Source organism: Cygnus atratus, chromosome 2 (genome assembly GCF_013377495.2).
Source record: "Cygnus atratus isolate AKBS03 ecotype Queensland, Australia chromosome 2, CAtr_DNAZoo_HiC_assembly, whole genome shotgun sequence".
NCBI lineage: Eukaryota > Metazoa > Chordata > Aves > Anseriformes > Anatidae > Cygnus > Cygnus atratus.
This window is the reverse complement of record NC_066363.1, coordinates 31,089,640-31,377,997: the sequence shown is the minus strand read 5'-3', so window position 1 is coordinate 31,377,997 and position 288,358 is coordinate 31,089,640. Positions and strand designations below refer to the sequence as shown.

The window sequence follows — 288,358 nt, the reverse complement described above, 5'->3', positions numbered from 1 at the left end:
ATTATTTCAGATCTTAAAATTAAAAATTACGTTAAAGGATCAAATCTGATTCACTCTTGCCTTAAAAAATGACAGTGTTTATATCCATCTCTCTTTCCAATTTCCTTTCTTAGCCTGTAATGAGTCCAGCTAAGGCTGCAATCTTAAATTTAAGATAATATTAAAAGCATTTTTCAGAGCTGACGGGAAGAAAGAATACCCATGATCTTCAGAACCCCGGCCATAAGTACATGTTAACATTACTATTTAAATTGTTCTTGCATTGATCAGTTCAGCCTTTCTTTGTTTTCAATAACACCGCTTAGCTTTTACCAGCTGGAGTTGCAGTGGCTTGACGTAACGGCGTTAAACCTGTGTGACTAGGGCTCCCGACCGATGCAGTCAGGTAACTGAGCACCTTCAGCAGCAGTGATACCAATGTTCAAAAATACGCTTCAGGACATCTTTACAAGGGGCTAAATCCTGAGGATCTTACTCAATGTGATCCACAGAAAAAAAACAATGGGAACACATGAAAAAAAGAGCAAAATCTGAATTATTTTTCAAAAGATGTTCTAGAACAACCTTTATCAGCTATTAACTTAGAGAGCAAGAAATCACACAGTAACCAGTAAGAGCAGCTAGCCAGGCAGCCAGTATAATTACTTTTGGAAGAAACTATCTTACAAACTAACTATAAAAAAAAGACTACAACACTGCTAAACACTAAGTTGAGTTTTTCCACTTCAGGAAGGTATACATACATTTTTCAGAAACAATTTACTTTTTACTCTGCAAAAATTGGGAGACTTCGGGTAGCAAGATTCATCCTTTTCTCCTCTTTGGCCCTGTAAATATCCAGCTGTTACCTAGTCAAGTTGTAGGGAGGCAGGGCAATATACACTGCAGTTTATGTCTATTTAGTAGTATCAGCAGAACCCAATCCCATCCACAGGTCTGTGATGTGCAGCTGCCTCTCAGTGTTAAGTAATTTATTAAAAAAAACCTTAACTTTTCAGTTTAGAAATAAGAGATCCTCGTATCGCCAAGTTGACCGGCACATTCCTCTCGCTCATTAACTGGTACAGACTTACAATTTTAAGTTTCACAAGTGTCTAAATGACTGAGGAACCATAAAATTAGACTCCTCTCATTGCTGGCCAAGCAAAGCTGCATTATTTTCCATTTGCCTCAGGTTATGTTGCAACAGGTCAGCAGCTCCAGTGGCACAAAGCTGACACCACAGCCTTGCTTGCAGTGAGAACTGTCTAGAGGATTCTCCCCATCCATGAGGAGGGGGCCAAATTGGAGGTGGCCTAGGGGTCAAGTCCTCGCGTAGCTGTGAGGTTACTGGAAGGCTGAGGAGCTTACCCTGTAAGATTCAGGGTTTAACAGCTTTCCACATCTCCTCCTCAGTTCAGGACTTACCAGTCCTGCTGTACAGATGGCACACATGACAGCCAGATGTTTACTGCACCCTGGTATTTCTTTTTAGGGGTCCATTGCACACAGCTTACTAAAAGGAATCTAATGACTTCAGGAGCCTGGTACCTACATGTCAGTGCTATGAGAACTATGAGAGTTATCTGTTGGTACAGCCATACAAGAATAAATCACAGCACCTGGCATGTTCCACTTCAAGTAGGTATTTATATGCATACTGATTCACACCATCAGGGCAAAGCAACTCCGTAATTGTTTCAGGGAATGTCAACACACAGGAGGGAACAGGGCTGTGTGTCATGCTAACACATTTAATTTGATTTCTGGAGTTGGATCACACGTTTGGCCAGCTTAGAGCCCAAAGAGGGGAATCCAAGACCAATGTGGAACAAATGCTGTTTATTTCTGAACAATGGCAAGTAAAGAAGCAGCAGCTAGTAAAATCTACGCTTCTATTTCTAGCGCTTCTGTTAAACTCCTACCTGTAAGTATAAATAGTAAACACCCCATACAAACTTATCTGATTTTAGCCTTTGGACATAGTTATGAAGATGCGTATCTTATGCAGGTAAGTTGCTTTACCTAATTTAGTGGTGTTACACACATAGCTGATGGCTTGGTAAGCGAGGCTTGTAGGACTAAGCATCCAGTCAACAGTATCTGTACAAAGCCAGATACGTTTCTCTTCCCACTGTTCAAATATTCCAAGAAGTATTTGTTAATTTGCCCTGCGGTACTAGATGATAAATCTCAATGGATACTCTGTTACAACTCAAATAAAGAGATGTGATCAATCACTACATCAGAAGAACAAGAAAAACAATGTCTCTCTTCCTTCTGGAAACTCCCTCATCTTTCTACTGTCTTTTGGGTCGCTGTAGCTGCAGAAGACTTCAAGGCATTCAATTTTACCATCAAAGACTACACAAGATCCCGAGTGACTACGTTTCTAGGATGACTGATGTCGCTCTTGGGAACCGAAATTCAGATGAAACGACAGTCATAGTAGGAGCTAAACCGATGTGGGAACTTCAAATATGGAAAGGCATCAATACAAAAAGGAAAGAAATTAGGATCAAGCTCAAGATTCATTTTATCACCAAAAAAAAAGTACTGATTGCTTTTGTCTTATGGTAAATTTTTGCAGTCCTTGCTGTGAGGGAGTATTTTTTTGCTCATGGTTTACCAGCTGAAACGGACTAAGTTTACTGAAAAGCCTTTCTTTCCATGTCCTGAGTTCAAGTGTCTTGCACTGCGCAATCCTTCACGATTTGATTGAGGAATGCTAACCATCGCAAGGACTCTGATTATTCTGCATTATGGTTTTTTTCCTCCTAAGGTTGCAAGGGCTTTTGTACCAGTATGTAGCTGTGACACTGCAACCTGTCATCACTTAAAAAATCACCGCCTGGCTTTCTGTGGATTTAGTTCTCTTATCCCTAAGCAGAGCATCTGGGCTAGAAAGTGCACACTCACTACACAGCGCAAAGGCTCTCAAGTCAGCTCCTGTCTTATTAGCTGAGTAGCAGCTACCCAGCTCCCACAGTCAACAACAGCATCAAACATTTCACAAGTTCAGAGCTCAGCAGTCCTGCCAGGATCTAACCAGCTCTGTGCAAAGCCAGCACAGGTGCTGCCTTACCATGCTCCCAAAACTTCTTTGCTCCTGGCAAAGACATTGCAAAGACAATTCCAGCAGGCTTACTAGTCAGGTCTGAAAAGACTCAAGTCTCAGCATTTGTTTAGCATTGTGCCCCAGGCAAGGAGCCTCTCAGCACGCTGAGAAAACATAATGCAAAGGCACTCACTCAAGCTACAAACACCTCAGCTTGCCCTGGTTTTCTGCACTGTATGCCTCAGGGGACAGTACAGCATTCAATAATCTGAACCTCATTTTAGCATTACTGTGAATGAAGGAGGAGCTGCTACATACAAGACACTGCAGTGCTTGGTATCAGTGTTAGCCCTTAAGACTAAGTCTCCTGGATTTAACAAGTAAGAACTTGGCAGCTCTAGAATGTGTTGTTTCACAGCAAGCTCTTCCCCTCGTCACCCAGGTACACACCTTTAGATGTTTGAGGGCTTGCTCTGCAACCAGCTCTTCTTTCTTGTTCCATTCCACAGCATTCATTACACAGGTCCACAGGAGACCAATCACTGCTGGCTCTGGCAGCTCATTTCTTTTCATTTCCTCTTTTACATAAAGTACTACCTGGAGCATGAAATAAAATGCTGTGTTGAGCAACATTTCCAATCAGCCAGTAACAACTCCATCACCGCAGTATAGAAACAACAAGAAACAAATTTAGAACAAGAATAAAAACGAAGCATTTACCATGTTTTTATTTAGCAACATTACTATTACTTGACTACAAGTTTTCTCCTTCCCATCCAAACTAACAGTTAATGCAGGTACATGAACTTCATTCTCATCAAACCTAACTGAACATAAAAATGTAGTCAATTACACTTGTAAATCCATAAGGTGGTTTGTTGTTTTGGCCTTCTGAAGGCACAGAGTGAGTTGATCAATAAATTAAAATAATTTAAAGAAAAACAGAGGAAATCTTTCAGATGTCTGTATCTGCTCCTCTCTACTTATTCTTTATTTACGTCTTTGACTATGATTATATAAACCGAAGTTGTAAAACACTCTTTACCTCCTTAATTGGGCATTCCTGAGAGAGACGTTCTTGTAGCTCTTTTTGAAGTTCTTTACGAGTCCCCAGTGACTGCTGAACTCTAAGGAAATCTGAGAGCTCTTTTAAACCTGCTTCAGTAAAATACTTGGCAAAATGATCCACATTCTGCCTGTTGGCTGGAAACAGTTCCTAAAAAGACAGGAAAGCTCTCTGTTACATAAATAACAAACAAGGGCTCTTGACAAAATGGAAGGAAAACAATTTTTAAGACTGTTCAATGGGAATCACCTGTTGCTGCACCTGTTACTGCTTGTATTAACACTGGAAAAGTCAACACTTCATTCCGGTTGTTGTTTAGTTACAGCAGAGGGAAGAAATGATGGTCAGTTGTGAAAAAAGCCTAACACCCTTTCTACACATACTAAGGGTACATATTAAGGGCACATACTTATGAACAGCTGTGAGCTTAAGACTGTGCTCAAAACAGTTGAGCCCCTTCCAAGTTCCGAGAGTCTTGCAGGGAAAGTGCAAGGGAACAGATGGTAAAGCCATTATACGCTAAGCACGTTTATCATGCCCTCCCAGTGCTTCCACGCGTTTACCTCAGCAGTACATACCTGGTACAGGCACCCTGGCCTAAATATCACTACTCTGCTGAGCAATGGTTACCACTAACGCATCACTTAACAAAAATCACAACATCCACAATGTACGCTGTTAACATTAACTCATGGAGGCGCTTCTAATTCAAAGAAACTGTCAATATATCGTTTGTCAAAGTCCGGCTACTTAAAAAATATATATTTCTTAAAAATTGTTATAGTGTATGCCATGTCTCAGCATGAGTTCAATGGTATTTGCTTACAATGCAACTCTGGTGGAATGAAGAGTACTTCCCCACCCTCCCCCAAAGAGGCTCCAGACCCTCAGTATACTTGTTTACTGAAAAGCAGATTAAGAAGAAACTTTCCTCAACTCATCTCTGCTAAGCAACAGCATCTGACACTTGATAGTTCTTTAATATAGCAGCATAATGAGAGCCAACAGCTGAAAGCTTTAGTCACTGAAATTCAAAATGGAAATAAGACACGGTTGGCTTTTTTCCCTTCTAATAAATGGTGTAATTAGCCCATTTCCCAGCTTTGTGGCAAATGATTTATGATTTGGACTCTTGAAATCAAATACAAACTGAAGGGATGAAGGGGTGTGGGAGGCTGCTTTGCTTTTGAAAGATTCTAGCTTAATCATAAATTATTGAAGTAGAAACAGGAAATACTGCTGAAATTCTCTAGGCAGTGCTACACAGGATGTAGCACATCTGATCGGATTATCGCAGCAATCTTTTTGAAGATTAAAAAAACTATTGATCTTCAGAAATAAACTGGCAGGGAAAGGCATATGACATTGTTCCATATTCATATATACTGAACACCTCAGGCCATTGCTACAAACCAAGAACACAGGTTTTGAGTCAAAAAGGCTGAAAGCTTTCTCTGCATTGCTACTACTCGTTCTGCTGTCATCACTGCAGGACCATTTATGTTACCCAGATGGCTACTGCTGTGGAGAATTAGCTTACTCTGCTGCCTCCATACTATTGAAACAGTGTCGGTTTGAAAACCTATATGCTCATCTTTTGTGATTACACAAACTCTTTATACTTCAATTCTTATTTACAAAAGTAAAACATTAAAAATAAAAATAAAAACCTTCATGCGCAGTTGCTAGTGGTGTGTTTTGTTAGAAAGAAACATTTAATTAATTCCCAACCCCTGTGTATACAGCCTTTCAGAAGGCATTTAACTACAGGAAAAATAGAGGCAATGTTGAAACGTGTTATTTAGTGTTCCAGGACCTGTATCAATGCTACACAGCCATAACAATATTGCTGAGATTCAAAATATTTTAAAAATGCTAAGAGAGTCTGAGGGGGAGTTAACATGCTTAGAGCAAACTACCACCTGCATTTTATTTCCTTCTTTTCCTCAAGGAGAGATAAGGATTATGGAAAATATATTGTACTTACTAGCAATCTCTTATCAAGGTTGGCTTTTCTTAAAGCAGAGGTAACAGAATTGGCATCTTTCTCTGCCATCCATGCTTTAAAAAGTTTTACAGCAAAAGAGGCTGCAATCCCTGTTTGAGAAAATACACAAAACATGTTTCAGCAATTTTCAACATGAATTAGAGATGGTTACAAGAATTTAATACGTAATGAAAATACATTTATGACAGCAGGACCAAACATGTGAAGCTGAAGTGCACTTTTTTCTTTAATGAGGTATTAATTTTCTGAAGTATGCTACGCTGTTTGAAAATCCTTTCGTTCTCATTTACCCATCTATATTTAACTGTTCAAAGATTTTGCTTGCAATTATTTTTCTTACCTCCCCAATTTACAGACCAAATGTAATGCAAAAGGAAAAATTATGTGTTAAATCAGCTAGGAAACAGATGCACAAAATAAAAGACAGTCAGGAATAAGAACTCGAAATAAAAAGTATAATCGAAGGGCTTTTTAAGTCCTGGATAGGGTTAAATAACTTCACAGCTTCAAGGTAACAACCGATTGTACCCCATCCTCCTAGAAGGTACTTAGAAGTTGGTAGACCCAGGCACAAATACTATTTTGAGGAGAAAAAAGTCCTTCCTCAAGGCAACTTATTATTTTTTACATTAAATCCAAAATAACTCTGTTTCCAGTACCTGCAGGTTTCCAGCTCTGCTCCAGCTTCTTGGCTGCAAGGAGCTGAAAGTGAGCTGCAGTGTCTCAGAGCTGGAGACTCAGCTCTTCCCTGCTGAAGTGGTCCCTGTTATGTTTCTCCATACTACATTTATGTCAACATTTACAGTACTACTGAGGGTGGTGATAATATGTAACTGTGTACAGCCAGCCACTGTTTTGCCTTCAAACAGTCCCAAAAGTCTAAGATCTACGTGGTTCCATCTACACAGTTCCTTCTGATGGGAAGTAGCTTAGTCATTCCTAGCCACTTAATTGATACCCATTCCTTTTTATTTCTAGGATACATTGACTAAATGAGTCACCAAACAAAAATGGAAGCAATTATTCCCCAAGCAGCATCAACTTCATTAACATTCATTACAGATCTTGACTGTTATGACAGTTTCACCAACCTTATTTCAAGAGCTTAGTTGTGAGGCATGATCCTTTGAGAAGTACTATATGTAACTATGGATGCGTAATGCCATGAAAGAGACCTAAAAATACCACTTCGGGCTTGTTTTACATATTGTGCATCATGTTCCAAATGAAACCAGCACGATGCAGCGATCATAGATGCTATGAGCTGACCAGTCATGAATTGACCGAGCCAGTTCAACTAACAGGGGCCCTCAGAATAACGCACACCTGTAACTCTGAACCTGCAAACACCATTCAGCCTACTTGAAACGTGCACGTGCATTGCAGAGCTGCGGCTGAACTTGATAAAGAAGTCAGAGGCATTTATAGCTAGAAATCATTATTCACAGCCCACATGCTCTCCACAATCCTTATACAAAGCTGTGACAATATAACCCATTAATATCAGAGAGCAGGGTAATGCAAACAACATTGCTCCACTGCAGCATCACTATAACCTCTCAGTAAGCAGTGCCTGGTAGCACACACGTCGGAATTTGGCTTGAAACACATCTTCTATTAGATGTCAGTAAGATCCACACTGCAGCTTGTTAGGTCACAGGCTTCTTCCTCATAAAAGCAAGTGTGGAATAGCAAAAATGCTGACCAGGTGCAAAAAAAGCATGCCTGCAACGGAAAAGCACTCCTCCTCAGACCAGCGGAATAGTGACCAAGATCGAACGGAACTGTCTTTGTCACCAAGCACTGCTCCCATAACTATGTCCTAAATCCTTTTCTCAAGATTTACCTTAAAACAAGACAAGTTTTAAGCCAGTAACCAGTATCAGAGGGAGGCTGTTCCAAGGCTTCACTACCCTCATGTTTTAAAACTTCTAATTTACAGTCCAAATTCATCACTGGTCAGTTGCTATACTCTATTCCTGTCTGCCATGGTCTTTTCCTTCACAATGGCTTGTCTTTTTCTTTTTCTCCCCCTATCAACCCTATTGGCAGACAGCAACTTCAGCCATTCATTTTAGTGATTATCCCCATTAGCTATTCTTTGTATTTGCATTAGTTTTTCAACACGAGTGACAATAAGGCTTCACCAGTACCATGAACATTTTTCTGTCTCTGTTAGAAATGTCAGACATCCCCAGATTACATTTTTTCCCATTTATATATGTCACTCTAAAAGTAATGAGAACACTGAAAAGGGGTAATCCTAAAATCAATAAGATATTTGCCCTCAAACTTGACAGATCATCTATCAGTACAAACTACCCTTACCTTTCTTTCAGCCAATCCTTTCTTTGCCCATGTTACAATTCCCGTTTTTATCCAACAACTCCATCAGCTCAACTAATCATTTCATCATGTATTTTACAAAAGTTTATCTTCACTTGCCTCCAGCATTTTTTTTCCTCCATAATTTAAGGAAAGGTATCAGACATATTCTTATATAATCTACTTGCTTTAAGCCTTGATCCTTTTTCTGTTTCATTTATATTTGCATCTTTAATCATTCTTCCATAAAACATCTCTTCCAGAACACTGACTGAACAACCTTTTCCTCAAATGGTGATATGGGTACATTTTGTCTGTATATACACGCACAAGTGTACACACACAAATATACCAAGAAACGAAACTGTAAGTACGGTCCTGACAAAAGTTTAGAGCTCTCAGAAACATAAATTGATAATACAAATTAAATTTGTTCTAGCATTGCATTTGTACATAACAATTGCTCTTGAAATGTTAAATTAAAAAAAAAAGTTGGTTAGATAAATTTGAGTTTTCAGATGCCTCTTGTGTTGCTGTAACTAAGAACAGAATTTGATTTAAAAACATTGCAGTCCATCACCCTAAAACAGGGATTATTACTTCTGTTTGAATTTTCTCCTACTTTAATTCTGATCCTGAAAGTTGTGTGATGACAGAGCAAAACTGCAGCTGTGGCTTTTCTTTCTGCAGCATTTAGAAAACAAATGCATGCTGCAAACAATAATGTGCAGTTAGAATACTTTTTTTTTTTTAATAAATCAAAGTTAGAATACATTTTAGCTAATACATAGCTTTAAAAAAAATTTATGAAAGTTGTGCAACACTAACAATGCATTTGTTATTATTCCAGGTCATCAGTAACTGGCAGAGAAAGATATTGTGGGGCGAACACCTGGAAAAGTAACATTCCAAGGTAGATGGCTATAAATTACTAATAAAAGCCCTCCAAAAAAACCCCAAGACCGCCCCCCCTCCCCCCCCCAAACAAAAAAAACAAAACCCTCATCACAAAAAGGCATTAATGCCTCAAGAGTGGAAGAACTGTTACCCATCATACCGTAAAGATGAGTCTATGGAAGAAGCACATTAAATACTCCTCATTACTCGTATGAAGGCAATATTGATGGCTTGAGTTATTTTGTTCCCTTCTGCAATATCCACTCGCTCTGCATATGCTGTGTCCCATTTCACATTTAATTGGGCAAGACGTTGGCAACACTTGCCAAAACATTACTAGGCATATCTCAGAAAAAGATGTTGCACTTCATGCTTGTATAGTATCACAAGAATCCAGACATACTACGTTTTTGCTGTATAATATCCAAAAAAACTAAGTGGTTTAATTTTTCTGTTGTTATTTTTTATTTTGTTGGTATTCTGCTAACTATTGACTGCCTTCTTGTTATATTTCAGAAAGTACATTGGCCTTTGTCATCTGTATATGCTTCTGCTTTAAAATCCTGCTTTCTGTTTAACAGTTTTTACAGGCTTCCAGCATACAAAATATGTTGCAGTAAAATACATCTCCTATTAAAGCTAATGTAAGAAAAAAGGTCATATAGAAAGTTACCTTCTTTGACTATATTGTCAGTGAAGAGGCTTGTTAAAATGGTAGCAGGAAGAGTCCCATTGGCTAACAGGATCCCAGAGAGCATCGCCAACTTCGTCTGCTCTGTTTCAGAGAAGGCTTTAAGAAACAGCAGGAGCTGCAGGACAGACAAGAAAAGATAGATACATTTGAGCCATAGGCAGTGATAACAGAGATAAAGAATTAAACTATCCATTAATATTCATTTCTCAACAGCTCCTGCTGTAATTAGTAGCACTCATATCAAAATCTGTCCTGAAACATGGCAGTGCCATTTCAGTGATCACTTACAATTTCACTTTCCATAGGGATACAAGCATGTGGAATACTGCCTTACTCAGACAGACAAGGTCTGTCATCTTCTTCAAAAAAGTATGTAAGTGTTAAAAAAAAAAAAAAGCTCGTTAAAGGCTTAACACCCACAGAAATTAACAGGGGCTGTTCAGTTCAGGAACACAGACTTGCTGATTGCAACAGGCTGACAGAAGCCTGCCCATTCACATCGCCAAATTGTGGACTAAGCCCCACACAACTGCCGTTCCTTTTCAGGCTAGTAAAAACTATTACTCATACAAACAATAATAGGATGAGAAAGTTCCCCGTTTTCCTTTTGAGGAAGGAAACACAGCACAATTATTCCAGATTTTCTATTGGCTAAAGTTAGAATTTTCAAGTTCAGACCTTCTTGGTGGAGCTGACAAAGAAAAGACAGGACCACAAGTTGCTCGAAGACCTGGCCATTCCCACTCCTAGTCACAACAGCTTGAGGAAAAAATACAAATTTCACTACATCTTAAGTGCTAAAAGGTAAATAATCAGATCTTCTAAAGTGTAATTTTGAAGTCTAAGTTTTATGTCTATTTTAAATTTCTTCATTCCATACATCAGAAGGAATGACTTGGAAAGTATATTGAAGCATTACAGCTCTTTTCCTTTTTAGCAAGAAAAAAGTTATGGAAAGTAACTTTTTCTCAAAAGCATTAGAATTAACAATGTTTTCTTAATGTGTTGTTAGCAATCACAATATGGGTGATGGGAAAGAGGAAGCTAAACAGCTAAGGACGGGGGAAAGGAAAAAAAAAAAAAAAGACTGCAGGCATGAATTTCTGGACTTAAAGAGGAAGTTTCGTTTCCATTTCCAGCTACCAGCACTTGATTCAAGTGCCTCCTGTGGTCATCACCTTTATTTCCTTCCCCAAATGAGCACCAGATGCAATCAAAGCAGAGCAGCTCATTCTAATGGAAAATTTGCACCCAGTTTCCAGATAAAGTGTATTTCATAATTAGCAATACCTACACATACAAAGGGATAGGACACCAGATACGCCCCTGTACTTGTTTGTTCCCATGGACAGTGAGAGCTCTTCTCAAAGATATCCAAGAATCTTACCAATAACTGTAAATATTTCTAAGTGTAACAACATTTAAAAAAAATCCAGATTACAAATTAAGTTATTAAAAGACGTGCGAAGTTTTATGAATACCTCTGATCTGTATCCACAAACAAAACCAGAAAAAAGCTCTTTTCATTCATACGGTAGTACTTACATAACATCAGCTTTAAATTACAGCTTACACAAGCCTGAATGATTCAGCCACAGACATATCATTTGGCTTCTTAGTGGGCTCCAGACAAATGATTGCAATATGCAGTTTTAGCTCAAAAGAAAAAATATCAAACTATAAAATCTCAAGGTGTCATTTTATTTCAACAAACTGTGACTCAACTAAAAAAATGGATGAAAATTTGGGATGCAGATGAATGCATTTATTATTTCTAAATGCATAGATGAGAGACAAATGTTAGGCTGTATTTCCAAATGTAGCAACTGGCATATACAATGGAGCAGGTAAAATAACTCCAGTGCCACCTTTAATGTAAAGACAAAAGTCATTTTTACAGAATTTCAATATAAACCTAATATAAAGCCTGATTGGAAGCTTAGGGATTTTAAGTTTTCCTTACACAAGCTTTAATCAACAATATTGTACCAAAAGGAAGTCTGTATGAGAAAAAACTTTGAATTAGACTTTATGCTCTTTACTGTAAGTACTGAGACCAAGATTGCTAATAAAGATGAAACAGCTTTACATTTTTGTAAGCCTACTTAATGCTCATTCCTTCTGCGCCCAGACAAGCAACAGATACGGATTTTGAGTAGAAAGTGGTCATGTTGACTACCTGAATGCCATAGACCAAGTCTTGACTTATTTCTAAGGCCTAACCTGCACTGGGTTTTGTCAGTAATGAGCAGACCATGAACAGAGTTGAGTTGTACCCATCTATGTCAGATTGCAGTCATGAAAGCAACAGCATCAGTAAATCCAGCTGTAAAGTGAGAGTTATGCATCCCAAGGTGCAAAAGGACCCTAAGAGAAGGACCCAAACACTTATCAACTCTAGTTTTAAGAAATCTGTAATTGTTCAAATGATTTGGAAGGTCTGAAATCATGCACCTATGAAGTTCACAGCCTCCTCCTCTTCCCCTTTTGTTGAAACATGCTTCTTGCAAGTCTCTTTCAATGAATTTGAATTACGATGTTCTCGAGCTGTACCCATGGCCGTATCTTTTGAGCAGGAACCAGGTCATCTATATGTCCCTCGCTGCTTAAAGTACTGCTGGTGCAAATAGCATAATTTGTTTTATGATTTGCAAAAAGCATCTCTAACAAATTAGTACATGCCATTTTCTGCTGTTAGGATATTATTCTATACTTTCAAGTAATTTAGGAGGAGACTGGGTGATGGGAAGAATCAAAACCTTTAATTAACCCCCCTTAGAAACCATCAAAAAGAACCGAATGTTCAGTTCAGTGCTGTTGTTTCTGATTTTTATTGCTGATTGCTTTAAGAGCTCTTCTTTTACCATCACTATTACAAACCTCTGCAGGGAAGTCACAAAATGTCCAAGTTATTTCAGAACAGTATGAAAACACCCACAAAAAGTTCCAAGCTGATTCTTCCCTGCTGTTAGACAAGCACTGGTATTACTGCTTTTGTTACAGATACAGACTGATTCTAGGCATAAAATGCACAACTCTGGCCCACAATTTTATATTTCTAGCATAGTTATAAGAACTCCCACCTATTCTAGTGGGAGTTTAGAATGCCTAATAAGCACAAGACCAGACCTAATGTTCTGTTCTGTGCTATTTTCGTCTTCTACGAAAAAGTCTTTCAGTCACAAGTTCTAGGTATATAATACATACACAAGTAAAGACGCGCATGTGAAAAATAAAATAAAACAGTGTTTCTACTCTTCTATTGCCATCTGGAGATCTTAATAGTGAAAATTAAGGAATTCTATCCACGCAGGGAGCGAGGTGTCTTTTTATATCTTCACTATCTGAAGTAGCCTGTTGCTTTTGTATTTGATAATCTGTTACAACTGTAGGCAGCACTGAATTGTCACAATTTTGAATTGTCATATTTGGTCTCAAAATATTAGTCAGACATTTAGGATACAGACAGCTAGTAACACTGCATACTTCATCGACTGACCTGAGCAGAAATACTTACATAAGAAAGATGAACACAAATTTGGAACTGAGAGTTTTACGTAAGTTATTGCAAAATATTGTCACAGGTCTATACAGGAACACTGGGCAGTACTCATATGAATTTAAGCTGACCATATTAAAAATCACCAGGTGAGAAATGCACTTAAACATCTTTGCCTTCTGTTGAAATTGCTTGCACAAGATACTTAAGATGTAGAAATTCAGATGTACAGTTTACTTATGTCATTGGAAGAAAGAATAATTCACGATTTTGAGGGATAAGAATTAAGAAAAAATAGTTTAAAGCTAGAAGCTTTTCAACAAAAGGGAAAGGTGCTGGGAAATAACAACATCCTAAAGATAAAATTATGAACTAGAAGACATAAAGCAAATACTTGTACAAATACTGCCATCTAAGACAAACTCTCTTGAAAAAGAAGTCCCACTGACACCATCTGCTTCATTACAATGAAACTGCTGCTATTGCCTTGTGTTGTTTTGCTTTGTTTTTTTTTTTTTTTAAAAGTGTGACTTCTTCTGTGAGAAGAGCTGGTTTTCCCTCCAAGTACTTTAACTGCCTAATGAAACTGCCAAAAAAAAAAAAAAAAAGAGTGAAACATTTAGGAGTCACTCTTTTCTAACTGCTGCCAAACTGCAGTAACCTTTGAACTACTGACTCTTGCAGAAACATCATCTAGAAATATTAATGCATCTATCATGTGACTCTCTTTATAGGCAGCTACTCTCATACACATTACTGCCCACATTGATTAAAGCATTAAATAAGTAAAAATCCAGTAGCGTTGTCAGAAGTCAGACACTTGAAGTATGGGTTCACAAAAACAGAGGACGAGCAGAAGGCAACACAAAGTCCTCAAGTGTTAAGGCAATGACAGTGCACATGCAAAACATAAGCCCAAATCTGGGCAACAACCTTCCCAGTTTTTAATTCTGCAATACGGGGTATTAAAGGACTCTTCCCTACTGCCTCCACAGCACTGGCAAATAAACTGTGCATACTGACAAAGAGAATGCATCTGGCACCCATGCTTAAAGTCCAGGTCCTCAGGAGCCACACCAAGACTTACACAAGAGCACAGAGCTAAGGGTGGCAATGGAAGGGCAGGTGGAAAAATTAATCCCAACCTACGACCAGTGTGCAAACCTACTCCTGCGATTTGTCACACAAGATGTGTGTGATTGGATGCTGAAAACCATGCAAAAAGTATGTACATAAAATTGAAATTTGTAATCTGCAAGCTGAACAAGCTCACTATGAGCCCCATGCTGCCGTAGCCAGGATGCTCCCAACAGCTTTAAACAAGATTTCAGGACTCCAGCCAAACTGTACCTCAAATTACTGCTTTGTCTCAAGCTAGCAAATGGTTAATCTTCAGATTAAAGGCATTTGTTCCTCAGCTGAAGAGTCAAATTATTATATATTGACCATGGTCTCATCCAGTCACTGCTGTGAAAAGTGAATTCTTAAAAACTTAAAGGATTCAAAAGCAAGCAAGTTACAAGAGAGAGAGGAGGCGGTTTGGATTGACATGGCATTTGTTTAATATGCTGAACACTCTCTGAAACTTGAATGCTATGAGTCAGCATTTCTCATGCCAATGATTATAGTAATTAAGAGCAAGAACATAAGATTTGTGTGGGGAGAGAGGTAAATTTAGGTCTTTAGAATGATGTATTGAGCAATCAGAATCAGTTAATAGGCATGCTGGCCACAAGTGCAAAAATAATTTCCAATATGAACAAGAATGTACAAAAATAAGTGCCAAATTCATTCAGCCACAGGAGGTGGTGGTGAGGCATCACACTCCAGACTTATCCTCACTTGACCCCTGCAGCAGTTGTTCTAATGCTCAGATGACATGAAAATACATTTTTCCTTTTAACGTATATGACATTTAGTCACAGGACAGGTTCTGCCAATATCAGCAGGCCTGTTGACTTACAGCACAACACAGAGTTTATCATTCATTCAGGCCATTTAGAAAAGAAAAAGGTGTTGACATCTGCTACTAGGAGCTCAAAACAGTCATATATTTCTTCCAAAAATTTATCAGGAAACAGGAGAGACATAGGAAGAACTCAATACCACAAAACAGTATCCAGATCTATTGGAATCTAACAGGCAAATCCCGAAATCCCCATCAGTGTGGTGATGGCTCTTCTTGCACATATCTATGGCCTCAAATACTAAAACTTGCGGTTAGGACTCATTCGGCAACACAGGAGCAATTTAATACTCATAAATCAAGTGCTGTTTTGCACAGCACATTTGCATTTATTCTATGTGGAAAAAAAAAAACCACAGCAAAATATATAAAAAAACAACAAAAAAATGTTCTATTAGCAGGACAGTAAACCTTTCTCTAAGAACTATAACCCAAAGCACACAGAAATCCTGTACAGAAAAAGCCTAGAATAAGAAGGTGAGTTTGGTCAAAGCAACCAAAGGAAGCATTAATTCAGAACTACTCAAGATCAAGTGCTGCCAGCAACATTCCCACGGAGCTGAAGTTGCACACTAAAGCTGCCACCCCTGCCAACTGTAGATTCCATCCTCTTTTCCATGAGAGCTAAATAAAATACACAACAGAGCAGCACTTACATACAAAGTTATATTAGACATAGGGTAAAAAAAAAAAAAAAAAAAAAAAAAACAAACCTTAAGGATACCACCACCACCATTACCTTTTTGATTTCATCTTCAAATGCTTTCTCCAGATATTTGTATCTCCTGATAAGTTTATTGAAGACCTAAAGATAAACATAGGTTAACTTAAGAAAAAAAACAGTAAAAATTTTACCCATCTTCTTTTACAAAAAAAGGCAAAGAGAAACAAGACCGACACTACTGAATCCAAAAAGAATGTCCATGGCTAAACCATGATGAAACTATTTTTTTCATTTGAATGTCTTCACAACAGGAAAGAAAAAGTAGGAAGCCTAGGTGGCTTCTTACATACTAAAGTTCTGCTATCTGTTTTTTCTTTAGACAATGATAAAGACATTGTTTCCAGGAAATAAGCAGCCAGCAGTATATTTCTGCCGACATCTGACATACTGTCCATCTCCTGACTTAATTATGAAACATCCTTCTCTATTAGCTTGTTCAAAATTGGAAACCATGAATTCTACAATTCTTGATTTATAAAGCAACATTTGAATCTGTGAATTTACTACAGTTTGAGAGTTTTCATCATCTTCCTACTTCTCAGAATTTTATTCTCCCTCTCCTTTACACCCCATCCATAGATCAAAAGCAGGGGAAAGGGGGAGGAAGAACAGGTTAACAGATACATGAAATTTGCACTCTGCCCCCTTCCTTTGATAATGCAGCTGTCTGGGGAAGCTGTCAGGTGTAAATCAATGGAGTGAGGCAGTCAAGTAGCACTGCTGGTCATCCTTCAGTATAGGCAGGATCTTTATCAAATCCACTACCATGAATGCTTACAATAAGACTCACTGCTGTCAGGGAAAGAGGAAGAACATTTTACAAAGCTTTTACAACAACTATGTTCTTGGAAATGCTTGATCTCTAGTTTTCACTATTTGTTCCCCACCTTGTGAACCCAGATTATGAAAGCAGAAGCAGCACAGGTGCAGACTGCATTCTGATAGAAGAAGTGAGAGATAAGAAATTAAATAAGCAAAGAACTGCCCTTACTACTGAACTAAGTACATATACAAAGTACACTGAACATATAACTCGCTGTCACAGGCAAAAAGATTTACATGGGGAAAAAAAATGACATTATTATCAGGCTGGATGGGGGACGTAAAGGGGGAAATGAAGTTAAAAGAAAGTTTCAGTTCATTTTTCAGAGAATGTAAAATACACTCAAGCACCCTAAATGGTAGTATTTTGGCTCTGAACAAGTGAAATGGAAATGAACTAACAAGTTCTAACCATGCTGAAAGGCAAAGACATACAGAAGTCTAATAAAGTAAGATGTGAAAGACAAAAAATGTTAGCTAGAATTTTGTTCATATTTCCAAATAAAATGTGTATTTTGATAAGTCACAGAATAGGCAGGGTTGGAAGGGACCTCTGAAGATCGTCTAGTCCAACCCCCCTGCCAAGCAGGATCATCTAGTTTTTACTTAGTCTTCAACATACCAATAATAACCAGTTAATTAAAAAGACGAACATTACTTAATTAACAATATATTTTTGACATATGTGAGTTTCAACGATGCTTCATTTTTTATGCAATCCTACGTGTATTCAGAATTGCATAGTGACTTAGAATTCTTACTATATTTTCTCATGTAATTATCTTATGTTAAGGAGTTATGCAACATTAGCTTCTCTTCAATAATGTTTCTGGCTTCATCGCTTGTGTTCATTTCCCATAGACCTATTTGTGCAAGCCATATTATTCTTGTAAAAAGGAACTGTACAGCGCGTATGTAGGAGAAATGAAAGCTCTTCAAGAGCTTTTCTTCATTATGAGTCTGAATCCTAACTAGCTAAACAACCAACGGCTGGAGGCTTGAGCTTTATATTTTTTGTGATTCACAGAACCATAGAATCATAGAACGGCTCGGGTTGGAAGGGACCTTAAAGATTGCCTGGTTCCAACCCCCTGCCATGAGCAGGGACACCTCCCACTAGATCAGGTTGCCCAGGCCTTGTCCAACTTGGTCTTGAACACCTCCAGGGATGGGGCATTGTTCCAGTGCCTCACCACCCTCCGAGTAAAGAATTTCCTTCTAACCTCTGATCTAAATCTCCTTTTACTTTAAAGCCATTCCCCCTTGTCCTGTCATTGTCTGCCTGAGCAAAGAGTTGCCCTCTTTTTTTTTTTTTTTTTTTTATGATCCCCTTTAAGTATTGAAAAGCTCCAATGAGGTCCCCTGGAGCCTTCTCTTCTTCAGGCTGAACATCCCCAGCTCTCTCAGCCTTTCTTCACAGGAGAGGTGCTCCAGTCCTCTGATTAACTTTGTGCCCCTCCTCTGGACCCAATCTAACAGATTGACATCCTTCTTGTGCAACATCCTTCAAATGTTTCTAAAAATATGTTTATGCAAATCTTTAAGGTTGCATATAGGAAAGGCCAACAGAAATAATAGGGACGGTGTCTAAAAATATACTGAACCCAAGTGTAGACTGAAAAAAGTAAGACTGCTTTCTATAAAAGAAAGGGTTGACAGCTGTGATCAGATAATCATAGACATCTTATTCTGTTACCTAAAATTTATTAGTTAGGGCAGCTTACTGGTTAACTATTTTTCAATTACCCTACAATTAGCCAGTTGCACTCTAGGCAGCCTACAGGTGTTCTACTATAATCCTTTTTGATTCATAAATGGAAAACAACCATCCCTTTATTATCCTGACCTGAGCATAATTTCGGATGGCATCATGATCTTCTTCTGCAAAAAATACACAGTGGCTGGTCATCTTGGTCTTGTCATTGTCGTCTATGCGCGTGCCTCCAGGAGCTAAAACAAACAAAAGAAAAACACAATAAGATTTAGTAACTCTTACATTAGTACCGCTGAGGTATGAGGCAGGAGTGAAAACTGGCAATGGAGAGAAGAGTGTAGAGGGGGAAACTGACACAAGCTTTATGAAGCTGTAGTGGCACCCATCAGAAAGGACAGCTGGCTGATACACTGCATCTGAGATCACAAACCTCGAAGGACAAAGAAAATCAGGTCACACTAAGGAACCTTAACTGCTTTTGGGAGCATGGAGTGGGTTCAAATAAGAATGGGTTGCAGCATAACTCTTGTGTTTATTTTAACTACTACTTTAAACACCACAATAATGTAAATCATTTCCAAAGATAAAAGTATTAGTGCTCTGTTACTAATCTGAGGACTCGGAACATCCTCCCAACCCCATGTAAACATTCAAAACACTGACACAAAAGACTTCTCCTGGCTTACTTTGTTCAGAGTTTTGTGTTTTGTTTTTTTTTTTTTTAAATAGAACTTCCACTGGCTTTTGTTTCCTGCGTTACCTTAAGACTTACAAAAATATCTTTTCTTCTTACCAAAGAGCAGGAAGCAGGAATCAAATTAATGTAACTAGAAAAAGAGCCCACTTACTCAAAATACAGAGGAAGGCAAAAGGGGTCTTCTCCCATGCTGCCATTAACACCCGGGGGGAAACTCCCATAAACATCCATAAAGCACTCCTCATTGTCCTTCAGTTCTTTCAGATAGCCTGTGTTGCAAGGTCTATGAAGAAAACTTTGCAACAGCTAATAACCTGGAGGGCTGTATGACAACTCTTCAGGCTAATAAGTTCTGGTTTCCCCTAGTTAGTGTCTCACTTTGCTTGCTGTTGCATTTGTATGCTGTTTCAACTCTAATTGAGGGCTTCTCAGAACAGTACCCATTTTTTGTTGTATTTACAGAATGCCAAGGTGAAGTCCCTAGGTATTGTATCACTACAAACAATAAAATATTCTATGATACTGGATCCATAAAGTAGCTAGCTAAGTGCAACTGAAATACAGTTTATAATTTCCACTTTGTAAAGGAAGACAGCATCTTAAAAGAAGCAAGGCTAATCCTCAAAATTTTGCATTCAGTACACCGCAAGGCTGATCCTCAAAATTTTGCATTGGGTACACTGCAACTTACCTAGCATGCTGCCAGCTACCAAAATATCAAAGAGTGTGTCAGCATAGCGGCGATAATCAAGCCGTGAGCCCGTTGCATCCAGAAACTTGGCTATAGCCTCCAAGTCATTCCCAGCTTCATTGAGGCCTTGGACAATAGTATCCCTGAAGACGGTGGGTTCAAATTTCTCTTTTTCATCTGGAAGAGACAGGAAGAAGAAAAAAGAGAGGTAGACAGTTTTAAAATCCTGTATCCACCAACAATTCAAATGACCACGGCACCTAAACATATTCTTCCCATTCTGGTCAACGCACTGTACAAAAGTCTGGCTGGCTTTCATGGCCTCTGGAAATTTTGCTGTGTTTACCCTCACTTCCCTCTCCTCTTCATTCCCACCAGATACCAAGACACATACAGAGATAAATAAATAAAAGGGGAGACAAATACTGAAATTGCTTTCAAATTTCATACTCTTCACTTGTTGAAAATATTACAGAATGTGCATACCACTATGTATTTTTAAATGATAGCAGGATAAAGGATATGTCAGTTTTGTGTAAATAATCTCACTGTACGAGTACATCATTTTTCACTTCTTAATATTTTTCTTTAAATAATTACGGTTGCATATCTGAAATGTTTTCAAAGAGACAAGCCTTCAGGAAAAAAGATCAAGGTATTCATAAAAATAGCTTTTCTGTAAACATTTAGTACTCTGCAATATGGTGTAACCAAAAATTTATCTTTCATTTACAGACCTGAGCAGCACTAAGAATGCAGAAATGCGGCACTAACACCACATTTTCTACAGCTGTCCCTGGTTGAACTAAATTAGGATACAGTCTGACCCCCACACAAACACATCCTTATGCCAAGGCCATTAGTCACAACAGACACAGCCACAAACTCCAGATAAATCTAGGCAGGTTTTACACGTCTCCTGCTGCTTTTTCTTGCAGACAGCTAATACCTTATAAGTTGCTTTGTACAAGTCCTGACTTTACACAAAGGCACAGGTGAAGTGCTTGTTACCATCTAAATAACTTTGAACTTCAGAAACACATCTGGGAACACTTCTGTGACACTCAAAAAAAAAAAAAAAAGCACCTATTTTGTTACCACGTGCTAACATAAATGTTGATTAAAAAAATCTTTAAGAAAAAGCAACAAACCTGCACATATCATATCCCGAAGACAAATCCAGAGATTTTATTTACTGATACAAATGACAATTGGTAAAATTCCCGTCTTAATAAGCATGCACTGCTGTAGTCTGAAAGGTGCCAGCTGCAGCTGTGGCAGGCTTTCGAGAGAGGAGGTTCTCCATGTCACCCATCCTCTGGCTCCAGGTTTCCTTGCTCTGGGACTTGCAGCACAGAAAAAGCAATGCTACCCCAAACACAAGTCAACAGCAACTCCAAAAGACCTTGGATCCTAATTGCCTTTCTTCCTCCTGCCTTCCGGCAATTAAGTAACTTTTTAGCTAAATGCCCACTCTTATCAGCTTTAACACTTACAGTACTGAAACATTTATAGCTCTCCTTGTTTCCTCGCATGCCCTTGCAGTTGACTTGTTCTACCACCTCCAGCACATCATCTGGATGTTCTCCCCCTCCTTCAACACATCCCTTCTAATCTAATCACCTAATTTTCAACAATTCCCTGCTGCTATGCCCAGCTTTTAGTGGCTTGTTGACTCTATTTCCTACCTCCAAGTGGCTTGCAGCCCCATCCTCCAAACGGAAGAGCTGAGGCCTACTCAACCCCACTGAGCAACTGCCTCACGTAGCTGCCACGGGGGGTAGCCCACGGTGGGAAAACTACAGAGGGTCCAGCAGGGAAACAGAAGGACATGCCTACAGAAAAACACTACCAGAATCCCACCTGAGCTATCAGACTGCTTACCAAATACTCAGGTGCAGCTCTCTTCTATCTTGAAGCACTAAAGCGAGAAGCCAACCAACCCACAAACAAGCAAGCCTTTTGCTTAAATGCAAGTAATTTGGCATGTGTACTTCAGGCAGTTTGACTTGTGCACAAGAAACACAGCTCCACCCATAAATAAATACCTAAGAATAATTATTCTCTTAAATACCACATAAGTATGCACTATTTACACGGAAAAAAAAAAAAAAGCATGGTAACTCAGTAACCAGAAAGATGACAGACTTCTGTTTTAACGTAAGTAAGAAGTAAAAAAAGTAAGATAGAAGTAAAAAAAAAATAAATATAATAATAATAAAAAAATCTTATTTTTCCTTTTTCACTGTATTTTGTCTAAAATTTAAGATTTTTCTTCTTCACAGTGAGGGTGACAGCGCTGGAACAGGCTGCCCAGAAAGGTTGTGGAGCATCCTTCTCTGGAGATATTCAAGACCCACCTGGACACTCTCCTGCTCAACCTGCTGTAGGGAACCTGCTTTTAGCAGGGGGGTTGGACTTGATGATCTCCAGAGGTCCTTTCCAACCCCTACAATCCTGTGATATTCACGTTTAAACTTCAAGGTGTTATGTGCTTGGTAGCATGGGAATACAGTCCTCAGTACAAACACAAACACCACGATTAATATTTCTTAGCTATTTTAAACGGATTCTTCTCCTGCCCCAGAAGTCCTCGTGTCATTTGGAGCACCCTACTATTTTCTTGTCTATCATAACCTAAAAATTTATGCAGGAAGAGGTGGTGAACTCACTGCATGAAAATGATTTATAATTTTATTTTAAACATTTCCTACCAAACTAATGTACTGGGGAGGAATATGCTGATGTCGTACAGCAGGGTTAGTAAGAAGCCATCATCAAGAAGTGGTGACAGTATGTTGAGCTGTCAAGTACATAATTACTGAACAAGCACAGTTTCAATCACAGGCTAATGGAGGCAGGTGTAGCTCGCAGATGTGATGCATGCAATTTCCAATGCAGCAGCGCTACACACAGTTTTTCATTTTCATCATGTTCCTAGATCCTTATTTCCTTTCTTTTGCTTGTAAGGAAATCACAAAGTACATTTGTACCTCCCTCCATAAGAATCAATTTCATCTTTTCAAGAGAAGGCCCACAACTGTATTTCTGTGGAAGAAAAATGAGCTGCCCTGTTTGGCACCTCTTCTGACTTCACATTAATATAAAGGTGTTAATATTGACATTATTAAATAATTTTCTTCATGAAAGAAGGTAAATATGCATTGTTTGCTCTGCTTAGTTTCTTTTTAAGATGTCATTTACTTTTTATTTGGAACTAACCAAACTATTTACCCAGATTGCCAAAAGCCTGACATGGAACTGTGAGCTGCCTCCTTGCCCTAGAGGTTCTTCCCTTTTACAACATCAGGTTTCTTCCTTCAAATCTTTTAAACTGATTTTAATGCCTGCCACTACATACACTGGAAGCAAGGTTTATACCTGTTATTAGGTCAACTAATAGAAATGGAAGGAGGGGGATTCACAAGTTCCTTCTTCAGATCATGGCTCTCCTTTCAAAATATTTTAGTCACTAAAAACACTTTCAAACTTTATTGGAAAAAACAACATTGTCTTTTTCCCTTTCTGCTTTCTGAAAGCTCAGAAACCGGTCACATTTGCAGCTAGCTGATCAGTGACAGAATTCATATGAACAAGTATTTTCATTAAATGCCTGACTGCTGCATCACACCTTGCTGGCTCCTCAGGTGGCAGTGCTCTTAGCAGGAGCTGTAGAAGGGGAGAAACAGTATCTTGAGACACAAATCAACTGTCAAGAAGTATCAGCTCTCACTCAACCAGCTCCCCATTTCAGCCCCTCCTAATGACCTGCCTGTTGCACACAACAGAGTAGTCTCTGAAATGCCATGGTCAAACCACACTCACTGCATATCTGGGTACAATTAATGACTCCTTGAGATGCTGGAAGTCAGGATAAAAACAACTAATAGTATCTTCTAATCTAAGACCAAGACATAGTCTGCAACACTGCCATGATACAAAATGAAATGTACATACATGCAGAGAGGAATAAACATGCTAGAAGTCATTTCTACTCCTCTGCCTTTAGAAAGAAAACAGGTATCTACAGGTTTTTCAAAGCAGGAGCCTTGAATATTAAGGCAACCAGGATCTCACCATTTTTGAAGACGTTGCTTACACTTCAGACACAAAGAAGTGTTTACATGTTACAAATTCTATAGTAAAGGTGTTTAACATCCCCAGTTCTATTAAGTAATCTTTTAAAATAAAACGAACAGCCCCCCTAATCTTCCAACCCCTGCTCCAAGTCTTCCTTCTTCCATGCGGTCAACCAGTATCTACTGCCACTTCTAATCACTGTAACAGAAATTTAATAGATAGGCACAGAATCACAAATACACACTCTTTATTTACTTTAATTATTACTTGTATTATAACAGAATTCTAAGACCAAATGAGTATTAGGACCTCGTTATGCTAAATACAATGCAAAACGCAAACTGAAACGAAAGCGCTTACAAAAGAAAGAACAGTCTGAGACAAATTTGGCAAATAACTACCATAACTGACTAAACCGGACCAAACAATACATTTAATCAATCCAGCAGTATGCATATCTTGGATTGCCGTTACTGGTTGATCTGACAGGTATTTTTCAGGGACTGCTAATTCCACCCCTCCAGCTACAACTATGCTGTTGCTGGTTAATGCTGTTCTGAACCATGCTGACAGAAAGTTAATCCCACTAACTACTGTAGCCCTGTGACATTTATTTGCAAGCACTAAAGGTTTCTTTTTCGAATTAGTTCTACCTACAAACATTGTACGTGCGTCATAGGAAGGACGTTTTCAACTTCAGAGATCCCCTTCACTTGTATGAACTGTGACAGTCAAAATAACAGAGGATGCAATGTGTGCAATGGAGGAAAGATGAAAGAAAGCTGGAATCATACTTAAACAGAACTACAAAAAACTATTTCACAATTCTCTCTCTGTGACTTTCACAGATCTTAATACATTCACTCAGCTCTTCAGATTCGTGGTAGAATCAGCAATTTTCTGAGAAAGACTACAAACTCTTTTTCTCTCATCCATACTGAGAAAATGCTCGTATTCACATTATCTGTCATAACAAGCTCAGACCAGGTGTTAGCTTCTAACGAGAAGCAGGAAAGTCAAGATGGGAAAAATCTGTTAACATGACAGATAGGAACTCCATCTGTGCATGCCAGAATAATCTGGTATTGTAACAGCAAGATGTCTAGGTCGTCTTTTCACAAACCAGACATCTTCTGAAAAAGATCATCAATTACTGTATTATCAATATTTTGAGTAGATCAATATATTATCAATATTTTTGCTCTCTGCATCAAAATGCTCGGCTTTCATTTGTCTCAAACACCTAAATTGTGACAAATGAACTCTATATGAACAAGCATGTCAGAATGACACTTGCTATACAGAGTACTTGGATGATCACTACAATCAGCACCAGCTGCCCTCATTAAAAATTGATAGAGTATATAAAGAAAAAGACTGTTGGTCATGTTTGTAGAAAATCAGAATCACTATTATCACTATTGCAAATAGGGCATTTATGCCATGGCAATTAAGTGTTTCATTTTAACAACAGGAAGCAAACAAACTACATCAACAGAGGAGAAAAATATTTGTGGGAGTTTTGGTTGCTTGTGGTTTTGTTATTTTTCTAAAGGAGCTTTCTGACGTCTGCTCTTCAAGAAAGCATGTCCAATGAGATGATCTAACTGTCTCATAGAGAAGCAAGGTGAGAGAATTCCTTTTTAGAAGTAAAAAGTTCATTTACAGAGTTGGCATTGACTTGAGTCAAAGAAATAAAAACAAAATTCCACATTATTTTCTTTATGCAAACTTTAAATAAAAGCTCATAGTTTGCTTTCTTAGTCAGAAGCGGCACCTTAAGAAATATCTGAGACAAACATTCCGCAAGTTTTCTTCCTAATATATAAATGCAGTAGAAATTCATTCAGAATGTAATTCTTTAACTAAGGTTTTTTTTAAGAATTACTAGCATGTAAAACCAAACTAAGTAACAATAACGTCCTAAATATATAGCGAAAATAATAGAATCTTTATAGCTCAGTAACAACTACCATTTGTATTCTTAATATGGCTAAGAGAAAAACTTTAATCTATTAAACATCAGTTATTCCATTTCTAGTAGTTTTCACAAAGAGAAAAATAAAAACATGTAGCTTAACCTACCCCTCTTCCTAGTTTTGAACCGCTGGCCTGTTAGCACCGGCTTCTGATTCTTATTCATAAAATTTCTGGAGGAAAAAAAAAAAGAAAAAAGGTTTTTACTATTACATTCACAGAAAACATTTTAGCCTAAAGGCAAAACAAACATTCAACATAGCAAAATACTGGTGTGGAAAAGGGGAAAGGAAACTCTTGATGTATACTCAAAGAATAATTCATATTATTTTGAAGATTAAGAGCATTACAAGCCAATAATAACTTTGATGGGATGTACTTCTCTCATACCTTAGCTGGACAGCAGGCAAAAGCAAACTTTTTTTTTTTTTGCTCCTGTCCCCCTGCTGCCTCCATCTTCATTTGCTTGTCATCCATAAATACAAGAAATGGACAGAAAAGCCACTTGTCCCCACACAAGACAGGGTTCAAAGCCGAGCAGGAAAAGGAAGGAGCCTCTGCCTGTACAGCCAGGGCAGGGTTACAACAGCGCGGCCTACCCAGCCAGCCCAGAGAGCACGCTGGGCTGCTGGAGTCTCAGGGCTACACGTTTTTCTGCTGGAGAAATAATGCCTTAACCATCAGTTCTCTCCCAAATATTTCTTCCAAGCTGAAGATGCATTGATGAACTTTCATTTCCTAAAACTCTATTATGTGCTTGTTGTGAACATAATAAAAGGTAACCAACTTTTCCACCCATCATTTTTGTGTACAAATACATAGGTAAGGACCTATACGGCAAATCATATAACAAGAACGGTGAAAAATATTGGGCTTATTACTTCAGACCTTAATTGCAGATCTCATCGTACTGTGTTAAAATATTTGGGAACCAGATAAGTTAACACCATTTTATCTAACGACAACAACAACAATATATATATTTCAGCTACAGATATAGTTGTCTCAATTGCTCAAGACACAGCTTGCACAAGGAGCAGCCAACCTGACAGCTGGATGCAAATAACCATGCATACAGCAAAGCCCTGCTGCATGTCACAATTGTCACCGCTGTCCTGGTCCTGCTCCACCAGAGGTGTCACTGCTGGGACCTACCAGCCACCTGTTTCACCCCCTCAGGGCCTTAAGGTCAGCCCTACTGATGGTTTGCTCATCCAGAACTGAGCTTTACCATACAAGAAGCTTTGTCCTTTGGATCTGTTCTCCAAAGAAGTTTAGTTTTACATAACTTTGTACTATTTCTTCATCATGGACTCATTCAATTAAAATTTTAATACAGGAAGCTCATGCTGCTGCAGGCCCGGTTTACAAGTACGTACTTTTGCCAACACTTCTTCCTAGCGTGAAGAAAGAAACTCAAGCTCTGTGGCTAGGAAGACACCATCAATCACGTCGTATTATGTAAGCAATGGTCTCTCTACCCTGAAAGCTTACTTAACTCTGTTAACAGTGCTCTAACTGTATAACACGTTCCCATTCACCAGACTGCCTCATCTAGTTGCAATGTCACTAGCTGGACACTTTAGCAGTATTTCAAATGTGTAACTTGGCAAACCGCTGCTTTCTAGTCTAGGTCTACGATTTATTAACAGTCAGAAAATGCCAGCACGCACTGGGAAGTCCCAAGTCAAGTTCACAGTCCAGGTTGGTTTTGTTTCTTGCTAGTCATAAAAAATAAAAACCAAGAGTTAAACTGAGAGGTCAACATTCATAACCGCGATTTAAAGCCACTGCTTTAACAGACTAAGAGCATTTCAAAACAACCGCAACACTAAATAGCCTTCTGAAAAGTGATTTCACACATCTGCAAGGCGAGTTAAAATGGCAAACCATGATACCACAGGATCTTTCAAAAATACTCTAGGATCCGAGCTTCTCTTCACACAGAGCTCAGACATCTCTTTTCCCCATGTAGCTGTCTCAGCGACCAAGAAACAGGAGGTGCTTTTCAAGTCCATTAGGCAGGTGATCCAGCAGCCAGCTGCGATGAGCAACAGCCTAGCCTCCAGCCACTGCCAGGCTAGATGTGATGTATTTATATGCTTTATATGCTTTATCTTTGTGGTCATCTATTATTTGTAAAAGACACTGCAAGGTATAATATTCTCCAATATTTTTATTTTATTTTTTTTAATGCTTTGCCTGTGATGCCTTATCCCTTGCTCTGGGACCGAAACTGTTAGTTTCAATAGATTCAAACCCCACGGGCATGGGGTCTGTAAAATATCATGCAAGCCACGCAATAGGTAAGAACTAATCCTCCTGTCTCAGTTCTTACAGAGCATAAACGTGCCATTGGGCTAGTATCAACACTGCCTACTTCCTTTAGGAAAAAAATAGAAGCTTTGGAGGCAAAGAAATGAACAAAGGCATCTGACCTCGCCCTAGCACTACCAGTATGTTTTTCCACTTGCTGTAAAAGTTAGAAATGCATATGCTCAACTTCTAGCACTAGATTTCTTTCCTTTGACACAGTGTATTTTTAAACTGCTAGAAGAGCTGCATGCACCTTAAGGTTGTCTACTGGATTTTAAAAGTTTCCTGTGAATATAAATTATGCCCTTTAAGACAGCTGGGAACGAGAAAAAAAAAAGTTAAAGTAAGACTTGCAACTTGTGGCAGATTTAATGACTAGAGGTTCAGTGCAACAGAAGAGACTCTTGAACAGTTAATTACTAGGAACACAGGATCTGCCTTCTTCTATATTTAGCTTTAAATACATCGTGCTCTAATCTGCTCGAGTGAGGGCCAGGCTTTATAAGGCACTCCCTAAAGCCAGCAGGAGCAAAGGCGCTGTCATCAGGAGGCTGCAGAAGCACAAGCCTGAGCAAAACTATCCCAGTGATTTGTAGAACCATAGAATATCCTGAGTTGAATGAGACCCGCAAGGATCATCAAGTCCAACTCCTGGCTCCACAGTGGACCACCCAAAACTAAACCAAATATCTGAGAGCACTGTCCAAATGCTTCTCGAACTCCAGCAACTCAATGCTGTGACCACTTCCCTGGGGAGCCTGTCCCAGTGCCCGACCACCCTCTGGGTGCAGAACCTTTCCCTAACACCCAGCCTGACCCTCCCCTGTCCCAGCTCCATGCCGTTCCCTCGGGTCCTGTCGCTGTCCCCAGAGAGCAGAGCTCAGCGCCTGCCCCTCCACTCCCCTTGTGAGGGAGCTGCAGGCCGCCATGAGGCCTCCCCTCAGCCTGCTCTACTCTGTGCTGAACAAACCAAGGGACCTCAGCTGCTGCTCATAGGTGTTGTCCTTTCCACAGGGCTTCTCTCTACTACAAATGACACCAGGTATTGCAAATGAGTTTTTGAAGTGCTTTTGCTACCATACCAGATGTTTACAGAAGTGAATGCAAGGAAAAAAAAATCTAAGTCAGCACAGAACTGATGGCTGAAGGCTGCAAGTTCAACATGACAGCATACAAATTTGCACAGAACGTTTGATTACACCACATTAAGCCTGCCTTGTGTCATGTAGTTATCAAACCTTAAAATCATAAAAACCTTGAGCTATTACATATACTTTCCTTTTTGAAAGTTACAGACTAGCTCAAAGCCAAAGGCAAGGTTTGGAACACCAGCTAGGTAAGTCATATGGTTTCAGAGGATGGGTAAGGGTAGGGAGGAAATATCCTCAAAAAGAAAACCCCAAACAAGAGTCATCCCTATATCTTCAAGTCCACCATCCTCCAGGATTTGTGTGAATTGCCAGCAGGAAACAGACCAAGAGATGTGGCAGTGACAGCTCCTTAGCATGCTTCTTTCACAGACCCCACTCTTCTAGGGAAAATGAGAGAGGCAGAGCAACAGCCATTTCACTGTTGATTCTCTCTTTTGGATCTAGAAAATCTTCTGTAGAAAATTCACGTGTTCAAACTGCACACCCAAATATCTGGTATTTTATAAGCAGGTGTCTCACAAGCGAAGCTGGACTGACTCAAGTGGGACGTGCCAGAAATCATTACCACCAGACAACCATGTACCACAGTCCAGAATGGGTCTAAGCCTGCTGATAATCTGCAGCTACAAGATTTATTAGAAAAATCAAAAAATGTATGATTTAAAACAGTTTTTCTAGATTGTTAAGAGGCTTCTGCAAAACAGAACTGAGGGACATCTACAGTTGTAGATATGATCCACATAATGATACAGCAGTTTTTATAACCAAACAATCCTCACAACACGATTAATAAAAATTGTAGCAATCAATAAAACCAGCATTAACTAAAAAGATTAATTAATAAAAACAGCAACAGATAAAGTTCAGAGCTTTAGCAAGTTTGAATTTGCTTAAAAAGTTAGAAAAATGCAGTCTTTTATCCATGCCACAGGGAAATTCTGATGATGATTAACTCCTAAATCATTTAAAGCCTTGATAAAGCTAATGTTTCTGCCAAGTTAAAACACTGGGAACATTTGGTTGTGGAAATATATAGCTCAAACTGAAAAAATAAATACTGGAAACCTTCATCCAAACCAATTCTATTTTTCAAAGCATTATTTTACACGTTAACAAAAATGTCAGAAACATCTGAGATTCTTCAAACATTAACATGCTTATGAAGAATTCAAAACCAGTTGCTCCACAGCAGCAAAACTTCACTGCCCCAGTTGAAGAAGGACAGAAATCAATGCCAGACAACATCAAAAGAGAGCAACCATTTATTAAACTCCCCTCCCAAGATTTTACGGCCTTGTGTGGCCTGGGCAGCGCAAGCCGGCGAGGAAGCCCGCTGTGGCAGGCTGCAACCCCTCGTGTGGGTCCCAGCCGCACGGGTCCCCACACTGCTGGCACTGGATTGAGGTGGTGCTGGGGAGCAGCAAGGGCACCACGAGCACAGCTCTCAAGGGAACGGGTGCTGGAAGAAATTATCTCCAACCCCCTCCCTCACTCAGACATCGCGCAAAACATTAGTACTCATCACAAAGTCAAATGAAATACAAGCATAGATGGTGAGAGTTTCTATGAAAAAAACATGTATCAAGATGAAGCTTCTCTAGAAGTGGAATATCCAGGACATTAAAAGGTTTTATTGTGTCTTTTATCCAGGAAAGTAATTAGGCGTTTTCACATTCTCATTGCTAATGTCAGGTTTAGGTTTGGGGCTTTTTTTGTTTTTTTTTTGTCTTTCAGCAACAAGGCAAGGCGGTATGTTAAAAGCAAATTACCCAACTCCAGTGGCACAGAGGAAAAGCTGCCCTTGCACTTCTGCTAGAGAGGAAACGTGTCGACACGCACTGAGCAGCTGCCTCTGCTGTCCGGGAAGGCAGCAGGCAGTTAGATTATGAGTGAACAAAATCTGTAGGTGGAAAACTCATAAATCATCTCCAGTGCAGAGGAACAAAGCGTTTTAAGGGGACGACAGGACGGAGTGGATGTAATGTAGCCATGGGTTCTTGCCAAATCCTTGTCAGGCTTCCCACTTTCCACTGTGATGTTCAGCCTGTGCTGCGATTCTTTTTCTGCAGCCGTTTCATTGCAAATCAGCGCAGTGAGAGGACAGCAAAAGCAAAGCACATCCATCACTCAACCTCTGTGCTTGCCACAGCGTTCACCTCACAACCGCAGCAACAGCTGCAGCAATAAAACCTTTTCTGTTACAACATGGCTTTCACACCCTTCGCAAGAAATTCACCTTGGGTGCCAGCATTTCCCGGATTTGGTCAGCATGAAAGAGAAGCCATATTTACCCATGTGAGCCTGTACATCGGTTGCCAGTAACGTGAAGAGCAGCAGAGACACTCCCTACAGCCTTCCAAAGTTCACTTTGACACCGTTACAAAATTAAGGAAATAAAAAAAGTTCTGTTTGCTGTTTCCCAGGGTCAGAAGTGTTGAGGGTGGGAGAGGTGCAGGTCTATGAAAACACATCTCCTCTGCCTCTTCTCCCTCTTCAATTACACTTCTGGAAATCCAGCAAAGGCAAGTGCCCTCACGGCTGAGCTACAAGCATTCAGGTGGACTTGTACCATTTCATCACCATTTTCTTGCTCTTGCCCTCTACTCCCAAAACATAATTTATTTTTAAAGAAGTGACTGATAACATGAACGTCTGTAACTTCAACCAGCAGCAGAAAGAGCAACACTGGAAGCTGTAAGGTTTATCTTGCTATTTTGCCCTCAGTTATAATGTTTAGGAAACCGTTCTCCCAGTGATCTCACTCATTACAAAGAGCTAGTAAAACATTTGTAATATCCTCACCCTTTCGAAATTCCCTCACAGGTTTTATTTTAAATATGATCTCAGTGGAAACATGCAAGGATTAAGCAATCACACAGTTATGTGCAAGTTAAATATTATCAACCTCGTGCTGTTAATATTTCTGTGTAAAATAACACTGTTAATTCACAAATTTATTGCTGAAAAACACATCTTCTGTTATGGATTAATTTTGTTTATGATCTTACAGTGCACAAAGCAACTAGCTACCAACCTTTAATTTCATACTTGGAAACATGCCCTAGTTACCAGTGGATATCATGTTTAGTATCTTAAGACAGTGTTGTAGAAGGTTTTCTACAAGCACTGAATGCCTTGTCTTTTCCAAAAGAGCTTTCCAGAAGCTCTGAAGGCACTTAATTTCCTTATTTTTATTTTTTTTAAAATCACAGGACAGTGTTTTTCCACACTAAAGAGCAAGTGCCCACTGCAACAAAAGCACTTGTCTTTTAATACTATGTCTAATGGGAGAGAGAAAACAAAGGGATGAAACAACTGGAGTTTGTTCCATTCTGCAGCGAGAACGCAACCAGTAGAAAACAAATACCAGAACAGAATGAAACTTACCCCACATTAAACAAAAAATAAAAAATTGTGCTCACGCAAGACTCCACAGCCAAGAATTCTGTGTAATCTGTGATTAGTTATCCAGCTGACAACTAAGGAAGCACAGACAAAAATGAGAAGACAAACTCGCTAAAACTTGCACCATAAATCACATCAACTAACTGCTAAACTGGGATGCAGAGGGATATGCTTCTTGAAAAACAGTCAAAAAGAAAAAACAACCACAAACCACCTCACATCCACTAATTATAATATAATCACAGACTGAATTAGATACGGAGCCCAATGCACAGATTTCAGGAAAGCAGGTATTTAAGAATAAAAGGAATATAAGGTATATAAGAAGCATAAGAAGCTGCTCAGCTGAACAAGGAGGTAAAAACAAGGCAGAAACCTCCCACACCTGAAGCACTCCAGATGTACTCCACCATGTCAGGGAACGGCAAACTGAACCACCAAGGCAACGGGCTTCTGTGTCTCATAATCAGCAACCACATGAAATATGCGTGAGTCACGGCACAGTCAAAAAGAACAGAGAAAATAAAAGATCTTAATCATTGACAGGTGAAAATACAAGTCAAGCAAATGAAATCATACACTTGGGTTGACACACACAAAAAGCTATCTTTCAGTAACAAGGTTTCTTTCAGCAGCTGAAAGGGGTTATTAGATATAATTCTGCAAGGGCAAGGTATTAGCAGGAGCTTTTCAGCTGAGAGCTCTCAGACTGCTGCGCTCCTAACTGGAGCACCCCAAGGTAATGGAGACAATGTATTGCTACAGATCCACTCATATACAATAAATATTAATTTTAAGGTGATGGTACTCATCAAATTAAAGCTTGCATGGATTGCCAGAAGAGAAACCTCTTAGAAAAAGAAGGCGGTAATACGGATTGGCAGAGATTAGGATCAGGCTAACTTAGAAAACAAGCAGAACACAACACTTCTCCAAAATTAACAAGGTTTTTTTAGTGGTGGTGGTGGTTTTTGTTTTTTTTTGGTTGTTGTCTGTTTTTAATGCAAGACACCATTTTCAATGGACTACATAGATGCTACAAAATGATTGTTTAATTCAGAGGAGCATTATATGCACTGTTTATCCTGGAAAAATACAATCATCTCAGCTATCACTGTAAGAGATGATGTTGCTGAAGGAACATGGTTTAGTTGAAGTTCTGCAAAAACATGATTATAAAGGTACTGCCACAATTTTGCTCTATCCTTCATTAATGTACTGTTTGGCAGAGAAAGTTGTACTAGATGCTCTTCACAATATACGAAGAAGAAATCATTTACTGGAGTTACTTTATATAGTTCCTGTGCACCAGGAACTCACAAACCAAAAAACACAAGTATGCAGGGGAAAGCATGCTAAAAAATTATCAGAGAAGCCTCGTTCGTAGCAATGAATCAGTTAGACACAATAGAAGAACAGCTCGGCAATGGAGGCAAGTACAAGAACACATTTCTCACGTACAGTACTGATCATCTACTCGCATCCACCCTGTTCCTCTTTTTTAATGCACACTGACAGTAATGTTTTCAGTATCAACCCTACTCATACAATTCAACAATCACATCAATAAAATCAGAGATGTGACGGTTCCATCTTTCTTGCTGTCTTAAAGCTTTGTGCAGCAGCAAAAGCACAGGAGACCACCAGTATTTCCAGGACATGGCCCTGCAGGATTTGAAAACCTTTAAGTTATCTTCAAAACAACAATGGCTAAGCTCAAAAAATTAAATACAAAGTATGGATTCTGCAGAAAGCACTGCCTCCCAGCTGCTAACAGTTTATTATTTCATGAACTAAATACAGTAATTGGAGGAGGGATGTATTAATAGTCAGCACCTCTCACAGACTTGCAAGCGGTGAAGGCCTTGGCTTTAGTAAGAGACAACTGCTGCATGCAGTAAACCTCATTTTAACTTAAAATTCTGATTATTTCTTCAAAGCTTGTACAAGGAAAATGAGTTCACCACGTTAACACGTGGCTCTTTACCTTCAGGGCAATGAATGGGCTTTCAGATGCTTGAATTCTGGTATTTCTGGCTAAAAAGAGATGGTACAAAGAGCCAGCAGCAGAACCGCGCAATGTTTTGCACCATGTCAGCTATTCCAAACATACCTACTAACGCCGGTTATGCTGTTAGCAGCAGTCACTTGGACAGAAAAGGAGCCTGTAACTGACTTGCATCGCTCTGCATCCCAAAAGCAGCCTCTGTGGCTGCTGCTTCTTTCTCCTGGCTGGCTGAACACGCTGACAGGATGCAGTAGTTTTGGTGAGCAAATTGCTCAAGTGGGTGATGAGAGCACTAAACATCCACACACCTTCAACAGGAAAACAGACAGCTGTTTTCTAGGCAGTGACTGATCCAATTTCTCTCAGTCTAAGCTGAGATAATTCTATGGCAATAAATACGAATTCCTATCAACAAGTTGGCAGCTGAAAAAACACAGACACAGACACAGACACAGATTTCTAGGTTGGAAGAGACCTCAAGATCATCGAGTCCAACCTCCGACCTAACACTAAGTACTCCACTAAACCATATCACTAAGCTGTACATCTAAACGTCTTTTAAAGACCTCCAGGGATGGCGACTCCACCACCTCCCTGGGCAGCCCGTTCCAATGCTTAATAACCCTTTCGGTAAAGAAGTACTTCCTAACATCCAACCTAAAACTCCCCTGTCGCAACTTTCGCCCATTCCCCCTCGTCCTGTCACCAGGCACGTGGGAGAACAGACCAACCCCCACCTCACTACAGCTTCCTTTAAGGTAACTGTAGAGAGCGATAAGGTCGCCCCTGAGCCTCCTCTTTTCCAGGCTGAACAAGCCCAGCTCCCTCAGCCGCTCCTCGTAAGACTTGTTCTCCAGACCCCTCACCAGCTTGGTCGCCCTTCTCTGGACTCGCTCGAGCACGTCCATGTCCTTCCTGTAGCGAGGGGCCCAAAACTGAACACAGTACTCGAGGTGTGGCCTCACCAGAGCCGAGTACAGGGGGACAATCACCTCCCTAGACCTGCTGGCCACACTGCTTCTTATACAGGCCAGGATGCTGTTGGCCTTCTTGGCCACCTGAGCACACTGCTGGCTCATATTCAGCCGACTATCAACCAATACTCCCAGGTCCTTCTCGGCCAGGCAGCTTTCCAGCCACTCATCTCCCAGCCTGTAGCTCTGCTTGGGGTTGTTGCGCCCCAGGTGCAGGACCCGGCACTTGGCCTTGTTGAACTTCATACAGTTGACCTCAGCCCATCGCTCCAGCCTATCCAGATCCTCCTGCAGAGCCTTCCTGCCCTCGAGCAGATCGACACACGCACTTAGCTTGGTGTCATCTGCAAACTTACTGAGGGTGCACTGGACGCCCTCATCCAGATCATCGATAAAGATATTAAAGAGGACCGGCCCCAGTACCGAGCCCTGGGGGACACCACTTGTGACCAGCCTCCAACCAGATTTGACTCCATTCACCACAACTCTCTGGGCCCGGCTATCCAGCCAGTTTCTAACCCAGCGAAGCGTACGCCAGTCCAAGCCCCGAGCAGCCAGTTTCTTGAGGAGAATGTTGTGGGGAACGGTGTCAAAAGCCTTACTGAGGTCAAGGTAAACCACATCCACAGCCCTTCCCTCATCCACCAAGCGCGTCACTTTGTCATAGAAGGAGATCAGGTTCGTCAAGCAGGACCTGCCTTTCATAAACCCATGCTGACTGGGCCTGATCGCCTGCTCGCCCTGCAAGTGCCGCGTGATGACCCTCAAGATAATCTGCTCCATGAGCTTTCCTGGCACTGAGGTCAAACTGACAGGCCTATAGTTACCCGGGTCTGCCCTCCGGCCCTTCTTATAGATGGGCGTCACATTGGCTAGCCGCCAGTCAACTGGGACCTCCCCCGATAGCCAGGACTGCCGATAAATGATGGAAAGCGGCTCGGCCAGCTCCTCCGCCAGTTCTTTCAGTACCCTCGGGTGCATCCCATCCGGCCCCATCGACTTGCGCACATCCAAGCTCCTTAGCAGGTCGCCAACCATTTCCTCATGAATAGCAAAGGCCACATCCTGCTCCCCATCCCCTTCCGCCAGCTCAGGGCACTGGGTATCCAGAGAACAACTGGTATTGCCGCTAAAGACTGAGGCAAAGGCGGCATTAAGCACCTCAGCCTTTTCTTCATCCTTAGTAACTAGGTTTCCCCTCGCATCCAGTAAAGGATGGAGATTCTCCTTAGTCCTCCGTTTCGCATTGATATATTTGTAAAAGGATTTTTTGTTGTCTTTAACGGCAGTAGCCAGGTTGAGCTCCAGATGAGCTTTGGCCTTTCTAATTTTCTCCCTGCACAGCCTCGCTACATCCTTGTAGTCCTCCTCAGCGGCCCGCCCTTTTTTCCAAAGATTATAAACCCTCTTTTTTCTGCTAAGCACAAGCCGCAACTCTCTGTTGAGCCAGGCCGGTCTTCTTCCACGCCGGCTCGTCTTTGGGCACGTGGGGACAGACCGCTCCTGTGCCGTTAAGATTTCCTTCTTGAGGAGCGCCCAGCCTTCCTGGACTCCTCTGCCCTTCAGAACCGCCTCCCAAGGGACTCGGCCAACCAGCGTCCTGAGCAGCTCAAAGTCAGCCCTCCGGAAGTCCAATACAGCAGTTTTACTGGTCCCCTTCCTGGCCTCGCCAAGAATAGAGAACTTTACCATTTCATGGTCACTCTGTCCAAGACAGTTTCCGACCACCACATCTCCCACCAGTCCTTCTCTGTTTGTGAAGAGAAGGTCTAGCGGGGCACCACCCCTGGTGGGTTCACTGACCAGCTGCGTCAGGAAGCTATCTCCCACGCTCTCCAGAAACCTCCTAGACTGCTTTCTCCGTGCCGTGTTGTGTTTCCAGGATATATCCGGGAAGTTGAAGTCCCCCACGAGGACAAGCGCCGACGATTTTGCAACTTCTGTCAGTTGCCTATAAAACTCCTCATCCGTCTCCTCATCCTGGTTCGGCGGTCTATAACAGACCCCGACCAGGACGCTAGCCTTGCCGGCCTTCCCACGGATCCTAACCCACAGGGATTCAACCTTATCATTCCCAGCCTGGAGTTCCACAACATCAAAAGATTCTCTAATGTAGAGAGCCACGCCACCACCCCCTCTGTGCTGCCTGTCCCTCCTGAAGAGCCGATAGCCAGGCATTGCAGCACTCCAGTCATGGGAGCAGTCCCACCACGTCTCCGTGATGGCAACCAAGTCGTAGCCTTCCTGCTGCACGATGGCTTCCAGCTCCTCCTGTTTGTTACCCATGCTGCGTGCATTAGTGTAGATGCACTTCAGCTGGGCCATCGCCTTCTTCCCCAGCCTAGCCATTGTTTCCCCCGGCACGGCTCCAACAAGCCTTGTTTGAGCCCCGTCCCCCTTCTCGCCTAGTTTAAAGCTCTCTCTATGAGCCCCGCCAGCTCCTGGCCTAGGATCCGTTTTCCTCTTGGAGATAGGGACCCATCTGAGGCCATCAGGCCGGGTGCCGAGTAAAGCTCCCCATGGTGAAAAAACCCAAAATTTCTGTGCCGGCACCAGTCTCTGAGCCACCTATTAACCACGTGAGCTTTCCATGTCCTCTCCGTGCCTCTCCCTCCCCCCGTAGGGATAGACGAAAACACCACCTGCACTCCCGCTCCCTCCACCAATCGTCCCAGCCCCCTATAGTCCTGTTTGATAGCCTTGAGGCTTCTCTTTTCAAGATCATCACTGCCAGCCTGGACTATCAAAAGCGGGTAATAGTCAGAGGGGCGAACCAGGTTTGGAAGCTTCCTGGTAACGTCTCTGACCCTGGCCCCAGGGAGGCAGCAGACTTCCCTATGTGTGGGGTCAGGCCGACAAATAGGGCCCTCCGTTCCCCTGAGGAGGGAGTCGCCCACAACAATCACCCTTCTTTCTTTCTTGGTGGAGGCAGTCCTGAGGCATGGAGTCAACTTCCTCACCTCAGGCATCCTCCTGGGCAGGCTTCCTACCTCGTCCTCACCCACCGGTCTCTCAAGCTCCAGGGCCTCAAACCTATTGTTCAAGGGCACCTGGGAAGGCAGCGCCGGAAGGGGAGGGCATCTCCTGCGAGGTCGAGAGGGGACCCGTCTCCATTCCTCCTCAACTCGCAGGTCCCCTCCCTCTGCCCGATGGCAACAGGGCAGGGGGTCCACCCCCCTTTGGGGCGTCTCACCCCGGTCCCTCTCCCTCCGGTCCTGCAGGGAGTCACTCCACCAGTCTATCTCCCGCTCGCACTCCCTGATATCCCTCAACCTCTGCACCTCCTCCTTGAGTTCCGCCACCATGCGGACCAGGTCGTCCACCTGCTCGCACCTCACGCAAGCAGTCCCTCTGCCTCCCGCCGATGGCAGCAAGAGGCTCAGACACTCCCCGCACCCGGAGACCTGAACCGCCGCATGTTTGGACGGGCAGTCGGTCTGGGTGTGTACTGACTTCCTAGAGCAGGCACCGTGCCTGGTGGAGACCATTGCAGCCCAGCTGACGGGAGAGTGCCGTTAGAGGAGGTGTCCCTATGGGCGGGTGTGAGCGCTCCGCCCTTCCTGCCCGCCCTGCCCGCGCTAACTGCCTCGCTAACTGCCGCGTCACTCCCTGTTTGCCGGCCCTGGTCGCCGCGCTCCTGGTCGCTCGCGCTCCCTAAGGGCTGCCTTTGAACAGCCGGGGGGAGGAGCTGTCGCTGACGCTGCTGGCTCCGCCTACGCCTCGTCAGCCTCCCTCACGAGGGCTGCCGGTGCCTGGCGGCTCCCTCACGTAGGCTCGATGCCCGAAAAATAGCCCTGCCTGTCCCGATCCCGCGCTCCGCTGCAGCACGCGTCTGCCCCGGAGCCGGTCGCCTCGGCAAGTGGACACACACACAACATGTGGCACTGAGTGCCTGCATAACTATTAGCCTTTGCGGGTCAAAAAAATAGGTAGTAGAGACTGGACAAGCAAAGAGGGGACAGTACTTGCTATCCTTCCCAAGACTTGGCAGCCAACATATCAGAGCTCTGGGTCTTACTTCAGAAAGTAATTAACTGATTTCTTCACCTCTGTGCAGCAACTCTAAAGCTCTTAAGACAAATCCAGGGAAGAAGAGCCTGTCTAGAAGAAGGGCTATCAAGCACTTGGATGGCAGAAACTCCTGAATTGAAAACTGTTGCAAGTGTGACAAGTGCATGAAAGAAAGAGAAATGCAGAGCTCCCATCTATCTAGATTTAGAGAGACACTTTTTTTTTTTTTTCCTTTTCTTTTAAAGAAAACCTACCCAACTACTACAGGCCATTTTCAGAGACCAGACTCTGAAGCAAAAGCCCATTTGTCCTAACAAGTCAAGCTTTGGTCTGAGGTCAGGAAACTTGCAGGCGTCATGCATCCCACATAGCTCCTTAGCTCTGTACTTCAAGAAGTGCTGTCTCTCAAATCCCCAAATGCACAAGAGAGGTGTTAATCACCCATGACAGAATATTCCACCTGGGAGCACTATACCAAAGGCACTGCAAGCTGGGTGGCAGACCAGTTAAGCCCCGGTAAGGAGAAGAAATAACCAAAATCACAAGAGGACTGACTGGAGTCTGCATGTTATATTACTCCTGTAAGAGGCCTTTACGCTGCTTCTTTTGAGAAGATGGAAGACATTTAAACTGGTTGTCTTCAGTTGTGAAAGCAAAAAGCTGAAGCACTCCAGTGTTAAATACTTACATGCAGCCAGCTGCTTTGTTCCAGTTACACTCTTCCTACTGCTTGTTCCCATGTGATGTCACCAGTCTCAGCACTGGGACATCTGAATTTTTACAACTGATGTCAGCCTACATTACAAGTGTAGGTGAAGGGGCTACTACAAGTGAATTCCCCTCCAAGTTACAAGAAATACAAGAGCTAAATACACATTCACAAGTGAAGATAACCATGGCTGCTTTATTCAGCGCCAAGAAAGCCCTGCATTACTTCAACTCTTTGTATTCTGTCATCAAAATTAGTACCACAGCAAACACTGACGTGGCGAGGACTTTACACAGGTATCACTGCCTGATGAGAGGTCTGGGTCCATGGTTAGCAAGGTAGCCAGGCAAGGAAGAAATCAGTCAGCAGTTAACTGGTACAGGTTATTCAGTCAATAGCCTGTTATGGCACTTGCCAAAACGTCAAATTTATTACTAATTGATATTGAACAGGACCAAGTATTTTGATGTCAGTAAATCAACTGCCACGACTGTCCTCACGGAGCACTACGAAGCAGCGGCTGCTGCACATTATGAATCGTGAGAGCATGGAGGCAGCTCAGGGCTCTGGCCACGGAGCGGCTCCCCACACCGTGCCCAAAATGTTGGGAAGCAACAAACCAATGAATCCAGCCGTATCACATCCTACGCTACTCAGCCTGGCATCACACGAATGCCATGCTGAAGTTCTCCTAAACCAAGCCCAACGTCTGTGCAGCTGAGGTGGAAGAGGCAGCTCCTGGCTGCTCCCAGCCACGCACTTTCAGTGCTGTGCTGGCACGCTGCTGGATCGCCCCACCTCACCTGGGCACCAAGTCTTAGCCATCAGCATGAAACTCACCCTATGCTTACGCTGAAGAGCCAAAAATGCTCCTTCAGCTGAGGTACCTACTTCATCCCGATGCAGACCAGAGCACAAACACAACACCCACCCCACTCCACCATATTATGCAGAAAATCCCAAATGAGGGCAGCGATGGTTACACTACAGCTGCTTCTGCACTTGACCTAACTCTAAAAATAACCAACAACAGACTTGTAAGTCTGACCTCGCAACCCTTGACTCCCTTCACAAACAACGGAGAAAAGCAAACATTTCCAGAAAACAGTTTGTCTGAAATAATCTACTTGCCCATGTCCGGGTAAGATCTTAAGGGAGTCTCCTGTGAACAGCTTTAGCTCTAGATTTTTAACCAGATCAAAGAGACTCCGTCATAAATTTCCAACTTCCTACATCAGGTTCTACAGTGCTGCAAAATCAATTCATACCTGTAAATTTATTATCTGTGTGAAAGTCTATAGCTCAGCGACAGCTAAATATACCTCAGAGTTTAATTATACAGTCAAAATTAACAAGAGCGCGATTACTAATGGTGTATTATTCAATTCTATAGTTACATCAGTAGACTTAATTGCTTATCTGTCCTAAATGATTCATAAATTTCCATTGTTTAAAGTTAAAAATCCAGTTTACCACAAACACGCTCGGCAAATAGGCTCAAGCGTGAGACCATGAGAAGCCACCCACCTTCTGAAGCCACGAGTCAGTGCAGGAATTACCTATTTCTAACCCAAAATCACCAGAATAGGTTTAACAGCTTCTAAAATGGGCATCAAAACACCCCTACGCTAGCCAGCCTCGCTTCCTTCAGCAGGAGGAGCGTGCGTCCGGTTTGCAGTCATTTGGCCTGCCTCAATGTCAGCTCAGCACAATGGTACTTGACACAATTAATAGGGAAACCTATTTTATTGTTTACAGCATCATTGTTCCTGCAGCAGAAAGACCAACATCAGCAACCTCCTTCTGAGGGTAACATAATTACGGCTCCAGCGGATGCATGTCTGGAGGTGTATACACAGAAATGGACGTGGAAGTGAGTAAGAGCGCCAGTAAGAGCTACATTAGATTTCTACAACTCATTTCTTACAGGAATGAAAGATATTAAGAATTTAAAAGATTTATTAATGAGACAGCTAAAGGATTTTTCTTCTCCTGAATTGAGAAAACGCAATGGAAGGCTTGATTAGTTTCCCTGAGGACTTCAAGAGTCACACCAGTTAACCCAGGGCGCTTGAATGTGGATTTCTCATACATCTAGAAAAGATTTCTATGAAATACATTAACTTTCAGTGAAAAAAGGGCATATACCCCCCGGTGCTACACCTCATGGTTTCTGAAAGAAGCAGCAGCTTTTCAAAAGCCAAAAGAACTGTTAACAGCTACTGCATCTACTACACAGTGAGGGGGGGGGAGATGGAGAAATTGCTTCTAACATAAAAAAAAAAGTTAACTCCTGCTAAAAATCCCCAAATGTAGATCTTTTTAGTCATGGAGACAGTCAAATTCTCAGAGTCAATGAGCTGACTGTTAAAGCCCATGCAGTCCAACGCATTTGCATCCCACCTTGAATATTGCCCTGCCCGGTCTGATACGCTGCGTGGAGTTGAGAAACTGAAAAACCTGGCACGTGTCCTTTGCTAATGGAAGATAACATGCAAAGGTGGCTGAAGTGCCAATCTAAATCTATTCTTCTTAATGTAAAATAAAAGAAGGCAGATATTCAACATGAGACTCAATCAGGGGCTTTGTGATAGTTGGCATTTTTCCTCTATTCTTGGCAACGCTGCAAGGCCATTCCTCTTTTGCAAATATTGAGGGAAAAAACAGAGTTGGTATTTCAGACTGTGGATATGTTGATATGAAGCTTTTTTAACCAATTGTTGAGAACGCTAATTAAGGTAGAACACTAATTAAGGTAATTCAGTAATCTAATAACCTAGTTATTAACAGGACCTGAGAAATTTATACTGGGATGACAAAAAAAATTAAGGTAACAGATGTTAAAAAGAGTAAGTGGGGAACATCTTGGTCTACAGCAGGAAGACATTGCCTGTTCCCCCAGCACCAACTTCTTCTCCCTCAGCTGCACAAGACTTGCCATGCCTCCTCACACCATAATGCCGATTTTGCACTGCTGAGCCGTCCCAGATCAGGCTGCAAAGGTATTTTGACCAAAGGAGAACTTGTCAACAACTGTTTACACTGACAACATAAAACAAAGGGAAAGGGGAGAAGAATCAAGTCTTCCTGCTCCCAGGAGACAAAGGCAGCCAAGGGAGGGCATTCAACCACTGAACTGATCCTAGCACCACGCAGGCTGTCCATGAAATGCTTTGCCTTGAAACACTTGGTTTCAGGGAGCTGTGGACCACTGGTTACTACTGGCATTCCCCCAGAAATAAATAAATAAATAATGCAGGTTATGAATCTCAGTTACACATGCCACTGTGATCACAGAGGAGTTGTAAGGGACTGCTGTATAAATGAAAGCTCAAGAACCACACCACCTCATCACAGCAGAGACGTCACTGTACTGCACCTTGGCAATTTAGCAGTGGAGTCACCACGCAGCCTGCTCTGTAAGGACAGACCTTGGAGGCACACAGCAATGCAAAAAAAATGACACAGCGATGGCACTGCACATTGGGAAGAGAGCACCCTGACTTTCCAGTACACACCGGTGGTTCTATTAACACTGTAACAGAATTAAAACAAAAATTGAAAATATAAAGACCTCACCTCATTTCCTTTGGAGAAGTGAATTATGAGCATGCTTTCCCTAATTCAAGGAAAAGTCTTCCATTAGAGTTATACAGAACAAGGTGGCCAAGCTCAAAACCCAAAAAAGACCTCATCCTCTTATCTGAGCACAGGAGAAGCAAGTGTTTCCCTGGGGTTCAGGACTCAGGAGGCCCTGCGGACATATTGACTGGCACCTCCTTTTGCCACAAAACAGAGGGAAAAAAAAAAAAACATGAAATTATCTCGGACAGAAGATGGGATTCAACAGCACAACACTGAGCTTCCACAGAGCTCACTGGCTGAGGGTTTGGGGTCCATAGGTCCCAGTCACACAACGCCATGCATTGAGATAAGACAGTCAACGCAGGCAGGAGAGAGACCACCAGCACAAGTTTCAGCAGCAACCTCACAGGCACAGAGACGATGACAAAATCAGCAGCAAGACGCTAGCCAAACCCATCACATCAACCTTGGCTAGCACAGAGAAAGGTGCAGACTGGGAAGCATCTCACCATCTCCACTTCTTCTTAAAAGGGTTGACTTCTTGCGTATTTAAAGAGCATACTTTGTTTTTCTAATTGTCAGTGCAAATAAATGCCTACCCTTCTATCTACTAAGGCTCAATAACACGTTGCTAAGATTTCACATCCTGTGTCTTATCAAAAGAAAAACGATTAATGTATAACTTCAATGGACTGAACGGAGTTTCCCTCTTCAAATCATTTCTAGAGAAGCAGGGGATTTTATTTATGGAAACAAAACCTGAAATTATAGCATTGCTTAAGCCTGTAAATTACAAACTGTTGAGCTGCTTAGACTTCTTTTTCTGCATGAAAAGAAAACACATCTTAAAAAAACCACGTTAAACAGTGGTCAGCACAATGAGGTGCAACCCCAAAGCTGTATTTAATTGTTCCATCTGGAGTAGCAGAAGGGTGTAACTCACTGGGACTGAAGACATCACAGGAGATGTTTCCTTCCCGTTTCCCTGACTGACCTTTCTGTCCCAGACTGCGTCTAGCATTTTTCCTTGCATGACCTGTCTGTTCTCCACTCTAATTCTCACCAGAGATAATCCATCCTTCTTACTGAATCTGAAAGCAGTAATCTTGGTCTGCTACTATGAGTCTGCAATAACTACAAACAATCTCTACACAGAACACCTGCACCTGACACTAAGAATAACTCAACACGGAGCAAATCCTTACACAGGACTCCAAAAAACGTGTATGTACGATACACTCAATAAATTTCAAAAATTCTACAGGAAAAAAACAACACAAATACTGCTCCTAAACCACATTTCTGGTCTAAAAGCTCTATGAAGCATAGAAACAAACAGCACTTACGGAGTCTCTGTCAGGGTAGGAATTGCTACTAATTCACTTCTTGGAAATATTTTCCTGCTTTCTAGGAATTTACAAAACACAATGTCCAACTCAAAAAAAGGTTATTTATTTTATACGGAGGAAGCATTTTACTATATTGAGACATACCCGGTGATAAAAGCATTTCTAAAGACACAGTGGGAACACGACAAAGCAACAGAAAATAAAGCTGCTACCACATATACCGGCCTTTACCCAGGTTTCAGCTCCTGTATTTACTCACGGCCAGCCCACCTCTTAACAGCTTTCCCTTTGCCTAGGCAGGGTGCATAAGGATGCGCTAGTGTCTCAATCTGATGGACTTGAGCTGCCCCTTGCAGCCACTCAACCCCATGGCACAAACTGGGATCCGATTCAGAAGGTTCTCTTGCCTGCAATGCCTTACAAATACGTGACTGCCCTTGGTTGTGTTTGCACTACACAACCACACTTTACAGATGACCAGAGTAGTTAAACCAAGGTCAAACAACACTCTTTTCTTGAAACTCAACTTCATTCTGCTCTCAGCTTTATGGCACGTAGGAAGCTCTCAAGGTGCATGTGCTACATACAAGCACCACACCACTGCACTTTTCCTCTGGTCATTGGACTCTCTTTTTACTTTGGACTAGGTTTTATTTTGACTTTTGCACTCTTTACAAGATCTCCAGTTAGATCTAAGCACAGCACAGCAAGTTCAAAAGGGTTTTCAGGCATTGCACTCCACACACTGGTCTCTCCAGGGAGAAGCAATAGATTTTTCCATTTGTCAATTTCCCTCTCGCACACCAGCTTTACTGCTGAATGATCCTCAAGTTTTTTAGTTACCTTTGAACAGATCATTGAGATTTCAAATTAATAAGAAAACAGAGCAACAGTTGAGGAGAGCTCATATTTAATAATAGTGGATCACGTGGCAAAAAAAAAAACAGTAATCAAATCCACAGTTTGAAGGGGAGCCACAGCAGTTCAGAGGTGAAATTTATCACAGATTTTGTACTAAAAGGAAATTATTTTACTTGTAGGCTTGGGCAGTGAGATGGGCACAGACAACAGCTTACTGTCAGATGTGCAACACAAACATGAGAATTCTTCACTTTGAACAGAAGGAATGAAGACAGAAAATAAGCTGAGAAGTGGGGGGAAAAAAGTCTCTCAAAACAATCTGAATAGTACATATCCATTCAATGCATGATTTTACTCATCTTGCCTAAACAGTCGGCTTAGGTCTGCAAACACATACACGCTATCTGTAGGTGACTGTATTATGTAAGCAAAGCTTAAAGAATCTGATCTTATGCTAAAAATTTACTCCCAGATTAGATCTAATCATATATATTTAAGCCAACTACCTCCACCGTTCATCAGATAAAAGCTTTGATACTCACAGACAGAAAATAACTCGGGACTCTCCAGACTGCATCACCAACAGCTATTGACACACAGGTGCCAGGGACTTCCCCCAGTGTGGTGCTCACAACTACAGAATGGTGGAGCGGGACCTACATCGAAACTTTACCAGTGTCCTTCTGCACAAAGCTCTTTTTCAGTGTTACGCAACCTTACGTCTCTGGAATTTTTAATTTATTTTACCAGCACCTATCTGAATGGGCACAGCGAACCAATTCCTACAGAAGCTGTGGTAATCCAGAATCAGTGTAGGAGACACCAGTTGCAAAGCTTAAGTGGGAAAGAACTTAGTCTTGCAAAGGTGCTTAGCTGGCTGTCTGATACATACTACTCTGCAGCCACTAAACACATCTGTCCTTTTCAGCCAAAAGCTGCTTGTATGCATTTGTTCTATTACAGTTGGACTAAAATGAAAGTATCTACCTACCTGGAATTCATATACATGAAAGCCAAGTTTTAAATAATTTGTTTCTCTTAATCAAAGAGAATAATAATGGCTAAAAGTCTCCTAATAAAAACAAAAGCAAAAAAATACCTACTGTCTGACCAAGTTGTTTATATCAGGATCATCCAGAAGAAACAATTAAGAGAATACGAAATCGAGTCATTTGTTTGCCATATTAGAGATCTACTGCTGATCATATTAATGGAGCAGGGGGTAAACATGTCTGAAAGCAATAGTGATTATTTTGAAAAGAAACTTTTAGCCAGGTACTACAAATGCACATTTACCTAAAATATTCACATTATCCTCATCATCACAATACCCGAGCACCTCAAAAATCTTTCTTTATACACTGCCTCACTACCTGGGGAAGATCACATAGGTAGCCCTTGCACAATTTGGAATTAAAAGATATACACAAATAAAAGCGTATACTCAGAAATGCACTTCACAGCCAATACGAGATGGTAGCAGATGGAAATCTCTCTCCATGTCTCAGGTGAACACCCTGGCTATAGGAAAACCCGGTCATTCAAAGATGTATCTATTGCATTTGAACACGTATCATTCACTCCTGCATGTAGCTACTTTCAGGGTTTTTTTTGAGGTATTTTAATAATCTACTTTTGGTTCAAAATAAGACTTAGCAATGTTGACAGATCAGACCACGGATTCAGCAGCTGTCTTGAGATACAAATACAGAAGAAATCTAAAAAGAAAAAAGTGTTTACAATAAAACAAAAATACTTAAGGAAGTCAGAGTTATACATTGCCAATCAACAGGGAGGAGGAAAAAAAGTAACCTATCCACAGGCTATTAGAGAGGGAAAAACCATTAGATGTTTCTAGTGATTAAAAAAAACAAAACAAAAAACCTAACTTGAACTTGCGTGAACTTGAATTGATCCAAACGAATAATCCTGTTAGACACTCCTTCCTGTGGCCAGGATGTAACTATCAGGATTGGAGTCAGTAGGTCCAGAATCCAGCAAAGGTCTGTTTCAAAGGCTCGGCTCTAACTGAAGGAGATTCCCCACAGCACAGGCCATGCAGAAGGCAGAACCATTTAAAAAATGGCTTTTACACAGGAATGACTAAATAGACTTAAAATGTCAGCGTGGCAGAAAGACAATGGTGGGGGATGATACAGGTCTATCAAGCTTTAGGTGCCTGTCAGAGATGAACAGGGAACAGTTTTTCATTGACTCTCAAAAGAGGAACAAGGGCAGGGGATTTAAAAAAAAAAAAAAAGAGGAAAAAGAGCAAAAGAAGCCATTAAGTAGCAGGTTCAACACCAAATAAAAGGAGATAATTTTTCATGCAGCTGTGAAAGTTATAACCACAGGATGCTGCAGATGCAAAGTTTACCTAAATTCCAAAAAAGAGCCCACAACAACACTGCAGGTTATCAAGCTCAAAGGTAAACACCAAGATACCACCCTGCGTTCAGGAAGTGCCTAGCTATGAGCCAGTGGGATGGAAGCTAGGAGAGTATGCCACGGAAATACTTGTTTGGCCTGTTCTTTTATTTTTCCTTAGGTAAAAACGTAGCAGATCTGACCAAGTTTCTGATCATCTGGCACAGAAAGAGGCTACCGGACCTTTGAGCCGTGACACCATCAGCAGAGCAGCACAGCACAATCACCACGATTCAAGCAAGCCACCAAGACACAAGTCAAGGATAGTCACTTGACAGGGAAGGAGAAAACAGCTTGAAACCAGTGAAACCAGTTCAACATCTCTTTTTCCTCTCTTTCACATCCAAAGACCCGAGTTTCACAGTGCATTGTCCAAGAAATAGGACAGTCTCTTCTACCCTAGATTTAGTCCCCAAAAAACTTACTGCATACCAAAAGCAAACGTTATTAAATTTCAAAAATCCCTGTTATTTTCTTGCATCAATCTTGCTCTTGACAGCCGTAGAAAAAAAAATCAGGTGTTTAGAATCACCTGTGCATTCATTACAACAGCCATCACACTTTCCCATGAACACAACTGCAGCAAACTGGAGGGAGAAAACATGTCACCATTTGTGCCTGCTTCAGAAATCAAAAGCACCAGATATACACATAACCTGACGAGGAAATATGGGAAATTCCCATATGTAATACTTATCACCTGAAACTAAAAAAACATTTCCTTCTCCCACTGTAATACCCAACACTTACATTATTAATCACTACACAATACCCACAATTTAAACGTATGTGAAAAAATGACACAGTAGATAAAGGAAAATGCATTAAGGGGTAAGACACGAGAGTTCAGAACCTACACTTTCAGGTTCCTGTTCCCCACCCTCACACAGACTTCCTACACCACTGTGGAAGAGTCACTTGATGTCCCCATGCTTCAAATTCTATACATAAAATGGAGGCAACAGCACTTCGTTACCTCATCAGGATACAGGAAGGATAAACAGAAGATTGCGAAATGTCCGCTCACTACTGTACTGAAGGTCACACAGAAGCCTTTGATAGGTAAGAGCAAGAAACATTTTAAAGCACTATTTTAAAAGTACTCTGTTTCTCTTTTAGATGGAGCACTCCTGTAGCCTTAGCCACTAAACGAGCTCCAGTGAGGCTGCCAAGGAAAAATTTAATTTGCCAATTTACTCAGTGAACAAGGGTGCAATGACAGTACTGACACTGCCACATTCAAAAAAAAACGCAACGTGCATATTTTTGTACATTGAATGTCTGACAGGATATTTTGGAATATGAAAGGAATCTTGTAGGCTCTTGTTATTTAACAGTGTCACCGAGATTATCAGCATACTATAATATCACAAAATTTGTTCGCAGCGGGTAAAATTCACCCCCCGCAGTGAACTGACAAAAGACTATTTAAACCCTAAATTCAGCCTTCATGGCTGAGCCAGTGACAGCCTTCCGCTAGCACAAACAGGCATATCTTTCAGGGCTAGCGTATAAAAAGCACTTCTGTCCTCGGAGTGTTTCCTTCGAGGTGTTTTTGGTCCCCCACGAAAAGAAGTTGAGGGAACCGGCTATAATCTAGAGCCCCAACGTAAGGACGCAGCAGTCTCACTTATTTGCACTTGTTGATTGAAATAAAATTGGATGATAGTCCCATGGGTTTTAAAAGCAGGAAAACATACAGAACTCAACCATTCTGTTCAAATAAAATTGTATTACGCTTTGGCTGTGTACCCAGCTAGTTGTAAAGCCAGGCTCAGGTTCACAAAGCGCGTTCGCCTGCGGCCAGGCAGCGCCCCGCTGGGAACCCCCATGCCTTCCAGGGGCTCAGGCACATGGGGAACACCGACGGGGAGCCGTGGTTGAGAGACCCCAGCCAGCAGCAGCCGTGGGGCGACCTACAAGTGCTGGCAGTCGCCTGGTGAGACTGTGCCTTCAGCCATCGGTTACAGGCACACGAGGTGCCCTAACAGCCAGGGGACGCACCCGGGGAGCAGGACGGGGCAGCTGCGGGGCGACCCCTCGCTCAGCACCGGGTTTTGGGGCTCTGCTCCCCGCCCCGGCACACACCGCCACAGGTCCCGGAGGACAAACCCGTGCCGTGCCCCTCGGCCCGGCCGGGGATCGGAAAGTTGGACGTGCCCCACGGCTCCCTCTGCGCCGCGGGTTTAATTTTAGAAAGGTGCCAGCGGCGGGCGCGGGGCCGGGCTTCCCCACGCCCCGAAGCCCGCTACCCCCCTCCGGCATGCGGTGCCGTGCCCTACCGGCTCTTCACCCGGCTGCTTTAACTCTACCTGCAAAAGAATATAAAATAAATAAACCCCAAACCCCCACGAGGCACCGGCGGAGGCCGGGGAAAGGCCCGCTGCCCAGCCATGGCCGCCGCCCGCTGCCCCGCGCCTCCCCGCCCCGCACCTGTCGGGTGGTTGCGCGCTGCGGCAGGGCGGGCGGGCGGGCGGCCGGCGCGGCGGTAGCAGCGGCAGTAGTGGTAGCAGCGGCAGCAGTGGCAGCAGTGACAGCAGCGCTGGCGGTGCTGTCGGCGGCGGCACACAATGGAGGCGCGCAGGCCGGGCACATTGACACACGGGCGGCTCGGCACCGCCCCTCCGCCCGGCCGCGCCACTGCGGCGAGCGGGGGAGCGGGCAGAGAGATGCGAGGGAAAGAGGGGAAAAAAGGCTGAAATACAGAGAAAACTGCGCCGATACGCTTGTTAGGGTTTGATAAAAGAGGAACGGGCTCCTCGCTCCGGCCTAACCGGGACGAGGGCAGGGCTGGTGAAAGCCGCTGCCAGTCCCCCCCCCCCCCCCCCAGACGGCGAGAGCAGTGTTGCGTCCCGCCCGGCCGCCAGCGGGGTGGAGCCGCCATCACGAGCGGGGCGGGGGGGCCGGGCTGGGCCCCGAGCGCGGCGCTGCCCTGAGGGAGGCGAGTGGCCGCCATGGCGCCCCCCCGGCGGGGCGAGCTGAGCCCCGAGGAGAAGGAACTGCTGCGGGTCATCGCCACAGGTGGGCCGCGGTCGCTCCCTCCCATGGGGAAGGGGCTGCCTGCACCCCTCCTTCCCTTCCCTTCCCGGCGGGAGGCCCAGCGCTGCTGAGGGGATTTGCGCTGCCATTTACCTGACAGGGAGGTTTTGCTGGGGATAATCCGGGCCCCGAGCCTGTCACGTCGCTCCCCGTGTGCCGCCGCCGCAGCAGGGTGTCCTTGCAGGCACGGCGCTCCTCAACTAACAGGGCTCGGGCTTCCCCCAGCGCCTGGCATTCCTGACGTGTTACCTTGTGTTTTGTGTAGGAGGTCAACTACCCCGCGTCGCGTTACGTGTGTGTTGGTTGGGGGATTTCTGTGCTTCTTGCTGGATTTCATGGTGCTGCATAGTGATCCTCGCAGCCCTGCCTAAATACTTTCTGACCTGTATGTTGAAAGCTGTGAGTGGTGTTTGTTAGTTGGAGGTGAACGAAATCCACCTGATGTGCTCCATGCACTTCTCTATGTGGTTTTGAGAGAGTTTTAACCAATAGGAAATGTTATTTATAGTTTTGGGGTTTCACTCTCAATTATATTCACCCGTTTCTGTGTCAGACATAAACATGGGACAGTCAGTGATGAACTTGCTGTGCCTCAGAGTCGGTCTGGCTCGCTTTAAGCAGGTTCAGACCTTACTCTTGGAAATGCCTCTAATTTACCTTATGCTTATAATTAGAATTACAGGGTAATCCTGGTTGGAAGGGCCCTCAGGAGGTCTCTAGTCCAGCCTCCTGCTCAAAACAGGTCAGCTGTGAGGCCTAACGAGGTTGCTCAGGGCTTTGTCTGATCAGGCCTTGAAAACCTTCAAGGATGGAGACTGCAAAGCCTCTCTGGGCAACCTCTTCAGGTGCCTTACTGGGTCCATAGTGAAAATGTTGGGTTTTGTTACATCTGGTATGATCCTCTCTTTCCTTCAAATTCTGCCTGTTGCCTCTTGTCCTCCTATCACACAGCGTTATGAGCAGCTTGGCTCCAACTTCTGAGAGCTAGCCAACTCTGAAAGTTTGACTTCTGCCAAAGTTTAGTGCCTTGTTTGGAAATCCTTCGGTGATTTGTCATACAGAACTCTGAACTCGTAAATGCAATTTTTCTTTGCTTTTCTTGCATTAAAGTTTACTTTGACAGTCATGCCTTGAGGATTTGCTGTTTCTAACACTTTGTTGTTTTGCTGAGACGTTCTGAAAACTGCACCAGGTCCTAAGAAGCTTCTTGTGCGTTTAGAAAAAAATTATTTGGGTGAGCAGGCTAGTTGACGGTGCCCTGACCATTGGTCATTGTATTTACAGCGTTATTATCAGCTGCGTGAGATGACCCAGGTTATTGGCCCTTTTCCCTGACACAATTAATTTCCAGATACAAGGAAAGTGTATGTTTCCCGTATACATACCGTACCAAAACTTCATGAAAGAAAATCATTTCTGGTGTTTGTAATCTTTTGGGGGGCAACAACATGAGCCCAAACTGAAATTGCAAAAGCTGTTTTGCTGGAAAATTGCTGAAAGAGTACCTCTTTGTGATACATGAAGAAAAATGTGAAGCCCCTCGTTAAATGAGGGACTATAATGTTTATCGTTATTTAAGCAGGACACTTTTAAAAGAGCTTTGCTTGTGATTGAATTGGTGATCAGAACTTTCTGTTAATTGGCAATAAATTAAATTCTATGAATTGAGAGTCGATGTTCTTTTGTTTCAATTTCTTTGAATGAAGTTGCATCAAAGGTCCCTTCAGTTATGTCAGTGGGCTTTAAATGAGATTCTTACATCTGTGGCCTAACTGAGGAGATTCCTGTAGCAAACTTCCTTCTGTGAGAATCTAGGTAGCTCTTATACACATATGGTGCTCTAGAAGTACAGAATGTGTTAAAATACTCAATATAATTTTACTCATTCAGAGTTGTTCTGATGCAGTTCATGAAGAGACATATTAGTGTCATGCTCGTGTGTGTGTGTAGATCAGATACTTCAGAAAAAATGAATGCTTACTTATGCTGCATGCTCTCAGTCTGCTCTTTGGTGTTGTGACTTCTTGGCTTTTAGCTTCTAGAGCAGAAGGCAGTTCATTCCTGTGCTTCTTTGCTAGGTATGGTTGACTTATTGATAGTTAATCTGCAAAGATATTTATTCTAATCAGTTGTGCTCTTTTTCCCCTTAATTCTTCATTCCTTTTTCTCATCCCCTTTTCTCTCTGTGTCTCTTTTTTAATTAAAGGAAACACCGAAGAGGCTGGAAGGCTACTGGGCAGCAAGAATGTCCGTGTCAATTGCTTGGATGAGGTACGACACAACTGTACAAGCATTATACTGGGTTAAGCAATGAAAATACTAGGTCCAAAGGCCTGCTTGGTGTTAAATAACATTTCTGTACAGACTCTTGGAAATCAGAATTCTTTTGAAGAAGTGTCCAGCCTGCAGCTGAATAAGGAACCTTTGAAGAGCTCTTAGTTTCTTTAAGGAAGTTTAATGTTATATAAGGTAGTACACGGTTTGTATTTCCTCTCGTATTCCTGAACGAACTTTGGTGTCTGCAAGGTAAGTTGAACACTGCAGCAGGATATGTGGGGATGCTCCCTGGCTTCTTGTCACCTCCACCAAACTGCAGTCCATCTGTTTATCTAGCAGCAGGCAGCGTGAACAAAGAATACCTGTCCCCATTTTTCACCCCTTAGGCCTCACCTTTTGCAGAACCATAAACAGAGAGAGAGAGTGAGCAGCTAGGTCAAAAGTGGAAAATGCTGTCTTTTGTGGAGACAGATGCGATAGCCATGTAGAAGATGCAGTTCTTTGTGTTACATGAAGATGGGAGGAAGTTGTTGGAGAAAAGACTCTTGTATGAGGTTCATGTTTATTTCCTCTTCGTTTTCTCTTTACAATGTTTCTCTTTACAAAAGCATACAGTGTTAAAGTGTAACATGGAAGCAAAACTGTAATTGCCCAGTATGCATGTTAGATCAATGTGTAATTTGTTAATTTAAATAGCCAGTGGCTTGTATATGTTCTTGATTAGGTACTTTGTATCAATTTGTGTTTTTCCCAGTTTCATCAGGTCATAGGATCACTAGGAAGTTCAGGCTAGAAAGGACCTCAGAACTTAAGCTTGTTGTCTCTTGCCCTCCCACCACCGTAACCGCAGAGTCGGGCTCTGTCTTCTCAGGAACTTCCCTGTAGGCACCCGCAGGCTGCTTCTGGGTCCCCACAAAGCCGTCTATCCTCTGGCTGATGAAACGCAGTTCCCTCAGCCTCTCTTCACTGCACAAATGCTCCAGCCCCCAGGCTGAGAGCTCCCACCATGTCTCAGTCTTACCCTGCTTAACTTGCTGCAGTTTGTCCATGTCTTTGTTGTACTGGGGGACCTGAAATGACTGTACCCGTGATGCAGTATTAGTGCAACATTACTGCTGAGAGGATATGGTTTATTAATAGACAGCATAGGTGAGTTATGCCTTAAGCTATTGTTAGAGAAGAAACACTATTAACAATACTTGTCTAGTGTTCACATCTGACTGAGCCATATGTGCTTTGGGTATATTTAAATAGTTCATGTGATGGACTTCTGGCATCCTCCCCTCTCCCAAGAGTGGTACGTAGTGATGCATGTTGAACCGAAAAGGGTTCAGATTTAAAATTTTTAATCCAGTGGTCATCTCATGTCAACTTTGAGAGGCAAAATATTTCATAATAGAAAAATTCTAATGTGTTATTCTAATATTTGTACATAAATAGTGTATGAAACAACAATTAAACATTACCTTTGTGTGTTATCCAAGGCTGCCAGAACTGGAGACTGCTTTGAATGCATCAGGTCTCTTTTTTTCCTCAACTGCCTTAGCTGTTTATTTTGAAATTCACTTTTATTACTACTGTTACTTATTTTATTAAATTCTATTAATTTAAGAAATGAGAAAACAGAACGCTAACAAAATCAAAGGCTTAGAGACTGAAAGGGGAGGGAACTAAGAATCAATTTCCTTTTCTTAAAGTTGTTTGTTTTTTTCAACATGAGAGAGTCAACGGAATGAGCATGGTTTTAATGCAATTCTCTATTCTATTTGTGGTACAGCAAATATACAATCACAGTTGAATAATTTTGTGTGCTGGAGAATCCACATCTAGTAGAAGGCTGTTACATATTGCTCTTCCTGACTTAAAATATCAATACATAAGACAATGTCCCATTAATTTCTGTTTTGAATGTTTCTAGCCTTACGTTCTAACTGCTTAGGTCCACTTTCCTCTAGGTTAAAATCTAACGACAATCAGCAATCTTTTCTCTATGTATCTTTAGACAGGATGAAGTTGCTTTGTAGTACCTTGCAAGTACATCAACTTTTAACTATTATACCTAAAGTTATTTTTTTCTAGTAATTGAGCTATACTCATGGCTCTTTTCCAAATCCTTTCCAGTTGTTTCAGCTTCTTCCTTCAAGAGTGTAGGCATAAGCTGGATACAGTATTGCAGCATTGCTTCTGTGGTTGTTACAGATATTTAAAAATTAGATAGGCTTAGAGTCTAGTTTTTTAAAACTATCTGCTTCTACTGCTCATGTGTCCAAGACTTGCTCATCCTTTACCTCCTCCTATCTGCAGTACTGCACTGGAAGCAGTAGGTCACTTAGAAGTAGCACAGGACCCCTTTATTCAAATTAGCTTTGCAGGTGCCTTATAGATCTTCCAGATTGGTGCAGGTATCCAGCAGATACAGCCCTGTTTTTTTCCCCAGTGTTCTTTCTCACCAAATCATTTTTGTTGTTGTTTTATTACTTTTTTTTTTGTGGATTTAGGTAGTTGCAGGAAAGGACATTAAGTAAGCCTAAATATTTTCCCTATGAAAACAAAGACATACATAGCTCTTCATCCATAAGTTTAAGTTTTTAGCTGTTTGATTCTGTCAGCTTAAATCTAAGAGGCATTTATACTCAGATAATAAACAAAAAGGCAATGGAAACAGGTGCAAAAAAAAAAAAAACAACCAACAACCCACAAAACAACAATAAAACCCACCCACAATTATACTTAACTTAAATACACACTGCTTATTCATTCTTATCCTATTTTTAGGTGGAGAGGTTGCTAATTTAGAAACGCAGTGTGGAAGAAAATGTTCAGGAGTCTTCTTTCCCCTAGAAGTACAGAGCTTGTAAACATTGCTGATTTCATGTTGGCAATTTGCTGACTTTAACTCCATCGATTTGCCGAGTGGGACTAAGATAACTACAGAAATACAATCTAGAAGAAGCAGATTGGGCTTCTAGATATGGAAGTTACCTCCAGTCATGTTGGTAGTTAAGGTTATGAAGGAGCACTGTAATACTACAATACCATATTTTCCTGATAATTGATTTATGCAGATTAAGCAGAAAGGTTTAACCTTAAAAGACTTCACAATTTTTCCCTATTTAAAATAATTTCCAGGTTCATAATCTTATCACATATAGAACTTTCACTTGGCATTGGTAGCATTATTTTTTTTCTAGTTTGGTAATTCAGCTGTTCATTCTGTAATATAAAATATGTCTTTCAGAAACAGTCCCCATCTATTTGCTAATTACAGAATTTAAAAATTTTTTGAAATTACAGCAGCAGCCTGCCTATTAGTGCATGTGTGTCTTTTGATATTTCTGTGTAGTACTTCAAAATCCACAAACCAAAGAAAATTCAACATTTTTAAGAATTCCCTGACTTCAGTTCAGGACATTGATGTAGAATGTAATTTTTCATCACTACAGTTAAACAAATCATCAGTCAAATTTAATGTATTACCTACATGAAGACAACAGCTCAGCAGGATGACTGACTATAAAGGAGGAGGAGTGTGACGAGATCTGTACTCGCTGAAGAGTGTTTCATATTAGAATTAGTCCCTACTTAACTCTAGACAACTTTTTTATTAATATATATATTAATTACTTTCTTGCAGCAACTTTAAGTAGGTAAGGGCAATCTTATTCAAAAGCTTTAAGGCTGGAGTTTCTGAATGCTTTCGTCCAGTGAAGATTCCAGTCATGTACCTACCTACCTGCCAAAAACAGGACACTAGACTAGCAGCATTCAGTACCATTTCTTTTAAGTTAGATGCATTTTTACAATTCAGATCCAAATATTTGGCTGAACTAGTCCTAGTAAGTTGTTCTAACTTTAATAATGCTTTTCTTTTTTTATTTTAAGGAGTTGATTTTGAAGACATTCCTCAGTAGTATCTATGTGTTCCTTGTGGCACCTGTTCTTCCTGTGTCATTCGTCTCCTTTCTAGTAACTTCCCAGATATTGTCTCAAATAAAAGCCAAACCTTCAGCCAGTGCGTTTAAATTGTGATTTCCTGAATGAACTGGGTTGTCTGAATCTAAAGAATAAAATAGCACACTTTGTCCATGGTAATGTAGGGGAGGCTTCCTCAATGCAAAATGAACTGGGAAGGGGAGAGGTGGTTTCTTTAGCAGTGGAAGCATATAGGTGTGTACAGCAAATTTTTGGCCAAGGTTGTTTTTTTTTTTTTTAGTGTAAATCACCTTGAACTCTAGCTAGGTGGCTAGTTTTCCCATGTGCATTGCTGTGGTTTGCCTGAGAACCTGCGGAGGGAACTGTTCTGGTGTGATCCAGCCCACGTGTGCCACATTGTAGCCAAGTTTTCATGGCTGTGGTGTAAGACAAATGAAGTGAGCGTGAGAGGTGTAAAACACTGGGAGTGTTAGTACTACTTTGATTCCTTTTTCCTCTTGAAATACACAGGTCATGTGGCTGCTTCAGTTTGTGATAATAAATCATTAGTGTTACCCACAAAACAATGACTTAAGTATGCCTGTGTTGTGTTCTTACATACTCAGCAGGAGTGTTTGGCCACATAAGCTTGTCAGCTTTTCTGCCAAATTCAGGTCACTGGTATATGTGTATTCTTTTTTTCTTTTGGTTTATCCCACTTCCTGCTCCCTGGCATTTCCTCTTTTCCCCCAGTTCCTCCAGTTAATGAAGGTTGAGAAAGAGCATTGTTGAAAACTTACTCTACAGTTCCTCGAAGACAGAAGGTTGTTTTTACAGTTTATGATCTTTATAAACTTGGCTTTGTTCATCCTGTGGAAGCACACCTTGATGTAGAAGCTCCCAGGTGCAGAAGAGAAATACTGATCTGCTTTCTTCTGCCCTGACTTCTAGCAGTGGAGTCCAAGCCTTCCCTGGTTCTGCTGCTCACCTGCCCCTCCTGCCTCCCACTATGTCCTTTTCTTCCCTTCTGAGGCGATTCAGCCTACTGAACACATGGTGTGTATTTTTTTCTTCATTTCTGCCAACATGGCAGCAATAGCTCTTGAAATCTCATCTTGTTCCTCATCTACTTCTGCTATGTTTTCAGCATTGGGAACTGGGTGTGGCAGTGTGCAACAGAGCTGGGCTGGTGTGGCATAAGGCACAGCCCCTGTTTGTCTGGGAGTCCTTGGTGGTGGGTTAGCTGAAGAACTGGGTCAGGGAGATGCCAAGCAATTTCTAGAGGCTCTGCAAACTCGATCCTCATGGTAGAGTCAGGCATACAGGGAATGCCTACAGCCCTGCAGAAGACAGATGATAATTTTCCTCCTTAGAATCCGTGTGGCATCCCTACAAAGCAAACAAAACTGGGGAAGATTCACTTTTTTTCCCCAAGGGAATGAGTTTAGAAGAATGGATTTTTGGACAGAAGGTTTCATAGTAGCTGCTAGAAAACTGCTGCTTCGTCCTGTGTTCCATTATGGAAGAATAAAGTAATTCCTTTCATCTCTATGCTTAATAAACTGTCTGCCAGCTTAGTCTTTTAAGTATGGTGCATTGACAAACCAAATGTCATGTCAGAAAACAGACTGTTTCTGGACCAATCTTAGATATTCAACCTGTGAATCACATTTGCAGCCACTTCAGCTTCTGCATAGGAGCGTAATAGAAGATACCAAGCTTTTCCAGATGAGCTTGTGTTTATCCTGTCCCTTTTTAGTTTGCTGTGAATGTAGAAGGCTGATGTTAGTGTGACTTTAAATCCAGTTTTATAACATCTCTCCACATGTTTTTTCTTGGTATGTTTTCTGATCCACACCACAGCTTGATGCTTTCAAAATTTAATCGAAGGCTTTCCTGGAAGTTTCCCAGAAGGAGGGGAGTACAAAAGAAAATACCTTTCCTTTGTCCTACGATCTTCAGACAGATTTTTAAATTGAAACGCCTCATTCTATATATAACCAAAATTAAGGTCGTTGTTTTCTTAAAGTTCTTTCTCCAATCAAAAATCTTCCTGAAGTTGCATCACGTTACAGAGATACTTTCCTGTGCTACTAAAGGAGGAGTTTCTACAATATGACTTCAAACTGGGACTGGCCTCTAAAAATTACTGTCTATGTAATGCGTTATGTATAGTAGGAAGGAATGCCTTTCTTTTACAGGACCACAAATGAAACCTAGCAAAAACAGTCACAAACTCATTTCATGAACTTCTCTTCAGATCTTCTGTTTCTTTAATAGCAGGTTATATTGCAATGTGTAAAAGTATATCAGGTTGCTAAAGTATAGCGCATCAAGAAATTATTTTTCAATGTTTTCAGTTAGGATAGGGAGTAATGAAATTATACTTGAAAAATGTTATAATTTTAACTTGCCCAATTTCTTTCACCTTTAGGATTATTTTTTTAAATGATACCGATAAATGTAACTTTAGGTTTTGTATTATAAATGGAAGCAAAAAATATATTAAGGCTCAAACTGACAAGTAGATTATTTCAGAAGATCACATTACCCTGTATTTATAGAGCTGCAGTGATGTTCTACATGAGTGTATTCATGCACATATCCCTAACCTGCAAAAAAGGGAAGAAAATGCTATTTGAATTTCTACTTGGGACAGACTAAATCACATTGCCATGTACTCAGTGCTGGAGAATGTTTTCAGGCAATTACTGTGTCTTGGCTGATAACTCGAATCCTGACGATGTTAAGTGAAAATGAACAGTATATTGGAAAAAATGTATCAAAATCTCAGAACTGAATGTCATGCAATTTGCTCAGAAATAACTGTGCTTCTCCCCGCCCTTTGAGAGGGAGAAAGCGTGTATTAACAGTTCACCACGGTTCTGAAAATTGCCCCTAGGGCTTGCCCAGGTTCGCGTTTGTAATTACAGCAGTGCGTCTCTGAGAGCCTCCCTTGCTGAAGGTAAGCCTCTTTCGCACTGGTGCAGTTTATCAAAAGGCAAGGTTTGAGAATGTATGGTTGTTACCATCTGGTTAGAGCTGGATAGCTTTACAGAGGCACTTAGAGCTCTGTCTGGAGTGAGATCACAAACACAATACCAAAAGGATGGATAAATGGGAGAGAGGAGGACAGTAAAATTATCAGTAAGTGTGACTAAACAAGATGAGTTTCAGAAACTGCAAATCTTTTTTGCAGTAAGAGCCTATTTCTAATTTTCTTGTTACTTAGCATATAATGCAAGGGAGAAATAACAACTTGAGGAACCTGACAAATTTTCTAAAAACAAGCTTTTCCTGCTATGATGAGCATTAGTTGTCTTTGGTCTTCTGTATAAGACATTAGTGTTAATGACTCATTTGTGGAAAATGTTTTTCTTTTTTTCAAGACTGGTCTGTTTTCAGATATATAGCACAGCAGAAAACACTGACACCATGGAAAATAGAAAATATACTGCATGTTAGTAACCACGTTTTTTCATCAAGATTTTGTGAGCTTTTTTGTTCTTCCTACCTTAAATACTACACGAGGCTTTGGCAGGTACACTGAACATGCGTGAACGAGTGAAAATTGTGGCATGAAGACAGAGATGCAACTAATTCTCGTATGCTTCTTCCTCTTTTCAGCATGGCATGACCCCTCTAATGCATGCAGCCTACAAAGGGAAAGTGGACATGTGCAGGCTGCTCTTGCGCCACGGAGCTGATGTTAACTGCAATGAGCACGAGCATGGGTACACTGCCTTGATGTTCGCTGGGCTTTCAGGTAACTTCTGACTAAATTTATCTCGCTGATTTTTTATGGCATTGACATGTACAGTTTGCCATAAATTAATAATCTAAAGGAAAGTGTTGACACCTTTCTAGCACGGAATGGTTGCAATTGGCAGGGACCTCTGGAGATCATCTAGTCCAACCCCCCCCCACCCAGGCAGGGTTCTCTAGAGCACATTGTACAGGATCGCATCCAGGCAGCTTTTGAGTATCTCTAAGGAAGGAGACTTCACAGCTTCTCTGGGTGACCTGTGCCAGTGCTCTGGCGCCCTCGCAGTAAAGCAGTTTTTCCTTATGTTCAGCTGGAATTCCCGCATTTCACTTTGTGCCCATTGCCTCTTGTCACTGAAAAGAGTCTGGCTTGATCCTCTTGACACCTTCGCATCAGAAACTCACACACATTGATCAGATTCCCCCTGAGTCTTCTGTGCTCCAGGCTGAACAGGTCCAGCTCCCACAGCCTTTTTTCCTATGAGAAATGCTTCAGTCTCTTAATCATTTTAGTAGCCTTTCCCTGGACTCTCTCCAGGAGCTTCATGTCTTTGTTGTACAGGGGAGCCCAGAACTGGACATAGTACTCTCTATGTGGCCTCACCACGGCTGAGTAGAAGGGGAGTTTTCTCAAGTGACAGTTTTCTTTTGCAGTGGGATTCGTTCTGTTTAATCATACTGTTACACTGAAAATGATGCTGCACCATACTTTTTAGGACTTCGTATCACTAGCTTGTAGTAATATTTGAAGCTTGTCGCATCGATCCAATATCTTTCAAATTTTGCCTCTGCTACATTATTTTTGCAACTGTGTTGTGGGCTTTTACAAATTTATTTAGTAAGTTTTAAAAATGTTTCTCCTTACATTATTTTTGTTCTCCTCTTTTATATATATGTGCGTGTGTGTGTGTAGTGCTTTGCAACTTTCCTCTTGCTCTTCTTTTTCCCTGATGAAAGGAACAATTATATTCTTGAGTGAGGAAAAGGCATCGCATAAAGACATTGTTCCTCCTAGGGAAAGGATTAGATTTGGGAATGCTAAGTTATTTTATTAGGACACTTACTTCCCTATAACTTTCTGTTTTGGGAAGATGTAAGATTTCGTATCAGGTAGTTTAAATTCTGCTTTCTTTCTTTATACATTTTTTTAAAAAGGCATGTGTGTACATGAACTCTTAACTGGCTTATCAAACTGCTTTTCTGCTAAGGCTTTCATAAAAAGATTTGGGAAATTTCAGCATTTTATGGCACTGAGCAATACCTGAGCTGCAGCAAATAGATAAGAACAAACTGTCAGAGGCTTTTAAAATGCCTGCATCTTTATGGAAATTGCTGTTTTACCATTTTCTCCCAGCTGTGATTTTAACCTGCCATCTGGGTTTGAATGCTTCTGAGTGTTGACTTTAAGGTCTGTTATTTGTGAGTGCAAAAGGTACACGAGTACTACTGATGCATTGCCTTTGTTTTTAAATCAGAAACCTTAAATTCTACCTACCACCCCCTTCTTTTTTAATATATTTTTTTCCAATCAGCATGCACACAAAAACCAATAAAGAGTACCTTTGAAAACGGAACCGGCACAAGTAGTGACGAGTGCCCTTAGTAGCCTCTGAAGGGCACCAATTAAGTCATATAATCTTCCCATCAAATTTTAGCTTCAGTTTGTTTGGTATTTAGCCCAGTCTGAACACCCAGTTCCCACTGTGGAGAAAGGAACAATCTGTTCTCTTCTCAATGCTCCTGCTACATAATAGTACTGAGTTTGTTTTTTATTCTTAGAATAGCAAGCGTTGTAGTTGAACTGCCAAACCGGATTAGTAGAATTTGCTTCTGTACTGCTATCCAGGGGGACCAAGCGCTAGGATAGTTAGAGGCATATGACTCCCATCAGCTCCCCGGGAAACTTAATGTACATTACGAAGGGCAGGATATTAGCCTGCATGAATTTAGTTTTCTCTTTGATTTAACGCTTTGGGACCGTAAATAAGGAGGCAGCCCCGTGTTTCTCTTAGCTCACTCTTAAAGTAATGTTCTTAATATTATTATTTTTCCTCACTGTTAATCATATTAGGTTTTAATAAGAAGTTCGCTCCTTGTTCTTCTATAATATGAAGAATTACAAGTTCTGGTTTATTCTCTCTAATTCCCCATATCTTCTCCGAAATTCAGGAAACAAAGAAATCACCTGGATGATGTTAGAGGCTGGAGCAGAGACTGATGTTGTCAACTCTGTGGGAAGGACAGCAGCTCAGATGGCTGCTTTTGTGGGTAAGGTTAAGGTGTAATATCATTTCCTAAATCCCTAAAGTAAAACGTTAGGTTTTGATGCTTTTTATTGGTGAAACATTGTTTAATAACCTGTTCTGAAATGACAGTTCTTTTTCTTCACATTTCATCCTGTAAGAGAGTCCATTTGTGTTTTATTTCCATGTTCGTTTCTTAAATGCACAAGTGATGATATCTGTAAGAATAGATGTTGCTGTTCTCCAAGCGTGCAAATTTATGCAATGTTGTTATTTTACAGATAGTAAGAGGAAGCCTGTAATATTTGAGGTCTCTGAAGTGCACGTATGTGCTCTTGCAGTATGAAGTGTGTAACTGAAGCTTCCTCTGTAGGAAGGAAAAACACAGCACTACAAACCAGGAGCTCTCATCTGGGCTTTGGCAACAGCATGCTGTACTGCAGTGGGTAGTGATCTCCTGCCCTTCTCCCTCTGCATGTGTGAGAGGGGGAACTCTCAGGACCTGTTCTGAGATAGGTCAGTACTTACTGACCTAAACTTGACTAGAATAAGAAAAGATTTGTCATTAGAGTGCTAGGTAATCCTGGGTAAAACGTGCAACCTTTTTCTTTTTTCTAAACCCTTTTTGCTTCTTTACCCACCTCAGCAGTGATCAGAAGATTCCTGGATTAACATTCCCAAATACAACCCAAATATAGCACTCTTTTTCTTTATTTCCAGCAAAGATTTGTGATAAAATACCGGAAAAAAAGTGTATTTTTCATGAATTTGCTATTGCTGTCCAGATGGCCCCACCCCCAGCAACCAAAAATGGGGGGTCTATTTTCATTTTAATGCAGCCTTTTCATCTTCTTTAAATGTCTGAGAACTTTCCTGCAAGTCCATTAGTTGTTCTGGATTCAAAATCCTACCTTGCCATTTAGATTTACTTCCTTTAATAGTGAGTTAGTGCAGTTTCAATTTCAATCATATTTCCTCTTCTTTTAAAGAGGAAAAGATTGATATTACTCACTTGAGTTTCAAGCAGCAAATCCTTAACTATCCACATAACATGCTGAAGAAGTCCACTCCTATTAATTACACTTAGGATTTGGAGAGTGTTTTGGAATGGGATGTTGAATTGTGCTATTAGTGAATGATTAATGGCATCTTCAACATAATTTTGGAAAATTCTTGTTTAAAATCATCATATCACCAGAGTAAATATTTTCAAATGTACTGAGATATGCTACGCTGCACAAGTCTGAACAGTGGAATCACTTCTTTTTTATTCTCTGTCCAATCAATTCATCTGTCTTTGTGTGGGAAGTGAGGATGCTTCTTCTCCTGTCATTGTCTTACCCTTTGCTCTATTAGCTTTGAATAGTCTCTTCAAAAACAGCGGAGGGTTTTAAATGCTGGAATTTGATTGGCCATGTCTTCCGCTGATGATAAATTGGGTTAATGCCAAGATAAATCAGTCAATTTAAAGAATGTGGCCCTGAACTAGAGAAGCTAAACGTTACTTTCGCTTCAGCCCAGTAATCCATCATTTTGTCAGATGGAGAAAACAAGGAGGGGGCGCAACTTCTCTCATGCTCTTCCTTTCATCACAGTCCCCCCCTTTTTTTTTTTGGTAAATACTAAGCATGTTCTGTTATTTAGATTAATACACCACTGTGTGTTTGGGATCTGAGAACTTGTAAGAAGTTTAAATGCAAATATCATTAATTTTTGAAAATGCAACATGGAGAGAACTTCTCTTAAGAAATTTTAACACCGATATGACGCTACTAGTATAGTTGCACATCAGAGTCAAAATACCGTCTTTATGGCTTGATTCTGAACATAATAAACAACTGGGGAGAAATACCTATTCTTTCAGTTTTGGCCTAACAGGGAGCAAGGATGCATGAAGGGGATGGAGTTCTTGAAATGAAATTTCATGAAGTCATTTTCTTCTTGAAGTCAGTAAATCATGCTCTAAAGAGGAGAAACAAGACCTGCCTGTTACCAGTGTAAAGCATATCAAGCTTAGCTCTTTTGTGGATAATCCTCATCTGTGTTGCTCGTATTAGGTTTCAGGGTGTTTTGGTGTTTTTTAGTTATGATTACATTTTGTTGGTGATTTTTTTTCTTGTGTGCTTTTAGGTCAGCATGATTGTGTGACCATCATCAACAACTTTTTTCCACGTGAAAGGCTGGACTACTATACTAAACCACAAGGCTTAGATAAAGAACCAAAACTGCCAGTAAAGTTGGCTGGGCCTCTCCATAAAATTATTACTACTACTAACATGCATCCTGTTAAGGTGAAGTAACATGTGGATTGTATGTGTTCGTTGGCATGGGAACTGTTTTTTTTATGTCAAAAAGCATTCAGCTCTTCCATGAATCCAGCTGAAATCAAAAGCATTATATACTAACTCAGATGCTTCTGAAAATGAGAAAGAATCAGGCCTAATGTCTAGACATGACTCAAAAACTGAAGCTATTTGAGTGTTCAGATAAGTTAGAACCTTGAACTAATACCTTTAAGTGGAGAGATTCATATTTTTAACAAAACAAAAAATTATTTCTTTTCTGGATTTATTTTTTCCTAGCCTTACTCAAAGTGAAAACATAAAACAATTCTCATTATTCTGTCAGTGCTTGTCTCAATATGTATCTTCCTACCTTAATCATTGGTTAACCATAGTAACATTTGCTGCTGTTTCTGAACGTATATGCAAGAGATATTTATTTTTACTTGCTAGTATATTTGCTGAAAATAAAGTTTATGTGAGGTTTATGTGTTCCATGAAACCACTTAAACTGTACAGGTCCAGTTTATTTTAGGTGTTCAAAAGGAAATACATTTTAGGACATTGTGTAGTAGTTTCTGTAAGTGCTTCTTTTAAAATAGCTGTAATTCTTCAAGTAGCTCTGTTTCTTACTTTTTTTTTTAATACCAGTATTAATTTTGAAAGCTTCTTGTATGGGAACCGTGTATTACAGTATACTAAATAATAGTAAATAATGACACTGACAGAAGAAGGGGAAGAGAGCATAAGATGCAAGTACAGGAATATTAGAAACTCCCTATCTAACCTTTAATGCTAATGAATAAGTTTATAGAAATACTATCTCTGAACTGGATTACATCATCTTCAATCTTTCTCATAGATTGTGTTGCTAGTAAAAGAGAACCCTCTGTTGGCCGAAGTAGAAGCACTGCAGAAATGTTACAGGGTTCTGGATCTAATTTGTGAGAAATGTATGAAGCAGAAAGATATGAATGAAGTACTTGCTATGAAAATGCACTACATCAGTTGCATCTTCCAGAAATGTGTTACGTTCCTAAAAGAACGAGACGATAAACTAGATGGATTCATCAAAAGGTAAGTGTTTCTACACAAAGGTCTGAAGGTATGCATATGAGCTAGGGTTACAGATATCAGAAAAAGACAACTGTAATAATAGGGTTGGGTTAGTAATAATAGTTGGGTTAGTTTAGGTAAAGCCTCTGACAAATCAATTTTGAAATGATCCCAGTGCATTCTTCACTGTTTGTTTTAACCCCAACAAAGCATTTTGCTACTTCACTCTCACGTAGATACTAGTCCGTCTGTAGCTGATTATTTTTCACTGGGTGGCTGAATTATTAATTACTGCTTTTAGAGCATACACTGAGTTTTGTATTTCATAACACTCGTGCATTAGAATACAAGTAATTTCATTTGCATTGTAAACACTTCAGAGTTCAGTTTCAGAATTATTTTGAATTATAATTCTTCTCTATTAATTGAGATATGGAATAGGATGGAATGAAGACAGAGTACCGCATACTGTGTTTGTTCTTGAACTGTATGATTTCTTATTTGACTTTGGTTTTAAAAAATTTAGTCTCTTGAAGGGGAGAGATAAAGATGGTTTCCCTTTATATCAAGAGAAGCTAATTCGAGAAAGTATCCGAAAGTTTCCTTACTGTGAAGCTACATTGCTCCAGCAGCTTGTGAGAAGTATTGCTCCTGTCGAACTAGTAAGTTTTTTCTATCAAGAAAATATCTTCTAATAACTTCAATAGTAAATTCAGTTTAAACTAAGCCATCTTTCTTTTTCTTACCTTCTTCAGTGTTTTATGCTAAGCAAAGTTTTTGTATGTCCCTGAGTTCTCTGGTAAACTGGAAATTCATTTTACATATTGCAAGAGAGTACTGTAAAATATTTCAACCTAGTAGTTTTTTTGTTTGTTTTGTTTTGTTTTCTTCCCTGTGCCAATACTGAATGCTTAAATGCCTCAGCTTTTAAAGGAAATTGAAACAGTTTGTTTCTGTGGCAGAGCTTTCTTTTCCTACTCTGGGATGTCCATCCAGTTTTTCTTTTCCAATGTGGTTTTACAAATTGTAGATTCAGATAGAGATGAAACTTTTTTTTTCTTCTTCCCAGGGTCTAAATGGACTTCCAGATTGAATCATTTCCTATGCTTAATACATTCATTATTTCCAGTGAATGTGAGAATTTGATAATATATGATGGCAGAAAAGGGAAAATCATTCTGTGAAGCTCCCTGTATCACAGGGAGAGACAAGATGATGCCATATGCACAGTACAATGTGCATCTGAATTAGGAAATCATAATTACAAGTAAAATATCTAACTTCAGCTTTCCTCATACGTCTTTGCTAACACACTTCATTATAGTACTTCTCGTTAGTTCATAATAAATCTTACACAAAAGTTGTTATTCTTTTTTAAAAACCTATGTTCTCTCTGGTGTCTGCGAGCTGGATGTTACAAACACTAACAGTGGGGAAATGGCACAGTTTTGTGACATACTTGGATTACGCCGAGGGAATTAAAAATAGCCTCTATCCTAAGTGGCTCCAGTGAATGAAAGTGTCCTGAGGTTTAATGCGATCCCTACTGTTTGCCTAAGCCAGAAAAATAAACACAGTATGAAAACGTAAGCCTTCATGATGCATTAAGAGCTGCCTTAGAGTAAACATATTCCTTCCTGTCTCTTTTCTTAGAAGAGCTTGCAGTCTTTACTGCCTTCTCCCTTTAAAGACATCTGCTTTGTTACACTGTCTTTTTGTCCATTTTACAGAACTGGAAAGGAGAAGATGCTATAAATTTTTAATTTCCTGGAAGCCCTCGACCTTTGGCAATTACTTGGATTTGGGCTGGTCTAGTAGTTAGGGCCCTGCATATTCCATGATGGTCCAACTATTTAAGGATTTACACAGAGCTGGAGCAACTTGACGTTTTTTTCCTCTGTTTACATCATTGCCCAAAATAACTTGGTTTATGGTTACCAGTAAAATATACTCAGTCTTACTGCTTGTATTGCATGGGAAAGATACTCCAAATAATAATAAATAATATATAAATAATAATAAGCAAATAATTGTTTTGAAAATTCCAAGTTCTGACCGTTCAGTCTGTAGTCCGAGTACACTGAGCACAACAGTACATCAGTGCCAAATAAAACACATTTTTACAAAAAATGCCTGCGTGCCAGCACAGAGGCCAATTTGCAAAAACCTGCTGCATGGGATCTACAAGTGGGTGCCTGTGAAAAGACCACTGAGTTCTTTAATAGTATTAAGAATAAATATAGTAATATTTGTTAATTATAGTTAATAACAGTTCATTAATTCATCCAACAGATACGTTACAGGGGCATCCATGATACAACAACAAAAGCTATGTGATATTCCCATAGAAGAATGGCACAAAGAACAGATGGCACAAAAGTAAAATAGTTGAAGTAGTACAGGAATAGATGTACATGGAGCACGTTTCAGGAGTTATTTCAGGTGGAAATGAAGAAAGCAAAGCTGTCCGTTAGTAGTAATATATTTGTGAACCTCAACGGGTACAAAAATCGTATTTTAAAGCTTCTGAACTTTGTCTCCATGTTTTAATGTGACTGAGTGCTTCATTTGGAGGTCTAGCCTTCTAATTTAGGAACCTTATGCAATTAATGAATCTTCAAGGATGATACAGAGCATTAAAAGTAAAGCTTACTCTCTTCTCTGAAGAGAAAGGAAACTATTTTCCAAATGCAGCAGCATCAGTGGGGAATATTTACACTTCAAATTATCTACCTTGTCTGCACAGAAAAATAGCAGTTGTTTGAATATACAGGCTAACACAGGTGCTTTGTATTCTATATATTTGTTACATTTAAATTTGTCTGTTCTACGTGAAACTAACAGTGTTATTTAGGACTACTCACATACTTAATGACTGCTTATGTGTTAGGTAGTGCCTTCTACATTATCCAAATATTTGCCCTGCATAAATAACACTTCCCTCCAAAATAGCTTTTATAATTATCAGTATTCATCAGTTAAGGAAGGGGGGGGTAAATCTCATTCTTTATAATGAGCTTCTTGAATAGTCCCACAATATGCAGTTATTAAAAAGTCCTGTTACCTTTGCCTTCAAATTTTAGTTTCATTGCACCATGCTTCGGGTATTGATTCAAAACAAGGGCACAGGATAAGGGAGCATTCTGTGCAGCCATCGATTCTTCAAAATGTAAGCATGTGCTAAAAAGCTGAGAGCTAGTTACCTTCAAATCTGGCTCCTTTTTGCAGAATAAAAGAAATGGTAATTTTTATCTTCCCTTCCACAGAAGCTAAGGTCTAAGTTAACTTGACATACAAAAATGGATGTAGCTGTATACATGCTAAACTGTTCATGTTACTTGAAGTTTTATGATTTTGTTTTGCATTCTTGCTGCTACAGCATCTTCTGTGAGACTAAGCTGGCCACTTGGAAACTTGAATTACTTTGTTTTGTTTTTCTCTTCTGTTGCCCCTCTTCACGTTGGTGGTTCCTTTTTTTTTTTTTTTTTTTTTTTTAAACTGAAACCTACAGGATAACTGTGGTATTTCCTGTGTTTTACAATTTGTTTTGTTCTCATTACCCCTTCTTGACTTTCAGGGTTCTGATCCTACAGCATTTTCTGTACTTACACAAGCTATTACTGGCCAAGTGGGTTTTGTGGATGCTGAATTCTGTACAACTTGTGGGGAAAAGGGAGCAGACAAAAGATGTTCAGTATGTAAAATGGTAAGAATCCATAAGTAGTTATAAGGTATCACACAAGTTAGTGCCGTTGAGGTGATGAGGATTTTGAATGTTTGACTATTTACCACGTAAGCTTATGAGGAATCAATCACATGTACGCCTGCACTGCAAATGTACAAGTCATCTACTTCTAGGAGAGATGGCTGCAATTCCAAGTAGGAGTTCTTGGATTTCCAAGTGTATATGTTTAAGGATTAAGAAAGAATAAAATTTCTGTTCAGAGTTAAGCAATACAAACTATTCTTCTAGAGTTTTATATAGGTTAGAATTGCTTTATGACCTTACAAATTGCTTAAAAATATACCTTTAAGTACTATACATAGAAAGATTTTACTTGAGGCACTAAAAAATGTAAGGTTTTTGTGTATTTTTATAATACAGGAAGATGAATTGATAGATCTGATAACTTTCAGGTGCTGTACTGTGACCAGAACTGCCAGAAAATACACTGGTTTACCCACAGAAAAGTCTGCAAGACCCTGAAGGAAATTCACGAGAAACAAGAACTAGAAGCTGCCAAAGAAAAAAGGAAACAAGAAAAAAAGCAAAAGAAAGGTTAGGATCTATGGTTTGCTTGCTGAAACTAATGCAACATGAACTGTACCATAAGGAACAACAGTAACAGGTCTTAAAAATCTGTAACAGCTGAAGTTAAAAGAAATGTCTTTGTTGTAATGTAACAACATAAACATGCATTTGTTGGAATTCAAGTCCTTCAGTTTACAAATGCTGTGTACTTTCTAATACCTGGGTTTTGGTGCTAGAGTTACACAGGTTTCTACAACTGAGGCATTCTGAATTACACTCCACTATTTCAAAATCCAAATTTTAAAATAATGAAGAAGTTTCATGACACTCTGCTTTTCGTTGGAGGTATTAGGACAAGCTCCTCAGAGACAGGATCTTGGTAGATGGCTCCTCTCCCTCCCGTTCTAAAAGGGGAGGCTAACTTTTTTTTATAACGTTAATACTGCAGTACCTACATTTTAATTTTAACTAATTTTAAACTAATTAATTAATTTTATCTAATTTAAGCTAATTTTTAGACACATGGTTAACACACTACAGACCTTACCAGATTATCTGTTTTTCACAAGACAGTGAACTCATCCTAGCTTCAAGTCCCCTTGTGATGGTGGTGTATCAAATGTCTTCATATCAACAGTAGTTTCAGTTCAGAAAGCTACTAATACCCCTTACAAAACCCCTTACAAATCCTATATAACAGCAAAAAAGATAAAAAGAAAAAAATCCACAGCTGTAACTACAAGTAAATACAAGAGTTTAGTAGTGTCTACTGCACAAGGGTGAGTGTTAAGAAAGCACAGGCTGAAGCATAGACTAAGGAAGTTGTTAGCTCCATAGCCCAATGGGACCATGGTATGTTTTGGCAGTGTTGTGGCTTGTGAGGACAGTGTTTTCAACTGGTTATCAGTCATAACAGAATAAGAAACCAAGGGAAATTACTTCTGAAGATGCCTTCTGAAGGGCCCCGAACTAGGCTTTCCCCTCTTTCTTTTCATAATTGTTAGCATGTGATCCCCCACTTAGCAGAATCAGGGCATCAAGTTATTTAAGTGTTTTTTCTCTGAAAAAAAATGCTTAAAAATTAAAGTTTTACTAGCTGACTCCTTTCCATGCAGTCAGGTTATAAAATTTGGGATGATTCATTTCAGCTGGAGTTCATTGTGGTCAACTGTTCATTAGCAGGAATTTCTTCAGTCTGTTACGTGCAAAAAAAGCTTCCTACACAATCACATAAATACCTTTTTTTTTTTTTTTACAGAACACCTGTATTCTATGTTTAATCATCCTGCAGCCATTCTTTGAAAAGCAAACTGTAGCGTCAGTAAAGCATGTTTAAATTAAAAGTTAAAAATAACACCAGTCTTCCTCTGCTCCTCTATGTATGAAAAGGAACTGGGGCAATTGTAGATTAATGTAGAGAAATTAATGAGAGCTTTGTGTAGAGTTAGTTTCAGAATAATCTTATAGTGACTTAGGCAGAACTCTCATGTCTTACATCTTTTTTGATGAATCTTGGTTAAATTAATCACTTCTTTAATGCAAAGGTTCCTAGCATTTATTCGTCTGGAATAAAAATGGTTTGCTAGCAGATGAGTTCTGTGTCTACTGATGATGGCTTTTCTCTTTTGTCTAGATGAAGTGCAACTAGGAGAGTCTAGTACCACAGATGAAGAACAGTCAGCTCCTGGTCCAGATGCTACCAAAGAAGTGGATCCAAATCACGCTACTGACCGAACAGAAGAAGCCGAACTTGCCAAAGAGTCCGAGGCACTAGCCCTGAATCCTGACAGTCCGCTGGAAAGTGAGACTAGCTTAGCTGTTGTTGATGTTCAAAAAATGCAAGATTCTGAGGAATAAGAGGAGAGTAGGAAGGGAAGGAAGGGACTAAGCATTCTGGCGAAGTCCCTGTACCCCAAGGGTCAGATTTTTTTTTTTTGCTGACCATGTCTGAGTTCTTACAGAATGGCCTATGCAAGACTCCCCATGAACGCATATCTCTGTTCACGCTGAGATGGAATACTGGCTAGTTTGTCTTTAGGATCTGTTGTAGAATGAAAATAATAATAACAAAAAATTATGATTAAAAACTAGTGGCATAGATCCATCTGTATGTGTACCAACAGTAACCATAGTAAAATCTATGAGTATCTGTGGTCAATCAGCCACTTAGTTTAAATAAAAAAACATGTTTTGGATTATTCTTGTTTTCAGAACATGAAATCTACTTTATTGGTAATTCAAATATTTTTTTTCTGCAAGAACACAGAACTGCAGTTAAAACATTGGGAAGCCAACTTTAAATTGCTTTTTTACACCGCTTTAGGAAGCTTTATTTGAAAGAATTCAGTATCAGTTAAGTTTCTAAAGATACTCATCTGAATTCTCAACTTTTCATGACATTATTGTAAATATTTTTGACTAGTGAGTGCACAACAATAGTGTCTATTTTGTGGCAACTTTATTAAATGATAACTGCTGTTTCAGATATCTCAAACTTACTGTGAAATGTGTGTTTCAAGAGAATTGACTTCATTATTTATTTGCTCAAATATAGTCCAAGTTTATCAAAGCCTAATGAAGGGAAGACCAGAAGGATTTTAAATATTTTGACTCTCACAAATAATAGTTCCTAAATCCCAGCTTTCAGGTGAAGATGCCTTAGAGCACACCGGGATGTTCATGAATTATTTTATAAACATAAAAGATGTTTAATATTGCACATGCTAAACCTGGTCAGAATGAATTAAATGGGAAAGTTCATGTATTCATTGATACAATTGTGATTTCACTTAGGCTTTCAACTAAATGGCATATCTTGAAAATAGCATCCCTTAACTTTGCTGTTTTCACTCAGATTAGCTGCTGTTTCCTATGAAATTAAAGGGAATAGCACAACCTAAAACACTACTTGCTGCATAAGAAGGATGGTAGAGTTTGATATCCTACAATTGTTGGATGAATAACTGATGTTTTGAACATGGCAATATCCTTCAACGTAGAAGAATAAGGACCACCCTCCGTACAGAGGAAAAATGCTATTAATTTTTTACTATTTAATATATTGAAAGTTTTTGTTTATTATTCTTCAACTTGTAAGAGTGAGGATACATAAATGCAGGGACTGTATCTTTTGTATGATCCAAGAGTGTTTTAATTTCACTGATTAAATGAATAAAATGTGAAGAATAAAGGGAAGGTTTTCAAAAGCTGGGAGCCGAGTGGCAATTCTGTCTTCTGCATCTGTGAGGGCTGCCGGGGCATACTGTGACATACTGTGATGTTCTCATTGGAGATGTGTGGGCTTCCTGTAGCTCAGGTGTGCAAGTTTAATTTTAGGACAGCTGGGGCCAAGAGTCTGAAACTTAGACAGGGAGTCACAATAACTGTCACCACATGCAGAAGTGCTCCTCATTCCCAATTCTATACTCAGCTGTTGGGGCTCACAGGGATATATTTCTCTTTAACACTTGTAATGCCATTCATTCAGAGCAAATGATTCAGGATCTTAGAAGTGTCATAAAATCCACAGCACAAATCCTGCTTTTGTTCCGCCAGCCAACGCCTTTCTTGATAAAGAAAAGTCCGAGCAACAGAGAAAGCCTGGAAATTGGAAATAAATGTAAAGTACAGGCTACCTGGCGGAGATTATGTAGATGCGTTTTTCTCATTCTAACTTCAGAAGGCTTCAGAATTGTTATGAGCAGAGGATGCCACGCTTCCTTCTCTTTGCAGTGAATCTCAGAACAAATGCAATACAAATTAAGGCCCTGGTGTCCTCAGAAGAGAGCCACTTCAGCCTTTCTCAGCTTGAGCTGGTGACAGCTTTTCTGTTGGGAAATGATGATAAGTTCTGCATACACTTGGGATAATGAGAAGCCCTGTTACAATCATGAATTGGAGGAAACATCTCGCGTGACGTTACTGATACAGAGCTTAATGTAGAATGAAAATTCACATACAATTTACTGATTCGTTAAGCAAGGTTTTAAGTGACAAGACAGCTGTGGAGTGCAAAGCCAACAGATAGCTCTTGCATCTTCAGGGGTATATGAGTCACATTACTTTTTTTCCCCTCCACTGACTTTGCTTTCTAGGAAACATGACGTCCTCCCTTCTGCTTTTCCAGCTGTGTGCTAGATATAAGGACATAGCAGCTGTGCATGTCTACAGCCTGCTGAACCACAGTACTTGCTTCCTAATTCACTTCAAGGCTATTTTTTTTTTTAATATTTACTCTTGCCATTGCCTTCTGGGAAATCTGATTGAATTAGGAACATTAAAACAAGCTTCTGAAACTAAGTATATCTTCTAGTGAACTAAAATTGCACGTTCCAATCACTTTAGATTACTGATGCAGTTAGATATTCAAGGATTTTCTTCATCTAACGAAGGGAAATTTTCAGCAAAATTTGAAATTACCTTTTTAATTTGAGTACTTCGTACATAAGTAGCGAACGTGCCTTTTCCCTAATGGCTGTAAAACACAGACCTTTCGATAAAGCTCAATGGAGGAGTATAATGGAAAGCACTGCCTAGTGAGTAAGGTGGATTTGATAGTCGGTGATTCTACTGACTTGTGGTTTGTTTGACAGCATCCAACACTTACAAACTACAAATGTGAACAGGCAGCAAATACTACAATGAAGGGCTTCTGGATGCCACAACACGCTGTTGAATTTTGTTTGTTTGTTTACTCTGTGTATTCCTGGGACATTTGTGTGCAACAGTGAGAGGGCCAAAACTCTAGAGGTTTTGTAGGACTTCTCACTATCAAAGACCATATAAGTATAAAGTAACTCAGTCATCTTCTCTGAGCCCATCTGTGTGCTCAAGAAGATTACAAGAAGTACAGTTAAAATCCTTTAAGATTAACACATGTGAAATGTTTTTCTGTTGTTGTTGTTGTTTTCAAACTATATTCTTTGGGGAAAGCTTCAAGTTAGTTGTTAAAAAAAAAGATTCTATAATAAACTTCTTCATGTTTTGCATTCTAGCATTTTCTAAGCAGAAAACTTTGAAATGTCTTTATTTCTCTTTGATTTTTCTTTAAGCAAAAGAAGACAGGGACAAAAGAAATATTGCAGGCCAGAAATATTGTGCCTCTGATTTGATCCAAAAATTTGAAATCAATGAAATTTACCCTGAAGTGACATTGCTTACTACCTGAACTCCCATTTCCATGTGGGGTGCAGTCTGCTTTCAGAGAAAATGTTAAATTCAGCCTTTTCCATGTCTATTATGACATGTGAAATCTGATGTGAATCTACAGATTTTGGGATTGTGAAATTGCTGCTATGAAATTATTACATTGCAGTCTACCTCCATGAGCACAGCCAGCTGTAAGAGTTCAAAAGACCCAGAAAATCTAGGGATTGTTTGATCTAGCTTCTCTGTAAACTTATTCTATTTGAGAAATTAAATGTTCTTGAAACCTACCAAGGTGTTGATATACCTTTTAAAACCACAGAGATGAGGATGATTTAAGGGCATTTACAAAATGCATACAGCTTTAAGCAAGAAAAATAAGGAAGCTGAAATCAAAAAGGAAGGAATCTAACATCAAAAAGGTGAAATGAATTACAAGGTTTAACAAAAGACGAAGTCCTGTATCTGGGATGGAATAATATCAAGCAGCAGTACAGGCTGGGATTTGTCTGGGTCTGTTGAAAAGCACCTGGAAGTCCTGGCGGGCAGCAAGCTGCCCCTGAGCCAGCAGTATGCCCTGGCAGCACTGAAGGTAAAGACAAAAGTATAGTCAGCAGATCGAGGGTGTAATTATTCCACCTGACTTGGCACTTGTTAGGCCACACCTGGAATACTGTGTCCAGTTTTGGTCAACCTGGTTCAAGAGAGACATTAAAAAACAAGAGAGGTTCCAGCGAGTGTGCCACCGTGGTGATCTGAGAGCTGGAGGAGCTTGTTCAACTCCGGAGAAAGGACGACTTGGAGAGAGATAATCACAGTCTTACAACACCTAGAGGTAGTTACAGAGATGATGAACTGTTTTGATGGGGATGCACGACGACAGGACAAGAGCCAACAGGCCCACGTTGTTGCAGGCAGAATTCCATCTGGATATGAGAAAGTTGCTTGGGAGTGCAATTAAACACTGCCGGAGGTTGCCAAGAAGTGGTGGTCTCTCCCTCCCTGGAAATATTCGACTTGCCTTGACAGGGTGCTGGATAACCTAATGTCAGGCCCTGCTTTCAACAGGGGTTGGACCCACAGATCCCTGCCAACCTAGACTGCTCTGTGACTCAGTGCTAGCTGAGGACAAAAAGAAGCAACTCAGAAGACAAGCCCCGGGCTGAAGAAGGGCTTTGATATGTCAGATAGCATTGACTGAAACTAAGCCTTTGGCAGAACGGAGAGGGAAAGATGTGAGGAAATGTATTACTTTACATCTACATACACATCGCCTGCTAGCTCCCTTTGTGGTAACTGCCTTGAGAAGCCAAAAGCATCAGGTGTATTGCTACAGCACTGTCAGCAGGCTGGGACCAGTGCTTCATATGATATGCCCCGTCTCCACAAGGACCGGTAAACAGAGGCCCGCATCCTGGGGGAATATGAGCAGACAGAGAGAAGAGCCAGATTTCAGCACTTAAGAGCTCCTGGCTCCACAGCAGTGAGACCCAACACAGCATCCTCATACAGCTAAGAACTTTCAGTGAATTCATGCAGCACACAAATCAGCAAATTAGAATTTTAACTCCTCTAAGAAATTAGAAAAGCTTAATGAGGTTTATCTGATATCTTTATTTTGACAGAGGAACCCAAATTACTAGTAGTGAACATAGTAAGTCTAATTATACAGTAGAAACTGCAAAGAATAAAATAATTCATCCTTAATTTCTTAAAAAATTAACCTCCATTTTGGCTTTAATAATTTGTGATAACTGAAGTGTGGTAAGAATTGCATTTCAAACATCTTTTCTTGTAACATTGCTACTATTTATCATTTGATTTCTTAATTTCTTGAGTCTCCACATAATATATTTGATGATAAAAGGAATGTTACACGAATACTTTTTGTTGCTGGAAGTTCATTTGATTGGATGTGGGGTTTAGTGTACTTGTGTTACAGAGATATTCACTTACGTAAGAAGTTTATATCCACTCTAGACAGAGGAGTAATATTTTTCTTAAGGAAGAAAGCAGTCATCTAAATTGGATTGTCAGCTTCTCAGGGGAATATTCTGCTTTGTTTTCAAGACGTCTTTCTCGACAGGTGGGTACTTTGTTCCAGTCAAGAGAGGAAAATTCCATTACAGATCTTGTCATTGCCCGTAGTAAAACAGCATCTTCAGGGTTCTCAAATGGAACGCTGCAAAAAGAACAAAGTCAATGTAAATTATCTGAATGTTTCCAAACTCATTTGGAGCTAACTTACTAAGCACACTTTGTGTAGAAAATGAAGTTAGAAATCATGATGATAATAGCAGCGAGGACTTGAAAATTTTTAATTTTGGAACGTTTCCTTCTGTTACCAAATTTAAAAAAGCAAAACAAAACTAGAAAAGTTCAGAATCACAGGACTCTAAGGGAAAAAATCCTGCGATAAATTATTTAAAATGCAGTTAAAGCAGACTTGAACTTGCTATTTTGTTTTCACTGCTTCTTTTTCATGAAAAGTATAATTGTTGTACATTTGCATGTTTGGATTCTTTAAAGTGGAAGTCATAAAACTAACTTTGTGTACTTTATGATTTCATAATGATATGATATCCATTAATGTAAATGCAACATTTATTTCAGCATGGGTCTTTTAAATAGTCACCATGCAAATGAATCCAGAACACTGAGTGCAGAACACCGTGAACCTGTGTTGTTCAGGTATCCTGCCACAGCTGCAGTTTGGGAGAGAGAAGTAGCAGACTTGCAACATCAGTTCAGAATTGACAAGGACTTTGTGTTAGACCAAAAACTTTAGACTTGGATACAGTATTAAAAACTGAATTTGTAAGAACTTATTTCACAAATGTGTAGCTGTAGTAACACATACCTAACAGAAATCAAGTGACTATTCCCACTGAGTATAGCACTTTGTCAAATGCTCGGGTACCTCGTAAAGCCTAAGCATCTACGTAAGTAAGATGGAGAGGAAACTGTACGCTGTATCCATGAGGACAACTAACTCCACTGAAAGCAGGAAACAATTTCTGAACATAAATTAGGCTGATTGTAAAGAGCTGTACTCAAAGTAAATGGGTATATAAAATCAAATTGTTAAATGAACTCATCATACTGTCTAAAGAAGGGAAATCATGTCCAAAGAAGGGCAACAAAGCTGTTGAAGGGTCTAGAAGCTATAAGGCTTATGAAGAGCGGCTGAGGGAACTGGGGTTGTTTAGCCTGGAGAAAAGGAGGCTCAGGGGAAACTTTATCACGCTCTACAATTACCTTAAAGGAGGCTATAGCGAGGTGAGGATTGGGCTCTTCTCCCATGCACCAACTGTTAAGACGAGGGGAAATGGCCTTAAGATGCACCAGGGGACGTTTAGGTTGGCTATTAAGAGAAATTTCTTCACTGAAAGGGAAGGCTGCCCACGGAAGTAGTTGAGTCACCATCCCTGGAGGTCTTCAAAAAACGTGTAGATGTGGTGGACTTGGCAGTTCTAGGTTAAAGGTTGGACTAGACAATCTTAGAGGTCTTTTCCAACCTAAACGATTCTCTGAATGCATAAATCTATAAATTCTATGTGTAGGCTTTTTTATTTCCTTTAATACTTCTTACAAATATTTTGATGTGTGAAACCAGAAAGTATAAACAAACCTGATATCTTAAGATTGTAAATATGCTGTATAAAGATAGCATTTAAAATGTCATCGCATTAAAATGCGGCCATTATACTGCCTCAGTCTAGGCACAGAGATAACAGAAGTGAATTTTACATTTATTTCCATTATGTTGAAATATAATATCAACTATAGACTGAAAAGAAAAAAAATCCTTCTACAGGTAAGTAATATTTTCCAGACAGTGTGTATTACTGAACAGCCAGCCAGGAGAAAGCTGTTAATGTCACAATACAGAACAGCTGTTCTGATGCAGTAATGCTTCAAGCACGCTCTTTCTAGCAATCAGTATGTGATCTTATAAAATAAATAGCATTTTTATATACCTGGAATACCTTTCAATATTAAATTTAAAACAGCAGTGAGTAGGTTTCCTTATCAGAATAATGCAGAGTTACAACTACGTTAAACACAAAAGATCAGAAAATTTTTCAAAAGATTATTTTTACTGTTTTTTTCCTCTTGTTAGGGTTTATTTTATGTACAGGAAGATGAAATTAATTAAATGTTTCTGAAATACAAAAGAAAAAGAAACAAAAAAGTACAGAAAAAAATACGTACTTATTCGTGTGATTTCCAAATTCACGATCTGTAAGAAAAAGTTCAAATTAAGACATTAATGTCTATACAGCATTTTGATTACCTGAGGATTACCATCCTGATCCTAAAATCCTTTTTAGTTCAAATGAGCTAAAGTTCAAATGAACTAAAAACCAGCAAAAGACTTGAAATGTGTAATACCATTTTTTATTCAATTACTGTGGAAACAAATACCTAGTTCTTTTTAAGCTTATGTAGTTGTCATATTTTATTTTCCCTAGATAAACATTTCCATGCATTTATTTCTTCTTTCACAGAAGGCAGACAGTATTGTGTGGCAATCCAAGGTTTGTTCTGAATGGTCCCATGACAGAAGTCACAAGGTTATGGATGGTACTCACCTGCTTTCTTGTGCCAGGACCTTACACAGTCTTACAGCTGTGAATGTTTTCAGGACTCTTTAAAAATTACTTTATATGCTATTACCAGACATCATTAAAATAGTCTTAGCTTGGAAAGCATAAAAAGGATTCTGCTTACAAAACTAGGCAAGATATGCAAAATTTACATCACTAGGAGAAAGCATGTTCTTCAAGAGATTATTTTATAAAAGCACTAGAGGGCATCAAAACTCTATGATGCTGATCACCAAGACAGCACAGTAGTATACTGAAATGTTTTAACTAAACAAAAGTAAAAAACAAAAACAAACAAAAACAAAAACAACAACAAAACAGAAAGATACATATTGAAAAAACAATGCTGTTTGTTCAGCTATCTTAAAAACAATTCTGTAACTACAGGGAGTGGCAAAAACGTATTTGTCATGATAGAAACAGGCAAAGGAATCATTAGTTGGCTGTTGCCACCAGTGCTCCTGACTTGAAGCAGTTTGGCTGAGATCCTGATGCATTTATATTTTACTACTAAAGACAACAACTTTTTATCAGATGAATGTAAAGAACTTTAAAGTTGTAAAGAATGAAAATAACTTGTTTTCTTCTAATTCAAATCACTCAAAGGTATATGCTCTCGTTTGTATTATTATAAATACCTGGGGCCATCATCCATCTTCTGGCTGGTTGAGCGCCTCTGCTGCATCCCATGGCAGTCCCTAGTGGTGTGTTTACTCTCTTTCCAAAAGCTATTGACTCCATAACACAAGACCGCTCATGGCTATACAGATGAAATGCTGACTCCCTTTCTCTTTGTGTAACTGCTGTTAAAAGTGGTATTAAAAAAATATTATTTCTATCAACTTAAAAGTCTGGTATCAACTATCTGCATGCAGAAGGCGATTCCCGTTATTTTGTACAGAGTTTTACAACAATTGTGCTGTAACTGCATAATTTCACCATGATTCAGAATGGCACCACGGAGTGATACTTCCTATGGCTTTGCAGTGAAGCCCTGTCAAATAAAATCACGTATTTTTTTTGGATGCAGTAGGATCAGGAGTTTTAAACAGAGAAACTAGAAGGCAAGTCTCTCATTACCATTTAAATGAGACCTACTGCAGAAGTCAGTAAGGACTTGGAAGTTTCTGTATGAATAGTGAAAACAAATCCTGCTTCAAGATCAGTTCGATTCTCATTGCTCAATTACAGAGATAACTGTAGGACTGCAATCATAAGAAAAGCTTCACGTTTTCCTGTTTTGCACTTTACTTAAGAAGTAACTTTACATTTTAAAGAAAGAGTTTGAGACTCTAAGTCAAATAGGGGATTTTAACTTTCATGATTTGAACCGCATACTAATCCAGCACTTCAGATAGGAAATAGAAGTGAGCTGAAGGTTTAGAACATAACTCTGGCAGAAGCATTTTGAATTCAGGGGAGTTTTTAAGTCATGGTGTCTGGGGGACTAATTAGAAAGGAACTGCAGTAGCCATGCTTGGAGGTAACAGAAGTGTGAGTACATGTCCTGAGTAAAGCAGACAGCCAGGACAGCGCTGTGGGAATGTTCCACAGCCAGAACATTTTCCATTTAACACAAAAAAGGGAACATTTCATTTAACAGTACAGTCTCTGTAACGTTAAAGAAATAGTTCACTAAATAGAAAGTCCAGGGTACAGCTTGATACAAATCAATGCCTCAAGTCCTGATCCAAGACTAACTGCAGTATGGGTGTATTGAAGAGAGAAGTCCACAAAGTTTTATGGAAATGTTTCTAGAACTGTAAATGCCACATGTATTTTCCAGCAGGTTTCGCTTTAGTCACCCCTCCCTAGCCAAAAATGATCATTAGTAAAATAGTCTGATGGAAGTGCTAAGCACAGGTGTAACACCAGACCAAATATTGAAGAGTCTGGAGGTAACACTTGCCAGTATACAAAATGAATGTAGGCAAATGGCTGCATGGTCAAATCCAGCAGCCCACTAACCCCTAACAGTGTCCCATCAGCCAGCTTTCCTTTATGACGGAGCTATGCAACCTGCCAGCCCATGCAGACATCTTGTGGTTGCCATCTCAAGTCCTGCATCCTGTTTCTCCTAGAGACTGGGAGCAGGTTTTCAAGATGATGTTGTTGTTTCTCCTCATTGTTTTTTATGAGGAAGAAGCAGGGTACAAAGCAACACCTCTCACAGTGCTTCCCAGTGAATCACACGGCTCTCCCAACACCAAAGACAAAATCACAAAGCTAAGTTCCTGGCTCCACTGTCATGTTTATTGATTTATCATCTGGCTATTCTCAAGATCATTATTTTTTCAGTAGCATTTACAGCTGTGAAAGATCTCCTGATTCATGAAGATTTATATCTGACAGCTTGATCAGCATGGATCTTATCAGGAAATGTGCACAGATGCATTTAAACTGTACAGAAACACTTAGACACCTAAGAACATTATCCCCATCTAAGTACACAGTATCATTTGTAAATATATTAGTCTGAATGCACATAGAATTCATATAGAATTATAAAATATCCGGAGGGGGAGGGGACCCACAAGGATCACTGAGTCCAACTCCTGGTAGGTAGGTGTATGTAGGTATACTCCTGTACACGTACATACACATACAAAATGTAGGTAGGTGATTCTTAACACTGGGTTTTATCTCTTACCCCAAAATGTACAAACCAACTACAGGATGAACATACACAGTTCAAATAGAAAAAAGACAGGAATTAAAAATGTTTGACGAAGTAAACTGTTTATGCCATACAACTATTTATGCCAAACGTCTATTTGCATGACAAACCTTGCACAAAATAGGTACCAGTTCATTAGAGCTTTTGCTGTATCAACAAGTGCATGTAAAAAACTTGATGAGATTAATTCACCTATTTTTCCAAATGGATTAAAATCAAAAGCAACCATCTCTGTGAAAAGAGAAAAGCAATTCTTACATTTCCTGTCAAGGAGCTGTACCGAAGGAAGGAAGTGTATCACGTAAAGCCGGTAGTCTGGATCATGTGCCAGAGGGTTATAGAATAAGTCTGCAAAATATATACAAAATAAACAACACCAATACCACCAACAAAAGAACAAAAGAAAAACAACAAACTTAGCAAGACAGGAAAATTAAAGAACAATAGTAGCCAAAGAATTTGCACAAAATTCAAATTATTTTTATGCTAGGTAAATAAAGCAGTTTCTTTACACAGACAAAACTACCCAGCTGAGCACAGACTGCAAGAACTGGCTTATTGCACAGGATGCAAAATACCACAGGCAAGAACTGAGTAAAGGTGCCATCACGCACTATGAGCCTTTGAAGCTTTTTTTGTGTTTTTACGACATACAGACAAAACCACTAAGTGCTTGCCTTTGATTTTATTGTGTATTGTTAGGTGATGCCTATTTAAAATTGTAGTAGTCTTTTAGGTGTGATGGCTTAAAGATAAGACCAAATTTGTAGGGGGGAGAGAGTTAATTGCAAAAAGATGAGCTTTAGGACTCCAAAGGCTTTATCAGAGCTGATATAAAGTTTTTATCCCACAGATGCAATATAAAATGTAAATACTCCGTTTTCTGATGTTCCAATGGAAGATGAGTTTTTGAAAACTCAGAAACCTAAAGACTAAAATGTTTAAAAGGGCCTAAGCTCCTGGAACCTGGATGCCACTAACTTTCATTAAGAGGTAAGGCAGTAAGCTTCAAAAGCCCATTGGCAACCTGACTAAGATTCCAACACAGAGGCAGGTATCAGTCCCGTGCTGCTGCTTTTTACAGATGTGGAAAATTTGCCTAGCTTACATGCCAGATTTGGTTTGGTTCATGCAAATGATATCTGAGGTTGATTAAAACAGAAATTGGCTCATTCCCAAATCAGAAAAGAGAAAAAAAAGTTTTTGTTTTTTTTTTCAAAATTAAAAACATAATAATGCTGTCTTCTCCTTACACAAATACTGTTCATCTTTGACAGTAAAGTAAAAATAATCCGAAGGTTGCTACCTTAAGATCAGAGCAGGCAAAAAAAATCTTTTAAAGTTAATAACTTTGACAACTTCTACACTACTCTGTTTGAGGAGAGGCTGTGGCTAATATTCACTCTAGGGCAAAAAATCCTCTTGTTTATTTAATTTCTGCATGTACAGAAAGGTGGCATTACAAATTACATTACAAATAAGGGCTCTGATATTTCAGGGATACTAAAAGAATAAAGAAACCTGGAAATATTCTACAAAGATTTGTGAACCAGTTGTCATTTTTTATTCTTCAGGCTGGTTCGATTGCCAAAGAAGGCTCACTGTTTGATGATACTGCCCGACTGTTTTGAGGGCTCAGTAAGTCTGGAAAGGGCAAATGACATCTTTTATGTCTGTTCATGTGTAGAGAGAAGAACTGAAAATTTTTAGTTCTTTAATGACTTTTCAACAAAATCACTGTATTCAGAAGTAGTAAGAGAGCCACAAGGTGGCAGCAATAGAAAGTTCCATTTTTATTGAACACAGTAGTGTACAGCCATTTTTTCCAGGTGGTGTTAATCTGAAATAATATTATGTATATGTCTGATAAGCCTGTTTTTGAGTCAAGACAATATGTGATAGTATTACAGACAGAAAAATGGTTCAGAAATTTCTCTAAAAGCTGGTAAGTTTGTTTGTTTTTTTTCAAGCAGTACTGGAATGCAATGGCAATTCAAGAGAGATTTTTCCAAGACAAAAAGAGGGGTTGATACTAAGTCCTTCTGAATCTGGATGCTACTTGGAGCACATCCCTCCTCCCCAGTACTGACTGGTGGGGGTTTTTTTAGAGTATACAAATTTTTCTGCTGCTTGTTCTTAAAATAAATCCAGCCATTGTATGGATCAAGATGGTCTTATTTTACAAAACATCTGGGATCAATTTTGGGCTCTGCTATCTACTTGCTAGTCAAAGTCATGTAATTTTCATTCTACAAATTAGGGATAATACTTTCTTCCTCCACAGTTTTGTCTGTTTTCTCAATTGGGACTGTAGGAAAACAGTGTGCCTATCCCACATGGGACAGAAAGGAACTATTGTGGTAGAAACACAGTGAAGAACAAAACAAATTTTCTGAGGACTGGCAGCAAGATGTTATCAGTTGTGGATAATAAATCAGCTGAGGCAATTTACAGAGTACATAACAAAAATCTTGGACTCCAAAGGAGAGATGAGAGCACAAGGTGAGCCCATAAAGAATCCCTCTGTATCTCCCAAAAGGCTGCAGTTTTGAAAAACCCATCCAGTAAATCTTTAGAAGCTGACTGTCTTCCCTAACTGTGTGATGAAGAATGCTGTTACGCTTCAATTCCATTGCAGTGCAGTGGCTAAAAATCGTGAGAGCCTTAAGAAAGAGAAATGCAAAACTTTGGTAGCTAAATGTTGCTTCTGAAGTGAGCAATAATAGCGTATTAGACTGCCCCATTTTAATAATTCTAATGTCCAACAGTGCTACACAATAATAAAGTATTATTTTTCCAGAAGTTCTATTGAAGGTTTGCAAGTTGTTTTATTTATTTTTTTAATCAATTTGTCCAGCTAATAAATAAGTAAATCAATAAATCTAAAAGATCTACCTCACAACAGTGAGAACCTTCCAATTTCCAAAACAGTTTTTATTGTATAAAGATAAATTATGGGCACAAGCCTTTTGAAAGATACACAGCCCAAATGCGGCACCCATTTCACATTTCTGAACACTGCAGGCAGGCAGATAAATGCTACAGTAATAGGAGATGTAGGATATCACTTTTAAAATGTATTTTGTTCATTTATTGCTGTCATTTACTTCAAATATAATGTATTTTATTAAACTAATAGAGTACTGTTAATCCGAGAACTCAGTACTATCTAATTTCTTTGAAGCAAAGGCACTGACAAATTTTTGAAAGCTTACCAAGGAATGACTGTAAAGCAGATTATTAAGTTTCTTCCAATGATTTGCATTTATTCTCATATCTTTGAACTGAAGAATTTTTAATCAGGGCAGACCAGCTTACTCTATGTAATCTGTTTGATAGTACTTTTAAATAATTGCTTTTCTGTAGCAGTGACCAGTCCAATATCCATCCGCTTTTCATGGTGTCTTTGTGACTGCCACTCACAATAACTCAGCAGCACTTCAACTATTTCTCTTTATTTCCCATAGACAACTGCAAAAAGCACAACAAACTTGCTGTGCTTTTTGAAGCACCATATTAATTGGCAGGACTATAACATTAAATTCAACTGACAGCACCATTCATACATAGGATGTCTGTCCAGACTTTGCCTAATCACTTCAAACAACTGCATTCTTACATGGACTACTTTTCAGTCTTGCCCATAACAAAAAAAAATATAATGATTTTGCTGGCATGTTGTCTTCCTAAACACTTGATTTGTTTGTGAATTTTAGCCCAACAGCAAGTCCAATTAAAAGTATACTTTTCAAGCCATTTTTTCCTTTCCTGCAGTCAGAAATTCCATTTTTGAATGCATAAAGAGGTATAGTTTGATGATGCTCACCTCCATTAACTGTGATAGTTAAGACATGAAACTAATTTCCTGTTTCCTCAAAGTACTGAGAGTTTGGCATGTCCAATGACAACACTCGTTTAGGAACCATGCAAAAAAAACCCTGTTTACATTCACATTTTCAACAGGTTAATAGCATATAATCCTACTTCCCTGAAGGCTACTCCTTACACTGTAACTCAGGAGTGACAGCACTGTCTTGTATAATTTAATTTCAAATTTCAGATCCTATGCAACTTTCATTTCCAATCAGTATACCAAAAATTATACCACTTAGATACTATTATACTTAATATCTAAAGACTAATATCTTAATCTTAGACTCTAGAAATCCATAGATTCTGTGAAAAATAGGCAAAAAAAAAGTTATTCAAGCAATGTAATTAACGAGACAGGAATTTGGGTTCTATAACCTTCCTCACACTCTCAACAGCAGTAACATCAGTTTCTCATCTCCCTTCACCTCTATGAGTAGTGTACTCCCATGTTCCCTTACAAACAGGTAGTAGCAAACTGCTTTGACTGCCTCCACACTACTCATCCCGGAGCCTGGCTAGCCAGCAGCCAAAAGCAGTTAACTTTTGAACTCACTGACCAGTTTTTTCCTTAGTAGCAGTACTCTCTGTGGAATTGTCATGCCTTACAGATCACTTTCTTCAGTCACATTTGGTTGAAATTGATAATTAGCTTCAAAAGCTATTGGCAAATGATGCGGAAACAGACAAGAAACATCCTGGGAAGATACACTAAAAAAACACTGCTCGTGTCCTGCAAAATAGAAATAAGGTATTACTTAGGGTCTGCAAGCTTATTATTCCTTTTAATTCCTTCACTGTTTTGCCAAGTTGTTTTAACTGGTTGTTGTGAAGCAACAGAATCTGTAGTGCACACAAGTGTTTCAGAGCACCTGAAATGAAATGAAATGAAATGAAAAATAAATAAATGATTATTTTCAACATATCTCATTGTATTTATTAAATCATTATTTTATGTTGCACACTAAATTTGACATTCTAGTTGTCCACCTAGGTCTGTATATTTATAACACCTTGCATGAGAATAGTAAAAAAAAAAAACAAACACTATCAGAGTTCTCAATATCTCTTTTGTCTTTCTAGTCACATCATTTAAACATATGCCTCACTGTTTTTTTGACTCCAGTTCTTTTCATTTGTCTCCATCACTCTTGCCTCAACAAATCAACATCAACTACCTTCTTCCTCCCTTCCTGTATCCCTTCCTTCCTCCTGTGTCCCAGTGATCTTTGATTAATTCATCTTCACTTCCTTTTATCCTTAGTTAATACTACCTTTGCCTTACAAGCAATGCATAGTATATGCCTTAGAAAATAGTTCAATTTCAAGTTATTATAAATGTGTTAAATAAGTTATTCCAAACACTGTCGTGGCTGACCCAGACTATGTATTCACATTGTCACACCACAGCTTTAGATATCTCATTTTCCAATTTCTACACAGTTTTTCTCATCCACATTTCTTTGCCGACACCTGCCCTTCTGATAACATATATGTTGGTATCTACTTTAATGTCTCTTGTGTCTGAAAGTTTCTTTCAAACATTCACTTTTCTCAAAATCTCACAAGAACTAATCAACATCATTTATCATCTGAACAGTTTATAGGGACTGAGAAGAGTAAAATATTAGCATTTAAAACATCTAAAATACACAGATTTATTAATGTGTTTTGGGCTTTTCATTCAGAAATTCACTGGTCTGAAATAGATACTTTAATCTACAAGAGCAAGCAAAATTTAAATAGATGTATAAGATAAAGATTGACTACTGCAATAAAATGATTTTGTAGTAACTTTGCAAAACGCTTCTGATCATAAATATAACTGCATCACAAAGAAACTGCAAAACCTTAACAATTACATTAGAAGTGGGACAACTTATTAATTTATTGCTCTTTAATTTTCATGCTAAGTCCATTAGCACTGCAATCAGTTTTCCATCACGTAAACATAATGGCTCCCAGAAGGTTCTATCAGCTTATGCAGTGCCTGGTCAGCAAGAGGACTACAAATCACCAGATGTAAAAAGAACTTTGCATATCCATCTTGAATATAAAATATGGTCATGCTAGATAAAAAATATTTTACAGTTGCCTGACATTAAAGTGAATGATATTTTATTCCCTTAGACCGGCATAAACTTGATATTGGCTATCAGTTTACTGCCACTCAAGTACATTGGAAGAAAATAATTAACGTTTACTCATACATGGGAGCTTTCAACCATTAAGTTACTGGCTGTAGTCCACTGTTACAAATTTGAATGCCAATACATAGAACCAAAAGTATAGGTTTCTGTCCAATAATCTTACAAGGGAAGATTTGTACCTGATATATCTGTGATCTCATTGTTGTTGAGATATAGTTCAGTCAAGCAGTAGTTTTTCTTCAAGAAAGTTAAATCTTGGATCTGAAATTAGAGTTAGGAAAACTGCTATACATCATTCTGATATTAACTTTGGAGAAGTATAAACATGGCCTATTTTAAAACCGGTTTACTATAAGAAATTTTTAATAATCAGTCTTGACTTGACTGCAAGGGAAAGTATATGCAATGGAGTAGCAAGCTGACCATTGTAACAGCTGAGAACTTGGAGCACTACTAATGGTACTCTAGTTTTTTGGGCTTTGTTTTGAAAGACAAGAACAAGAAATAGAATTCTATTCCTGACACTATTTTGATTTCTGTAATGCAAAGTAATTCGTTAGTACAGGAATTATTTCAGTCCTTGAATTGTGCCACTGACTTTACAACAAATGTGCTTTGCTGTGTGTATCAACATTATCTGAAGTTGGAAGGAGGGCAGTAAGACAGATGTTTTCCCATTCCTAAAGCTCTCTTGGAATCCTCTAAGAAAAAATACTTTGAAGTTAAAAGATACTTAAGATACTTTAAAGTTCAGAAAAACCTGGTTGGGTGAAGACAGTAGTACTCTGAAACTAAAATCACATTCTTCACAATGATTATTGTACCTTGTATCGTGTAGGGCCTACACATACCTATCGTATATAGCGGCATTTCTCTATCTTTGAGAAGTTTGTTTTAAGATCATCTTAAGTTTACTTTTTGTGATAAAATTATTGTAATGTGTTCTTAAAGGAAAGAAAAAAGTGTTTAGCTCTTCCAACTTCAGAAAAATACGTTTCCCCTATTAGCTGAAGTCTTCTAAGAACAGCCACTTAGTGGCTTCTCCGCACAGTTTATACAGAATATGATTTTTTTTCCACAAGTTACGTAGAATATTAGATGAATGATTTTTGTTACTGCATAAATAGGAAAGTAGGATCTATGCAAAAATCAGATTTATTTATCTTTTACTGTTCAACCAGTTCAGCTCTGTTTAGTCATCAGGCCATTTCTCCTTATTCTTTAGTGCCCTTTAGAAGTAAAAGGGAAAGCCTTGTACCTGTGGGTTTAGTTCAACCTTTTCACATATCCGTATTTTTGCTTTTTTTGAAAACAGTTGGATAACCACAGGTCTTTCAACCAAGTCTACATAACATGCTACATAATTGATGTTAGCCTGGGGCAGCAGATATACATACACTCCTAAATTACATGGAATGCTTTTTTTTTTTTCTTTTTTTTTTCCTGCTGCTCACAGAGCTGCTTATTTACCTGAGCAAGCACTTCTGGTGTTTTAAGAACTTGCACCCTTTGTAAAAATCATGTAAACTACTGTAAAATAAGAAATTTAAAAGCAGGTTCCAGCCTGTTTTTGTTGTTGTTGTTGTTGTTTTTGTTTGTTTGGTTTTGTTTGGTTGGTTGTGTAATTACCAGTGGCTAATGGGGAAGGTTGGATTGGATATGTATTTGGAGATTTCTAAAACAGATAATTCTAGACTTGGCTGAAAAATGTAGTGTCTGGAGATTTTTACAGAGCATTATCTTAGAACTCATACAGGATATAATAACTGCTATGATCTAGATATGTACAGATCGAGAAAGTATGGCTCATAGTATGTATAACTGTCTTAGGACCATATGACAGAATTTACAGCGGCTCATTGTCAAACTCTAGTCACTTGCCTGGAAAAGCCTCTTAATTCAAATATGTTTAGATGACATTACAGCCTGCATAATGACAGAAGATATTGCATCCATCCTAGCATGGCAGTGCTACTTGTTGTGTGCAGACGGGAGCAAATTTGAAAGGGTTTTATGTCACTTGTGTGCATGACAGCAGCAAGGAGTCTCACCTCAGCTGCCAGCCTGCAATCAAACCATCTAGGCATGTCTGGAAGGGCACAATGAAGGACCTATGCATTTCCTGCAGTCCACAGCTTTTCTGAAGAACTAGGAAAACCGTATGTTTCTATAAGCATACCTTAAAGTCAATCTGTTCCAAAAGCTGCCCACTCTGGTGGTCAGAGTACACTTGCTATGAGCTACACTGGAAAATGCTCTCCTAGGCCTCACGTATCAGTATGGCATCAGGCAATATTTCCAATAACTTAGTTCTAAGTGTACTTAATCTGTCTTTTTATTGCTAAGACGTTAGTACAAAAGCTCAGCTCCCTAATTTCACAGAATTTATAAATGAGATCTGTAAAAAAAGTAAACAAAATCAGCTTGTACTCTAATGTAAAACAGTTGCTTCTTCAAAACTGTCATATACAAATCAGTTAAATTTGCTAGAAACTACAGTCATATTTTATGTTAGAAAAATCGTGATGCAATAAACAGGGAGTGTTAATGCATTGTTCTGCTTTTTAAAGGTATACCTTATTACCTTATTGTTGTTAATCCACAAATACCTCAACCTATGAAAGCGTGATAGACTTGGAATGCTTCTTAGTCCTCTGGTGGAAAAGAAAAGAAATTTCTTAATATTCATGGTGCTTACTGACTTAAAAAACAGTTAATTTTTTAAATAAAAAATAGACACACAGAACAAAAGGGAGAGACAATATATGCATTATAAACACCTGAAAGCATAACAAAGCAGCAGGCGGTAAAGAAATTGGAACAAACTCAGTTATAAATTATTTTTCCATAACAGCATTTATTTTCCAGGGAGCATGAGTCCCATCTACTTTGGAGCTTGTTAAAATTCTGCTCAGAACACAGGAGGAGAATTTTTGCATCCTAGAGGGCAACAAACGTAAAAAGAGACCTGTTTTCAGTACAACACAGATTCTCCAGTCACAGTGCCAGAGATGCAAGAAAGACACTTAGCACATCACTGTACATTTCTTATTTTTCATATTAATGCACACTGTGAAACCTTTTATCTTTTTTCACCCCTTTCCTCTCCTGTCCTCATACAAACTTTCGTATTTACTCATACTCATTAGCAGTCTTGTTTTACATGAAACTGTACATTCACTGAAGCTGGTACTCTCCGCTTGTAGGGGGTTTTGTTTAATTGTATGCAGCACGTTGAAGCTGAGCTTGCTAGTGTACTATAAGTAACAAATTACCTACTAACCAGAGAATATGGGTGAGCTGCTGAGTAATTTCACTAATTGTTGCTGGGTTTTGTTGTTTTAAATAAATATTCTTGATTTCCTCTCAAATAATTATAGATGACATTTACAATTTTAATTGACATAATAAAACTTTCTGTGTTGATTTGAATATCTTGCAGCACCAGGGCCAGTGTTTCAGAAAGAATTAATAGCATTGGTAAGAATTAACCTCACATTATCAGCCTAACTCAATCTGCTCATGTTCCAGCCATGAAGCCTAGTGTCTTTCCCCATGTTTTTTTTCCAACAAACCCACCAGATACAAAGGAGGAGTGGACACTTTTTCTGATCTTGTTCTTGAAAAAAAAAAAGTCAAGAGCGAACCCCACAAAGTCCATGTGCTGTAATTTTATTCTCCTGTATTTCTGAAAATCAGATTACCCCATGCTGCTCCTGTATTTATGTGTTCATTTTATTGTCATAAGTAAATACATTACTGCAAGTACTAAAGATAATCACTTGAATGCTGACAGGACATACAGAGCTCTTACAGAACTATTTTCTATTTTTTTCTGTATAGCTTTACCTGTACACCCCTGAACTACTTTTCAGATAGCAAAGCCCAAATCTCCTCATATTCTTTGTCATTGCCATTCTACACTTAGTTTACAGGTTTACATTTTCATTGGCTTTACTCCCTCTCTTTTAACAGTCTCATGTCTACTATATCCAAGCCTTGATCTGTGTTTCTTTCTCTTTTCTTTTCTTTTTTTTTCCTGGTATTAAGGCATTTAATTTGTCCCAAGTAGAGTTTAATTCCTCCAAAGGAGCCTGTCCCTTTCTGTATGCCTTCCAGACTTTGCATGTCTCTTACAAACATACTTTTTGGCCTCCAGCCCTCTACTCCTACCTACTGCTAAGTTAATCAGTTTTCCTAGGATGACAGCTTTCAGTGTTGAAAAGTAAATTTTTTCATGTCCCTTTAACAGCAGTGGTTTAAAAACATAATTTTGTTCCCTCTAATTTGATTGACTTTCATTATTATTTTTTCATTTTCTTCTTCCTTTAGCCAACAGAAATATATGTCAAATCAACAGTTAAGGAGGCATGATCTGATACTGAGATTGGCTGAGGTTCAAGGTTTGTATAAATTGGTAATAGAATAAAAGGAAATAGGTTCTCTCCAATCATCAAAGAAGCCAGCTTGCATCATCTTTCTCAAAATGGTTTAATGGGAAGACAGATCACTTCTGTATCTGCCATCTGGTAATTTCTTTTTATTCATTTTTTTATTCCACACACAAAAAAAGTATTTCAAAGCCAGTGAGGGCATATATTTAAGTATTTAACATCAGAAAATGTGCTTCTTAAGATTGTATATATATACAGTCTTAATATTTTACACATATGCATTAGAATATTTTTATCATATTGTTTAAATAATATATAGATGCATCTTGTAACTTTCTATTTAAATTTGTTCCTTACTTGGATTTTCTGTGTTTTATTCTTTCTAAAATAAAGTTAATAAAGCTTATAATAATTTAACAGTAACTATATTCTTCATATTTTCTTTTCACAGAGCAACAAATTCTTTCTTGGTGTAAATCGGGAGATGCGCTAAAGAATTTAGACATACCAGTGGACACATGGAGACTTTCAAGAGCACCTAATTTCCACTAAAATCACTGAAATCCTGTAATACATTTTTTTTTTCATTCATAAAACCTAGAGACTTTTAAAACATTGTCCCTGAATTATTGAACTACATTAGTTCTTTACATATGATGTCAACAGTACAAACACTAGACACAGTTGTGAGGCTGCAGACAGGTATGTAACAGTTGGAATTGTGCCCTGGCCAGAAATTCAAAGTATGCTTTTCAAAAACTTTGAAGTATGTCCTGTCATGTATCCATCTCTCTACAGTAGCCTCTCAGCATGTTCATCCTACAGCATATCACTCTATCAAACTAGATCACCCACAGGTTCATGAAAGCTTTGCCTTCCTTCACTTTGCATGGTTTATTCTCCTCACCTGCCCTATCTCTTAAGCTGCTTCATAAAGCTCACTGAGGAGATCACTTCTGTGATCAGTGCTGTCAGCTCCAAACAAGTGTTCTTGTGCTCATTTCATGTTGCCCTGCCCTCCCTTCAATTCTTAATGGTAGCAATGCAGGTAATTTCAAAGATGCTACCAATGAGTTTTGCTATTGCAACAACAGATTTCTTCAGGGAGGTCAGAAATTTGGCAGTTCTCAGACTGGACAGGTCCCGTGTTTTTGCATTTGCTTTCTTGATAGTCTTTCACCCAGCCTTACAAGCCAGTTAGAACAGGTAGAGATCAGCCCATTAAGCTTCACGTCTCTGTTCCCTGTGGTAGAAGTTCACGCAAAACTCTATGAACTCACCGACCTTCAAGCAATTCTGGGTTGCTAGAGGACTGTGTGTCTAGGGCTGAGGCATTTAACTGCTTCATCAGGAGTGCAGTTCTGCAGTCTACATCCATATATATCTCCACCATTTCTTCTTGCACAACATGCATAGACTAGGTATAAATATGATTTACTAAGAATTCACATATAAATGATGTTCAGAGATGGAAAGAGTTACGAAAGGTTACCATTTACCATGTGCTCCATTTTTAGTAAAAGCCGAAGAAACATTTTACTTACTGTCCAGCCAGATACAATACTAAGACATCGATATTCCGCTTAAAGCCACAGATCTTCAGCTGTTTTTCTACTGCCTGACAGTACACAGTACATTTGTCAGCAAAAGATACTGCATAATTCATTACATTATAACATATACATATTCAGTGTCTAAATTAATACACATGCCAAAATTAATGTATGAATCACAGCACCTTGCAAACTATAACATAGTCTAAGACAGATAAAGAGATATCAAATTGGCAGTTCCTATTTTAAATTGATAAAAAATACATCAACAGTTATGTTACTCCAGTTTTCTATAGAGACCCACAGCTCATAGATATATGAAAACAGAGATTGGCTGGAGAACGGGCTTCTCAACTCGTGTCAGCCAAATCAGTACAGGTGATCAGCATGAAAACAGCTTACCTTGCAATAAATTTGCAAATTTATTTTACACACATGACTTTTTAAAATTATCTGGGGGGTTGGAACTAGGTGATCTTTAAGGTCCCTTCCAACCTGAGCCATTATATGATTCTATCCATCCAGAAAACTCTGCATGTATATTTAATTTTGAAAAATGTAGAGACAAATATCATTTTCAGAATATAGTGCTTATGTGCCATAATTTGTAAAAGCAATCCTAGTAACACGAGTATTATGGATCTCAACTTCTAGCAGCTGATAAAAAACGTCTCATCAGTAAAACAGTCATGGCTTTAGTAAATGCCCAATGTCCTTTAAGATCACTCTTGCTTACAACATGAAACTGCAAATACAAAACTTTGCAAGCTTGGAAGTACTGATGGGTATGCTTAGAGCAGCCTGTATAAGGCACGCAATGAGTTTGTGAAACATGCTCTGGGGTCATTGGGCCGACATAAGGTAACTTTCGGTACACTTCGAAATGGGCTGGAGCTGTGGTGCTTTCCCAGTGGGGCAAGCACAGAGCTAGTGGGACCCATAGGGCGCACCAGCCATTTACTCAGCACAGCTGGTGGCTGGACAGTGGCCACTTGTCCAGGAACTTGATACAGCTCCCAGATGCCAGGTAGGGGAAAATCCTGGCCAAATGGCCCACAAAATCCGCAGACGGAAAAAGAAAAGCTGTTGGGAGAACAGCAGCTGTACGACATCCCCACAGAGTAACGCCTGTCCCTGAGGATTTGCAGCAGGGGCCAGCTGCCAGGCACTGACAGGCACGCAGCCGGGAACCCCGAACCTACTTCAGACCAGAAACCCCAGGGGCTGCCTTCAACCCCCGTGCACGGAGAAAAAGGGCAGCGCCCCGCGACTGCCATTCCTCCGGGCCCGGCACTTGCCATTTCCCCACCTCCTCCCCGCCCCGACCTCCCCGTCAGGCGGCCCCGCTGAGGGCGGCTGCGGGCGCCGCTCTAGGGCGGGAAGGGGCTCACCTGCCCGGCGGCGCTCGCCGCCATTTTAGAGCGGCGCTCGTTCCTAGGCGACCGGGGCGCGGCGGGGCCGGGCGGCCGCGGGGAGGGGGCGGCTGTGGGGCTGTGAGGCCTGGGGGGCCCTGCTGGAGGCCTTGGGGCCGCGAAGGCTGAGGGAGATCGGGGAGTGCTGCTCTGCTTCCGTGAGATCTCCTCCAGGAGATTTCCTGGGCAGTATTCTCTTATAATCCTGGAAAAAATGGGCTCTTTTCCTAACTACATTCCTGTTTATTTTAAGTGCAGACCCTACATACATATATGTATGTCACCAGGAGGACATTTGTGAGCTTAAAACTAATACGCACCGTATGTGTTGCCCGTTCGCAACTTTCAAATCACCTTCGTGTCTAAGAAAATGCATTCCATATCCACTCCCATGCCCGCTGCTGCTAAAATGCATTTGATTGAGCTGGATTGTAACGTAACACAAAATGTTTATGACATCCACATGTGCAAGCAACTGTTGCCATGTTATTTTTAAAACCATTTTACTACATAGCACAGGCTGAAGAATAGAAAAAGTCCTTTCCAGGGTGTGTGCGTGCACTTATGTGCATGGAGGACAATAGAAAATGTTTGATGGATCTACAAGAAAAATAAGTCTGAAAACTTGGAGCTTAATTTAGAATTTAATTTACAGAGTACTCAAGTTAGCAGAAATAGCCATTGTAAATTATGTGCAACTGATATACAAAGAGCAAGAGTTGTGTGTGCGAGTATATGAATAAGCTGTCCCTCATGGAATTAATTATGTGCATGCCTTTGCTTGTTCAGACCACTGAAACTAAATGTAGTGTGTATGATGGAGGAATGGAACTGCAGTACAAGTATTATGTTGCAAATATCTCATTTTCATAGAAAAATTGTGTGGGTGGCTTCCATTTCAGCTAGTTAGCTTTAAACAAGTAGAAACCTCAAATAAGAAAGCCTAGACATCTTAAAAGTATAAAACTGACAACAGAAGTGTCTTTAATCACTTATTTTAGCTTCTAAAAATATCTCTAGGGTATTAAAAACATAAAAAGAGGAAATGTACTTGAGAAGAAGAAACTGGTACGCAGATCCGTATTTTTTATTTTATGTTGGAATACAGCATTTTCAATAAACAAGATGAAGGTGCCACTTTAGAATTTTGGAAGGTGAGATGGTTATTAAAGAAAAAGCATTCATAATAAAATCATCTTATCAAGTAGTTGGGTCTGAATTTGCTTGTCATATCATGTTGACATGTATGAAGGGAAAGGGAACCTCTAGAAGGTATTTTGTTTCATTCCATTAGACGTTTGACATACATTGGCTGAGGTGCTGAGGTTTGTTTTGATTTGTTTTGTTGAGATACTTCTCTCTGTTAATAATTAATCTATATCTTTTGATTTAGTCTAGATGCCTAAATATATAAAACTAATATGCCTAAATGTATAAAATTGTTTAAAATTAAAGTTAACTTTTTTTTTTTTAATTTCTCTTTCTACAAGTTGACTCCTAAAATCCCCACTAAAGTTAAAGGAAGCTGGGTGGAAAATGAGTATTTCTGTATTCAAACTGCACTATCAGCATACTTTATGTTGCATGTGTGTTGTGCTTTTCCAAAACACATGACGTCTAACATATTTAAACATATTCCTGGATTGCTGTGCATAAATGAATTCTTGCCCTTCAGGATATTCAGAGTAATGACTTAATTACTATATACATTTTTCCAAAAAGTCCTCATTATATTTCTGTGCTGAAAACACTATATTTGCTTATATTATGGGTGCACAGTTGTAACAAGACAATGTGATCTTAAATATGTGATAACAGGATATGAAAATAGGGGAAGCACACATCTTATGTTTTTTCTGGCAAAGGTGGTAGGCCAGCGGGGGAGATTTTCCATTGTGTAAACCACCAGAATCACGGGTACCTAGAAGAGTTCATGTGATCCACAGTGTTACACCGTTTATTCCCTGAGGTATTTCAGAGGCATTCTTGGGTGTTTGAGTATGTACACTCTTCATCCCCACACCATGGGTAAGGGGGATTGTCATTGCATCTCTTTAGAGACCTCATTACAGAAAAATATATTTGCTTTGGATAATAAAGTTCAGGTTAAACCTGGTTTAAAACAAACCCCGTCTCTTTCCACATTGCTGAAGCCCTGTATATGGGCTTGGGTGTCCCCTAATCCAGTCCCCCACATTATCTATTGTATCTTGGGAAAATGTGGTGGGGAGAGTTTTATTACAACTTATTAACCGTGTTAAATGATAAAAGGCATTCATCCCACGAGCTGGGGAGGAAAAAGAGTTCTTCACAGAGCTGCTCAGCCAGTTTCCAAGCCTACTTCCTTCCTACAGATGCAAACGAGAGCAAGAATTACTTGGAGATCTGTCCCTCCTCTTGAGACAGGCTCCCAAGGCTGCTGAGCTGCTGACAGCGCTGCCGATCAGCTGATAGCCTGGCTCTGGAGTACAGAGAGGGGAGGAGAGGTCTGTACTCAAATTTCAGCCCCAGCTGCAAGTAGATGCTTCTGATTTCCAGTTGAAACCATTGACTGGCTGTGGATGCACCAGTAATTTCAGTGGGCTTGGGGATGGTCTTGCTATAACAAAACACAGCCACTTAGCCTAATTAGCCTGCATGACTTACTCTTTTTTGGCCTTACGCTACCTCCCTGGGACACTTACAGTCCAGTGAAAAGTGTTAATATGAACAGCAAAAAATGAGAGCCTCTTGTACCAGACACTCATCCTTATTGTCTCTTCTAGAAATAAAATAACAGTCTCTCATTCATGTTGTCATTATGTATTTACTATCATTTCTGTCTCCCATATCCTAAACATTCTTCTTCAGGGTATGATATGCACAGCATAGATGTAAGCTTTTTGTCAAGCTTAAGTGTTACCTAAAATCTAGCCAATTACTGTTTTGTGGTGATAGGCATTACTTGGATTAAAGAAAGAGCCCTTATGTCTCTGCTTGAGCTTAATTATTCCTCCAAAGTTATGCTGCCATCCTTTTTTCCCCCCCTAAATAATTTATTTTAATATGCTGTAGTCACTAGAATGACCTTGTCATATATTTCAGATTTAATTCTTCATGAGGTTAGTCTAGCAAGTGACACTCAACACAATTACTAGGTGATGGGCTAGGTCATTCAACCGTTCAACCATTTTTTATTTAGTTTTTGACTTCCCAGTCAAAATCTAGTACAGTAGGTTTTGAAAGTGTACTGAAAAATTGAGAGCACAATGGATCTTTGTAATTTAAGCTATTATTCAATAGCTGTGAAAGATGCAAAATGCTAAAAACAGTGTAATAAATCATATTTTTAGTTGCCAGTTTTAAATCTTCAAATTTTTTTTTTTTTTTTCTGTCTACGATATTATTGGAATGATGTTCTGTATTTTTGAGGGCTTATTTTCAATTTCTGTATAATTTCTCAAAGTTACTATTGTCAAGGTCTCCATTTCTATACATTTTATAATAGTAAGATTTTTTACACAATGTTCCAAATGTTTTAAATAAAATCTACTTTCATTTTCATACAGATAATGTAAATGACTTGCATGTTAGTCTCAGCTTTGTAGTCTTATTGACCTCTGATTTAATATTGTGTTTCAATGCATCTCCCTGACGAGGCCTACATTTTTACAACATATTTATCATAAAAATAAAATATTTAACAATGAAAAATAAAATAGTAAGATTGCACTCACTACTTTTTAAAAGAGATCAATAAAATATACATCATATAATACTTTGCTTTCACAATTCTTTCCTTTGCTATGTTCTACAATCAAATCCTTATTATCAAAGGTACTGTCCTGCATGGGATTTTCACAAAAGGTATTTTTAAAAACTGCATCTGCATTTTATAGAATCAGCTAATTTATGTTGGAAGGCATCTTTGGAGTTCATCTTGTCCAACTCCCCAGCCAAAGCAAATCCTACTACAGAATTATTTTCAATCCCACATTTGTACGGTTCTGCATATTTACAGAACATCCACCAAAAAATAAGAAAATTTTCTGCTATTTAGTAACTGGGACAAATTTTAAATTGCCTGTGTTACGCCAATGCTACATAGAAATTAGTACAATTAACATGCTTTTGAGGTTGTAAATAAATTTGACTCAGAAAGCTGTGACGTAGATGCAATATATTGTAGATAAATGCATATTTCCTTTTTTTCTTCACGCTACCGGAAATATTTTATCAGTGTTTATCAGGTGAAACCTAGAAGCCTGAGGAAAGATCACTAGGATATCCCACCTGCATTCCAGCTATTGCTCTAGAAGAGCGCAGGTCTGCTGTAGGTCCAGCAGCTGCAAGCCCTGTGCAGATGTTTCAAATACTCCACACTATCTAAACCGCTCAGGCATTTGTGTGATTTGAATCACTTCTCTTGCTCACACTATTAATCTTGCTGATAGTACTGACGACACATCTCAGTGACACTAACAAGTTCAGGAGAAGAATTGTGGGAGGACATTTATTTTTCAATAAACACTACAAACTCGACCCTATATTTAAAAAGTTCAGGCTATTTTCAGTTTGAAACTAGTGATTAATTTGAATGGTTAAAGCAGTGCCTGTGAAACAAGAAATCCGAATTCTTTATTTTTTTTTTCTGGTATTATGTGTAATATAAATTGATACATCTTGCACATTGGTAAGCGTATGGCAGAGTAGTCCCAGTAGACTGCATGGTATGGATGAACTAGCTCATTCAAAGCCAGCTTTATTCTGACTTGACATCTGAATACTACCCTGGAGAATAAAGACCACCACCACAAGTGTGACAGGTCTGATGGAGAAGTGTTTCAACAGATATAGTGGCTCAGTATTACTTCTCACCATGTAGCACTCATTTCAACATACTCACTCTTAACTTCGTTCTCTGAAAATTTTGCAGGTGGAGCTTCCAAGTCTGATCTACAGTCAGAAGTAAAACTCTTGTCTGCTGCAGTTCTTTTATGGATGTGTAAATAACATTATGTCAAACAATCCTATTCCTCTAGTCTCAGAAATCTGCATTCTAATATTTCAAAACTTTGTATATAAACCCCCACAATGGTTTGTATCTATCCTAACGTTTAAAAACAAATCTCTGTTGCTATGATCACATATGCTTTCCAGAACATGATAGTTAGATTTTTTGGTCCTCTATAATGTACATGCCTGTAATGCTTAAGGCTTCATGGGAAGATAATCCAATAGAGAAGTAATTATAAAAGTATTGCTGTTAGTCATGTAAGTAAAAATTTCTGTACTCACTACGTGAAATCATGTTACTTACTAACATGGTTGGTATTTGTCTTAAAAACATATTATGCATTTTAAAAACTTTTAATACTATTTCCTAACAAAACTGACCACCTCATCCTTTTAAATAAAAAGTGTTTCTTAGAGGATGATATCTGCAGAGCTCTCTAGATGTCAATAGTGTTCTTACTGATGTCAAATATCAGTTTGCCTATTGATTTAGAGAAATCTTTGTTACTGGTGATCATTTTTTTGTTTCATTACCTACAAATATTGAAACATCCCCTAACTTCTCATTTTCAAATAAAATCTTAATCATGATGGCTGTAAAAGTAATTTTCAGATATAAACTTCAGGTATTCTGTCTTAGTTTGGCAATCAGACTATTTACATGGTGCAAGACTGTGCCATGCAGAGATACACCAAAGCAGCTCTAAATGAATTACCTTGGGTATTGCAAGCTCTGTAACCATTGGTGGCCCCTAAACACTTCCTGAGGAACCACAAGGATTCAGGAAACCTGATCAGACAGCATAGGCATTCCTGTAAAATAATAAGAGTAATTTTAAAAGTGTAATAACTTAATTGTGCAATTAATGCTGTGGAGATATAACATGGAAAAATACATGGTCTGTAGTGAATTCATATTGTAACATATGAAATATCTGCAAACGAAACTATGCTGATATTAAATAAAACTGAAGTCTGAAGAAGAATTTGAGCATATACATATAAAAACTTGAAATGTACATTGACTCAGGGGCGAAGGAGTGCAGTCACAATACCGGAACTCTTAAAATTATTATCTTAATCATATATGAAGACTTAATTTGTATAAATTATGTTTATTGGCTACCTGGCACATTTCTTTGTGCCTTCTGCCCTGGGAAAAACCCTGACTCATCTGTCTCACGTTTTGGGATCCTATAACTTCTGTTTAGTTTGCCAAATCTATTCTAACCCAAGCTGTGTAAATGAATTACTGATACACTACGTTACTATTTTTATATTCTATTTTATTCTATTCTCTATTCTTATTCTCTGAGAATTACCACATACTCAGAACTGTATCTAAGCTAAAGGCACTAGAGTAGCTAAGGCTACTAAAAGAGGATCAAATGACATCTCACCACTGTAGTGCATATCAGAGGTAATGAATGTATTCTCAGTTGCCTCTTGAATCCGTGTACATGGAAAAGGCCACCATTACAATACTGTCCTGCATAGAAAGGACTAGAAGAGACTTTCTAGATCAAGTCCACTATTTTCCTCTTTCACGACTGTTTCTATTTTTAATTTCTTGCCTTCATGCTTGAGAAAAAGGGAGCAGGTAGTGTTGAATGATGAAGTATTCAAGAAGGTGCTTGAAGAACACCTTCATAAACTGAGGCATTTTCACAGACTATATAGCTGCGATTTACTTTAGAGGGTTTTCTACAGCTGGTAGGCATGGTGATTTAACTGTTATGTAGGAATGGCTTAATAAATTCAAATTAAAGATTTCTTATGATCGTGATGCCATTTCTCATATTATTATCTTGCACTGATACGGAGGGGCATTGTATGTAGAGACAATGTATATAGAGAGGCATTATATGTAGAGGCATGACATGTATAGTGATATCTACTGGAATAATGTGGGCCCAAGACTAACACGGATATGTGTTCAAGTTCATAAAACTGTTAGAGGGAGAAAAATACTTGAGAATATGTTTGTAAAAGCTGTAGGGGACTCTAACAAGTAACAGTCATTGTAGCAAAGCACAATTTGAATCCAATGTGGATGCTTTGGATTGTTAAGCACAGAGGAAATTCTCACACCACATGAACTATAAAGAGCTTTATGTAACTGCTTGGACGTATAGGCACACGAGTACGCTTGAGAAATTGTCTCTCAGTCTGAGTTTGTGATCTGTTATCTCAGAGAGCTTTTCTTCTACCTTCTTACAGTTTGGTATATAAACACTGTTTTCATCCATAATGCATCTTTGTCCTCTTCTAAATATATTTGGTAATTGTTCCAACACCACAGTAAGCTAACTTCTGGTGAGTTTTAGGGGGTTTTATTAGCAAAAAGTAGTACTTCATGACTGGACAATTTCTAAGGACCAGCTGAAGTATTTGCAATCCATTTACCGTATTTGTATTTCCCCAGGCTCCCACTAGTTTGATTCCTTCTTAGACAAATGTTTCCAGTAGCTGCAGGTATTATGGATATCTGATTGTTTGCCTTGAGGAAACAGAAGATTTGGTGTTAGTTAAAGGTTATTGATAGAAGGAAGCACCCTCTTTTGTGTGTCTGATTATTGATGAGAAGGAAAAGTTTTTTATTGAAAGCTGTATATCAGATGTGATGAAAAAAAAAAGCCACACATACATACAAAAGACTGGCTTTTGTTATTTTATCTCATTCAAGATGATAAGAAGATTTTCACGTAGAAAAGACTAAAATATACTGTTTTGTTAAAACTAAAACTTTTTGGGGAAGTTCTAGTGATCTGGGAAACTTACATCACTTCAGAATGGAAAGGAGAATTGTAAGATCTGAACTTTTTGATAAAAAATACTACTTTGAAACAAACCATTTAACACAAATATTTTAAAGGTTATGTTCAACAAGGTTGTATTTCAGAATTTTGAAGGACTTTTGCGAAATGGAGTGGATGTTTTCTAGTTATTTATGTCTTCACTATCAGTAATAACTAAACTCTGATCCTGCTTATCATAATTCTGTTTTCCAAGGCCTCCAGCATTTTGTCAGACAGTTCAGAATACAGTTTGGGTTTATTTACCTTCTAATTATTGTATCTCAAAATTCTCTTTCCTGGTTACAACAAAAATCATAGATTAAATTTAAAGTAGAATGCTGTAAAAATTAGCATTGGTTCAGTTTAACTGGGTAATTTTATATATATATATATATATATATATAAACCCTGGTTAAACTAGTCTGCATAATCAAGAAGAAAGGAATGTATCTAGAAGGATACTCAATTTAATCAATTTTTCTATTTTTTCATCTAAGCAAAGAACTTATATTCCATAAAATTCATGTCAAACTATCTGTCCCTATATTTACAAAATTTTGGTTTTCAATCTGATGCATTTTTACTTTTCAGATTCTGGGGAAGTAACAAACATCCATTCTTTGGAAATCCTCTGGCCCATGTTATTTCCTAGTTCATTCTATATATCAAGGAATTTAGTTTTTGCACTCTGTTCCAGACTCCTCTATTTGAACTGTGAATATACCTAAGTATATACCAAGAACCCAGCTCTCCTGACACAGCTGGTGAGCAAGCCAACTAGGGACGGTAACCCACTCGACCTTTTGATTGTAAATACAGAAGGACTTGTGGGTGGTGTGAAGGTTGGAGGCCATCTTGAGCACACTGATCACAAATTAATAGAGTTTTTGATTATTGGAACAGTAAGGAGGGAGGTTAGAAGAACTGCCACCCTGGACTTCCAGACGGCAGACTTCAGCCTGTTAAAGAGACTGGTTGGAGGAGTCCCTTGGGAGGCAGTTCTGAAGGGCAAAGGAGTCCAGGAAGGCTGGGTGCTCTTCAAGAAGGAAATCCTAAAGGCTCAGGAGCAGGCCATCTGCACATGCTGAAAGATAAGCTGGTGTGGAAGAAGACTGGCCTGATTGAACAGAGAGCTGTAGCTAGAGCTCAGGAAGAAAAAGAGGGTTTGTGACCTTTGGAAGAAGGGGGCAGGCCACTCAGGAGGACTACTAAGATGTCGTGAGGCTGTGCAGGGGCAAAATTAGAAGAGCCAAAGCCCAACTTGAGCTCAATCTGGTTATTGCTCTTAAAGACAATATTTTTATTTTTATTTTTTTATAAGTACATAAATAAGAAAAAGAGGACTAAAGAGAATCTCCACCCTTTATTGGATGTAGGGGGAAACATAGTGACAAGAGATGAGGAAAAGGCTGAGGTACTTAATGCCTTCTTTGCCTCAGTCTTTAGCAGCAAGACCAGTTGTCCTCCAGGTACTCAGGCCCCTGAGCTGGTAGATAGGGACAGGGAGCAGAAGGAAGCCCTCATAATCCACAAGGAAATCGTTAGTGACCTGCTAAACCACTTAGATGTATGCAAGTCTATGGGGCCAGATGTTATCCACCCAAGGGTACTGAGGGAGCTGGCTCAAGTGCTTGCCAAGCCACTTTTCATCATTTATCATCAGTTCTGGCTATCAGGGGAGGTCCGAGTTGACTGGCAACTAGCAAATGTGATGGCCATCCAAAGGAAGGACCGCAAGGAGGATCCAGGAAACCACAGGCCTGTCAGTCTGACCTTGGCGCCAGGAAAGTGCATGGAGCAGATTATCCTGAGTGCCATCACATAGCACCTACAGGGCAACCAGGTGATCAGGCCCAGTCAGCATGGGTTTATCAAAGGCAGGTCCTGCTTGACAAACCTGATCTCCTATGACAAGGCATCGCGCTTAGTGGACGAGGGAAGGGCTGTGGATGTGGTCTCTCTAGACTTCAGTAAAGTGTTTGACCCAGTAAGGCTTCCCACAGCATTCTCCTGAGGAAGCTGGCTGCTCAAGGCCTGTATGGGCATATGCTTCACTGGGTAAAAAACTGTCTGGGTGGCCGGTCCCAAAGAGTCGTGGTGAATGGAGTTAAATCCAGCTGGAGGCTGGTCAGTAGTGGTGTCCCTCAGGGCTCAGTACTGGGGCCAGTTCTCTTCCATATCTTTACCAATGATCTGGACAAGGGGATCGAGCACACCCTCAGTAAGTTTGCAGATGACACCAAGCTGGGTGTGGGTGTTGATCTGCTCAAGTGTAGGAGGGCTCTGCAGAGGGATCTGGATAGGCTGGACCGATGGGCTGAGGCCAATTGTATGAGTTTCAACAAGGCTGAGTGCTGGGTCTTGTACTTGGGGCACAACAACCTCACACAATGCTATAGGGTGGGTGAAGAGTGGCTGGAAAGCTGCCTGGCACAAAGGGACCTGGGGGTATTGGTCCATAGCTGGCTGAATATGAGCCAGCAGCGTGCTCGGGTGGCCAAGAAGGCCAACAGCATCCTGGCTTGTGTCAGAAATAGTGTGGCCAGCAGGACTAGAGAAGTGATTGTCTCCCTGTACTTTGCTCTGGTGAGACCAAACCTCAAATACTGTGTTCAGTTTTGGGCCCCTCGCTGCAAGGACATTGAGGTGCCAGAGCCAGACCTTACCACTCTCTACAACTACCACAACGGAGGTTGTAGTGGGATGGAGGTTGATCTCTCCTCCCAAGCAAGAAATGATAGGACAAGGGGAAATGGCCTTAAATTGTGCCAGGGGAGGTTTAGGTTGGATATTATGAGAAATTTCTTTACTGAAAGGGTTGTGCAGCATTGGAACAGGCTGTCCATAGAAGTGGTTGAGTCACCATCCCTGGAGGTCTTCAAGAAACGTGTAGATTTAGAACTTAGCAGGATGGTTTAGTGGTGGACTTTGGTACTAGGTTAAAGGTTGGACTAGATGATCTTAGAGGTCTTTTCCAACCTGAATGATCCTATGATTCAACAGACTGTATTAATTCTTTAGCCTCAGTTACTGACATCCCCAAGCTAATAAATTTGGGATAAAATTAGGGATCTCTAAGAAAATTCTCCACTATTGCAGTTTACCCTTGGTTCTTTGGGTCATATGCAGTTCCAGCAAATTTTTAAAAATTAATGTTTAGCAATCTAATTGCCTGAGAAGGCTGATTTAACTCTAGACCTATGGATAGCTTTTAAATCTATTTCTTGGTTTCAGCTTGAAAGACAACAAAAAAAAAAAAAAGTACAGTTTCTGAAACTACACTTAATATACATAAATGCCTTAATTACAATATTCTGTATGGTCAGGAATACAATATTGCCCAGTCTGCACTGGGGTAGTTGTCTACAAATTTCCCTGTGTCTGACAGTGCATTGCTCAGAATTTACTGGGGGTGAATCTTCATCTGCAAGGTGTTTATACAGTACCAGCTTATCCTTCAGCATGTTCTAAAACGTGTTATTTGAACAGTAACAACTACTAGATCTTGTGTTTTAAAATGCTAATATGAGGTCACTAGTAGGCAGTGCTGTAACTCTAGAATGGATGGGCTTGTAGTTAAATACTGTTTTCTCCCAAAAAATCACTACTAAAAACAAAACAAAACAAACAAACAAAAAAAACAATGAAACCAAACAAACAAGCTAAACTGCTATTCATTGCAAATGGCTTTCTGGTTTTCCTTTGTTTTTTACTCTATTATTGTGCAAACCACATAAAGAGTTTTGGCATAGTATGCAAGGACAAAGAATTAAATAGCACACACTGCACCATTTTCTCTGACCATCTTCCATGCTGCCCAAAAGAAATAGCTGCAACAAAGGTAGGAAGCAGTTCTGCAGAATTCTCACAGATCTTCAGAAATAACTCAAATGGCTATTTGGAGCTGGTACCAGAGAGATCCCCCAGTGAATGTCAGAAATTTCCATGCCATTTTGTGTCACAAGAATAGTGGAGGAATGGTAGACAAGAAAGAAGAAAAAATTAAGATGTAGAATCACAGAGATGTAAAGGTAAGAAAAATAAGTAGAAATAAATGCCCCCATCTTAACAATCCCATTATGAAATTTAACTGCGTGAAAATGAGAGGGAAGCAATGCTGTGCTTCAGTGTCACTCTTCACCCAGGAAAGACTCACTCCTTTTTAGATTCATAGAATCATAAAGCGGTTTGGGTTGGAAGGGCCCTTAAGGATCATCCAGTTCCAACCCCCGGCCGTGGGCTGGGACACTTTATGCTAGATCAGGTTGCTCAAAGCCCCATCCAGCCTGACCTTGAACACTTACAGGGATGGGACATCCACCGCATCTCTGCCCACAGCTTCCAGTGCCTCACCACCCTCATAGTAAAGAATTTCCTCCTTATGTCTGATCTAAATCTCCCCATTTTTAGCTTAAAGCCATGACCCTTGCCCTATCCCTACACCCCCTGACAACGAGTCCCTCCCCACCTTTCCTGCAGGCCCCCTTTAGGTACTGGAAGGCCGCTGTAAGGTCTCCCTGGAGCCTTCTCTTCTCCAGGCTGAACAACCCCAGCTCTCTCAGCCTGTCTTCGTAGGAGAGGTGCTCCAGCCCCTTGATCATCTTTGTGGCCCTCCTCTGGACTTGTTCTAATACTTACATGTACTTCTTGTGCTGAGGGCCCCAGATCTAGCACTCACAAGCAAAAGACCTTGGGCTAGGTTTAAAAGGGAGACATATGAGTCTAAATGGGAGACATGAGTCTGAGACTAAAACTCAGTAATGCTATACCCGACTCCTGGAAACCACTCTCATTTAGAGAAATTCAGAATTTCAAGCGAGTCTGTCATACACAAAGCTTTGGAAAAGTTAGGTATCTAGGAGGTGATTAACTGAAATCAGTTTGCAGGGCATGGTGTAAACTAAGATAGTCAACAGAAAACGCAGTCTGCAGCTGTGACTTCTGTGGGAGTTAGGTGCCCAAACCATCCCAGTGCCTGTAAGGAATGAAGGAGAGAATATTTGGAGGTAATATTTGGGCAGGAACACTGTGCTCAGTGGGACTTTTTCTGTCCCAGACCCAGCATCAGCACAATGTACCAGTCACATCAAATCCAATGTGCAGAGGGCTCCAAATAACTCCTCTACCAGATTTGCTGCAAGAATTTCAATCTAAGCCTTGCGTGAGCATAATGTAACTGCAATGTACTGTACTGTAATCTACTGCAATGGTGAGGCTATTCCACTTAACTTTTTTTTTTTTTTCCCAGTTTTGTTGACAACAAAACTATTCCCTTGAAAGAGAATTGTGTGGTACCTTCGCCTTGGCCTGGGATAGCCTCTTTGCCTTTCATGCAGGTAAAAGCTTGTTACACAGTTCCCTTAAAGAAAGATCAACCGTTTTAGGAGAGTAAGTCTCAAAAGTGTTCTGGGATATCTAGATACATTGCAGTTGTTTGTTTGTTTGTTTGTTTGTTTTGTTGTTGGTGGTGGGGTTTTTTTTGTTTTTTTTTTTTTTTTGTAATCCCAGCGACCAAAATTAATCTCATGACTTCGTTTGAAAAGATAGTTTCATCAATAGATACTGAAGTTTTATATAAAGGAAATTATTTTTATCCCTGTTTTATAAAAGCACAGAATTCTAACAGCACAGAATGGCAGTGACAGAAATAAAATTTAGATCTACTGGCTCTCAAATCTATGCCCAAATAACAAATCTCCTTGCAATTAGAAATAAATAATAATAATAATAATAATAATAATAAGTTGATGTAAAGATATATTAATAATGTGCTTTTAGAAACTTTTAAAAAACTTAATTTCACTCAGTGAAATTTGAGAAGAATTTTTTGAAGAAAATTTTCAGTGCCTGAAAAATGGTCTGTTAAAAGTGATCCTACGTTCTTGCTTGACTGGGACACTCACAGAATATATCAACTGTTTCCATGTTCCATAAGAAATTTTAAAACACCTTTTTATTCCAAATTTTGGTTCACTGGTTTTCAGAGAGAGAACATACTCTCCCTCAGCTTGTTCTTTGTCAAAGTGAATCTGGTCATTCTTCTTGAAAGATGTCTCTAGGTTTAATACTACCTTTTGAGACAATTTGTAAACGGGAACAGTTCTGTATTTTCTCAGCCTCATAAACTAAAAAGACATTTTTCTTTATTTCCTTTATATCTCTTTTTGAGAGGGCAGATAGCTTGCTATAAGAAAATACAAGAAAGTCTTGAAGTTGAATTGAATCCAAGTCCATACTGTAAGAATATATTTTCATATTTATATGACAAAGACACAACTTAGACAAATAAGCAATTTTAATTGAAAAATGCTGACAAGATCCTAACTATTTGGACTGTGCAATCTGTTTTTGATTTTGGACATAAAAGGGTCTTAATTTTATAGAAAAGACATGATGGGACTATGTATTATTCAAAGTTCTCAATTGTCAATATAAATATTATGATCTTGTTCAACAGTGAGGGGATTGTATTCGTTTTGGCAATACTCAAAATGCAATCAACCATAGATTATGAGTGCCTTTAGACACTGTGCAATGATGCATAAAACCAATCAATTATCCTTTTTGGCTAGGTTGATCTGGCACTGAGACTAGAAACCTGTTCTATTGTGAATTGTATGCACCTCAAAAATACATACAAACTATTTTCTTGTTTCTGTTTGCTTAATTAATATACATGACATTCCTAGTTATGCTGGGCATGGGAATCTTTATCACCCAATTTTCACATGTCCTACTTCTATGAAATTTATCTAGGAATGAAATAAACCCAGTTTATTTATCACTCCTTAGAACCTTGTTGTATGTATCCGCTTGTCTCGGCCTCATGTGGTACTACACCAAGTGAACGTGTGCAGCACAGAGCTCACAACTGTACCGCATACCATGAAATTTTTGCAGCGTTTTGAACTCCACATGAAAGTAAAGGACTAAATGTGTTTGTGGTCAGATTCCCTGAAGAATTACTTGAATTATTTTGTCAGTATAGGTCAGTTTGGATCTTTGCCACTGCTGCTATTTGTAATCCTCATCAGAAAAAAAGACAACTGTGCCAAACTCTGCATCCTGTCAATCTGCTTATATGAAACTCAGCAGCATCAAGAAATTTTTTCTATGCTATAGAGTGGCCTCCCACAGAGGAACAAAGGAGTCAGAGAAAGATATCATATTCTTTGAGCTTCCTACACATCACCCTGCTTTATATGAAATGGTCAAAATCCCTCTCTTCTTAGCTAAATTAGCAGGTTCATTTAATTCTTGATTCCAATCAGCAATCCAGTTCACCATTACATTAAAAATGGCACATGCCATTTTATCACAACAGTAGGTCTTAGAAGTTTTCTCCACATTCCTTAGTACGTGTTGCATTTAGAGGATGCTCCCTTCAATCATACTATTACTATCCTGACAGTCTAGTCATTGTTATTCAGGAGGACTTCTTGATGCTTATCTGCAAGTTGTTCAAACTTGTCAAGAAGATCACATAGCGATGACCTTGAAATCAGAATGAATGAGGCCTTTGTGTTCTATAAATCAAAAACAGTCAACACAATGCTTGCATTTTTCTCCTGGGAGAAAAGAAGGTAGCAACCTGTGGCCGTAAGCTTCTGCACTAGTAGATAATATTTGTAATGAATGCAGAACTAAACCCCTAACATATGAGGTGGAAAAAACGTGCCTCAAACGAAGGAAAATTTTCAAAACTAGTGTTCAGCAGAAGTTGTTAGAGTGGGAGAAATACTGAGTGTCAGAGAAGGTAGTGAATATATATGATTCAAAGTCTTTGAGGAAAACTTTAAAGACATTCCAGAAGAGCCTAACATAATTAGAAGTTCTGTAGATAGATACATGCATTAAAGGAATAACCAAGTAGCACATTAGAGAAAAGTGCAAGTATTATTGAAACACAGCAAAATATATTTATGCTTAGCTTGCTATAGCAAAAAATATGGTACTTCTCAAAATTTTAAATTTGGAGTTAATGAATAGTATTACATATAAAATAGTAGCTGGAAAATAGAAAGGAAAAAATCAAACTATATTCCCCAGGTATAAATTCTTGTGAACCCTTAGGAATAAGCAACAGGGAAAAGTAACTTCTCTTACCAGAACGAAAATTATCACCTTGATAATATGGAAACCTGCAGTATTCTTTTCAGCAGTGTAACAGTTTGATCCCAGAATATGCTGAGAAACTCAGAAAAAAATAATGTCTTGGCATTCTTCATAACAACATAAAGCTCTATGGGCAACTGAAATGAATTAGGGACTGAGCAGCTACCTTCTGAGGAGAAACTGAAAAAGCTGGGACTCCAGCAGTGAAAGGAGAAGGCTGGGGAGAAAAGTGATGAAAACAGTGGTTAAAGCAGAACCACTAGTCCACTGCATCCCATAATATGAGAATTTGATAAAAGTAATAGGACAGCAGTTTAAAACATACCAAACGAAGCATTTCTTTAAACACAAGGTAGTGGGCTTCTGGAATTTGCTGTCACATGAGACTGTAGAAGCAAACACTGACAGCAGGTTCAAAAAGGGATTAGACAAATAAGGGACATCTCCATAGGGTAGGGATGTGTTTCTCATGTCCCTAACACAATAATGGTGTGTCAAGTGAAAGAGGAATGGACCTCTGAAAATGATGGGGCTCGTTACTCACCATGGATAGACTCTCCTATTGCCACTGCTGAAGGCCAAAAACTGAGCTGGATGGACCTTTGTTTTGACCTAGTCAGGCCTTTCTTACGTTCTTAATGTGAAACTAAGAGCTCTGTTTAAATGCAAGCGCCAATCTGATAGGCATTACTAATCCTAAAGGTGACTATAAAGCTTGAATAGTTAAATTTTTTGTTAAAATAACTTTCTTAATAAATCAGCGTCACTTATCTTGACCCCATGAATGTCTAAACTGGGTATTCCTAGTAAAAACAATTCCAGTAAATGATGTCCTCTCTTTACAGGAATGTTGCTGCTTTCTGAATTTTAAGAATTTATGTTTATCTTAAATATATGGCTTGTTTATTTTAAGATTCTATATCATATCACACAAAGTGAAAGTACTACGTGGTTGTATGCATTTACAAATTTACAGCCAGCCTTAACCTATAAACTATCATACATGTATTACAGATCATTAGAACTACAGTTGGTGCCAATAATATTTCCCATCAATAACACTCTGCTTTATTTTTACATTTATGGTGTAGAAAAGTCCAGGCTATAAAATTTGTGGGTTATTTGGCATAAAAAAGAGCTGATCATGTGAGGTTTTGCTGAGAATGAACTTACAAAAGAGCAGTAGATTTTCAGCACATCAGCTATAATTATACACAGATGCAATTCTTTCTCCCTCTATTATTTTAACTTTTAGAAAAGACACCCTATCTTTTTGTCTGGTTGCTTCATGAGAAATATAAAAGTAGAAGACAAAATATGTTTTTCAAGCACATGTGTAACATGACTATCAGTAATCTTGTCTTCCAAATACTAAAGAAATTGAGTAAAATAACCCTGCTTCTATAGAAATCCCTCAAAACATTCATCCTGCCACACCAAGAAAAAACAAAACAAAACAAAACAAAAAAGACAAATGTTCTAAAATGAATCGTTCTGGACTCTGTTTGACTAAAGAGAAAAGGTTTGGTTCAGGACTTTTTACTCAATGACTAAATTACATACCTTTGAGCCATGTAACGAATCTTCAAGTGCAGAGAAGCCTGCCTGATCTCTGTTTCCATTTTGAAGTTCACTTTGTGATGGACTGGTTTCCAGTAAGATTCACAAAGCCCACCTAGGCTGTGCTCTGCAGCTAGGTCCAAGTGAGTCACATGAACTACGTCTACATTCATAAGTAGTGTAGGCTAATAAGAAAGGATTTGAAGTGTTTGTGTTGAGAGCTCAACATCCACAACACACGTATCAGGCAAGTTTAGTTAGGGGTATTTCTAACCTGGTCGTGTAGATGGAGAGCGTTAGGTGTGCTTTTGGAGCATATCTTCTGGTTTAATCTCATCCAAAAAGAATCTCATCCCTGTGCTTTGAGACTGCTTTATGATGTGAATGAAAGCATGGTAAGTTCCACAGAAGCACATGCTAAAATGCTAATGCTGAAATGCACCCATGGGAATCATCAACATTCAACATGAGTTAGAATTCAGTACTTTCGGCACAAAGGTCTTTCATGGTCTGTGTTACTTTCTAAAGAGTAAGTAGATCACGTTGGGGAGGGATTTGCATCTGAATAGTTCTTTAACCTTCCTTTATTACAAGACCAGTTAAGGCTAGGGAAACTGTTGGGTATCTGAGCAAATATGAACTTCAAGGAACAAAAAAACACTTGTTTGCAAATATAAATATTTGCTTTAACTACAGTTATCCACCAGATGGTGTCCCACAACATACCGTTCAGGAACTGCCTGAAAGAATGAGGAATGGTTCTACATCTATTTCACAGTTACCAACACTGGAGTTTTGAAACACGTAAATATTTTTCAATACTTGAACGTTCAAGGGCAAATATAAAATTTTATCAAAATGCCATATCTGGAAAAATCATGGTGAAAGGTGCTTTTTATTGGTGCAGTACCTTGTGCCCATTTTTTTGTCTTTCAATGAGCCATGGAGGCAGGAAGCTGTCAAGTGTCCATATTTTTTTTAAGTGTAGGAAAACTGCATGGTGTAGAGACTATTGACACTAAAGGAATCTATTCAAGCTGATTTAGTAGGAGAAGGTTGGGCATATGTAAGTAATAAATAAATAATCAACAGTCTAGTCAATGACAAAATTTTGAAAAAGGGTAAAATAGATCCTTTTGATTACTGACTCAGCAGTTGAAGAATGTTGCCCATACCCATCCGTGTTCCAGACAAACTGAAAGAAATGGTTTATCTCTTTTCAGGACAAAAGTCAGCACAAAAGAAGGATCTTACAATGGAGAACTCTGGTGTATTTTCACTTATAGTATCCCACTGAATCTGTAGTAACAACAGGGAAAAGAAATGTGACAGACTAAGAAAAATCTCATGGAAAGGCACAAAATGAAAACTATATGTATCCTTAGGTGGCTTAAAATGTCATCATTTTACTGCTTTTGTTCTTTGGTATGCACCTGGACCATAGCATTTTGCTAGCGTGTGGGACATCCATGTAATTGCTAAGGCCTTCTGGAGATTCAAGAGTTTGCCCTGATGGAATACAGAAGGAATATACCCCTAGAGGATGGAAATTTTGGTCTGTACCTGCAGTACTCTCCCAAACATGTAACCTTGCCCCCAGTTCATGTCAAATGACACCAGCCTTCAAGGAATACATTAGTTGCATGTTCATGAAAGCACCAACCTCCTGATTTATGTCTAGTTTTAGACTCATTTTTTTTAAGATTCCTAAGAATCAAAGACAACATCGTTATTAGTTATTCATAAAGCAGCACCTTCCAATGAAATCAATGCAATGATTCTGGAATTTCTACTGTAAGATGTTTCTAGAGAGAATGCATAAATGGATTACGTGGAGATAAAAATGGCCAGCATCCAATGAAAAATCATCAAACAACCTGAAAAGGGCACATTTCTTGTTATATATTCGTTATTGTAGATAAAAACAGAAAAAAAAAAAAGACACGATAAAAACATGTCAAAAAACAGGAGTGAAGGAGGTGAGGTGCCTCCCTCCCTCTCCCCCAGTAAGTAATTTTCTAGCAGAAGCTATTTGCATTATAAAAGAAACCTTGTAAAAGGTGTGGGCACATACAACTGTTTTTATCAAGGAATTATTCACTTTATTCACTTTGATACTGCTGAGAATTTGACAGCACTATTCTTAAATTAGATTTTTGTCATGAATACCTCGATGTTTTGTACTCTGTGTACAGTAGGCCTCATACCATATTCTTAAAGACAAAAATAATTCTTTTGTTTTCAGCTGAGTAGCTTGGTAGGACTTTGATAGACTGAATAGTGATGAGGGAGACATAAATAAATAAATAAATAAAGACTTAGAGATTACTAAAATCTAGCATGCCTGTACCTTACAAGGGAAAATATGGGGTGGTAGTATAGGGAAGAAATCTTTCTGGGACCAAATGAAAGCTCCATACAAAAGTACCTGGATGTGTTTCATATAATTGTCTAACAATCTTCTCTGACCTTCCAATATTAAAAAAATCATAGGGAAATGCAATAAAATTGGATCCATGTTCTGTTTATTCTTCTATTAAAAAAAGAGTAACAAATAACATTTAAAATACTTCTAGTGTGTACATAGATTTGCAACACCTGTAGCCTTCAGAATGAATAACTTGCATATTTTTGTGTGGCTTACATGGCCTTACTGGGATCTAACGAGAAATAGTGTCTTGCTTTAGTGGCTGTCATTTTCAGACAAATGTAAGGCTGGTAGAAATGAAATCATCCTGGTGAACCAACTTGTGTGGACAGCTGACTTCCTTTAGCTGTTTTAAAGACTTCAGCCAAAATCAGTTTTTCATTTTTTATGCTTCTCCTCCAATATAACCCCAGGAACAAGAAAAGTTTGCATTCTATCCACATAAAAAGAAATAGAGTGCTTTCCTTCTGTTCTTCTAAACACTTATGCTTGAGACAAAGAAATGCTGTATAAAAAATTGTACAGCCTGTGGCACAGAACAATACACAGCTTGGCCAGTAGGCCTTGTGTGGAAGAGAAAAAAAAAATAAAATCATGAACAACAGATCCCAAGAAAGAACATCAGATGTTATTATGACTTTCTTTTAAAATTAAAATGGTCCTGTTTTAAGAGAATTCTTCCAAAACTTCATACATGAAAACAAAAAAAAAGGGAAAGATTGTAGATTATAGTTGACTATTAGAAACAAAAATGGAAAATGTACATTTAAAAATGATTTATACTATTTTTATGTATAAATTATCTGTACCGTATGAGTTGTGTTTCATACATAAATGTTCTATTGATAATTTATTTTAAATATTTGGATAAGGATTTACCCTTTGGCAAGAGTGAGGCAGCATGGAGAACATAAACCAAGAATCAGTGTAATCTATTTCTTCTAGTGAAAAATATTTTTATTTGTTGAGATTTCTTTCTCAATGGACTAAATGCAGTTTTGATTTGATTTAATATTTCTAATTCCACATACTAAGTCCATTCTTTTCCAGACTTAAATAACTGCTTTTCAATGAATGATGCAGCTACTCTTCAGCATGCTAGATCCTGCCTCACTTATGCACAGTTTCAGCTGAACTCTGTGAGAGTTCTTTCTTCTAAAGAAGTAGACATCTGAGTTCTAACTTGTACTGAGCATTTTTGGATTTTTCAACATGCTTGATGCCAAAACATAATGCTGTATGACAGTATTGTAAGCTAACAAAATGAGCATTCACTGTATCCTCCATTTTCTTTCCACTGTAATGGAAAAGCCCATGATGTTAACCATTTGCCGAATACTATTGCTTGCATTAATTCCTTACATGCAGTACGTCTTTTCTTTCTAAATTACTGCTATGTGCAGTATTTTCTATTTTAAAGGAGCATGGCAGCCTGGCAAACAGTTGCTAGTAACGTTCAGTCTGACACCCTCTTGTAGGGAAGTGCTTTTACTCATCTGCAGCCTCACTGAGGCTTTGTACCCAACAACTATCTTATCCGCGTTCAACAACGTACAGAGCTGGATATCCAGATCTATCTCACAGGTAACCTTAATACTCTAAGCATTAGTGGTAAGACACCTTGGCTATAATTATTCCAGTCCCAACCAAACCATTTCAACACTTTTACCTACCCAAGTATTTAGTGGACTGGTAAAGTTTACAACTAAGTGATTTGAAAAATCCAGGGTCCTGCCCATTTTAAGCAGATGAAAAGGTATAATTCTAAAACAGTGACAGGATTTTAGTTCAGAGTTTTCATCCAAAACTTCCATGGCCCCAGGTATGCGATGTACCTCCATGTCTGCTTGTTGCTCCTGACGCAGTTCAGTCACATTTAGGTGACTGTGAACGAGTGCAGTCTGCAAAGCCTGTTGGGGTTTTTCAGGCTGAAAAACACTTTATAAATGTAAAATATTGTATTATTACAGCTGCCTCTAAGAGAGAAGTTGTGTTTAGCAGAACGTTCGGAAAGAAAATTTACAGAAATTTATTACAAGCTTAATTTTGTTTCCAAACCACAGTCACTAGAGATTCAGACTGTTTATCTTGAATGGTACCTGCCAAATTTTGATGAGATGAAATTCCCCCCTCCCCATTTAAAAGAGCAGGATTGACCACAGTCATACTTCAGACTTTAAAGTAACCTGCATTATTAGGTTTTCTTCACATTCCAACTCATCTGCCTTAGGGTATTAAACCTTACTTTCATCTCTTTGAGGTTCAGCATTTCCAAATCCAAGCCATAAGGCCATGTCTAGACTACAAACTGAAAAGTGGGTTTGAGTGCAGACATGCGCACACTCAGCCACATGTCCCACAATTTTCCATCTATACTTTTGTACGTAGCCCGCTTACAGCTTGGTTTTAAATAATCTATGCTGTTGTAAGGAAAAACAACCTCCCAGTACTTGCTGATGAACCATTACTGTGATTGATTTTGCCTGGGTGCAGTCCAGGCAGCTTGCCTGAACAAAAGCTTGGCCCACACAAAACCACCGAGTATAATCAGTGTTTCTGAGTATAGAAAGTGTTTTTCCACCTCCTGGCACTTATGCTAAAATAATGCCTTGCTATTAGTTTAAGGGTTTGTGGTGTGAATTATGGGAGAGCTAGGTCTTGAGAATATTCCGAGATCCACACATGCTTGACAGTACAGATGCAAATCCTAGACCTTGTAATGGCCCCAAAGTCACAAGATTAGATTAATGAGATATTTTCAAGTACACCGCCAACTTTTGATGCTGGAGCCCAAACCAATTAGAGTTCGGGATACGGCCTGAACTTTTACCATGCAAAGATTATGTGTGCCACAAAGCTGAAGGCTAGATTTGGAAAGCAAACAGTGCTGCTGCTTCTCAGATGTTTTGCTGAAGGTAATAAGGCAAACAATGAGGGACTTCAATCCTCTGCAAAATCCCTAGCCAAAAAGGACTTTAATAACCAAGAGTAATCCTGAAATATGATTACATTTAGCAGCCTCTGTAATTCTGGGACTGTCTTCCTTCCTTTAATCTTTGTGTGTGGGATAATTAAGATATTTTGAAGTTCTTTCAGGTATTGTAGTTTCACAAAGTGGTGTTTAGTCTTATGTGGTGATGTGGTATTAAGTCGCTGCTACACTATCTATTGTATCAAAACGAAGAATGGTTAGTGATACAAAGAAGAGTCAAATAGAACTGGAGGATTCCCAAGACTGCCTTTCAAGGAAGACCCCTAGATTTTTTACACTGGCATAACTGCATGTGGCATGAGAATGAAACCAGAGCCTCGGTGCGGAATGCCTGTAGGAAGCAGTGCGTGTTGGAGGGGAAGGGGACTTCGAGGGAATGAGGGACTACATTCGCTAATGACTTCTAAGCAGACTAACCTTTTAGTCAGGAGGAATGAGAAAAAGTCATGAATAGAATAGAATAGAATAGAATAGAATAGAATAGAATAGAATAGAATAGAATATCCCAAGTTGGAAGGGACCCACAAAGATCATCGAGTCCAACTCCTGGCTCCACAACAGGACCACCCAAAAATCAGACCACATGTCTGAGAGTGTTGTCCAAACGCTTCTTGAACTCTGACAGGCTTGGTGCCGTGACCACTGCCTTGGAGAGTCTGTCTCAGTCCTCCCTCAGATGTTCGGAAAAAGGTCTGGGAAGGACCGCCATCATATTATAAGCATAAGTGTGCTGACATGAGTGATAAACATTAAGTAATGGAGAAACTGAAAAATACAAACTATTTGTAACAAGATGGATAAATCAAGTATTTTATAACTGCTATTCAATAAATATGAGTTCTGTTTAACATAGAAATGTTAATCTAATAATACAAATTAAATAAAAGTGAATAAAAAGACCACATTGGTTTCTGCATATAGACTCTTATAGTTCATATTGGCCTTTTAGATGTATCTGATGAAATACCATTTTCCTGTGTTGGTGATGACATGCCATTGCTTTGTTACGTTTTAGACTATGAGATCTCACATGACACCTACTGGACAGATGTTTTAAGTTAATTTAACGTGCACACTGAACACAGATTATAGGCACACTGCCAGCAAATCTCTTTGTGATTTTACTGCATGGAGACTCAAAACACAATTTCTTTTAAGACAATTGAAAGATTTCCATTGACTTAAATGAGGTTTGAACTGGACCCTTAGAAAAACTTAATGCTGTAGCAAAAGCATGCATTGTTCTTCCTTACTATTTATAAAAAAAGATCTATCTTAAGCAGTTTATTGCCAAACACATAACATTCTTGACAGCATTTCCTAGAATGAAAAATGAAACGAAGTGTCTGATGGCCATATATACCACTGCCCTTTGTAACATCATATTCATTCATTTTTGTTTATACTTGTTGACTAAATGAATAGTAATAAAATAACCACTTTCCTCACTTCATTTAAAAACAGAGAAAGTCATTAAAGTCTTACTGAGTAAATTAGTTCCAGTAGTTCAGTTTTAGTGCTTTTTTAACAGACCTTATAATGATACCGAGTGTTGACAAAAATTATGTTTTGGGCTGCCCAGAACAAGTATCTTGTTCTGAGTAAGATACCCTTCTTTAATGTTGTCCATATTATTTTTTAGAAGGAGCACAAAATATGCATTCTTTGCAAAATGTGTAACATGCTACATATGTAAATGCTGTACAGTTCAGGTAGGAAGCAGGTGTAAAACTGGATAACTGGATGTAGGACAGAGTGGACTCAACCTTAAAGTTCACATAAGCATTTAAGACAAGCATTTCAGCATTTACTGACATTTTCTACAACTATAAAACAGGAATTATGCTAGAACTTCTTGAATTCCTAGAAGTAGAAATAATTTAGGTATTCTTTAAAAGAAGAAAACTCTCAGATATTGTTCCTTAGTATTTTAACAAGTTTTACAGCAACAGCTAATTTGCATGTCATAGAAACCAGTACAATTCTTTCCCACTAATTTTTTACATAAATGGATGCAAAATGCATTGCCACCTACTAGTTACCAGAATCTCCTGAGAATGCTAATCTTATGAAATCTGCCCCCAAATTGCCTTCTGGACCTGCCTGACTTACTAGCTCCTTATAGCATTGTGCAAGTTCATGGCCTTGGTAAGAACCTCAAACACTTTTCCTCTCTTGAAATAACATCCTGTCACAAGCTGAAAAAAAAATAAATATATATATATATATATACATCTCTGGAAAGATACCCTCACAACCCTGTATCTCCTCTGTTTGTTGCTAAAGGTGCTTCTTGTGCAGAGGAGTCAGGTGGACAGAAATGGAAACGCCAGGCAGTCATCACACCTCTGGCACTCAATAGCTTGCCAGAGTTTGCTATGGAGAAAGGAGGGAGTCAGTATGGGATACTATACAACAGGTGGGTGGAAGTGAGCACCTGGGATGCGAAAGTCTGAAGGGAAGCTGGAAGGTAGGATTTTGTGATGCTACCCACCCAGCCACACCCAGCAGGTATAAAGTCAAGAGGAAAATAAAGATTGTGCAGGTCAGAGGCAGATACCAAAGCACCGTCTCTTCCTAGCTGTTCAATACAAAGCTGGCTTGCTACATCCAGCCTTCAGGAGGAAACGTGCATCTCCTGGACTTACAGGGGGCAAAGCTGGTACCCACCAAGGAAGAATCACGCCAGGGATTTCCACCTGTAGGATTTTCCATCTACAGCAAAAACTGTTGTGTTGGCCTGATCAGGCAGGCATGAGTGTGTGAGATGAGAGCTACATATTAGATGAAAACTGCCAGAAGGGAGGACGCTACTCTGTTTTTCCTCAGAGTGAAAATTTACTGGAAATATTCCTACTGGAAAACAAATTCAGATGTTGACAGTTATGAAAGCTTTATTTGTACAATGTCTCCATGCGAGGATACATTTTAGAAAAGCAACCCTGTGAAAAGCTTTGAAGAATTGCAGAAAGGCCGAGCGAACAAACAGACCGTTGTGACATTTCCCTGCTTGACTAATGGCAGCACCTCGCTTACACCAGTTTCTAACTCCAAATGGACTTAAGACTGAAATCCCCAAACAAATCTCCCTCACAACAACCGCGCTTTGCATTGGAAAATTAATGTCTTCGTTGCCTTAAGATTACAGATGTGAAGAGTGATGAGATTTTGGGTAGGGGGTAAGAGGCCTAACACACGGTGAGGAGCCCGCTCAGTTTCTTGCCACTGCTAGCGCGGATGCATCGTCCTGCTGGTCTGTACGGACAGAGCTGAATCTCCGGAGAAGTAGTCATTTTAAGTTCATCATCGCTGATCATCTCTGCTGACAGCAGCCTCATTGTTAAGCTGTTTTGTAACCATATCGCTTTAACTACATTTTAATTCCAAATGCTAGTCTGTTGTGATCATACAGATACATAGAGCACCAGCTGAAGACTGAACCCCCACTGCACTTCAGGCTAGAGGACAGTTTTGCTTAAAACTCTGTGATTAAGCAAGCACAGCTAATATCTGTTTATTACTGTAAAGATATACCAAGAGACTTCTAGGCTCAGATAAGATAAGATAAATAATCCTTTAAAACCTGATGTCATGCTTAAGGCAGGGATTATCTTGCTGCTGTTAAACCACCATTATGTTAAAATCAAAAAGTCAAGATTAATCAAAGGAAAAATCAAAACTGAGCAGTAACATCTGGTAAGATTTTATTTTTTGACTAAAATTTCTTCTGCAAGTAAGCTCAGAAAGATAAGATTATTATTATTATTTATTTTCTGACTTGGATCAAAAAAAAGATTTTGAAATCTAGACACCTACTGCTGCAAAGAATTTCCATTCTTTGTTCTTCCCTGAAGTGTTTTGATACTAAATTTTATCTGCAACATACAGAATGGGTGGAATGTATTGAATATTCATTCCCATCTCTCAACTTCATGGCAATAGCATTTTTTAGACTCCTATCCAAATTGAGTGTGCATGTGTTTCTATACATTATATATGTGTACACGAGTCAACAGCAACAACAAAATGTTCTTGCTGTAAAATGCCTAAAAACTGTTAAGGACTTAGCCCTAAGATTTTGGAAACTTGACTCTCGGTGAGAATTTTGCCAATTCCTTAGCTAGGGCTGTAGGGTGGTCATATTTCTGTTTAGTAGAAATGTAATTTTGTTGCTTTAAGACAGATACTAGAGCATTTCAGTGACCGGACCTTCCTCTGGCAGGGTTCTATTAGCTTCTTCTGTTAGGTTTTCTTTTACTTGTGAATTCAAGGCAAATAAAGTTGCTGGAAAGGAAATCTGGAATGGGTTGTAGTGTCTGTGTAGGCAGGTGGTACTCAGTTCTGTATCTTATTTGACTCACTCACTCATTGCACGAAACAGTTTGGGACTTAAAAAGAACAAGGTGGCTAAAACTAACTTCAGGTAGGAGGAAAGTATTAATAATTGAGACTAAAAACCAATGTGCTGAAATGATGTTCCTATGGATCCTTTGAGACAGGGCCACAGCTAAGCCCTTAGTTAAGTCCACTTTAACGGAGGTTCCCAGTGTTTGAAACTGTTTGGGGTGATAACAGGGAAACATTCCCTGGACTGTAGAAGTTCCTATATGTGCAACGAATAGAGATTTTCAATACTGTACAAATGCACTGTAATATTTTATGTGTTCATTTTAATAAAGTAAGCTGTATGTGCTTTGTTCAATTATGTTCTGGTTTGTGTGTTATGAGTGAAACCCTGATACCAAAAGCATGGTAAGTCTGTGAATTCGTTGTGCAGGATGGGCCATTTCTGTCTCTTGGCAGGGAAGGGATTACACAATACTACAATTATTAAAATTCTAATTTGGGGCCACGTTTTACCCTCAGGTACTTCCTTAATTTCAGTAGGAGTTGTGCATATTTATCTGATTGAAGAATTTGGACATTAGCATTCTTGGTGAAGGTAACGTTTTTCTTTAACAAGAACCTGCACCAGCCAAATCTAGGATCTGAATATAGCAGGGATAGGTTTCTTACCAGGAGACAAATGTCAGTAACTGTTCTGTTTTGATAAGGGAAAGTGATTTCCTTGTAAGGGAGTGGGAGATGGAGCAGAAGGAAGGAAAGAAGGATCTTCTTCCAGATACCTTGTAGGCTTGTTTTTAAATTATGACTTCAGATCTAACAACAGGTTTGGCAAGTGTTTGCTTAGCAAATCCTGAACCTATGCCAGATTTTCTTAGCTGGTTTGTTGTAGAGTGTGCATTTTTTAAATACACTGTAATCATTTCAGACCACGTAATTAGAAACACAAAGCAGTTTACTGAAACATAGTGATATATTAAGAGTTCAGTTAATTACATGTAAAGAAACAGGACAGACTTCAAAACCCTTACTCAGTTGCTATTTTATTTGCAACTGGGGCATGTTGATGGGACTTTGCCTGCTTAACATTGAGTAGGAGTTTCAGAATTTTAACCTGAGGGTAAAATTTTCAAAAGCATTTAAGTGACTGGCGCACTGAAAATCAATAGGACTTTTACTCCTTAGGGCAACATTTTAGAAAGTATGTAGATACTGAAGTCCAGTTGACTTCTGTGTCTATGCATATTAAAAAATCCTGCTTTATTGCCTCAAATCTCAAAAAAAAAAAAAAAAAAAGCGTTACATTTCACTGCCACCTAAGAGTTTCCCAAAAATGTTACCCAAATAGACAAGCCATTGTCCCTATAGTTTTATGCTTCTAAAACCCTGTTTTGTTTTTACTTCTTCTGTATTCAGAAAATCATAAAACATACTTCGGGTGATAGTAAGCCACATTGTCTTCAGTCAGGTCTTAAAATCTTACTACAAATGCTCAAGAAGAGGTGGCGATGATAATTAATGCAGGCAGTTCTTCACTCTGCTGCAAATTTGCCTTGAATTTCAAAATAAACTTAAATATTTTCCTTTTTTTAGGCTATATTTAAAGTCTTTTTTTTTTTTTTCTTGATAGAAGTGATGAATTGCTTCCTTTGAAGGCAAAGCCTGACCTAAATTATTCTGTCTACCTTATGTATAAGAGAAAGTAGAAAAAAAAATAAAACTGCAGTACAAAATCTTAGGGAGAGGAAGAAGACATAAATCAGACCTAATTAACCATTCCCATTAATGACAATATATGTTGTGTCTTCTGTTGGATCACTCAAGTGTAATTTAATGAGAAAATTTAAAATGGACACTTAATTTAAAAAAAAAAAACACAGTATTTAAAAACTCTTTGGTTTGGGAATTTGCGGGTGGGGGTATCTCGCTAACATGATTTCTGTGTGAGTTTTAGAAGTATGCTAACTTGTTGCACAACAGCTTACAAGTTCTCAACAGTTACATTTATTACAATTTTACCTCACTTTCAGACAAGTTCTCTTATCATGCTCCAAATCACATTTTATGCTGCTTTGAAGTACGTTACTAATATGCTTATTGCTTAACAGAAAATAGCCTGACAGTCATTTCTGTTTTAAGGTGCAAAGTAATAAACGTCAGTCTCTTTTTTTTGCAGTCATTTATCTGAGCCTGTACTTTGGAAACAAGTCAGAAGTGCAGTGCTCTAATGGTCTTCTCTTTGGGTCTAACAACAAAAATACAAAAATTAATTTTACTCCTTTCTTTCCACGCAGCCATCGTTCTAATCCAGGCCCTTTCCTGTCATTATTTAAAATGGGCAGGTCCAAATTTAGGAAAAATTGGAAAAATCCTTCTTATTTTGTGCGTGTTCAGCAATCACATGGATTGCAAGGACGAGGCTCTCTGGCAGTCATTTGTACTTGTCCATGCATACCCTTCTGTTCCCTGTGGCTGTTCTGTGCTGCTCAACAGGTGTGTGCACTCCGCACAAAACTTTGCCCTTTGGACATCATTATAGTGCCTCAGAAACACGGAGGGTGGGATCCTGACAGGCTTAAGAATGACCATGGAGTCACCTATAAAGAAGGGAATTCTCTTTTGGGACCTTTACAGAGCATACGTATTGCACGCAATGTATTCTGCATACAGGGAGAGAAGTATGTGTTTCTGCACCACAGAACATGACGAAAGCACAACTGAAGGTGCGGATACCTCTGGATACCATTCCCTGTGAAGAGTGATGGATGGCTTTACCACTATATCTAGGTCCATCAAAAGCAAGGCTGTTAAGATACAAGAAGCAGTTAGGCAGAAAAAAAAAAAAAAAAAAAAAAAAACATAGTTAAAATGTACCACCTCATCCCTGGGTACATGTACAAACATTCAAATTAATCTGGTTAACAGGTTAACCAGAGCTGACAGAGTTAACAGGGTTAACAGGTTAACCCTGAGCTTTCCTGACAGCCACTTTTCGAGGATCTGAATACACGGGGGGCTGTGGGCAGCCACGCCAAGCAGCAGGACGGGCTCAGGGATCTCTCAGAGATCTCTCAGGGATCCTTGAGAGCAGTGAAATCCAGCCTCTGTGCCCTCCACTCTGAGCACTCAACCGTCCTGACGCAGGTACAGCCAGTGTGTCCTGGCTGATCTTAAGTGTCATAATGGCAGATAAAGGAAAGAGAATTTATTGCCTGCGACTCAAAGCATATAGGGTTTTATAGATCAATAAGAACATCCTGAGTTATGCCCAGAGGCAAAAAGGAAGCCAGTACAGACTTCAAAGACCTTGTGTAATATATTCCTTATGGCCAATATTACAGATTAAGCACAGAGCAATGTTCCACACAATCCATTGAATCTGACTAGAATAAGGACAGACTATGCATTCATTGTATTAGTCTGTTTTTGAGGCCACGAAAGCATAGGCAACTTATAGCCTTCACCTCTGAGAACTCATCACAACCATCTGAGTAAAGGTAGCAGAAATCACTTTAAGTCTAGGAACCCCTTCTGAGCTGAGCTTTAGGAAACACCTTTTGATTGTGAGGTTTGCTCAGGAAGAATAACAAAATCTGATTGACCAGCATCCCTTTCCCTCATGTGACTCCTAATCTCTTTCAGGAAAACTCAGCCAAAGTGAAAGACTGCAAACGTTTGGCAAGAGAAAGGATAAAGTCAATTGACTGAGAAACTCCTCAGAAGCCTGCTTACCTCTCAAAGCAGGGAGGCTGACAGCGCTGCCAGAGGTACTGAAATCATGAGATTTTCACACAATATTTGTAATAAGTGGAAATTGCAAATGAAATTAAAATGTCTACAACCTACTAGTGCACAGAAAAACAAGGTAACAAGGTAATCTGTGTTATCTTTCTTATGACAAATTCAGGACTAAATTTTTCTCTTACAAAGCCTTTATTAGGCTTGTCCTGAGGTCTTCCTTCTCTGAGTGATGAGACCAAGAGAAGCATGTGACAAACTTAATGGTTTCCTATAGCCCAAATTTGAAAGGATGAATTTTAGCTTTCACTGAAAACTGAGAAGGTTAAGGCTTAGCAAGCTCCTTGCAGGCTCAGTCCTACAGGCAATCCAAGTTCCCATACATTTTTCTTGTGAGAAGGTTGTGTGCCATATTTCAAAGGAAACACCTCCCAAGGAAATCTCTGACTTTCCCAAGTCTTGTGTAATGTGGGAAAATCTTTCTAACTAGGAAGAGGTCCCCTGACTAATATCCACAGGTACTGTGGAGAACTGGAAAATGAGTTCCAGGTTTTTAATTATATTGGATCAGTTCAGCTCAGAGACTATCCTACAGGGAAGGTGAGATGTGTGAAGCTCTGTGAATATGAGAAAAAATGAGGTAGAACTTGAACACAGGCAAAGTAGACCTTTGGTTAGCTGCTGCTGAAGGAGAATAATGGTCAAATATTAATGGTTCTGTAACATACATATCTTCTTTGACAATTTGCTTAAGGAAGCTTTCATTTTCTACTTTATTTTACAGGGAAGATAAAATGTACACCTTCACTTCTGTGGTTAAATAAGACGTTCCACGAGAGTGAAGCTCAGAGTTTTGTCAGGGGTTAGCACTGATCCCACTCCTCCGTGCACTGCCCCGCTGAAAGATCTCACTCTGCCTTGCAACATTCTTGTTATTCCAGAACTGGGTTGGGCTACTCATAATAGATGCAGGCAATCAACTCACTTCCCCACACACAGCTCCACCAGAAAAACTCACTTCACCTTGCACCACTCCTGTTTTTCCTGTGTCTTTTAAGCAGAGGCTATCAGTTCGGTACTGGCTGCGGATCTGTCCTTCCTCCGGCTGAAGCCCACAGTAACTTGCTCAGCGGCACAGGAGGGAAACGGTGCTGATACAGACGAATGTCTGCTTGTGACTAGGATGAAACAACCCTGCCTTCTCTCAATTTCTGGGGTTTTGACCTTGTCAGCAGAGGTAACTGATCTGTATTCCAGCTTTGCTTTCATTACAGCAAATAAAATCCAGCATGACTCTATAGATATCAACTCAGTTACAAAGGCTGTGGGACTAGAGGCTAATCTTTACATGATGTCACCTCCTGCGTGGCTGTACTTTCTCCCAAGGAAAATGTTTCCTTTTAATCGGAACACTATAGCTTTCAGTGTTGATCACAGTTGTTTTATTTATAATGGAAATCTACAGAGCGTTCACTGCTGATGCAAACAAGCATTGGCCTACTGACAGCATCTCAATTTACACTAGTGTTTGGATTTGGGCCATGTAATTTTATGGAAAATCAAGTAAGTGTGTGACACAATAAAAGCACATGCCAAAATAAGGACTATTCTTCCCTCTTTGTTTTCTTTATTACATGAAATAATACATTTAAAATACAAAAATGCTCTAGGCAATGTGCAAAACTAAAAAAGACGAGTTTGGTGAATGAGCATAGTGAGAGGCTATGAATATGGACATTTTGTGCTAAGGAGCCTAGAGGAGATGCTTTTATGCATGGTGATCCAGAAATACATACTTGTAGCTGTGCACACCAGGGAGAGAATATTCCCCTAAAACAAGTAGTTTCTCCAGCAGTGTTCCACACAGTTGATCAAAGCTGCATAATTTAAAACATCTAGAGGCAACTTTAAATTATTCACTATAATTTTTTTTAAGCCATCTTGGCATATAGCAGGCAGCCTTTGTGTTACTAGGGGTTTCCTGCAAGATCCGCAAACTTCTGCATCCTCACGGAACGGGCAAGTTTTTCTGAGGGGCGCCCTGGCAAGGAGGGGAAGGGACTTCACATGGCAGGAGCCACAGAGGCTCCTTCTGTCCCTTAGTGCCAGGGACATGAGGCCAAAGTGCCCGTCGTGGTTCCCGGGCTTTGGGATGCCCTCAGAGCCCGAGGAGGGCTCCCAGCACCCAGCACCCAGGACCCAGCACCCAGCATCCAGCCCCTCCTCTGCTCGCTGCCCGCTCCCATTGGGAAGAGGTCTTCGCAGGCTGCTGTAGGGATCCCGCCCCTTTTGTGGCTTTTCATTCTGAAGCTCTCCACAACTTTACACCTGAACGGATGCCAAGCCTCTCTGAATATATAAGGGAAACGTCCAAGAGCGACTGCAGAGTTCCCGAGAAGCAGCAGCATAGAAACCTTTCACCGGGCTCCCTCGGAGACCGCCCCAGCCATGCTGCTCCCTGCCGTTCACTTCTCCGCCTTGCTCCTCGCTTGCATCTTCGCCAAAAGCTTCTCGGCTTTCAAGAACGATGCCACCGAGATCCTTTACTCGCACGTCGTCAAACCCGCTCCGGCGAGCCCCGGCAGCAACAGCACGCTGAACCAGGCCCGGAACGGCGGCCGGCACTACGCGGGCACGGCGCCCGAGCGCGGCAGTGAGTATCCGTCCGTCCGTCCGTCCGTCCACCCGCCGACCCCCTCTCCTGCGGGGTGCTGCCGGGGGGAGAGGTGCCGGGGGTGAAGGACGATGCCGGGGGGACGCTGCCGGCTGTCCCCCGGGGGTTGCTGCCGGCTCTCCTCCTTCCCCCGGCTGTCCCGGGGGAGGGAGGGGATGGGAAGCGCCCCCCGGCCCGGCTCGCCCTCCCTCAGCGGGCTGTGGGGGCTGTCGGGGCTGCTCTCAGGCGCAGGACGGCCAAACCTCCCATTTCTCTTCCCGCTCTTTGGTTTTGCTTCCTGCTGGAGCGCCTACCTGCTTTACACCTCCAGCGGGAGTAAACAAATGAGCTCGGCATTTACCTGGGAGCCCTGCTCCGACTTGCCTCCCGTAGTTTCCTCCTGGGTTTTGTGTACGTGTGTCAGATGCGCGGGGAGCTGGGAACCTCCCGCTGACTTTATCTGCTCCTTCCCTGACCGCCTCCCTAAAATGAAAGAAATCCAAACAGACACCCGACCCACCCACAGCGAGACGATAAAAATAGAGTCGGCCCTGGAAAGGGAGGGCACGAAGCGGCCCCCACAGCGCGGAGCCACGCCAGGTGCCGAGGGAAGGGCCCCCACGCGTCCCCTCACGGCCAGGCGGCCGGGGCAGCCAGCAGCTATTCCCTGTCACCGAGCTGTCACTGGAGAAAAGCTGAGCCAGGAAAGACGTAGAAACAGGGGAGACAAACTCGGATCCGCCACCGGCTGCTCCCAGGTACATTCCTGAGCGCAGCTGCAGGAAGGGAAACTTGAATTTCATCCGCAAGTCGGGCGGGATCAGCCCCTCAGGTCGCCCCGCAGATCTGCCCACCCTGAGGCGCAGGGGACAGGCGAGTGGCCTTAACTCCATGTCCCCTTTCCCAACTGGCTTCCCAAAAGTCAACAGAAGCAGCCCGCAGCTGTGATATGTAGATGGACCTTCAAAGCCTCTCATGATTCACTCTGAAATGTTTCTGGTAATTACTTATATTTTAAAGGCGTTAGTTAATTGCATTGTGTGTAGAATCTGCGTCGTAATTGTCCTGCAGAAAGAGGGAGAGCATAGCCAGTAAAGACTGCTTATTAAAATTAAGCACGCTGTGGGCGTTTATTTCAAAGTGTAATTACTGAAATAAACAGTTGTGTTTATTGCAGGGTGCAGAGCTGCACATACAGACGGGTACAAACATGCCTGTATTAGAAGCTCTGCATTTTCATTCTATGTCAGTTGCCCGAGAGAATTTGCAGGATCCTCTATGTTACACATAGCGTAGAGATTACTACAACCAGACAGATGCCTTCTGCTCTGAAGGCAGAACAGCCACTCAGAAATTGCTACTGCTAGTCATTCAAACTGTATGCAGAACACCATTCCCTGGCAACTTGAGCTGTTATCACTTCCACAGTGTCTGTGTTCAGAGCATCAGTGCTCATGGGAGACTCAGTCTGCTGTAACCGTGGAAGGACAAGAAACATACTATTTAAAATTAATTTAAAGGCATATAAACAGTTTCCAAAGCACTGTTTTCCCCCTTGCTAATGATCCAACATAATTGTTGTAAACATCACAGAGCAAGTTCCCTAGACTGAGAACAAGCAGGAAACATTTCTTCCCTTGGGGCATTTTTTCTCTTCTGAAAGGTATGTCCCTGTGAAGAAGGACAGAGAATAAAAGTGCCTCTTCTCGCACAACTGCTGAAGTGCGTATCCTTATGATTCCTTTATGCTGTACCCAGAGATACCATCAGTGCTTGAGTCCCTTGTGTTGGGGGGCACAACAGTAAAAAGATGTCCCGTAAAGATTACAGCCTCCTTTAACTCCTGCAAAATGCAGACTGTTAATGTGAAAATGTCTGGTTAAGGAGATGTTTGCATTCCGAATCTCAGTGTCTGTCATTCTGTGCACTCTGCAGATCGGGTTCAAGTTGGCTGCCGGGAGCTGAGATCCACCAAATACATTTCAGACGGCCAGTGCACCAGCATCAACCCCCTGAAGGAGCTGGTGTGTGCTGGTGAATGCCTCCCTTTGCCGCTGCTCCCCAACTGGATTGGAGGAGGGTACGGAACCAAGTACTGGAGCAGGCGGAGCTCGCAGGAGTGGAGATGCGTCAACGACAAAACTCGCACCCAGAGGATCCAGCTGCAGTGCCAGGATGGAAGTATAAGAACCTACAAAATAACTGTGGTCACGGCCTGCAAGTGCAAGCGCTACACCAGGCAGCACAATGAGTCCAGCCACAACTTTGAGGGAACCTCTCAAGCAAAGCCCATCCAGCATCACAAAGAGAGAAAAAGAGCCAGTAAATCCAGCAAACACAGTACAAGTTAGAAGTCAGACATTCTCTCCTTTCTCACCTCCTGCTCCTCCTGCCAAAACTGAGCTCACCTGTAACCGTTTGCTTTACAGTTCTGACTGCTTAAAGACAAGTCTGCCATTGCTGTGCTCTCAGCTGACGCTGCACGCTTATTGCTTTGACCAAAACCAAAAGGGGCATTCTCAGCATATGGACGATTTGGGTGATTTTCCAAGTGCTCAAGATGGGGAATAATACAAGCCTTCCAAACCCACACTTTAAACTTTGACATTTTCTCCCGCCATGGAGGCATAGAAAAGTTGCCACACATATTCACTGAAGTCTATTTTGTAAAAAGATGCTTTGTTGTGTGTTTTCGTGAGAACAGTTAATTATCACGTCTGTTGCCTTCTCTATCATGTTTTATGAACTTCTGACAACAGCTTAAAATACAACACCTAGTATCTGCTTTCAGATTCATTCTAAAAAAAATGCCTTGCATGCTCATCTTTTATCTCAGTATACCAAAAATTAAAATATGCATGGCAGCAATCAAAAAGTAAAGCTGAACAAACTATTTATTTGTTGTTGTAATTATTTAATGAGCTTTTATGTGTGTTATTTCCTTCCAAAATGTTCCTATGTTTATAGCTTTTCTCATGTATCAAAGTATTTTCCTATGATTTGTGGCTGGATTAGAACATACATTTTGTAGATAATGTAAAATAGACGTTTTAGCATTCTTGGTTTATATATTTTCATTTTGAACATTCATAGACTTAGATGTTATTTTGAAGTAGCAAATTAAAAATTGTTGTTTTTTTTTTTCATTCTCCACTCTGTATTATTTTTGTTTAAAAGTGTGCAATCAAAAGACAGATATGACTTCCTTTCAAATTCATTGGTTTCTTTTTTTTTTTTTTTGTACAAAAATAAATACTGCTAAGAAACTGTATTGTCTGGCTGTATGTAAGAAAATATACACATTTTAATCAGTCACAACATTTAATCTTAAAAAGTGGGAGAACATCTGCTCAAAAAAAATCTATTCATGACATTTAATATAAAAATAATATTTCTGTAGATTCTTTTTGGATGTAAAAATCGTTCACGACTGAACAGATGGTGCTTATTAACAGTCCAAACTAGGTTCATATTTAACAATTCTCAAGTTGTACACTGCAGAAGAAATGTGTATTTGGGAAGTTTTACAAGCTAGTAAAACACCACATTTTTTTACACTAAGGATGATGATCAAGTCAAAGACAAATGGTAAAAATAACAGTCAGAAAAAAATCTTTCCCATGCAGCCAATGCAGTCTTGCACATCGTCCACAGATCATTACAGGACATGTCAGGAAATATATAGAAAACAACCTACTTTTCAACACATAGTCCGTGAATCATCTGGTCTTAATCTTTCAAACTATACTGAGGTAATACGGGCAAGATTTCATCACAGGACACTGCTGTTCAATAAATGATTAACTTTTACACCCTGTTTGCACCCAAAGATAAGACGACAGCAGAGAGTAATGAAAAGTCTTGCCTAATAATAAGGTGTCACATGAGCTCCTTTTAACCTTCTCATTGTTTTCTCATTCAATCTTGCATTTTAATTTCAAAGGATTCATCATGAAGTTCTTAGCTCAGATCTTCCTTGGTTGTAAATAGAAACTGTTTGAAAATCATTGCTGCTGCTTGACTTATTGGATCCTGACTTTTAACGACAAAATTTAATGACTTTTCCTCAAAGCTACTTTAAAGAATTCTCTTAAAAATCTGCTACTTGTGCAAAGATACAAACTTTTTTTCATTTAAAGGTATATACAGGGTGGTACGATTAAAAAAATGCATCAATGACCTAGTTGCTTCAAGTTTTGTCTATGATCGTGAAACTATAAGAGCGATGAGATCAGAGACCATTTATAAATAAAATCTCTGATCTTAAAGGATTCTTCTTTTTAAGCCTAAGATGATAGAAGATGAATAAAAGAATTAGCAGGGAGAGAGGTGATGTGACATTGCAAATCAAGCCAGCAGACCTACAGAGTTCAAAGTTTTTGATTTGAACAGACATTATAGTCTCATTCAATCTCTTTTACAAGGGAAGGACTATTCCCAAATACCAAAACTTACATCAATTTTTAAATCCTCTGGCTAATTCTTCAAGATGATAAAGCAAAAAAGACTGAGATAATAGACCAAAAATTTACCATAATTCTTTTAAAAGACAATGGTCACTGCATCAGTAAGGTTGCCCTGCCTGTTTTGTGTTTGAGTGCTAGAAGAATAGTGAAAACAGGCACACATCTTGCTCATGACCCTTCTATAGTCAGTGAAGTTTGACCGTAGGAACAACGTGCATATTTAATAAGAGATTGCACTTAGCAATAGCGATAGTAACTCTTTCCTAGTTTGTCTTTGCACACAGGAACACCTGAAGGGGAATAAACTGACACACTTCCATTAAGATGACTTCATGGAAATTTGCTGAAGATGCAACAGAAAGACCATAGGGCCCATCTCAAGACTGGTATATTTGAATAAACAAGAGAAGCCAGTAGAAGCTTTATCCATCAGCAGTGACTTAACTTTGAAGTGCCACCTGAGGTACCTAGGGTCTCGTCTTTGGGCAGGACTTCAGATTTTTGCACGAGAGATCGGCAGGAAAGTAGTGTCAGAAAGAGGCTCATCCTGATGAATTTTCTTAAGGTATCTTGTCATACATCTCCTAGCTCTGAATGCTTCCACCTGGCCTATACAACCTGCTTTCTATTTCACCCTGTTACTTGCAAGACTCACAGGGGTCTGTCCAAGGATCCAGACAAAAGGCATTATACAAGTACATCCAGCTAGCTTTTTCTATATGGAGAGTCCCCGAACGTAAAGCTGTTGTGGGTAGGATATGGGCCATCGTTCTTGTATCTACAGCAGCTTTAATGAAAAAAATAGTACTGTTTAAACTGAAATAATTTAACATATGGTACATCTTCTAATGCTTGTTTCAGTGTTAACAAGGAAAGACATACATGCTATAATTTTCTTAGTTTTCACCTGAAATATTAAGTCAAATAGCTGCAATAAGCATGTGAATATTCTGAAAAAGTACAACGTAGAGGCTGATAAGTAGTTTTTACAGAGATTAGATCACCAAATAGTCTAGATTTATTACAATAAGAGTATAGAGACTTTCTCAGTAATATCCTATCTTATAAACAGACACTAAGTCCAGGGGATTCTTAAAAAAGCATTTCCTTATAGTCGTAGATTAAGCTCAATTTCATTGCCTCATTTTCAACAAGGAAATAAATACCTGTGTCACCCTTCTTGGTAGCTGGACAATCAGTCAAAACAAAGGAAGATAATCTCCACTTGCACAAAATGTCACTTTTCTGCAACTCAAGATTTGAGAAAAGAAGCAGATTTTTTGTATATGTAAAGTTAAACATCTTAGAAAGAACCTAATAATTTTGTAAGTTGTTGCACTTGCTTCAGAAAACTACAAGTGAATAAATTAGAAATAATTTGTTAATTTGCCATCATTATTTCATTACTTTCCAGTTGATGAAAACTGCCCCCAGCTAAAGGGTAAATTGTTTCATAATGAATGGAAGTCAATTTTCCTTAGACACCACTAGATAGAAACTTGGCCAGATGCTGATTGTTTTGATAGCATGGTAGCATTCAGAGGCACACTGCATGGAGGCAGTCAGTACTAGATAGCACGAGTCATTAAGGCTTTATCAATTGCGGAAGTCAGAAGGGCCTGACACTAGCAGTCTAGACAAGAAAGGCCCTTTGAGAAGTTTATTTATTCAGGTTTTTTTAGCAACAGTAACAAATCTGTTGCTCCCTCCTTTCTAGCAGCCTTGGAATCGAAAATGCCCGATCCAAGTTCAGTCATCTGGACATAAAGCAGACATTTGAATAACATCCTTCAAAACACCCAACAGATTTCTGCTAGTAAATCACTGCAGTCCTCCTAACCTTGACCTTTATATCCTTCCTGGAGAAGTCTAGCATTAATCAAGAAAGGGCTGTTCAACACATTCCACTGTGGGAGTCTTGTTGCTACAGTACTAACCTGGAGGTGTTCAGTGGAAAATTATAAGGAATCCTTAGTGTTGGAAGGTATCCTATTCTCATGATGCGTTTCCTTTCCCTTAGGCCAGGCAAGGGGCTTTGATTTTAACTTCATTGACATACATATAAACATATCTCTGGGCTAAAACTGAAATTTCTCTAGAGATTTATGAGTTAAGCAGACATTCTGTCACTGGTTTTGTTAATTTTGCCTGAACGCTTCCCCCACCCCAACAGAAAGCCTGCCCATGCATCTTTCTGAAAGGCACCCAGACTTTCAGCTCACTTGTCAAATGAGTTATGTGGACTGAAACACCAGAAAAATGTGATTTACAAGTAACTTGCCTACCACCCAGTTAATATTCAAACACCCACCTTCCTCAGTACTTCAGTGACACGTAAATACTCTTCATTGTTAATGCTACTCAAACTAGATGCCATAACAATAACTAGTCTCTACTCATCAGTGAAAAAATATTTACAAACATTGGATTGTAACTCCATTTTGGGGGTTGTTTTTTCCTAACTCACTTAGATTTGACGACATATTACAGTGAACGAGGTAATGTTACATTACTTAGCTGGGATTCAGGCTGTCTTAATGCCTCTACAGAAAAACAAAGAAATACGGAGGACCTCTTAATATAAATGGAAACCAGGGCTTTACTATGGCTAGTTGTGGAATAGGGTACTTCATGAACATAAAGGAAAACAAACAAAAAAAATCAGATCTCTGGAAAAAAGGCCTAAATCAGAATATACTGTAAAAATAATATGGTTCTGTTTACTAAACCTCAAAGATGACACTTGTTGAAAAGTGGTATTTGTTACCATCTACTTAATATTAAGTAAAAAAATAATAAATCACTTAAAAATGTTTTGTTGAGTATTTTATTTCTTGTCCCCTGCTCTGTTTATATATTATATTATTGTTTATTATTGTTTATATAAAATACACTTGTATTTTGATATAGAAATATTTTAAATCTCTTTTTGGAATGACTGGATGCATTATTTTTTAATTTTGACTACTCAGAGGAAAAGTCATGCTACGACTTGACCTAGGAGTTCCACATTTGATTTGTTTTGTTAGCCTTGGTGAGAAGTTACTTAGTAAGGAAAAGAAACATAGTAAAAGCATAATCCAGCCTGTGAAATGCGATGCTTTAGTGGGCTAAGGAAGAGCCAACCAGGCACATTCATTACAGTTCTTTTACATAAAATAGCGGAGAGTTGAGGGAGGGCCTAAGGAGAAATGGAAGTACAAGTCTAGCCCTACCACATGAACGGGCACTGAGAAGTGGTGGGGCTATGTAGAGCTTTAACACAGACTCTGTAGCACAAAGACTGTTTTAATTGCAGCTGAAGCAAGTTTAAACATCTGTTGCTTGTTAGATTATTACTTTATTTATTTACTTATTTACTTATTCATTTATTTTTGGGATGGGTTGAAGAAAGCTCTTTTAGACTCCCTATGGCCATTAAGCTGGGATGAAGAACAGAGGTCTGACTGTTTCTAAAATGTAAAGCTGCAAAAAAATTGGCCTGCTGAAGCCTTTGCTTTTGTACATCTTTATTGCAGTTTTTAGGACGGTAGCCAGGGCAGATTGTATGGAACAGGTTGTGCCCCTGCACTGCAACTTTTGTTTTCAGATACTGAAATGTCTGAATCTGGGTGTGTTTAGAAGAGGTGAAAGGAGAGAAAACGGTTCAAAGATGGAACAAAATTATGTGGAGGACAATATGTGTTGCATGTCCTTCCTTTTCTTCTGCTCATTGCAACTTTTCAGGAGACTACAAAAGACTTTTGTCTGCAGATTGCCAAGCTCAACATTAGCCAATGCACAAGCTACCGTTGGGATTTAACAGACTGCCAAGCCTAAATTCACATGACTGTCCCTGTGTCTTCTCCTACCACGCAAAGGAAAGACATCTCACTGCATTGGTCATACCTTCTGGAGTGTGACTACAGCCTCCTCTTTCTGAAAGAACAATACTGCCTCAATTACCTACTTTATACTTCTTAGAAAGTTATCAGTCTGCCACACAACTGAACTCCTTGCTGAGGAATTTTGATCAAAATCCTGTTCACAACATAGATAAAGTCTACCAGTAAAAGCATTCTCTCTCAGCGTTACCATGATACTGTTACAGGAATCTGATTTTATGAGTAAGACTGTCCCTGCCCATGGCAGCAGGGGAGTGGAATTAGATGATCTTTAAGGTCCTTTCCAGCCCAAGACATTCTGTGATTCTAAGATTAAAGGTAGTGAGTTACCCCTTAAACCTCTTTTAGGTGTTCTGAAACTAATGTCCCCTTACTTGCTCTTGAGCTTTTTGTAATCAGTTATGAATCTTGAAACTTCTGCAAAAGGAAAATGTTTGCAACATCCTTTAACAAGAATAAAGTAAATATTAATATAGGGTTTCACTTTTTATTTCCTTAATTAAATACTGTTCTGTATACTTTTATATAGAAGTCTTCATCAGACAGACCACTCAAGGTGCTGTCTGAATCTTAACTTAAGAATGTAGTACACTGTGGTACTGTTTATTCAAATACTGGAGCCCCTTACAAATCTTCCTGCTACTGCCCTCTACTTTGAAATTTCTGGCTGTTGTAAAAATCTAAGTTTTCTTTCTCATGTAGTCTCAATGACCAAACTACTCTTTCCAGTAGTTAGGTTACCTATTCCACAATTCCACTCTGATAAAGGAAAAAAAAAAGGATTAATTAGGACCACCTTTTCTATCTTTTTGGCTCAGCGGCCATCCTATTAATGTGTAGATATACCTGAAGGAAGGGTGCAAAGAGCCAGGCTCATTTCAGTGGTGCCCAGTGCCAGAACAAGAGGCACTGGGCACAAACTGAAACACAGGAGGTTTTCTCTAAGTATCAGGAAGTGCTTCTTTATTGTGAGATTGACTGAGTGTTCTGGTTTTGGCTGGAATAACTTTCTTCATAGTAGCTGGTATGATGCCGTGTTCTGGATTTTTGGATTTTTATTTTTTCCCCCCTTTCTTATAAAACTGTCTTTATCTTGTTCTTGCACTTTCATCCTTTTCAATCCACTTCCCCCTCTCACTGGGGAGGAGTGAGTGGCTGTGTGGTACACAGCTGCCTGCTGGGTTAAACCACAACACTAAGCACTGGCACAAGCTGCCCTGAGAGGTTGTGGAGTTTCCCTCTTTGGGATATTCAAAAGCCACCTGGATGTGGTCCTGGGCAGCCTGCTGTGGGTGGCCCTGCTTGAGCAGGGGCTTGGACAAGGTGACCTCAGGAGGTCCCTTCCAACCTCAACCATTCTGTGATTCTGTGATCTAAGCAACCATTCTGCAGTGACTTAGTCCATTTCCTTAAGTTTTCATTGCTGAAGAGAAGTGAATGCATGTGGAAACAATTGTACAGGTACAGGTAACTGTCAAGAAGAATTTTTAAAAGTAAAATGAGTAGGACTGGATTACTCAGAAAAGCTGACAGTATACATAGCATTCTTCATTAAGTAACTGGTTTGCATCCAGCTAGATTAGCATGCTGGAAAATGGTTAACCTTTGATGGTTGCTCAGCGGTGTATGTTAAACAGGTTCAGTCTATGTAACTGCTGGATGACAGATAGCCACATTGCTGCAGCTAGGAAAATTCTGACACCTTGATCTTTTTAAAAAAATGGCAAGGATCTAAGGGTTGCCCCTTTCCAATCTGCCGTTTTCGTGCTAGAACTGGACAAGCCAGCAAAGGATGAGGAAAAGGATTAGGATAGGACTACTGTTAATGCTGCATTTTTCAGTTTTTAGGGACTATCATTCTGCAGTTTTTGCTTGCTATAAAATAACTGTTTAAAAAGAGAAAAAAGATTCACTCACCTTTCCACAAGGCAGGCTGTAATTTAAGGCACTTCCCTTAAAACATGCCAAAGAGGTTGGAACATAAGCCTAAAAAGTCAAAAGGAGAAAAATGAAAAAGCTCCACATGACTGCTTTGCCTAACGTGTACAATACAAACCCACTATCAGGGCAGTCCGTTTTTTGTGTTATGTAGTATCTTGTCTTTCCTGCTGGAATTTCAGTCCCTGACAGTATAGCTAGGACCAAACACTCCATGGAGATAACACAGACCACTGTAAAGCAATAAAACGCAGCGTGACACACCGAAATTCAAACAAAGACTTAGAGCAATGAAAATCCCAGCTCTCAACTATTCTCTAATGTTCCTCTACATCATCCCTGATCACTGGCATTTGTGGCTTAATGCCACGTATTTAACCAGCTACATAGACTCTCTCTGCTGTGAATTGATTTGGGAAAAGGAAACTGCCATTTGTCTTTGCTCAGAGGTAACTGTTTCTCTACTCATGACTGAAAGAAAGACTGTCAAAAAAAAACAAAAACAAAGAAAACACGACTGGTTTTAGTGAGATGATAAGGCACTGTCCTAATAACTTGGGCCTGTTCTTGAATCAAAGTGACAGTGGAAAACAATCTGAGGGATTTCTGTCCCTCAACTTCCACATCTTCACCTTTTTTAGGGTCACCATACAATGCACTCAGACAGTCTAATGCCCTAATACATAATTCCTATAAATTATTACAAGAAATGCTAACTTTGAAGCTGAGCAGATAGGCCTCCCCAACCTTGGTATTACTTGACATCTGACCAAAGTACCTGGAAGCCATGGAGATGCTCCTGGAGCAAACATTTCTAATGAAAAATTATGAGGCTTCCACCTCATCATCTGCTTGCCACAGCACTCCCCAAAGCAGTAGACTTTCTTGAAGTCCTTTAATTGTTCTGAATTTCACAAAAACTGTTGCAGTCAGAGACTCTCACTCTCATGAATTATTGGATTAGATACTATGGGGTAATTCGCTTCTGTTTAAATTTTTGTACTTTGCATACACAAAGTACTTATTAGCTCTTGAACTGACTTGCCATATCCCAAAGAAATAGCCTAAAGGATTACTGAGTAGAGAAGGGATAAACACTCTGGTGAAAATATAAAATTTTATGCTGAAGCTTTAAAATGTGTCTAACATCAAATAAAATTTATGCCTTTTTTTTTTTCTCTAGCACAAGTAATACAAAGGTGGAACTCGATATATGCTTTTCAACAGTCTCCTACAATGAAATGCAAGTATGGAAACACTCTGTTGTGTGCGGAGATCACATTTTCTTTACATTTATAACATTCATATTTTCTATTTATGCTTCAACGATTAATAAACTAAAAAATCACGGAGCACTTCTACCTCATCATCTAAAATTCAGAGCTTGTTACACCATTTTGTCAAAAATCAAAAGCACGTATCAAAAATACTTTGCAGACTGGGATATGAAAGCAATAGCACTTATAACTCCTGTTAGGGATCTGGCCTATAGGTGATTCTATGTACACTACATATTAGGCCTGTAAGCACGCTTTGATATTTGATAGTCAACTATTTGCATCGTCTAAGTAATGCACGTGCATAACTCCCTTGCTGAATAGATGATGTTTTGATCTCAATTCCACATAGCAATATGAGCAAATCAAAAGAACTACAGTTTATGTAAATATTCTGTCTATCTATAGTTTCCTTCATCAAAGAATCTCAAAGCAAGAAATAACCCTTTAAAATAATATTTTGCAATCATATTTATAAAAATACATATGTAGGAATATGCTAATAAGAATAAGGTAAGATTTCCCCAAAGCTGTTAATTATGATTTGTAGGGAAAATAGTTTTGTCTTTTTCAACATTTGACTGTCTATTGTACTGCCCAAAGCCGTATGTTCCCATATGACATTATACAGACTTGGGAACCACTGTCACCACAGAGCAAGTACTCAGACAGCTGCTGTGAAATGAAGACTAAAACAGTGAAGGAGCAAGTCAATCCAAAAGTACTACCTGGAAGGTTGACTGCAACAATCAAAAAATTGTCAAGAGCATAAAAGACAACTTTTACCTTGTTTTTTTATTTTTCCTAGTGATCAATCAGAACCGAAATAAAATATCCGAAAACAAAACGACTGTCCAGACTCTATACTTTCCTTTTTTTTCATATACAGATGTAGAAATGATGATGAAGCCACAACCCTTTAAGATCTAGTGTAAAGTGCTACAGATAGCAATAGACATGCATGATAAAACCAGACACACTGTCACTTCTTTCTAATCTTTCTCTAATCTCTTCAGATATGCAAAGAACATGTGTTTTTCTTTGTCAACAGTGTAAACAGTCACAGACAGTTACTGGTAACTAAAAGAAAGCTAAGACTGCTATCTTATTTGAACAGAAGAGCTCTCCAGAGAGAACTGACGTTCCACTTGCTTACAGTTCTGAATTTGTATTTTATGGCACGCCACCACTAAGGTAATAACTGTTATATATCTGGATAAAATCAGTGAAATACAATTGGGCAAACACAAAGTTCTGGCTAAAATCCTGCATCACTCACTGCTCAGAATGCTGCAGATATCACATTAGCTGCAAGAATGGGTCTCAGACTTTAAGTATTTTTAGTTTTATGATGTCTTTTATAAATATTGCACTTCCATAGTAGTTTTATGATTTTGTATTTTTTCAATAATTTTGCTTTTACAATTCACTTTAATCTGCCAATCATTCCTTGACTGCATGCCCTTCCCTTGAAACATACAATAGCGAACCTTGGTGCAACTGAAAGTGAGTTCATCTTAGCTTGCCTGCGTTAAAAACAAAATACTTCAAGAGCTTAGAAATGACTTTGAAAAAGAGAGAGATGATTTCTCAGTTAATTTATACCACATCTACAGAGGACTCAATTGCAATTTTTATTTAAGAACTTGAACTCCTTTACTGATTTCTTACAAAAAAACCTCTCAGTATGAATCATAGAATCATAGAATGGCCTGGCTTAAAAGGGACCTCAAAGATGATCTACTTCCAATGCCCCTGCCATAGGAAGGGATGCTACCCACTAGATCAGGTTGCCCAGGGCCTCATCTTACTTGGTCTTGAACACCTCCAGGGACGGGGCATTCACAACCTCTCTGGGCAACCTGTTCCAGTGCCTCACCTCCCTCTGAGTGAAAAGTTTCCCCCTAAATCATTTCTATCACTTCAGTAACTGAACTTAATTAATTCCCCAACATTTATGTTTTCAAGTGAACTTGACTTCTGTAATTTGATTGCTTCTTCTTTCTTCAGTGAAAAGGGGGGAAAAAAAACTTTTATTTTTAAGTATATGATTGGCATATTTACTGCATAATTGCAAACGACCACTGTGTTTTCAGATGTTATACCCCTGCACAGAAATGATGGATTAACTTGCTCTTTACTTGCTTTGAGGCAAAAATGTTGCCTTCATTCCTCTTTATCCAATAAAAGACACGTAAAATTGTTCTCTCAGTATCCGTGAATTTACTTTTTATCCCACTTCAAATACTTATATATGAGCCTGCATTGGACACAGTAACCAAATGATTAGAATAATTCAACAAAAATGTAAAATGGAATGGAACAGAAGCAAATTATGTAATCACAAAATGCCTTTGTGTTCCATAGCATGTTACTATCAAACGAATATTAAAAAGATGTAAAAACTAAAATCCTAATTTTCTTAACTTGTGCTAAGATACAGCATGAATTGATAAGAATATTAAATGAACTCTTCCTTCTTAGTCACTGCCTACGAGAACAGAAAATTAAAGGTGAAATAGCAGTAACCAAGACCACGTGAATCTACACTGAAGGGCTTCCTGAAGAACTGATAGGTGCTGCCAGCTCAAGACTAGAGTAGAGATATCTGATCACAAACTGATCTGAGGTACCTTTCAGACCAAAACTTGCAAACCATCATCCAATGCACTAGTATATTTAGCATTTCATTCTCCTTCACTTTAGACATTACACCTAATGGACCCCGAATCTCTGTCATAACTATTCCTGAGCCACCGCAGATAAATAAGGGTGGCTTGTTACTACTAGACTAGTTCCATCGTGTGAAAATTTGAAAAGTAGAAGCAGAGGGGTTTCAGCCTTAACAAGCTACCTAAGAAATTAAAAATATACATGTTTAAAAATGCACATATAAACCCTTGCCCTGTGCAAAATTCCTGTAAAATGTCAGGCAAATCGGTTATTCACAGAACTACAGGAGTAGATTTCCTGCCCCTCTATAACTATATAGTAGTTCAGTACTTAAAAGCCATAGAAAATTTCATTTAGCATTTCTAGGCTCTTCTTTACACCTCAGAGAGAGGTACAAACAAACGTCTTTTGACTTCATAAGGACTTTGAAAAGCATGAAAACTTCTGAAGCATCTGAAGCCCAACTACATCCAAAAGCAGCTTCAAAGTGCTGCTTGGCTGGATCACCAAATCTTTTTCTTTAATATACAACATATTTGATGGCAATGAGGTGCGTGACTATCAAAGTTATTATCAAATATAGTTTCTTCAGGACAGATCAAGCCTCATCCACCTAACATAATAAGAAAAATGGGCTTCAGAACAAAAACAGAACCATTTTTTCCATGTGATCCTCTTTCCTGAATTTCTCTTAACTTTTTAACCTTCATAGAAGAAATTAATATGCATGAAAGAAACAAAGTGGGGAAACACTATGTGGGCAAGGGAAGGTACAACAGACTGTTGGAATAGAGGAAGAAGTGCAAAATCATGTCAAGAAGGGAAGTTTTTCTGAAGGGACTCTGTGTGTTCGGGAAAGCCTTACTTACTCCTCACAGTGGGAGGAGTCACAGGAACAAAACAGACCATATTTTGCTGCTTATAATAATGCAAACAAGAAGAAAAGTCTGGAAAATGGGCTAGGCTTGACTAGATTAATGACTGTGCTCTTCATGAATTGAATTATGAAGACCTGAATCAGGAATTCAGAATATCTGATCTAATGAAAAAAAGGAAAAAGTGAATGTTGCAGAACAACCTGCCATGGATGTGTTTGTATGGAACAGCTGCAAGGAAATAAGTCAAAATAATATAACTTATGTGATCCAAGATCAGCATAAACGCTGGAGGAGCCTACCTTAAGAAGAAAATTTCATTTTGGGCATCTGATAACAAAGAAGTGACACTGAATGCACAGCAATCTGCACAGAGGAAAGAGTCAAGGCAAATTTGGAAGTCCTGGAAAGAGACAACAGACAAACCTTATGTCATCACTCAGGAATTAGCTGTAGAGAATGACACTTTCAAAGAAGGGAAAATGTAAGACTCACTGAAAAGGAAAAGAAACAGGTGAACACGTTCCTTAGCCAACAGGTTTTCTAAAAAAAATCCCATATGATTAGCAGTCCCGAAGACAACGAGACCAAAACTCGTCAGGAAGGCAGTTCAACCGCCAGCTAGCACTTTTAGTGATGAAGGGGCTCTTCATCCATTCCAGTTCTCCAGCCATCTGCATGGCTTCTGTCCTTTCCCTACTTTACACACCCATTTCCCTTCCCATCAGCCGGTCTCCAGTCCCACTGCATGGCACTAGCTGGTGTGATTTCAGCCCGCCGCATGCAACGTGTGCGCATCTCCATCGCACTGTGCAGTATTTCAGTACGGAAGGTCTGTGAGTTCTGCTTTTGGCAGGAGGGTCACCTCGCTTCCATGGAGTAACTGCTAACTATGGTGCCTCTGTGCTCCCACATGGTCACTTCACGCCCTAACACTGGCATAAACTTCCTTCTGTGCTGCTTTTGGGGTCTGACTGACTTCTCAGAGAAGTCTCCATGTGGGTTCTACTCAGTTTATTCTTAACAGGACTAGGAGACACCCGAGGGCTTCCACGCACTGACAGTGGCCCTGCTAGGGTAGGCGAAAGGTCCCCTCTCCACAACCCGCCGCCCAGCCCCTGCCCCGCTGCCCCCTGCCCGCCGCAGGCGGGAGAAGCCCTGCCGCGGCTGCGCATGCGCCGGGCTCTTAAAGGGCCTGCAGCGGCCTCCCGCTGCCCCAGGGCCGGGGCGCCCCGCCCCCGGGGGCTGCCCGGTTCGCGCGTCTCTGCCGGGGGGGGGGGGGGGGGCAGGAAGGGGAACAGGGGCGGGCGGGCGCGCGCAGTGGATTATTTGGTTTGCGGACGCAGCGGGCAATTAAGTCAGGCGGGCGGGCGGCTGCGCGGTGCCGGCCGGGCCGTGGAGCGGTGCCGTGTCCGGGCCCCGCAGCGATGGAGCCGGTGTCGGCGGCGGTGTCGGCCGTGCTGCCGGCGGGCGGCAGCGGGGAGCGGCTGGGCGGCGCCACCCCCAAGCAATTCTGCGGCCTGCAGGGGCGGCCGCTCGTCAGCTACGCGGTGCGGGCGATGGAGAGGTAACGAGGCCGCGCTGCCACGCTCCCCCCGGCCCCGCTCCCCCCGGCCCCGCCGCGGCCTTTTTGTGGTGACAGGGGAGCGAGGGATTCCAGCGAGGGGGTGTCTGAGCAGCCAGGGATCTTACAGGGCTGTTCTAAGTCTCAAAAAGGCTGTTCTGGGCGTGTGAGGGACAGTTAATGCAGTGTTGTCAAGTGTTAACGTAAGCCGTGTACCCGGTGTCACCTCAGGTAGGAGCGGGGTGTCAGCTGCACCGGCATGGTTGCAGTGACTTTCAGGAAAAAACATCAAACTTTAGGGTTTCAGGGAGGATAAATGGGGAGGAGAGCAAGGTGGTGAAAAGAAACGGCGTTGCCAACATCTCCTGAAGTTCTTAACTCGTGGAAACTTGCAGAACATCAAAAATTGGGCCTCTTTTTTTAATATTTTTTTTTCCATTCCCACCCAGAGAGGCTTCCCTCAGGTCACTTGTTACTTTGTGAAAGAAATACTGCTTATTTTCTTTATTTAATTTTTCAGCAGCAGCCAGTCACAAAGCTGAGCGCATCAGAAAGCAAAGCCTCCAATCCAGAGCTTGTCACAGCAGTAGCTTCTGCCAAAATGTCATGGAAATCTACAGAGAAGGAGAATAATATCCTCGCTCAGCGTATTGGAGACCTGGAAAAGAGAACAGTGAGGTTTGGGAAGGAAATGATATTCATAGGAAAATAAAACATTTATTAGAAACCTCATTTTTTTGCTGCCACTAAGCTCTGGGAAAATAGCAGTTCTTTGAGCAACGCTATTATATTTATGTCCTAAAGCTGCCAAAAATTAAAAGATTGAATTCAAACTGTACAGGCCAACCAGACGCGTGATCCAAACTTCATTGTGAGAGTAACAACCTAGTGCTTTCTCCTGGCTTGAGAAGTGTCATAACCAGTCCAGTTAATGACTGGAGCGTGATAACCAGTGCCAGTCCTCTCACAGGCAGAGCTTTCCACTATCTCTGTCCTGATTTAGTGTTGACTGGTATGTATGTGTATGGAGAGCTGTGAACAGATGTAATCTAACGCCTGGAGTGACTCATTTTCAACTTAAATCCTCAGACTCTGAAACTGCAAAGGAGGTACCTTTTTCTTACTCTGGGAACGTTAGCACAGGAGCTGCACTTTGTCACCCATCTATTACCCAGAAGTGACATTTTCCGCGCTTAGCTTGTTACCTACTATCTTACGTCTGTTGTCTACTGGCTGTAATTTAATAAATCATTGACTTGTTAACCTGTAACAACTCCTATTGAACTTCTGGTTATCTCAGCTATTGCAGCTATTTTTAATTTTTTTTTTAATCTGAAAAAACGTAGCAATGTACGGACAAATACATGAGCAAATCAAGAATTTGTAGCTGATTTTCATGTGTCTTTTAAAAACAGGAAAATATTTTTACACTGTTCTGCTGAAAGGAGAAAGAACCTTAAATATTGATGTAGAAAAAAGTGGTAGACAAGACAAGAGCAGACATGAATGAATAAGCATTGCATCCTGTTGCATAGGATGACAGAATGTAAAAGGTTGGCCTGCCAATAATAATCAAAGACAATGCCCTTAGGAAGAGAAGGTGAGAAAAAATAGCGTAAGGAAGAAGGATTGTTTTTTACTACCACTACACGGCACTGATAGGAAGGTCAGGTCCTACCCTGGGGATAAAAATAAAGTGTATTAGTGAACTTAGATATTTGTCTTTTCCATTGGTTTTGTTTCTGCTGTTGTTGAGCTATGTGAGGCTTTTGTGTCAATTCCAGCAGATCTACAATGGCATTCCTCTTTTTTGCTTTTGTGTAGACTAGTGGGATTCTTCCTTCATTTTAATTCTCTTGTGTATGTTTATTTAAGGTAGAACATTTCTGGTTCCTTTCCTGAGGTGGGCAGGAATCAGCTGTATGTGTGCAGCATTGAATAATTTTGCTAACACTATAGAGAGGAGAAATGGCTAAGGTAAAGGTTGATTGAAAATTGTGGGACAATAGTAATTAAGCTGCTCTTATTCTTGTGGTGCTCGTATTTCACCAGTCACTGAAAGTACAGTGAGATGTTATGAAAGAGGAAAGCAGAGTTAACGTGTTTACTGGCAGAATAGAATTTTTCCATGAGGGTTTCAGACAGCTTTGTTTATTGTAATGTAGTCTCATAAAACAGGTGGCCTGGTGTCAAAAAAAACATTACCTGGGGGAAGCTTCCAAATAATCGCCTCTTCAGAACTGTCTTCTATAGTTTATTTGCCAAGTATTTTTTCCTCTTTGGCTGATACATGCTTTCCAGGTCACACAATTACATTTTTGTAAGTGTATCTATCATGATAATTCTGTTTGTCCAACTTACTTACTCTTTAAATTGCTTATGAGCTAAAAATAATGATAGCAAATAATCCAGTTGTCTTAACTTCATGAAGGTATCTTCGTTATTTTTTGTGACTAATAAGGAATGCCAGTTTAGTCTTTCAGGAAGAATGGATATCATCTGTACATCAGGTGCTCAGGACTTCCTTCATGTACCTGTGAAACTTCTCAGTTTTAAAAGCTCAGGCTTCCATATTTGTACTGTAAAAACACGTACATATTCACGTATTTTTCATATATCAGCAAAGTTATAATGTTATAAAGTTATGAACTGTTATAGGGCAGAAAAAAAGGGAGGGAGCAAAAGAAGCGATGTTTGCGTTCTGTATCTGCATCTTTTTTGAAAGTTCTTTTTCTCATTTGGTGCTTGAATAGTAAAATCAGGAAAAATAATGTAATGATTCTTCTTGTGCTTCTGAAGAGTTTCTGTGATGGTGAAAGACCATATCTTACGCTAACTGCTAAACCCATCTCAGCAGTGACTGCCTGGTTCTGGCCTGCTTTGGTAACACAACTGCCGATTTCAGTGGGTTATGTATAAGTGGGTTGCTACTATCCGGGTAACAGCAGCAGAAGCTAGTTTTGAGGATTTAAGGCTCAGTTTTGATTTACATGTGAGTAAACTAATAGGGGGGTTAAACCTGAAAGTCACATTTGTACCTGAGCCTCCTGTTTGCAGAATTAACTCATCGGTTATTTCTATTGCAGATTGTATTGTGAAGCTGTGTAATGGCTGTTGCTGAGTTAATGAGCTCCTTTACTTTGAGTTCTAGGTCAGCTAATACAAACGCATGTTCTTTTCTTTGAAGTTTAATGCAACAATACTGTTTTCCACTAGGCAGCTGGTCTGGCTGGTCTTTTAGACTTCAGTAAGTGATGACCAGAAGGACAGTCTCAGGAAACAAACATAAATCCTTTTTTGCTCCACTGTTGTTTTTATTTTTTCTTGTAATGTCGAGGTCCTCTCACGGCAGTTGTAAAGTGATTGTGACTGGAGTTGTTGCTTTTGTTTCATTTGATCAGACATAATTCTCCACTTTAGAATTAGAGCCTATGGTTTATGGAGGCACTAGAGTTCTGTATTTATTACTCGTTAAAGCACATCGGGGTACCTTACTCTGTTCTCATCCATGCCTTGTGCTGATTCTTTTCAAAGCTTGCATTATTAAGCTGCAGACTTTTTCTTGCTCTTATATTACAGTTATAAAACAGAAAAGGTATTTACTAACTTTTTAAACTTTTTTTTTTTTTCCAGCAGGTCCTGAGCTTGTTATCTTAGTATGAAATCTTTCTAAGGAAAAAGGCCTGACAAATTAAGGGGAAGAAAGATTTTTGCTGTCAGATTGACCGTGTAATGTTGTCTTTCTACTTCATTAAACATTTGCAACATTTCCATAAGCATATTATTAAAAATGTAAACTCCTGTGGTGATCCACAGTTCTCATTCATGTGAAATTTGTAGAATATATTACTGAATTAGTATGTTGCATGGATCTTGTAAATTGATTTTGATGGGATACTTTAGGCTTTAAAGCATAAACTGTTCTTCTGCCTAGTCAATCGAGAGAGTACCTTATAGGAATAGGTTGCATCTCTAAATCCCAGCTCTAAATATAGAACATCGGTCCGGAATGAATTTAAGGCCATACTTAGGTTTATAAATGTGTTTATCCAGACACAGGGTGGAGCTGTGACCGCATCCTGTCACTTCTCAGTGTATTGTACCACTGGAGGCCTTGAGCCATTCCAGCCCCTCTGTGCACAGATTTATCGTAGGCTGGCCAATACTTCCCTGGTTCTCAGAAGATGCTGTGTGTACTACAGTGTTGCATCATGATCTGTTTTATTTGGCTCCGGAATGGGAAATGTCAGTGCTCTTCTTACACAGTCACTAGTGAATGTGTAGACTGCCTGCTCTGAGAACTGTGCAGCTCTATAGCCCTTCTGCAAAGAGCAGTGCAGAGCTCTTAGTTTTGGTTAGCATTACATAGCTCTTCTTGAGTTTTGCTTTATTTTAATTCCTGATTCTCAATATTCAAAAGAAGAACTGAGATGAATCCAATTAGTTTGCCCTAGTTCCGAGTTGAAGTCATGCACAAGTGTTAAGCTTTGTGGCTAAGTGTAGGATTGTGCCAGGACTCATTTAAGAGATTTGCAAACCTTTTGATGAACCTGTGGTGAGTGACAAGTTGAAATGAAACTTGAAACCATATGACTTCATATTGTACATTTGCACAACTTCAGTACTTAAGAAATGCTGAGAATATGTTGGTTTGGCTGTATTTTCTGCCTTTGTTAATAATAAAATGAACATAAGTTTTTTTTTTTTGTTTTTTTTTTAATGCTAATAGCACTTCCATTTATTTTATTTTTGGTAGTTATTTAAAATTCATTAAAATATTTTTTCGTGGCGTTCTATTAGTCACTAAACAAACAAAACGTAAAGAAGGTAGAAGATGCTCTGTTGTTTCACATTGTTCTAGGGAAATGGTTTGCATCACAGATGACTTTGCTTTTTGAGTAAGGATAGTTCCTAGGCAATGCCTTTCTGTGTGTTATTGAAGAGGACAATAGCTTGAGCATTTCACAGAATCACAGAATTGTAGAGGTTGGAAGGGACCTCGAGAGATCATCGGGTCCAACCCCCCTGCTAAAGCAGGTTCCCTAGAGCAAATTGCACAGGTAGGCATCCAGAGTCTCTTTCAGGTATTGCATTTATGCTTAAATTTGTATTTGGAATATGAAACTTTTTATGCATTCAGAGTGTTTTATATAAATGCAGCAGGTCTTGATATTTTTCCAAGTGTGATTTCAGAGGGACTTTGTAAATGTTACAAACACTTAATTGGAAGATCAAGCAATAGGGTGATTTTTGTCTAGATCATAAGTATTTTTATTCTAAAAAATATACAACTGTAAACACATTCTTGTCAGAAAAAAAATACAAAATATAAACAGATACAGGAAAATAACCTAAATATCAAAGGCAGTAGACTTTCATAGCCTCCGCCACAAAATACTGAATTTGACAACTGAATGTAAAGAATTGTGCAGAAAAGAATCGTTTGATTCTTGCATTCTTTTGGCTCGTCAGCTACTGCAATTTAAAGAAGCAAATTACAGGCTCTTGCAAGATGAGAGCTTCTAAAGCGCTCAGTGACTCAGGAACCAATTTGTTGCTCCTCTTTGATAAGAGTTGGCCATCTGACTCTGATAGATGATAACCAAGAGCCAGACTAACTGCTTAAATATGAACTGCTCCTGAAACCATAAGTTTTTCACTGTTGTTTTTTAACTGCAAGTATTTAGTACTTTGGTCCATCTTGTGTCTGCAAAATTAGTTTCAATAGCTTTGCTAGCTTTAGTTGTAAGAATATGCCATAGCTGTTTCTCTTCCTTCATAGCGGTATGTGTAGGCTCCACATGAGTATAGTAAGTAGTAAACTGGTTTTGAAATCAGTCTTAACCTGATGAGTTTCTTGTCAGTCATGTTAAAAAAACAAACAAACATCCTTTTGTTTGTGGAGACACAGAAAAGGAATAATTATAAATCCATTTTTGATGCTCCATACGTAGCATTTAGGATATGTAACAGCTGCATTTGAGTGGTGATACTTGCATTATTTTGATGTACAGTTGATGCATGTGACTATAGTATGTTTTCTTAGGTACTTTGATGCAAGTATAGTTGAAACTTCACTTCAGTTATGGCTGTTTTTAATCTTGTGGGTTCTCCTCCCCTCACCCCTTATTAGAGCTAGGCTGATACTGTCATTAAAGGCTTGAAGTTCTTTAAAACATGCTTTTCATATTATGGTAGTAGTATCTAACATAACTGTGTTTTCACATTTTGCTAGCTTCCTACAGTAGAAACCTGCACAAAATGTATGTTTTTTCCAAACTACCAGTATGTTTTCTGCTGATACTCAAGTGTCACAGTTTTGACACTTTGCATCTGTCAGTTCCTGGTCATACGTGACTTGATAGCAATATTTATTTCAGGTTATTCCTTGATCCTTTTGTGGCCTTCCTCTTATTTAATTGTACTTTGCGTGCTCCACAGTAGAACTCAGAATATTCCACGTGCCAGGATTTACCAATTGATTGGAGACTCCGTTTTAGAGGAAACTAAAATAATAGACTGTAGGTGATTGATTTAGAAGTTACACTTGAAGATGTGAATGAGGTTTGAGTAAGAACTGTTTCAAAGGGTTATCAGAAGCTTTTATTTCTGCAAACTGCTTGTTAGGAGCAAGTCCCTTCCCAGAATTCCAGTTACTTTGGTTGACATCCATGTATCAGTAGAGATCCTGTCATGTAGCTCCCTCTTTAGGGGTAGTGGGCTAATACACAGAAAATACATACTTAAGAATATTGAGAGATGCTTTATTAAGCCAGCTTCAGTTTTTGAAATAAATTTCTTTGTATCGTGGATATGTTTGTAGCTTTATATAGTCATTCATGTTTACTCTCTGTTTTTGTACTGTTTCTTCTAGGGTAAGCTGGATATCTGACATTATTGTGGTGGTCTCCCCTGAAAATATTGAAACAATGAAGTCTATCATTGAAAAATACGGCCACAAAAGAGTTACGGTAGTGAAAGGTGGAATAACGCGTCACCGATCAATTTTCAATGGACTGAAAGTGTTTGCAGAGAATCAATCTTCCAACCGTCTGCTGCAGAAACCAGAAGTAGTGATTATCCACGATGCTGTGAGGCCCTTCGTTGAAGAAGATATTCTATTAAAAGTGGTTACGGCTGCTAAAGAGCATGGGGTATGTACTAGCTATGTCTGTGCTATTCTGCAAGGCTCTTATGTACTGTACAGCATAAAATCATGATAACAGGGATTTTTCTAGGAATTGCATTAATGTATTATGTTGATTTTTATTTTTTTTAATAACAGATTCAGAATCCTTGTTATGCAGAGAAGTGAGAGGGGAGATGTCTTTTCAATGCCACAGGCATTACTTGTTACAGAAAAATAATGATTGCCATAGAGACTGTCAGTAAGATACTGAATTAATCAGCAATTTGTTAGTTGAAAGGTGGATTACATAATTCTAGTCTGCCTTCTTTTCAATGCAGAATTCTCACCTAATGCTAGAGTAGTTCAGTGAACAATTACTAATAATATCCAAAGAAGAGAATATTTTATTAGTTGACTCACAAACATTGTGTTTTCATTTATGTGCAAATCCTGAATAAATACGTGGCAAGACAACTCTGTTAACCACTAAACATGGTTTAGTGGGTGACATTAGTAGTAGGGGGATGGTTGGACCAGATGATTTTGGAGGTCTTTACAACCTTAATGATTCTATGGTTAATGCTAGATTTTTCTAAAATCTGTAGGTTTTGCAGACTGCTAGTAAACATGGGAAGTCAGAAGCCTCCAACTGTAGATTGGAGATCCTCCTGGTCTTCATTGCATTTGAGGGCTGTGTACTTTCTTAGGAATATTCACAGGAACCAAAAAGATGTCCAGGAAAGTAAGTGCTATGTGAAGAGGAGTTGGTAGAAGTAGTTACGCAAGTAGAATGGTGAAGTTGTTAAAGGCATTACCACGCTAAAGGCACTACTGAACAAGAGGAGCTGGTGGAGGACTGGAAGATTAGAATAAATAGATAAAAGAACTAATGACTTCCCAAATTGTACAAACAGTCCTGTGGGTATTTTTACCTTGTACTTCAGTTCACCGTTAGTAACATAGCTGAATGCTTTCCTACTTCAAGGAGATGATTTGAGGTAAAAATCATTAATGACAGCAGATTGTTTGGATATTAGAAAGGTAGGAAAATCCACCATTGCTTGTCTCGTTGAGGAAATGAGGTAAAAGATAAACTAGTTGACAGATGATTTGCAACATTGACAGTGAAGTTTTTTGAAAGCTCATAGTGTAGAAGGGGAATGTACCACTTGTTAAAATATTTATTATGAAAATTAAATTATGTAAGCTATCTCAGAACTTTGTTAGAAATCTGAATATATTGAGTTTGTTACCAGTTGGCCTGTACTCTGCTAAGTTGGCTTCATTAGAAATGACAATAAAATTGAAACTCCGCTTTATGGTTTTCAGTGGTATAGAACATAAGTTTCCAGTCATTAAAACTTTAAGTCTGTTAGAATCTTAATGAGGTTTTTGACCTTTCTCATTTAGCACAAAGTATCTTTCCAGAATTAATTCTGTCAAAGACTTTTAAATGGATCCCCCTTGTAAATCTGTTTTAAATGAGATTATTTGAGAGCAGTAGAAGATTGGGGTTAATTTTACTCATGTTGAGTTGAAGTGAGTAACTGTTTTCTGAACGTGTATGTGTTTATGTGTCTTTATGTATGTGTGGTATATCGTATCTCTTTCAGCTTTGTGTTTTTTGTTTTCAGTGGGAGCCATGAAAATGTACTTGTTCACTTTCTCTTGAACCTTCTGTGATTTTAATGTAATACTTTTTCCCTATTTTTCTTTTTAATCGGGTATAAAATGTTTTCAGTAAAAAAGTAGAGAACCAAGGCAATCTCCACTTGACCTTCTCAAGGCAATGTACTCTAGTTCATCTGAACTTCTGACTGGTAAATATTTTTTCACCTAGATTGCCGAAATATCATTTGATCTTTTAAAGATGATCTTACACATTTGTTATAGTGTTTTCCACTGTATATTGTCTGTTTGAAATGTGTGTGGTATTTATTGGCCCTACCATGGCTTCCTGTGTTGGTTTAGGGCCACTGAATTCAGTGAAGCTAGGCCATCAGAGAACTGGACTACAAAATCTGTTAGCTGCTGATGCTACCCAACAGAGTAATTGAATTGAGGACAGGAGGAGAACTTCATCATGTGTAATAAACTGGCAGATCGTCCCGCCAGAGAGTGCTGTGGTTATCTTCACTTGACAACTACAGAATTTTGAAGAACTAAATGACCAGAAGACTCTTACTCAGAACTGCCACGCAGGGTTTTGAATATCAGAAAGATTTTGATGAAGAGAAGCAATCATCTTTAGTTCTTCCTATAGTCAAATTCTTTGCATGTCTAGAAGAGGGTCAGTTCTTCAATCTTTCAGTACAAAAAGTAATTACTTCCTTTTGCATTATGTAGAAAGGTACAAAACCTGGCAGAAACATCATATTAAATCACTAATGTAATAGGGATAATGCTGTATTGTTGTTCATCTGCATACCATATAGATAACATAATTATGAGAAGCTTTAATGTTCTTTAAAATGGCAATTGATCAAATAAATTATTGCACTTCTAGCTGCCAATTGTCAGACAAATAAATTGCTTTATTGCACTTACTAATCAGTTTGTTATTTGCCTGTAGGAATTAAAATGTGCAACCTATCCAGAACTAATAAATTATGCCTTAAATCCCTTAAACAATCCCTTGATTATGTGAAAATATTACTTTGTAACCAATTAAATTCCATTTATGTTTTTGGGATAATTTTGTAATTAAAACTACATGTTTCTAGAAACAAATTCTTTATTGCTAGTAAAAGTTGGGAAAAGTGGAAGCTTCAGAAGGCATCAGTCCAAAGCCTCCGGCAATATCTCATTGCCAACATTGCATTTTAAACAACATAACTAAAAAAAGTGCTTACAAGGAAAAAAAAATCAGGAAGGCAGGGGGGAACTTGTCAGTTCTGCTATTGAGAGTTTAAAAAAAAAAAAGAAGAAAGGCACATTACAGTCAAAGACTGTATTTAACAAACTAGATTTGAAGGTATAGTTTGATTCTTTGAGTAAAGAGAATGAATCAAAACTGCATTCTTACAAGTTGGAATTCTGGAAGCTGTTGAACATCATTACTTTATTCTTAGATTTAGCAGGGACCTGAACAAAGCATAATGCCCATACAAGTATACAGTGTTGATCAGTCTCCTTGGCTGTCATTCACATACACAATCAGGTAAAATAACATCACCAGACAGAAAACACCACACATTGTGTTCAATCTATTCTCGTCTCTGAGTTTGCTCACTATCAGTTCTGTGCTTGTCACTTGTGATGTATTGGGAAGCTGGAGCAGAAAATGTGCATGCATATGCATGCTGTTCTTTTACCCACTTAGACAGCAAAATAAAATGCCTTACGTATGATTATTGAATTGCGTTAGCAAAATATGGTGAAAGGCAAACCAAAAAATGCTGGTTTTTTCCACTGAAGATGGAGGAGGACATGGATGGAAAAGTAGTGAGGCAGATCTGGTTTGGTATACTTATGTGGGGAACGCAATGTTGGAGCAGTTCTGCTCTCTGCTTTTTTTATCATTCTTTTAAAAGCAATGATATTTTTGTTTTTTTATTATATCCTCAGTTTTTACCGTATATGGAATATTTTACACATGATCTTTGTCCTGTCTTCTTGTGATCAAAGACTAGTTTTAGCCAGCTGTAAAGGCTACATCAATAACAGACTCTATTTGAATCATACACTGGGTCATCTGAAGTCATCGTGTGCCTGTGTTCTCAGGGTTTCTGATTTCATTGTATGCTTTGTACTTTTGGGGGCTCATGTTGTCCTGACAGACATTTGTGCAAAAGCAGGATCAAGATCTGATGACTTCATACTACCGTCTTGAGGTGGTGGACTGAGTTCTGTAGTTTAGGAATCCCTGACTTATGTAAATGCAAAAATATGTATTAATGAGTTCTAGGTATGTTATATAGCTATTTTAGAAGAAAATATTTGAAGAGCTAGCTTATTTTAAAGACCAAGGTATGTTCAGTAGCCCTGAAACTTTTCTGAATGTATGAAGAAATCAAGGCTTAGTCTACTGACACTTGTAAAGTTGTTAGGCTTGACAGATTCAGTTGCTTTCATCTGTCTTTATTTCTCTCAGTTCAGTGAGTTTTGGAAATCCCTTAGTGGAAGGAATTGTGATTTTTTTTTAATATATTTGAGACATGAATTAACACAGTGCAATAAAGGTCTTGTATTCAGTCTTCTGCACTGGTGGCCTTGTATCTTACTCGTCATACAGTTCAACCATCCCAGATGATCCAAAGTACTGCATAATTTTCAATATATTTTTGTACTATAAATTATTGTTCTCAATACACATTTTTCATTTCCTGTCTGGTTTTGTTAGTGGTTGAGAGCAGTTTAGTAAGTTTATCTCCTCATCCTTGGAGATACTCAGAAATCATCTGGACATGGTCCTGGGCAGCCTGCTGTAGGGAGTCCTGCTACAACGAGGGAGTTGGACCAGGTGATCTCCAGAGGTCCCTTCCAACATCAACCATTCTGTGTTTCTGCTCAGTATAGTTATACTTTCTGGTGTCAAGAAACTAGCATTGGAATCCGATTCCTCTGCACAGACAGAAAAAAGGGACAACCACATTGATTGTCAAGACCTTTAAGGTAATACAAGGACATGGGGCAGACGCTGTTTTTAAAGATGTAAATTTCTGCCATGTCAGATGTATAATTAAGTTGTTAGAAGCTGCAGTTTATCATCTGAAAAGGTACTTTATTTAAATATACTTTATTTGTTGGTAATCTGTGCTTTTGAAATAAATTCGTAGTATTCTCTATACATAAAGAATTGAAGTTGTTCTCCAAATCAGATGTGTAGCAGCTCTCTTGAATACGTCCAGGTCTGTGTATTCAAGGAGAACTTTCCTGCTGAGAGATTAGTAGATATAATCAATATGATTAAAATCAATGCATTCTAAGCAGTTGAGTAAGTATTTGATTATAAAATAACTGGCTTTTTCCAAATATAAAGCTCTTAAGTATGTACTGAATCTGTGTGCAAAGTTCCCTCATATAAATAATCACAAAACATGCCTGAACAGATATCCCTGTCTGTTGAAATCAAAATGGGTAGTCAGGTGTTTGAGAGCATCTCTATAATACTGAATAAAATTCTATTTTTTCCCCCTATTTTTTTTTATATCAGAGCTACTAGTGTGACCACATAATTAGTCATAAATTCTTTGTAGCTTACTTATCAGTTTCAAACTTCAGCATATTACAGGATCAGAATAGTCTAGTTTTAAAACAATGTAGTTGAAGAAAAGTAAGTAAAACAAACAAACAAACAAACAACCCCTTTGGTATAGGTAAAATGTTTTTCAAAGTACTTCCAGCATACGTGAAAAGAATAGAATTAGTCTTGAATACTTACAACTTTTTCAAAACAGGACACTTGAAACAGCATCTTCAACTTAAAAATAGCATGGCAATTCTCATTTATTGTACAAAAATAATAAAAGATATTGAGATACAACTGCAGAGTATGAAGAAAACCCTTCAGAGGAGACACACCTAATTATTTCATCAAAAAAACTTTCTTCGAACATGAACCTCAAGATTAACTAATGACATTTATCGTGTTTTTCTGTATCGTGTAGTGGATGAGCTCAACAGCTATTTGGAAACCCATCTGTTCTTTATGAATTAACAGAAAACGAGAATGAAATATTTCTTACAGTTTAAAGGGATGAATATTAGGAGTCAGAAGTGTTTCTGGGATTGGGTGGCATATTTTAGGGTAGTGTTTATACATACTTAACTGCACAATGCTGTACTGAGGGAGGAGGGGCAGGCGGGTACGTCTAGCTGGCGGAAATCAATTGGTTCTGAGTTTTCTGCCCTTTTGAGTCTTTAATCCTGACACCACACTTAGAGTTTCTGGCTTGTACTGGTTATAGTTATGTTCTGACACATAGGAAACCTAGTTCAGTTATTAAAATATATGCCGGGATTTTTCATGTGTCATTTTTGTCAATTCATATGTGACGTACATGTCCGTTCTTTCTTGTTTTTGCTGGCTGCAACATTGTCTTAATCGATTAGCAGTTTAATTTCAGTTAGTTACTGTGGTTCATCAGTCAAGTCATTGACAAACTAGCATCTTTGCATACTTGTGGTGGTACTTTGGTCATGGTGACTACACAGTTTTGAGCCTGCTTTTGTTTAGGAAAATTACATGAGGCCAGTGTCAGTTTCATGCAAATTTTTCATGGAATCACAGAATGGTGGAGGTTTTAAGGGAGCTCTGGAGGTTATTCTGCTCGATCCGCTGCTGAAGCAGTGTCTCCCAGAGCAGGTTGCACAGGGCCATGTAGACACAGCTTTTGAAGATCTTTAAGGGGGTAGACTCCACAACTACTCTGGGCAACTTGTGCCAGTGCTCAGTCACACTGACAATAAAGAAGTGCTTCCTGATGGATGTTCGGGGGGAACCTCCTGGTGTTCTTCCTGATGTTTCAGTTTGTGCCCGTTGCCTCTTGTCCTGGTACGGGGCACCACTGAAAAGAGCCTGGCTTTGTCTTCTTTACATCCACCATTCAGGTATTTATTTACATTAATAAGATCTCCCTTGAGCCTTCTCTTCTCTAGGCAGGTGCAGCTCTTTCAGCTTTTCCTCATAGGAGAGATGCTCCAGTCCCTCAATCATCACGGTGGCTCTTCCCTGGACTCTTCCCATAATGTCCATGTCTCTCTTGTGCTGGAGCCCAGAGCTGGACTCAGCCCCCCAGGTGTGGGCTTACCAGTGCTGAATAGAGGGGAAGGATCACCTCCCTTGACCTGTGGGCAGTACTCCTCCTAATGCAGCCCAGGATCCATTAGCCTTCTTTGCTGTAAGGGCATGCTACTGGTGTATGTCCAACTTGGTGTCCAGGACCCTCAGGTTCTTTTCTGCAGAGCTGCTTTCATGCTGGGTGGCCCTCAGCACATAATGGTACATGGGCTTGTTCCTCCCCAGGTGCAGGACTTTTCTCTTCCCCTTGTTGAACTGGAGTGTTTCCTCAGCAAGTGTGCAGGTGGCACAAATTTAACTTTGTTAAAAGACAAAACGCATAGATCCCAGTATCCTGCATGGAAATGATGCAGTGCTCTGGAGCCACAAGCTTGCAGGTAGCCTTTGTGAACTCACAGTAGTCTCATGAAATTAATGTCTTCATCCTTTGCTTCAAACCATGACACAGTGTTTAAACGTTAACCATTTGGATTATTTCTTATTTTTTTTCAGCTATTCTTAATGTGGTTTTGCTGCTGTATGGAAAATAGTTTTACAATGGATTCTTTATTTTTAAGCCTGTAGTAATGGATACCTATCAGAAACATACTGGTGTTTCCCATTGCTTATGGCATTATTGGTCCCATGGAAAGTTATAACCTTCTCAGCCAAGTCTTTATGTTTTCTCTGTAGAATGGAGAGCTAATGTTTTGTTAGCAAATACTTGAAGTCTTTGTCCTAACGAGCTGTAGTGTTTGGCTGTGGGAAAGCACTGGTAAAGAGAGAAGCAACCCTGTTATTTTCTGGTCTCAATCTCAGTGACTTAGATGAGTCATTGAATTCATTAGGAGGGATGCAACTCAATCGACTGAAATACATAAATCTCAGAAACATAAATTATAATCTCCCTTTCTTTGCAGCCAGAATAACTGTGGCTAATATTTAATCCTTTTTAAAAGGTGGTTTAATCCCCGATTTTTTAGCTTCTGGAAGGCTACAGTAATTTTAACCTGACTTCCTTTTAGGTAGGATTAATTTAGCCTGGAAATAAATTTCAAGTGTGGCTTCCTCTGCATGGATGGTTGCTGAGATCACTGTCATGTAACATCTACAAGATGCACCCCCTTTATATTTAGAAACACTGTATGACAATGGCATTGATCTGAGACGAATGAGAAGCCCTGAGAGGGGAATGGGCCACAGGTATGTATAGAGCCGGAGGGGCGAAGCTCAGCTGGTCAGATATGTGTGAGGAGCTGAATGAAGGCCTCCTCTGTGCCCCACTCCCCACCTTTAGTGGTGCTGTGCACCCAAGGAGGAGGGATGCAGGGACTGTATTTTTGGTTAGTGAGCTGGCATATGAGAAGGGAGCCAGGATGTTTTGTGGTTGCAGAAAAAAATCAAGACTGGAGCATATGACAATTAATTGTAGTTAATTGTAGATTAGTTGATATTTCTCTTTCTTAGTAGCTTTTATAATTTTTCTGTTCAATTGACTGTAATATATTACAAAAATCTGGTAGTGGTGAGTTGCAGTTACAACTTCGAATCCCTTTGTGGTTCACTTCAAAATGCAAAGTGCATTTCTGTAAAACTGAACAGAGCAGAAGTTGGAACATACGCTTCCTGTTTTCTTCATGAAAAGCAGCGTAGTCTGATTGAGGTATATATATAAGATGAAATGGAGGAGGAGGAAGTAAAAAAGTAATAAATGTTTCTGTATTCTTGCTTACTGCTTTTGATGAAACAGTTGCAGGAGGAATTGATTATGTAGAACCTTACTCCTCGTTGAGGAGACTGGGGTCTCCTCAGTGCAGGGGAAAATAATCTGAAATCTAGGGATCTGTATAGTGGAATCTTTAACTAGGGGTTTGCCATTCAGGTGCAAGATGAAAATTATGGTAACTTAAAAGGCATAAGCTTCTTAATCTACCAATGTAGTTTTCGGTAAAAATATCAAATGGTGCCCATGCCAACTTGTTTGCTTCAACAGCCATCTCACTTAAGAAGTTGGTAGAAGATTAAAAACTGGAAAAAAAAAAGCAACAACTAACAAATTTTAATTGTCCAACAATGGATAAAGAGTAGATAGCAAAGGATTACCTCTATTTTCATCAGAATCTTTGAGTTTAGGTTAAGTGGAAGTAATAATTTCATACTTTTGTTTAGGTCTTTTTAAATGCAAGATGACTTCATAAAGGTATCTAGTTTATTTTACATCATTTTTCTTTTATAACTTGTAAATAATGGTTCATTTTTACTGAAACAGCTTGAGACAACTCTATCTTTCAATTTTAAAGTTGTATATATTTTATGTACGTATTATGTATATTTATGTATAAATTGCTTTCACCGATATTGAAAATGGAGAATGTGAGTATATCTTGTGGCAGGATTATTTAAATATGTAGTTGTCATATCTTTCTGATTAGCAAAAGGAAATGCCAGTTTTAGTGTAAAACTAGCAAACTCCTTATAAAATGTCAGTCTTAAAACAGATAGTTAAATAATGCTGCTGTTGTTTGAGGTGCTTCTGTTGATATAAATAGTAATTAAAATTAGTGCTCTAAATCATTTTTACTTTTATCATTCATTCTTCATAAACCAGATTAATGGGTAGGATGTTGTCAGGTATTTATTTTACGATGTTTTTGGGGTGCTGTGAAAGATTTTAATTGGAGCTTCTTTTTTATCAGCATACCAATTTATCAATCTCTTTGCAACTGTCTTGCCTAAATGATCTGTAATTGCCCTCTTTATGTCATAAAAATACACACTTGAAACTGGATCATTCTAGCCACTTGTACATGGCAGAATATGGAAAAGATCCTCAGCCTTATTTCTCTTGCTGAGTATTATGCATACACACATCTCCATCTTTTTCCCTTTTTCACCAAATACTGCACTAAAAAGAAATCTGAATTTTTATCCAAGTGCACAACACCTGCCCTGTAGGTTAAGTGAAGCTTCTCAAAGTCAAGTTGACCTGCCTAATGTGTTGCAATAGTTTGCTGGGATCATTCTTTGCTTATCCTGCTCTTGCCAAGAAGGTAAGTGGATTGCATTACAGATAAAACCAAAACTGCCTTAAAGAGCATTGGAGCATGTAGGAGTGAATTCAGGAGGTATCACATTCATACATGGAAGTATTAGCGCTGCTATTTGAACCAAACTGGTGTGATGAATAAGAATCTATTTTACAAGGCCTTTGATAACAGAGAAGGTCTAAGATGAAACTTGCAAAAGAGGCAACTTGAAATTTTGAATTTAATGTGTTGTAGAAAAAAGAAATGTGGGTGCAAGACTTCCTGCAAGGAGAGGACCAGGCAGGTCTGAGGGAAGCAGCCGAGTGAATTCAGAAGGCAAAAGCACTTGATAAACAAGCCCAGAGTTGCTTAGGGAACTGCATGGCCACAGAGCATAGTGCCTGTGTTTTTGATTGCTCAGGACTCTGTGTGTAAGGTGGAGAGTTATTAATTAAAAACTGTGGCTTTGCCTTTGGTTGATGGTGCACTAGTCCTATCTATAAGCCCTCCAGATTTTTTCTTCTTCATAGTATGTAAATCCAGCATTTTACAGTGTGCAGTGGATCAGTATCTATTGCATCATGATATTGTTGATTTTATAATGGTGCAGACTTTTTGGAAGTAAAATATATCTTAACTGTAATTGTAACTGCTTTGGCAGTAGCTTCAAGATTTCTACTGTGCTGAACACAAGCATTAACTCCTCTTTATATTGATTTACAATTTGCAAAGTCCTTTTTGGGACACTGTGGACAGTTGCTGCCTGTGATACGCTTATTTTGCTTTCTTTCTCCACCCCATACGTATAATTTTAGTTGCATATTCCCATCATTCTGTCTGTTTGAAGGGAATCTTTTTGATTTTCTTTGAGAAATCTTACTTTTTCCACAGAGTAATGTTTAGAATTTGGTATGTTGTTGATTGGATCAAAGCAATATTTGCTGATATTTGTAGAGGTAAATGTTTTAAATACAAAAGAACAGAAATTATGTAAAGTAAATATATATATATGCAGACTTAATTTTTGAGGAAGTTTCAGCTATCAGTAACCTTGAGTTTGCCATAGCTAATCGAGGCTCTGACATGTCTTGATGTACATGTACTATCCCCAGTTACTCAGATAATATGTTCTGATAAAGGTGACCTCATTAGAAGAAATGTTTTCTTTTTCTTAAACAGTGTCATAAATGTACATTACATTTGTTTAAGGAGTCTTGTCTCTTTGAAGTTGGTTCAATGTACAACATAGCGTCAGCTCATTAACATTGGATCAAAGTGTATATTAAATTTCTGATTAAACATCCAGTCTTTTGCAGCTAGGAATAAACACAATTATAACTTCTTCCTTCCTGGTGTTGGTTTAAGATTAACATGTGTCCAATTTTAGTGAGTTCTGCTGTTGTTCCTAGCCAGCTGGGTAAACAGACTTTAAGGAAATTAGGTGAAGTTTAGCATACAAGCCTATTTCATAGTGTTCAACACACATGTTCTAATTAACCTTCTTTTTGTCTGAGTGATGATTAAGTTTCGTATCTGTGTTACACCAAGCTTGTTTAACATTTCAACCAATACTGTCCTTGAGCAAGTAGAGGCTGCCAGTAGAAATATATCAAGACAACTGGAATTGGACTGGTTGTTGATGCTACCTACACTGAAGGAACTTCAGCACATCTCTCACCAAGGAGAATTACCAAGATGGTGTGCCCATAGAGATTATTAATTTTAATATTTTTTTTCAACAAAATTCTAAGTAAGGTAATTAAGATGTTTAAAAAAACAGCAAGACTTGATCTGTAATGGGTGTGCAGCCCAGGTTAGGTATTGTGCTTGTTGGTAGAAGGAATCCTGCCTCCCCCACAGAACTGCCACTCAAGTTATGTCTGTGCTACACAGTGAAGTCTGGGTTATGAGCATTCGTATAAGTACTGGACTCGTATACTGGATTCGTATAATGCTCTGGACTCGAAGTTGTGTTTCTTAACACAATAATGAGAGTACTTCTATGTTTATTGTGGCCTCTCACTCTTTACTGAGTCATCCTGGTTGTCCTATAGTCTTGTCTTCATGCCACATCTAGCACTTCAAGGGAAAAGTGTGCAGCTGAGGCATTGCTTTGCAGGGGCCTTTTGAACATGGCATTAACAGAAGGAGTTTTGAGGGCAGGGGGTGACAGGTTTGAGTCGAATCAACGTAACCAGGCTGCTGCCTTGCATTGCAGTGCAACAAGTAGGTGGCTGCTGGGTGCAGAATGAGGTTCAGAGAGCTGTACTGATTCACTCTGAAAGTTGGGCTAGCTTGGGCCTGAACGTGGGTTCACACCCAAGTTTAGAAAACTGTACAGGTATAGCCAAACCATCGTTAGCAGCTACTCCTCTGTATAGGAGTGGTAGCTTATAGTCTGTGTTGTTACTTTGTCCAGTCTTTTCCATCCAGATAGTATTGTTGTGCCAGGTAATTGTTTTCCATAAGTTGGCGAGGTGGGACTGATTTGAGGAGACACTTGGTCTTCCATCCCTGCAGTGGAATCAAAAGATTGCTCATAGATTACAACTTTCAGTTATAGAGAAGCTAAAGTGTAGTCCTATGCAGCAGCTGTATGCCAAATGCAGAAAAGGAAAAGAAAAAAGAAACATAAGAAACATTTTGAATTTCTGTCAAGAAAATTCTGCCTTGAATGGACCTTGAAAAAGTTTAGACGGTTGCATGACTGTTTTATTAGATATTCTTCACTTCGGATTTACAATACAAAAAATGGGAAAAGAACATTCTCTTAAAAATGTGAAATATTTTGATCTTATAACTGAGTTTTTTGAAATTTTCTTTGAAGGTTTTGTTTGAGAAATTTGAAATAAGAAATCTTTCAGTAAAGACAATTCTGCTAACTTCAATGGTAATTACTGAGGGTGGCTCATGTTCACTACTATAGGTACAATTAGCTCGACTGCAGATGTCTGAATAGGAACGCGTGTTTCTACCTGTTTCATGCATCACAGGTACTGTGTTTATTTCTGAATTTTTTCATTCTGTAGAGGGCTGTGAATGCCCTTCATGGCAAGTAGCTAGATTTGTGTAAAAGAATACTTACCCTGTAGTAACATGTGGAAACGGTTTGACGGAATAAAATGAGAGAAAATTAATCATGGTTATTCTGAGCTTCTTTTGCTGGCTCATAGCCAGACCTAATTTAAACTGAAATTCTTAGGAGATGGTAGTGTTTGGTAACATATAAATAATCTTTCACCTAATAAAAAACATTCCAGGACATATTTGTAAACTATTAGATACCTAGCTTGTCTAAATTAACATGCATTGTTCTTCATGGTTGTTATTATGTAGTTGAACAGTGTCCTAATGTAATCCTCGTCTTCATGGAAGAGCAAGATAAAATTGTTTGTGTATTTACCAAATTCACCTCTACAAAATTGACTTTAATCGAGTTCCAGAAAAGATGTATTTGTCTTGCAAAGTGTGACTGACCCCACAGTCTCCAGCATACAGTTTCAAAGAAATCAGCTGCTTTGAAGTGATGAACATGTATTTCTAAGCCCAGTGTATCTATGCAAGACACGTTTATTTTTAATAAAGCAGGGTGACTAAATCATTTGAGAGTTTGGTTCAGTGCTATTTTGTTTGTAAGAGCGGAAAACAACTCTGATTAAAGAATTAGAATTAATAAATATGAATGTTGAGAAAACATGTAAAAACATCAGAATTGGGCTATTCTTCTGAAGATGACACTCAAAAGCTTTGGATGTGTTTGACATCAGACCTATTTCTAAGTAATTTTAAAACTGACTCTAATGCTATTAGGATGTTTGAAATATAAAATATACAATTGCTTTACATTACTAGACAGCTGAGGAGGTAGAAAGCATAGGTAAAATGAACTTCAGTGGAGATGAAAGCTCTGAATGGAGAATAAAAGTCTTTTTGGCATAATTCAATAGTAGAAGGGAATCATACTAGAGGAGTGGGAGAGTCTGATCATTTAGGATTAGCTTCTGTAAAGTTTTAGGCTGTGATTCCTGCTCACTTAAAGTTCAGGGTTGCAAATTGGCCATTGAAGTGAACTTTGTGGGTCTGCATTAATACTTGAGGGTCTACTGGGGCAAGGGTGTCCCAACATGTCTGTGTGTGTATATAAATATAAATATATATATAGATGTATATATATTAGTATATCAGCCTGCAGGACCTGTGGTTGCCTGACATTGTTACCCCCTTGTTACTGTTGTAAAACGAAGTGAATTCCAGTTGTGGTATTTTTTTGTACAGATTTTGTGCCACTGTTTCTTTTTTTTTTTTTTAACCTTCCTGGTCCATATCATTCACCTTGCTGAGCGTTGCAGTTACTTGATTGTGTTCTGTTTCGTCCCTGGCTACCAAAAAGAAACATAACAGTGATGCAGGTGTGTTGTTTTCCATGCTGTTTTGGAGCTTCTGGCTGTTCTTGTTCTTGGCAAGTTGTATTCTGGATGTGGAGCGTTGGTCTCGGCTGAATGCACTGTGTGTCAGGGATATTTGTTACCTGGGTAATTCCTTGCTTGTCATATAAGCTTCACCTGCCCCACCCCACACAGATTATTGTGAAATTTTAGTGAGTTCTGATTTATTTTTTAAGCAACACGAGAATTTTTGATTATTCAATAAAAATAAATCATGCTGCATTGTGTTACCCAAATTTGTATTTTTGTATTTGTATTCATTGAATACATCCCTCTAAATCACTTCTGCTCAGAATAAAAGTATGATAAAATAAGAAAAATAAGGTGTTACTGTAAAATGGAAAGGTAGACTAGTATGCCCTGCATATGCCTTAGGTAGTGAGGCACTGGCACAGGTTGCCCAGAGAAGCTGTGGATGCCCCATCCCTGGAGGTGTTCAAGGCCAGGTTGGATGGGGCTTTGGGCAACCTGATCTAGTGGGAGGTGTCCCTGCCTATGGCAGGGGGATTGGAACTGGGTGATCTTTAAGGTCCCTTCCAACCCAAGTCATTCTATAATCATAGAATTGAATCTATGAATCTATTGAAAATATTTATTACCTCTGTGAGGCCCTTCATTCTATACCTCTTTTCCAGTCACCATCTTTAAATCTTGACTGTATGCTGTGCTGTACGCAGTTATGCAAAAAGCTGAATAGAAAACTGAGAAGCTGTTTGTAAATGCTTTTTATTTGTGCTGTTTATGGGTTATAAGAGACACCTACTGTATCTAAAGGCTGGTTCAGTGTTCAGCATATGCATTGAAGGAGCTTGCTTCTGTGAGATATGAGTCTATCATTTTCACTGAAGTTGATAGAATTGTATGTTCTTGTGACATTTTAAGATTGTTTTGAGGAAATGATAGAGATTAAATGGATGTAGATTTGTTTTTTTCCCCAGTATTTTGTCTACAAGGAAATTAACCAGTAGCAGTATATGTCTGTTATGCTCAAAAAACCCAAACCAAACCAAAAAAAAACCAACTTTAAGAGCTTGCTCACAGTTATTTTACTGCTTTAACAAATCTATTTATCAAAATATATAAAAACAGGGGAAGGAAGAACTATATGCATTTCCTGTTCACGTCAGAGGAATCGAAACTACTGCTTGACTGTCTTTGAAGTGGAGTGGCTTGAAGGTTGTAAAGTGGACATTTAAAGAAAATGTTTAACAGTCCACTATCGGCATAACATTTAGAAACTGTGTATGATACATTTTGTGTGTGATTTTGAAAAAGAATCCACTTGAGATCTGGGTCAAAATGATTAGGAATTGGAAAATGGGAACTCTGTATAGGGTAAGGTTAGCATAAGACACAAACACTTCCTTTAGGCTCCTAAGAGTTTGTGGTAGGCTAATTCAAAGTATAAAAAAGATCTGTAAAACTATCCTGTCATGTTAACCAGTACTTATAATTTTAAACAAGGATAGATTTTCTTTGTTTCATTCATTTTTTAAAAATTCATGTCTGAACCTCTTACCCGAGAGCTGGGCCAAGTACCTGTACATTCCTGACATAGATAGCAAGTCAAAGCTTCTCCAATTAGAACAAATAGAACTCACATACTTAAGACTCAGTGTAAATACTCTCTTTACCAAAAAAGAGAGAGGTCTGTTGTTACGGATCTATAACCGAAAAACCAACATGGAAAATCCTCATAAAGAATAAAATATTTGGTGTTGTAACTGAGTGGGCATAGGCTGGCTGGATGATTGTGTTCTTCGCTTGCACCCCACAGCCATAAGAGGCGTGAGGTTTAGATTTCTGAACTGAAAAATGTTTTCTATAGGCCTGTCTTCAGTACCTAAATTCTCTGTTTCATTCATTTTAAGACTGCTATGAGTGGAAACCCGGAAAGGCTTTGTGCTGAGTAGGGCGGATACTTGAGCTGACCAGAAGGAAATAGACCATATACCTTAGACCGTGTCCCTCTTTGGCCTGTGTGTAAGAACAAAATTCACAACTCAATTCTTCTGCTTTTACATGCCAAATATTATGTTTGCACCATGAATGAAGATACCCATGGGCCAATTTTGGAACCAGAAGCATGTGGGGTGAGCTCTGTGTAAGCCAGTGTGGGTTTGGCAGCTGTGTCAGCATATGCCAACTAGCAAATATTGCCAGAAGTCTTGCAGATGCAGGATTTCCTGTGCTAGGGGCTCAACCCTCTTGTCCCATATGAAAATAATGCAGAGCATACACAGGCCAAGTTTTCCTTTACTGGACCATGCACGGTTCTTGTGTCACCGAGATGGTGAGCTCGGCCCTGCCTAGGGTCACAGCATCTGGTTGAGATGTGTGCATATGTGCCGAGACAGAAAGGACCCGCAGGTAGGTGAGCCAGTACTGAGGAAAACAAACAGACCAGTTGCTGTGTCTTGTCTGTTAGGATTTTCAACTCAATGCTGCACCTTAGCAAGTATGCTCTAGCTTATGACTTCACAGCTTTTGGACCTCAGCTGCTCATTTTCTGTAAGTAGAAACTTAACTGGCATTAAATACAACAGTTTTTAGAGTATGTTCTGCTTTTATGGCATAGAGCAGTTATGGATTGTGTTGTCCTTTTTTGGAATAAAAATTGATTTTTTTAATGAAATGACTGCTAATTATCCTGTTGCTGAATACATAGTTAGAATTTCAGTTGCATGATCTAGGCTGAAGTCATAAAATCTTATTCTTTGTATTAAACTTGATGTTTTCAGTCAGTGTCAAGTATAGTTTGAGAGGCACATCTTACTGTGCTCAGGTTGTGATTTCTCATTGAAGCTGGTGGAAAGCAGGTGAAAAACCCTCAGCCTGCCACACTGGACTCAGTTCTGAAGTGATATAAAGCAAAATTGTAATTGTTAAAAAATGCCATTTGTTAAAATTTAGGTGCCATGAAATTTTCAGGTACTTGAGAAGTTAATTGAGGGCTTTAAAAATGACATGTTTGAATTTATAAGAAATCAGATCTTCCTGAATTTTCTGGAAGAGCTAGGCCTAAGCAAAGCAGGAGACATGGTTCATTGTTGTCACAAAAATACAGATACAGACATTCATGAATTTTTATTGTGCAATAAACCAGATGTCAAGAAAACAATGTGTTTCAGAGCTCTTTTAAGAATGTCGTTTTGAGTATTTCAATTTTATTTAGAATTGAAGTTTGTTTTTTTGTTTCTCAGAGTGCATGTTTCACTTGTGAGATCTAGTTACGCAAGTCACATTGTATTCCGTTGGCCTGTTTTATGCTTAAAATGTAACATGACATGATTGTTAAAAACTGCAATAAAATATTGGATCAGCCTAAGAAATCCTCCTTTTCTAACTGGTTTTCTGGAATGGTAACTGTTCCAGAAAAAAAAAAAAAAGTTAAATAGACTTAACTAATTACAGAAAAACTGTGGCTAGCAGGCTGCTCTGTCTCTTTTCCCATGACCTTCTAATTTTATAACTTTTTTGTGTGTGTGACCAATTAAAATATGACGGCAGAGCAAAAAAACATAATCCAAATGCCCAGCAGCTGTGATGTGGAGGTAATAATCCATGTCCTGGAATCACAGAAAATAGAGAGGGTACAAGTTGCAGATAATTTAGTTTTTCTACTTGTGCTTGTGCACAGATTTTCCTTAAAGTACATCTGTTAAGTTTTATTCCTCATTCAAAATGTTGATGTATTACTAAAATTGTAATGGTACTTATTTATTTTGTCAGTTTGCTTCTTCTACGACAGAAGTAAAAATGATCTTGCCTAGGTCAGAGGGATGGACTAGATGACCTTTAGAGATCCATTACAGACAGCTTTTCTGTGATTTCATAATTCTTGCTGATCTTTCTGTACCATGTTTTGCCTCTGGATAACAGAAGATAGTATTTTGCTCCATACAGTGTCTATATAGATATCTACTAATGTTTATTAGAAAGAAAAAGTACTTTTAAGATTTTGAGATTGGTTCAGGTACAAACTGACACACAGGAAATTCCATCTGAATGTGAGGAAGAACGTCTTTGCTATGAGGGTGACCGAGCACTGGAACAGGCTGCCCAGAGAGGCTGTGGAGTCTCCTTCTCTGGAGATACTCAAAACCCACCTGGGTGTGATCCTGTGCAACATGCTCTGGGTGACCTTTCTTGAGCAAGCAGGGTTGGACTAGATGATCTCCAGAGCTCCCTCCCAACCACAACCATTCTGTGATTCTGTGGTTCAGGTATCTCTGTCATATGAATCTTTTGAATCTTTTCTATTGCTTCTCCCTGCCCCATGCTCAGGTAGCTCATGCATACCACAGCTCTTTGGGCATGGGATGTTGATTAACATCTCTGTCCTCATTATATGAAACAATGAACTAAGAAGCTGTATTTTAGACCTCATTAAGTGCTCAACACACTGACTGCAGTCCCCTGTTTTATTGTTCAGTAGTGCGAAAGGGGGAGGGAAGACAACTGTAGTTCTTAGCAGAGGAAGAACACTTAGGGCTCTTTTTGCCACTGTATGGTTATTTGAGGTCAAAAAATACTGTAAAAAAGGACAAGACTCACATATCCAAGACTCTCATTGGCATGATTTGCCAATTAAAAAAAAAATGAAATCAGCGACTGTGCTCTTATTTTCTGTCATGAGGTACCCAATTCATTCTGTAGCAAAGTTCTCTAGATGATCTTTGGTGGCTGCAGTTGAAAGTGTCAGAACTCACCACTGGAAGTTGTTTTCTAGGCATACTCCTTTAAGATGCTGGGTAATTCCAAGTATTTTGGAACAACAACATTTTAAAAAATTATTACTCAAAATAGATAATGAACAGTATAGTATGTACGCATCATTCTCAATGATTAGCATTGTTAAAGAGCATGCTTTTCTCTCTGTGGCTTGATAAGCAGTGTTCTCCAGCTGCATCCTTCTCTTGTTGAACAAATTGTATGGGTGCCTCATGTTCCAATTACGTAAGTGACTGATGAAGCATAGGTAGATTTTTGGTTACAGAACTTCAAGGAGAGCTCTGTTTCAGAAATGCTATCGATCTTTAATACTCTATATTGATAAAAAGATCAAGGAAGTGAGTGTGCTTAATTGCTTTCAGATCTAAGCAAGACCAAAACTGAAATATAATCCTATCAATATCTGTTCTGGGGCACAGTGCTGCTGGACACTGAGTACTTTCTGATTATACTGTATTCCCAGTGACGGGTAAGTGCGGATGCTCAGTATTTCACAGGATGAATTCAGCAAGGAGGAACAAGGTCAATTTTAAATTTTTGTTCTTGTTGCTTATTTCTGAGCAGTTTAGCCAAATGGAAATCCATGAAAGCAATAGGTGCTGTGGATTGTCAAGACCTACCAGCTGTGTCTCCTGCAGTTTTATATCTAAATAGGTCTATGCTCACAGAAACCACCTAATATGTATGTAGAAGAAAGTCTGATAATGAACATTTCAGGTCTGTATGTGTGTTTACAATAGATGTTTATAAAGGACTTAGAATTTTTTTTGTGCATCTAAATTGGCTCTCAGTGTGTACTTATACGGTCTTCTATGGCTACATTGATATGAAAAGTTTCATATGGAGAGATATATAAAAGAGAAGTAGAGAACTTATTTTAAAGCCCTGATTTTTTTTTTTTTTTGACTGCAGCTACCTGATATACATTTGTATTAACATTTAGGCCTCTTTTTATGTTTTGTTTCACAGGCAGCAGGAGCAATTCGTCCTTTAGTTTCTACTGTTATTGCCTCTGGTGAAGATGGCTGTTTAGACCACTCATTGGAACGTGCCAGGTACAGAGCAAGTGAAATGCCTCAGGCTTTCTTATTTGATATAATCTATCAAGCATACCAACAGGTAAGACTTTGAGTTTTCTTATAGGACTGTTTTGCCTTTAGTGTGTAAAAACAAACAAACAAACAAAAAACCTCTCACAAATAGGGGTTCAGATCACATCGAATTGGACATCTCGTTTCTCTGTGATATTTTGATGACAGTGCTTTATCATTCTCATCTATTCAAATATTTCTGGTATCAAACTGCCAAATACAAGGTGTGTCTGGGGGTAAGGGGTCTAAACTATTGGAAACTATTGATTTGCTTTGAGTTTTATTGTATATTAAATAGATTATTTATATGAGTGGGCTAATGTGCTTAAAGTTAGGTATGTATTCTGTATGTGTTGATAGAGTATCAAACAGAGTTCTGCATACACAGTGTAGTAATGGCATTATATAATAATATGATGAGATCCAGGCTGTTTTAAAACACTTAGATAATATTACCTTGATACATCTAGAGAAATGTTTAAAGTGTTTCATATTGCATGTGTTATAATAAATGATCATATTGTACAAGCTTTGATTACTGGCTGAAAATAATATTCTACATAGTGTCTTGTAATTATTTTTTTTCTAATACATCATGTTAACTTCATCTTTATTTAAGAAAAACAAAAACTGTGGGTAGTATAATAAACCCTGACTTTTTTGCCTTTATCCCTCTTGAAGATTGCTTTCATTTGCCCCACCCTGCATTCACAGTTTACTGGAAACACTCCAGGCTTTCGTCTCGGCATTCTACTTCCTTTTCATTCATCACCTTGTGGAAATTGCCTGTCCTCCAGGTATCTTCTAGATTGACTGGAAGCAGAGCTTTTCTTCATTTGTCACTTGGAAAGAATTATTTTTCACTCCACTAATGCTGACAGTCATACTTCCCATCAGTCTTTCATTTCTAGAGTAAACAAGACAAAATTACTGATAGTGCATAGCTTTGAAGTCACCAACAACAGAACAGATGTGTGGACAGGCAATGAAGAGTACTTTGAAATGTTGGCAAAAATTCCGTATCGTACCCTTTATGCATGATACCTGAAGCTATTTCTAGGTGCTGAAGATGAAGGGTTGTCCAAGATGAAGAACTACTACAGTGACTGTACTAGCTCCAGCCATTTTACTTCTGATGGTAGGCAGGTGGAAGTTCTTGATGTATACAGCTGATATGTCAAAATGAAAGTCTCTAGCTTGAAAGTAGTGGGCATACCTGTGATAAAGGCAGTGTATACATGCATGGAACACATCTCAAGAGACAACAGCTACTGTTGCAACCATTTCTTTCTTGTTGGTGTTTATCTGTTTTGGCAAATTGCATGTTTATGTGTTTTCTCAAAAACAAAACAAAACCCCTCTATTTTTTCCTACTGTGTTTGCTCTTATTTTGCAGATACAGTAGAGCTGGCAAATACATAAAAAACGTTTTTGCCCCTTATTGCCTTGCTCAAAAGGCAACTATATTTGCAATCCCTATGTTCCTCTGAATAGTGTTGTCTTCTCACATATGCATTCCATCAGTTTTCTTTTTTATATCCCTGCTCTTTCAAGAACAAGCCACCAAAGTTGTTAGCAAACAACCAAGGCTATGGTTCCTTGTCCCCAGTTCCCTTTGCATTGGCTAAATTCTGGTCATTTAAATGCTCTGTGCCTTGGAGCTCTGAGAAGGATAACACTTCGCTAAATCTCTCAACTCATATTGTTTGCTAATTATTTATGTTTCAATGGTGCCTAGCTGTCCAAGTCAAGGATTAAGACCCTATTGTTCTGGGAACTGTACAAACAAATAAAAAAAGATAGATAATCACTGTCCTGAAGTTAGAATTTAGTAAAGCTACTGTAGGGCAGATTTTTGTAGGAATAGATGCAGCTTATGGTACTTCATAGATGCCCATCAGTGGTCCCCACAACACGGTAAAGTAGGTAAGTATCATTGTACAGGTGAACAAACAAAGATAAAAATCATGTTGTTATTCATGTTGGAAGACGCTCGCAGTGCTGGGAGTCGAACAATTCAGTTCAGCTGACTTGGCTTGTGATTATGATCCCACTTCTGTGCGGTTTATGCAGTTGTGACCTTTATGCAAAAACAGTGGGAGGGGGGAAACAGCAGTCAAACATGCATTCCTTAGAAAGAAGTAGCCCATTTGAAATTTGCTTCAAATAACATTGCATTGAGGGTAATGTGGAATACTGCTCTTAAACTCTTTCTATTTAAATGCATCATCTGATGTGAGTAGGTAGAGGGTTAACTTCCAGATTTGTTCTTTTCCATAAATGTATGATCTCTGGGTATCTTAACTACTAAGTTACACCTTTCAATTAAATATCAGTTCTCTTATTCTTACAAGCTACACATCAACAGCCCTTTTTGCTTTTCTTGCCTGGCACAGGTTTGAGCAGAGCAAACTAGTTTTCTCATTTACTTTTTTATGCTCTTTTTCTTTCTCATATTAAAAAGCATTTCTTCAGAAACCTTTTTCTAGTTCTTGCTTGATTAAAAAAGGACAATGGTAGTTTGGGGAACAATACATGCCTTGTACATAAAATTATTGAAGTAGATATAAACAATGTCAGATTGATTTGCAATATTATCTTAAAATATATGTACATTACAGTGAATCCCTTTGCCAGTGGTGCCAAAAATCAATGTATTTGAGGACATTCAGACAGATTATTTGCATGCATTTCTTTGTGTTGCATCTCAGTTTTTATGCTGGATCTCAGCATAGTTTTCACTCTTATCTCTTGTCTGTGGCCTTAAAACATACATTTTCCAAACAGATATTTTGTGTTCAGGTCCTAATGTAAATCTGACCATGTCAAGACTTCTGTCATCATAAATAGTGACTTCTCAGCTTATAGTAGTGCTGTTGGAACCTTTTAACTTTTGTTGCTCAAAAATTGCATGTACTTCCATTGTCCTTTAATGACTGAGGGGAATGTAAAACATACATTCCTCATTGCTCACATATCTGATATTTAAGTGATGCACTAAAAACATTTAAAGTCAGTATTGAAATTAAGCAGAACCCACAATAGAGAGTAGAGCTAAAATGGTGTCTTGATCTTAAAAGGCCTCATTACTCTGGCTTGTGTGTCATTAGATAGAGTACTTAGAATAAATTGTTGTGGTTTAATGTGGCAGGCAGGCAGCTATTTATTTACTCCCCTCCAGTGAGGTGGGGGAGAGAATCAAATTGGGGAAAAAAGATAAAACTCTTAGGTTGAGATGAAGACAGTTTAATAGGACAAAAAAGGAAGGGATGATAATAATAATCTATATAGAAAACAAGTGATGCACGATGCAGTTGCTCACCACCTGTCAACTAATGCCCAGCCAGTACCCGAGCAGCAGCCAACTCCCCCAGTTTTACTCTTCAGCATGACACCACATGGCGTGGAATATCCCTTTAGCCAGTTTGGTCACCTGTGCTGGCCGTGTCCCCTCCCAGCCTCTTGTGCACCCCCAATTTACTTGCTGGCAGGGCAGCATGAAAAGCTGAAAGTCCTTGACTCACTGTAAGCACTGCTCAGCAACAACTAAAGCATGGGTGTGTTACCAACGCTATTTTTCTCCTAAATCCAACACACGGCAACATGCCAGCCACTATGAAGAAAACTAACTCTATCTCAGCTGAAACCAGGGCATACATGAATAGGCGTGAGTTTTGGCAGATATGGGCACCTACTCCTATATTTAATGCTGCCTACCGCTTTCTGTTGCATATCTTTGTTCTGTTGGTTATACGATGCATGGGAAAACAGCTGTTTGTAATACTTCACTTCTGGTACAGTGAAGTATTCTGATGCCCCTGCTTTGTAATAGGACTTTAGACTTGGGCATTGGAATCACTCTGAAGACAGAAATGGATGAATTCTGCAGGCCTCCTTACATGCCTCTGAGTGTTACCATGTCACATATAACGTATATGCTTCCTCACCTCATATCCCTATAAAATACAGCACTACTTATGTGCTCTTCAGTTTAAGTACAGGTTTTATTTGGTATGATAAATACTTGACACAAGGTGGGCAAGTGACAGACACAAAGAACTGCAAGAGGAGTGAGAACTTTATTTAAAGTGTGTGTTGTATCTCATAGGCAGGAATATGAGGCTTTACTTTAACCAGGGTTTTTTTCCTGGTGATGTTGGGTAAATGGCCATGTAAATGTGTTAAGGGGAAAAACCTGTTGTTATACCAGTGGTCCTAGTTCTGGTATATCCCAATTCATGAATTCGTTTCATGCAAAATGTAATGAACTGTACCAAAAGCTTCTGTAAATATTAGCAGTGAATTAGTTAAACTATTTTAAATCAGAAATGCAAATCTCTAACGACTAGTGAAACCTGTGGAAAGGTTGTACAATCACAGAGCTCATTACTTGCTTCTATTCTAACCTACCTGGGACAAATACAGCCAACAATTATTACTATTTTTTTAAATACGAAATTAATTCCTGATCTTTGAAACACTTTTTTTCCTCCTATTCTTATCAGCCCCTAGGAAAATCAGAAAAGTTTAAGTGCTAACTGAAAATCCACACTTTCCAAAGACAGCAAATAAAGGATGAATTCCTTAGAACAGACTTGTTCATTTTTGCTTAAGGTAGTTTCATATTTCTGTTCAGCCTTTTATATTAAATAGGAGCAAATGCAAAGTATGATCCTGTAAGCCTGGGAGGAGGGTGTGGGGATGAAACTTCGCTTACTAGAAGTCAAGTGTTCCCCTGGAGCAGTATCTTATAAGGAATTAGAGTATCAGGAAGTCAGGTAGACTACTTTTTTTCTTTAATCAGAGTAGGCTAAGACTGGTTTCTCTGATACCTCGTTATGACATATTGTGGAATGCACAGAGATCCGTTGTCTTTTATACAAAACATCTTGTTATGTCATGTCACATTAGTGACAATACAGAATGGCTGAAGTACTCAACAAATCATTATGTATTTTAAATGTATCTACCAAAGTAAGGAAGGTAGCAGGAACAATTAAACAACTTTGTCTTTCCTGATCTGGCAGAGAAACAACTGAAAATGCAAGCAGGAGAGTGGTATGCAGAAGATCCTCAATAGCTTCTGTGTTGGAGATGTGAACCAAAAGCCTAGGGAGGAGGGTATGATTGTTAAAGAAATGTCAGATTATGCCATGGATGGAATAGAATTGCTCACCATTTCAACCAGTGTGGTGAAGTTAAGGGCATGGCAAGAGCTACACACAGCTGAAGAAGAGGCGGGACATTTTAGAAGGCTATTAGGCAGGAATTTGTCACATATGGATGACACTGCAAAGTCTGATCACTATTTAAAGACAGTGATAGCTTTATACCAATCTTTTGTACATTGTTTTACAGGTAGATCTTATGTACCTGGGATAATTTACCACAAAAGCTGTACCATATTTTTTGGTGTTTGTGTTGCATTTTTATTCATCTGTTGATAGTAGACCTTTTGTAGGTTCTGGAAGTTTATATTTAGCTAATCAGAACAATGAAGCTGAAAAAAAAAAAGGTACAGGAAGCAGGAATATCCATTAAAGGAGGCTAAACTTCAGCATGTTTAGAGATGCTTCTCAGCTGCCTATGGGGTACCTTACAAAGACCCCCAAGAAACAGACAAACCTTAGGGGATCTATCCAATCTCTAAAGACTAAGTAGAGGCTAGTATTTTGGGGGACTACACTATATTAGTGCGTCTGTTCATAGCCAATATTACCCACTTTTTGGATAATAAGCAATCCCATTTGCTTATGGGAGGCTCCAGCATCTGCCTGCATAGGAGAGAGCTGCTATATTTAAGCATAGTAATGACAAGACACAAAATAATAGTGTGTCAGGGAGAATCATGCAAATACTTTGATGCTAAATTCTGGGAGGCAGATGTTCTTCCACTCCCAAAAAATCATTACAAGATGTCCCCAGATGAGGTTGAGATGGGGAGAAGAGGGATTCTGCAAACTGTGCAACCAGATCCTCAGCAGAAGAAAAGGAAGACTTTTTTTTAGTCATGAAATCCCAAATTTTTTCTTGTTTACCAAACCCTTGAGAACGTTCAAGGAAGATTTTTTCAGAGTAAGAAAGGAAGTTGGCTATTGTTAGGCCCATTGTAGAAGTATTTGCTCAAAGTATTGTCTTTTCTGTATGTAAATAATAGGGAGTGTATTCCATGTGGATTTTGTAAACTTCTGAAGTGCTTTTTGAAAGGGCACATTACTGGGATTCTTCTTCAAACATGTGTGAAACATTTTAGTATCCTCTGTAGCAGGGGAAGTGGAGTCAGCTGTAGCAGTTTAGTAATATTTTGGCATAGGTCAGGCAAGTCCTTCGAGGCAAAATGTCTAGACTGATTTGGGGATTTTCCTGTGGGTTAGTTCTTTGTTAAAGAAATCGATGTCTGTCAAATTAACATTGCCAGAAGCAACAGGCGATTAAATGAACAGTAGCGGACAAATTGTTGACTAAAACCTTGGTAACTTTGGGAGCAAGGGTCAGACTCAGAAATAGGACCAAAGGGTCAAAATGCAAATGGGGCAGAATTTGGACACTTCAGTCCAACACTGGAATCCTTAAAAGAACAATAAAACAGACAATACTGTTTACCTCCCTCCTAAGGCTAAAGGTACCCGAATCTTCAAGGCACCCGAACTTTTAAAACATTCAATATACATTAAACTTTTTTTATGCCAAGGCATCAAAGTTGTGGCTGGGCTGAACAGCTTAATATTCACTAGACGAAAAAAAAAGGATATGTAAATCTTTGCCTGATGCCATTCAATCACAAATTGATGCTCTGGGTCGGAGCCATTTTGGTTTTGTAGTATAAAGACATTGAAAATGTTATCACCACTATTTTTAACAGATGTCAATAAGTAGGTAAGACAAGTAGATTTTATCATAACCTGTAATGTATTGTTTCTTGGCCTTCATCTTTTTTTAAAAAAGAGGCAGACATCTTGTATTAAGTGTATTTTGTTGTGAAGATAAGTTTACCTCATTCTTCAAATGCATCTTGTGATTTATATATAGAGTTTGTGTGTGTGCATGGACATCCACTTCATTTTCTCCCACCCCCAAGCTTTGATCACCCACAGTGCTTAACTCTATTTTATTTTTTAATTATATGGACAGGTCTTCTAAATACATGCCCTATAGCATTGTATTGTTCTGTTCTTCCTAACTCTGCATTTCAGTTTGTTTCTGTAGGTTTTCTTCCTTCTGATCAACTGCATTCTGAAATACTGAAGCACAAAGTGATACATGAAGTAGGTGAGCTAGCTAAAATAAGCAATAGTAATCTACTACCTGTGAGTTGTATGAGGACAGTATTACAAGCAAAAGCCCTTCTCCGTATGGAGTCCTGAAGATAACATACTTGCATCTACCTATAAAATGAAATAGTAGTTTTAATATAATTGCTTACTTGGTTGGTCCTAGGCAACGTACTTGGCTGAAGTAGCATGGATTATTTCAGCTTGTTAAAATTCCCATTCCAATTCCTTTGATGGTATAATAATATAGATTTTAATGAGCTATATAGTAATATCAAGATGGGGAGTATCTACATTTTTCATTGTGCTTGTGAAATAACAAAAGGAGCCTTTCTGCTGATTTGTCCATGGATCATTAAGGTTTTAGATCCAATTGTTTGACAAGAAAATATGTGTAGTTCCTAAATGATTAAAGATAACTTAGTATCTCATTTCTCCTTACATGAGAATTTTTGACTTTGTTAACAGCTTCCCCTGCTGTGTGGTCCATTTCTGCTTGGATTTTGTCTCTGGTTTTAGTCCCATTTGAAAAAAAGACTTTGAACTTCAGCAGAACCTGAGTTCTGTTCCATTTAATTCCTGCTGAAAACCAGTACTTCTTTGGTTTTGATGCAAAATTATAACGCAGTTAATTTGTAATAATTTGGTTTTGCAGAAAATTTTGATTTGTTTTTCTCCATTCGGGCTGATGCACACAGACTATTGCTTAAGTACGTGGTTGTCAACCTCACCTAAATGAGCATTAGGTTGTAGTTCTGAGTATTTTTCCAAGATTATATAGTTACTTCATCTGGCATATTCTTACCCCAACAGCTTGGTTGTAAAATTTGTAGGATTGAGTATTTTCTTTTTTTCCCCTTCCCTATGCTTAAAAACTACCCAATTTTACAGACTTATTTTCAGGTTAAATATATTTAATGAATTTTGTTCAGCAGGGCTCCTTTTGTTCTGTTTATTCAGAACCTGCAGCTAGATTGGTGGTCTGTTGAGAAAACTATGCTAGCTTAGATAGCTCTGTACTTGATTAGTTCTTTGGCACAATGGTAGAGCCAGGATATTGTATGAATCCCCACCTTGCCCTAATTAATTTCTGCCACAAGAATGTTTGGAGAAATTCTAATGCCTTGCATAAGAAAAAAATAAAAGTTTTTTTTTGCTAATGGGATAATTACTTCCATTTTATTACACTCCTCATCCTGTAGGATCTCAGAGCACTTTGTGAATTTACGTATAAACTCTTGGAACTGTTTGATGCAGCAGTGCAAAGCTACCACACCCTGGGTGAAATCAGGCATCTCTGTGGTAGTGAAAGATATAATTTGGTGGGGATATTTTAGGGAGATGTACTGCCATTATTAAAGTTGGAAATTAGACTGGATTATGAGTGTTCTTGCACGTGTTACTGGATTTACTCTGATAAATGTAAGGTATCCACAAGGATAACCCATTTGGCGAAGACTCAAAAAGTGCTAAATACTGAGTGAGAATCACTGTATCCAGCTGACAGAAGACCACCCATCTAAACTGTAGTCTGCTCCATATTTTGAGAGAGCTGAGAATAACACAAGGTAGTGGTGCTAGAGATTTTCATCTCCGTTACCTACAGTTTACTGCATCCAAAGGAAAAGACCACTTATGATCTTGCATAATTTCAAGAGGTGACCCTCTATAAAGTTCCAAGTGTGAATAATGTCAGTTAAAAAAAAAGAAATTTACAAAATGGAACATTCACTTTAGCTTAGCCTGAGTAGGACTCACATTGGCTTCTAAGCCTGATCAAATTGTGTTGTTGATGGCTTGATTTTAGAGCTTGGTGTATTTAGAAATCTCCTTACTTGCAAGGTAGTGAATCATAACTTATTTACATTTTCTTCGAATAACCTAAGTAATCTGTAGCTTTCTACATTGAGAAAAAGTTTTTCATTTTGTCCTTGTCTTGTTCATGTAACTCTTCTCCAAGTATTTTTACAATTTAAAGGGTATTTTTTGAAGTGTAAACAATGAATCCTAATACACTATTTTGACTACTACTGTTGCTACATAGAATATTAACATTATTTCTTTCTTTTTGCTATTGTAAGTGGAACATGACCTTTTAAAAAGCTGAAATTGCATATGTGGTCTGAAATTCCATGTTCAGCTGGTTGCTCAGAATGACTCCTGTGTCCTTTTCTGATACCAGAAAAGTCAATACTGCCTCATAGTTACTCTGGACCTTGTTTTATGAGGTCAATCTGGTTAATAACTAGCTCTTAGTTGCATAAGGTATTTCATCTTCATGTTAGTATCTACTGTTCATTCTCACCTAGTTTGTATTTTCACTTTTATTGTGCTAGTTTGTGTGGGCTTTGTTGCAGTGACATTGGGAATATATCCACTGGTGTGGCGCAAAGAAAGGCTGAGGTTTGAGTTTTGGTGATTTGTTATTGTTTCATGATTGTATGTCACTGTGGGGACTTTACTAACAATGAAATTTGTCCCAGTTGTCAATCATATGCACACAATGCATGCCTAGAGTACTGTCTGCTGTCACAGCAAATAATGTGCTTTAGCTAGTGCTCTTTCGTGTGTCTTTCACCTTGATTCCAGTGGAAGGGAAATGACCTTAAGCTCTCCAGCTGCACTGTCGGGTGCATTCTGTATGAATCTAAGTACAGAGGCAGGAAATTCTTGCATCAAAAAGAAACCCCTCTTGTGCACTAAACTGGTAATGTACCTACAACCCTTAACTTCCTGTCTGTGCTTACGGGTACCCTTGTTTCGTTGGTAAAGCACCTCCAGTTATTCTGTATTAAATTTTTGTTTTTTAATAGCAAAGTTGCACTTTTTACCCTCTTTCTACAGGTTGATTGTGATTTGTTTAGCAGAACACAGCAGACCTCTTTCTCTGGACGGATTCAGTCATGAGTTACTCTGGGTCTGTGGGCATTAGGGCTCTCCATCTAGTCAACAAAAGAACTAGGGATTTTCAAAATAATACTACTAGTGTTTTTATGATTTGGGGGTAAAGTCGAGCCCATGTACTTTCTCTCTTTGGGATGATTGGTTTGTTTGGACTTCCATGTGTGCCTACTACTCCTACTGTCTAGCAGCTAGTTGTGTACAGTTAATAGCAATCATCAGTCCCAACAGAGATTACAAACTGCTTTCGAGGACTAATAGGAAGAAATGGCATAACTGGCTTTACTTGGGAGCTGATATGCCCAGCTACAGCAGCAGTATGGAATGTGGCTGCAGTGTTGGCAGTGTGGGCTGCATTCATTAACCTGGGAAGTTTATTCCAGGAAAAGAAGAAAAAAACTACTCTTTCATGGAAGTGTTACTTGTTTTTAACCCTTGTCTCTAATTTTAATCAAAATTGACAGAGGCGTAGTTTTTGAAACTATGGTTTTTGAAAAATCAGTGAGTGTGAGGAGGATGTAAACCAACTTCACTGATAGGAGCCTAAATTAGAGCCTTCAGCTCTGTGGCTGGAATGTGAAGCCAGCTGTTATGTTCTGTTTTTCTTTGTCACAAACCTTTTAGCATACGGGATCTGGGAACCAACCAATGCATAGGTTCTTGAACAGGTATTCAGTGGACTTAGAAGCAAATTGAGTACTGAAATGTTGCAATGGGTGGTATTCAGGAGATCTAAAGGTAGAGTGCACAGAAATCATGGTGTGTTTTGATAGGGTACTTGTGGTTACTGCAGTGAGAGGCATTGGGATATAGGTTGCAGATCTGCAGAAAAACAATCTTGCATAATTCTGTTATGGAGTTAATTACTGTATCTTTATTCTTGTCACTGTGAACCACTACGGCATCTGGATGTGTGTAGCAGCAATTTTAATAATTAACTTCAGTAGAAAATGTTTCAGTGATGAGTTTTTTTGAACTTGTGTTTATCTCACTTTTTTTCTCATTTACCTGTTTCATCCTTTTGTTTGCTGCTTCCATTACTTCTCATTTAGTTGTTGTGAACTGTATATGTAGACTGAGTATATGCATATGCAGGCTGAATGCTTGCAGCAGATCCATGGTTACAGCTGTCTTAAATTCAGCACTTTCTGGATTCAATGGTAGTGAACATGGCAAAAAATAAAAATAAAAAAAAAATCCTTAAATATATGATGACAAAAAAGACGTTTAAATTCAGCAAGTGTGTCTACTTATTCAACTTAGTAAAATGTTCTTGATGCTGCATAATAGTCTGTTTATGATGTACTCTGGCACTTCAGCAGTGGAAACTTTTGAGTGGAGAGGAACTGGAAAAAATCATAAAGATCTGCTATTGTTAATTAGTTATGCATTTTAATTGCAAGTCTTCTGATATTGTTGTAGAATGGGTTTACATGGGAGAGTAAAACTGGGGTGCTAACTGCTGGTAACAAGGGAAAAAGTGCTAAAGATGACATAGCCAGTACTTAGAGAAGTAAGACCAATTCTACACAGGCTTTAAAGATTCATATGTAAAGGAGCAAATGTGAAGACTTTCTTTCAATTAATATGTAAAGATTATTATTTTTGTTCCCTTATTTTGTAAGCATAACAATTCAGGAATGATGAAAAAATAAAAAAATGTCAGTACTGTAATGAAAATTTATATTGTATCTGTATTAGTTCTGCTTTTATCAGATCCCAGTAATCAGATCAGGTAATGAGATCCCACGTATCCGTTCAAGGTTTTTTTTATCAATTAAAGATGCAGTAAAATGATGCATATCAAGAGTTAAATCATTTTTTATTGTTATATACTACTACTTTAATACTTCAAACAGTTGAAATGCTATATTGGAAACAAGTTAGCTTATGGACTTTTGGTAAGTCCCACGAGATGCTGTCTGCATTGCTGCTCTTTTCTCTAAGCCTTTGTTCTATGCCAACCACAGGATAGCTTGCTTCTTAGGAAGTAATACTGTTTATCAAAATATTTTTGAACTAATCCGGGGGGTGGAAGAAGAAAAATCGGTGTAATGCTAAAATCTGGATCTCACTCCACCCATAGTACTTTATTCAAGCATCCACTCTTGGAAAACAAGCAAAAAAAAGTACCCACAAAAAAAACAATCCCCAAAACTACCTATTAGAATGCCTTTGAATATTCAACAGATCAAAAGCATTTTTAAATAACGTATTTCCTTCTGTGTCATTTAAAGAGCTAAACAAATCTGTGCTTTTTTTTTTTTTTCCTTTTGTGGATATGTTTTGTGCCAATATTTCCAGCTGTTTCCACCATTTCAAATCTGTGGTCTGAAGCTTAAACTATGTCTATTGTTTCACAGAGCTGTCTGTGCATGACAAGGATGGTTAACTGCACTGTGTCAAACTTAGTTAAAAAGTTTTTCAGTCAAAAAGAGAGTTTAGAAATAGTAAGATTTTGAAAGAGATGGTCGTAATGTAAATTAGCTCTGAATGTACAATGAAACAAATATAGAAGATTTAGGATAGGATGCTAATTTTTACATGCCTGGGTCAGTAAGAATTTTCCTCTATTCCTCTGTTCTACCATTTTTTATTATAGGCACTCCCTGACAATGCTTGAATTCAGTAACAGAATTTCTTAGAGCAGTGCAGAAGCTTTCAAATTGTACATCTTAAATACAGATTTAAATTTCATGTGTGGAGCTGTTTAGTTTGTGAATAATATATAAACTAAACTGGTCTTGAGCTGATGCTTCCATTTCATTATTCTCTGACATGAGTATATTAGACGTGCAGGAGAGTACACTGTGACAATACGTTTAGGTTTAAACAATTACAGATAATTAGACTGGTAAATGTCATGATGTACAAGTGTTAGTGAAATATGTTTTTAATTATTACTTTGCTTTGTGTCTTATTTCTGCCCTTGAAGTCAGCAATACCCTCAAGATGCTTTATCCCATTTATGGAACTGCTCCACTCCCTACTAATTATGTATAATTAATACCTTGCTAAAAAGTTGGAATTGCTTAGTCTTGTCCTAATATCATTTGTTACTCATATATTTTAAAAAAAGCTTAAATTTAATTAACACTAAATTATTTCAGAGAGAAACTTTTCTGAAACTCTCTTCAATTCTGAGGCAAAAGAAAAATAAATGCTTTTCAATCTGTATGTTGTGCATGTTAGTAGATAATATTTTGCGTACTACCTTAAAATTTTCCTTAAAACAAAACAAAACAAAAAACATTTTGGTAATAAATATTTGGAATCCGAAGTTAATGGGTAATTTATCTCTTGACTTCTGTATGCAAGAGAACACTCAGTTTTACCTATTTTGGAGCTTGCGTTCCCTATTCCTTTACATTTTATGTTGACCTTTTTTATTTCTTGAATATTTAAAGAATAGAAATAATTTCTGCATTATTTAAAAATATTCCAAAGTGTCTTTTTGTTGCCTTTTTTTCTTTACTATCCTGAAAGTGGTTTCCTTTCTTTTCAAGTTACTTTATCTTCTTGTTTTTTCTCTTTCTTTTTTTTTTGGTACTCAAATCTGTCAAAAACTGCTATAGAGAAGTAGAACAGTTAAATAACTTTTATTTCTAAGTGGAATTTAGAAAATGATCCTCATTTGATTGCAGTCATGATAATGATCTAAAACGACAGAAATTACTAACTTAATATAAAAGTGACAACTGTTTTTTCTAAGACTTCTCTGTATATTGGTAATATGATTCACATGTATAATGCTGATTATTTCCTTGAAAATCACTGATACATTATAAAACAAGAGTAGAAACTAAAAATTTCCATCCTGCTTTTTAATGAAATTTCTTGAGCAAGTAATAAAATAGGTGAGTTGTCTTTCAGCACTCTCCTTTGGATCTTCCTTAACCCACTTTAGCATTCTTGACGATCTTGAATGCTGGAGGAGACTATGAATTATTGAGCACATTTGGACTGCCACATTCTATTCTAAACACTGGAATTGTTTTGATACGTGGTTAAATTCACACACTGGAAGGGTTATTTCAGCTCTTGTAAAGGAAAGCTTGTGCATTGCAGAGTTAATTGTTGGTCTTTCTGGAGTCAACCAGCATGTTGTTTGAGGTTGCTGAAGCTGACAACAGCCTGCTTTTTTATTAGGATGTTTTACCAAGGGCTTGCTAAGGAAACTGAACAGATTTGGAATAAGAGGGAAGGACTTAGTGTAATTCTTAGTTAAAAGATAAGAAAGAAGAGTACATCAGTTTTCATAGCAAGAAAACACCAGTATAGTTTTGTGAACATGTGCTGGTATCTGTGCATTTCATTTATAAATAATTTGGAACAGGAAGTGATGATACCCATTTTTTCCTAGGTAGTAGAGATGCGAAGAGTTGAGAACTAAGAAGAGTTATAGACTGTGCATTTAAAAGGAAAGATAAGATTAATAGGCAAATGTCGATAAAGTTGTATACACAGAGAGGGATAATTGTCATACAGCTCATGAAATGGTTAAGGAAGGAATGGAAACTGGCGGGAGAACTATTATCATAGAATCACAGAACGGCTCAGGTTGGAAGGGACCTTACAGATCACCCAATTCCAACTCCCCTGCCATGGGCAAGGACACCTCCCACTGGACGAGGTTGCTCAAAGCCCCATCCAGCCTGGCCTTGAACACCTCCAGGATGGGGCATCCACAGCTTTTCTGGGCAACCTGTTCCAGTGCCTCACCACCCTCTGAGTGAATTTCCTCCTAACATCTAATATAGATTTCCCCTAAATCATGCCATTTTAAGTCTTGTTTCTCGGATGTTGTGTACAGTTCTAATGTTTCTACCACAGGAGGGTTGTGTTAGAGCTGGGATTGTTTTACAGAAGGGCAAAAGCGTTGATCAGAGTTGTGAAGTAGCTTCCACACATGGAGTGACTGAATTAACATCAAACTCTCTATCCATGGAAAGAGATAACTGCGAAGAGATGTGATGGAGCACTTTGGAGGGCAGGGAAGGTGGTTTGGCACTTCCTGTTCTGCCAAAACAACAGAGCATGAGATGAAAAGAGCTGAAACAAAGACAAGAACAGACGTCTTGTATTGCCGTGTGTGGCTTAAAGTGTGATGCTCCCTGATGCAGGTGCTGAAAGCACACTGCTGTTCAAAAGTAATTGGGTAAATTCAGGATTTGTTTAACTCACTGAGGACTGTTAAGGCAGTTGTTTCTGGTTCAACATATCCCTCAGGGACTTTTTTTTTTTAGTTTAGGAATTTCCTAAGCCAAGGTAATAGATTTATATGAGGCCAACAAAGTATACTGTAAAAGTAACAAGATAGGATTGTCTAATTTCTATATGGTGATCAGCCTCTATTAGATGCTGGATACTGTCTGGGCTAGCTAGCCTGTGGCTAACTTAACAAATACATCCATTCTTGTGGAAGACCATCTTAAATGGTCCTTCATCTTAAATTGGTCCTTGTTATATGTACTTCATCTTTCTCGATGGACTGATAATTTAGCAATATGAAAGTAGATTAGAACTTGATTTATCTTAATCAGTCCAAAGTGTCTTGAAGTAGTCATCTCAGATAAGCCCACAGGTCCTGCTTTTGGTACTGTTTTGGCTTAAGTGAGATTCTGCTCCCCACTGAGTTTTCCAGTAATAAAATTCATATAACCACTAACTATAGGAAGCCGAACTGCTTGGGGTATGTGTGTGTTTTAAGAGAGCAATGAGTTTTCTAGGTGGCTAAAGAGTGGACAAATGTGTGTTTTGGAAAGCTAACGGAGCAGTTGTTTTGTGTGAAAATAACTGTAGAAAAATATAGAAGAGAACATGTAAGGAATATGGAGGTTCTTGGTTACTACAGTGCTTTTTTGATCTTAGAAAAAAACAGAACAGACTTGGCATTTGAAGAAAATCCCATCCTTATTTAGCTTTTGTACTTGTTCTTATACCTCAAAGTACCTTGTTCTTATACCTCACTACAAGGTTGATGATTTCTTTTGGTGAGGCCTCAACTCCATCAAGTTTTTATACATGTAACTTATTGATTTAGCCAATTATATAAAGATGTAGCAAGATATTTGCAGCACCTGATCAAATTCTTTTGTGGTTATAAAGTGTTTATGTAATTCTGTAGTGCTTGGCTGAATATCTAGAATTAGGCATAAGCTTGGAAAGGTTTTACTTCTAATCCATCCTAAACACATAGCACATGTTACTGTGGACTGGACTATTGAAATGCAAGCTCTAATTACCAAAAGAAAAAATTTTATTACTTAAAAGTATGATTTTGTTAAGACTAATAAAAATGTTCTTTTTTAATTTCAACAGTGTACAGACCATGACCTGGATTACGGAACTGAATGTTTGCATCTGGCTCTGAAATACTGTAAAACAAATGCAAAACTTGTTGAAGGAACAGCTGACCTCTGGAAGGTAAATACAGTAATAATTTCTATTTTGTTATACGTCTGTTTATGTTACAAAAATCAACATTTCAGCAAAATTTCATATAACTGTAAAAGTTCAAACGTGTTTTAAAGTGTAATAGTTAGTCTTATCTCTTCCAAATTTCAGAATTGTGGAAATATGCAAATGTTATGTAACAATTAAGAGGCCAACTTGCTTTGTGTAAATACTCAAAGAAATAAAACTTATACTTTCAGGAGCTTGAGAAAGTAAAAGTTCTTCCCACACCACCCACTGATCATCATTCTTCATGCAGATTGGTAGTAGCCCTTATGTCTTGAAGTAGGAAAATCATTGAAAAAGATCAGAGCGTGGGTTAAGGTTTTCAACCTTTGCAGCATTCATATTGCTAGACAAGGTAATAAGAAAGATAACAGGGTCTATGATAATAGTAGCTACTTTTTGGAAAGCTATTTTCAAGTAGAAATAGGGAACTTAGTCTGAAGTTTAATTTAAATTGAGAGAGTAACTGATTTGGTAATGGCTGTGGAATTAATATTCGCTTAAATCCATCATTGTGGTTGGAGACCATGTCACAAGTGTAAATTGCTAAAAGCATGGATTAAGTTTCTGATAACTGTTCTGCATGTTTACTTGGGTTTCAGAAAGCAAAATGCAAAACAAAGGACATTTATCCTAAACTCTAATACTGTATTCTGGCTTCTGGAAAGAAAAACAGCCAGCTTTACAAAACATTTTACAAAAATGAACTCTATTGCTTTACTTAGTCCTCTGACCTTGAGTTGGATTATGTTACTGCCTCTACCATTACCTATTAGATGAATTTGTTTGGGTTGTTTTACCTCTTTAACCTCCCATTGTCTCTTTAGTCATAAAATAATCACCACCCATGCTAAGTTACACTTCAATTCAATGAAAAAAAATAAGTATTAGTAGGTATTAATATTATTAAAATTTCTGATACTTGTCAATAAAATATTATTTATTCATGTTAATTGTCATATCTCCTGTTTTCGTATAACATAGGCTTCCAGTGTTTGCTAAAATTCAACAAATATTGCATATTTTATAGTTAAGGTTGTGCTAATGATAACTTTGAAATTCCTAAGTTCATTTTCTTTTTGGATTATTATGAGCTGTTTTGAGCTCATTGTTATAGACTTGAGCAGATGTTACATGAGATAATAGTCTGAGAATCTGTAGAACTATGTATGTATATCAATAAAACTAAGAATATTCTTTTATGAAATTAGCTTTCTCCTGCTTCCTCTAAATCCTTTGCTTTTTTTCATCTACTTTTTCTATGAAGGCATCACATTTTCTCAAATACCATTCTAGCAACACTTTTAGAACAGTTCATTATACTCAGTAAGACTGGAAATTTTAGATCTCATCAAACAAGCTTTTAAATTTTTGTTAACATCATTGTCTGATAATCTATAGGTTCCTAACAACTGACAAAACAGGTATGTATTCAGGTGCCAAATGACATGTCCCTGCTGTTTTAAAATATCTCACTTCATTGTTTTGGATTGTGGAACATTATTCTTTCCCAGTAGCTGTTGTGTCATGCGATTTTTAAGTATTCCCTTTTTTTTGTATTCATAAGTTGAAGGATCTGGAAGCAACTCAAATCACTCCATCTGTCTCTGACAGTGAATTTCCTCCAATGGGACATGATTTCTAATAATATGACAGTAAATCTTACACAGAAAAGTAATTTCCTGAATCTGCAGTGCAAATTTCCTGCGCAATTTAGCAGCAAAATTTAGTTACGCATTGGTTGCACAGTACTTCTTTCAGTATCTTTTTGGGGAGATAATATTTCTGAAACAGATTATTGTCTGCTATCCTGTTTGGTCTTCTAAGGGACATATTTTGTTATGCATATTTGTATTAAATTTTTGGAGGGTTTTTGTATTACTTTTTGAAGGGTTGCATTGTTTTTGTTGCAGAACATTGTGCTTACCTGAAAGGTGACAAAATACACCTATAACGTTCAGTTTGTTTTTTATGTTTATATAGTTCTTTGCTGTCTGTAAATACTACTGGTGCCCAGCAGGTGGTCCTTTATCTTAGAATGACAAAATAATTCAGATTGAAAGGAACAACTGGATGCCCTCTGGTCCAACATGGTACTAAAAGTGGGGCCAGGTTAGTTAGATTAGGCTGTGCATGGCTTTGTCCAGCTGGGTTTCTAGTTTATTCAAAAATGGAAATTCCATATAGTCTCTAGGAAAACAATTCCAATGCTTATCCAAACTTATAAGATATGCTTTTTTAATATAAGATCTGATCAGCATTTCCCTTGCTGCCTCTTGCATTGGGAAAGGATGAGAGGCCAGCAGCAAATGCCTGCAAGAAAAGTCTAGTTTACTCTTCTCTATAACAAGTAATATGACCTGTTCCCGCCCTTAGTCTTCTATTATTCGGGCTGAACAAGCCAAGTTCTCTCACACCATCTTAGCAGTCCTCTGCCGGACTTAACTCTAGTTTGCCAATTTGCCAGTGCTTTATACTGGAGAGCCCCAAACTGGAAGCAGTACTCAGGTGTGTTCTCAAAAGTGCCAAGTACAGGGGAATAATCACTTCTATAGACTTGCTGTCTCCTTTCTTACAGCCCAGTTGGTTGGACTCCTCACCAAGGCTCCACACAGTTATCAGGCAGAGAAGTTTGTTAGCTGGTGACATGCTGGAGAATATTTTGCCTAATGCAGCCAAGAATACCATTAGCCTTCTTAGCAGCAGGGGCGCATTGCTGACTCTTGCAGGCTAGAGTCTACTAATAGTGCATAGAAAATTAGTGTTTCCAAGTCACTTATTGTTCAAGGTAAAGAACACAAGAGATAGTTTGTTTACTTTCTGGTAACAAATTACAAAATTAAAATAATTTTTGGTAGTGACCACAACCAAGCAGGAACAGTTTAATGTATTCAGTGTTATAAATATTTATAAGTTCTATTATAAATGTAGTTACATGATTGTAACTATGCATAACATATTTAGGATCAGGATGGAAAAAAAAAAAGAAAAAAGAATGACACCATCAGCACAAAATTTTCAGTTTGTCTGTACTTGACACCTTTGAAACAAAATGACCTTAAATATTCTGGGGCAATATTGACTTAAAGTATGAAATCATGTAATAGAATGTAATTGTTGGAGCCATGTGTGTGTAAAATGCAGATAAAAATATCATTGTAACAACACTTTAAAAAGATACAAAGTTTTATGCTGATAGTGTGAAAATCATCACCATTTCTAGAAAGATTATTTTCTAATCCTACAAAAATATCCCATACAAGGCAGATCTGTGTGATACCTTAGTATAACAGAAGGAAATACATCACTAAACTAAAATGCAGCACATTTTGTATGTGTGGTCATACCTTTACTATATTTGTTTGGTAAAGAATTATGTATTGCATTTAAAATACTGTTTTGTAAGCCCAAAATACTTATCCAGCTAAGTCAGTTTGGGGAAGACTTTTAAACATTAAGAGAGAACAGTTTTGGGGAGTTTTTAAAGAACGTCTTCCTAGCTAGTCAAAAGTTGCAGCCTGGCAATTGAGAATGAAGGTCACACTGCAAAACAAAACAACAAAATCCCCAAATCAACAAAACAAACAAAACTTGGCCAACAATTTTGATTTTTTTCTAATATAGTATGTATTGACGGATTCCCTATACCCTAATACCTTTACAAGATAGATACAGTATAGTTTGTTTATAATACAGAAAAGTAGAGAGATGTTTACTAATTTAGACTATTCTGCCTTTGGGGAATAAGCAGCTGATGGTTTCATATTCTTCAATAGTAAGGTATTTGTGTTGATTTAATATGTGACACAGCAATTTTCTGGATTAATGTTCAATAATGTTCAAAAAGTCTTGGAACACCGGATGCTCAAGAGGACCAAATGAAAATTAATGTTATCACAAATAATGTAAAATCTGAGTAATTAGAGATTTGAATGAATTAGACTGAGTTTGATACTGGTCAACAAAATAAGGGGTACACTGCAGAACTTGATTATTAAAGAGTTAACGTACTAATGTAATTAATGTCAACCAACTTTACTTATTTTGTGAAATTTATTCCAAACCTGTCTTACAAGATTATAGTCTTGGCTCATAAAGATGGTAGTGCTAATGTAATGCTCAGTTGGCAGAAATTCGACTTGTTGCTACATGGCATCTTAATTAAAAATAGGATGACTGTAATTGTTCTAGTCATTAAATAGATTTAAAATTGGATAACTGATACATTTCAAAAGATAATTCTTACCACGTGCATTTCTGCATTAGCTGCTATAGTCTCTGTTTAACATAGGTCTGATACACTTTTACTGATAAAGCTTGGAGAGGACACAAAGTTTTAAGGAGATATAAGTAAAAAGATAATTGATCAAAAGTAAACTAAGGATTGCTTGGTAAACTAATATAAGAAAAAGGTATGTTTACCATTGCAGCCAAATATAAAGAAGTATGATTAAAAGCAAAAAACACATAGGCCTTATCTGGAGAATTGTTCTAGTCAGGCAGTGCCTTTGGAAAGTGCGGTAGGGATAACAGAGTACAGCAAGTTTGCACTGCGAGCAAAATACCTTGTGTCAGCCATGGATATGGAAACAAGACTCTCGTTAACCATAATAGTCTTACACTACTGAGAAATAACTAGGCTTCTTCCTGGCTGTTTTTTATGATCACAAGTCCTTTCAAAATGAATCTGTTTCATGATAAAATTGTAGAATAGAAATACATTTTTTTAAGGGATTGTGGAAAAGGATACATGAAAATAGGTGCCATATCATAATGTCACAATTCTTTAAAGAATAAAACATAGGTGTAGGTTTTGAGTGAATTCTAAGCAGATCTAAGTATTTTAAAAAATGTTTCTCTCAAGTCTCCAATAATTTCTGCAACTACTATTCTTATGACTTGCTAGTGATATTTTACCATAATTAAGAAATTGACAATATCATTTCTTTATGGTATTTCAAATTTAAAGAATTGCCTTCAGGGCATTGTTTTATTGGTTTTACATTCCTTCCTGCTGTGTTAAATCTAATGAGGCTTGTCTGTCCTTTAGGTGACCTACAAGCGGGATCTGTATGCAGCTGAATCGATTATTAAGGGTACGTGTTTGTCCTTGTGGCTGTCAGTTTGCATATTCCTGGGTTTAATTTAGAATTTTGTATGCTGTTGTTTTAAATGTCCTTAAGAAAAGTTTTATGATGAATAAAATGTGCTTAGGCAAGTTGTTTTAGCTAGTTCTCTGGGATACTTATTTTATATTATGCATTATTTACCTTTATTCTTTACTTTACTACTCTTAGAATAGAGAACCATATGAAAAGCTGTGTACATAGCGGAGTCAAATAAAGATTAATTTTGAATGGCTTATAAGCAACAAACAAATATGTTTGGTTTTGAGTTCCAGTTCAATTCTGAATATGTTCCATCTTTCTAATCTAAGTAGTAGACTGAAAACATACATTAACTCTTTAGGGCTCTTCACTCTCTTCCATACAATGACTTATTACATAAATTGATATAACAATGATATGATATTGAAAGAGGTAAATTAATGGAGTATAGTTTGTTGGACTGGATTTTAACCTTTTCCTGTGCTGATACAGTGGTTTAATAGTGCAAAGGCTAGGTTTAATAGCAGTCTAAGGACTAGATTTAACACAATCTAGAAAGGAAGTCTTAAGCACTTCATAGTGAACACACTGATGGTTATTGTAGACTGATAGATGCTGATTCAGGTGACTCTGCTTGAGTCCTTGTTGAAAACTGAGGGATAAAAGCGCAGAAATTGATTAAGAGAGAGGGACTTCAGGTTAAAAGTGTCTTTCTAGAGAACGGGTTGTGGTTACTGTTGAAGAAAAGAGGGCAAAACCTGTTAGGTCATGGCGAGTCACTCCGGTGGCTCGTGTTGTTACAAGATCCAGTATAAGTTTAGCTTCTGGCTTGAGTAAATTAGCCCATTCTGAGTGCAACTCTGTCACTGTAGATGAGCTAGAAAGCTTAAACGTAGCTCAGATGTTGCTATGATGTTCTGCACGCTGCTTCTCTTGACCTCCAAGAATGCAACAAATTTGAAATTTCTGGTTATTATGGTAAACAAATGCTGCATATTCTAATAAATGCATTGCTAGAACTACCGTACTGATTTTTTCAGGAATGTGTCATGGAGACAGGATCCTGAAAACCTCAATTCTGGTTTTGACAGGGACTTGGCTCATGTCTTCGTAGCTGCCAGCCTGGAATTTTGGAAAACCTTGCTTTGAGTAGGATTCTCAGAGGTTCCAGACTATTCTAGCTTTCAAGTTTAAGATTTCCAAGCATATTAAAGACAAGAAGGTGACTGGAGTCGTCAGCATGAATTTACAAAGGGAAAATTATGCCTAACTGATAGTCATTTCATCATAGAAGGCTATATTTGTCGATGAGAGGAGAGCAGTGACTGCTGTTTATCTTGTTTTCAGCAAGACTTTTGATACTCTCTCTAATGTCCTCATTGTCAAACTGGTGAAGTACAGACCAGAAAAGTAGACAACAACTTGGTTTTCCCAGTGAACAACAAATTGAACAGGAGCCAGCAATGCACCTTTGTAGCAAAGATGGTCTGACAGCCTCCTGGAGTGCATTGGGCAGGGTATTGCCAGCAGGACAAGGGAGGTGATCATTCCCCTCTTCTCAGCCTTGATGAGACACGTTTCGAGTGTTGGGTCCAGTTTAGAGCTCCCCAGTGCAGGAAAGATGTAGACATACTGGAACAAGGCCATGAAGGCGATGAAGGTAGTGGAGCATCTTTCATGCCATTTTCATCAGCTGTTCTTGAGTTACTGAAATTGCTTGAGCTAATATTTTCAAAACAGTATTTTTAAACATTTTGAGCTTACGGGAAGTTTTGAAAATGCAGATGTGGTCTGATTTAAACTGGGAATACATTTTCCAAATATGCATTTTCTCCAATTTGTCCACTTATTTTGATATAGCTACAGACCTTATTAGACATTTACAAACTTTATGCGAACAGAATTCTTTCTGCCAATAAGAGGTTTTTGCAAGTAAAATCTAGGTAAGTTCTTTAGTTGACCAAGTGATTATCAAAGCCTTTTTTAATGTTCTGAAATTAGTGTGCTCTTGGAAAATTAGTAGTAGTTTTCACTTAATTTTAAGTGATCTTTCCTTGGATAAAACAATTCAATTTGAATATAAATTTTAAAAGCTCGCATACTGTTACTGTGCTTATCATGTAAGTGAAATGACTCACAAGAAAACAACAGGTAATAGAACAAAACAGTGTGCAAAACAAGGATTTTAGGGTAGAGTATGATACAAAATCAAGCAATGATTTTTATCTCGATGAATAGGAATCAGAAGTAATAATTTACCTTTAATGACAGTTTAATGGAACTGAGGGAGGCTTCCAATCTTTGAAGAGTGCAAAAGTAATTATATTTTTAAAATTCTTTTTTTTTCCCAGTCTAAATATAGATCCCATTCCACTAGTCATTATGCTTGTCCATAACTAACTAATGATCTGACTTGTCCCAGTGAGATAACTTCAGTTAAATCATAAGTTTTTGTAGAGTCAGTACCAAACTAGAATAGTAGTTAAACATGAAGGAAAAAAAATAATTTCCGAGACTCTATTTGCACCACTGGCATCCAGGTTATTTAATCTAGTAAGGTGCAAATTTCTCTACACCTGCATGATAGTTTTTGATGAGTTTCTAATTCAGATATTTTGTGCATGTTTTGTAGTACAGACTTCTTTTAAATTCGAAATATTACCTGTATTTGTAAGTATTATCTATAGAGAAGAGAGTTGCAAAGAACAATTCTCTCTGATTGCAATGTTAATAAGGAAATGTAGAATCTGGTGCAGTTGCTTAGATGTGCTGTTCTGTTACAATATTTGGAAATATTTGCTGTAGAGAGAATTATACTTCTGTGCTTCAAGCATGTTGAAGCCAGTCACATCAGCATAAAATGATGTAAATACAATGAATCAGCTGAATGCATGTGATAAGTTGATCATGTCTTGGCAAAAGGTTCAATATTCAACTTGGAAAAAATCTCCAAATTTCATAGCAAATTCATAGTTTTATGTTAATCTCATTTTTCTTTTTCCTGCATATTTTCATATGTACTTAGCGTGAATATTCTCAATATTCAATGGCAATTTATCAGTTATTACTGGATCAGGTAGATCCATCTTCATTCCTGCTTTCCTCAAACTTAAATGCAATACAAAAGGCAATTTATTGAGTGGTATCATTCAACATTATTTGAATATTTAAGAGCTATTTAGTTGAGAGGACCTTCAGGATGTCCTGAGGATGTATAAACTTGAAAAGAAAATCAAAATCTGTGATGACATATTTTTTAAAAGTTCTTGTTCATCATCTTGCAGTTTATTTGATCCTTTACTAGATACATTCTTTTGTAGTGGGCAAGGAGAAAACCAGATGGACACCTTATGTAAAGTGTTGCTTTATGTAGCTGGAGGGGGAGAGAGCACCCTGCTCCCTTCCTTCTGCTGTTCAGTTTGGTTATGCCTCCATCTGTGCATAATCCCCTTTGCAATGCCCTTCCCAGGGCAGCTCCTGTGAAGGTGGAACTGAATCATCATGCTTCTTCTAGAGAAACTAGAGACAAGTGTAATATGAAAAATGGCTTCTGAGATCTCCCTTTGATGACCTCTCATCCGCATGATGGTGGCTGCATGTAGTCTTTGCACTGCTTCACAGAGTATTTTGAAGTGCCAGTATGTTTATAATCTTTTTAAACATTGTGCTTAAAGATGTTTTAATAATATTTTGTTTGTTTTTACTGTTAATTTTATGTAACGTGTACACACTGTATTATTTCACACATAAAAATGCTGCTACTGCAACCTTCATGTAAATTAATTTCCACGTATATAGGGACTTCATTAAACTCATCAGAGAAGATGTGTTTCAATTTTAAAATAAAGTCCCTACAAAACAGCTTTCTCTAAACTTGCCAGCCCAGAAATTAAGGGTGTAGTTTATTCAAGTGAAAGTCACATTTGCAAAGTTTAACTATTCTATTTCTCTTCTCTTCTACTTATCACTGGAGCACAAATGCTGTAAGTGACCACTCATTCTCTTCATGTTGTTCATAGATACGTATTTTACACGTGTGTTTCATTATGTTATCACAGTTGGTACAATCTTTTCCAGCTGTTGGTTGTGACAAAAGATTTACGTAGCTTAAACTAGAAATGAAGACCTGCGTGGTGGTAAATCAGGCTAATCCCTTACTTGATCTTTACTTTTATAGTGTTTTGTTACTGTGGAAGCATGCAATAAATCTGGTTAAGTAACCACAATAGTCTTTTATTATACCTGTATGGAAAAAGTAAGTTCCTTGAAGTTTAAATATGCTTTTTGCTGTGCTGCATGAGTTCAGGAAGGGGAAACCTTACATGTTCTTTACTCTTTATGCAAAAAAGCATAATAAGAGTCCTCCTTAGCTAATGAGGACACTCCACAACAGATTTATCTTACATAAAACCTCATTAAAGATAATTGAGTAGACAGTTAGCACCTGAGTCTGCAGTTTGACAGTTGTGCCTTATCTTTTCTGTTCCATCAAAAGGCTTCAAATACCAGATCTTCTGCTGATATAATATGACTTATTTTTATAGTAGACAGTTGAGCCATGCAGATTAAAATTAGGTATTTTAATGACAATTCATGCAAAACTTTAAGCATATTTAAGGAGAGATTTCATATTTTGACATAGTGAGCAGCATCCTATTGTTCCTTCATGTTGCGTCATTCGGTCATATGGTTACAACAATCATGAGTTTACTGAAGAAGCCTTAGTTTTATGGAAGAAATGTTTTTAGCTATGTTTTACTATGTTGTACTGCACCTGTGGGAAACCCAACCTGTAGGAACAGCAGCCATTCTATAAGCCAAGGTGTGCTATTAGGCCTTTCCTATTAGCTGAATAGTTGATTTTATAACTGTGTCTGCTTTTCACAGGACTGCAGAACCCACTACTCAGATCTGTATGAAGCGCTCCGACTTGTTGTTTCCCCTTTGCATTTTCTCCCACAGCTTTCTGCTGTGTGGTAGCTACCCAGTGCTGTTCGAGCCTCAGTGTTAGGGACCTGCTAGTGTCATGGAAGCGTCACGGAGACTGATGGAGAAGTGACCACAGCAAGAAAGTGGCAGTTACTGTGCAGTGTTTCTTCTGAGGGTTTCAATACAGTCCCTGGAGAGAGGGAGGAATTCCTGATTGCTGATTTTGATTGAACTAGAGATATAAGCTTGGCTAGCAGGAGTCCCCGATATACTAGTGGTCCAGCAAGAGACCCACGTGCTTGTGGTTTTCAGATACTGTTCCCCCTTAGAGATATCCTCAGGGCTGGGATTTCTGGATATGTTCTTCCTCTTTTCTCTTTTCCCGTCTTTGGGATGATGAGGAAATGTTAGTAACTTCCAGGAAGAATATTTATGGCAGGAACATCTACCTTCCCATGTGGAGTTTATTATCTTTTGCCTTGCTAAAAGCCCTTTTGTTGACATTGGCCACTAGTGTGTGTATAACCTTGCTGCGCAGAGGTGCCAGCAATCTTTGTACAGGTGCACAGTGTGGCAGGCCTCAGCAATGCTGTACTGCTGGGACTTTCCTACCTGGATGGAGAAGAGGGTGCCAGTTCCTGACACTATATATGACTTTGGGTGTAGGCTGTGTTACCTGTGGGATGGTGGTCTACATGACGGGGATTCTTTGAAGAAGTTTTTGAAGATGACACAGGACTGAGATGCAGCGTTGTACACTATAAAGTACAGTCCATACTTGGGTGAATTCAGACTCCAGGTTCAAGCCTTGTAGAGTGCCTGAAGGCACAGTCCTGTATGATGCTGTGAGGCTGGGTTGCAAGGGATCAGCTCTCAGTGTGCCACCTGGCATGCTGTCAGGGTCCTCTGGAGGAGTCCCAAGAGCTAAATGTGTGGGCTAGCAGGGTGCTACGGACTAAGCACTGGCTCCCCATTACCAGGGAGTCTTCACAAATGATTTATTTATTAATAAGTGATCCAACTTACTGGATGCACATTGTATCACTGGATGAATTTAGGAATGGAGAGTGTTTGTGTATACACATTTAATTTTGTTGTTAGTGTTCCGAATTTCATAATGATCTACATTTGTGTATATTTGTGAGATGATACATTTCGTATCATCTACTAGTGACTGAAAGTATGGTTTCCTTCACCTTCAGAGAATGCCAATTATCTTTTCTGTTAACCTGTTTGTTTTATTTAGAAAATCCATTTAAGCTCTATTAACAGTACTTGTTTTAATGAGAATTATTCAGCCAACTGTTCACTTTCTGGTTTTCAGTAGTAACTCTGTTGCGAATTATGAGCTTAGTTCAAATGATCTTTCAATGCTTAAGTTTTTATGCTAGAATATTAAGGTTACTTTTGTGCCTGTGGACAGTTTTGCTAAGGAACATGTTCCTCGTGGTTCTGTTTGACATGTTATTTTGCTATCCTGTTTACTTTTGAGGTACTCTTGCATTTCTTCGTCCATATATAAAATTATAATTATGTAACTATGCAAACGAACAAAAATGATTATGGTAATAAATGCCTGGCAATTAAATGTCTGAAGAAAATACAATTAATCATTTGATTATAATTATGAGACTGTTTCTTTAGTCAGCTGTATTATAAATGTAATTCTACCTAAGCAACAAGACCCAAATGTTTCATAGAAGCACAGTTAGATTTTTAACTGCTGGCCTAAGGAGATGTAATAATAATGGACAAATTTCAGCTTTCTAAACTTGACTCAGGTAGAGATAAGAAAAACATACATGCATCCACACATTCTTGTACTTCATAAATTTATAGGTACGTACATCATTCATATTCAAGGCAATACAAAGAAAGACTTTACTAATGCAAATAGATTGTTATTTATCTTCTGAGACTTTTCTTAAAACGTCTTATTAATTTTCATTATTTCCTCAAGTTTCTTTTACAACTGCATTATGAAAATCTGAGAGTCCTACCATTTGTTTTATAAACAATAAATTTAGCGCTTTTCTTTAGTTAAGCAGGTACGAACTTGTAGAGAATGCAGACAAGGTGGCACACGCCTGTTTTTAATAGTCTTGAAGTAAGAAAACATCGTCTTACAATAAGGGTGACTCATCTAGAAATGTAGTTAAGATCAGGCTAATACAAAACATCCTAAAAAAATTTCCATTAGGACTACTGCCCTCAGGGTGAGTATCTTTGAACTCTAGTTCCAACATGTAAACTTTAAATGTTGCTTCTAATTTGGAGTTTGACTCTCTCCTCCTTGTTTTTATTTTCTTAAGGGCCCTTCTTCTGCAATGACTTTTTCACAGATGTGTGCTTGCAGATTGGGTATTTCACCCTCATATTTGGTTGTATAAATATCTGCTCGTATGAATGTATGCACAATTAAGTTTTGCAATTACAAAGAAAAATATCAAAATATATGTGAACTTCTTAAACCTGCTGGGAATTACTTAGTATATTTTGTGTTATATGAAGAACCCACATGATTTTATTTATTTATTTTTTGTAATCAAAGTACTGATCTTGCTAGAGTTAGGCTGCTGTTTCATGGGCACACTGTAGTGTCCATTAACCGGTGGCTGTTCTTCACTGTGAGACAAAAAATAAACTGGCAGGTGGGGAGGTACTTCTCGGAACAGTTACTGTTGGATGAAAACAACCCTCTTCCTTGTCTTCTACCACAAAATATTCCTCTTTTTTTGTATGTTAATAGTGGTAGAGGCAGTGCCAAGTTTGGCTTTTGGTTTTTTTGTGGCTACAAAGAAATGTGAAATGGGTAAACAAAAATCATTAGATATTTTTGGTTACCTGTGTTGTACGAATAACAGTTTCAACTCATGCTGTTGAGCATGAATGAACTAGATACTTGGCAATACTTATTTCATTTTTCTTATGGAAATTTCATTTTTCATATGAAAAATGGAAACAACTCCATTATGAGATACTGGAAATGCCAGGGGGAACCATACTGAATTTCCAGAGCAGTCAAGCCATTGCTGTGTAGAAAATGAAAATGGGGTTCTGATAAACTGATTTCTTATTTTGAGTTCACTGCAAAGTTTAAAACTATTTGATGAACAGGGTATGCTTCCAAAACAGTAGGAACTGTAATGACAGACCAAGAATGGGATGATATGTAAATATAGTGTATGTATACACATATATGTGCAATTAAAAGAAAAAAAATATGTCTGTAGGCCAAAACCTACCCATTTGCCATTCAGATGTATTTTTATTCTTATGATATTAATTCTGTAGGATGCGATATTTATGATCTTTATTCAAACAGTGGTATTATAATTGCTTGTTGTTTGTGCCATGCTTTTCAGGGTGAAACTTTAAGTAGTTTGTGAAAGCACACAATATATTTTCAAACTAAGGTAGTTCTGTTAACCTGTACACCTTTTAATTTTATAATTTTGGGTGAGATCCTAGGATAAAGACTATAACAGGTGTTACTGAATAATAATGTGACCTAAAACAGTTTTGTGTTGTAATGTTTTCAGGATACCAAAGCAGGGCATAGAACAGTTGAAAATTAATTTCAATTTTAAACTAGATTCTTTTTGGTTTAAGATATTTTTGTCTTGAAAGTTAAAATACGCATTTAAGCTAAAGGTGTATTTTCTCCATTTTAATTTCCAAGAGCTTCAAACATTTACATCTCAGCTGAAATTCTCATATTTGTTATGAAATTCTGAAGATTTTAGAAAACACTTTTTCAAGGTATATTGTTTATAGTTTTACTGTTAGCAAAAATAGAGATTATGTGGATTTTTTATGACACTTTAAAAATGAGTCTGCTGAAATCTACTTACACTTATTGGGCTGGAATAATCTTAAATGCCTAACATGCTGTATTGTGTAGTCTTCTACTAGAGATTTTCTTAGTGCAGTGTATCTGTGGCAGAGAAACCAGGAGGGCTGTATCTCAGCTGAATATTTAGGTAATACAAGCAAAATCCCTGATTAATGAATGACCTTTTAATAGCATTTTTGCAGGGTCGTTATAAAAGTGTTATTTTTAATATATGTATGTAAATAATTTAATTATGAATCAGTATATTGAGTATTATTTAAATAGTTAATGTTGCTATATAAATACAGATGTGTGCATATGAATTCTTGTTTTTCTGTCAGTGGGAATTGAAAAGTGGGAATTGAATGGGCATTTTTTGCATGGTAATGACAATTTTACTAAAGTAATGACCACCAAATTGAATTAATTTATAAATTCATTCAGGTGTATTATAATGTTGCAAAAATAGTTTAATGTGAAAATACATCAATACATGATAATGTTCTAGAAGCTAATGTCAGGAAATCTTTCATTATAGCCAGGAATGCGTTGTCCAAGAAAAAATACCAGAAGGTTTTTTTTTTTTTAATGGAAGAAATTCACACGTACCAATAATGGAGAGCAAGGCAATGACACATATAGAAGGTGCTCAAGGGATAAAGAACAGTAACATTGGCATGTAACTGCCAAAAGTCTGCAGACAGAAAACATTAAGGGAAGATTTTGTGAAGCTGGGATTCATGTAACTAAATGTAGTTATTTTTGACATCAAATATTTATATCTTAAACTAGTAACCGATAACTCCCATTACAGCTGGTGGTGATCTAGTCTGTGTCATCTAGGGAACGATTAATCTTATTTGAAAGTGAACAACTGAAACATGGCAGATAAATTGCTTCCTAGAAGTGCCTCTTTGTTGCGAGTACAAGGGGCTCGGTGTGAGTAGCTTAGGTGCAGGTGTCTGCACCAGGGATGCCTGAAGTAGGAAAAGAAAAATACCACTAAAAAACCTTTGCTTTGTTGCCTGATGCAACATTAAGGATTCCACTGTAGAGAAAGAGACATTTAATGGAATGAATTCTGAAATTCTGATCTATCTTTAGTGAAGAAAAATCCTACCACTTTCCTGATGGAAAAATTTAATGTTTAATTGATCAGAATTTGGCAGCGTAAAGGAGTTTTAACTATTTTTAATTTCATGCCAAAATATGCTCTGAATTCATGTTAAATGTGTTGTGGTGTTGGGAGGATTACTGCTTAATCAGGTGCAGCTGGGAAGAAGTCAAGAGTAAATGGGAGACAGGTGTTGGGAAGAGGAGGTTTCCAGGGAAATAAGTTTAAGATAAGTAGAGGAAGACAAAGCTAAAGCAAGAGAGATTTTGATTAGGTAATATAATAAGAGGGGGGAGGGGAAGAATTAAAAAAATAATACTTGGGTAGATGAGAAGGAAGGTAGATCATGAAAGAAGAGAAGAAAAGTAGAATGGTAGTGCATGGTGGGAGGGAAAGAGGTAATGAAAAAAATTGGAACAAGGGAGGTTACAGCTCACTAAAAGGCAAAACTTTCACCATGAGAACAATGGAGCATTGAACATGTTGCCTTGAAATGTTGTGCAGGCTCCATCCTCAAAGGTTTTCAAGATCTATGGGGTTAGGGAGCTGAGCAACCAGGCCTGGCCTCGTAAGTGATGCTGCTTTGAGCAGGAGTTTGGAGAGCTACTCAGGTCCCTTCCAGTCTGAATTATCAAGTGGTCTGATGAAAAACAAAATCTTGTTAGCTGATAATTAATACAGTTCATGATGTGGCCATGACATGGCTTTCCAGACTGTCTGTTTGATTCACCCAGACACAGACTCTTGAAAACCCGGAGTGTAGTCTAGCAGACTTGAGGAAGTCAGAAGGAGCTGGGAGCCAGCACCTAGCTGCCTTCTCTGCATTCCTGGTGGCTATGCTGAGTGACAGCTCGATGGATCAGCTTCTCAGAGGGGGGACACAGGCAGTCTTGAAGAGGGAGGCTATACTTAGCCTTCCTTTCCATAATACAGCAAAGGAGTATACCATCTAAACTAACGTAAGAATTTTATTGGCCCTTGATAGTGTTGATATTTAAATTGGAAGTGAGTTTTAAACCTCAGCTAGAGCAGAACTATTGCTTTGTTATAATGATTTTATAAACAATGATTTCCCAGATTTCCTTTGTACATTTTTCTTGATCATTTAAAAGCATGCGGTATTTTTCCAATGTGTACATTATCATTACTTTCATTTTTTCAAATTTCAGCATTGCATTACTCCTCCAATGTTTTCACATTTCATCACTTTCTTTTTGTGATTAAATTCAACCTGCAACTCTTAGTCACCTTTTTTGGAGTCTTCTCTCCTTTCTTGTGTACATTACAGGAAGTCAGAGGTTTAAGGAGAATGGGAGAGGAGTGAGGTGGGTTTCTATAGTAAGAATCTTTCAGCAGTCTCTTGTGAGGTTACATTTGACACTGCTTGTTGAAAACTGACTTATTTTTAAAAAGAACTGTCGAAGTTGTGGTGCCCTTTTGGATTCCACAGCCTTCTTCCACATGTAGATTTTTGTAATAGCTCCAATCTGACCTTCTTAGCTAAATTACCTAGTTCCACAGAATCTGAGTTCTTGAAATCAGATACGCCAGTCTATTTTATTATGTACATCTATCTTGTATTAGTAGGGTATCTGCATTCCTTGTACAGTACTAAATTCATGTGGCTCTTGCACTCTGATTTCAATCTACTGGTTGCTTTCTGCTGATAAGAAATTAATTCAGTATGGTTTTCCCATTGACCCATTCTTTTAGACTGTAAAGTTATTCTGTAGTAAGTAGAAGCCAACTTTGATGCATGTTCAGGATATTTTTGCCCAATGAATCTATGGGAAGATAATTTCTCCCACAGTTGTGATAATCTGTGATTTCCAGTCCTGTGAGAACTGGCCATGCATTTTTTTTATTCTCACTTTCATCTGGTTGTGATGGTTTATAAGCAGGTATTTATTGTTCTCTCTTCTATCTCCACCCCACCCCATTCTTGCTAACTTAATGTAAAGAGAGTTGCTACCGTGATTTTTGTAGTCATGCAATGTATATTGGCCATAATAAGTGTCCTTGATTCATAGAATCATTTCTGGGGATTCTCAGTGGTTAATTCACTGTTTCCACTCACAAGAATTGTTTTAAATACAGAAGTCACTTTCCAATAATACTAACTCTACATCAGCTTAAATTTTTTTTTTTGAAACAAGTCTTTGAGTTTACAATAGAAAGTGAGACGCTTACTTAAATAATCTTAAATGCATCTGATTGAATTTATGTGGTGTGTAATTATGTATAAAAGCAAACAAAAAAACCTTTCCACATGCAGAAAATGTGTATCTTTTATGGAGGCTTGTTTAAAGAGCAGTCAAAAGACATCAGTATATGAATTGAACATTATATTTAGCAGATAAGTAATTATATAATTTTTTGCATTTTTTTCTTGATAACAGACAACCTATCGCAACAAATTTGTATTATTACTGATGTGAAGGAAGCTGTTGTACAAGTAGGTTTTCTCCTTCATGAATCTCTAAAAAGCCAAGTAAAAGTAAGTACAACTCTGTGATTGTAAACTGTGTGATTAATTTAAAGTTTCATGTTATCACAACTCGTAAGAAATGGTATAAATTCTGAATACAGAAACTGAGACCTTCTGTGTCACTTGAGTATTTATTAAAAAGGATTAACACCAGGTGTGGAAGTTACCAAGAAAGAAGCATCTTCTGCTTAATTATGCTATAGAGAGGGATCATACAGATGCTCTTTAAAATGTTTATATTAGATTAGAGGAGAAATTGGATCCAGAAAAGAGAGAGGTCATTTTCTTTAGCTTTTATGAATTCAGTAAGCCTGAATTGTTACAAATATGTTACAGAGGAAATGCTTTTGTTACTTTGAAGTCTGAATTAAAGTCTAAATGAATTAAAGAGTAAGTTGTATTCTTGCACAATTGTGAATGCAAAGTTAATCAGCCTTTTTGTAGAGAGATATGGAAGTACACTTCACACATACTGAATGCGTCTTGAAGCATTGCTGTAGAATATTGATGGAATCTTCCACTGGCATTTAACTATCTTTTCCTTTTTCATTATTCCTAATAATGGGACTATCATGTATTTTCATTTTCCCAAAGATGATTAACATTTAGTAATAAGACAAATCTTGAGTGTTATCGGGGTAATTCTTAATTATGTCTTATGTAATGAGATCACATCTTTCCCAGAGAAATAGAGCAGAAGTAACTGTTCTAAAATATAGGTTTCCCAATTTACGTAGTTTTACTTTTATAATAGCTTTTGTTCATGTCTATTGATCTGTTTTCTGTGTTCAGTTCATATGGGATGTTCTTGTATAGCAAACTTGCTGTTTTACATCTGGAAATGTAACTCAATATTGTACTTTCAGTTCTTATTTGGAAAGAGTTGTATTTAGTAGGGAAAATCATGGGTTTTTATCTATTACATGTCTACATTTTAAAGTACAAAATATTGACAGAGTTGAATAAGATTTTCTTGTTGTCTGAATAGCTGTATGACAGAGCAGAAGTCTTCTTCCACTTTATTGATACTAGATCCATTACTAGTTTTACTTTTTTCTCTCTTTAAACTATTCTGGTACTGCTAGGAAGATATTTTTCCCATATTGGGGAAAAAAAAAAACAAACTTCTTTAAACATTTACTTACACACTCCTATGTATCTCTATTACATTTACATATAACCACATTAATAATACCATGAGAAACACTTCCAATCCAGTAAGAAAAAACAAAGAATTTATGTTCTAACAACCAGCTTTACGAAAGCCGAACTTAAAAGTCAGACTGGTGCCAAAACCAATTAAAATCTGCAACATCTTTGGAGCTTTTCATTGTAGAAGCAATTAGCTGTTTGGTTGGTCAGGCATCTGAACCCATGATGCATTTGAATAAACTACAGATAAAATGACCACAAACAAGGTAATGAAGGAGTAAAGTGAAAGGATTCCTCCTGATATGGGACTGATTTTTTTTTTTTTGATCACTCTATTAAATCAGCTTAACTGATGACTTCTAGCACCATTCTTCTCTTCTCTTGATCCATGTTTTATTTCCTCATAGTCAAGTTTTGTTAAATTTCTCCTCAACACTTCTAAAACATTCCTGCAAGGTGACATTTGAGAAAGAACTCCATCAAGATCCCTGTATTGTATTGTTTCCTGAAACATCCCTAATCATGTGAGATAATTTTCAAGGTTAGCATTATATGGTACTTCCCAAATTTGAAAGACCTTAGAAAGAAGGTGTTTCTCAAGTGAAGTGTAGTAACCTTGTGAGAGATTTGATTCTGTGCAACATGTTAATTACTTTAACCATATTAAACTTACTGCACTGAAATCTGGGTTATTCAAAAGGGCTAATTAGAGGGTAATCAGTCTAGTTAAGACACTGATTGAGAAGCATACGGTAGGGTATGTATAATCTGAAATTTGAACTCTGATAGTATGGTCAATAGTTTAGCATTTCTGATAGTTTTGATACTAGTGCATACTAGCCACCATATTTACTTTTAATATGTTTGTCAGCTTCTAAGTAAGAATCTTTAAAGAAGAATCCGGAAGACATTTTGTTAGGGAGGTTTCTGAGAGAGACTGCAATAACATTATCATCTGTAACACCAATAACATGAAAAAAAGACATGAACTGATGAGATAAAGTGAAGGAAGTTATTGCTTGCAAAATACTTTCTGAACAGGTATTTTAAAAGTGTTACTGTAAATCGTGTATCTAATAAATGAATATTTTTGCTGAAAATATCTTTCTATGAAAGGCATAAGTTGTCTTTCCTTAAATTTCTTATTTACCTCTTTCTTTGGAAGCAATCAGACTTAAATGGGGGCTGAAGCTCTTTTCTTCCGTACCTGAGAATTAGCTACTCCTGCTTATTCAATGACAAATTCCTCCTGTGTATGAAACGTGATTAGACAAAGTTGTATGTTATTTTTGTGACTGGATAAGTATCCACAAGCAGTATATCAAAATATTTGGTCCTATTCAGTTAGGAATGGACTAAGTTTCACTAATTAGTCTTTCAGTGAGAAAGAGATAATTTCTTAATCATTGAATTGTCCGTCTGCTAGACTGGTATTGATTGTGACTTTGAATTCTGATACACTTTAACTTTTACAAATTGCTAATGTCCTGGTGTTATTGATTGATTTTGTGAAAAATTGATGTTAAATAAAATTGAAACTTTACCACAGGCTGTCTGACAAGTAGAGAAACATTAAGGAAAACATTTTTATTATTCTTATCTCCATGTTGAAAACAAAAACAAACAAAAAGAAACCCTCACCACCTCTGCCTCTTTATACTACCTGAATATTGATTCCTAAACCAACCAGAATTAATTAGGCAAATCCCCGTACTTTTGTTCTGTTTAACCCCTGAGCATGACACTTTTTACTGAGGTGGAATTTTAGGTAATTTCTGTTATCTCAATTAGTGTTGTAATTACATGGTAACTTTCATAAATAATGTAAAGAAATACTTTTGCATGCTAACTATCCAAATAGAAGAAGAATTAATTTTAGTTAATTGACAATGTATTGAAGTTTTCAGTTTGGTAGCGAGAACTGTTATTCACCTGTCTTCTTTCTCATGGGTAATCCGCTATTGAATCGCTGCTTCCTGAATCGTGTTTCCTAGATACACGTTGAAAGCCTCTGAGACCAGCTGAACCATTTTGTCATGGGTCAGATCATAGATTGGTTCGGATTGGAAGGGCCCTTAAAGATCACCCTGTTACACCCCCCCCGCCATAGGCAGGGACACCTCCCACCAGACCAGGTTGCTCAAAGCCCCATCCAGCCTGGCCTTGAACACTGCCAGGGTTGGGGCAGCCACAGCTTCTCTGGGCAGCCTGTTCCAGTGCCTCACCTCCCTCATTGTAAAGAATTTCTTCCAATTTTCCTCTAATCTAAATCTACCCTCTTTCAGTTTAAAGCCCTTATTCCTTGTCCTATCACTACACTACTTGACAAAGAGTCCCTCTCTTAAGATCATTGCTTAAGGGTACTTACATCCGTATTTGAATGAGATGAAAATTAAAATATGGGTTATCATCGATGGTAATGTGTCTTCTATGGCTTGAAAACATTAGACAAGAAACCTGGGATAAAACTAAGAGACAGAGATGATCTGTGTATCTTTCAAAATACTGCACAAAAAATACTGATTCTACACGTCATTAGAAACAGAAATAAAAAGCACGTCAAGACTGGGAGATTGCCTGAGAAATAAAAATAGTAACACATGCGTTATGATCATTTGCTTTTTCAGAACTTTGGAATAGGCACTGCGTAGAAAGGTTTTTGGATGATCTGCCCCAGTTGCTGTGGAATCTGCCTTTTAACAAATAAATTGACAAGTAACTTCACTAAGAGCCTTTTCAGAGACATGCTTTCATAATTTAAAAAAAAAAAAATCTATTTCTGCTGAGTTCACTGTAAGAATTCCTGTTTAAGAATTACTTTTCATTTGTTTGCAGAAAAGTGTATTCAAGTCAGTGGATTTTTTTTTTTGTTTAGTATTCTAATTGGAGTCAAAACTGATGATATAAGGAAACATTGGATGTGCATGGAAGCTAAATTGGCTAGTTTGGAATTTGCGAGTCAACTTTACAAACAAAAAATTACAGATGTGCAGACATAGCTTTCTCATGTTCATGTTTTTATGATGCTATCAGAGGCTTATGTGTGCTGTGTGAGCCTGTGCTTGTTTGGAAGCCTAATTTCACTGAAGTCGTGAAAGGAAAGGGGCGTAATTTGGCATCTCATGTAGAGGAAGGGTTATTTTGGAAGCTAAGAGATATTTTACATTTGTAAAGATTTGAGAAGTGAGCTCTTAAGTTGAACAACGCAGCAACAGAGGTGTGTATGTGTATACCACTCATATGTTTGTCTTGGTAACATATTACTTGTGTTCCACCCCTTACAGAATATAGTCCTGCCTGTGCTTTATCAAGAGACGAATCTTATTTCATTTTTATTGAATAATGTCTGTAAAACAAAATCTCAATATACTGCTCTATCAAATTGTTCAATTTAAATAAAAATTGATACACTTAATTAATCTTTACATATTCTGGAATACTTAAGCATCATGTATTCTGGTATCTCAAAGAAAAGAAAAAGAAGGGCTTTGGGTCACGTTCTATTTACCTTCTGAAAAGTCTTGCGTGCTTTCATGCTTGTTGCACTACGTTGCAATAGGTCATGAAGGCATTGAAGATTTCTGATTTTACTCAGCAGAAGTTCAAGCTGGAACAGCCCTGGAGTATTGCATTTCTTAAAGTAGTTTTAGTAATTCTTGCCTTCTGCATCTTTTTTAAACTCTTTAAATATCAACTATTTAGGGCTGCATTATCAAATTTTCAGCCCCAAAGCTTCTAAAATCTTTAATACATAAATCTCAGCTTTGGGTTTTCAAACCATCTTTCTTTGCAAACAAGTTAGCTGCCCAACTATTTCAAAAATAAAAAAATACAACTTTAGATAACAATAGCCTTTTTAAAAATGTGGTATTTGGTACTTCTGTTGGATTGTGGATTCAGTGACATTTTGAGGGAGCACAGCAGTGGATCAATTCTGTTGTTTGCAGCTAGCATACGCTCTGTTCTGGGCAGAAATAAAGCACATGGGTAGTGACACGGTGAGATTTGCTGGTGTAATAGAAGCCACATGAAGGTTTTTGGCTTTTTTTAAACATACAAACAAAAAAAAACCTTTTTTTTACTGGCTTCAAAATGTTATCTTCTCTTAGGGAAAAAAATTCCCTTGTGAAACTTGGATTGCTATTTTCCTTAAGGCAAGCCTGAAGCTGGTGATGTAGTGGAATCTACTTTTTATTTTAATTAGGATAAGATCATTTCTTAGCTGATGTTATAGCTAAAGGTTACAAAATAGATATGTTTGTGATTAAGAAGGTATTCTAAAGTATTCATCATGGAAATGCTTTTCAGGAGAAATTCTAAATGATTCTTGTCATAACAGAATCCTGGAATACCTGTGCATCTGGTCCTTCATGCCTGGCCCTTCATTTATTTTATTTTAGTTATATGAAGACAATATGTATTTGTTGAACATGATTGAAATCATGTGTATTTGAACTTTATGAAGATTTGCTTAGAATCAGAGATCTAAAGTCAATAGGTTGTCTTGATCTTATTAATAGTCTTTCATCTCTGGGAAGAGTAACTCTAGTGGTCTAGGCTGTAACTCTAGTATCTGATGATACTTCCAGGGCTGATTTTGGAATGGCTCCCACTAGCAGTACACTTCAGCAAATACTTGCAGAAACCTGTAGGGTTCTGGACTCCATGCTTCACTGTTGAGTGACCTGAAAGTCTGAGCAGATTTTAGTTCTTTTATTGGAAATACTAACTGCCAGTTTTATGCCATTTGACTTAACAATCTCTGTGATAATTGTGTAAGCTTTAGCAGATGGTTAAGTCTGAAGTTGAATTTGTGAAGAAGTAATATATTTTTTTCTGATCAGGTTGAAGCTATATCGATATCTCTAAGCAAAAATGATAGCCATCCACAAAACATCTTTTCAGGAGAGTGCTACAATTTTCTTTGCATCAATGTAAGTTGAAAAGAAGCATGCTTTTAGTTTTGCACTTAAACTTATTAGTAATAGTAGATAATTACGCATTTGAATAACAAATGGTTTGTATCCATTCCATTGTTTGGCGTTTCTGATACGCACCAAAGTGGACCGTTGACATATTGGTCCATTCTTTTACTCCTGGTTTTGCAGTTCCTTCAGTATGTTGTTAAACCACTCACGGATTCTTGAATAAGAGGGATGCAATATGAAGAGGTATACTAAGTGTAGTAATCTAACTGTGCATTGCTTTTGTGGTCTTCATTAGTGCTTCCCATTTTGGACACGTGCATGCTTTGCAATCTATATTTGGCTCCTTGTATGCGAACAGGAAAATTTTTGTTGAACTTTGTCCAAGATCAAACAAGACCCTTAAGGTTGTTATATATATTTCTTAAGGGTAATATTCTTAATCTCAATTTTGTTTCAAACAACCATAATTTACCTGGCAAAAGCATTACAAATATAAAACCAACCAAACACCCCTCCACCCCCGCCCCTAAGAATTACATATCTTTTTTGGTAAGTGATAGATATTTGAATACCACTTTTATGAAATAATCTTTTGATATTTTCAGTAATTCTAAACAATTTTTTTTCATTTAGGATAAAGAGTATGCTACTGAAGAAATCCAGCAACTAGTGGATATGTTAGAAAAATCAAATATTCCTCTCTTATATCCAGTGGTTCTTATTTCGGTAGGTAACTCTTAAAAATTTCTTGTAGAAATTTTTAATTTTAAAAAATAATGTAGAATCTTGTATCTGTAAATAACCGCTAATAATAAAGTGTTACACCAGATCTAGACTCTTTCAAGAGACACTGATATCTCTGAATATAATTGAAATTTTGAACTGTAAATTAGACTTTAAAATGTCATTTGTGCTTCAGCAAATGTACTTCATACTGTCAGGAATAAACCAATAGTAGCAAAATGCCGATTATTAGTTATGTAGATCTGTAAAAGATTTATTTTGGCTATTCATACTGAGTTGTTAACTCCTGCTTTATTGTTGTGCTCCATCTCATACTGGGTTGCTGCAAATGGTGTACTCTGCTGGAATACTCAGCTGAAAGAAAATTAAGTGGCTTTATTTTTTTTCTGTGCTGTTTTATTTAAAGTTTTAAAAATTATTATTGCTTTTCTGGTTCAAATATTAAGAAAGAACTGAGAAGTACTTTGCAATGTAAAACATCAAGATGTTATAACACTGAAATATATGTTCTGGTACTTGGCAAAATTTTTGAACTACATTTTTGGCTAAAATTCTCATTAGAATATTGTTGCCAAAATAATTTTAATGTTTCACGTGGATGACAGCTGAAGGTGTACATGACTTTTATTTTACTCAATCTGTTAAAAAGGAGAAAATATGAGATTTGAAAGTCTCTGTGTAGTATAACCAGATACAATTCTGTTGTTATATTGTCTGACTTTATAGATAGGGATGAGAAGTATTGGGTTGAATGAGCATCATTAATGCCATATCTCACCAAAGTGTGTGTCTCTGGTTTATATTATAATCTCCATTAATAATGCATAATAATCTGTTGTGATTTCATAATCTAATTCCTTATAGGAAGCCATTGGAAAAACAAACAAATATTTATTTTACCTAGAGCCTGAATAGTTTCCAAAGCGTGTAGTCATGTAGTCTAGTGATCTAGAGGCAAAACTGAGTTTACTTCTCAAGTTAAGTTTAATCTGAGGTTAAAGTTATGAAATGTTATTATTGTTTTTAACAAATAAACGAGATATCATGAAGGTAAGTAGTATTTTACAAAACCTGATATCCTCAGTAACTGTATGTTGTTGTCTTATAGACTGAGATACTCTAATTCCATGGAAATATTTGTAACTTTTATTTCTAGACTTTTTTTCTGATGCTATTTCTGAGGAAGTTCAGGGTGGAGCTTTAATTTTACTGAATTTTGAAACCAAGGTAAATTCTTTCTGCCTTTAATCATAGTAGTGATATACTGCCAAATCTTTTGCCCATTTACAGGTCTAGTGGATATGCAGAATGTACTTTTCTGGACTGAGAATGTTTTCATTAACCCTTTATCAAGAATTTTAGAAAACATTTCTCTCTGTTAAGTTTTGGGGATGTGTAATTAACTTAGAATGGTTAATCAATTAGAACAGTAGGATGGTTTGGGTTAGAAGGGACCTTAAAGATTATCTTGGCCAACCTGATCTAGTGGGTGGCATCCCTGCCTATGGCAGGGGGTTTGGAACTAAGGGCCTTCCAACCCAAGCCATTCTGTGATCTAATTCCAACCCCAACTTCCACGAGACCACGTTGCCCAAAGCCCCATCCAGCCTGGCCTTGAACACTTCCAGGGATGGTGCATCCACAGCTTCTCCAGGCAGCCGGTTCCAGTGCCTCACCACCCTCATTGTAAAGAATTTCTTCCAAATATCTAAGCTAAATTTACCCTTCTTTAGTTTCAAACCATTAACCCTTGTCGTTTCACACACCTTGGTAAAGGGGCTCTCCCCAGCTTTCCTGTAGGCCCCCTTTAGGTACTGGAAGGCTGCTATGAGGTCACTCCAGAGCCTTGTCTTCTCCAGGCTGAACAACCCCAGCTCTCTGTCTGTCTTCATAAGAGAGTTGCTGAGCCCGTTGATCATCTTTGTGTCTCTCCTCTGCATCTGCTCTAATAGGTCCATTCATAAGTCACTCACAAATGAGTAACACTACAGTGTTAAAAACACTGCCAGCCTCCTAGCTGGCACCATCTCCTACCCTGGATTTGAATGAAGGTCTTTTTTTTTTTTCCTGTAACACATGGAATGTGAGAGCTTTGTTTAAATGATTGCAGCTATAAATATTCTGGACTTAATATTCCCAGAGAAGTATGTATAGATGCAAACAATAGTAACACATACCTCACTGTGAAACTGAGGTTTTGTTCCTAAGATAGTAGATCTTGTGAGATCCTTGTAGCATCCAGCACCATTGTTAATGAAAGTGTACTTGCTTGAGCAGCCTACTGCATGTGCATTTAGGTGAACACCTTTGAAGATAGCTTTAAGAAAAAATGATACATTTCATTCCTTTATGGTAGTTCAGATGATATAATTCATCCATCAGTTGTTCCTAACAAGTACCTAAAACTAGACAGTGGGAGGAAAGTCTTATAATTAGGTAGAATAAGTGTTTTATTGAATCTAATTTAGGCTATTAATATTCTACACTGAGAAGGTAGTAAATTGAAAATAAAGCTTTAAAGAATGCAGTTCCATTTTGAAAACCTTTAACGTGCTTATGAAAAACATCTGTATTTCTCTGTTATCCTGATAGTAAAAATCTGTGAAAGTTAGGTTAGAGCTTAGGAAAGAATGTTGTTTGTTTTCTGATTTAATGAAATATTTTTAATACACAGTTACAACACTGTGTTCTGCTTTGTTCTGGCATATTGGTCTCACTGTTCTTTGAAAAGAAATAATTGTCATGTCACTAAATGTATAAGTGATAGAATTCGATGTGAATAGAAAATAAGAAAAACCTTTATTAGCCTATGTTCTTGTGTGTTCTTAACAATGGTATGAGCTATTAAATACTGGCAGTCTAAAATAACATGCTTTGAAAAAGCAGATTTTTTTTTTACATATCTGTTCCTTTGCAGGTGCACTTGAATATTTCAGAAAATATTTCTTTCAGCATTGGGTTGGAAGAACTAACTAAGATCAAGAAATTTGCAAGGGAAGTGAAAAAGAAAAATATTTTGGTTTATGGTCTCCTTATCCAATATAAGGTATGTAATTCTTTCTACCTGCAAAGTATCTACTTTTGTGATTTATATGATTAATGATAGAATCTTCATCTAAAACAAAATCCAGGGGGAATAAATATGACATGAAAAACATTTATTGGAAAGATTCTTGCCTGTTCTTGTTCAAAATTCAGAAGAGCCTGTAGTTATAGGCAAAAATGTAAGCATTTTGATTAGAGAGGAACAAATGGCAAACAGTTTTTAAAAGCATGTGAAAACGTCACAGTCCTTTTTTCTGTTTCGTTTTTCCTTTCCTGCTTTCTTCAGGATTTAAAAAGTAAAAAATAGTGAAAGTGTTTTTAATTAGTGCTTTTTCAGAGTGTTATGCTTCACATTGAAACAGTGTTTGGTATTCAGGTGACTGAAAGGACATGGCATATAGGTGGTGATACAAACACTCCAATAAAAGCCAATTTTTGCCTCAGCTGGAGGCAAAAAGTTATCACTCCAGCATCCTTTGTACTCACAGAAGCTACCTAAAGTAAATAATTTTGTCTGGGAAATGCGTTCTGCCAACCAGAAAACTGGACTGCCTTGCATCCAGTGTAAATACGGTTTTTGCTGCTTGTGTAGACAGCTTTATAACTCAATCAGCAGTGAACAAGGAAATAAGTTAGATATTCAATGGAAATTTTAATATAGAAGGTAATGTGATAATGTGCAAAAAAAAAGTGCAAATAAATGTAATCTTGACTGTTTTTTTTAATTGAGTGGTGTTGGAGTTTATATATACATTTTTTTAAAACTGTCCATCCATAGGTTATTTTTCTTGTATACCAAATATTTGATTTCCCCCAAAATTCTATTGGCTTTATTAAGAGCTATGAGTATCAATACCTATTAATTAATGCCTTTACAAACTTCTAATACCTGCATAACTATTTCATGTGGGAATTATGTTATTACATGACATTAATTTCTTTCTTGTTCGTACAACATACAATGGCATACATATATTTTTTTAGTCTTCTTTCTGGTACTATCAAAACCCATTTTTTCCAGGGTGAATTCTGTTTTCCTGTGGTAAAGGTCATTTGAATAACTGTTGAAATATAGCTTTAAGACTTCATACAAGCACTTTATTATGGTAATAATGTAACATTACGAATAGGACTTTTAGTGTAAGTACAATTCTTTCTCAAAAAATTCATTATATATGTGTATATTGTATATATGGCTCAGCACTACCAATAGGACTTCTAGTGTAAGTACATTTTTTTTCTCACAAGATTCGTTGTATATGTGGCTTTATGTGCAGATGGATCAAATGTTACATATGCTGATAACAGCAGTTAATAAAGATGATTGGAAGGAAAAACTTTTATAATCTTCAATGGACTTCTGTGAAATCTGTCTATATATATGTCTGTAAAAATACTTGACGTGAATCTAGAAATGACAATCATTTATTGCTAATGTGGATGAGAACGAGAAGGTTTCTGTTTTGTTTTGGCTGTGTTTTTCTGTTTTTTTTTTTTTTTTTTTTTTTTTCACTTCAGAGGATGTTTCGAGTCACCAAGGTATTTTAGTTCAAGTACAACGTATTAGCTAATAATTTGAATCCTCTCTTTGTCTACTGAAGTGAAAGTACAAGCATGTCAACTTTTTAATCAAGAGTCTGATACTCCAGCAAACTCTTGTAATTGCAAACATTGAACCAAAACCATATCTAAAAGCATCACAGCTTGTGTTGTTCTCCAGAGTGGCTACTGTCACCCTTACAGAAGTTGCATGCTTTAGAAAGGATTGGTGAATTGAACACTGGCATGTTGGGGGGTCCAGAGGAAGTGGAAACACAAAAAGTACCTGCTGCTGTAATGCAGGATGCTCAGCCTCTTGTTGCAACAGCTTCTGTCAGTATCCTTCGTGATGACAAATTACTTCATGGAGGTTCCCTCTAGCTGACAGGTTATATCATCACTATCAAACATACATGGTTGATATACACACTTCTACTAATCCTTGAATAGGGATAAAACATAATAGACAAAGAATTTATTGAGACGTGACTATGAAAATATTGAGGTGAAATCATTTTACGTATACAAAAGTCAGAGGGAGGAAGAAAGAGTATTCAGAAAATTCCAGAGTCTGAACTTGTGGAGTTAGATTTTGAGTTTTTTCAGATGAGTTGAAGGAAATAGCTGATAAACAAGCTGACTTGGAAATAGGAAAAAAAAATCCAGTTTTAATGGAAGATGTAACTGGCACATGATGGTGTTGGGCAAAAAAATTGGGCAACACTATAATGTTAGTGAAGTTCCAGCTATGTTGATTTAGTGCCGTACCCTGAAAATAACGATTTGTATATCAGAACAGTTTTTTCTTTTTTAAGTAGTAGTTAGTCTAATAGGGTACAATACAGAACAGTTTATTCTGCAGACTAGGAGTAAAACCTATAAAAAGGCCGAGTTAGTCCCAAGTAAACCAAAAAAAAAAAAAGTAAACCTAAAAGAATTGCTAACAAACCAGATAATACAATAGGTAATGTCAAGATATTATATCCATGCCTGGTTGGAAATATATTAATTTTAACAGCATCGGTTTGTCATTCAAACTGCAAGATTTGGAAGAGAATTTCAATTGCATGTGATGGTTACTTGTTGATCTGAGCAGTGGAGTAATATTGAACTTGAGCCTTGATATCACAAACACTTAAGTTCATTACTATCTGTAAACATTAAATGTATACTATGTAGGTTTTTTATTCAAATATACTAGTTAAGTTTTATAAAATACTAGTTTGTCCATATACTACTATTCTGCTTACTAAAGTAATAATTTCTGATGAATGAATTACAGAAAATTGTCAACACAGCTCTTTGTGTCCAAAAAAAAAAAAACAAGGCAACATTTCCAGATATGGAAATAGAAATGCAGAAGGCTGTAAAGGTTGCAATATTATAATTTTGGTCTAGAAGTTTCAGTAATAATTGCTACTTTTCACATAGAATAAAAAGGAAGAATTATCATTTGGAATAAAATACATATGGATGGATACAGGAAGCCACATAAAACTTTAAAATATGAAAGTAATATTAAAATATGTTGGTTATAGAACCATATTTTAAGTAATACCTCCGAGATGCACTGACAGAATATCCTGGCAGCACAGCAGTTATGTGCAGAGGCTTGCCTGGGATTAGGTGGCCTCAACGCTCTTTCAGAGACAAAAGTATATCTGATTAAGGCAGACAAACTATTTACTGAAGTAGTCAGAAAAAGCACAGTCTGTACCCTAAGAAAAGACAAATGATGCAATAGAATAGTTGTTATGAAGCTGTTTGAAACTAAAGTAAACTGAAGAGAGTGATTTCTTATGTACGCTGCTGCACATTTATTGTAGTCTTTAAGACTTTTGAAGACAAGATGCTCATCCACAGTGTGCTCGGTGATTGAGGACGTTACTTAAACTGCTAAATTTGTTTTCTGTCTGGTTTGGTAAAATCAAAATGGCATATGTTTACAATTTTTTTTCGTCAAAGATCCCTTAAAAGCAGGGCAGGCTTTAAGGCAGTGTTTCCCGAAACAGGAATCAAAAAGCAGAATGGGATCATCCAAATGGCAAAGCAAAAGGTGGTTTGCCAACTGGAAATGAATTTATGCATAGGTACTCTTATATTACAGTTTCTCTTTCTCCCTTTCTCTCTCTGTCATTCTCTCACTCTCCTTTCCTTGTTTCCCCTCAGGTCTTCCTCCTCCCCTAGCAAAAACAGGTAATAAATTCATCGATTTATTACAACTGTGAAAATTTATTAAAGATGCTCTAATTAAGCATTCCCACAAGCTAACTTTGCAGTGCAGCACCAAATTCCCAGTCTGAGAAAGATGAGCTTTTTAGAAAAATAATTGGTAACCTTTTGGATTTTCATTAAATAACTACATGTTTTTACCAGGGAAAGGTCGGAAAGTTGATCAATTTGTCTATGATGTTACAGCTTCTAGGAGTTTAAAAAGCTGCACTGAAAATGATAAGATTAATGGTTAATGCCTTTTAAACATGACCTTTTTAGACTTATTTCAGCTATTGAACTTTTAATTGGACGAATCAGAGTTCTCCCACCACCACGTCAGCCAAAATGATTAAGGCAGCTTGTGGTGGTTTTACCCTGCTGGGCAGTTTAGGTCCACCACAACCATTCCCTCACTCCCCCTTCTCAAAAGAGGAGGGGGAGAACAAAGTACAATGGACAGAAAAAGGCTCATGGGTTGAGATAATTTAATTAAAGGTAAAAGAAAGAGGGGAAAACAATCAAAGGGTGTGTGGAAGCAAAGAGAAAACAAAACAATTATTCTCTGCTTTCCATCAAAAAGTTGTTTTTGGCCACATGCTGGGAAGCATGACTTCAGTATGCATAGCAGTTGTGTGTGGGGGACAGGTGTCTTCGTAACAAGAACCCCCCCTCTCCTTCCCCTTTCCCAGCTTTTATTGCTGAGTGTGACATCATATGGCGTGGAATATCCCTTTGGTCAGCTGTGGTGCTCTTACCCAGCTGGACAGCTGAACTCCACCACAGCTGCTCTCTCACTCCCTCCCCTCAAAGGAAGAGGTGGAGAAAATACAATGGCAAAGGCTCAAGAGTTGAGATAAGGATGGGGAGATGACTCAACAATTATGGTCACAGGCAAAACAGGCTCATAGAGAGATTAAAGTAATTTATTGCCTATATCACTAGCAGATTAGAGCACTGAGAAACTAAAAGCAAACTAAAGACACCTTACTCCCACCTACTCCCTCCTTCCCCTGAGTGGGCTGTGGTCAAGTCTGGAGTTTCATCTCCACTGCTCCTTCACGGTCACTCTCTGCCCCTATTCCATGTGGGGTCCCTCCCATGGAATGCCATCCTTCCCGAACTGAGCCTGTGGGGGCTGCCCGCAGGCAGCAGCTCTTCAAGAACTGCTCCCACATGGCTCCGTACCACGGGGTCCATCCCCCAGGAGCAAACTGCTCCAGCACGGGTCCCCCACGGGCGGCAGCTCCCGCCAGACCCCCTGCTCCTGCATGGGCTCCTCTCCACGGGCTGCAGCTCCGGCCCGGGGCCTGCTCCTGCGGGGGCTCTCCATGGGCCGCAGCCTCCTCCAGGCCACATCCACCTGCTCCACCGGGGGCTCCTCCATGGGGGGGATGCAGCGTGGAGATCTGCTCCATGTGGGACCTATGGGCTGCAGGGGGACAGCCTGCTCCACCAGGGACCTCTCCACAGGCCACAGGGGAACTGCTGCTGCGTGCCTGGAGCACCTCCTGCCCTCCTGCTGCACTGACCTTGGGGGCTGCAGGGCTGGTTCTCAATCTTCACTATCCCAGCTGCTGTTGCACAGCAGATTTTTTTTCTCTTTCTTAAATATGCTATCACAGAGGTGCAAAAAACCTTGCTTATTGGCTCAGCTCTGGTCAGTGGCGGGTGCCTTTGGAGCTGGCTGGAGCTGGCTCTGACCAGACATGGGGCAGCTGCTGGGCTCTGCTCACAGATGCCACCACTGCAGTCCCCCTGCTGCCAAGCCTTTGCAACGTAAACACAATACATCAGTTTAGGTAAGCTGCCTTGGTGATGTCCCCTCCCAACCTCCTGGCCACCCCAAGCCTACTGGCTATGGGGCACGGGGAGAGAGTCTCGGTGCTGTGACCAGCACTGATTAGCAATAGATAAAACATTGGTGAGAGATCAATGCTGTTCTAGCTACATGTATAGAGCACAACACTAATGTGGACCATTGCAGGGAAAGCTAACTCCATCCCAGCCAGACCCAGCACACACTTAGACTTATCCTAAAAGAGTTGTGTTCATAAAATTGTCTTTAAACTTCCTTGCTTTCATAACCCAGTTAAGGCATTCTGTCAATGTTAGTCAATAATGGCTCATGATTGTTTCTTTTTGTGGATATTTCAATTTTATAAAATAATATTGCTCTAAAATAGTTTGATAGCATGGAGTAGAATTTTGGGGAACAAATGGGTTTGTAAGGTGAAATGCCAAGTTCTCTAGAGGGAAGGAAAATAACAAGTTTGAAAAGTGTGTATGTTTTAATTACGCTAGATACTTCAATGTGATAGAGAATAAACATTGAATTGGAACCGTTTGCAAAACAAATATTATTATGAATATCAAATCAGAGTTTGATCTTCCAATCTGTTATTAGTTACTCTGACATTTTTTCCCTATTATGAAAGCTTTGATGTTGACCTGCTATCTCTTACTGGAAACATAAACATTTAAAATGAAAGGATATTGACATAAAATTTTGTTTGCAAACAAACTGCTTTTAACTTATTTTTTCCATTGCTAACTTGCCTAATAAAAACCTGTGAAGTCCATTGTATTTGTTTATGGACAGTTTCACTTTTGGATTGTTAGTACTGCAATTCTTGGCTTAAAGCAATGCTTAAAGTCTGAGTAAGCTGGGCACCAGATCAGGAGCATCAAAAATTAGTCCTCTCACCTTGCTTACATGCTATCCCCAAAAGGCATCATTTAGCAGGTACCCAAAATACTAACCTGTAGCAATGAGGGTATCTGTTTTTTCTGGCTTTAGCTCTCAATACATAAAACAGCAACAAAAAAGAAGCTTATTAAAATCATTGGGTATGCTTAAGAGGCATTTTGAAAATGTTACCTGCCTCATGCTTTGATAGTTTCCTAATGATCTTTTGTACCTTGGTATACTTTTCTAAGGAAAAGAAAAGACAGAAATTTTTCAGATAACTTTTTTTTTTTTTTTTAATAGAATGAAAAAATGTATAATAGAATGGCTTGGGCTGGAAGGGACCTTAAAGATCACCGTGTTCCAACCTTCCTGCTGTGGGCAGGGCCACCTCCCACCAGACCAGGTTGCCCAAAGCCCTATCCAGCCTGGCTTTGAACACCTCCAGGGATGGGGCATCCACAGCTTCTCTGGGCAACCTGTTCCAGTGCCTCACCACCCTCTGAGTGAAGAATTTCCTCATAACCTCTAATTTAAATCTCCCCTCTTTTAGTTTAAAACTGTTAACTCTTGTAATGGCTTTCTCTACACACCCTGGTAAAGGGTCCCTCCCCATCTTTCTTGTAAAGCCCCCTTTAGGTATCGGAACACTGCTATGAGGTCTCCCCAGAGACCTTATTATTTCAATGCAGAGTTTATTTTTCTAGCTGAAGTATAAAATTACACTGAAAATAGGATTTTATAGAATTAATGCTAGCTTTGCTAGTAATGTTAATACTGTTTCAATATTTTACTGTAGAGTGGTCTTCTCAGAAAGAAGTGTTCCTTAGAGGTTTTGTATTTATTTTTTATTTGTATTTAATGTGTTTTGTTTGTACAGGCAAAGATGTGTAACATTTATGAAACTTTGGGTTTCTACAGAGAAATATCTGTAATTTTCACTTGTTTCATTTACTTGTATCCAATGACAGCTATAAGTTGTGCTTTAATTTTAATTTTTTACTGTGCCTTGTAAAATTCTCCCCTCTACCATATAACTTCCTCAGTGTAATGGGTCTGGCTGGGATGGAGTTAAGTTTCTTCATAGCAACTCACAGAGTGCTGTGTTTTAGATTTGTGACCAAAACAATGTTGATAATACATCCATGTTTTAGCTATTGCTGAACAGTGTTTGCACAGTGTCAAGGCCTTTTCTGTTTCTCACACTGTCCTGCCAGCAAGTTAGCTGGGGGGAAGATTCTGGGAGGGGACACGGCCAGGACAGCTGACCCCAGCTAACCAAAGAGATATTGCATGCCATATAATGCTATGCTCAGCAATAAAAAGGGAGAGAAGGGAGTTTAGGGAGGTTAGCCATCTTTCTCTTGGGAACTGGCTAGGCATTTACCCATGGGAGGTGGTGAGTGATTGCCTTTGCATCACTTCTTTTGTTTTCTTTCTTTTTTCTTCAACTTCTTCTTTGCTTATTAAACATTTTTTTATCTCAACCAACAACTTTTCTTGCTGTTACTCTTCCTTTCCTCTTTCCCTGTCCCACAGGGATGGGTCCTGGGTGGGAATGAGTGAGTGACTACGTGGTGCCTAGCTGTTTTCCAGGGTTAATTCACAACACGGTTCATAGCATAACTGTTTTTATTACTATGTTTGACCAGGAAAGCTTTAGAAGTTCTACATCCATTTAAACACAAAAAGAAATCCACATCATGCTGTGCATTGTTGGTAACTGAAGTCATTCTGTTGCATTTGCTGCAGTCTTCAAAGTATGATAGCTCTTAAAATTTGTGCAGTGGAGGCATTGGCCATCAAGTCTACGTTGCAGTGTTAATTTCCACTTTCATCCTCTCCCTCTAATTACAAGTAGGAATCAAGTGAGCCCCAGGCTGACTTACGTGTGTTTCTTTACAAGGGTTGGAAGCAGCACTTAAGGTTTCTATATGTATTTGTGTTACTAAGCCTCAAATCATATTTGTTGCTTAAATTGGATTGATCTTATGAAAGTCATCCATTACAGAACATACCAGATGCTGAAGTGTATAAAAATAATGTGATACTACACTTGATGGCAAAAGCCCTATACTGTCAAGAATGAAAAATGCATTTTACTCCCCAACCTGTGCACAGCCCTTAGGTCTCAATAAACTTTTTAATATTATTTGGGAAGATGGAAATAAAACATACTGATATGTTGGAATGAAAGTATCAGAAAACCAGTAACTTCCACAGTTATTTTAAATAAAAATTATTTTGTCATCATAACTGATAAAAACAGTAGAAAATTCTGAACTTGCTTGTGCTACTCTTTAGACCTTTCCCACCACCTATTTTCTATTGTCTTCAAATGAAACTGCTGCTCTTTTTGAGACTGAGTGATAGGAAATTTAAATTATCCAGCCGTGATTTACTCTCTTATTATAGAGCTGTGTTTCTTGTGTGCAGTGGAATGTTTCTTTGAATGAAGGAAAAGCAATGAATTCTTATGTAGTAGGATGAGCTAGAGCTTTTCACGTCTTCTTATTTCTGCAGCTAGTTAAGATTACTTCTTTTAGTTAAACTAACAACACTCACATAACCTTTATTACATTCAAAAACGCCACTAAAGCTAGAGCAGTAAGAAAACAGTTGGAAGGGAGTGTTTCACACCGAGCTGAATCCCATGCTGCCTAGTTTTGTGTTCCTTTCATTAACTAATCAAGTGCTTGTCCAAAGAGAGTTAGGCTTTTCTACATCCCTTATTCTTACTGAAGGATGATTTTGTGTATTTCCCTGCTGCATTCATAGTGCAGTCATATCCTTCTCAGAATTATTGCATAGGATGAAGAACTGAAGCCCTTCCATCCTCCCTTTGTGTCATAGTTTGTCTGTCCTAGAAGTTCTGTTGTGCATTTGAGCCTTCTTGAGATGTGTGCAAACATACCACTTACCTGTCTCATTTGGAAGTATCTGCCCTAATATACCCCGAGTTTACATTTCTTTGTTGGGTGGGCTGATTTATGCTACAGTATATCACCTAACATGGTTATAATGCATCAAACATTTATTAGGCCATTATCTTGTGTCTAACAACATTTATAAGGAAATGCCTAGGAAAGAATCAGATCAGGGCAAGCATACATGACACCCCTAATTCTCTCCCCCTACTCAGTTATTGTTAATTTAAGTACTTCCTGAGCCAGAGCTGTTTTCTGTGGAATTACTAGCCTTTAATAGATTTATTCTCTGTGGTCTTCTCTAGGGTCCTGAAGCCCATGTAAACTGTTAGCATCCACTGCATCCTGTAACAAAGAGCTACATGGACTGGAAAAGAGAGAGAGATGGTTCTTCACAAAATAGTGTCCTAATCCCAATGTCTTGTTTCCACGTAGTAACAGTCTGCTGAGATCCCATTGTTTTATATGTGAATTACACATGCAGTGTTTTACATTTGTCTATATTAAAATTCATTTGTCATTTTTACTGCCTAGTTACTCAGTTTATAATGGTCTTTCTACATTTCATTTGTCAGTTATGCCCTAATAAACTTTGTGTCATTAGCAAACTCATATTATTGCTCACTCATTTCTTCCAGTTCGTTTATGGATATGTTGAACAGTGTAGGTTCTGTAACAGATCCCACCTGATCTGTCTGAATGCTGGTCTGAGAACTCACCATTTACTTCTGCCCTCTCTATTCTGTATTTTTAGCAAGTGTTTATCCATGTCAGGAATTCTGTCTTATATCGTGACACCTCAGTTTTCTTAAAAAACATTTGGCAAGGAATTTTGTTGAAAGTCTTGAAAATCCCAGTAAATTTCTGGCATCAACGGTCCACCCACACTTTCAAATAGTTCCAACAAGTTCCTGCTTGGAAAGTTCCCTGTACAAAAGAAAGATACATTGATTCTACCATCATCGTTAATCTGATGTCCACCATTACTATCCAGTATTTCATTTTTTGTCACATTGCCTGATATAGGCTAAAGACTTAGTATTTTGTAGAGTACTAAATCCATCCAGACTTTTCTTGGTTTAAACTGAATGATGATTGGCTGTGAGCCAGCAGTGTGCCCAGGTGGCCAAGAAGGCCAACAGCATCCTGGCTTGTATCAGGAATAGTGTAGCCAGCAGGAGCAGGGAGGTGATCGTCCTTCTGTACTCAGCTCTGGTGAGGCTGCACCTCAAGTACTGTGTTCAGCTTTGGGCCCCTCAGTACAAGAAGGACATCAAGGCCCTGGAGCATGTCCAGAGCAGAGTCCTGTGAGGAGTGGCTGAGGGAACTGGGGTTGTGTAGTCTGAAGAAAAGGAGGCTCAGGGGAGACTTTATCACAGTCTTCATTTACCTTAAAGGAGGCTATAGCGGGAAAAATACAAGGAGAAATTTCTTCACTGAAAGGGTTGTGAAGTATTGGAACAGGCTGCCCAGCAAAGTAGTTGAGTCACCATCCCTGGAGGTCTTCAAAAAACGTCTAGATGTAGTGGACTTGGCAGTGCTAGGTTAAAGGCTGGATCTTTTCCAGATCTTTTCCAACGTAAATGATTCTATGATTCGGTGATTGCTGTCATCCAGTTGTGACTACTAAGGCAATTGTTGAACTAGAGATTATGCACCCCCATTAGGAGCTGAGATTCAGGACTGCTGGGTGAATACCATATAGTCCTGAGGATTTGCTACGTTCCTCCCTTTGATTTCTTCCATACTTCTTCCATAGTAACTGCAGGTTTACAGGTTCTTTGATTGGTCATTAACAAGGAGGAGATCCATCATGTAAATTTCCCCACACCGATTCAGCAAATTAAGTTTCTCTTCAATAGTTGCATCTTTTCTGAGCCTTTACTGTACACATTTATCATCAGTTGGTCCTACAACCTGGCAGACTTCCTTCTTCTGATGTGTCTTAGGAAAAATATTATTGTCGGTTTTGATTTTTTGCTAGCAGTTCCTTATTTATTTATCTTTTTTTACTGTATTTTTGTATTTATTACGCCTTAATTTATGATTCTATTTCCTCCATTTGGGCATGTTTGCAGCTTTTTGAAAAATGCCTTCTTGTTCTTACAACCTCCGTTATCCTGCTGTTTCAGTGTACCACCCTCTTGCTGCCCTCCCTCAAGCCTTCCACTCTCCCCCATGACCCCAGCACTGGCTTGTGCTTTCAATATCGTTACCCACAGTAGCTTCCACATCGCCTGTGAGGATTTAATTCTTGTAGCTGCTCATTTACATCCTTTTTAACTTTTTAAGGATGCTTTCATTATGTGTTTTTATTTTCTGTCCCTTAGTCATTTTACAGTGAGTTTTTGTAATCTAGGCTCATTTCCTTAGCTTTGAGACATTCTGTGATGATTGTTTTCTACATTCAAAATACAACACAAAATATGGTTTCTTCTGCTGGGGGTTGGAACTGGATGATCTTTAAGGTCCCTTCCAACCTAAGCCATTCTATGATTCCTTTGTTGATTTCACTGTCTTGCTCTCTCATCTCCCTCCCTGCCACTCTTTAATTTCTTCTTTCTCCCTCTGTCTGCGATATTGCCGTACTCTTTCTTGGCTTTTAATCCTGGCTCTTTCAGAAGTCCAGATCTTCACTGTTCTTATAGGTCTAGCTGCATTACCTGGTTCCTGTTGCAAGATTTCTTATATTTTGGCCCATTTCATTTCCACTTACTGGGTCAGGAAACCTGTCCTTCAGTTCTGCCTTCCATTACCTTTTTTCTTTCTTTCTTTGCTCTGTATTTATCACACTGTCTCAGCATCATCTGGCTCCTCTTCTGGCCTGTCACCCTGGAGTTGTTTTTCAGCAGGTATCTGCAAATTTTGTCTTGTCTGGACAGGCTTTCTTCAGCCTCATGCCCTAGCTAAATCTCACCTTCTGAGTTTTCTAGCGCCACATACTTCCTGCATGCTGACCATCTTTCTGGATCTGTATGTGTTTCTCTTTGCTACGTGAGTATTACTTTCATCTCCTGCATATCTCTGTCTTTGTAGAGAAAGGACAAAGGAAAATTCTCATGGAAGCTCCCCTGATGTTTATGAATGGCTCTTAGCATACTCATATGCCCTTTTCAGTTATGATTTCTCATTTAGCTATTTGCCTCGTGTTGTCGGTTCATTTACCGTGTTCAAAGGTGCAAATATGCCCTTGCTCCTTCGGTGTTGCTTATCCACACACACCAAGAAGCTCACAGATCTTGCTGCAGCATCCAAACTAGCCAGCCACCAAGAGACAAGCAAACGAATTTGCTTACAGCCAATAAATACATGTTGTTTCTCTTCACCGAGGATAAAGGCCAAAACAATCTGAGTGCGTTCTGCTGCTGGCTTCTGGTTGCTGAGAGCTATTTACTTTTCAACATTTAGAGATAACAGAAGCAAATCTTGTGGCATCTTCATCTCACTAATATGAAGTCTCTAAACATTTCTGGCTTTCATCTATATCGGTTTTGGAACATCTGGGTCTGAAGATATGTTCATATCTCAAGACAGTCTGAGATGCATAGTGTTTGAAGTTAGATTAAACTCTACTCTGAAAATTCTCTTAAGACATGGAAGTGCAAGAATTTTGGTAGGGTTAACAAAGGTAGAATGAGGTATTGTTGTATTTCATTAAAAATAACTGTCATTCAGAGAAAGACGTTTAGATCATAGAGAATATCCATGGGTATTGATTTTTGTCTGAATGTTGTCGTGAAATGTTTTCTGAAAGTTTTCCTATTATATGCATGGATTAAAAAAAGTTAGAAAATGTCACAGTTACATATAATTTCAAGCATTTGCAGTCTGAGCTAATTATGTTTGATTTTAAAACATTCTTTGAGCTGTTATTTTCCGAAACCAATTTTTATTCGTCCTTCTAAATAATATTTTAATTATATTCCAAACCTTACAGTGTAATTTTCCTCCATGTCAGAGAAGTGATACTTTCTATTGAGAGGCAGAGACATCCACAATGTGCTAAATAAAATCCCCTTGATTTATAACTGTTTTGATCTCTGAAGTTTCCACCAAGCAGAATCTTTTAAAAAATAGGACTGTTTACATTTGGGTTTGATTCAACCTGTGTGGTACTGGCAGCAGTGTGAATGCTCATTTTTGGCAGAACTTCTGCTTTCAGCTTTTTCACTGACTCGGTTTTTCCATTCCAACAGAGATACGTGTTTAAGTATCTCTGACTTGTGAAGTCAATTCCAGTGTTCAGCGCTTACATTTATCAGTCCAGGTGTTGAGCTATGTAGGCAAAATTTTTAGCAAAACATCTGAGAGGTAAAAATAATGTGATCTCTACATAAAAGACAGCAATAAAATGAGGTACACTTTTTGAGCCTGACTGCACTAAAATTTTTATGTCCACTCGTTCCCCAAGCTGTGCAATCTTAAAAGCTTCTTTCTGTAGTGTGAGATCTTTCATTATACAAAATGAGGGAAAGTGGCTTCAGAGGTAGGTCAGATACTACTAGTGCCATAGTTCAGTTTTTGATTTTCGTCCTCAAAGCATGCTTTGTGCTTGCAATGTTTGAAGCACAAAGATTAGTCTGTGAAATTATGGCATGACTGTCATTACAAGCTCATGGAGTTCGTGAGTTAAAATTATCGCTCTTGTCAAAAGGGACAGCATTTGCCTTTTTTCCCCTGAGGTTTTGAGTAACCTTCCTCCCTCTTTTGATTCTGCTGTTGGAAGAAAAGGAGATGCTAGTTCCTTCTGTATAAGGTGAATTATTTCTTTTAAGGACCACCCTGTCAGGGTGGGGGAAGCTCCTGTTCTTGTGCACATTTTTCTTATTCTGCTGATAAGAAATTTTAATGGAAGGCTTTTCCCTCTTCCAATACCAGATATATATATGTTGCATAGTGACATAACTTTTGGAGGTTTAACATATTGTTATGTAAGATATGGGATGGCTGGGCAAAACATGATACAGTAACCCAGAGCAGAGGTGAAGAATCCTGAATCTGTTTCTAAAAATAGATACAGAGTAGGCTGTCATTTTTGGGCAAAAGTAAAACTGAAGCAAATGTATGATATTTCAGAGTTTGTATTTATTTATTGAATTTTTAAAACCATCCATAAAACGCTCCAGATGTTTGTATTAGGCAGGAATTTAACTCTTTTGTTAATTCTTGAAAAGTAGCTGGCATACTGCAATGATTAGGGTCTAAAATAATCACATTCAATGAGATTGAAATATTGACATTCAGATAAATGCATACAACTGCAAATAAACCTTGATGATTTTGCTATTTCAAAACCTGTTTGACAGTAGATGGTATGAAGGGTCTAATTATCTGAAAAATTGAATGGAAACAGTTTCCACTGAAAAGTTTAAATTCAAACTATTTTAAAATTATGTAAGCCTATCATACTGTATTTCTCCTAGATAAAATATTTTATGGTGAGAACATTATTTAATCATTTCTTAGATCGGTGAGCATTACATCATCCGTCAGGAAAGTTTCTTACTATTGTTAGAATCCCACTATGGAATAGAAGCCTAGGAGGGGAAATGGTTTAGGAAAGGATTTTGTTGCACGTCTTCTCCCAAACTGCTTGTTTGCTTTGTTACGCTTCCTTGCAAGCACATTTTTAGGAGAAGTTGAGTGTACTAGATGATACTTTATCATGTGCACATTTTAAAGAACTGAAACTGTGATAGGTGTGCATTTCAAAACTCCTTACTTTTAGGGAGCAAAGTTCAAGTTTCAGTGAAAGTCATCACTTTGTAACTAATGGATATGCTCAGAAGGTTGCAGTCTAGACTAAGTGATGGTTCCTTCGTATTGAACAGAGAATAAATATTCAATAGATTTAAAATTGCTTTAGAACAGTAAAACAAAATATGTTAAATTGTTATGAAGAATTTATTGGTGGAAAGTTACTTCTGATCAATAAACTCTGCTTGGTACAAATTACATGCCTAGATTAAGGGAGAACTTTGTCAGTGCCTTGTATATCTGACTCAGGCATTTTAAAGGTAGTATGCGTTGACATGGCTCATGATAACAACGCATCTCAAGAGTAAATTTTAAGTCCCTTCTCATAAGACCACACCAAGTCCTTATTTAAAAGTTATGCTGGTATGATTTCTTTTGCCAGCAGCTCCTTATTACTGTCTAAGAGCTTGAAACTGGTCTGTTTCTAAAAGAGATGGACTCAATAGCTCAGTAGTGGACAACTGGCAGTACTAATCCCATGCCCTCTATAGTCTTCCTGTGAAAATAATTTTAACTGGGATATCTCTAGAAGAAATAACACAGAATTACTATTTTTATGGAATAATAGAAAATTTATTCTATGTTTCTTGTTTCTAAATTTTTTGGAGAGCTGATTAATCAGATTTGTTTATAAACCTTCAAACTGCTTAGGGATGATTTACATTGCTCTTTGGGGACTACTGGAGTTCCAGTAAACAGGTTTGTTTTTATGTCAGAGTTCAACTTACTAAAATTTACTCCAAAATCAATTTTAAGTAGTTACCCGTGCTACTAAATAACAGCTAATCATGCATTTATTAATCCTGTTGGTGTCAGGTTTTGCTGATTAGCATGGTAGTAACTCTTAATTGGTGCGTTACAGGAAGAGAAGGCAAACATCACAATAGTTTTGCAATTTTTGCATGAATTTTTCAAAAGATATGATATTTGGAAAAAAATACAATTATAGTTGTCTATAAGCACAGCTTCTTAGCTTTTTAAGGTTTTACTGAAATCTTAGATTATTTCATGTTAATGTCTTTTTTTTTCTTTTAACCTGACAATTGAGAACAGTGCATTTCACTACCTAGAATCATCCAACAAATGTAAAATTTTATTTTTTTTATTTATTTATTTTTGTGGAGATTATTGAACAACTGGCCTGGTGAACTCAGATATATTTTCTCACTTTCCTTAATTCTATCTCTGACCAGTCAATTTTTTGCTTCCAGATATCTTGTCATCCCACCTTTGAAGACAAATTGGAAAAAAACCCATGACTTTCTGTCGCTTGAATAAACCAATTTTCCCAAACAATATAATCTCTTTGCTGAAATAGTTCATTCCAGGAATGAGAGTGTGGGTAAAATTCATTGGCATAGGAAAGTAGCTGCCAGAAGTTCCTACTTATTCTAATGGAGCTTTTCACATGTTGTGTGAGAAACAAAAACAGCAAAGGTGTGCCTGCTTTATCTAGGTACTAGTTCTGTCAGGTGTAGTGATACTTCTGTTGTTAACAGGGCTTGTGCATGTAGTGAAGAGAGGGTATGATTTCATGTGCCGACAACTCCTTATTGCTCTCTTATTGCTGTGTGTGAGAGCTTGAAAGTATTCTAAAAGAGATGGATTTGAACAAAATCAGTGGCTAACATACACAGAACCTTAGAAATTAAAGTGAGAAAAATGTAATTGATCATCCAGCCTCTTCCACTCTACTTCTAAGATTATTCCTTTAAGTGAACATTATTGTCTTTGCCTTCCTTCTGTGTTGGTTTTAGTACTCTTGCCCATCTTGAATAGGTGACTTGGTAACAGCTCGTCTGAACCATATAATTGCTATGTATAACCGTCTATTTCTTATTTTCTTTCTTTGGCAAAGAAATTTTGTGTAATTAACTCTGCATATTTTTACTCATCTAATTCTTTCTGTTATGAACTAGGCCATTCTCCCCTTCTATTCAGCAAGTCCATATATTTTGTACTAATTAATATTCCAGAGTTAAGAGGAACCGCTTGGAGGCTCACTGGCTCAGGCCTAATTATCGCCTACGTATTCCTGGTTAAGTGGGACATGAGCAATATCTTTTCAAATACAGAGACATACAGAAATGTTCAGGGTTATTATTAAAAAGCAACCCTTTTTTCCCCTCCAGTTGTTTGTCTGAATCGCACTAATGTTCATTTATGTCTTATTTTATAATTCAAGGTCTTCCTTCATGTTGCCTTTTGGAAATGATGTTCACTCTTGCTTCAGGTCAAAGTCCATCACAACACGGCAGACATAAGACAGTTTTCTCTTCACAGAAAAAAATGAAGATGACATTTATGTTAAAATAGTTTTTTCCTAAACAATTGTAATAGCACTGGTGAAGCCATCAAAGTGGTGTGACCGCAGGTGTAACAATCAAAAGGGGTAACCCACATGGTGCAGGTATGTAAGAGCTGCGAGTAAGAATTGTTTTCCAGAAGCAGAGTAGCTGTGTTTAAGATAGTACTTGCCAGCATAATTACGGATATGAAAGGTCAGATTCACTCAGGGTAGGAACGTTGGGCAAAATAGCTCAGAGAGTGCTAATTTACAGCATGAGCTTTATCGCTGAGTACTTTGGTGTTAATTAGTTTTGGCTAGTACAGTCCTATGATGTTGGTCCAATATGCTCTTTTTGTTACTATGATTTTATCATTGGTAGCAGCATGTTTATTGTTTCTGCAAGCTTTAGAGTGCACTGTAAGCAAGTTGATATCCTTACACTTGTGTTCAGTCCAAGTTTGTCATCTCTGGGATTCAACTTTATTTGGTACCAAAGCTGAGTAGAAGATACATGTAAAACTGACCAAAAGTCTCAATTAAATGTAGAGTGGTTTTGTTGGGTAAGATTAGGAAAAACTCCCTTAGGTCAGAATAACCACCTCTTTTTAAAGTGCAGGTCTATAGGTGTGAATGAGTATTTATATTATCTGCTAAGTGGGTAATTGGAAAAGAGGTAATTAGGACTGCGTTATGGATGTCCTTAACTACACTGTTGGACACCTCTTGGTGAGACTGTTGAGATACAGCCTTAAGCTTAAAGAAATAAATGCCTTGCTACGAATAACGTCTTGTTAGTTTAACTCAATAATGAATTTAGACGTGACTTGGGAAAACATTATTTTTCCTAGCATTCTCTCTCTCTCTCTCTGTAAAATTTGAAACTAATTTTTTTCAAAGTAATCTTTTGGTTATCTGTAGTCTTATTGAAAATGAACGCTGTTAGACCTGTGATCAGGAATGCCCTACGTACAGGAAATTGTATGCAGTGTTATGTGATTGTCATGGCTCTGGTTAATTTGACAATCTCTACCAACAGTGGCAGGTATGTTCCAAAAACTATGTGAAACAGGAGACCGAAAGTTTAAATGGACTTGACAGTATGTATTCTAAAACTGCTTTCTAGCTGAACAAAGAACTTAGACAATTAACTACAACCTTAGAAGATGTGAACTCAATTCTCTCTTCTAACTCAGACTTGAATTTGCATTTTCCTCACCAAAGTTGAAGCCAAGGGATTCTTCTTGACAAAAAGAATATATATGTATTGGAAAAAAAAAAAAAGGAGAAAATTGTAGGACACCCAGATGCAAAAGATACTCAGCTTCAGTCACAGATTTCGAAATGGAATTGATTACCTGATAAGTTTTGAGGAGAAACGTTTAAGTCCTACCCTGTCTTTGGCCTTTTAGTGACTTGCTTTGGTGCCTTGTTGTTTAGAGAGCTATGCTTTGAATTCCAGCCCAGCTGTCTCATTCTCAACAGACATTTTAACTGAACCTTAACGATTTTGCTACTGATGGTAATGCTTATTCTATATGCTTGCTTTCTTAACTCTGGTTCACTGTAGGATGTTAGAGGGACCAGCGTGGCCATTTCTGTGTTTTTGTTGTTGTTTTTTATGGGAAGTTAAGCAGGAAAGTTCTGAGACTGTGAAGATATTTTGTCTACTGAGTAAACCTTTGAGGATCCCAGCAGAAACTTGTTAAAATTGTAACTGACCACAACAGATTAATAAACTATCGCTTTTGGAAGGTATTCAAGCTATACATAAAGATAGTTCTCCAGTGAAGAAAGGAATGTTTTTATTTACATAGTTCTCATAGCAGATGGAAGTAGATTTGCAATATGCAGTCTGTTTTCAGCTGTGTGGTTTGTTCACTGACTTAGCAAATGCTTGTAACCTGCCCTAACATTGTGTTTTATGGAAAGTGAACAAAATCCCATTTTTACATTCATTAAGTGTTCTTTCTTGTGTGTAGATTAGCACTGCCTCTTTTGCAGCCACTCTGAAGTACCCCAGCTTCCTAGCTTCTGTCCTTTTGTAGGGATCCTTAATAGAGTCCATTCCTTCCAGTCTGAGCCATGAGCTGGAAGGGGGACTGGAAGGTAGAATAAATGCAGTAAATTTTATTTTAAATTATTTCCCCACACTTTTTAAAAAAATATATATATTGAAGGTAAACTGCATCCTGGCAGGGGGATTACAAGCCAGGTGATATCAGGGACATCTTTTTCTGTAGACATTAGTCCAGGTTTATCCAAATGATGAAGGTATATAAGCATTCTTTTGTACATACACTGTTGATGCTAATGAAAACTACAGCCCCCAGGTTTTCAGACATTCCTGTGCACTGGTCATGCTTACTTTATCCTAGTTTCCAGCTTTCCCTGTGGCTGTCACTTCCACACAGACTTTAAACAGACTCCACCCAGGCTATTTTTTTTTTTTTAATATATATTCCACGGAACACAATTTCAGCTCATTCCACCCATTTGGTGTTGCTGTACATTGTGTAAATAGTTGAGAGGGGGCAGAATGATTTTCCTGTGCTCACAATCCACCTGAGCTTGCACATCTGGTGTCAAGAAGAAGGGAGGATAAGAGAGAAACAGATATTTTAATTGGAAGGGGGGAGAATAAAGGCAAGGCAAGACTGAATGTTTCAAGAGATACCAAGACAAAAGTCTGGGAGCAGAACAGCAGCAATGAACTTTACTGTTTATGGGTCTGGCACAGGTGGAGATCATGGGGTCCACAATCATTTTACAAGCCCTAGTAGCATGCAGCACTAGACAAGCAGTCCAATTAGTCAGTGCTGTTCCCAATGGGTCCTGTGGGGTGAAAAAGTGAGTCATCATATAGTATTCAGCCACTTTATGCAGAAGGCACCTCAAATAGGGTCCACAGGGGAGCCTTAATTATTGGAGTTCTGACACTTGGGTGAAGTATTTGGATTTTTAAATAGAAATTTCATATAGCAAACTATATTTCATCCCTATTTTCTTGAAAAGTGATCTAATGTAAAATTAATCATGAGATGGCTCAATTAAATGTAGACTACTGCCCACAGCTTTTGCATTTAGAATAGGACAGATACTGTAATATCCACATAATCTCTGAATGTGAGAGGGCACTTCTACCCCTACTGAGAGAATTCGGAAACTCTGTCAAGAAGTACTTCATAAATATAGCTGAAAACACTAGTCATATTTTTAATCTTTCTGAAAGATCTAAAGCATTTAAATTCAAATTTGCAGTTCAGATGATGTATCCCCACTCGGCAATTGTAAAATAGGCCTTCTTTTTAATATTCACTCCAGGGATATAGTGAGCAAAATAAGATTAAAGATGTGGTTTTAAAATAAGATAGGAGGTTTTTGAGGGCTGTGCTTTGTAGACGTGTTTAGAAATATTTGCTCTAATCTACTGAGAGAATGTTTTACTCCATATAAAGTATATTTTAAAGATGTGATTTAGAACAACGAACATGCATTTTATATAAACATGTTTTATCCAGGAAAGATCAAGTATTATCTTGAATTGGTGAATTTATTATCATGACAATAGCATAAAGTGTAGTAAAGAGGTAAGACAGGAAGAAGAAAATCTGAAGCATTAATCACTGCAGTTCAGAGGTGAATAGTTTTATGTATCAGTGAAGTTTTATAATGAAGATCAATTTTTTTTAACTGGCTGAGTATAAAAAAAGTGTTGATTTGCAATCCCTGCAGCATAAATAGTACATTTCTTCATCAGTCAGCAATATTTTTATTACTATAATTATACTCAGAGGCAGTCGGATTTTAGGCATCTGATTTTATCCAGATGATAATTACATATTTATTACCCAAGTTCCTAATGTTTATTTTGAAACAAGACATTCCTACGCATGCTCGTGCATGCAGGCACATTCAAGGCCTACCAGGAGCTAGAAGTGCGTACTATAGCAAGGAAACATGGTGTGTTGTTATTATTTTTTAAATGGGTCAAGCATCTCACTTTTCAACTATGGTTATTTCCTAGATGGGTGAAATATTTTATTATTGTTAAGAGTGACTGTTCTTCATGACATATTGAAGGGTAAAGTGGGAGCAAATGCAAAACTATTCTTTTTCGCTCAAACTGGCAGATATAAATAGAAGTATCAGTGATGTGGATTATGTTGTAGTTATGCTATCTTTCCCACTAGCTGGAGATTATTGGCATCTTTCAGTAGAGAATAAACTAGGATGCAATATTTTTAGGATAATCAAATAGTTATAGGATGCGATATTTTAAGTATAACCAAATAGCCAGAAACAGCTCTATTAAAAATTCATGTAGCAGAAAGGAGTTTTAAAAGTCAGAAAAAAAAATGTTTTCTCTTTAAAATTCTTGTGAAATTTGCCTCCTGTGATCCTTAATTTCTAGTCTTTTCCCCACCCTGGAATCAACATTAGTATCAAGTCAGCAAATATTAGTGGCTTCAGCTGAACCCCCCTACCCCTTTTTTTTCTTTTTTTGACTGTCCTCATTGAAAACAAGATAAAATGATGAATAGCAGTTTTTGAAACTCAAGTGAATTTGTAAGTCTCTACACAGACATACTCTTTCAGAAATATAGTAGCCCAAGGCAAGTATCTGCAGGAGTGGAATGCATATGGATTCACAGCTTTAGGTCGTAAGATCTTAGTGTGATTCTGCATTTTTCTCCAACAGTGTTTTATAGCTTTTATTTTGCCTGTCTACTAATTTAATCCCTCTCAAAGGCTTTAACTGTTCATTCTACTAGATTTTCCTACCCATACCCTGGGATAGGTAAATAGCTTTCTATGTAGCTTTTTATATATACTATTGGAATTATTAATGCTTTCATTGTAAGTCAATGATATTTATGAGATACTTGTAGAGTGATTTATCTCTTTTCAAGTATCAACAAGCTACCAGGTTTAGAAAGTATTTATATTCCTTTCTCTGCATCTGTGATTGATGACAGGACCACTGATGCTGTGCTCTGTGTGGGGGAACACTGTGTCTGGCCAGATCTGGAGATACAGATCTCAGTCTCTGTCATCTTTTGTGAGAAGATTTGGGAGGAGTGAACGCACATGATCAGATTTGAAAGAAAGAAGAAGTAGTGGGGAATTCTTCATCTAAAGCTTGAAATACAGGAAAGGTTCTAGCTCATGGTGAACTTTTAGGCTGACTACGTTTGTGTTTTTTTGTTTGTCTGTTTTTAAACATTGTATTAGTTGGAAGACTTCTATCCTTTTGCTATTCCACAACCAATCTCTAAAGAAAACACTTATTTAAAGATATATTCTATTCTGTGGCATGCAGAGTAATTCTGCAGTTTCAGATTTTTTATTTATTTATTTATTTATTGGTAACTTACTCAAGTATGTATGAGAGTTTTTTGAGCAAGTTCGCAGATGATACCAAATTGGGTGTAGCTTTTGACTTTGTCAAGAGTGGTGAGGCCTTGCAGAGAGATTTGGACAAATTAGGGAGCTGGGCAATCACCAACAATATGAAGTTCAACAAGAGCAAGTGCCAGATTCTGTACCTGGAAAGGGGCAGCCCTGCTTATACGTACAGACTACGGGAAGAGATGCTGGAGAGCAGCCCTGGAGAAAGGGATCTGGGGGTTTTGGTCGACAGCAAGCTGAACATGAATCAGCAGTGTGCCCTGGCAGCCAGCAGGACCAACTGTACCCTGGGGTGCATCAAGCACAGCATTGCTAGCCAGTCAAGGGAAGGGATTGTCCTGCTCTGCTCTGTGCTGGTGTGACCTCACCTCAAGTGCTGTGTGCAATTTTGGGCACCACAGTATAAGAAAGATATAAAACTGTTAGAGAGTGTCCAAAGAAGGGCAACAAAGATGGTAAAGAGTCTAGAGGGGAAGACATATGAGGAGTGTCTGAAGTCCCTTGGTTTGTTCAGCCCAGAGCAGAGCAGGCTGAGGGGAGGCCTCATGGCGGCCTGCAGCTCCCTCACGAGGGGAGCGGAGGGGCAGGCGCTGAGCTCTGCTCTCTGGGGACAGCGACAGGACCCGAGGGAACGGCATGGAGCTGGGACAGGGGAGGGTCAGGCTGGGTGTTAGGGAAAGGTTCTGCACCCAGAGGGTGGTCGGGCACTGGAACAGGTTCCCCAGGGCAGTGTCACAGCACTGAGCTGCTGGAGTTCAAGAAGCGTTTGGACAGCGCTCTCAGACACACAATCTGATTTTTTTTCATTTTTAATCTTTTTTGGGTGGTCTTTATGGGTCCCTTCCAACTTGGATATTCTATGATTCTACGGCATATAAAATATGTGATTTCTGGTTAATTATATTGAAAGCTGAGTTTAAACTAGACTGAGTAGGAGCCTGGAACTTAGGAGAGTGTAGGGTTTGTCTTTGTGTCTGGCTGGGAGGAACAGTGTGTTTAGTTAGGGTTAAGATCCATGTTACCATAGTAAGTGTACTTCAATATTTCAGCAAGATTATCTGTGGATAGCTATGGCAAAGCTATGCTGTGGTACAGCCTGTTTTAAGAAGTTTGATTCATTTAACAAAGAAAAAACAGGCTGAGAGCAAAAATAATGACTTTTGAAAATAAAAGTATGGGTAAATGAGGGAAAAGAACTGCTTAAAGTTTCTAAATTCAGTGCTATACCAAAAAGTAAGTGTAACAGGTACTGAACAAACCTGTGGTTTCATTTTCACTCTTACAATCACAGGCTTGATATTCTGAAACATTCTGCCAATTGGAAGGTGAAGGGAAGAAATTCAATTAATATTTTAAATGTTTCATCAGTTTGTGAATGACAGAGATTGTTGTCATTACCTTTCTTTCAGTAGCAAGAGTTTGGACTACAGGACCATGGAGATTTCATCCAGCTTTATGCTTCTATTTAAGAAAATGAATTCCTAACAGCTACTGAATTATGAAAATGACTGTGCCAGACTGCTCATAATATTTCAGAGTATGCATGTTAAAAAGTGTTTCTCAGTGACTGATGAAGATGTTCAGTGGAGACCTAATTATTATCTGAGATGTTGAGGGAAAATAATTCAGTGTCAATTAACCGAGTTCCGCAGTGATGCTGGTATATACTATTCAAAGGGAAAAAATTGCTGTGCTTGCAAACTGGTTGATAATGCTGTAAAAATTTAGATCAGCAAAGTTAATTTTAAAGACAGTAGAGAGTTCATTATTAATGGTAACAACATTTTAATGCAATATTATGAAGGTGAAATAAAGAGCTATTTAATCATTAAAAATTGCAAAGTAAAATTATAAAACTAAAGTGCAATAAAATATGTAGGTTTGCTAAAAAGTACAAGAAGCAGCAGCTTCTCTCTTAACAATTGTGTATGATATTTCCTAGGCTTTTTTACTGCAAAATTCTTGTTTTATACTATGATACACCAGAACAGGTCTTGGAAATGCTTGTTAGTTATTCACTGCTGCTTTAGGCTGGCAAAATATAAACGTAGGCCACTTCCACACTTGAACAGAACAGAGGGAGCAGCCCAGGGTGGGTCTTCCCCAAATAATCAGTTGGTATTTGCATTATTGTGTATTAGCGTACTTGACAAATGTTAAGTATGTTAATAGTATTTTGGCTATTTTTGGCTTTTATAATTTTTAATATTAGTATACCAAGTGAAACCATTGTGGAATACAATGTACTGTTGCATATGGAATATAGTGCCAAGATATTCTGCTTGTAACTTGTAGACTAATAAAACCTCATAGTTTTAGCCGTAGTTCAATGCCAGTGATCACTATCCCTCACATATAAATTTCACTGCAGGTTTCACGTGTATTGTGAAAGCCTCCAGTTTCAAGACTTGATCAGATCATATTACTTCATGTAAGAAAAGGATATGCCACATATAGAGTATGTATACTTACAGTATTTATGGCTTTATGCTTCTATTGTCATTACTCCATTTTAATAACAATAATGCAATTAAAAATGGAATTAAATAGAGGATACTGTAAGTCCTTAACAGTGTCATTTGCTAATGAACTCAGACTTTATGCATATTCATACATAGATATTTTACAAATATATATATTTAGGCTTCTCTTTGATATGAGAATTCATATTTAGAATTATGAGTTGTTATATAGCTTGTGCTATGCTTCTTAGTAGGAAACTCTGTGTACACACTCAAAATAATTGAATATGAGAAATACTTATAACTTGTTATTAATATTTCAGCTATTTACCTGGAAATATGAGTTAATGTATTTTAAAAGCTACATTGGATTTCTTTACCTGGGTTTGCACAACAAATTAACATTGTCTTCCTGAATCATTTTTTACCATTCTTTGAAAATTTGATGAAATGCACAGTACATATGAGCAGAAGAGGCACCCTCATATCTCAGGAATCCATCTTTCTTTCTATAATCTGTAAACTAATGAAGTACACAATGTTTGTTTGTTTGTTTTTTCTTCTTTTTTTTTTTTTTAACCAAGATTCCTACCAGTTTTACAGCAAAATTGAACTTGTTTAGAACATTTTATTGAAGTGAAACAGATACCAGTCTTCAACATTCATATGGTTGTGCTTTCCTTTTCCCTTCTCTGTTTTTGTTTTGTTTTGTTTTGCTTTTTAATATTGGTCTTCATTTAGATATCAGAAAATTCTGCTTTTTTGGTGCCATATATTTCATAGTCTCAAGGGCTATTAAGAACTGATGTCCTTTGGCACTTTTAAGAGTTAGGTCTGCAGAGCTTTGGTGTAAGTTTTATATCAGATTTTCTGTCTGTCAAATTTTCTATGCTAGTGGAGTACCAAAGCTCTAGAGAGTTGGGCACACCACTGCCAAGGCCTCCAGCATGTACTCTGTTCATTCACCAACAGAAGACTTGCTTATCTGACACTCTGCAGTGCTGGACATGGAATGCAGAGCCATGATCTTCCATACTGCTGTTAACCGCCTGCCCTTAACTCTTTGCAAATTATTCTTTAGTCCTTCATGCTTAACTGATACCTCTAATTGTTCTCCTGGTACTGGCTGAGGGCTGCATGTACTATATCTGCCTCCTCAGCCTGATATGCCTCTAAGAGGTCTGAAGTCAGTTCCTCTGGGGTATCCTCATGGAGTTACCACTGTGGCTGGAGAAGTAAGGCCACATTTCCTTCCATATTGGCCACTGACAAAATAGTGGTGCATAGAGACTGTGATCCCTGAAAGCAGTACGGCGGCACTTGGTACAAGCAAGGACAGAATGATGCAGGGCAGAAATAGGAAGAGAAAAAGAAATAAGGCTTGACTCCATATATGAGGCTTATAAGGGAGATGCATGTCACTGCCCCTGCTTCTTAAAATTATCATATGTGACAGACAAAAGGATGATGTAGTGCTTCCCAGAATATCCAGCTGAAATATATGCTGTCCGCAAATCATAGTTTTATGGCATAGCTTTCCTTTGAACTGCTGTAGTAAGAATGCATCTTCTGGGGCTCAGATTTGAAGTAGTCTGAATTATAATCCCCAAAACATGTACTGTGTAATTTGAAGGTCCTCAGAAGCAACTGCATCATTGTGCTGACAAACTTGGTGAAGAAGTCTGACTTCATCAAACCCCAGGAGCTATTATTTTCCTGTTAAAATATTAACCCAAGCCTTCCTATTCATGGGCTTCATACACTCATGGGTTGTCCCACACTGAAAAGTAGCAGGCAACTCTCACCTCTTCCTACAACAGCTGCCACCCTTTCTTCCTTGCCTAGGAACATTCCCCTATCCTTTCCTCATTTCAGCACACGTCTTTTCCTTACCTTCACCTGCAGCAGCAGCAGCATCCCTCTTGTAAGCAAACAGTCCCTTCCCATTGCTCCATTCAGCAGTGGAACTACCTGTTGCCTGTATTATTCACTCTAAATAATCCTCATTTCCTTTTCTCTCCTATCCCTAACAGAAGTTTCCACTGAACTGCTATGCCTCTGGGCTACCGATACTGAGCAGAGGGGGTCTGGACTGGGTGCTGTTTAGTTAAGTGAAACCTAAAAAGCTTGGATCCTGCTAGCCTGGAGGCTGCTCTTGGGAGAATACATCTTCCAGTCCAGTAAGCCCCCCATCTGGTTGTTCTTTTACCCTCCATGCCCCTCACAGATGTAGTCTCTCTCCCTCGACAGCATTTGCTGCTTTAACAGTTGTTCTGTGGCTCTTCCAAGAGATGCCGTGCCAGATGGAAGGATTTGAGAAATGGATCATTCTCACTCTTGCTACTCTTTTTTGGACTGGAATGCAAAACATACTGTAAATGAAAACAGTATTAAACACTTTGCATAGTGTACCTTTTAGGTAATTCATCTTTTGCTAATTGGATGAACTCTTTGGATCAAGTTTTTTTAATGTAAGTAATAACTGCCAGCTCTTATTTTTATTGCTTTTCATTGCTCCAGGCAAATATATTATTTTGATATTTAAATAATTGGCAACAGAAAGTTGCCAGTTACTAGAAAAATTACAACAGTGAATCATCAAGTCAGACAATCATTTTTAAAAGGGTTGGGGGGAGAGATTTGTTACAGATCTCCGGATGTTATTTTGTTCATGTCCCAAAAGAAAATATCAGCAGTGCTAAATCCTGAGCAGGCTGGCCTGAACAGGTAATATTGCTCAAATATTGATAATTAGAAATACTTCCTGATGTCTCCCAAAGTGCAGTAAGCCCTCTCCACTGAATCCATGTGGTAATTGGAGCCATTCTGCAGGGTACCCAAGAGCAGTGTGATTCAAAGCAGAGCTGGTGGCTCTGTGTCAGCACTGCTCACATTTTTGTACACTGGGACATGCAGCCTACACCGACCCATGTTGTCTGCTGGGTATCCGTGGTTGTGCTCACCAGTGCAGTTACAAGGAGGGCAACCCCGCAGGTAGTAAAGGTATCGTGTGCCTGAAGTTGAGTAAAAAGCAAACTGCGATGGGAAGTGCCTCACAAAGATCAATTCATTTAAAAATTGTGTGTAGATAAAGATCTTCCCATGGTAGGGACAGACCTTGTCGCCTGATTGTTTTTTCATGGCAATTTATTTTGATAGACTGAAGATTACAAGAATGTGGAAACAATAGGCATTATAATTGCTAAGTAGTATTTTGGTTATTAAATGGATAATTTTTTATAATTGAAGGTGATGGAAATATACTTAACAAAAAAAACATATTTTATCACAGTAAGCATTGAAAGTTAAAGCCAAGTAGTATAATGTAGCAATTATGTATAGTTTTATAGTGTCTGTTTTTGATTCTAATGCTCAGACATAATATGCTTTTCTTTTAATTTTAAATACCTACCTCACAATATATGCATGCCAAGTGATTGATGCCTTTTTTATTTTAATGAGCATTTATAAGCCTCATCTGTGAACAATCTGATCTATCAAGCATTTGCTAAACAACTTCTCAATAAAAGCCTTCTAAACTTAGTTTTAGTGTATCACGTTGAAAGTATAGCAAAACCTCGTCATGGTGGGGACTGCACTCCACGGGCAAGGCTATACCAGATGTATATCAATATCTGCATTAACTTCACCACTGAGGTTGAACATTACATGTGCCATTGTTTGGAGAGCACAGCTCAGAGTTCTAAAATGCGTCAAGTTGTAGAAGTAAATGGGAGGCCATGGGCTTGATTCCATTCTTGCAGCAATGTGTGATCAATTGAAAAACTGTTACAGTGATATAACTGGCTTAAAATCTAGCCAGAACAAGATTGAACATCTGGAATGTTAAGTTAGTGCTGCACTATTGTATGCAAATACCTTACAGACTATTACCGTGCGCAGGTTAAGCACACTACCAACAACTATTTCAGGAAAGCTAAGATTTCATTTTTGTGTAGAAAATCAACTTGCAGTTAAAGCTGATAGTTCCAAAACCTTTGGAGTTCATAGCTACACCCCAGCAGTATCTGAAACACTGTTATTGGGAATATGGAATGCTTACATGATTGCAGACAACACAGCTAATTGGGTAATTAAACTAATATTTAAACAATAAACTAACATTTAAAAAATAAACTAATATGAAACTAATAACATTAACATCTTTGTGTGGTACTATAGGATGAGATTACCAAAGGATGATTGTTCAGTGATGCACAGCATCTCCACCGATAGCCAGATTTGCACTGCAAATACCACGTATAAAGAACAGATAGGCCCCAACTTAAACAGGCAGGACTGTGTGTGATACGAAATGGCAGTTAACATCAGTATGAAAACAGTGTTCAAAAATTAAAAGAGGGGTAAAAACTGCAAGATGTCTGTTAAGAGAACGTTGAGGATATGCATGTGGTGATTTCACTAGTGCATTGAGATGTACGATACAGCTGAGAGTGATACATCTTAGGAAGTATAGTAAGGTTCAGTGTATTGTGTACTGGCTTTTTGCCCTCAGTTCTGCTCCATATTCTGGTAAATACCTGCACGTTGATGGCCTGGAATGAATGCCTATTAGGAGTGATCTTTCTGCAGTTCCAAGTCTCAGAATCACAGAGTTGTTCAGGTGGGAGGGACCTCTTTTGGTCACCTAGCCCAACCTCCTTGTGCGAACAGATCAGCTACAGTGGGCTGCCAAAGGACATCTCCAGTTGGGTTTTGAGTGTCTCCAAGCATGAAGACTTCACAGCTTGTTCCAGTGTTGGATGACCTTCACAGTAAAGAAGTGTTTTATTGTGTTCGGATGGAGTTTTCTGTTTCATTGGTGGTGGGTTTTTGCTTGTTTTGTTTTTTAAATTTGTGCCCCTTGTCTCTTATCCTTTCAGTGGTCACTACTGAAAAGAGTCTGACTCCCCCTTCTTCATTCCCATCCATCATGTATTTCCACACTTAGATCCCTTTAAGCCTTTTTTTCTTCATGCTGAAGAGTCCCAGCATTCCCAGTCTCTCCCCCTATGTGACATGCTCCAGTCCATTAATCATCTTTGTATCCCTAAGCTGTACTCATTCCAGTAAATTTGTGTCTATCTTGTACTGGTGAGCCCAGAACTGGACACAGTGCTCCAGATGTGGCCTCTCTGGTGCTGAGCAGCAGGGAAGATTCACCACCCTTGACCTGATGGAGATGCTCTGCCTAATGTAGCCCATGTAGCCCATGTAGCTCCTTCTTTGCTGTGAGGACACATTGACTCCTGTTCAACTTGCAAGGTCCTTCTCTGCAAATCTGCATTCAAACCAGCCTGCAGCAAGTGCCGTTTTATGGGGTTACCCCCCCTAGGGGCAGGACTTTGCATTTCCCCCAGTGAATTTGATGAGATTCCTCTCAGCCCTATTGTCTACCTTGTCCTGCTGCCTCTAAATGGCAGCACAGACAGGCAAGTCCCACTGTGTGCTAAGTGAATCATAGGAACAGTTAGGATAGAGAGTTATTTTCAAAAGGTGCTTTTAAAATAAGTTCCACAATCAAAACCATAGAGTGAAGACGCACAAGAAGCTCTTGGGTATGGTGAAAGAGAGAAGTGCAGGTTCTCATCCCACCATTTGAACATATTAGAGGAAACTGAAGACATCATAGGTCTTTAAGAAAATATTACTTATTTGTAGCACTTTTGCCCTAAGTAAAAGTAAGTAAGTAAAGACACTAAGTGAAAGTAAATTGAAAACACACCTGCAAGACAAGAAGCATGTGGAGGGAGATACAGAAAAGACAGACTTCTTTGTATGAGAAGCTATTATAACAGTTCAGAAGTAAAATCAAAAAAACTCTGTTTAGATATCATTTATAACAATTTAAATCTATCAAAGTATATTATAATTTTCTCTGCATGGGAGATAATGAATACAGAATTGCATACAGTTTTATAATGCAACAATATTTTTGATATGCATTGTTTTTAGTGACTATTCAAGTAATTTCAGGTTAGGTGCTGTTTTTATGAAAAATAAAAGTCCGTGGGAGTTGGTTTAGCATTTTGCTGCTTATATATCAAATCAAGTTATGTTCTCCTTCAGAACAGATTTTTTTAAATCTTTCTCTCCCGCACAAGAATTTTTCTTAGATAAATGAGCTTCTGCAACAAATAGAAGATGTTGTATGGAGTATGAAAAAACAAACAAACAAACAAACATTCCTTTCTATATTACATTTACTTGTTTTGGACATCCAACTGTAATACGCAACCAAGTTGTAGGCTTCGATCTGAAGGGAGTGAAGGAGAAACAGGCTTCTTGATTTAGTTATCCATTTTTTTGCATGTAGTGTTGGGTAGAGTAAGCCAGACAACTTAGAGAAAGTGTATAGAGATTTAGCAAGTTTTAGGTCTAGATAATCTGCTTTTTAGCAGTTTGGTGCCTAAACAGAGTATCTGAGGAGCATGGTGTCAAAAGCATGCATCACTTGTGGGTGTCTTTAGATTTTGAAAGTTACACTTCTGGACTGTAGCACTGTTTTCCTGTCCAACACTGACTGAAAGTCATCAAGCCCTTCTACAAATCTGTGTCCAAATCTCATATGTTTTTGAAACCTGCCATCTGATTTAAGAGTGAATTTTAGTATCTACTTCATGAGCTGTTCTCTCATTGCCTGGTTTTGCAGTTCTTAATTTCCTGTGGATTGTGTCAATCTGGTTGTCTATATTTTAATCCATAACAGGATGTGCATTTCTCTGTATACAGCTTGTTGTGATAGAAAAACTGAGGATGCATTTCATCTTTCATAATACAATTAGATACAAATTAGCCTTTATTTAAAAGTACTTAATTCAATTAGCCATCAAAAAAAGCCATCTGTGTTAGAACAGAGACAAATAAACATCAGAAAAGGAAAGCTGGAAGCTGAAGAAATGAGCAACTGGATACTAACAGAACACGGTTAGCAGCCAGAAGGCTTGTTTACTGATTTTCTGTTTTCCTCTCATACTTTACCATTTATTCAGCTAGAAGGTTGGTTACTTCACAGACCTTCATTGCAAATGGTTAAAATTCAGCCTCAGAGCCAAAATTTCAAAAATATACCAGCTAATAGGATTTTATGCTCTGCTCTGTCTTACATGATTGAGCCAGGAATGGAATCCAAATGGAATCAAAATCACCCATTAATCTTCTTCTCAAGTTGGGATTTTCTTAGAATCACCTGAAATCTCATTTTTGCCATCTGTTTTCTTCTCTTAACTCAATAGCAAAGAGAGAACAGATCCTTGTCCTCCCTGACTATTCCTTTGCCATTTCTGTTCCAAAGGAATTGTTGCCAGCTGGCACAGATTGGAAATACACAATTGTAAACTAGATTGAAGCAAAAATGAAATACTCGTGAATTTTGTTGGTTCTTAGCTGTCTTTTCTTCTTTCTCTTGCACTGTGTCTTTGTGATGTTGCTTATCCCATATGAGGGAAGCCAGTGAGCTCTATGCAAGTGGTAAGAATTTGTGTTCTTTATGGAAGTGAAGCAATTTATGTGCTGCAGGGGAAGTGGAATTAAAGATATGCTACCACTTCCTTGAAATTCCACTTTGTCTTAAGAATGGGAGAAAAGCATTTAAATGCTAATAAAATCCTGAGGCACTGTTCAGAAAACATTCAAGCCTAAAAGCAGTAAGTGATTGCTGGCTTTTATAGTTTAGAGAACCAGATTGTTAGAAGGAAAACAAAAATGACAAAAAACTTTTAGTTATTTATATCTGCAAATATCCGTATTTTCTATGTCTGGTGCCAGACACTTCTTAAACATTATTTAGCTGTTAGCTCCTTAAATAGTTTCAGGAACATTAGCTCAAGTATATTTACTTTGTTGAATTAGGTGTTTCAGTTATGCAACTAGAATAGCCTATGCAGCTAGTAGAGTTTTTTTGAAAACGAAACAAAACAAAACAAAATAAAAGACATTAAAAAGAAGAGCAAACTAAAAAACTATTGCTTCAGAGAATGAAAAGAAATTAACATGACACAGCCTTTGTAAAATCATCTATTATGATGGAATCTAATATATGATTGGATATGATTGGATAATATATGATGGAATCATCTAATATGATAGACTTTTTGTATACTAAAAAATGGACTAATTCAGAAATCCACTGAAGTAGTATTTTTTTTTTTCAGCTTGGTAATAAAGTGTAGTCTTCAGGTTCATCTGACTCTTCATGCTTTGCCTGTACCTGAATAAGTAAAGCATACAAAATTAATGTTACAACAATCTCTTGCTATTTCTTTATTTTGCTATTGTTATTTTAAATTTTTTTTTTTTTGTAGCATTGTATCTCTTTCATCACACTAGACTCTGGGGATCCCTTATAGTATACAGAAAGATATTTAAAGATATATATATTTAAAATAATTTTCCTGAATATGTCAAATCAAATTACTCCATAGGGTTTGGTAGGGATAATCTCTGAGTTTGTATCAATTTACTGTGGTAGTCCTTTACTGTAAAAGTGCAGTTGTTTACCTTCTGCCCTCAAATACTATCAAAAAGTTATGTTTTTGGACATAGGAAAAATATTAACAAGAAAATCCTTATGAAATAGTTTTAGTCCTGTATTCAAAAGTTGATATTATTCTTACTATAAATAATCTATTAACCTATTTAAGTATAAGCACATACACATGGTTGGATATATTATCCTTATCAGTAAATTCCGCTGCCATTCAGTCATCATTTATACATGTACCCCAGGAAGCTGTAGTTCATTGCTACTTTCAACTCCTTTCAGGTTAAATAAAATATGAAAGAGTACCTCTGACTGGTGTACAGGCCAGATTTCTCATTTTTTATGTTGCCTTTGGAATCTGATTCCTACTTTTATTTATGTAATTGGATTATACAGTTCAACTCTTTAAACTGCACGGTACTGTCCTACCTTCTGTTTTTCATTCATTACTTTTCATGTGATGTCTCAAGCCACAGTTGCAAAGCAGAATTTATAAAAGAAAGTTAAGCTTTGAGAGACCAGTAGACAATTAGCAGCAGTAGTGAATAAAATGTATTTTTGGTAAACACAACATTCATGCTAATGTCTCCCATTTGATGAACTAACATTCAAAGATACATAAGCAATTTTTATAGTTGGAGCAAAGGTATGCATTTTACATGTTTTATCAAGACCAGTTCAAAATATTTTTGAAGTACAGATACTGATCAATAATGCTGTCTATAAAGATAAAGCCAGTAATAGATTTAGATTCCTAGCTTAAGTACAGTATGGACATGTTTGTGATAAATGAGGAACTCATATCAGAAGTATTTATACTTTTCCAAGATAGCTGATGTTTATGGTATACTGTCAGTCTTGCCATGCATTTACCAGAAGCCATCCTCGGTTATTACACCTGAAGTACATGACTGCAATCCTCATTTGTGTGACTTTACAGAGTATATATCTACCTACTGTAAGGTTGATTGACTTAAAATTTTGGTGAATTTTGAATGTGTGTCTCTACATAGGGTGGGACTCACAGCCATAACTAATCTGTTTTGGTGACTTCTGATGCTTTTTAGGTTTATACATTTCTTGCAAAAGAAGGAACTGTTTCCAAAATAAATTTTAGAATAATTCACAAGTAACAAACCTTAACTGCAATTGCAATATACATAGCAGTTTGTACTACCCAGTAAAGTCTTACTCAGATACAAGGATTCACGCACTAGCTTTGTAATGAATCTGTGTGAATATACTTCTTGAATGTTGACCATTTGGTCAGGAATTAGCACTGTTTTGTGATTTTGAAGTTTTTGAAATGTTTTCAGATTGTAAGTTAACAAGTCAGATCGTATTAGTGCATGATTTTTAAACAGTGGGTGCTGGCAGAAACTCACAATCATGCAGTACTTTTGCATTGCAATGGTTATGAGAATCTGTTCTAGTTTTTGTCTGAACAATATTTTTGTTTGTCTAATAGGTTAAGAAATTGAAAGCGAACTGATAGCAATTGCCATTACAAATAGCTTCAGGGTTCCTGATAAAATTAGTATTCTGGAGCTGGTGTGCAATGAGATCATTCACAAATAAATAATGTAGCCTTGTTTTCTTTTATTTCTAAATTTTCAATTTTATATCAGTAATATAATCCGGGCATTTTTGTCCAAAACAGTACTTCTTGTGTGGTAAAACTCAATAGGTATTTAGTCTCATGCCTACTAGAGGCAAATTATAATTGTCTTGAAATACAATGCCTGTCATAACCTATTAAAGTTTATGTATTCTCTCTTGTGTAAATAGAGTATTGGCTCCTTTAAACACATACTAAAGTCACACTAGTAAGTAACATCACTGTGGTCAACACTAGGACTTAGAAAATTGTATGGTCCATGGCAGCTTTCTCAGAAAATTATCAGTTAAGCACATTAAAGGATTGCTTCTATTGACTGATCTGGCTTTAGAGCTCCTGGTGTTTGCTGACTGCAGAATATGAATTACACAATCATTTCAGTTGCCACATACATTTCCTCAATAGGAAAATAGCTGAAGAAGCAATGATTCTTATACAGAGCTCTTTAAATTCATTACTTCCCTAAAAGAATCTTAGTGACACAGAGTGAGTCTAGAAATGTTTTTGGAAAGAAGGTTTTGGCCTGATTGCATTTTATATTATGAGTAGCTCTGCATTTTAAAATATGTTGTTTCCAATAATTGGATCAAATTTTAGAGAGAAAAACTCCCTGATTAATCATTTTAAATGATACTACAAAATTATTAGTATTGCCCCTAATTGATATTTGTGTTACATTAATGGAAACCACAGATCTTTTTACCATCTTATATAACTGCATTTGTTCTTTTAAGTTTGATTGAACAAATTAATTCTAATGTATGTTCATAAGGCTATTAGATCGGGCATGAACAAAGATGCAAAACTTAAAATTGACACTTGAAATTTGCATCCTACTAATAGAAACCAATAAATTGTATTGAAAATGTTTGGAAAAAAAATAATAATAAAGAAGTCAGATGTTCTAGTGTCAGTCAGAATAATACTTTTGATATGTTGTGTAAGCATTACCATGAAAGATTTCACTTCTGGCTTTAGACCTAATGATTCTCTATTAAAAAAAATAATAAATAAATCTGTATCTTGAAAAGACAGGTTTTGGATTCTTGGGAAAAACTGAACTAGTCCTTTGTATTGGCCAGTACATTGGTAAGGAGAGCAAAGGTTTGAAAATTATTTCAAAACATTACGGGGATTGGAAGACAGAAAGATTTTTTTTTCTAATACAAGTTTCCATTGTAGTTTATGTAAAAATACATGGTGCAGCATCAACATTATAAGAAAAGGAAAATAACTGAGGCGTGCCGACAAGAATATTTTTCTGATGAAGATTAGGGTAAAAAAAATCAGGAAATCCTTTCTGCTAGTGTCAGATTTGGTTAAAGGAAAGGATATGTGGAAACCAGTGGGAATTAATCAGAAAGCAGTAACAGAAAATGAGGATTTTTAAGTCCCATCATTGCACTGGAGTTAGTCCATAGACAGTCCCAAGTAAAAGAGAGCTTGTGTTTTGTTAATGGACCTTGAAGAGAACTTGTAGTTCTGTTAGATTTGTTTGACTGGAACCCCATTTGAGCCTGTGAAAGGGTACCTAGTAGTAAAAGTTAATGCAAAAGTTCCTAAAGGGTAAACTTCAAGAAAATAATAGAAAGTTAATCTCCGTAGTTAATGTGAAGGAGACATTGTGACTAGGGACATGAGGAGTGCTGAGATGAGGCTGTGGCACGAACATACTGCTGCAGACATAGCTGTGCATACTAAATAGACAGCAGATTTATGGAACTAGAGCATACAGGATAAAAGCTGAGGCCAAGAGTAGACACAAGGGAATACAGTTTGTTGAAGACAAAAGAGATGTTGAGTCAAGAGAGGAATTAGTGGAAATGGAGTTTGAGATTGCTTCTTTTGTCCAGAGGAAACTTTTAAAGCATGGCTGTAAAAAGCCAAACCACACATTCATCTAATCAATACAGGCTGAGGAGATGAACAATGTGAAATCATTGCCCATGTAAAAAGATACATGCACTTAAAAATGCAGCTGTGAAATTGGAAGTGAATACTGAAGCTGGGAGGAAAAAAAGTGTGTGAAAGAGAAAAAGTAAAAGTTGTGCTTTCTAGTTGAAGCGCCAGGAGATTTGTTCTTAGCTAACACCTAACTTATTTGAGCAGTTAAATGAGTTTTATATCTGGACAAGGCTTAAACAGAGCTCCATTCCTTTTCTTTTTAACCAGCCAAAGCTATAGCATCGCAATTCTACAGCCTACAAGAGCTGAGCTCACACAGTGCTTGTTCAGGATCATATTATGCAGGCTTTCTGTGTCGTCCAGTGTTCTCACCTGAGTAACTCTACCACTTCATAAGGGTTATTTCCTCTGTAGATATAAGTATCAGGAGAATCCAACAAAAATTAATGACCAAATCAATGACTACTAAGACTCCCTTAAACATAAATGGTATTACAATACAATTTTTACAGAAGTACTGGCTTGTAAAAATCAATTTAAAACTCCTCTGTAGTCTTGAAACTTACATACAGGATCTATAATGATCAACTTCTGTCAAAACTACTACCAGGATGAAAACTAGTGTTCTGCTTGCTTTCATTTTTGGTGGTTATATTTAGAAAATAACCCAACAAATTTGTTAAGCCCTCTAAACTATTCCTGAGACTGTTTTAAGTATTATTACCAGTTGACATTTTAAAAATGCTTTAGAGATCCTGGAAGTGAATTACACAGATATTTACTTAGTGTCCAACATGGTGATTCTTGCATCACTTCCAGATATTGGCAATAGTTGTATCTAGCTGAATATTTATCTTTCAAGGAAAGATGAAAAATATTAACACCACCACATGCAGGCAGTCTACAAGACACTGATATTGCCTCTTTTCCCTTTCTGTCTTGAAGAATGGATCTTTTTTTAATGAGAATGACTAATTCCCATCACCATGGAGATAACACTGGTCACTTTTTCTCAGCCCTTTGATTTCAGTTAGCTTTGCATGATCCAAATTATAAAATGAGGAGTAAGTGGTGTGGTGAATTCTTACACATCATGTTTAGTCGTGACCTTAGAGACTTTAATAAATAGTCTGTTAATCAAATGCCTATTATGACAGAATATAAGGGAGAACTGAACTTATCTTTGCAGTCAGTCACAGACATAACTGAAGTTGCAAGTACGCACAAGATGGTTTCAGGATGTTTTGAAAGGAAGCTTTGGTAGCCATTTATTTGAAAGTCTTAAAAGTGGTGGAACATAGACTTCGGTTATGCAACTTGAGATACAACATACCTGAGTGCTATTCTCATAAAAAGAGATGTGTTCATAGCTAACAGAACATTTCATCTGTTTTATTTCTAATAAAACATCTTAATTACAGAGTACAATTAATCCATCTGCCAAAGCAAAACTGGTCGTGTTCCTTTATTTCTTTCACCAAGAGATAGGGAAATGAGGGGCTAGTTTTAAAATAGCCTTTTTTTCTAAAAGCACAGGAACAAATTTTTGATATTTCACAAGAGTTTTATCACTTGGATATATTTTCATTTTGAGTGCTTTTGTTTACGTATAGACAGGCTATTGTGTTACATGGTTTGTGCTGTTATTAACTGGCAGAAAGAAAGAAGCCTGTCTTGGCAAACCCTGATTTTTATATAAGAGAACATCTGTGAGATCTATCTTTGTGGTATAGCTGGACTCTTGTAGCTTAAAAGAAAATGAGAATCTAAAATAAGCACATCTGTCTTAAAATGGGGAGGTATATACATTTCCTAGTGAACCCTAAGGAATGGTACTAACTGCTTTGTCTGTTTGTTGTGTTTTAGCTACAAGGCAAGTTATGGGCCCTCTTCTGCCTTCCTGTTGCTGGGCTTATACTCAAAAGAAGGTTTCTTCTGGAAATTTGATATTTGCCCCTCCAGCTATGTGACCATTTAATGCAGCACCATTTAATCAGACTCCTCCATGCTGTTCAAGCTATGGAGGCATGGTCAGGTTGGGGCCCAGACTCAGAACAGCCGTTGCAACTTGGGCTGCCTACGAAAAGCACCTGAGAAAAGTGAGAAAGTGCATGTGATTAGTCCATGTTGGCATTTTGTGCTGTTGCAGTCAGACTGCTAGCAAGTTAGCTGGCTTGAGGACACTTCAGTTTTGTCTTTAAGAGTTGCACTACGCCCCTAAGCCCTGTCCATCCTTTGTTACCATTCATTCTTCCATGGAAAGGCACTGGGCCCATGTCCTGGGCTCTCCATTCCTCCCAGCATGCAGGAGCACTTTTGCCACAGTGTTTTCCCAGTGCGCTTTTATAGTTCTTCTCTGACCCATCTGTTGGAGTTGACACTGGGTGTTTGCTGCTGCTTCCTGATCCCAGTGCCTCTGCTCACACCAGACTTCAAGTACCATCTTTACTCCAGGATTAATTTTTCAAAATGTACATGCTTTCTACATTGCTAAACTGAAAATTTTAACACAGGCAAGTGCTCTATTTGTTGTGGCTTTAGGCCATGAATTAAGGAGGACAGACAAAGAACTAGAGAATGGAAAAATTGAGAGTTTGGAACAGGTAACTTGTTTTAGAAATCATTATTATTTCCAGATAGGGATTCAGTTCATATCCCTAGATTGTAGCACCTCGGTAGTAGCCTGGAAGAGAAGTCAGAGATGGGGCATAAACTGTATCTAAAGGTCACCTGAATATTGTCAAAGAAGTAGAATTTGAGTGATGAGATGAAATATATAGGAAGGATATTAAATGTTAGGTGCTAAGGTATAATTCAAGAATGTTTTCAAATTTCAGTGTGTAACTTAAAGATAAGTATTTAAGTTTTATTCTGTAGTCAGACTCTCATGAAATGATGAGGTGATGCAACTGAAGAGCCATTTGCAAACAACTTGCTATATTCAATGAAGAACATCAGATTAGGGAAATCTGCAATCAAATCCTTAACAACGAGCTTCTAGACAACTGTTCCTTCTCACCGTGTCTCACTATCCAAAACACTGACATTTAAGTTACTTTAAAGCTTCTTTTGAAGGTTTGAGAGATCAGTTTAAAAGCAATTACATATTAGGTCATGCATAGCAAAATGTAGAGTTTGAAGTTGAATTTCAGTCTCCGTAATTGCAAAGTGACTGGGCTGGTAATACTGTAGTTACTTTGGTTTATATTTCTGTAACCAAGAAATGGAATGTGGCCTTTACCCCACTGCACTGATATTATCATCTGAAAAGTTTGGAAGCCACAAGACTGGGATGTGAACAATAGCACAGCACATGTGTACACATACTTTGTCCCTCAGAATCTCTTGGTTTTTGTTTCTTTCTTTCCCCAAAGGAGAAGTTTTAATTTTGTTTTTTAATAGACTATAGAGTTTTTCTTGTGAACCATCTCAAATAAATTATCTGTAATCAAGAGGAATGTTTCCAATCAATTAGTTACTGCAGCCGTGTGCTTGTATTTCAGATTATTCACAGTCTGTAGGAGTTGTATAATGAAGATTTTAATGACTGAACAGAACACTTATATTGAAATGGATGCAAACATGCCTCTGCTTCTTTTGGAAGGCCGGATATCTCTTATGCATAATTTTCTGCATGAAGTTAGCACCTAGAGGAGGGAAGAAAAATATGCTTTACACTGAGATAATGTAAAAAAAAATGCTCACATTTCCTCTGCACTGATTTTCAGCATTCCCCTGCAGATTCAAATGCATTGCTCCTTCTTTCTGAAGACTTTCCCATTTTGTTACAGTCACAGTAATTCAAAGTCTCCCAGTCTTTCTTTATATCAATGGAAACCACAGTCATGAATTGTATGTCAAAATTATGTCACAAATTATGTAAAACCCCTCCTGCATATATGTATGCAGAATTCTGTAATCTGTGATAGCTAAGGCATTTCATGCATTGTTCTGCATATTAGCAACTTAGAGGTTTGCAAACTATTGTGTTCATTTTTCTTCTTGAAACATGCAACAGCTAATCTATGTTTTCAATATTATATGGAACAGAAAGGAAAAACCTATAATTTTGAAATATATATTGTTAAGTTTACTATATGTACTTTTGCTCTTACTGAAAATTTCTTTGAAGAAGCACTGTATTGCCTTCTCTCTCCCCATTAGGTGGTTTTTGTAAGATCAGAAGTAAGAAGGATGGATTGTGCTCTAACAGTAAAGAGACGCATTCGGATATGTGATGCTTACCTACTTATAATTTTATGATTACACTGATGACCTCAGATCTCACTGAGTAGAAATGTGCTACTAGGTCTTTGAAATTTTATTTTTTTTTTACTTGCAGTATATGACACAATTTTCCTATCAGATAGAGCCTCTGGCAATGATAGTAATCTCTCCTGATCTTTAGCAATGGCATGTCTTTTTATATTTTGAGGATTGAGATAGTTGGGTACTTTATTTGAGGGAACTGCTATACAGTGTTTGTATGAAATTTACAGGTTTAGGAAGGATTTACAGGTTTTAGGAAGGTTTTGACCTCCTTTTAGGAAGGTTTTGACCTTCCTAAAAGGAGGTCAAAGACAAGAAGCAGGGGTCTCTGACCTTCATTCCTATACAAGTGAGACTCATCTGAAATTAGAATTCATCTTGAGAAATTTTCTGTCATTGTAATATTGTAAGGTACTTTTTATTACTGTATTGATATCTGTTTCTTTTCTCTTAGTGGCAGCATAAATGTTGAGGAAAAGGTAAAGGATGGTGATTATGCAACTGAATCATACATGAGAAAATGTCTGATGGTTAGTGTGGTAGCCTGGAACATTTTTGTAGTTTAATTCAAGTAAAATTATATCTTTCTGTGCATTCAAAAATGCATAGGAAAGGAAGATCTTTCCACTGAATTGCCTTAAGTAAGTTGGAAGAAAGGGAAAAATATTTTAACATGAACTACTGAATGAACAAACTAGAAGCATTGCTCAACTTATTGGAAAAACTCTCTGAGGAATTCAGTGTGACCCTCACTTTCACCTCTGCTGTTTCTTCTTTTTCACTTTCTCCTAGCTTGTTCCCCCATCACTTTTCTCGGTCTTCTCTACAAAAACTTTTTTGCCTTCCTACATACTGCTGGCTTCCTGTAATTTACCTACGGCTAGTCATCAAGTGGCACTGAGCTTCAAGGTGCTATATTTTTCAGCTTATAAGTAATAGGAGAAAAATGGCTTAAAGTCTGCTATATGGATTTTGCTCTGCTACTACTCCATTTCACACCCTGTGTGAAATGCATTCATACATGATCCAGAGTTACTGGTTGATGCCTAGTGTACTACAACAGTCTGCAAGTGATTTGCATGACTGGGTGTTATGTTTTGCAGGAGGCCAGCACTGCTTTACCCGTTTTGTTTTTTTTTTATGTGTGTGTGTGGTGGGTCTGCTATGTATTCCTGGCTGCTTGCAAAACTGATCACCACAGCCCATCAAAGTATTTATAGACTCTTGCAGTGCAACAGGCAGCAGAAGATCCACCATGCATACACACAGAGGGAAACGCTATCATATGCTGCTGCTGTGTGGAGGAAGACTTACATCCCACTCCCACATGAATTTGTCAGTGCCATTGGATTGATCCAGAGCTTACTGAAACCAGAGGAAAGACTTGGCCACGGCTTCAGTCAACTTCAGCCTAATCTCAGCTTTTCAGCAGTTTTCAGTGGTGATTCTCAGAGAAAGCTGGTCTTCTGTGCCTCAGGAGCATTTCATTTTTCCTATGTTGATAGTAAGAAGCAATTATTTCTTCCTGCTAAAAACTCTTATGGTGTGTTTTACAAGGTTACCAGAGTGGTATCTCATAGGACCTGTTAGGTAGAACAGCAACATTCATTAACATTAATACATTTCATATTATAGTCTTATTTGGTATCATACTGCATTAAGAGACCACCTCTAAGAAACCTCAAACACATAATATACTTCCAAGTTTGCAGACTACCACATCTGCTAAATGGCTTATTTCTAGACCAGTCACATGCAGGTGGCAGAATTGGCTCCTAGCTCAAGCATTAGGTAGCTTTCTTGAACAATTTAGGGGGAAAGCGGTTGACAGATGCTTGTGCTGTCACTGCTGGCATACTCACCATTGCCAAGAGCTTAGATCAGATGGTGGTAAGTGCTAAATTAAAAATTTTGCATAAGCTGCGATGACTGAATATTCAGAAAGTGCTCTTTATGACAACTTTTTCAGAGATTTTTTTTTGGCCAAGATTTTTTTATTGATTATTTAGTATGATCATGCTAACAATTTTTCTTACGGGAAAAAAAAACAAAAAAGCCCTTGGAGAGGACAAGAACAAGGAAATGCAATGCCTAGGTCTACAAATGACAGAGGCATTGTCTCTGTCTGCTCCAAAGACTGTCCATTTCTTTTACATCAAAAGAATAAAAAAACATCCAGGTTTTGGACCAAAGGTTAGAAGGCAGCTCTCACTTGCTCCCCAGGCACCTGGAGTGGCCTCTAGGCTGGAATCTTGTCATCCCTCTCTTGTGATACATTCTGCCCCTGTAGAGTGGGTCTTTCTCCACAGGAATTTAATCCCGATCCCCAAAATGTGGGGCATGGGGCAGCGGACTATTAATCACCTCACACAAGGAGGGGAACTGAACCCTGGTAACCTACATTTTGCAGAACATAAAAACTTGAGCTGTTTCAAAGCTGCCAATTTAGGAGAATACTGTCCATTCTATTCATACTAGAGAAAGTAATGAATCCTATTTGTTTTGTTTTGTGTGTTTGTGTTGTGGTTTTTGTTTGTTTCTTTGTTTTAAACAAAAGAATGACATTTACCTTCAGTTTTAAATCTGAATTTTAGGTGAAAAAATATATGCAATGGCACTGGGGACATAATCTTTACAGACTCCAGGAAATGTAAAATACTTGTCTATCATCAGTGTATCTATACTGTCATTTTATGCATTGATGGCTTTCCATTTTCTTGTGATAAAATATAAGGATCCTGCACTTTGGCCACAACAACCCCATGCAACACTACAGGCTTGGGGCACAGTGGCTGGAAAGCTGCGCAGAGGAAAAGGATCTGGGGGTGTTGGTTGATGCTCACCTGAACATGAGCCGGCAGTGTGCCCAGGTGGCCAACAAGGCCAACATCATCCTGGCTTGTGTCAGGAATAGTGCAGCCAGCAGGACCAGGGAGGTGATCGTCCCCCTGTACTCAGCTCTGGTGAGGCTGCACCTCAGGTACTGTGTTCAGCTTTGGGCCCCTCAGTACAAGAAGGACATCGAGGCCCTGGAGCATGTCCAGAGAAGGTGAAGGGCTACAAAGCTGGTGAAGGGCCTGGAACACAAGTCCTGTGAGGAGCAGCTGAGGGAACTGCGGTTGTTTAGTCTGGGGAAGAGGAGGCTCAGGGGAGACCTTATTGCTCTCTACAGGTACCTGAAAGAAAGGTGTGGGGAGCTGGGGGTCAGCCTCTTTTCACAGATAACTAGCGATAGGACTAGAGGGAATGGCCTCAAGTTGCGCCAGGGAAGGTTTAGGTTGGAAATTAGGAGACATTTCTTCTCAGAAAGAGTAGTCAGGCATTGGAACGGGTTGCCCAGGGAATCCCCAGGAAGTCACCGTCCCTGGGGCTGTTTAAGGAAAGGTTGGACATGATGCTTAGGGACATGGTTTAGTGGGTGATATCAGTGGTAGGGAGATGGTTGGACCAGATGATCCTGGAGGTCTTTTCCAACCTTAATGATTCTATGATTCTATGATAAGAGTCATGATTGATGAATAGTGCAGGAGGGTGTGGGAGATGCAGTACAGTCTCACATATTTATTCACAACTTACCTGGGTTTGGGTAGACTGTAGTATGGATGTACAGCTGTTTAACTACAGGAACTAACCCAGATATATCAGAGTTTATAGTAATAGGTGCATAATTAACTAGGCTCCATTAACACAGTGATGATGTGGTTCTTCCAGTGCCACTCACATCTCTTCTTAATTTTCCATTTGCATCCAGAGCATCTAAATCTCTAAATTATTTTTGTTTCTGTCCACTCATGAAGAACTGATTGCATTTTCTTAGTTCAGAAAGGAAGCAAGGCTGTGTATACAAAGGTTGAGTTGTGAACCTGCTGCAGTGATACTGAACCGAGCTACCTATCTGAACTCAAATGCTACCTTATTTATGTATTACTTGAAAGGAAAGCTAAAAATATTCAGAGAAATATCTTTCTTATCTTTTAGAATGATCTGCATAGCTGTCTTCTTATTGAGGTAAATTGTTGCATTGCTATTATGTATGAGATATGACTTATCAATAGAGCCTCTGGCGCATGGATTAAAAGTCTGATGTGGAAATATTCTAAAAAGAAAGGAGATTAATTTGTAGCGTTACACAAATGGAAGTTGCTTTAATATGTAGATGCATGCCACTACATATCTTGAGTGGAAAAAAATGCTCCTTCATGAATCTATGGTAAGGTTTGAATAAACACCAAACAATTTTATATTGTTGATTTCTAATAGTTAAAGACCATTAATCTTCCCAGATCATATTTTAGATAAAAAAAATGAAGAAGAAATTTTCAAATGTTGAGGTTTTTGAGGAGAGATTCTCTACTCGGTTTGTCTGCATGTAAAACACAGTCAGCCTGTGGCATGAGGTGAGTTTTGGACACACCTGGTTTAGCCTTAGCATAACTTGAAGCATCCGGTGGAGTTTTAAATTAATAGCAGCTCCTCTTGTCCTGCCAATGCAGTGTTTTGCAATGTGCTTGCCAGAACACAGATTCTTGCAGCCATTTTCTCTTCCACTCATGCCCTGTGGCATGCCTGGTGTACACACAGGCTCACCCTGCAAAAGAGAGAAGCGGGCATGCTTCATCAAGCCATCCTCCTGCTGGTTCCCAGCTTTTTCCATGGGATGGCAGGAATCTGAGATACAGCACGAGTGCCATCTTGCACTGTGGTTCATCTCCATCTCTTTCACTTTGTCATGCTGAAGTGGTTTAAAGGGAAAGGTTTCCATAGAACAGTTGATTTTTTTATTTTTTTAACTGACTGTGTTTTTGTGGTAGCTATGTGGTGTCTGCACCACGTTCTGGGGGGTATATTTGTAGGTCTATGTATTTTTGATGTGTTTGAGTAGAGAGAGAAAGGCACAACTGTCACTTCACAGTGATGCTCAGGCTACATCTATAATGGCAAGTAAAACAGGCCAGGGATGGTTCTAGCATCCTAAGGCTAAAAGACACAGCATGTCTCATGTCCATATGGCTAAGTTCTCTTTTTCCCAAAAGAGGGTGGCCTCATTCAGACTGTCTCCTGGGAGCAGTCCCTGGCCTGTGCTGTCCCCTGAACCATGCCCAGCCATTGTTTGGGAACATGTTAGCTGGCAGGAGCCAAAACTATGCCAGGGAGCCAGCGTACAATAGAGCAGCAAGGGTGAGGGCACACCAGTGCGCCAGCACATGCCCTGGCCTCTCACCTTTCCTGGTATAAATGCAGCTGTATGGATGCTCCCTAGGTTTAGCCCTGTCTTTAAATCACGTTTTCAGGTTTTCTATCCACCATGTGATCAGGGCTAGCATCGCAGTCCTATTCATTTGTAAAAACTGTATTAACAGGCAAGTCAAACAATATTACAGCAAAACAGAATGCAAATAATGGAACATGGCTGTCTTATGCTTTTGGAGTGATGCAGTAAAAGGCAGTGGTAATACCTACAGAGGTCTTTTTTGAGCTACAAAGGGGAGTATGTGTTTTTCTGGCTATACTTAGATTGAACTAGTATATATGTAAATTGAAATGCGTGTATCTGAAGTTCCAGCTGGAAAAAAAAAATCCTAAACAGACTGAAGCAAAGAAATGAATCATTAGGGGAATGTCAATAAATATTCAGATACCCTCACAGTTTCTTAAATAAATGCACATTTGTAAAATATCACATTGCATGTTCCAAACACAATTTTAACTCTGTCCCTGTATGCATTTCCAGTCTTATTCTGCAGACCAGAAAACCCCTACAGTCAGTAACACTACATCAAATAAATTCTGAATATGAGTTATAACCATCATACAATATGGTTATGTTGGAATACTTTTACTATTTAATAACAGACAAAGTGGATATTTTATTTTGGAATCAAAGTGCTGTTATGTGGATTTATGGTTTATAAGGTTGGCAGTGTTTCTGAGTACTTTCTTTTCCAAAGTACATAAATATAAAGTGGTAAAAGTTTTGTTTTTAGCTTATAAATGTAGTTAATCATCTGTTCAAACAATAAAAAAATTCTCTTTATTAATGGCCAAGAAATGTTAGGGGGTTTTGGTTTTTCTTTCTTACAAGAGACTCATTTAAGTCAACTGGATGAAATGAATAGAGAGTGAATATCACAATGGTTTAGGGGGGATCATAGCACATCAGTTGATCATGTGGAACCTCAGTCATTAAAGCCATTAAAATTGTTGCTGCCTCTGAGTCTGATTTAAAGGTCACGGTCTTTTTTTAAAGATTTCGTTGATGAGTGAAAGAACTATTCGTGTTTGATCCATCCAGTGCATGCATGGATATGCATTCACTGACTAGTGCACTGAAGTATGTTCTCTTCTTGGAATTCGCCGAGCTGAGCAGTGGGTGGGCAATGATGTGGGAGCGCTCTTGTGGGCTACATGAGGATTTGTATTGCTCGTTCTTTTCTGACATCCTGCTTTTTATCATGGTTACAATATATCTGAACATGTCAGACAATTAGACATGTGAAGACCTGGTTCTGCTTGATTATTTGACTTCCTGCAACTAATAATGAGGTTTTTGAAAGATTTAGTACTATGCCATTGAATATAAAAGAAGTTTGGAGGCCTGTATGTGCAATGGAGTTAGGTGTGGTAGATTAAATTTGTCCTGGCATCCTTATTGAAGCCTCCCTGTAGGCACTATCAGCTGTAACCAGCACTGTTGCCAGAAATAACATTGCAGTGTCAGAAACATGGGTGTTTTAAGGGTATAGCCAGGAGAGTTGTTCACTTATTTGTTTAACCATAAATTAATAAAGATCCACAAGATTCATTTTCTTTCCTGGGTTGTTGTCTAATTCTGTCATCTGAACTCTTTTTATATTCTTCATAAACACTGTTGGCTTCCAAATTGCCTACATAGGAAAAAGTGGAGCATCATTGTGCATATTGAAAATATCTGCTTAAATGCTCAGTAATGGCCTAAAAATTAAACAATTTCTTAGCAGGATTCAGAAGAGGGGAAAGAATACAGAAGATACAACTTAACCATTGCATCAGTCAACATTTTCCCTATACTTTGAACAAAACCTTCTCCTTCAGTTGCAAAGATTTCTTTTTCTGTTTGCTTATTGGTGATAGTAAGCACTAGAAATACTCGTCAAAAGATAAATAGCAATGCACAGGCCATGACAAATAGAAGCTACGGTAGTGGTTCCTAGGATGGGAGCATGTTTTGATTCTCAGAAGGATACAGGATATACAATGATTTAGGAATTCCTGGAAGAGCCTACCTCTGTGTGCTATTTACTACCTCTTTCCAGTAATGCTGTGACTGTGGGAATAAAGCAAGTTCAAGTCAGCACATGCTTAACCTTTGCGTGACCTATTTCTCTTCCACGCCGAGACGTGGGGCTGGGAGGCCCCGGTGCTGGACCCTGCTCAGCGCGGGTGACCCTGGGGTCGGGCTGGGACAGTGTTGCCGGGAAGGGGTGACAGCACAGATCTAAAAGGAGTGACTCCTATCACAAACGCTTGCACTTTTGAGAGCTGCAGTACATTCTTCATTATAAAATGTAACCATATAATTGCAAAAAATTAAGAATATACTTCCTGTTATATTTGTTATCTTAAATAGGATAAAGTATATTTGCTTAAAGGATATAGCTCTGGCTATTTCTAAAGACAGACTTCCAGGGACAAATCCTGTACAGGGGCCAATCCTGTATGATAGTTCATTGTTCCTGCCGTGGTATAGACTGATTCTAAGAAAGACAAGAATTAGTAAGTTTTCTAAATAGTGATAATAATAGTAGTTATAATCAAAGTATTAAAAATGGGGTAATGGGGCTGCAAATGGATTTTTATTTCTGCCAGTTCCTTAAAAAAAAAAAATCAGGTTTATGTACATTTCTTCTTCACGCATGTTTCTGTACACATTACTGTGCCACATTGCCTGGGTTGCTAATACTATTCATATTTTTTACGTCTTTCCTTCAGAACATGGAAATTAGCACTAAAGCCTTAGTTTTAGGCTTAAGTTTATAAAAAGCTTTTTTCAGTTTACAGGAATCTTATGGTGTCACTTTCAATCTCTCCTGTGAAAGTTAAATTTCTTTCTCTTGCTTCCTTTTATGTTCAAAAACTTAAATAATTTATTACTGCAAAGGAATGTGTACTGAATCCAGTAACCAACAGAGGATGTGGAAAGATTTATTGGGAGAAACATTAAGAGCATTCCTGGCCAGGTGCATTTTTTTCTTTTTTGTGAAATGGGAAAAAAAATACACACCTCCAGCCAACTTCAGATATGGCTGGAAGCCCATTTGGAATTCCTAGTGTCTGTAGTTGTGAAGTGCTTCTCAAGACAAACTGAACAAAAAGTGATGAGGGGTGCAAAGAGGCTGGCGCTGCTGGAGATCAAGAAATGTGCTGCAAGATCTTGACAGTGATTGCAGTGTTTGCTGTCTGAATAGGTGCGTACACATGACTTCCACTCTCCTTGTACGTTATACAGTGATTTATAGCCATGGGGAATGAGGATGTGAAACCCCTACCAAATCTGAGTAGTGGGTTTGGAGTTCCTCTTTGCACCTTCAGTCCATGACAAAAGATCCTGGGCAGGCAGGACCTCTGAGTACACTTCTGCACTCCTTGCTGAACTGAGTTCCCCTGCATTGCATAGCTCGATGGAGAGCATCGCTCAGTACATAGCAGACACTATTTTAGACCAGTAGTAAATAATTTTACTGTATGTTAAACAAAATTGTGAGGAGTGTAATCTTTTATAAGGGAATTTTACAAATTGTACCAGCTTACTTATTTGATGATTTTTAGGATAAAAACCTAGTCAAATGCAAATATCATTTTTCTAGCAATGATAAAAGAGTCAGGTATAAACTATTTCTCATTCTACCTATTTACCTCTCTGGCATGTTTACTGTCTTTCACGCAAAGCACATAGTTAATAAGAAGATGATAATATATGATTCAACAAAATGTGGAGTGTTCCAGAGATATCTTTCCTCTATGAGTTTTTCCTTCAACCCCAGCTTCTAAGCCTGCAGCTCCCCTTTGTACTAGATGAATAGGTAGGTCCCTCTGGCCTTATTCCTTAATGTCCTGGTTTCGGCTAGGATGGAGTTAATTTAAAAATTAAAAAACAGTCATTAACATTATGTTTTTTTATAAGTTATTGAAGCCATTTCCCCTTTCTCCATTAATCCAAGTTTCTTAAACATGTCATCTACAAGTACTTCCTTGGTATAGCATCTTAGAAAATTAGTGGTGAAAAGATTTGGAATCAAACCGTTCCATCTTCCACCCTAGACAGAAAACTGTACCTGCTCTACATGTATCCAGGGTGTTTTACAAGATCCTAATGATGAAGTTTCTTAATTTGTTCAGTAACCTGTTCCTTTGTATTACTTTCCTGACTAATTTATTTGGCAGTTTAAGTCCCTTAAGCCTATTGCTTCCAATCTTATCTACTATAGATATGAATAACAGCCCTTGCTTTCTCTTTGTGGTTCACTTTCTGTATTTGAAACTTCTAGATTCTCCCAAGAGTTTCATAGACCTTTCTTTTTCTCTGTTGCTTCACACAAATTGCTCCCTCCTATTTCTCTCTCCAGGGATGTGGCTGCACCTGACTGCACCTATTGATATTTTCCCAGCGAGCAAATGTAAAGGATGCTGGTTGCAAGAGGCCAACCTTTTGTAGTCAATGTAATTAAGAAAACTTGGCAATTTGACAAAGGGCTTTTTCAAATGTGAGCTGGAGTGCTCAGTTAGAAGCATGTTATCAAAGTTTCTACCTGTGTTGGTCTCTATAGTCGCCTATCAAAACCAGGACACTTTTAAAGTTACGTGACACAAAGTTCAGCCTAACCTCCTGAAGTCCCAGTGCTTAAACACCTTTGAGTTTGTGAGCTTAAGTAGCTTGTAGGGTAGAGATGGGATTCAGTACGTACTGAAGATATTGGTCTTTCAGTATGCTACTTAATTCAATCCTGCATTCATCTTCAATGTTTTAAAACCCAAAAATTTGACTACCTTTTAGATTTTAAAAACCAGTTAGGAAGGAAGTGATAGAATCAAGCTTCCGTTTTGCTTATCTCTGGGTAGATCGCATTAATTCCAGCAACTACAATATATTGCCTTTTTAAAAATAACTTAACTTTTTAGGTTGTTGTGGAGATTGGAAAACTGATATTGCTACAAAACTGTTTCCTTAGAAAAATAAGTTTTTAAAGTTTTTCTCCTAATAAGTGCGAATAAATGTTTAGATTTTTTTTTTCAACAATCATATGGTAATTTTGTATACTTGAAAATTGATGTTAAATATTTACTTTTTCTAGTTTTGTTAATGTGTTGCTTTCCCTGCTCCCTTTTTATTTTTTTTTTGCAGGATCATTTCCCACTTCAGGAGACAGTAAATTCTGCTGCGGCTCTGACCATGGCATTAATAAAGGACAGAAACCCTGAGCTGATCGGACAGCTGTTGGTAGCATAAGACCATAAATCATTTGTAGCTTTTGGAAATGTGTCTTTTTCATCATGCATTCACCAAAGGTCTTGAATCATTTTACCCTTTGATGAAAACTCTGGATTTATGACGTTTACTATTAAGATCTTTTAACAACGTATTTTTGATACTTTAAATACAAGTCTGATATTATGTATAAAGTGCACAAATCATTCTGAAATACACTTTTTTTTGTGAAGTACTGATCATTTATAAAGGTGCACAGAGGACACCAAAATGTTCAATCTTCACGCAGGATTGTCTTTAACGCATGCATGTATGTTGTACTCTAGGACTGCGTTAAATGAATTAATCCTAAAACACAGCTCTTGTTCTTTATATGAAATTATTTTAATATTGCTGCTATACATATTAATGAGTGTGGAGTTTATTATATGATATAGCCTTACCGATGTCAGTGGAAATACACATTGCAAGCAGTGTTTGTCTGGTCAGGTCCCTGTCCTCCATGGAGTGAAGGGTAACAAAACAAAGGATGTGCATGGGGATATCAAAGTGCTATAGCCCAGTTTTCCGGATAAGGAATGCTCTGGCTGAAGCACTCCTTAGTACTAATACTACTTCCAGTACCCATGTGCGATCATTCAGAAGTAGCTCCAATTGCTTTGCTGAGTACTGTATTACACAAACTCTATATGTGCATATGCATGTGCATGCATGTGCATATCCATGCTAAAAAGAAAAGGGATAAGACTGAAAAAACATTATGCAACTCAGTTTGTAGGTAATGGAGAAACAGGAGGAATCTGTTAGTTCATCTACAAGATTATGATTTTAATCTCTTGCTGTTTACAACATGTATGTATTAAATTGTCGTGAAGAGAACTGAGTGTCATGGGTTCAAATGTAGGCTACATTGATATTCAAGTGTGGAAAGTTGGGACAGAAGGGTAAAATGGTGAATGGCTACTATGTTAACTGTCTCCAGGCATGGTAACCACTGAGAGCAGTGTGAGAAAAGGACAGTCCCTGAAAGCACCTGTCCCTCTCTATGCATCAGACTCAGGAGGAATTACAGCATTCCTTCAGCTTGTGGAGGGCCTGGGTTAATGTCTTCCATACCTGCAGTGACTGGAACAGGGTCTTAATGAATCAACCCCACCAGGTGTTCAGTGAGCCTCCCCTTCTGTCTGTGCTGAGTTCCTCAAGTTTCTCTCTGAAATCAAATGTATCAGCTACTTGACTACTGCTGTGCTTTCCTGAGGACAGTCACTCATATCTGGGCATGAGGGACTTGTAGAGAATTCACAAAATCCTCATAGATCCCAGATGTAGAAAGTAATTTAGCCAGGAAAATTTAGCCTGGTCTTAGCCAGTACAATGAAATAGGCAGGTCAAGTAAAGTGCAGAATGTCAGTCTTGGCATTCAGGATGGATCCTTCTCCATGCTAGATAAACCTTTCAAAACCCATCTCGAATAAGGCTTCTGATTTTGACTCAGAAATTTGTCTCTCCATTATCCAATGGGTGTGGGAAGTTCTTTCCTGCAGCTCAGCTCTTCAAACAGGCAGAGGGAGAAAAGCTCTGACTGTTGTGGTTCAACAACAGAGGGTGACAATGCCAGTGCTGGCTGAAGGAGGTCCCCATCTCCCTTCCACTGCTCCCCCCAGATTCCGCTCCCTCTGGTGCACAGAGAAAGCTTTGTGAGGGAGTTAGGGTTGGACTCTATCCCCTGTCCCCTTCTCCTTCCCCCTGCTCCTTAAAAAAACACCTAAGAATGGCTTAATAACTTCTGCTGAGACACTGTCTGTCTATACGTCTTTTAAATCCCTTTAAGAAGCTGACGTTGATCCCAGACTTCCTTCATTACACACGTTGTTAGCTAACTGTTCTGGATCCAAAACACACATTTTCTTCCATACAGAAATCATCCCAACACAACTAACAAAGGTCTCATGCATCATCTGCTTCCTTCTTTGTTTCTCTCTCCTCTCTAATTTGATTAATAATTCGTCCTTTGCTGGCATTGTACAACATAAGCATTCATATTAGCTGTGTATGGCTATACAACGGGCATATTTTATTCATATGTGTATATTTATGTCTGTTCATATGCAGAGTAGTCAAATAAATGAAGAAACAAAGGATTTATTATTGGTATTCATAATTTGACAGGACAGCTTTCAAAAAATAAGTTTTCTGAATTCACTTTTACATTAATAAATTTGATGAAGAAATTCATCTCACAGGCTTCCAAAAGACACAATGAAAGATATTTCCTTGACTCTATTTTTTTATTTCCTTGAAGACTAAAGTACAATCTGTGATGTATTTTCCCTGCATAATAATAAGCAAGTGAATTTAGAAAATCCTTTATGTTTTCCATCGACTCTAATGTATACATTGTGATACAGTCTTAGCACTGGATTGTGTGTAACTTGTCATTTGCTTAAACAGAACCTTTTACTTTGTTGTGTTGCTTTACTTAACTCATTGTCTTAAAAGGATTTAAATCCAATTTAAACTGTTACTACAATGAACTGCTGTAAAGAAAACTGATATCACGGTTGTTTATGAGCTTATTTTGAAAAGAGAAAAAAAAAGCACAGCAAAAAGTAAGTTTCAAGTCATCAAACTTATTTAATACTAACCTTAAATAAAATATAATGAGATTAATATACTCTTATTCATAATATTATGGATTTTTTGTTGTTGTTTTTAACAATCTTTTAAATAATCTACAAACACTGAAACATCTATTTTACAGGAAGCAAATACACCACCAGCAGAACTACTAAAACAGATCATGAAATAGTAGAACTGCTTTAAAAAAATAAAAGAAAGAGAAAGAAAAGAAATTGGACTGTGATTAATGCTATTGTGTATCCAAACCAAAGTTAAATGGTCTTTTGGATGATTGTTAATACTTACAATGGGAATAAAGATATAAAATGAAATTAAGAAACTGATTGATTGTTTTTTGTCTGCGCATAGCTTCTCACAAATAGCTATATACATGAGAAACTTGGCAGCCTTTTGTACACACATGCTGTTTTGAATTTAACTAGTGAATCAGTCACCACCCATCTTGCTTTGAACGTTTGGACAGAGATAACACAGAGTAAATAAAAGCTCAGACTCTGCCAGCCTTGCTTACCTTACTCCACAAGCACTCTCATTAATATTCCGTGGGTAAAGTGTTCACTAGGAAAGAGAATACAGGATCTGGCCCTAAGAATGTTTTTTGTAGCTGCAAAGTTAAGTGAGTTAGATTTGTATATTGAAGCCAACCCACTTCATGCAGTAACTGAAATTAAATTACTTCATTTCTCTTAGATCAGTTAATAGAAGAAAGTCTAGCTACAATCTATTTTTCTTCAGTTTTCCAGGTGACCTAGCTTGAAAAAGATGGTTGGATGGTTCACTAAAAAAGGCTGAAAGAACAGAAGACAGTGGAATTGCAAACAAACAAACAACAACAAAGAGAAACAAAGTGAAATGTGACCCTATTGTAATCAGTGGAATAAGTCATGTTGACTTCAAAATATCACAATGAAGCCTTCAGCTTATCTCGGTAACAGGCTGCAGAACAAAAAAAGTATCTGGAGACCTTAAAGCCTTTGGTGCATTCAGATTTGCATTTCTACACAACACCAGGGTCTCATCATCTCCACAGTGCTCTTCTAGGTGCCATCCAAACAGAAGCTTCCAAAGAAATGTCAGGTTCCCAGTGGCTGCTTATGCCTTCCAATGATACGGTAACTTCTGTCTGTAGGTCACTGCAAGCTAGGAAGCACACCAGAGAAAGGTTGTAGCTTGTTTGCTCTGTTCAACCTGTTTTAGGTACCTAGTATACTGGACACGGGTTTGTGTTCAGGTTTTATTTAAGAAGAGAAGTATATTTACTTCCAGATACACAAAAGCACTTATCATCACATTTCTCCTTCCTTTTCATCCAGAACTTTCTGAGGTGCTGGTTCATCTTATCAAGCTCCCACAAGGATGTGCAGACAATGCATGTTTATGTGGCCATTGGCAGGGACAAGGTAACCCTGGTACTCCATTTTTGTTTCGTTTTTGCCATCCCTGCTTTCCCCTTGTTCCTGTTAAGGAGAGGTCTAGGGTTGAGAAGTGGCTCCTGTTAACCGTGTTCCTGTAGGAGCTAAGGTTCTGGGCTGGAGCTACCTCTGACCTGGCCCAGTGCCACTGCTCTGATGATTGGGCCATAATAAATGGCTGGTAGTTGTGAAAACAGTGCGTTACTGGATGAATGTAGCCCTTCAGAGTATTAGTAGTACCCTGACCTTACATTTTATAATATTTCTGATTACTCTCTCTGCTCCGTAACATAGATACTCTAGTCTTAGTCCTGTCTGGCTGAAAAACAAAACAAAACAAAACAAAAACAAAACAACAACAACAATAAATAATAATAAAAATAAAAAATAAAAAAAAAAACAAGCAAACAACAACGACTACAAAATGCAAACCTTTAAGTTATTAGATTGGTGAATTCAGATGTATTGTTTAATAGATGGTAGATTTTTTCTCTTTGTGTAGGTAGTGAAAGAATGCTATTGAGAGGAATTTCCTCTTTTTTGTTTCAAAGATTACTTACTAAAACCACAACTAATTCTCACTGAAAGGGGGAGAGATGCTGAGAACTGTAAAGAGAATAGTATCTTTAAGGGCTCCCATTGGGAAAATGTCATGAAATACTAAGATACAAATATCTTCTCATCTGTGTCTTATATAAATATATAATTGTAAATAAAATGTTGAAGTATAAATACATTATTTAAAAGCAATCTTGAAGAATTGAATTCTGAGCAACTAAGAAAAAATGTGACCCTGCTTTCTTTATTCCTGCCCAACTCATTCAATCAATCCAATCTTCTGCACCTGGTTTCTAATAATTCATAATTGTACCCAGTTGGATGATTAATGCCCTGCTCTGGATGCCTACAGTAAGATACCTATGCAAAGTATCCAAATGAGTTCAATTTTTTGTGCCCATAGTGCCTGCCCTTTCGACTTCAGACTGGTAGGTTTTTATGATTTCTGCCTTCCTCAGCCCATTCCTCAGCCCAGTTGTTTATCACAGTTCTGTTTGTCTTGTGTTTCTGGCAAGCACCAAGGGAAAGAAACAGCCACTGACACCACATTTTTCCCAGTGCAAGTTGATTTTGATTGACAGGGCTTTAAAGCACTTGTCTAATATACATTTTCCTTGGTTATTTCTTCCAGGAATACACAATTAGTTTTGAGATCTGAAAAACACTATTTCAAGGCCTCCACTGAGGAATGACTCCCAACTGTGAAAATACTTTTATGATAGAATATACTTGGCTTGCATACACCAACCTGAGAAGGAAAGTGGCATTTCCTAATATATTTATTCCCAGGTTAATGTAAGTATGCTTTCAGTCTTTAGATTAAATCAGTTCTTGTCCTTCATCCTTCACATATTCCTGTCTGAAAAAAAATGATTTTTTTTTCATTTTTTCAATTCAGTTAAAATCCCACAACACTGTGTTGTAACACAGTTACAAAGATAAATGAGAGAAAAGAGACTTGGACAAGCAAGAGGTTATGTGATTTTAAATATGATGGAGAAGCAAGGAGGCAAGGGGGAATATGCCAAAGCTCCTCCAGATGGCAAAATCTGCCAGGGAGACCCTCGAATGGCACAACACACAAAGAGCTGTGGGCAGAAAAGCCTTCCAGGCTCGGTAGCGCCTGGGACTGGAGCTCAACAAAGTGTTTCCCTGTTCAGCAGTCTTTTCAGACAATTGCTTCTCACGGATAATTATTTGTTGCTACTTCTGCACCTTTCTTTTTCATTACGCTGCCTCCTTTGTTTTGTTTCCTTGCCTCAGACTAGCCCTGTCACTTCAAATTTCATGTTTCCTTTCCATTTGGGCCATTCTGCTGTCCTCTCCCTCATCATCCTCCCATCCTTTCCCCTACTTCTGTTACTTGTTCTTGCTCTCCCTGTTTGTCACTCCCTTTCCACTCCTCCCAGCCCACCATCGTCGAAGGAGACGATCCCCCTCCCTTCCCCTGAAAGCCAGGCCGTGGTCTGGCATCAGAAACCCTTCCTCGCTCCTGGATCGAGAACTGAGGCGTTTGGGCTTTGGCACCTCCGTGCTGCTCACAGCTGGGACCGAGAACAGATGTCATTTCCGCTGCCAGCTGCAGGCAGATGAGCAGCAGCCGCCCGGAGGGACAGACCTCCTGCACGGCAGCTGCTGGGCTGACACCCAGCGCCGCTCAGTAACTGGAGTCAGGCTGCCAGCAGCACTGTCCCACCGAAGGGGAAGCGATCTGCTCCGGGGTCAGAGCCCCCGCCGCCTCAAGGAGCCTAGCTTGGGTTTGTAAAGTCAGCAGCGAGCTAAGGAGCCAGATGTGCAAATCTGTCTGAATCTCAGCAACAGCAAAAAGCAAAAGAAAAGTCAAATTCAGGTAGAGCTCGCAGCCCTGGTGACTGGAAAAAGTGTGTTTTTACTTACTAACCAGTGGCTTTGCCAGGAGTTGCTCAGAGACAAAAACCGAGGCACCCCACGATGCTGTGTTAAGCAGTTCCTTTCCACAGCAGAAACACAGCCTGATTGAAAACCCATTGAAGTCAATGGGACTGCAAGTTCCTCCCAGTGCTCCCAAGAATGTGTGGCATCTCCTCCCTCCGGCCATCTCCAGCTAACTTCGCACATAACCGTGCTGGTTATGCTGATTTCTTTTTTATTATTATTTTTATTGTGCTGCAGTTTAAAGTGTGTATTTATGCTGTGTTCAACTCCCTCACCATTTGGTGAGGGAACATTATGGTTTCAATTAATCCCAACTATGTTTTGGAGTTCAGTTGTGACTCCAGCTTGAGCAGCCACCAGCCTGTGGTAAGTGGGTGACAGGCGCACTTCGAAAGGGCATCTGGGAGTTTAAAATCTATCTTTGAGGACTCACTCTGAATCCAGAGACAACACAGTGAGCCTAAAAGGATGATTTTATGCTTGGTTTAAGCTAGTCTGCAAGGCTAGGAAAAGTCCTGGCCTCTTCTGGACACTGTTTTGTCCCTCTTTCCATACCCTAGCACTGAGGTTTATTCTGCTGTGCAGCAAGTCAGTAGAGGACAATGAAAAACTGTGTTTTCTGACTGGAAACTAACCCTGAGAGAAGTGATTAGCTTCCCCCAGAGTTACCAGGTGGGATGGCTTTAGGGGGAGAAGGGATGCCATGATTCCTGTTGGGAAGGGCTGGGTTGGGGGCATGCAGAGCCTGGCAAGCCTGACAGACTGGCACAGCCCAGCCTAAACTGCCACCGAGCTGCACCCTTGGGGCACTGGTTTCTTAGCTTTGCAGTCTCGAGCCCTGCTCATGTTCAGGGCGAGGTGATTATTTGTTATTCTGACACTGTTATGCCCCTTCCGCAGACAGGGGAATGTACGTAGGTGAAGTATGGGAGGTTCAGGCACAGTGTGCAGCTCCTCTCTTCGCCTGTCATGTGCAGGCTTTGTAAGTAGTGAAGTCAGCCCTGGCTGTGTGTTGTGACATGCAAGCCTCTCTGAATATGATACATCTGAAAATGCTCAGAGGTGAACTGCATTCCAGAACGGTAGGTCAGGGTAAGAAAAGGAAGGAAGGAAACGAAGTGTCTCTCACCCCTTCTGGGAGTGGCTGCTAGCAACAGATCAAAGAGGCTCTGCTATGATGGATATTTCACGAAAAGCTGCAAAACGCCTTGAGTGCACAGCACAAAAGGCATATTACTTCTCTCTCTCTCTCTTTTTTTTTTTCTTTAACACAACTGACTTCCGTATTTAATCCTGCTTGCCATTGTACACCTTTGTGTAGGCAACTCCACATAAACAGAAGGTACAGGATTTGTCCAAAGCTTTGTAACAACATCTCATGGTAACAGTGCAAGAATGAAAATTACAGTGGCAGCAATGCACCCTCTGGTGGTGTCTATAGATATTTTAACAAGAATCTTCCACAAGTTAACAAGAAGCCAGCACCTGGTAGAGGAAGGATTTTTCTCTCCACCTTCACTGATTCCCAGAATTGACAACCTGGGGTACTGAGGTGGGCTGAAAAACTACTGAGCATGGTGGGCTCTGCAGCTATCAGCCCCAATGACTGCCAATTGGGTAACAAAGGTGCAGCTAGCTTAAACAAGAGGCTGGAAGCCACATTCGGCATGTGGGTTGATGAAAAATGGGGATTCATGCTAATCTGTGTGGGTGAAGGATGGTAAAGCATTTCTTATATGCTGGGACTGTTCATGTCAACATGTACCTGCCTTAGGCTGGATTCTTGGTAGCTCACAGCGGTTTTTGCAGACCTTTCTCATTCTTCTCAAAACACACCTTGAGTAACATTTGTTTCTGATTTCAGGAAAAGCCTAAAATACTGCCTAAATGGGCAAGTTCTGGACAAATCTGTGTTGAAATTATGAATCTTCAAGTGCTTTATTGAACAAACAATTATACTGTAATGAAAATCTCAACTCTTATTTTGTATTTATTTAGTCTTTTTCAATCTTAATCCCAACTTGATGAAAGGTTTATAAGCTTCAGAAGTTTTGAAAAATAGCCACACTACACTATGCTGGATGTGGCCGGTGACTTGAGTGAGCATCAGTGAAAAGCTAAAAGAAACTGGGGATTTTCAACTTCCCATTAAATGGGAAGCTGGTAACTGTCAGCCCATGCTACATTAGGAGCCTTGTATGGAAGTTAATAGGAAAAAAAAAAAAAGTTATTTTGAGCAGGAAGTAAAATGCAAAGTAAAATTTCAGTAAGAAGTAATATCCATTAGATTCAGTGAGGATGAGAGAATAAATTGTAGTCTGTGATTATCATAAAGAAATATCCTGCAGAATGCATCTGATAATTCTTGTTCTTTAGGTTTGTATTTTTACCCAAGAAAGCAAGAATTGGACCAGATGGATCCATAGAGGATCTTTCAGGACTAAAATGCAGTATGTTATGTAGTATAAATGCAATATTCAGTGTAGAAGAGATCAAACTTACTGTAGAAACTTATACTGCAAGAAATAATGCCTTATAAGTAAAACACCACATTGTTCAGTAGCTCTTTTGTGCCCTCTGCAGTTAAAACACTGTTATGTAGCTGTGCACTCAATTTGCATTTGTCCTCGGTTTGAAATGTAATACCTAGGGTTAATGAAAAACAGCAACGCAGTAAATACTGCTGGATTTTTTTGGGGTTGCCTGTAGGCTAGGTTGTGGTTTTTATTATTCACTCACAATTAGCAAGTAATACCGTAAAGCAGATGACCCTATGTGTTCACAGTTTTACCACTTATAGCAATAGTTGAAAGCACAGAAATATACAGAGCTGCACCCCAGTATAAGATCTCTGCTGGTGCACATTAAGTTTCACTACATGCGCACAACCATATATATGCAGGTGCTGAGAGGATGATCTATCCTTTAAAGCATCAAAAACATGTGGATTTTTCTACCAATGACTTTTTTTTTTTTTTTTTGAGATTTTTGAATAGTGACATCTAGGTACTGATACTGGCATGGACTTCCAGCATGTACTAGAATGGGTTATTTCTGGTCTGTGCCCTCAGGTTCTCTGCAAATATATATCTAATTGGAACAAAAATACTTCCTGTAAACTCTATGGGCTATAGTTATCACTGTCGTGTATGTTCATTGCTAGGTACAACACTTGGACTTGAATGCTCCTCTCATGAAAGTATTTTCTGAAGTAACTAATACATCACTATAAATTGAATTCATCATTTTGGGCATATGATTTTGACTGAGACATTAATGTGCCAGCCTGTTTCGAAAAAATGCATCCACTTCTAGGAACAATATAGCCTAAATAAACAACACAACATGTGAGGCCAGACAGAGAAGCTAGAAGGAGACTGGAGAAGACCAAGACCCCAGTGGCTGCTTGACACAAGGTCCTGGGACAGCAAAACCAGTGGAAGGTCCCAGAGACCTCTGAGGCCCCCACTGGTCTATTTTCTCTCCACAAAAGAGCAAAATGCACATAGTGCATATGGTCCAAAGTTTAAATTACAGATTGAAGAGTCAGGAAAGATGAGCATTAGTTCCACTTAAGGAAAGACAAGTATTGGCAGGTTGGTAAACACCTCTGTGCTTTAGTGTCTCTCTCTGTGGAATATGAGTAATGCTATTTCCCAGCAGTATTTGTTGTAGTGATTGTATTTATACTTACAAAGTTCTTTGTAAACGGAAAACTTTACAAGTGTCTTGTAAAAACTGTTACTGTTGAGATGGTAATTTATTGCTGAAAACAACTCTGTGTATCATGGAATACTTGATTAACCAGTTGAACCATGGAAATATCTTTTTATCTGCATTAATTCTTTCAGTGACTCTAGAGATAATAGGTAATTAGTAATGTACCTGAAATACAAGCAGGGACCATGAACTGCAGAATTTATCAACATATAAAAGTTATCCAGCCACATTCCTCATTTGACTCATTTGATTTTGTGCAATAGATTTATGAATGCTCATCCCTGTTTATGTTCTGTATTAGCAATACGAATTGAGATGAAGTCACTTGGACAGACCTAGAATTATCACTCATACTTGTGATGGCTAATTCCTATGGCTAGGAATTGTTTTTTTTTGTTGTTGTTGTTTTGTTTTATTTTGTTTTGTTTTGTTCTGTTTTGGAAAGCATTTGGTAGAGGAACTGGACTCCCAGCTTGTGTTGTGTCAAAGTTTCCCTATAATTGTGTGGCTTGAACAGGATGTGTGAAAATGGAATAGATCAAAGGATTGCATCATAAGGTAGTCTAGGATGTTGGGTTTGATGATGGTGAATATATTACACAACTGGATACGTTGTTCAAGCTAGTTCTTGGTGCTCTCAGATACAGGACACTGAGAAAGAAGCAAAGGAGAAACTGCAAGGGAGTAGAGATAGGCCTCACAATCACTTTACTGACAGTGTTGAATTTGGAATTCAGCTCAAAATATCTGTTTCATCGCTTACTTTCCCCCACCCATCAGTGGTAGGGCAGCAAGCCTGCTCAGTGTTTGCATAACCCTACCAGGCCCAAAGCACGTCCCTCTTGCCAGAGGCTGGGGCCCACTGGAGGCCAGGTCTCCCCCTGTGTGAGGACAGCACTGAGGGATGTTCTCCCTGCTTTGCCTGGGAGCCATACGCAGGCCGATGCTCCCTCCTGATCCACACATGAATTACACATCAGGGTGCCTTCTACCCACGGCCCTGCCCAGCCATGCTGGAGCCTGAGCCCGAGCCTGACCACCACCTGCAGGATAATCTCCTGACCTCTCCCACCAACTGCTCTGCTCCTGGATGGGGTGGTGGGGCCTGTGCTGGCTCTGGTTATGGATCTGCCTCCCCAGGGGTGCCCAGGCCATAGACGGTGGCTGGTGGGCTTGCCCCAGCCTGGCTGATAAGCTGCTGTTTCAGACAGTGGCTGGACTCAGGATCATAGTGCCAGAGGCGACACTTCTTTGTGCTCCCCAAATGATCCATAGCCAGCAGCTCCTCTTCAGCTGCCCTCTGACAGAGGGGGAGAGGGTGGGGTTGGCTGGGTCAAGGACAAGGAAATGCCTGGGAGTCTTCCACCTGAATGAAATTTTGGGAAGAAAGCACAGAGTGTACAAAGTGGCAATTACCCATGGAACCAAATTGGAGTATTTTGTATTTTTTTAACTGGCATAAAACACATGGACTCAAATCAATTCACCAAAACCACTGCCTAACATTTCTTCATTGCTGTGCTGACTTCAGAGGAGGGTGGTTTGGGCCCTCATTCCTGTTCTGGGGCTGTTCTCTGGCCAGACTCTCTGCAGAATGACATCGTCCACCATGCAGTGCATGTTTTCGTCCAGCTAATCTAGGAGGGAAGTAGTGAAGTCACACAACTCTTCATGAAAGACATTCAGCCAGTAAGGCAGCTTCCATGGGGACCGATGTGGCTTTAAATGTCCAAATATTCCTTATGTAAGGCAATACACTGGTATAGGAAAATGCAATTTAATGCCAATTTAAGACAAAGCATTTGAAACCAGCTGCATAAGTGAAAACAATGCTTTGAGATGCTGAACTGTGTTTCACTTTGATCAAAAATACTTAAACAGATGTTTCAAAATTTCCTTTCCATATTCATACCAAGGAGAAAAAATGTAAATGTCACTTTTTGGCTTTTATTTAGGTTGAAATTAATCAAATGCCAGAATTCACAGAGGGATAAGAAAAGACACTGCATGTCCCTCATTTCCTACCACAGAGCTGTAGTGAGACAGCACAAAGGAGATGTGCACAGGGGGACAAGGGCTCAGGAGCAGGAGGAAAAACAGGGCATGCAGAAAACAGGATGCATAGAAGCCCTGAGATCTGTGAAGAGATAGGTTGAACCTCCAAAATACTGAGAGAGAAAGTAAGTGATAGAGCAATTAAGATTGTTGCTGTGGTAAATGGAGTTTTATTTGTTCTTTAACAGCCTTCTCTGTGGGATACTCCTCTGAGCAAAATGCCTGTGGATGCATTAGATAACTGCAGGGTACAGAAAGTGAATTTCCCTGGAAGAAAGGAGCAGGAGGGGGAGAGGAGGAGGAAGAGGCCTGGGCAGGCTGTAGGGCTGCTGTGCCGGGGCCGACCCCGCTGCTGCTGCTGGCCCTGCAGGGGGAGTATAACACCAGAAATGGGGCTCCTGCAAGCCCTTCTGGACAGCGTGCTCCTCTGATCTGGCACTTCCATTTGCAAAGCACGCATTTTCCTTTGTGAGCTACTTAGCCACTTAACTCTATTAGGGGTGAAATATATGCCGTGCATGATAAAGGTTAGTTAATGGGTTTAGCTAACGAAATGCAGTTTGTGCTGTTCTGAAGTGAATGTGTAGGAGGGGGGGAAAATAAGGCCTGCTGGTATGTGCCAAGGTTAAATTTGTGGACTTCCAGCTGAGGAACACAAGCCTAAGATCTCCACCTGCTGAGGTAATCAGTCAGTCCCAGGCTCACAGGTAGCTGCATAAAGTTTAAAGTGTGGAAAAACAAGTGAGTATGTTCTTCAGCGAATCTGGCACTGAACTTTTAAAATAAAATTTATTGTAACAGATTATCATAAAGACATAGGGTCATGTTAATAGCAAGGGAGAGAGCCGGCAAGGATTTCTGACACATATTTGTTTGAAACTAAAGTACTTTTTGTACTTTTTTTTTTCCCCTCTTCTTTTTGATAGCAGAAGATGTGGGCTCTTCCCAAGTGGGTGCAGAATAGTGTTGCGGATGACAAACCAGAGTGCATGATTTTGGGAAAACAGTGACCAGCCCCTCCACTGCCAGGGTCAGCCAGGGACTGAGGCTGGCACCAACAGTGGAACAGCTCCCTGCAAGTGCCATCTGGCTGGTACCAAATGTGTGGGCATTCATGAACAGAGGCGCATTCAGAATTGCATCTGCATGCACATTCATCTATAGGTGCTGTGTTTAAGCTTGTGAGGCATGCACAGAGCCAGTCGGTGTTATTCTCAGTTGTCACCAACTTCTTAATTTTATTGTGCTGTTTGCTGCACCCACTTGCCTCTTGTTTTAAGCCCTAGTACTAGCAGTGTGGGTAACAAGTTCCTCAGCCTAATCCAGAGAAGATTCATAACTCACAACAAAGTGACTGGACTCTTTTGGTAATGCTAAAGTTGTCTAAAGACCACTGACATATAATATGTTTGAATATTATTTAGATACTGGATCCTTTTTGATACTGCAACCAGTTTAAGTGCTGCCTGTTATCACTGCAACATACACAGAAAATATTCTGGCTTGCTATGTTCTTGTTCTATCGTATTAGATTGAATACAAGTGCTGATAAATGAAAAAGACTAATTTCTCCACCCATTTGTGAGAACACATTACACTCTTCAGAGAGGCTTTTTTTTCAGATTTCACACATTTTACCCAGACAGTCAGCTCTTTCCAATTATTCTGACCTTTTTGAGACATAGAGATGAAATTTTCCATTAGTTATTGTTAGCATTGGCTTAAACAAGTACATTATAAAACATTTAATTATTGTGGCTCATGCAAAACACTTTGCATGCAAAGGTCCCCAAATACTTTATAAACATTCATTAAAGGTGACAGCAAGCAATGCATTGTAGCTAGGGAGAGCTGTTCCCGTTCTGCAGATATGTCATTTCTTAGTTTCCATTTATCCACAGCCTTGACAGGGAGTTAACACAATTACACCTCTCCTGCAGGACAGAAGCAAACACTCAAGAATTGCTACTGCCTCTGCCCCCACTTTTCCTTCCATACAGCTTGTTCCTGTGAGCCCCCTCTCAGTGAGCCCTGTCCAAGTAATGTTTGTATCCATCAGTAGCTCATTGGCTACTTTATAGAGAAGACTGTGACAGTCCAGCTGGTTTAAGGATTTGGCTAGGTGCAGTATTAGGAAAAAAATAAAAATCATTACTAAGTTTGGATCCCAGGTACTCCAACTGAAGTCCAGCATTAAAGGTCAGAAAGCAGCTCCAGATTTGACTGATAAAGCAGTGCATGATATACCTATATCTTTGTGTTTACTATTCATAAGAAAGAGAAAACAACTGCTGAAGCTGCTACTTCTTCTGGTACTTCAGTTACTGGCAGTCCAGTAAAGCTCCCCTGAGTTGGGCAGGTTTGACCACCTGGTTTCAAATAAAAAAGCCTCTTTCATGTAGTGTCACTGGTTTCCACACTAGTACGAGGACATATTGAAAGCAACTGAAGAATCTCAGCTCTTTGGGTGAAAAGGCTATTCCTTGAATTAATGATTGCATGAACAAGAGAAATAAATGGAAGCAAAAGAAGACATATCTAGATAACCCCAAGCTAACAGTAACCCAGGGTGGTCCAGCCATACTGTTCAAGGTGTTGTCTTCTGGAGATAGTAAAAGATATCCTCCAAACGACTCAGCTTCCTGCATATTGTACTGGGACTGCATTTATAAGCTCTACATTCTGCAAATCTTATTAACTCGTGCAATGCTATCTGACATGACTGTGTTAGTTTGATTCGTCTATTAGACCAGTTTCTACTATTTGTGATCCCTCTGCAACATATTCCTTTGGGTGGCATAGAAGGAAAAGGAGCAGAAAACTAAATATATACTTGAACAAACAGCTGGCTCCACAACCCTGAAAACCCTTGAGAGAGTACTCATGGGGAGGTAACTTAGAAGGACATTGATGTGGTGAATAACTGTGGTTTTTCTCCTCAGGAAAAGAGGGTCAATCCACCCCTTGTAAATGTACAAAATCATTTGAAAGAAGTATTGATTCATACACCAGTTTCTCCTCCCCTTTGAAGTAATCCCAACACCCTGAACTTTGAGCAGTTTTTCAAGTCCAAAAGAATAACAAGAGCAGAATTTCTGACCAATAGTCCAAGATACTTTATAAGATTTCTCCTGAGGGATGGAGACCAAGAAACTATATAGCTCAGTAGCAGCTAGTAGACATGTTGCACTTTCGTCTTCTGAAATAGAAAATGATTGAAGTCTCACATACAACCCATGGCAAGCTCCAAGTAGGTCAGTATAAGAAAAGCAAAGTATCTTAAGATGAAGGCTTGTGGTTTGTTTTGATTGACCTGCCATATTCTAGGGGTTCACATTACTCTAGAGATTTGAGCACACTTCAGGGAGGAAAATTAACAGTAGATTTTGGGGTACTTATCAATGAGGGAGAGAACAGAAAACCCACTGGCAGCACTTACCTCCACACATACTTCTCAGATGGTAAAAGCCTTTGACACTCCTGGTCAGCTACTCCCATTTCCCATTCGTGTCTCAGCCTCATCTGTGTGTCCTGCAGGCCAAATTCCCTTCTGCTACAGCATCTGCAAAGTTCCTCTTCATAGGCAGGATGTCACCAGCTGCAAATCCATCCTCTCCAGATCCATTTTTTCATGAGCTTCAGGTGTGCTTTTCCCATTCTAGGAATCTTTCCTACCCCTGATTAAGTTTTTCTGATCTTCTTTGTGTTGAGCAGCTCATTGGCCCCAGTTTCCAGATGAGACCAGAAACCTCTAGAAACTCTCTTCTATTTTCTAGAGAAATGCTGTTTCCTAGAGAAATGCCTTATGCAGCCTTTGCTCTATAAAATCAGAGGCAAATCTTTTCTTCTATTTTTTATATAATTCTCTCCTGCCTGGTACAGCTTACTTAAGTTAACTTACCTGAGCCTCTGGGCTGCTTTACTGTAGACACAAGTACATTTGGATTGTTAAGTGAAATTATGGATGCATTAATAGGTGTTGTTTTAATTTAAATGTGTAGATTGCATATAGATTGCATAGTATGCAATCTATGTGTACATATAATGTAAGTTGTGTGGATGTAAATATACACATTTATGTATATTTGTTTGCATTTTAATATCTATATTATATGACTAGGAGAAACACGTGTAAACAATATGCAGTTTGGAGAACAAGAACAAAACCTATCAACGTTTAAGATGTTAACATTTAAAACCAGACTTCAGGTGAGTAATAAAAGAGGCACCTTCATCAAACATGTTCACAAATACAATGATAACCTAAGTCTGATTAAACCAGATGTCGAACATGAAAGAGCAGGCAGCAAGGTTCAGGAGGCTGAGAACAAACATGAAGAGACGAGGGTCTGAAAGGCCACGAAGAGTGAACTATCTTGAAAATGAGACAGTTAAACCCGTGTTACGCTGAATAAGTTCCAGTTTTTTATTTTAATGCTTTGTGGGTGGATCAACACAAAACGTTTACTCTCTAGTCTTGGTAGGCTGTTATCTTTCACCTAATGACAACTTGCTGAGGCAATTAAAAGCTGTATTGACAACACTGAACAAAGTCAGCACACATTTCCACCCCCCCCCCCCCCGCAGCAATATTTTTTCTCTAACTAACCCATAATGCCATCATAGCATTTGTGGCGTGAGGAAGTATGTGGTATGACACAATATTGTAGTATTGAATCCTTTTCTTAAGCTCAATGAAACATAGAAAGCCACATCCCAGCTAGACTAGAAGATAGCTGTCAAGGCTTATTGCATAACTCTGAACAACTCTGTCTTTGTACCACTGTGTTTGCTAAAATAGCCTATTTATCATGAAGGACACTATGCCCTGCACTGTCTCTTCCTTTGTATCTCAATCCCTTTCTTTATATGACCCTATAAAATAGCTAAGATTTGATCTACTATTAGATGTGTTATAGTAGAAATGAAGAGTATGGAATAGTTCAATTTGTTGAAGCTTTATTTGCTTTGTTAGAGGCATTTTAA

At 38.5% G+C, this 288,358-nt stretch overlaps 5 protein-coding genes across 7 annotated transcripts in view; 3 read left to right on the top strand and 2 right to left on the bottom strand.

The window, feature by feature from the left end:
* Positions 1 to 51,617, bottom strand: part of BZW2 (basic leucine zipper and W2 domains 2) — a 61,682-nt gene extending 10,065 nt beyond the window's left edge. Inside the window, exons 1-9 of the mRNA XM_035562475.1 lie at positions 51,427 to 51,617; positions 26,306 to 26,370; positions 20,141 to 20,317; positions 18,885 to 18,988; positions 16,232 to 16,297; positions 10,007 to 10,142; positions 6,091 to 6,200; positions 4,083 to 4,253; positions 3,488 to 3,634 (exon numbers count right to left, since the gene is read on the bottom strand). Coding sequence (XP_035418368.1) covers positions 3,488 to 3,634; positions 4,083 to 4,253; positions 6,091 to 6,200; positions 10,007 to 10,142; positions 16,232 to 16,297; positions 18,885 to 18,988; positions 20,141 to 20,317; positions 26,306 to 26,363 — 969 coding nt within the window. The 5' untranslated portion in view covers positions 26,364 to 26,370; positions 51,427 to 51,617. The remainder of the gene's footprint in view (positions 1 to 3,487; positions 3,635 to 4,082; positions 4,254 to 6,090; positions 6,201 to 10,006; positions 10,143 to 16,231; positions 16,298 to 18,884; positions 18,989 to 20,140; positions 20,318 to 26,305; positions 26,371 to 51,426) is intronic.
* A 250-nt stretch (positions 51,618 to 51,867) lies between these two features.
* On the top strand, positions 51,868 to 76,827 carry ANKMY2 (ankyrin repeat and MYND domain containing 2). The gene is made up of 10 exons (XM_035562474.2): positions 51,868 to 52,014; positions 54,239 to 54,303; positions 61,849 to 61,987; positions 64,156 to 64,254; positions 66,360 to 66,520; positions 67,374 to 67,588; positions 68,094 to 68,229; positions 71,145 to 71,273; positions 71,705 to 71,846; positions 73,453 to 76,827. The coding sequence occupies exons 1-10, from the start codon at positions 51,948 to 51,950 to the stop codon at positions 73,674 to 73,676; spliced, it is 1,377 nt and encodes a 458-aa protein (XP_035418367.1). The 5' UTR covers positions 51,868 to 51,947; the 3' UTR covers positions 73,677 to 76,827.
* A 2,014-nt stretch (positions 76,828 to 78,841) lies between these two features.
* LRRC72 (leucine rich repeat containing 72) lies at positions 78,842 to 97,633 on the bottom strand. The gene is made up of 11 exons (XM_050708433.1): positions 97,610 to 97,633; positions 96,210 to 96,340; positions 92,848 to 92,925; positions 91,466 to 91,500; positions 91,082 to 91,164; positions 90,451 to 90,532; positions 88,880 to 88,993; positions 84,510 to 84,599; positions 82,213 to 82,377; positions 81,180 to 81,207; positions 78,842 to 79,146 (listed from the first exon to the last, which is right to left on the bottom strand). Exons 1-11 carry the CDS (start codon positions 97,631 to 97,633, stop codon positions 78,981 to 78,983), a joined length of 996 nt encoding a protein of 331 aa, XP_050564390.1. The 3' UTR covers positions 78,842 to 78,980.
* A 33,415-nt stretch (positions 97,634 to 131,048) lies between these two features.
* On the top strand, positions 131,049 to 133,604 carry SOSTDC1 (sclerostin domain containing 1). Its single transcript, XM_035562517.1, has 2 exons — positions 131,049 to 131,253; positions 133,189 to 133,604. The coding sequence occupies exons 1-2, from the start codon at positions 131,049 to 131,051 to the stop codon at positions 133,602 to 133,604; spliced, it is 621 nt and encodes a 206-aa protein (XP_035418410.1).
* A 14,067-nt stretch (positions 133,605 to 147,671) lies between these two features.
* On the top strand, positions 147,672 to 274,031 carry CRPPA (CDP-L-ribitol pyrophosphorylase A). Of its 3 annotated transcripts, none has more exons than XM_035562487.2 (10): positions 147,672 to 147,933; positions 154,805 to 155,084; positions 174,955 to 175,104; positions 191,570 to 191,674; positions 196,761 to 196,806; positions 209,096 to 209,151; positions 215,181 to 215,270; positions 215,898 to 215,990; positions 218,926 to 219,054; positions 270,990 to 274,031. In XM_035562487.2, exons 1-10 carry the CDS (start codon positions 147,794 to 147,796, stop codon positions 271,092 to 271,094), a joined length of 1,194 nt encoding a protein of 397 aa, XP_035418380.1. In that variant the 5' UTR covers positions 147,672 to 147,793; the 3' UTR covers positions 271,095 to 274,031. The 3 variants fall into 3 exon arrangements, with proteins under 3 accessions (XP_035418380.1, XP_035418379.1, XP_035418381.1); XM_035562486.2 differs by having other exon boundaries at positions 209,096 to 209,193; positions 270,990 to 274,028; XM_035562488.2 differs by lacking the exon at positions 270,990 to 274,031 and adding an exon at positions 228,725 to 229,025 and having other exon boundaries at positions 147,673 to 147,933; positions 209,096 to 209,193.
* Positions 274,032 to 288,358: the final 14,327 nt, after the last annotated feature.

Bases quoted from the DNA above. Each gene is read 5' to 3' on its own strand.
- ANKMY2 (XM_035562474.2), top strand. From the start codon at position 51,948: ATGGCGCCCCCCCGGCGGGGCGAGCTGAGCCCCGAGGAGAAGGAACTG. The intron at 64,255-66,359 runs GTAAGGTTAAGG...GTGTGCTTTTAG, and splicing joins TCAGATGGCTGCTTTTGTGG to GTCAGCATGATTGTGTGACC. The intron at 67,589-68,093 runs GTAAGTGTTTCT...TAAAAAATTTAG, and splicing joins CTAGATGGATTCATCAAAAG to TCTCTTGAAGGGGAGAGATA.
- LRRC72 (XM_050708433.1), bottom strand. From the start codon at position 97,633: ATGGCGGCGAGCGCCGCCGGGCAG. The intron at 96,341-97,609 runs GTGAGCCCCTTC...ATATGTATATGT, and splicing joins CGGCGAGCGCCGCCGGGCAG to TATAATGTAATGAATTATGC. The intron at 92,926-96,209 runs GTAAGTAAAATG...CTTTTCCACCAG, and splicing joins GTATTGTATCTGGCTGGACA to AGGACTAAGAAGCATTCCAA.
- SOSTDC1 (XM_035562517.1), top strand. From the start codon at position 131,049: ATGCTGCTCCCTGCCGTTCACTTCTCCGCCTTGCTCCTCGCTTGCATC. The intron at 131,254-133,188 runs GTGAGTATCCGT...TGCACTCTGCAG, and splicing joins CACGGCGCCCGAGCGCGGCA to ATCGGGTTCAAGTTGGCTGC.
- CRPPA (XM_035562486.2), top strand. From the start codon at position 147,794: ATGGAGCCGGTGTCGGCGGCGGTGTCGGCCGTGCTGCCGGCGGGCGGC. The intron at 155,085-174,954 runs GTATGTACTAGC...TTTGTTTCACAG, and splicing joins CGGCTGCTAAAGAGCATGGG to GCAGCAGGAGCAATTCGTCC. The intron at 196,807-209,095 runs GTACGTGTTTGT...TCTTGATAACAG, and splicing joins AGCTGAATCGATTATTAAGG to ACAACCTATCGCAACAAATT.